Source organism: Pseudophryne corroboree, chromosome 2 (assembly GCF_028390025.1).
Source record: "Pseudophryne corroboree isolate aPseCor3 chromosome 2, aPseCor3.hap2, whole genome shotgun sequence".
NCBI lineage: Eukaryota > Metazoa > Chordata > Amphibia > Anura > Myobatrachidae > Pseudophryne > Pseudophryne corroboree.
In genome coordinates, this window is record NC_086445.1 from 599988540 (window position 1) to 600276897 (window position 288358).

Consider the following 288358-nt stretch of genomic DNA (forward strand, 5'->3'; position numbering starts at 1 on the left):
TCCCGCAACTGGGGGTGCGAGGAAAAGGCTCAGAATTCCGAGCCCACCCGCTGGCGGTGATGCAGGGCAGTCTGGAGCGACTGCTGATGCTGACATCTGGTCCGGACTGAAGGACCTGACAACGATTACGGACATGTCGTCTACTGTCACTGCATATGATTCTCTCAACATTGATAGAATGGTGGAGGATTATATGAGTGACCGCATCCAAGTAGGCACGTCACACAGTCCGTACTTATACTGGCAGGAAAAAGAGGCAATTTGGAGGCCCTTGCACAAACTGGCTTTATTCTACCTAAGTTGCCCTCCCACAAGTGTGTACTCCGAAAGAGTGTTTAGTGCCGCCGCTCACCTTGTCAGCAATCGGCGTACGAGGTTACATCCAGAAAATGTGGAGAAGATGATGTTCATTAAAATGAATTATAATCAATTCCTCCGCGGAGACATTGACCAGCAGCAATTGCCTCCACAAAGTACACAGGGAGCTGAGATGGTGGATTCCAGTGGGGACGAATTGATAATCTGTGAGGAGGGGGATGTACACGGTGATATATCGGAGGGTGAAGATGAGGTGGACATCTTGCCTCTGTAGAGCCAGTTTGTGCAAGGAGAGATTAATTGCTTCTTTTTTGGGGGGGGTCCAAACCAACCCGTCATATCAGTCACAGTCGTGTGGCAGACCCTGTCACTGAAATGATGGGTTGGTTAAAGTGTGCATGTCCTGTTTTGTTTATACAACATAAGGGTGGGTGGGAGGGCCCAAGGATAATTCCATCTTGCACCTCTTTTTTCTTTTCTTTTTCTTTGCATCATGTGCTGATTGGGGAGGGTTTTTTGGAAGGGACATCCTGCGTGACACTGCAGTGCCACTCCTAGATGGGCCCGGTGTTTGTGTCGGCCACTAGGGTCGCTTATCTTTCTCACACAGTCAGCTACCTCATTGCGCCTCTTTTTTTCTTTGCGTCATGTGCTGTTTGGGGAGGGTTTTTTGGAAGGGACATCCTGCGTGACACTGCAGTGCCACTCCTAGATGGGCCCGGTGTTTGTGTCGGCCACTAGGGTCGCTTATCTTACTCACACAGCGACCTCGGTGCAAATTTTAGGACTAAAAATAATATTGTGAGGTGTGATGTGTTCAGAATAGGCTGAAAATGAGTGTAAATTATGTTTTTTGAGGTTAATAATACTTTGGGATCAAAATTACCCCCAAATTCTATGATTTAAGCTGTTTTTTAGGGTTTTTTGAAAAAAACACCCGAATCCAAAACACACCCGAATCCGACAAAAAAAATTCGGTGAGGTTTTGCCAAAACGCGGTCGAACCCAAAACACGGCCGCGGAACCGAACCCAAAACCAAAACACAAAACCCGAAAAATTTCAGGCGCTCATCTCTACTATGTGTGTCATTTTGTGTATAAGGGCATTAATAATGTGCGGCATATATGTAAGGGACATTATGTGTAAAAGGGCATTAATAAAGGTTGTCATAATGTGTAAGGCACATTATGATTATAAAGACATTAATAATGTGTAAGGGGCATTACTGTGTGGAATTATGTGTATAAATGCATTACTAATGTGTGGCATTATGTGTATAAGGTGCTCTACTATGTGGCGTTGCATATAGAAAGGGCACTACTGTGTCGTATAATATGAATAGAGTGTGAATGCCAAATTGATTTCTCACAAATATTTAAAATGCCCGCTCTAATATATATTGTAAATGCCTGCACCTCTTATTACCATATCCCATGAATGTGCGCTATACATAGCAAAACACTGCATCCCATAAGAGAAAACAATACACCCACACATTATCTGAGTTCCAAAGCTCATTGATGTATATATTTGTTATTAAAAGGATATGGATTCAATATATATTACAAAGTACAGTATACCTATAGTTACATGATTACAACTCACACAGTAAGCAGTTAATACATACAGTTACATACAGTTACATGCCATTACATACAGTTTCAGTTACAGGCCAGCGATACAATACCATTCCCTCAATGCTTATGTCTCTCTCTTTCTCTAAAATCATGCTGGGACTCCATCTTACGCTGAGACCAAAACAGGAATTGAGCTGGCAATAACTCCATCATCGTCTCAGACCTTACAGCAACTGAGCACCTGTGTGATCAATGTGTTATCTAGTTTCTGGGGGAGGGATTCACGATGAGTCACCAGTCCCTTTGTATATGCTAATCAGGTTCAGCCTTGAAGACATCCAAAGGGCTGACCTGAGTTTCCTGTCCACTGTCCTAATAAGAGTGATTTTAGCTTTTATACATTTAATCATAATTATCCGCTGCAATGTCCCACAACTTCACAACAAGCATCAAATGAATCTACACATCAACCTGGTTGCTTCAATAGTAAACATGACCGGTCTATCTTGTTTCGTTCAAATAATACACATACATGACATTACTTCCTTATATATCATTTTAAATCATCATGATGTCTGGCGCTTGATATTATTATAATTATGTACTGTATGAAAATAAGTGTCGAATCCATCTCTGTGGCATGTCCGTGTAAATGCGTGTGTTACCATATATTGCTGTGCCCGCTGCGCGTATTTGCAAGTATAGCGACTTATATGTGTGTAGTTTGTATGTTCTCTTTATGTAATATTTTTTTGACTTTGACAAGAGCAACAGGGTGTAGTGTAATGTGAATAAGGAGCAATATGGTGTGGTGTAATGTGAATAAGGAGCAATTCAGTGTGATGTAATGTGAATAAGGGGCTCTACTGTGAGGAGTAATGTTTATAAGGTAAAGTAATACTACTGTGGGATGTATTATGAATTATGGACACTATCGCATGATCAAATGTGAATAAATTTGCAGTACTGTGTGGCGTAATTGGAATTGGGGTTACTATTGTGTGGCCATGCCCCTTGCCAACAAAAACACACCCCTTTTTGGGCTGTGCGCCAAATAGGCAAACTGTTTCTATTTAAAATATAGGGGGTACAAACACCAAAATAAGGACTGCTATGGGTGAGGGGTGATGGTGCTGGGAAAGAGGTGCACGGTCAGAGGCGGAACCAGTGGTGGTGCTAGGGGGCACCAGCCAAAATCTTGCCTAGGGCATCATATTGGTTAGGGCCGGCTCTGGAAACACCTTTCTTATCCATTAACCTGTTCAAAACAGGTGCTGGCAATCATAAACTAAGAGAAAAGTCCAGAAGCAGAGCATTTTGTCCCTCCTGGAAGGGTGTCATGCATTGTCCCTACTTCTTGTCTGTCTTATTTATTTTTTTAAGTTACAGCTACTGTACCAATAATACTCTGCAAGATATACCAAGTAAGCCAAGTGATTCATACTGGAAGCTGTATCCTACAATGTTGGTGATGATTCATGTGGGTGGAGATAATGCAGAGTTAAGGGATAAGTACCTGTACATTAAAGAAGGTAGTTGGATTTTATACTAAATTGTTAAAAGTGAATAGGCTAAAGCGAATTACAGTGGCTGTAAAGATGGCGTGGTAAACATTTTATTTTCTATCATGAGTTAACAAAAAATACTCTAATGAAAGGGCGTGCTAAATCATTTCATTTATAAGTATTACAAAGCTGGCAATAATTGATTAAGTAGGCACCCAAAATACATCTAAAAATATCCCTGGTGCATTAATTTGTCTTCAGCAACAACTTAATTGGTGTTCACTTGTGGACAATTAAATGCGTTTCAATTTTTTTAACCACTTCACTGACTATTTTTTTCACAAACTTCAGAAATTGACATTTTATTCAATAAAATATTTAAAAAAAAAATTTTTTAATAAAATATTTAAATATTTTATTTAAAAAATATATACCTAAGGGGTGTTGCCACATCCTGCCCACCTGCATCCTACCCCATTTCTCTCTGTGTCCAAAGGCCTCCTTGTAAAATTATTTCCCACTCCCATCACCAAAACACCCCCAAGTGGAAAAGATCTCCCCAGCATTATCAAGCTCCACCTTCCATGTGGTAATAGATCCCAGTGGCAGAGCCTTCACCCCCAGTGTCAATGTGCCCCCATTGTTTAGTCCCCCCCCCCCCATGTGTCACTATACATGCTATTTGTTATTTTACATATATCTACCACCCCAGTCAAAAAAGAATAATTATTGTGGGGCATCAATCCCTCCCCCCTACTCAACCCCCAGTGCCAAAAGATGACCCTCCTCCTGTTACTACTCCCCCATACCTTATAGCAGAGAACAGAGATGAGCATACTGTAGTTGTTCTGGGGGAGGAATGATGTTCACCTGGTCGCACTTTTAGTTTAAGCGCATACGCCCCAGTGTGTCGTTCACACAGTATTCTGGGGTGCAATTTTGGGAGTGATGTTGGTAGTCATACACCGCAACCTCACTCCCAGGGGGCCGCAGCAGCAGGAGGAAATCTGTTCTTCACTCGTGCAAATTGGATTACCTCAATAACAGATGGGGAAGCAGCGGGGCATGTCGGATGCATAAGATATGACCTGGTCATGTAACGCACTCCTGATTGTGCGCTACATGACCTTGCCAGGCAAGTGATAAATACAACATTCTGTGAGAAAACACACATTTGTTTGGTGCATTTACAAACCATCTTCATCTTAAATATCAAATACAATTTAAATCAAATCTGAGCAAATATTGTTGAAAACACCTACATTATCAGAAAACATCAGAAAAGCATTCCTTAAGAACCACTTATCCCCCTTTCACACATGCAGCTATATCTTGGGTATTTTGCACGTGAACATGCATCAACCTTAGATTTCTGCATGTGTGAAAGGAAACAACTCGGGACTCATGGAGCTGAGACTCTGGAATTTGCCGACTTGCTAGACCCAGCAAATTCCCAGGTCATATGTCTGAAAGCTGAATAACAGGTCATACTTTGGGGATTTCTGTTTGTGGAAGCAGGTGGGATCATTACTGGTCTAGCAAAATAGAATAATTCACATGTGCATGAATTAAGAAATCCTCAAAACATTATATGTTGGTGGTACTTGAGGATTAGGGTTGAGAACCTCTGCTCTGGAACACAGGGGGTAATTCCAAGTTGATCGCAGCAGGAATTTTGTTAGAAGTTGGGCAAAACCATGTGCACTGCAGGGGATGCAGATTTAACATGTGCAGAGAGAGTTAGATTTGGGTGTGGTGTGTTCAATCTGCAATCTAATTTGCAGTGTAAAAATAAAGCAGCCAGTATTTACCCTGCACAGAAATAAAATAACCCACCCAAATCTAACTCTTTCTGCACATGTTATATCTGCGTCCCCTGCAGTGCACATGGGTTTTGCCCAACTGCTGACAAAATTCCTGCTGCGATCATCTTGGAATTACCCCCACTGTCAAATCTATTATTACTTCATGTTACCAAACTCTGTCATTACAGTCCAGGTTGTAAGGCATACTTGCCTACCTGACCCTCTCCATGAGGGAGAAAATGCTCTGTTCCTGAACTTTCCTGGTAATGTATGATTGCCATCACCTGTGGCAAGCTAGTTAATAGATAAGAAAGGTGTTTCACCACAGGTGATGGCAATGCCCCCTGTAGTGCTGCTCACCGCCACCGGCCTTGATCCTGCTGCCACCTCTGCCGCTGTTCACTCTGCCGCTGTTCACTCCCGTCTCCGGCGGCCCCCTGCCTGAAGCCGCACTTATCCCTCTCCCAGGCACCGGTCACACACCACATTACACTGACTGTTCACGGACAGGGACAGCGTTAGGAGTCCAGGTAGTCAGCAAATGGCATGTGGTTTGGCACCTGCAGCCTCCTGAGCCGGCCCTCCATCTCTATCCACCAATACCAATAAAGAAGGCGGTGGTCTGTAATTGTATAAGCAGCAGCAGTCAGTGCAGAAATGTTCACTCAGAGCCGGCCCTAACCAATATTATGCCCTAGGCAAGATTTTGGCTGGTGCCCCCTAGCACCACCGCTGGTTCTGCCTCTGACCTTGCACCTCTTTCCCAGCACCATCACCCCTCACCTATAGCAGTCCTTGTACCCCCTATATTTTAAATCGGAACAGTTCGCACATTTGACGCACAGCCCCAAAAGGGGCATCTTCTTGCTGGGAAGGGGCATGGCCACACAATAGTAACCCCAATTCCAATTACGCCACACAGTACTGCAACTTTATTCACATTTTATCTTGCGATAGTGTCCATAATTCATATTACATCCCAAAGTAGTATCACTTTACCTTATAAACGTTACTCCTCACAGTAGAGCCCCTTATTCACATTACATCAACGCCACATAGTAGAGCACCTTATATACACAATGCCACACATTAGTAATGCATTTATACACAATTCCACACAGTAATGCCCCTTACAAATATGAGACACATTAATGTCCTTATAATCATAATGCACCTTACACATTATGACAACCTTTATTAATGCCCTTTTACAATTAATGTCCCTTACACATATGCCGCACATTATTAATGCCCTTATACACATAATGACACACATAGTGCCCCCTACACATTTGCTGCACATTATTAGTGCCCCTATACACATAATGACACACATACAGTAGTACCCTGTTACACATATGCCGCACATTATTAATGCCCTTATACACATAATGACACACATAGTGGCCCTTTACACATATGTTGCACATTAGTAATGCATTTTTACATGACACACATAATGCTCCTTACACATATTCTGAACACTACTGAACAACCAACCCACTCACATGCACACAGCACTCACACTGCCACTAACACTGTGACCTCTGCCTCTGCTTGGATACAGGTGTGTCCTCATTAATACTGCCTCAATGCTAACGTCAGGCACCTTTTTTTAATGAAAATGCATCTTATTTGCATTGCTATGTGGCTAGGATGCACAAGCAGCTTCTGCTGATTAAACTGATATGCAGCATGCCTATATAGTGTGTGAGACTGTGGCTGTATCTGCATATGAAATGCTACATACAGAATATAGGCATGCCGCATATCCTTTTAATCAGCAGAAGCTGATGATGCTCCTAGGCATATCAAATGCCCTAGGCAATTGCCTAGTTTGCCTATACCTATGGTCGGCTCTGTACAGTTCACTGACTGGTGATCGGTACTTCAATAACTGGCTGTTTGTGATTCCAAAATACTAGCCGGACAGGAAGGTGTATGGTGGAGGTGTTGGAAGGGGTGCAGGCCCTTGGGTGGCTTCTGGTGCTGGGCCGCTGGCTGTAACAGGATTTTTTTTTTATTTGTCCTCTACACGCTGACAGCTTTCAGCGGATCCCTCTGGGCCTATTTTCATTGGGGGGTTTGGAGCTGCAGCTCCATCCGCCCCATTGTTAATCCAGCTCTGTATATGCGCCATGAGCGATATCACATAGTGTTTTCCTCTCCCGAGCCGCCAACAGTGTGCATTCAGATTGTTTGATATCGTACAATTATGTCATGCCGCGGCTGACCAATGCATGCAGCATCTGACGATATCGTGAAATTGAACTGCATACATAGCCAACGAAGGGGAATGATAACGATACGCGGGGCCGCACATCGATCATTGTCCGCAACATGCACACTGGACAACATCTTACACGATATTGCTCAGAAGGCTAAAAATGAGCGATACCGTGTGTGATATCGCCTAGTGTGTACGGCTATTAGAGTGATTGAGGATGGAGTCTGAGAAACACTGAGCTCAGCTATGAGTTTGTCTAGAAATGTACTTATTAGGGATGTTTAGTCCAATGCTGACGGAGTAACCTTCACAACTCACGTATAATAACTCAGAAAAGGAATGTGGATCCTATGCTAGAAACCCAAGTATAGACAAGCAGCTGACTTATTGTACTTCAAAAACATGTCAAGATTAGTGTAGGTCAGGGGTCCCCAACCAAGGGCAGACAAAAGGCCCCCATATATCAGCAATTTGCAGACTATTAAGCAAAAAGAAATCTGCAATGTAGGAGGTTCATAAAAAAAAAAAATCATTGGGATTGTCAGGTTGTCCAACATGTTGGATTTCACAGATCAATTGGGGCTGTAGATTGCTAATGTACAGTATCGTAACAATCAGCAGATTTCTAGTAAACTAATGAGCCCATCAAGATTAGTACTGTATATCTATATTTGCTGGAATTGATCTGCAAATCACTGAAAAATATCTGTGATGTATGGGCGCAGATTGGTGGATTGGGGAATCTTTAAATCTGGGGGAAAAAAATCTTAGAATCTGCAGATTGTTTTTTTTTTCCTATTGCTGTTGTATGGGGGCCTTAAAAGTCCTGGTTTTAAGGATAGCCATACTGGGACATAGGTGGAGTTCCCCAGTTATTTTGATTTAACCACCTGTGCTCAAGTATGGATATCATTAAAACCAGGACTGTTATGGCCCCCATACATCAGCAATCTTAAAAAGGAAGAAAAACAATTAGCAGATTGTGAGAGATTTTTTTATACCAGATTTAAAGATTCTCGAATCCACCAATCTGTGCCTATACATTAAGCTAGGCATACACTATACAATTATCTGGCAGATCATCTGCCAGGTCTGGCTGCTTGGAATGAAAATCTTGTAATGGATGGGAGCAACTCCCAATTGATCATTCGCTTCCAAACTCGGGAAAATGGACAAAAACTGTTGTGCATACAAATCGGTTAAATCCGTAATTTAATCAATTTGTCTGAACAACAGGTTTTATCCATTTTTCCGTGTTTGTTGATTGTCAGTTGCTCTCATCCATTACCAGATTTCATTCCAATCAGCCAGATCTGGCAGATGATCTGCCAGATAACTGTATAGTGTATGTCCAGCTTTACAGATATTTTTCAGTGATTTGCAGATCATTTTCAGCAAATACAGAACTGACAATTTTGAAAGGCTCATCAGTTTACTAGAAACGGTCTGCAAATCTGCTGATAGTTACCATACACTAGTAATGTTCAGCACCAATTGATCAATTAAGGCCCAATACATTTCCAAGCAATTGAGGCAATTTGGCATTTTGCATATGATTGTGTAAATAACTCTGCAATGTATGGAGTTCACAGATTGCAGATTCTAACCAAAACATTTTGGATTTCACAGATCAATTAAGTCTGTAGGCTGCTAGTGTATGGCAACAATCAGCAGATTTGCAGACTGTTTCTAGAAAACTGATGTGCCTTTCAAAATTTTCAGTTTGTATTTGCTGAAAATGATCTGTGCGTTTGCCATTATCTAAATGGACAAATCGACACTAGGTGCCATATACTGTAAATGTATGTTTAATAATGTGTTTTAACATGTTATATATACAGTAATACTCTATGCATGGTTCTAGAATGGCATGTTTCAAATACATGGTCAATGTACAAAATATGTTGGTTTTAAAAATACATTGACATTTGGGAACAAATTGCCCTTGGGACATTCTCACAAAGGAATTGATATGTTAATGACCCTGTCACCTGCACAGGGGTCTCTGGACAAGCAATTTCTTTGATATGCAGTCCAGCAGAGTATTTTTGGTGGTCATTCCGAGTTGTTAGCTCGTTGCCGATTTTCTCTATATTGCGATTAGTCACTTACTGCGCATGCGCAATGTTCGCAGTGCGTCTGCGCCAAGTAAATTTGCTAAAAAGTTAGGTATTTTACTCACGGCATAACGAGGATTTTTCATCGTTCTGGTGATCGGAGTGTGAATGACAGATAGTGGGTGTTTCTGGGCGGAAACTGCCCGTTTTATGGGTGTGTGCGGAAAAACGCTGCCGTTTCTGGGAAAAACGCGGGAGTGGCTGGAGAAACGGGGGAGTGTCTGGGCGAACGCTGGGTGTGTTTGTGACGTCAAACCAGGAACGAAACTGACTGAACTGATCGCAGTGGCAGAGTAAGTCCCGAGCTACTCAGAAACTGCAAAGAAATTTCTATTCGCAATTATGCGAATCTTTCGTTCGCAATTCTGCTAAGCTAAGATTCACTCCCAGTAGGCGGCGGCTTAGCGTGTGCAATGCTGCTAAAAGCAGCTAGCGAGCGAACAACTCGGAATGAGGGTCTTTGTGTCCAAGGGGGTAATTCAGATCTGATCGCAGTAGCAAATTTGTTAGCTAATGGGCAAAACCATGTGCACTGCAGGGGAGGCAGATATAACATTTGCAGAGAGAGTTAGATTTGGGTGGGTTATATTGTTTCTGTGCAGGGTAAATACTGCTTGCTTTATTTATTACACTACAGACTTGCCTACCCTCCCGCGTACAGCGGGAGGCTCCCGATTTTTCAATGAGCCTCCCGCTGCCCCGCAAACCTTGCCTGCCCTCCCAGTTTTTAAATTAGCCCCCTGTAAATCCGGACTGCGCATGTGCGAGTCCGGAAATGCGGGGGGCGGTGCCTGCACATAGGAGGTCACAGCCGCGGTGGCCGTCCTGCCTCCTGCTGTGCACACACAGCCGGCAGCCTGAGCGGAGTCAGGAGAATGATTAGCAGAGCAGCTGGCCTACTGACAGCCAGTGCTCTGCTTCCCTGCTGCTGGCCCCGCCCACCTCACTCACCCGTCTGAACTCTTCCTGCTCCTCCTCATGTGCCTGCCCAGTGCTGCTGCCTCCCTCCACCACACTGTCCCGGCCCCGGCTCCTGCTCTTCACAGGAAGGAGCAGCCATAGCCAGGTGGGTGCTGTATGTGCTGGGGGTTGTATGAGAAAGGGGGAATGTGTATAATGTGGTCGGGGGAGGGGTGTGTGCTGTGCATGATATAATGTTACATGGTACTTTCTGTAATAAGGGGTAGGTGGGGCTGTGTGATATGTAAAGTGCTACTGCGTGTAATATTGGGGGGGATTGTGCTGTGTATAATAAAATGTAATATGGTGCTGTGTACTATCTGTAATAAGGGGGAGGGGGGGCTGTGTGATATTTAATGTGCTACCGGGTGTAATATTGGGTGGGGAGGGGATTGTGCTGTATATAATATAATGTAATATGGTGCTGGCTGTGTACTATCTGTGATATGGGGGAGGAGGGCTGTGTGAAATGTAATGTGCTACTCGGTGTAATATTGGGGGGACTGTATAGGCTGTGTATAATTTAATATAATATGGGTCCGGGTGTACTGGCTGTAATATGGGGAACTGCGGTTATGTATAATGTAATGTAATATGGTACTGTGTATAATGGCTGTAATATGAGGGAGTGGGGCTTTATATAATGTAATATGGGTCTGTGTGTACTGGCTGTAATATGGGGGACTGGGGCATGATAATGTCGGTATTATCTTAGACCGCAAAGCTATACCCCTTTGTACACTATTACCGTTGAGCCGCTATGGCCGCTAGACTACGTGCACGTGCTACGCACTTTGTACGCTATTTGCATATGGAGTCCTGCACGTGGTACGCACTTGGCGTACGCACGCTGCGCTGAGTATATGGAGTACACACAGCGAGCGCTCACACAATGGATAACCTCTAAACCTTGTTAATGATACAATGTAATGATATGCTTATACTTTAAACCTTTAGCAGCAAAGTACTGCAACAATGTTATACCTATAAACCTTAAGTAGCGCTGGCAATACAAAGTATCCGCAGTGCGTACACCTTAACAATGCTTATACACCTTAAACAGGTTAAACTACTTTAAAGCCCAGGCAGGAAAGTGAAAACACAACACCGTTTGTAGTTTTTAAACCACAGGGTTCTAAGGCCTCCGTGGATTGATTCCAAAAGATAAAACAATACAATTTATACACTACAGACTAACAAGTAAATCTAAACAGAAATAATGGCTACTGAGAATGTACGTACGTGAGAATATTCGCAAGCGCAACCCAAATCCGGTCCTCCGCTGGTCATACAGATAGCGTTTAGAGTCTTCTGACCGGCCAGGCAACAATGGTCCTTTTATACACAACATGCATACACAATACAATGGTCACTGTAATCTCATTGTTCATTGGACACAGAGATATGTCTCCACATTACAGCAAAGGTCATAGGTGGATTTGAAAAGGTGGGCGATGTCCCTTCCAACTGCTCTTGTGGGTGGTATCCTCCGGATTCCCGCCGCATATGTAATTTACAGTAAATACAGCTAATGTTCATAATCTACTTTTGTACATAACTATACGTAGGAACAAGCGATCTTTCTCTAACTAACACCGAAATGTTACCCTCAAAATACCCTACAGCTGGATACTAGACATCATCTTCCAACTTTTATCTGACCCTTCCTATCATGCAAAGAGGAATCTCTCTGTCCAGGAACTGTTTAAACTAATAATACTCGCTGTCATGGTCTAGGGGAACTATATCTACAATATACGCTATATGGGTTAAATATGCAATGTTCTAATAACACGCTACACGCTCACAAACTCCGCTGTAAATACCCATATCATGCGCATGATCGCCGGAGCGATCTTACGCAACTTGCGGATATGTGCACGCACGGCGGACTGAGTGCACGAGCAGCGGGCATGTGCATGGGGTTAGTACAAGGCATATGCATTATTATATTTTTTGACTTTGACAGTCCACCCTTTGGCAGTCAACAATAACTGCCACTATCTAAACATTAAACAGAAAAATATACACTACAATACCTATAAATGATTGGGTGGTAGGAGGAGAGGAGTAGGCGGGAAATGTATGGCCTAGTGGGATAGTAAAAGCATGTATGTATGAAATCCATGTCTGAGGGGCATGTATCATCGTGCCGTACATGTTCTAGATAAGCTTCGCGGTATTGCGAAGTATACATTAAATCCTTCTTATCCCGTATTAAGGGTCTGTAAGTGGGCCAACAAACACTACCGAGCTCTTTTCGGCTTCTTGTTCCAACAAATGGGGTGCACATTTAGTTGATGATACATGGAGGGGGAACATATGTGAATGCTACTATGTGGATTGTGTGATACTACCTGAAGATTGTAGAGATGAAGATAAGACACGTATCACAAATACATTCACATAACATTTTGTGCAATCGTCCTTGGGTGTTGATTGAAGTCTTGTCCGGATGGGTGTATCCTTGCTGTGGGTGGTAATCAAAGTCTTTCAAGTGTCCATAAAAAGTCTTTAAAAGTCTTTAAAGTGTCTATCAAAGTCTGTAGAAAATGTCCATCAAAGTCTGTAGAAATGTCCATCAAAGTCTTCTTCCGAATGGATGTATTTTTGCTTGGGAGAAAAACAAAGGAGAAACGGGTGAAAGAAACGGACCGTGGAATCACGTCTTATCACAACATTGTCTCAATTGATGGGTCATAAATTAAATCAGTTGTTGTAACAATGCCCTCGCTCCTCAAACTCATCACTTTGGTTCTGCGCTTGCACCGCGTTAAAAATCGAACACATCTAAATATCAAACCAATCATTACGACGACTCCCAGGATACAAAGGAGAAACTTTCCTACACTCACAATAACATTTTGAGCCCATTCTCCTAAACCAGAGAACCAATTGCGTGGGTTCAACCATGAGACCCAGCCGGTCAGTTCATTACTCACAGCAGTCAGGGTAAGGTTGTGTCTCCTTCGGAACTCCCATTTCAATTGCAAGATATCGTCCATCTTTTGATCTATGACCTCGGTTGGGTCATCAGTGCTGTTTGTAATATACGTGCAGCACTTCACACCATACTGAGTTGCTAGGGTGACACAGTACCCGCCTTCACCGCTGTGATGTAATTGAGAACCATCCTGTGCTGGATCAGTTCCGTTTTGTAAGCTTGCAATTCCCTCCCAGTATACCTGAAGGTGTCATCATACATCTCGGTGATATTATCTATCAGGTTCGCTATCGCATGAATATACCTAAAATTTATAATTCCTCTGGCGGTACGGGTGATATCTAACGAGAGTAGGAATTGAATCCCGGTGGATTCGTGGATCAAATCAGAGGCTGCGTGCTCTGTCCTATCTATAAGGTGTCTCTTAACGATGTGTTCATAATGAGTGTGAGTGTAAGGAGCTTGAGCATTGCGGTGAACGTCTTTCATCTTATGGGTTATGGTCATTACTTCTGGCAACACTCTTCCAATGTAACACAATCCCTCTGAGTTTGGGGCAAGCCACTTATACGCCTTCCTCCCACATATGAAATATGCATCATCGGGGAGAACATATGGGACAGAATATGACATTACCATATTGCAAACCTTCCAAGTGAAAAATCCTACCCCTAACTCTCTCATCTGTTCAGTACACGTATCAGGCTGTATGATATGCGCACAGTACCCTGGAGATACTTCTCCAACCCGCATGGTCCTACTTCCTAGAGTATACCTGTACCGAAAATATCTTCCAACGTCGGCTATTTCGGCATTCTATCGGCTCTGTGTGAAAATGCCATGGTTTGGTTATTCCATGTCACTTCCCAATTTCCCGGCTTTCGGGGATTGGAAATGTTGAAACATACTAAGGACCTATCCACATGATATTGGTGGAGCTTCAAACTAGGGGCCTAGAAATATTAAATTTCTTGTCCACCGGTCTCCCACCCCTTAATTCAAGTACCTCATCTATTGTTAAGGGATTGTCAAAGTCAGAAAAATATCTCTATGCACACTACCATATTTGCACCTCACACAGGTCCGTGCTGCGCATGCGTACGCTCTCCCGTACGTGCGCATACTCACAGTCGCGGGCACCCGCAGGCACATGGTATGCGTATTTACGGTAGAGTTTATGCGATCGTAGCGTGCGACTCAATCATTACATATTTTCACTAATAATGTATTTTGTAGATCATGGTCCCTTTGATAGATTCTGAAAGTTTGGTTAATATAGAATGTTCATGAACAGAGAAATCCCTCTTTGTTTGATACGAAGGGTCAGACAGGAGTAATACAGTGGTGTTTAGTATCCATCGGAAGAATATTTAATTAGAAATATTCCGGTGTTGGTTTGAAGCAGATCAATCGCTCGTGCGAATAGTTATGGACATAAGAAGTTTATGAACATTTACTTTATTTGCACTTTATTACCCATGCGGCGGGAAACCCAGTTTCCCTCCCACCTGAGCAGTTGGAAATAGTCACAGCCCACCTGTATGAATCAACCTATGACCTTTTGTTATAATGCGAAGCCGAATTCCTATGTCCAATGAACAATGAGATTGTAGGGACCATTGAATTGTATTGTGTGTGGGGCATAAATAGGCAGGCCGACCGTATCCAGTTCACTCTCTTCAACGGTTCTCATTGCTGATAATCGGGAGCTGGATATCGAGGCGCATGCGATCGTTTCCCCTTGTGCGTAAGTTTTCTCCGTAATCATATTGTCTTACTGTGAGCCATCTCTCTCTCTCCCTCCTCTATCTTTCTCTCGTATTTTCCCTTTATTGTATTGTATTGTATTGTATTTCCTGTGTAGTTATCTGGTTAGTTGGTTTATGTTATATTGTAGTGTATCATTTGTACTGTGATTCCTTTTGCAAGTATAATAGTTATAATACATATAATAGGTTTTGGACCCTAAGCCCAGGTATCTGTGTATTCTTTATAGGGTTAAGTATTCTCTGAGCGTCGGTGACGCTCAAGCAGCTTTGTAGTTAATCAGGTTACACCAGGTTGCACTTACACTCTGTCTCTACACTAAGGTATACTGTGTATCTCATTGTTAAAGGTATAGATATAAAGGTTTTAACGTTGTAAGCGTCTGCACCGCTGGTGATCTCCTCGTGGTCCCGAGCGTACGCTACGCTATAGCGAATAATTACGTTAGTCGGCAGCCAATAGCGTGCCTGCCTGTGATCACTGGGCCGTAAGCGAACGTGACGCTTGAGCGTCTCGACTACGGTTGAGTGATCGCTACACAACTTGCGTACCCTTACGGTACTTCTTACGTAGATAGCGTACAGTGTTCTTAGACCTCTTAAGGTGTTTTATATACGATAAATATTTAGCTTTATCAATTGGCGGCTCGCCCGTCCTTCACATATCTGCACTAGGTAGATCAGCAGACATTATCCCTCAGCAAAGGGCGGGAGGTTGTATCCCTCGTAGTGCTGACAGGATAAGCGTCTGCTTCGCTTAGGTAAAGAGTGCTGAAGGAATCCGGGAACCGGAGGTAAGAACAAAACGCTAGTGTCTTTTAAAACTGTTTATTTTTCTGTCTTGCGTACACACGCACGCACACATATATATATCTGCATTTCTTTTTCTTTTTCATTTTCGTATATCACTCTCCTGTCTGCCAGTTTTATAGTCGATAGAAGTGCTAAAAGAGATTTGCCGTTATTTCATAGTTTAAGAGTAAAGGTAATATAGTTAAAAGATAGACAAACACACAGTTTTGCCTGGGAGATAAGGCGAAGTCAGTGTGTTGTGTGGTAGATGATCAAGGATCATCTACATTGATAAAAGTATAAATTGTGTTACGGTGGATCTTTGCTTTGCGTATACGTGTCTCTAACAAAGACTTGCGTACGCAATCCAAAGGCCGACGCACGCAGCGTACGTTACGCAACGGAGCGTCCGGTTACGCCCACGTAGCTCAAGTCACGATAAGTTGATTTTTAACGCAAAGCGAGAAATAACGCGAGGCGAGAAATAACGCAAGTCTATTTTTGGGTGTCCGAAATTTAATTAACAGATCCTGCTCCTAATTGGTAACACACCTGATCTAAAGAAAAATTTCTGCGCAGAAATAGAAACAAAAGTGTACATGTGATGAGTGAGTGTTTTTACAATTTTTAAAGGTTGAACCACAAGAAAAGTCGAGTACTCGTGAGGTACATGCGTGTAAGTGACGTGCACGGTGGCTAGGGAGGCATCTCTGGTTAAATATACAATTTTGAGCATTAGAGTATAGCAGACCAGGAGGTCATACTGTAACAAGACCAGGAGGTCATACTGTAACAAGACCAGGAGGTCATAACAGACCAGGAGGTCCAGGTACAGCCGACAAGGAAGTCCGCTATACAGTTCACAGGCACAACACCGAAAAGGGTTGGTGCAACACCCATATAGGCCATATAAGCTCTGGCTGAAGGAATTCGCAGTCGTAAGTTTCGATTCCATTGGTCTTTCCGTACATAAGCTTAGTTGTTTGTGTACTGAACGACTGGACCGCACGTAATTGTGTACATTAGTTAGTAATCTGACCTAATACCATTAGAGTAAAGGGGTCACAAACGCTATTTGTACACTCTAACGTGATTTGTGTAATTTTTTTATTTTAAGGGAAGTTTGCTGCTCACTCAGGAACTATCCAGCAACCAATAGTTACTGGAAAGAGTAAGTGTTCTTCGGATAACCCTCGCAGGTTCCAGTAAATAGAGGTTCAGGTCGCAGGGGCCCTAGGTCGAGTACGCCAGCACCATATCGGTGTGATCAGGTCGTATTGGTCGGCGTGGGCGAGTGAGTGGGGTACTCGGTAAACCGCCACCGTCAGCCTATTGTGGACATTTGGTTTTGCGTAAGGGTTGGCTAAATAAAGCAACACTTTCGAACTATGGGGGCCACTTGTTCAGGTAGGGGGCGATCAACCTCGGTTCGGGTTGATTCAGTGGTCCGACCAATTGGGTCGGCCAGGTATATAATGTGTGAGAAATATGGAAGTCACACAGAAACTTTATGTGATGAATGGGAGAGAATGACTGTACATGACGGGGAGAAATTCCCAAGAGTAGGGAGCTTCAGCTCAGAAGTGTTACAAAATTTAAGGAGGAGGATATGTCTCATAAAATCAACAAAGAGACGAATCCAGCATTATGATTATTTACAGTTGTGGCAACAGGAAGGTGAGATACAGAGAGGTTTGGCTCAGGCGGCGGGATCTGGCTCTAACAGAAAACTGATTGCCACGGCCCCACCGCCACCATATATATCAGGAGAGAAGTTGATTGCGGAGAAAGACGCACTAAGGTGTAACACAAAATCACTTAGTAACTGTGTAAATGTTAATGATAATGTTAACCCATTAACCCATGCAAGTATTAACCCGTGCAAGTTGTACCCTGTTTTGAACTTTCCTCAGGAGTGTGATCAAGAGGACGAATCGGCAACGATTTCAGCGCTCTCTCTAGCAGCCACCATAGCAGAGACCACAGTAGGCACAGCTCCACCCACGAGATTAGTAAAGGCCCCTAGCGGAGGGATAGGTGAGGTCGTATCAACTGGTAAGTACGGCACCATGCATTATGCTGAGACTATTTCACCACAGCCTGTAGAATCTACACAGAATGAGGTTGTTAGAATTACACCTGTTAGAGTAATAGCAGTGCCAAATGGGAAAACAGACGCATCAGGAGCCACTCCCATTAGGAACATTGCCATGTACACCCCATTTTCCCGAATGGAATTAAGGACCATAGTGTCTGATTTTCCTGACCCTAGAAAAGACTTAGTTGCCAGTCAAAAATACATCAGAGACTTAGGTAACACTGCAGAGCCCAACAATAAAGACTGGCAGATATTGCTGAGAGCATGTTTACCCTCAAATGTCGACGCAACTCAATTTTTAGCTGATTGCGGACTAGATCATGATGTACCTCTTACAGATGTGTACAACCAAGATAATGTGAAAAGAATAAACTTGCAGCTAAAAGAGTGTTTCCCAGCAGTAGCTAAATGGAATAAGATATTCTCCATTAAACAGAAGGAGTCAGAGACAGCTGCAGAGTATTTTCACAGAGCATTATTAGAAATGGCAAAATACACAGGCATAGAGGACATTAAAACAGACACAAACCATCGGGAAGTAGCAGTATCGGTACTGATGGATGGTTTAAAAGAGTCATTGAAGACTAGGGTACAGACCACACAACCATGTTGGCGAGGTCTGTCTGTGGCTACTTTGAGAGAGGCTGCTATTGATCACGATAGAAACATCACCAGACACAGGGAACAACAAGGTGATAAATTAATGTCAGTAAGTATACAGGCTCTGACCACAAGGCAGCCTTTGTTTGTATCACCAAATCCTGTGGGTAAGTCAAGTATGGTTACTTGTTATTCTTGTCACAAACAGGGACACATGGCACGAGATTGTAGAGTAAAGAATCCACGAAACTCATACCAACCCCCTAGACAACGACACGACACACGACATTGGGATCGGGGTCCACAGAAACGGAGTTATGAGCCACATACAGGGGAAACAAAAAGATATCCCCCGAACAGAGACTGGCATGCCTCTGGTAGTTCCCAGCTAACTCCCTCACAAGTAGTTGCTGCCAGCGGGATTCAGGAAGGTCACCATACCCAATAGGGGTGTGGCCATACCTGTAATCTGCAGCCAGTAAAATTAATTGCCAACCTTGGAAGTGAACCCGAGATCGCAATTAATGTAGCTGGTAAAACTTTAAACTTTCTTGTAGACACAGGGGCGGCCAAGTCAGTGATAAATTCGACAGTGGGCATGAGAACCACTGGTAGGACAATTCCAGCCATGGGAGTAACAGGAGTAGTCCAGCACTACCCTGTTAGCAAACCAGCCGAGATTACAATAGGGCCTTTGCATACCAAGCATTCCTTTTTGCTGGCTGCATCGGCACCAACTAATCTCCTGGGAAGAGACTTACTGTGTAAAATGGGGTGCGTCATTTATTGTACTCCTGAAGGTGTATTCTTGGACATACCTGAGAAACACGCTCAGGAAGTGCGAGACATGTTAGACTCCCCATCAAAATTAATGTCACATACCATTATGACAAATAGGAATCCATCCCAAATAGAAGAGATGACATCTCAGATACCAGAGTCACTTTGGACAAAAGACGGACAAGACACTGGATTAATGGCAAACGTAGCTCCAGTAGTTGTACAAGTAAAAGATGGTAGGATAGCTCCAAAAATCCCACAGTACCCTCTGAAGCCAGAGGTGGAGTTAGGAGTTTACCCAGTAATAGAGCGCTTGCTACAACAGGGCATTCTGGTAAGAACGTCCAGCACTGCTAATAGTCCCATCTTCCCTGTGAAAAAGAGTGGGGGGAGGGGTTACAGACTAGTGCAGGATCTAAGGGGGATTAACAAAATAGTTGAGAGTCAGTTCCCCGTAGTGCCAAATCCAGCTGTCATCCTAATGCAAATCCCTCCCACTGCCAAATTTTTCACTGTTATTGACCTCTGCTCCGCTTTCTTTTCGGTACCTCTGCACCCTGACAGCCAATATTTGTTTGCATTTACATACAGAGGAGTCCAATACACGTGGACTCGATTACCCCAAGGTTTCATAGATAGTCCAAGTATATTTTCTCAGGCTTTGCATGATTGTTTACAGTCTTTCCAACCAGACAGTGGATCAGTATTGATACAGTATGTGGACGATTTACTACTGTGTTCAGATTCACTGGAAGCATCTCTGAAGGATACGAAACAGCTCCTGTTTCATCTTTCAGACACCGGACACAAGGTGTCCAAAGACAAGTTACAATTATGCCAAACTAAGGTAAAATATTTGGGACACTGTCTAACACAAGGACTGAGACACCTGACCGCTGATAGAATCCAAGCAATTAGAGACATGACTCTGCCACAAACCCAGCAACAGATCAGAACGTTTTTAGGAATGTGTGGGTATTGCCGTAATTGGATCCCAGGGTTTTCCATTTTGGCGTTACCTTTGCAGGAAATGGTCTCCTCAAACAAACTTGATAGGATTTCGCATACAGACGAGTCCGAAACAGCATTTGAGAGACTCAAACAGTGCCTAACGCAGGCACCAGCACTAGGTATGCCAGACTATGGGAAACCCTTTGAACTATACGGAACAGAAAGTGCTGGTTGCGCGGCAGGTGTACTAACCCAAAAACACGGTGATGCCAGCAGGCCAGTTGCATACTACAGCGCTCAACTAGACACGGTAGCGCGATCCCTCCCCACATGCTTGCGAAGCGTTGCTGCGATAGCATTGCTAGTGACAAAAAGCGAAGACGTCGTGCTAGGCCACAACCTCACAATCCATACACCACATGCAGTATCAGCCTTATTGAATTCTGCCCAAACCAGACACGTCTCATCAGCGAGGTTTACAAGATGGGAATTGGCACTAATGGCCCCCGTAAACATCACCATAAGGAGATGCAGTGCATTAAATCCTGCAACGTATCTCCCAGGTGTGCCTGGTCAGGCACAAAGGGTGGAAGGTGAGAGTGATGGGGAAGGAGGATTTAATACAAAGGAAGATACACATGATTGTATGGAACATTTGACCCAAAATTTTACCGCAAGGCCTGACATCAGTGACAACCCACTGGAAGATGCAGAACTCACGTTCTACACGGACGGTAGTTGTCATAGACAGTCAGACTCGGGAGACTTGTGTACTGGATACGCAGTCGTAGATGACCAAGACACCATAGAAGCGGAACCGCTAGGCCCACCTCACTCAGCCCAGGTTGCTGAACTGGTCGCCCTAACCAGAGCATGTGAATTGGCTAAGGGTAAGTCAGCCAATATCTACACCGATTCTAGATACGCATTCGGGGTAGTCCATGATTTCGGAGCCCTATGGCGTCTCAGAAATTTCATGACGGCCGCTGGTACACCGGTAGCGCATGCAGCTCACATAAAAAGGCTTCTAACAGCGATACAGGAACCCGACAGAGTGGCTGTTATCAAATGTAAAGCACACACATATAGCCAAGACCCGGTATCACTTGGTAACAGCCGAGCAGACGAAGCTGCTAAGTTAGCAGCTGCTACCCCCATACAGACAGACACCACACAATTGATGGTATTTAATACCATTAACACACAGAAGTTGTGTGAAATGCAAAATTTGTGTTCCACACAGGAAAAGGCAGTCTGGAAGGCAAAGGGATGTGGCCAGGAGTCCTCAGGACTCTGGACGGATGGACATGGTAAACCAGTGGCCCCCAGAGAATATCTTCCATGTCTGACTGAAGCAGCTCACGGGCTGACTCATCTAGGCAAGGAAGGGATGTGCAAATTGGTGAGAGCATATTGGTGCGCCCCAGGATTCTCCTCTCATGCGAGTAAAAGAGCAATGTCATGCCTTACCTGTTTGAGAAAGAATATTGGAAAGGCAATACCTACAGAACCATCCCATATCCCACCTGCCGGCGGCCCTTTCCAGGTAATACAAATTGACTTTATACAATTACCCCCTTGTCGGAATTTGAAATATGTACTTGTTTGTATAGATGTTTTCTCAAATTGGGTCGAAGCATTTCCTGCGGCTACAAATACCGCTATGTTTACTGCTAAGAAAATTGTGCAGGAATTTGTATGTAGATATGGTATCCCTAGAATAATCGAAAGTGATAGGGGTACCCATTTTACAGGTGATGTCTTTCAAGGAATGTGTAAGTTGATGGGAATTGATAGCAAGCTGCACACTCCGTACCGTCCACAGGCGAGTGCGAAGGTCGAAAGAGTGAACAGCACTATTAAAAATAAATTGAGTAAAGTGATGGCAGAGACAGGATTGACATGGCCAGAAGCTTTACCCATTGTACTGTACAGCATCAGAACCACTCCCAGGTCCCCTCTTAACCTGTCCCCTTTTGAAATCTTGTTTGGTCGACAACCGCATGTCATGATTAACCCTCAGGATGATTTGAAATGTAACAATGAAGTGACTGTAAAGTACTTGATTAACATGAGTAAACAGTTAAGGAATCAAAATGATAATCTGAAGTTGGTGATTCCTGATCTACCTGATAGTAATTGTCATGACATTGAACCTGGGGATTATGTAATGATACGGAATTTTCTACGCTCAGGTTGCCTTATTGACAGATGGGAAGGACCATACCAGGTCTTATTGACTAGCACTACAGCATTAAAGGTTGCTGAGAGAGAGACTTGGGTCCATTCATCCCACTGCAAGAAGGTTGCTGATCCAGAGAAGTCCCGTGATAAGGAACAGACGGTAGAGGTTGTATCACTGGAGTGTCTGTTCCAGGAGGACTGAGGCGGCACCTGAGCCTTGAAGACCGAGAGCTGTTGTCGACTCCCCACTCCCTTTTATTGTTTTTCTCCACTTCCCATCCCCTCTCCCTCAAATTTCTTTTTCCTCCTTCTCATTCTTCTCCGTTTCCTCCTATAAGATGGACTTGCCCCAAGAGACTGTGATCCGGATTTTCCTGTTGACCATGATGTTGACCAGAGCAGTCTGTTCCGGCGAGAGTACCATGGAGGTCGATAGAGGTTCTGGAATGGGTTCTGATGATAAAGATGGAGGCGTAGTTTTCCAAGATCAACCTAACCAACAAGCAAAGGCGAGTATCAGAAAACGATCCGATAGCATTGACCATAGAAGGAATTGTGACGGATTGTTAGCTGAGGAAAACTGTATCTGTAGGCTCTGTAACAATGTCATTGAAGATGGGTGCATTAAGAAATGCCAATCCAGTTTTAATATCCATATGGACCGACATCCATTGAGTGACTATCACTCCTTAGTGGGTAATGTGTTAAACAAAACAGATTGTTGGGTATGCTCTCAAGTACCTCAAGGTCATAGCAAATCAGGGCTAGTACCATTTCCTTTAACGATAGGGGAGGTACTTGAGTTAAATGGTGGGAGACCGGTGGACAGGAGGTTTAATATCTCCAGCCCTCCTAGTTTGAAGCTCCACCAATACCATGTGGATAGGTCCCTATTATGTTTCAACATCTCCAATCCCAGAAAGCCGGGAAATTGGGAAGTGTCATGGAGTAACCACACCATGACCTTTTCGCATAGAGCAGATAGAATGCCTACAGATACAGAGCTTGTACGCCACATAGCCAGTAGAGGAAAATCTTTCCGGTATAGGTACACCTTAGGAAATAGGATTACGAGAGTTGGAGAAGTATCACCAGGATACTGTGCACATATCGTACAACCTGATACGTGTATTAAGCAGATGGAAGAATTAGGGTTAGGAGATTTCACCTGGAAGGTGTGTAATATGGTTATGTCCTTCTCCGTCCCATATGTTCTCCCCGATGATGCATATTTCATATGCGGGAGAAAGGCGTACAAGTGGCTTGCCCCAAACTCTGAAGGATTGTGTTATATTGGAAAAGTATTGCCTGAAGTAATGACTGTAACACATGATAAAATGAAAGACATACATCGTGGTGCCCAAGCTCCTTATACTCACACCCATTACGAGCACGTTGTTAAAAGGCACCTGATAGAGAAGACAGAGCATCCGGCCTCTGATCTGATAAGTGAATCCACCGGGATTCAATTCTTAATCGCGTTAGATTTCACCCGCACCGCTAGAGGAGTGCTAAATTATAAATACATATCGGCGCTCGCAAATTTGTTAGATAATATCACTGAAATGTATGATGACACGTTTAGATATACTGGAAGGGAACTTCAAGCTTATAAAACAGAACTGGTGCAGCATAGAATGGTTCTTAATTACCTCACAGCAGTGACAGGCGGATATTGTGTTACATTGGCAACACAGTACGGCGTGAAGTGTTGCACGTATATCACGAATAGCACCGAGGATCCGGTCGAGGTCATAGACCAAAAGATGGACGATATTCTCCAATTGAAGTGGGAATTTCGCCGAAAACACAATCTCACTCTTGCTGCTGTAGGTAATGAGCTGACTGGTTGGGTGTCATGGTTGAACCCGCGAAATTGGTTCTCCGGTTTGGGAGACTGGGCTCAAGGAGTCATAATGGATGTTGGAAAGTTTCTCCTATGTATCTTAGGTGTTGTCATATCAATTGGCTTGATATTTAGATGCGGTCAGGCTTTAATGAAGTGCAAACATCGTACCAGGGTAATGAGTTTGAGGAGTGAGGAAACTGTAATTAACCTGGATTTGATTTATGACCCAATGATAGAAACAATGATGTAATGAAAATGCGATTATACGGTCCGTTTCTTTCACCTGTTTTTCTGGTTTTTCTCCAAGATAAAAAGACCCACTTGGACGAGGAAGTTGACGAGACGCTATACAGACAACGGATAGACCAAAGAAGAAGTTTTGACCACTTGAGATATGGACATTTGATGAACTTTGCCATGGATCCCCAGTTTCCCTAGAATTCTTAAACTTACGCTAGCCCAACATTTTTTTGTAAATCTAATGGCATTGACAAAGCTTTTTGCTCACACCTAATGGGCAACACAGCGCAAAGAAGACGACTTTCAACTGATACCGAACAAAACTTCAACCGACAGATGTACATTAACCTGACATAGAATACCACTGCATTTTCCATAAGTGTTCTTTATCTTCATTTCTACAACCCTCAGGTAATGACACACATAGTATAGGGAATACAGGCACAGATATCAGCAATCACATATTCCCCCATTCATGTATCATCAACTAAAATGTGCTCCCCATTTTGTTCAAATCCGAAAAGAGCTCGGTAAAGTTTGACAGCCCATCCACAGACCCGTACCACGGGATAAGAAGGAATTCAAATGTATACTTCGCAATACCTCGAAGCTTGATTTACAACACGTACGGCACGATGATACATGACCCCCCAAACATGGACTCATACACACATGCTTCTGCTATCTCACTAGGTCATACCCTCTTCCCACCTACTCCTCTCTCCTCCCTTACCCAACCATGGAAATGAATTAACCCCTGACATATATTTTTCTCCTTTTGAAATGTTTTAGAAGGTGGCAGTTATTATTGACTGCCAAAGGGTGGACTGTCAAAGTCAGAAAAATATCTCTATGCACACTACCATATTTGCACCTCACACAGGTCCGTGCTGCGCATGCGTACGCTCTCCCGTACGTGCGCATACTCACAGTCGCGGGCACCCGCAGGCACATGGTATGCGTATTTACGGTAGAGTTTATGCGATCGTAGCGTGCGACTCAATCATTACATATTTTCACTAATAATGTATTTTGTAGATCATGGTCCCTTTGATAGATTCTGAAAGTTTGGTTAATATAGAATGTTCATGAACAGAGAAATCCCTCTTTGTTTGATACGAAGGGTCAGACAGGAGTAATACAGTGGTGTTTAGTATCCATCGGAAGAATATTTAATTAGAAATATTCCGGTGTTGGTTTGAAGCAGATCAATCGCTCGTGCGAATAGTTATGGACATAAGAAGTTTATGAACATTTACTTTATTTGCACTTTATTACCCATGCGGCGGGAAACCCAGTTTCCCTCCCATCTGAGCAGTTGGAAATAGTCACAGCCCACCTGTATGAATCAACCTATGACCTTTTGTTATAATGCGAAGCCGAATTCCTATGTCCAATGAACAATGAGATTGTAGGGACCATTGAATTGTATTGTGTGTGGGGCATAAATAGGCAGGCCGACCGTATCCAGTTCACTCTCTTCAATGGTTCTCATTGCTGATAATCGGGAGCTGGATATCGAGGCGCATGCGATCGTTTCCCCTTGTGCGTAAGTTTTCTCCGTAATCATATTGTCTTACTGTGAGCCATCTCTCTCTCTCCCTCCTCTATCTTTCTCTCGTATTTTCCCTTTATTGTATTGTATTGTATTGTATTTCCTGTGTAGTTATCTGGTTAGTTGGTTTATGTTATATTGTAGTGTATCATTTGTACTGTGATTCCTTTTGCAAGTATAATAGTTATAATACATATAATAGGTTTTGGACCCTAAGCCCAGGTATCTGTGTATTCTTTATAGGGTTAAGTATTCTCTGAGCGTCGGTGACGCTCAAGCAGCTTTGTAGTTAATCAGGTTACACCAGGTTGCACTTACACTCTGTCTCTACACTAAGGTATACTGTGTATCTCATTGTTAAAGGTATAGATATAAAGGTTTTAACGTTGTAAGCGTCTGCACCGCTGGTGATCTCCTCGTGGTCCCGAGCGTACGCTACGCTATAGCGAATAATTACGTTAGTCGGCAGCCAATAGCGTGCCTGCCTGTGATCACTGGGCCGTAAGCGAACGTGACGCTTGAGCGTCTCGACTACGGTTGAGCGATCGCTACACAACTTGCGTACCCTTACGGTACTTCTTACGTAGATAGCGTACAGTGTTCTTAGACCTCTTAAGGTGTTTTATATACGATAAATATTTAGCTTTATCAGGATACAGTACTAGTCCTGACTTGCTCTGACCTTGAGGTACTTGTGAGCACACCCAGCATTCTGTTTGGTTTAAAACCTTACCCACTAATGAGTGATAGTCACTCAATGGATGACGGTCCATGTTGATATTAAGGCTGGACTGACATCTCTGGATGCACCCGTCCTCAACTATGTTTTCACAGTTTCTACAAATACAATTCTCCTCAGCCAACAACCCTTCACAGTGCCTCCTAGTTTCATGACTACCAGATCGTTTTCTGATACTCGCCTTTGCTCGGTGAATGTGTTGCTCTTGGAATTCTACAAATCCGTCCTTGCCATCAGAACCCATTCCAGATCCTTTCTCGACCTCTCTGGTACTCTCACCGAAACAGACTGCTCTGGTCAACAACAGGGTCAACAGGAAAACCCGGAATGCAGTCTCTTGGGGTAAGTCCATCTTGTTAATGGAAGAGGAAAAGAATGAGAAAGGGGGGAGGAAAGGAGGGTGATGGGAGGTGGAGAAAATAATAAAAGGGAAAAAGAAAAACTGGTGCGACAACCGCCTCTGGTCTTATTGTTCTCAGTGCTCAGGTGCCGTCTCAACCTTCCCGTAACAGACACTCCAGTGATATGATTTCCTCTACCGAGTCAGCGACCTTTCTGTAGGGAACATAAATCTTGCATTACCATGTGTTTAACTGTTGTGTATTATTGGTTGTGTGAAGTAAACCATCTGTGAAAAATGAAAAGGAGAGAGAGAGAGAGAATAAAAAAATAAAAAAAATTGTCAGATTTCCGTTCACCATCAGGCTGTCACACCAACATGTCTATCGGTATCTCTGCACAGTCTCCCTCCACCAGTATTTCCACTCTCCACCCTCTGTGCATGGCCAGGCACAATGATGCTGGTGAGATATAACGGGTTTGGGCAGACCTCTGAAAAGACCGAGTAGACATGTGACGTTTGAGCTGTAGTTCTGTCGGTGAACGTCAGAGATGAAAAGGAAACTTTAAAGATAAATCACAGAGTTTACCTGGCCGCTCCTGTATCTACAAGGAATGATCTACCAACTACATCAACTGTGACCTCAGGTTCACTTCCAAGGCTAGCAATTAACTTCACTGGCGTCAGACTACAGGTGCGGCCCAAAATTTTTCAAATGTTATCCCTGATCCCAATTACGTGTGTCATACTGTGAGTCATGTTCTGGTCTAGGGGGTCGATATACCTTATGTGGGTCTTTAAAATTACAGTTCCGTGCGTAATGTCCTTCCCTCTGACATTTATAACATGTTACCACATACGACTTACCATCAGGGGTCTGGGGTTTAGGCTGATGTGGCTTCGTTGTCAGGGCTTTTATACTTACTGTCATCAGCTTATCCCCCTGTGACTCCCTGTGCCTAATGATGTTCCGATCATGCTCAATAGCGGACTCTCTTAATGCAGCCACCGAGATACCTCTCCAACTTGGTTGAGTGGTTTGTACCCTTGTTTTCAACGTTTCCTTTAAGCCGTCCATTAATACGGACACCGCTACCTCCCTATGATGCACATTTTCCTTAATGTCCGCGACCCCAGTGTATCTAGCCATTTCCTGCAGTGCTCGATGGAAATAGTCAGAAGCAGTTTCACCTTCTTTTTGTCTAATGGAGATTTTATTCCACTTGACAACAGTTGGGAAATATACTCCTAACTGCAGATTGATCTGTTTTACGTTCTCCTGATTGTATTCATCAGTGAGAGGTACCTCTGCGTCTAATTTACAGTCAGCAATGAATTTCACAGGGTCAATATTAGAGGGCAAACATGCCCATAGCACTGTCCACCAATCTTTGTTATTGGGTTCGGTGGCGTTACCTAGTTCTCTAATAAACCTCTGACATGCGGCTAGATCTTTCCTGGGATCGGGAAATTCAAACATAATTGTCCTCAATTCTGTCCGTGACCAGGGGCAATGCATAGCAATGTTCCTGACTGGAGTGATTCCCAGAGCGTCAGTCTTCCCATTGGGGACTGCGATCACCCTGACAGGATTCAGTTCAATAACATCATTCTGGGTTGCTTCTACAATGTGAGGTGCAATTGTCTCTGCATAATGTACTGTACCGTACTTACCTGTGGACACGACCTCACCTGTCCCTCCGCTAGGGGCCTTTGCTACTGCTCTTACTGGTTGGGCCGTGCCCACTTTGGTGTCTTGTATGGTGGCTGCTAGAGAGAGTGCCGATATCGTGCTGGGCTCATCTTCTTGGTCGCAGTCCTGAAGGAAGTTTAAGATGGGATACAACTTGCACGGGTTAGTATTAATACATTTATTAAGTTCACTCTTATCATATATTAGTATGCCATTCTCTGTAGCCACTTTCTCTCCTGTAATGTACGGTGGTGGTGGTGCAGTTGCTATCAGTTTCCTGCTAGGGTTGGAACCAGCCGCTTGAGCTAATCCCCTTTGCATATCACCCTCCTGTTGCCATAAATGTAAACAATCATAATGTCTAATCCTTTGTTTCCTGGATCTTATTAGACATATCCTTCTCCTTAAATTTTGCAACACCTCAGGACTAAAACTGCCTACCCTAGGGAACGGTTCCCTATCTTCTGCAGTCATACGTTCCCATTCATTGCATAAGACCTCTGCGTGTGATCCATATTTCTCACACATTATGTACCTCGCCGACCCTTTGGGCCGCGGAATATCAACCTGAACCCTGGTTGATCGTCCCTTACTTGAGCAACTGGCCCCCATTCTTTGCAGGTATTGCCTTCTCAGCTAATCCCTACAAAAAACAAATTATTCAGAGGTAAGGCGACGGTGAAAGTTCTCAGAGCGCTCTCACCCACTCATGCCCACGTTGGCCAATACACCTACACACTGTCCTCAGCGCTGGTCGTACCCAACCTAGAGCCCTACGTAACCTCTATTTACTGAGAGTGTGTGGGAGTGACTTACCCTTCCCAGTAAATATCAGTCGTTGGAGATTTCCTGAGTGACCAGCGAAACTCCCTTAAAATAAAAAAAACTGTTACACAAATCACGTTGCGTGTACAAATAGTGTCTATGATCCCGCGATTTTACGCAAATGGCGTAATGGGTATCAAGTTGAACTAACTATTGCACACACTAACGCGCGGTACAATCGCACGGCGTATAAGTAACTGTTACTTATCCGCTATACGACCAATGGAGTCGTTTTTCAGGCTGCGAAACCTCAGCCGGAGTGTATCTGAACGGGCCTATATGGGTACTACGCAAACCCCCGGGCTGCGCTCTCACCGCTTTTTCAGGCCACGGTATTCAGAGCTTCGCTTGACTTAGTCAGCGGATTTCTGACTTCGCTGACCTCTTGGTCTGCTGTTATACTAATTGCTCCTTTATACCTTAAACAATGTTAACGTGAGAAAGCCACTCCCACGCCACCAAGTGTCCACTCACCTGATGTGGTCTCCTACGGGATCCCGAATTCTGGGTTCACAAAACCTTTATTTGCACACTCACGCTCGTTCACTCATATACACTTTGATTTTTCTGTACAGAAAATTAACTTTCATTCAGATAAAACAGCCTAGTCCCAGAGGTGACACAGTAAGAGAAGGTTCTTTTAAACTAAATATTGGAAACTGAACAAATTTGTGCTATTATCGCGTGGCTACCGTATCGCCTAAACTGAAACAATGCTATTGTGTGATTTGTATTTAGTGGGCGTACCTGTACGCACGTTGTGTAAACACACCACGTGTGTACGCCTTTACGTTGTGTATGCAGTCCCGAACGCTGTCCGAGACACGTGTACAAACTACAAAGGCCGTACGTCCGCAGTACTACAAATCCCACACTTCTATAAATGTAAGCGATATTTAACTATAATCACTTACTTAACACACACACAGTTTCTACTGTATCAACCTTTACAACTAGGCCAGGCTGCGTGTGCGTCTTACACTTACTCCCTTAAATATTAACTCTTATATGTCAACTAAATAGCAACAAATTTTCCAGTACAGATCAAAATAAATCTAGTAATCAGTGATTATGGCAACGGTGTGAGCAGATATGCAAAGTACAAAATACAGGTGTGTGCGTGTGATGCATGCGCATTTGGCGCCAAAACAGAAATGTACAGATTTTAAAAAGAAAAAAATAGCTTTTGCGTTCTTACCTGACGGATCCCTCCAGCATCCCTTCAAACCATGCAGGGCAGATGCTTATCTAATCAGCACTAGTGTATCCACCAACCAAGAGAAGGCTACAGGGGATACTCCGCCCTTTGCTGATAGATAAAGTCTGCGAAAACTCTGCTAGGCTGCGGGTATGAGAAGGAACCGGACGAGCACCCATTTGATAATGTCGGTATTATCTTAGACCACAAAGCTATACCCCTTTGTACACTATTACCGTTGAGCCGCTATGGCCGCTAGACTACGTGCACGTGCTACGCACTTTGTATGCTATTTGCGTACAGAGTCCTACACGTGGTACGCACTTGGCGTACGCACGCTGCGCTGAGTGTACGGAGTACACAGCGAGCGCTCACACAATGGATAACCTCTAAACCTTGTTAATGATACAATGTAATGATATGCTTATAATTTAAACATTTAGCAGCAAAGTACTGCAACGATGTTATACCTTTAAACCTTAAGTAGCGCTGGCGATACAAAGTATCCGCAGTGCGTACACCTTAACAATGCTTATACACCTTAAACAGGTTAATCTACTTTAAAGCCCAGGCAGGAAAGTGAAAACACAACACCGTTTGTAGTTTAAACCACAGGGTTCTAAGGCCTCCGTGGATTGATTCCAAAAGATAAAACAATACAATTTATACACTACAGACTAACAAGTAAATCTAAACAGAAATAATGGCTACAGAGAATGTACGTACGTGAGAATATTCGCAAGCGCAACCCGAATCCGGTCCTCCGCTGGTCATACAGATAGCGTTTAGAGTCTTCTGACCGGCCAGGCAACAATGGTCCTTTTATGCACAACATGCATACACAATACAATGGTCACTGTAATCTCATTGTTCATTGGACACAGAGATATGTCTCCACATTACAGCAAAGGTCATAGGTGGATTTGAAAAGGTGGGCGATGTCCCTTCCAACTGCTCTTGTGGGTGGTATCCTCCGGATTCCCGCCGCATATGTAATTTACAGTAAATACAGCTAATGTTCATAATCTACTTTTGTACATAACTATACGCAGGAACAAGCAATCTTTCTCTAACTAACACCGGAATGTTACCCTCAAAATACCCTACAGCTGGATACTAGACATCTTCCAACCTTTATCTGACCCTTCCTATCATGCAAAGAGGAATCTCTCTGTCCAGAAACTGTTTAAACTAATAATACTCGCTGTCATGGTCTAGGGGAACTATATCTACAATATACGCTATATGGGTTAAATATGCAATGTTCTAATAACACGCTACACGCTCACAAACTCCGCCGTAAATACCCATATCATGCGCATGATCGCCAGAGCGATCTTACGCAACTTGCGGATATGTGCATGCACGGCGGACTGAGTGCACGAGCAGCGGGCATGTGCATGGGGTTTGTACAAGACATATGCATTATGATATTTTTCGACTTTGACAGGCTATGTATAATGTAATGTAATATGGTACTGTGTATACTGGATGTAATATGAGGGAGTGGGGCTTTATATAATGTAATATGGGTCTGTGTGTACTGGCTGTAATATGGGGGACTGGGGCTATGTATAATGTAATGTAATATGGTACTGTGTATAATGGCTGTAATATGAGGGAGTGGGGCCAGGGCAGTAACGAGCTTCGTGCCACTGGAGGCGCAGGATCACCGGCAACATCCACCTGGCCGCTCCGTCGCACTGTGGGGTCCAGCCCTATCCCCCCGCCATCACCGCTACTCTCACCTAGGTAGCCAGGCAGCGCTGCAGCTCCCCCTCCGCTCCCTTCCTATGTCTCCCAGCCTGCCCCCAGCCCACCCACATGCCCTGTGCTGCGAAGAGTGCAGCGTAGGGCGGGAAGAGGAGAGGTATGCCGGTTTGTCAGAGGTGAGTCTCTCTCTCTCTCCCACCTGCCATAATGTGTAAATAAGGTGGACTGCCTACCATAATGTGTAAAAAAAAAAAAGGGGGGGGGGGACTGCCTGCCGCACTGTGTATAAAGAGGGGACTATGCTGCTGTAATGTGTAAAAAAGGCGACTCTGCTGCTGTAATGTGTAAAAATAAAAGGGGAACTCTGCCTGCCTAATGTGTAAAAAAGAAAAAGGGGGGCTCTAATGCTGTAATGCAGTGGTTTCCAAACTTTTTTGAATCACGGCGCCCTAGAATATCAGAATTGTTTTCACGGCACCCCTAGGCCAAAAATTTCTTATTGAGAAATTTAGAAAGAAATATTACATTAAGAAGATAGCGTTTATATGTCATCCTTTGGGTCAGTTGTAGTTGTGTGGTGAGGGACAAGATTTGCTTCTGTTTGGCCACATATTTTATGACTGGCAGCTGCCAGCACTGGTTTTGCCTATTATATTGACCATGAATAATTTGAATTGGTCCTGGACCACCAACCCAGGGCACCCCTGCAAGTGTCCCGAGGCACCCCAGGGAGCCACGGCACACAGTTTGGGAACCTCTGCTGTAATGTGTAAAAAAAGGTGGACTCTGCTGCCGGGGTTCACTACGGCTGGCCGGCGGTCGGGCTCCCGGCGACCAGCATCCCGGTGCCGGGAGCCCGACCGCCGGCTTACCGACAGCTTGGCGAGCGCAAATGAGCCCCTTGCGGGCTCGCTGCGCTCGCCACGCTACGCGCGCCACACTATTTTATTCTCCCTCTATGGGGGTCGTGGACCCCCACGAGGGAAAATAATTGTCGGTATGCCGGCTGTCGGGCTCCCGGCGCCGGTATACTGAGCGCCGGGAGCCCGACCGCCGGCAAACAGAAGACCACCCCTGCTGCCGTAATGTGTAAAATGGAGTTCTGCCTGCCGTAATCTGCAAAAGGGAGCTCTGTGACCACGACACTTCCCCATGAAGCCACGCCCCTAACTTGTTGGCGCGCGCGTGCCTATGGCACGCACTTGCCCAGTTTTTTTTATAGCGGGCACCGATGCTGTTTCTTGCACACAGTGCTAAAAAATAGTTAAACTAGTTAAGGCACTGACTGGGGCTATGTATAATGTAATGTTAAGTGGTACTGGGTACAATATGGGGAGGGGGGCTGTGTATAATATAATGTATTATGGTGCTGTGTGTACTGGGTGTAATGTGTAATATACTGTCCGTTTCTTCTCAGAAATGTGCAAGGTATCATAATTTAGTTCACCTGTATTATTACTCTAGTGTACCTATAGTATTACCCTTTTGTTTGTGCTGCTTTTAGTACTAATTTCTCTAACGTCCTAGAGGATGCTGGGACTCCGTAAGGACCATGTGGAATAGACGGGCTCCGCAGGAGGCATGGGCACTTTAAGAAAGACTTTGGACTCTGGGTGTGCACTGGCTCCTCCCTCTATGCCCCTCCTCCAGACCCCAGTTTTAGACTGTGCCCAGAGGAGAATGGGTGCACTGCAGGGAGCTCTCCTGAGTTTCCTGCTTAGAAAGCATTTTTGTTAGGATTTTTTTCTCTTTTTCAGGGAGCACTGCTGGCAACAGGCTCCCTGCATCGAGGGACTGAGGAGAGAGGAGCAGACCTACTTAAATGATAGGCTCTGCTTCCTCGGCTGCTGGACACCATTAGCTCCAGAGGGAGTGAACACAGGTTCGTCCTGGGCGTTCACCCCAGAGCCGCGCCGCCGTTCTCCTCACAGAGCCAGAAGAAACGAAGACAGAAGACGCCTCAGGCGGCAGAAGCCTTCGGTGCTTCACTGAGGTAACGCACAGCACCGCAGCTGTGCGTCATTGCTCCCATACACCTCACACACTCCGGTCACTGTAAGGGTGCAGGGCGCAGGGGGAGCGCCCTGGGCAGCAATAAAACACCTCTCCTATGGCAAAAGACTATATACATGTACAGGTGGGCACTGTACATGTATATAAAAGAGCCCCCGCCATTTTTTAGTAAGTTTGAGCGGGACAGAAGCCCGCCGCCGAGGGGGCGGGGCTTCTCCCTCAGCACTCACCAGCGCCATTTTCTCTCCACAGCACCGCTGAGAGGAAGCTCCCCGGACTCTCCCCTGCTTGACACACGGTGAAAGGGGGTTTTAAAGTAGAGGGGGGGGGGCACATTATTGGCGTTTTTACATTAAGCAGCGCTACTGGGTAAACAATCTGTGTTTTTCTCCAAGGTTATATAGCGCTGGGGTGTGTGCTGGCATACTCTCTCTCTGTCTCTCCAAGGGGCCTCAGGGGGAACCTGTCTTCAGAAAAGAGATTCCCTGTGTGTGTGAAGTGTGTCGGTACGTGTGTGTCGACATGTTTGACGAGGAAGGCTCACCTAAGGAGGAGGGGGAGTGCAGGATGGTCAGGTCGCCATCGGCAACGCCGACACCGGACTGGGTGGATATGTGGAATCGAAAAAAAGAATTGAAGAACTATCCCGTGCGCAGAATCAGCCAGTCAGTAATATGCTTCTAGAGGTATCCTCAACCCCTCACCAATAGTGCAAACCAAAAAAAGAATGAAGACATAACTTAACCGGCGCTTCCTCGATATTCCAAATGGTCACTTCTTTTCATACACCATCTCCATGTATAGTATATAAATTGGAGAAAAAGATATGCGATATAGTGTAACACAGTTTAATTCAGCAGGTAAAAACAAACAAACAAAACAAGATAAAATACAATAATTCCAGTTTAAAAAGTGCAGTGTATGGCATAAATCTTTCTTAATAAGGAAGGTTATCCAGCCAAATCAACCAGTGGGTAATTACCAGCTCTGGTGGAACTGTGGGTTAGACAGTTCGGTAATGACACAAATAGGTGATGGTGGGGATCCCGGGACCACCCTGCCGGCACCGTCAGAACCGCTTGGTACAGCGCAATCCTCCTGCTCTTAACGACCGGATAACCTCCTCCACCTGGTCGTTAAGAGCAGGAGGATTGCGCTGTACCAAGCGGTTCTGACGGTGCCGGCAGGATGGTCCCGGGATCCCCACCATCACCTATTTGTGTCATTACCGAACTGTCTAACCCACAGTTCCACCAGAGCTGGTAATTACCCACTGGTTGATTTGGCTGGATAACCTTCCTTATTAAGAAAGATTTATGCCATACACTGCACTTTTTAAACTGGAATTATTGTATTTTATCTTGTTTTGTTTGTTTGTTTTTACCTGCTGAATTAAACTGTGTTACACTATATTGCATATCTTTTTCTCCAATTTATATACTATACATGGAGATGGTGTATGAAAAGAAGTGACTATTTGGAATATCGAGGAAGCGCCGGTTAAGTTGTGTCTTCATTCTTTTTTTGGGATATGTGGAATGTCTTGAATGCAAATGTAAATTTACTGCATAAACGATTAGACAAGGCTGAAGCTAGGTATCCGTCAGGTAGTCAGACCATGCCTGTCCCTGTGGCACCAGGACCTTCGGGGTCTCAAAAACGCACCATATCCCAGATCACTGACACAGATACCGACACAGATACTGACTCTAGTGTCGACTATGAGGATGCAAAATTACAGCCAAAGGTGGCGAAAGGTATTCGTTACATGATTATTGCCATTAAAGAGGTTTTGCATATCACTGAGGAACCCCCTGTCCCTGACACAAGGGTACACATGTATAAAGGGAAAAAGCCTGAGGTCAGATGCTGCTTTATATATGAGGGATGCTCAAAGAGACATTTGTTTACTAAGCTCCAGAATAAATGCTATGTCTATTTCTGCTAGGCGACTCCTGTGGACCCGGCAGTGGACGGGGGATGCCGACTCAAAGCGGCATATGGAGTCGTTGCCTTACAAGGGGGAGGAGTTGTTTGGAGAAGGCCTCTCGGACCTTGCTTCTACTGCTACGGCCGGTAAATCGAATTTCTTACCTTATGTCCCCCCATAGCATACTAAAAAGGCACCTCATTATCAAATGCAGTCCTTTCGTTCCAATAAAAGCAAGAAGGTACGGGGATCGTCCTTCCTTGCCAGAGGAAAAGGCAAGGGAAAAAAGCTGCAGGCAGTTAGTTCCCAGGAACAGAAGTCCTCCCCTACATCTGCAAAGTCCACCGCATGACGCTGGGGCTTCCCGGGGGGAGTCAGCTCAAGTGGGGGCACGTCTTCGATTTTTCAGCTAGGTCTGGGTTCACTCACAGGTGGATCCCTGGGCTATAGAGATTGTTTCTCAGGGATACAGGCTGGAATTCGAAGAAGTGCCTCCTAGCCGGTTTTTCAAATCGGCTCTGCCAGCTTCCCCGTCAGAGAGGGAGTTAGTGTTGACTGCAATTCAAAAATTGTATCTTCAACAGGTGATAGTCAAAGTTCCTCTTCTCCAGCAAGGAAAGGGGTATTACTCAACCCTGTTTGTGGTCCCGAAACCGGACGGATCGGTCAGGCCCATTTTGAATCTAAAATCCCTGAACTTGTACTTGAGAAAGTTCAAGTTCAAGATGGAATCGCTAAGAGCGGTCATCGCCAGCCTGGAGGGGGGGGGGGGGATTGGATGGTGTCCCTGGACATAAAGGATGCATACCTTCATGTTCCGATTTTCCCTCCTCACCAGGCGTTCCTGAGATTTGCAGTACAGGACTGTCATTACCAATTTCAGACGTTGCCGTTTGGGCTTTCCACAGCCCCGAGAATTTTCACCAAGGTAATGGCGGAAATGATGGTGCTCCTGCGCAAGCAGGGTGTCACAATTATCCCATACTTGGACGATCTCCTCATAAAGGCGAGATCTCGGGAGAAGTTGCTGGACAGCGTGTCGCTGTCGGTGAGGATGTTGCAGGGGCACGGCTGGATTCTCACTATACCGAAGTCCCAGCTAGTCCCTACAACGCGCCTGACCTTTCTGGGTCTGATTCTAGACACAGACCAGAAAAAGGTTTTTCTTCCTATGGAAAAGGCTCAGGAGCTCATAGCCCTGGTCAGGAACCTATTAAAGCTAAAAAAAGGTTTCAGTGCATCGCTGCACGCGGGTCCTAGGGAAGATGGTGGCATCGTACGAGGCCATCCCCTTCGGAAGGTTCCATGCGAGGACCTTTCAATGGGATCTACTGGACAAATGGTCCGGGTCCCATTTACAAATGCATCAGAGGATCACCCTGTCTCCCAGAGCCAGGGTATCTCTTCTGTGGTGGCTGCACAGTGCTCACCTCCTAGAAGGCCGCAGGTTCGGAATTCAGGACTGGATCCTGGTGACCACGGACGCAAGCCTCCGAGGTTGGGGAGCAGTCACACTGGGAAGAAATTTCCAAGGTCTCTGGTCGAATCTAGAGACTTGTCTCCACATCAACGTCCTGGAGTTGACGGCCATATACAACGCCCTACGCCAGGCGGAGGCATTGCTTCGGGACAAACCGGTTCTGATTCAGTCAGACAATGTCACAGTAGTGGCTCATGTAAACCGCCAAGGCGGCACAAGGAGCAGAGCGGCTATGGCAGAAGCGACCAGGATTCTTCGCTGGGCGGAAGGCCATGTAAGCGCCCTATCAGCTGTATTCATCCCGGGGGTGGACAACTGGGAAGCGGACTTCCTCAGCAGGCACGACCTGCATCCGGGAGAGTGGGGACTTCATCAAGAAGTCTTCGCACAGATCGTGGGTCGGTGGGGACTGCCTCAGATAGACATGATGGCGTCCCGTCTCAACAAAAAGCTAAAGCGGATTGCGCCAGGTCAAGAGACCCTCAGGCGGTAGCGGTGGACGCTCTAGTGACACCTTGGGTGTTCAGATCGGTCTATGTGTTCCCTCCTCTACCTCTCATACCCAAGGTGTTGAGAATAATAAGACTAAGAAGAGTAAGAACAATCCTCATTGTTCAAGATTGGCCACGAAGGACTTGGTATCCGGATCTGCAAGAGTTGCTCACAGAAGATTTGTGGCCTCTTCCTCTAAGACAGGACCTGCTGCAGCAGGGGCCCTGTCTGTTCCAAGACTTACCGCGGCTGCATTTGATGGCATGGCGGTTGAACGCCAGATCCTAGCGAAAAAAAGGTATTCCGGAGGAGGTCATTCCTACCCTGATCAAGGCTAGGAAGGACGTGACATTGAAACATTATCACCGTATATGGCGAAAATATGTTTCTTGGTGTGAGGCCAGGACTGCTCCTACGGAGGAGTTCCATTTGGGTCGTCTGCTTCACTTCCTGCAAACAGGAGAGACTTTGGGCCTAAAATTAGGGTCCATAAAGGTCCAAATTTCGGCCTTATCCATTTTCTTTCAAAAGGAATTGGCTTCTCTTCCTGAAGTACAGATATTCGTGAAGGGGGTGCTGCATATTCAGCCTCCTTTTGTACCTCCGGTGGCGCCGTGGGATCTTAATGTGGTATTAAGTTTCCTCAAGTCACCTTGGTTTGAACCACTCACAACAGTGGCGTTGAAATACCTCACTTGGAAAGTGGTCATGTTGTTGGCCTTGGCTTCTGCGAGGCGTGTTTCGGAATTAGCGGCTTTGTCACATAAAAGCCCCTATCTGGTTTTCCACGTGGATAGGGCAGAATTGAGGACTCGTCCTCAATTTCTGCCTAAAGTGGTCTCTTCTTTTCATATGAATCAACCTATTGTCGTGCCTGTGGCTACACAGGACTTGGAGGATTCCGAGTCCCTTGATGTGGTCAGGGTTTTGAAGATTTATGTGGCCAGAACAGCGAGGGTTAGGAAAACTGAAGCGCTGTTTGTTCTGTATGCAGCCAACAAAGTTGGCGCGCCTGCTTCAAAGCAGACTATTGCTCGCTGGATCTGTAACACGATTCAGCAGGCGCATTCTACAGCAGGATTGCCATTGCCTAAATCGGTTAAGGCCCATTCCACTAGGAAGGTGGGCTCGTCTTGGGCGGCTGCCCGAGGGGTCTCGGCATTACAGTTGTGCCGAGCAGCTACTTGGTCGGGGTCAAACACCTTTGCAAAGTTCTATAAATTTGATACCCTGGCTGAGGAGGACCTCCTGTTTGCTCAAGCGGTGCTGCAAAGTCATCCGCACTCTCCCGCCCGTTTGGGAGCTTTGGTATAATCCCCATGGTCCTTACGGAGTCCCAGCATCCTCTAAGACGTTAGAGAAAATAAGATTTTACACTTACCGGTAAATCTATTTCTCGTAGTCCGTAGAGGATGCTGGGCGCCCGTCCCAAGTGCGGACTTCTTCTGCAAGACTTGTATATAGTTATTGCTTACATAAGGGTTATGTTATAGTTTCATCGGTTTAGACCGAGACTATGTTGTTTGTTCATACTATTAACTGGATAGTTATCACAAGTTATATGGTGTGATTGGTGTGGCTGGTATGAATCTTGCCCTGGGATTCCCAAAAATCCTTTCCTCGTACTGTCCATCTCCTCTGGGCACAGTTTCTCTAACTGGGGTCTGGAGGAGGGGCATAGAGGGAGGAGCCAGTGCACACCCAGAGTCCAAAGTCTTTCTTAAAGTGCCCATGCCTCCTGCGGAGCCCGTCTATTCCCCATGGTCCTTACGGAGTCCCAGCATCCTCTACGGACTACGAGAAATAGATTTACCGGTAAGTGTAAAATCTTATTTTTCACCTGCCATTGCAGGACACACCCCTGAGTGGCAATAAATACGCCTATAGGTAGTCCTCAACGCGCACTTTGGGCGAAGCATGACACCCCCCCTTCAACGGCGCGCCGTGCTTTGTGCGGCATATTCTGCTGCCGCCTGGAATCTCCCTGAAACTAGTTTTCAAAAGTAGGCAAGTATGATACACTGCAATTTAGATTTCAGTTTGAACACACCCCACCCAAATCTAACTCTCTCTACACATGTTATATCTCCCCCCCCTTGCAGTGCACATGGGCCCTCATTCCGAGTTGTTCGCTTGTTATTTTCCTTCGCATCGGTGCGATTTTCCGCTAACTGCGCATGCGCAATGTTCGCACTGCGGCTGCGCCAAGTAAATTTGCTAAGATGTTTGGTATTTTACTCACGGCATTACGAGGTTTTTTCTTCGTTCTGCTGATCGTAGTGTGATTGACAGGAAGTGGGTGTTTCTGGGCGGAAACTGGCCGTTTTATGGGAGTATGTGAAAAAACGCTGCCGTTTCTGGGAAAAACGCGGGAGTGGCTGGAGAAACGGGGGAGTGTCTGGGCGAACGCTGGGTGTGTTTGTGACGTCAAACCAGGAACGACAAGCACTGAACTGATCGCACTGGAAGAGTAAGTCTCGAGCTACTCAGAAACTGCAAAGAAAAATCTTTTCGCAATATTGCAAATACTTTGTTCGCAATTCTGTTAAGCTAAGATTCACTCCCAGAGGGCGGCGGCTTAGCGTGTGCACTGCTGCGAAAAGCGGCTAGCGAGCGAACAACTCGGAATGAGGGCCATGGTTGTGCCCATTAGCTAACAAATTTGCTGCTGCGATCAGATCTGAATTAGGCCCTAAGAGACAAACAGGAGGAAAGACTGTTTGTTATTTTTCAAAGTTTCCTGTGTGTGGAACTTTCTATGTATGCATTTAACTGAAATTCGAGTTATATTTACATTCTGAGAGACCATCAGATTGGGCTTGAGAAAGCAAACTGGTTTAGGTTACATATAAAGGGAAGAAGGACATTGCTTTATCCAGTTGTTTAACTTTTTTTGAAATGCAATATGTATTTATACATATTTTGTGAGATAGCAAGATAGGCAGAACTACCCCTGTGGTACTATGTGTAAGACCAGATAAAAACTGGTCATGTGAGCCCTGAATTGATATACTTTCTGTGACATCAAGAAGGTTGAACTGCTGTTAACATCTGCAAGCTGTATCCCCTTGAAAGAAGTTAGAGTCTTCTTTAAGACCATTTGAGCAATAACCATCTTGCCATCAAGACAACTGCCTTCATGTTGAGACCAGCAGTAATGCAACACATGCAGTCCCGTTCTCCGCCTGTTCTGGTTTGAACCTAGCATCTGGTTTGACACAGTTTTGCTGTCAGAGAATGCTAAAGACTTGTCAGGGCATGCTGGGATGTGTAGTTTCTCAACAGCTGGAGGGCCGCAGTTTGGACATGCCTGATCTATAAGCTCCTCTCTCTGTCAATGGTCAGTGACCAGTGGGGCTCAAATTGTGCCAGTCAGGAGGTGTGGCAGCACCATATCCATGCATACACAGGAGCAAGCGGTTTCAGGTGCCGATGGTAGGAGCCTGACTAAAAATGCGGGTCCAGGTGCCGCGTTGAAGGAACCTGGTGGTGGCAGCAAAATACCCGCTCATTGCGCAGTGGGTGGAGTCCGTAACAGACTGTTACTGATGGTAAGTAGAATTTCCTATTGGCCCAGGTTCCGTGAGACCCCAAAACCAATCTACGATCACATGGCGCGAGCAGTGAGACGCATCCCGTCACAAATACATACTGGTATATTTAAAATAGACTAAAACTTAAATCATATTTATTGTATTTTTCACCTACATTTACATCAAAGGCTTTTTCACATTTACTGCAGGGAAGTATACTCACTTGGCACTGATGTGCCTCTTTTAGTAGCACTTAGCTCTTTTCAATGTCACTGCTCTTAGCATAAAACTTCTTTTTCAGATTTTTTGTGCTTTTCCTACAATATACTTCTGAGCAGTGATCCTCTTGATCCTTCACAGCTCTTCCCTTCACAGACCCCCCTGTACTCTCTTAACGCTCTCACTTCTATCTCTCGTGTACCCCTCCCCCTCAGTCTCATACTCTTTACTTTCCCTGACGGGTCTTAACTCTGCTAATACACTACCAGATATTTCTGCAAGCTCATTTCTTGGCAGCAAGGGCTGTCAGGATCTCTAATTCCTTCAGCCTCTGCTGGCAGCTGTACCAATGCAGGTACTGCATCTAATGGGTCAGACCGCATTGCTCTGTGGGCTGCATATGGCCCATGGGCCTCATTTTGCCCACAGCTGCTGTACCCTGTACTGTGGAGAGAGATAAAGCACCAGCTAATGAGCTCCTAACTGCCATGTTACAGGCTGTGTTCGAAAATTGCCATGAATTAGTTGGTTGGTACTTTGGGGTCATATGTACTAACCCTTGGAAAGAGTAAACTGGAGAGAGATAAGTATCTCTCTCCACGACTTAGTACATTTGTCTCCAAAATTAAAAATGTCCCACCCAAAATACATCCAGGAGACCTGCTCCTTTGTCAGGCTGCCCCCTCAAATTGAAATCATCTCATGTAAAGGACCAGATCCCAGGGAATCTGTCTAAGATGGTTTGCTGCTAGAACCTTTAGGGCGCTAGTGTGGTGTTTTGCCTCTTGGGACATCCACATCCTGGGTTAATGTAATTGAAAGTAACCACCGAAGCTGCTTCACTGTGGCTTCTAGTGGGGCTACAGGATTGTCTCAATGTCTGCGCCTGCAGCCCTTTTTGGGACCATTTGGGATGGATGATCCTTCTGCAACATGGAGCTCTGGCTCCCACATCAGTAAATGGAGCAGTAACAAAATACCTCTGGAGGCCCACATAACCAATGGACTTCCAACATAAATTAAAACACTTTATTGTGCAGATTTTAAAATACCGTATATACTCGAGTATAAGTCGACCCGAATATAAGCCGAGGCACCTAATTTTACCACAAAAACCTGGGAAAACTCATTGACTCGAGTATAAGCCTAGGGTGGGAAATGCAGCTCTAGCCGTACACAGCCCTCAGTGCCAGATATGCCCTCATACTGCCAGATATGCCCCACAGTGCCAGATATGCCCTCATGCTGCCAGATATGCCCCACAGTGCCAGATATGCCCTCATAGTGCCAGATATGCCCCACAGTGCCAGATATGCCCTCATGCTGCCAGATATGCCCCACAGTGCCAGATATGCCCCACAGTGCCAGATATGCCCTCATGCTGCCAGATATGTCCTCATGCTGCCAGATATGCCCTACAGTGCCAGATATGCCCCACAGTGCCAGATATGCCCTCATGCTGCCAGATATGCCCCACAGTGCCAGATATGCCCTCATGCTGCCAGATATGCCCCACAGTGCCAGATATGCCCTCATGCTGCCAAATATGCCAGATGTGCCCTCATGCTGCCAGATATGCCCCACAGTGCCAGATATGCCCTCATGCTGCCAGATATGCCCCACAGTGCCAGATATGCCCTCATGCTGCCAGATATGCCCCACAGTGCCAGATATGCCCTCATGCTGCCAGATATGCCAGATATGCCCCAGTGCCAGATGTGCCCTCATGCTGCCAGATATGCCCCACAGTGCCAGATGTGCCCTCATGCTGCCAGATATGCCCCACTGTGCCAGATGTGCCCTCATGCTGCCAGATATGCCCCACAGTGCCAGGAAGGGTACTTACCCTCCATCGCTCCCGCGTTGTCTTCTGAAGGAGGGACACGGAGGGCACAGCGCGCGGCTCTCCTGTGTCCCTCCTGCGTCTCCGTCTCCGGCGGCGTGTGAGTATTAAATGAAATGCCGGTTCGTGAGCCAATCAGAGCTCACGAACGGGCAGTTAATTTAACACACACACACACACACACACACACGCCGCCGGAGACGCAGGAGGGACACAGGAGAGCCGCGCGCTGTGCCCTCCGTGTCCCTCCTTCCACTGACTCGAGTATAAGCCGAGGGGGCTTTTTCAGCACAAAAAAACATGCTGAAAAAGTCGGCTTATACTCGAGTATATACGGTACGGGTGTGGTATAGCGGTTCGAATCAATTTTTCCCGTCAAAGATTAGTCCGACAGTGATTGTCAGACAATTTAGTTTTACCGTCAAACTATGGTTCGACATTAATCATACCTCGACATAGATAACTTAGACAATGAAAGTAAACAGACCTCTCGAAGATCGGCAGCGTGTATGCAGACATTAAAAAAGCCCGACAATTATCAATTAGATACGTATTACACAGACACTGTTGAAGACCGACAAAGCATATATAGACATTTTAAAGTCCGACAGGACATAAGTCAGATAAGCTCAAGACCGACAAACAAAAGACCGACAAAGCATATGTAGACATTTTTTAAGTCCGACAGGACATAAGTCAGATAAGCTCAAGACCGACAAACAAAAGACCGACAAAACATATGTAGACATAGAGAGGGGTGACTGAGGGGATGGGGTGCTTTGCGGGGAAGGGTGGGGGTGTGTGGGGTTTGGCCTTGCACTCATGACTTTGGCCTGTATGGTTTGGGCTTGGTAGCTGTAAGGCTGACAGGTGTGGCTGGGACCTGTAGTTCCGTGGATGAGGGTAGCGCTGTTAGCGTAGGCGCGTCTGAGGTTAGACGGCATGGTGCCGTTGCTGGGGTGACGATGGAGGCGTCCAGGACAGGGCGCCCAGACATCGCGGGGGGGGGGGGGGGACGGAAGAGGGGTGACTGAGGGGATAGGGTGCTTTGCGGGGAAGGGTGGGGGTGTGGGGGTTTGGCCTTGCACTCATGACTTTGGCCTGTATGGTTTGGGCTTGGTAGCTGTAAGGCTGACAGGTGTGGCTGGGACCTGTAGTTCCGTGGATGAGGGTAGCGCTGTTAGCGTAGGCGCGTCTGAGGTTAGACGGCATGGTGCCGTTGCTGGGGTGACGATGGAGGCGTCCAGGACAGGGCACCCAGACATCGCGGGGGGGGGGGGGGGGGCGGAAGAGGGGTGACTGAGGGGATAGGGTGCTTTGCGGGGAAGGGTGGGGGTGTGGGGGTTTGGCCTTGCACTCATGACTTTGGCCTGTATGGTTTGGGCTTGGTAGCTGTAAGGCTGACAGGTGTGGCTGAGACCTGTAGTTCCACGGATGAGGGTAGCGCCGTGGGCTGTTGGGGTGACCACCGTCCACCCGCCTAACCTATTTGGAGCTGAGGGTACAGGTGTGTATGCGGCGACATGTATGTAGGAGGGTAGTCTTGGGGAAATGAAAGTCTCAGAAGTCTATGATATCGATATATTGGCCCCTGTCCTAATAATCTGTCGGTCTTTTGCGTGCCGGTATTATTTTATTGTTTTTATATGTATGTATTGTCTAGGTATATGTCGGTCTTTTATGTGTCGGTATTATTGCTGTCTGTTTTATGATTTGTCGATCATTTGCATGTCTATGCATACACTGTCGGTCTTTTACTTGTCGATATTATCGAGGTCTGTTTGATTAATTGTCGGTCTTTTTTACTGTCTATGTATGCACTGTCGGGTTTTTGTCATGTCGGTCAAATGCACGTCTGACTTGTGTTTTGTCGGTCTTTTGTGTGTCTGCATATATACTGTCGGTCTGTTGTGTTTCGGTATAAATCTTGTCTGATGAAGGACTTGTCGGTCTGTTGTGTTGTCGATTTATGCGATGTCTGTTTAGGGGTGGTCGATGTGACTGTTGTCTGACTTATGAACTGTCAGTCTTTGTTCTGTCGGACTGTTGGTCTTGTCGGGCTTTCCTTTGTCTTTATTTTAACTTTGTCTGACTTTTAACTGTCGGTCTCTCACTATTGTCTAACTGGTGTCTTTCTGTCTTCTGTTGTCGGTCTTTTCGCTGTCTGTATTCTTCATGTCGGCGAGTCAGCCGGAACCCATACGGTACATTTAAATAACTTCTCTATATCTGCACACCCAGTGCACAGTGCTGGGATTTAATCTGCTCGATACTGCAACTGGGCTTTAACTCTTGCAGTGTCATACATTACGTTTAAACATTTAAAAATAAATATAAACTTCTGTTTGCACTTCAGCTCTGAGCCTTGATCCTTCCAGAGCGGTGATGGCCATGTACTAAACAAGACATAAAAGGAACTTTCCAACACTTTTTCAGGTTGTTTTTTGTTTTCCTTTTCATTTAGGAAGATTAAAATACAGAACTATAGCAAAATAAGAAATCATAGAGAGAACTGTGAGTGTGGGGGAACTGAACCTTGTAAGTAGAGCCAAGGGGCCCAGGCCAGGTGGAATTTATTATCTTTGTCTTGCTCATGATACTTTTCTCCATGTAGGCAATATACTAAATGTATGATTATAAAGAAGAAACATAGGGTAGGTTGCTCTGCTTCCAAGTCTTGGCAGTGAGACACTGCATAGTTATCCAGAATATGGAAGGCCAGTTTAGCAGAGAATGTGTCTGCATCTTGGAGTGAGTAACAGAAGAGAAAGGATCAAGTTTCCTTGTAAGCCGAGCATGAGATGTGAGAAGGCCCTGGACTCATCCCAAAAGGATTTGGTCTTAGAACATGTCCACCTAGCTGTCTAAAGCATAGTCAACAAACTGTGTTGGTTCAGAACACTTCAACATTGGTGCACCATCAACACTTGCAACAGTCTTTGAGCTGTTCAGGGTTTCCCTCCCAAATTCCTCTAGACATGGCCTCTGTGGCTGTGGATCTACATCTGTGACTGCAGTCGTGGTCACTGACACATCTGTGACACTCCCAAAACACACATGTGAGACAGACTTTTTTGCTAACACTTCTGACCACCTCCCAGCCACTGGTCAGTAACGCCTATGGCTGTATGCCACAAAGTCTAGTGCAAGCGATTCATCACACAACAGTCTCTGCGGACACTCATTGGTATACAGAATAGGGATTTCTGGAGTTTTTGCAGATGTGCAGTAGCAAATAATTGCCCGACTGTGCAAAAATCGGCATTACATGCACCTCTGGATCAGGCCCTCTATGTCAATCCAAGTAAGAGAAGCAAGTAGGCCAAAAAAGGCAACAATCTGATTGAAGTCTTTAGATCGGAGAATACTCTTCATCCTTGTTTTATGGTGTTTTAAAAAGAATAAGCCTGGTCCTGGGAGACCTGTCTTTTCAAATGCATTTTGAGAGACACTTTTGGAGAGATGTCATTTTAGAGAATGGTTGGGGAGTGTTTGGTAACAATAAATTTGCAGAGTATGTACATATTTATGTCTATGATACTTCCCAGCCATGAGTTTATAAGGGAACATAGTACAGCTAAGACTTTAGTATGACAAAAAGGCCTGGACTGTTCCCCTAGTGCCTAGTACGAAGACCCTAAAATGCATTACTTTGGTCTTCTGCTATATAAAATGAAAGTGAAAGTTATTGCTTTGTTCCTTCCAGGAGGAATGTTCAATAACATAGCCCTAGACTTGGTGACATTCATTTTATAACCAGAAAGTTCACCATAGTGGAGCAAGATGCAGAAACGTCTGGTAGAGAAACCTCTGGGTACTGCAAAATTAAAAAGACATAAAGAGAGATAAGTTACTCTACAGGTCCCCAGCCTTCACATCCTGCTCTGATGGTGGCTGCAAGGAGTTTCATAATTAGTATTAAGATGAGAGGGGACAACCTTGCCACTTGCCCTTACTAATAGTGATTAGATCTGAAGGAGAGTCATTAACCGTGACTCTGGTGGATGGCCAAGAATATAGAACCTTGGCTCTGGTGAGAAAGTTTATAGAAAGGTCATTGTACAGCAGCGTCCGAGTCATGAATTACCAGTATATTCTGTTGATAGTTTTCTCCAAGCACAGTATAACAGTAGGAATCATCCTAGCAATGATTATATTAATCAGGTTGCTGGCTCTTATCATATTATCTCATGTTGGTCTGCCAGGAATAAATATCACCTTTGTCACAATGAATAGTGGACGAGAGTACAGTCTTGTTTATAATAAGTTTCCCAGAACATATCAGGCCCCAGATAGATTTTACAACTTTTAGCTCTTCACAATCTGTGTGGACCAGAACGGCTTCACTGAAGAGCCATAGGAGATTAGAATATGAGAGAATAATTTTAAAATTTGGTATTCAGCCAACTGTAATATGTTGGCTAGTCTATTGTCAAAGTCAGAAAAATATCTCTATACACACTGCCATATTTGCACCTCATTCTGGTCCGCGCTGCGCATGCGTGCGCTCTCCCGTGCGTGCGCATACTCACAGTCGCGGGCACCCGCAGGCGCACGGTATGCGTATTTACGGTAGAGTTTATGTGATCGTAGCGTGCGACTCAATCGTTACATATTTTCGGTAATAATGTATTTTGTAGATCATGGTCCCTTTGATAGATTCTGAAAGTTTAGTTAATATAGCATGTTCCTGAACAGAGAGATCCCTCTTTGTATTGTACGAAGGGTCTAACAGGGGTCATACAGTGGTGTTTGGTACCCATCGGAAGAGTATTTAAATAGCAATATTCCGGTGTTGGTTTGGAGCGGATTAATCGCTCATGCGAATAGTTATGGACATAAGAAGTTTATATCCATTTACTATTATTTGTTCTTATTTAGTCATGCGGCGGGAAACTCAGTATCCCACCCACCTGAACAGTTGGAAGCAGTCACAGCCCACCTGTATGAATCAACCTATGACCTTTTGTTATAATGCGAAGCCGAATTCCTGTGTCCAATGAACAATGAGATTGTAGGGACCATTGAATTGTATTGTGTGTGGGGCATAAATAGGCAGGCCGACCATATCCAGTTCACTCTCTTCAACGGTTCTCATTGCTGATAATCGGGAGCTGGATATCGAGGCGCATGCGATCGTTTCCCCTTGTGCGTAAGTGTTTCTCCGCAACTATATTGATCTTCTTGTTATTGTGGGCCAATCTCTCTCAATTTCTCTCTCTCTCTCTCTCCTTCTCTTTCTCTCTCATTTTCCCTTAAATTGTATTGTATTGTATTTCCTGTGTAGTTACCTGGTTAGTTAGTCTATGTTATATTGTAGTGTATGATTTGTATTTGTATTAATTCTTTTGCAAGTATATCATTCAAAATATATATATATTAGGCGTTGGACCCTAAGCCCAGGTATCTGTGTGTTTCTTATAGTATTAAGTATTCTCAGAGCGTCGGTGATGCTCGAACAGCTTTAAAGGTAATAAGGTTATACTGTGTTGCATTTACACTCTAACATTACACTAAGGTTTTACTGCACAATACACTGTTTATGGTTTAGATACAAAGGTTTAATATAGTGAGCGTCAGCGTCGCTGGTGATCTCCTCGTGGTCCCGAGCGTCCGCTACGCTATAGCGAATCATTACGTTAGTTAACAGCCAATAACGTGCCTGCCTGTGATCTCTTGGCCGTGAGTGAACGTGACGCTTGAGCGTCTCGATCACGGCAAAGCGATTGTTACGCAACTAGCGTACCCTTACGGTACTTCATACGTAGATAGCGTACAGTGTTCTTAGACCTCATAAAGGGTATTATATACAATAAATATTTAGCTTTATCAATTGCGGGCTCGTCCTGTCCTTCACATATCTACACTAGGTAATTTCAGCAGACATTATCCAGCAGCAAAGGGCGGGAGATCATATTCCTCGTAGTGCTGTTTGGATAAGCGTCTGCTTCTCTTAGTAAAGGGTGCTGAAGGAATCCGGGAACCGGAGGTAAGAACAAAACAATAGTGTCTTTTTAAAACTGTTTATTTTTCTGTCTTGCGTACACACGCACGCACACATATATATCTGCATTTCCTTTTCATTGGTGTATTTTCGTATATCACTCTCCTGTTTGCTATTATATAGTTGATAAACGTGCTAAGAGAGATTTGCCGCTATTTCAAAGTGTAAAAGTAAAGATAATATAGTTAAAGTATAGACAAACACACAGCTGTGCCTGAGAGACAAGGCGAAGTCAGTGTGGTGCGTGGTAGATGATAAAGGATCATCTACATTGATAAACGTATAAATTGTGTTACGGTGGATCTTTGCTTTGCGTACACGTGTCTCTAACAAAAGACTGAGACTTGCGTACGCAATCCAAGGGCCGACGCACGCAGCGTATATTATGCAACGGAGCGTACGGGTACGCCCACGTAACTCAAATCACAAGTTTTTTTTTTTTTTCTCTCCTCTCAACGCGATAAGTAGCGCCACGCGGTAAATAACGCCAGGCGATAAATCGCGCAAATTTTTTTTAATTCCAAATTTAAATTAATAGATCCTTCTCCTAATTTGTAACACATCTGGTCTAAAGAGAAATTTCTGCGCAGAAATAGAAATAGAAACAAAAGTGTACAGGTGGTGAGTGAGTGTGTTGTATACAATTTTACAGGTTGAACCACAAGAAAAGTCGAGTTCTCGTGAGGTACATGCGTGTAAGTGACGTACATGGTGGCTAGGGAGGCATCCCTGGTTAAAACATACAATTTGAGCATTAGAGTGTAGCAGACCAGGAGGTCATACTGTAACAGACCAGGAGGTCATAGCAGACCAACAGGTTCAGGTACAGCAGACAAGGAAGTCCGCTATACAGTCCACAGGCACAACACCAAGAAAGGGTTGGTGCAACACCCATATAGGCCATATAAGCTCTGGCTGAAGGAATTCGCAGCCGCAATTTTCGATTCCACTGGTCGCTCAGTACATAAGATTAGTTGCTTGTGTACTAAACGATTGTACCGCACGTAATTGTGTGCATTAGTAAACCTGACCGGTACTATTTGTGTACGAAGGTCATAAACGCTATTTGTACATTCTAACGTGATTTGTGTAATTTTTTTATTTTAAGGGAAGTTCGCTGCTCACTCAGGAACTATCCAGCAACCAATAGTTACTGGAAAGAGTAAGTGTTCTTCGGAGCACCCTCACAGGTTCCAGTAAATAGAGGTTCAGGTCGCAGGGGCCCTAGGTCGAGTACGCCAGCACCATATCGGTGTGATCAGGTCGTATTGGTCGGCGTGGGCGAGTGAGTGGGGTACTCGGTAAACCGCCACCGTCAGCCTATTTTGGACATTTGGTTTGCGTAAGGGTTGGCTGGATAAAGCAACACTTTCGAACTATGGGGGCCACTTGTTCAGGTAGGGGGCGATCAACCTCGGTTCGGGTTGATTCAGTGAACCGACCAATTGGGTCAGCAAGGTATGTAATGTGTGAGAAATACGGAAGTCACACAGAAGCTTTATGTGATGAATGGGAGAGAATGACAGTACATGACGGGGAGAAATTCCCAAGAGTAGGTAGCTTCAGCACAGAAGTGTTAACGAATTTAAGGAGAAGGATATGTCTCATTAAATCAACAAAGAGACGAATCAAACATTACGATTATTTGCAGTTGTGGCAACAGGAAGGTGACATACAGAGAGGATTGGCTCAGGCGGCGGGATCTGGCTCAATCAGAAAACTGATAGTCACGGCCCCACCGCCACCATACATATCAGGAGAGAAATTGGTTGCGGAGAATGACGCACTAAGGTGTAACACACAAACACTTAGCAACTGTATAAATGTTAAAGATAATGTTAACCAATTAACCAATGCAAGTATTAACCCGTGCAAGTTGTACCCTGTTTTGAACTTTCCTCAGGAGTGTGATCAAGAAGACGAATCGGCAACAATTTCAGCGCTCTCTCTAGCAGCCACCATAGCAGAGACCACAGTAGGCACAGCTCCACCCACGAGATTAGTAACAAAGGCCCCTAGCGGAGGGATAGGTGAGGTCGTATCTACAGGTAAGTACGGCACCATACACTATGCTGAAGCCATTTCACCACAGGCTGTAGAACCCACACAGAGTGATGTTGTTAGAGTTACTCCTGTTAGGGTAATAGCTGTTCCAAATGGGAAAACTGACACATCAGGGGTCACCCCTGTGAGGAACATTGCCATGTATAGCCCATTTTCCCGAATGGAATTAAGGACCATAGTGTCTGAATTCCCTGACCCTAGAAAAGACTTAGTTGCCAGTCAAAAATACATCAGAGACTTAGGTAACACTGTAGAGCCCAACAATAAAGACTGGCAGATATTGCTGAGAGCATGTTTACCCTCCAATGTTGACGCAACTCAATTTTTAGCTGATTGCGGATTAGATCAGGATGTACCTCTTACAGATGTGTACAACAAAGATAATGTAAAAAGAATAAACTTACAGTTAAAAGAGTATTTCCCAGCGGTAGTCAGATGGAACAAGATATTCTCCATTAAACAGAAGGAGTCAGAGACAGCTGCAGAGTATTTTCACAGAGCATTATCAGAAATGGCAAAATACACAGGCATAGAGGACATTAAAACAAACATAAACCATCGAGAAGTAGCAGTATCGGTACTGATGGATGGTTTAAAAGAATCATTAAAGACTAGGGTACAGACCACACAACCATGTTGGCGAGGTCTGTCTGTGGCTACTTTGAGAGAGGCTGCTATTGATCACGATAGGAACATCACCAGACACAGGGAACAACAAAGTGATAAGTTAATGGCCGTAAGTATACAGGCCCTGACCACAAGGCAGCCTTTGTTAGTATCACCAAACCCTGTGGGTAAGTCAAGTGTGGTTACTTGTTATTCTTGTCATAAACAGGGACACATGGCACGAGATTGTAGAGTAAAGAATGTACGAAACTCATACCAACCCCCTAGACAACGACACGACACACGACATTGGGATCAGGGTCCGCAGAAACGGAGTTATGAGCCACATGCAGGGGAAACAAAAAGATACCCCCCGAACAGAGACTGGCAAGCCTCTGGTAGCTCCCAATTAACTCCATCACAAGTAGTTGCTGCCAGCGGGATTCAGGGAGGTCACCATACCCAATAGGGGTGTGGCCATACCTGTAATCTGCAGCCAGTAAAATTGATTGCAAGTCTTGGAAGTGAACCAGAAATTGCAATCAATGTAGCTGGTAAATCATTAAACTTTCTTGTAGACACAGGGGCGGCCAAATCAGTGATAAATTCGACAGTGGGCATGAGGACCACTGGTAGGACAATTCCAGCCGTGGGAGTAACAGGAGTAGTCCAGCATTACCCTGTTAGCAAACCAGCAGAGATTACAATAGGGCCTTTACATACCAAGCATTCCTTTTTGCTGGCTGCATCGGCACCGACCAATCTCCTGGGAAGAGACTTACTGTGTAAAATGGGGTGCGTCATTTATTGTACTCCTGAAGGTGTATTCTTGGACATACCTGAGAATCACGCTCAGGAAGTACGAGACATGTTAGACTCCCCGTCAAAATTAATGTCACATACCACTATGACAAATAGGACTCCCTCCCAAGTAGAAGAAATGACATCTCAGATACCAGAGTCACTTTGGACTAAAGATGGACAGGACACTGGATTAATGGCAAACGTAGCTCCGGTAGTTGTACAAGTAAAAGATGGTAGGATAGCTCCAAAAATCCCACAGTACCCTCTGAAGCCAGAGGTGGAGTTAGGAGTTTACCCAGTAATAGAGCGCTTGCTACAACAGGGCATTCTGGTAAGAACGTCCAGCACTGCTAATAGTCCCATCTTCCCTGTGAAAAAGAGTGGGGGGAGGGGTTACCGGCTAGTGCAGGATCTAAGGGGGATTAACAAAATAGTTGAGAGTCAGTTCCCCGTAGTGCCAAATCCAGCTGTCATCCTAATGCAAATCCCTCCCACTGCGAAATTTTTCACTGTTATTGACCTCTGCTCCGCTTTCTTTTCGGTACCTCTGCACCCTGACAGTCAATATTTGTTTGCATTTACATACAGAGGAGTCCAATACACATGGACTCGATTACCACAAGGATTCATAGATAGCCCAAGTATATTTTCTCAGGCTTTGCATGATTGTTTACAGTCTTTCCAACCAGTGAGTGGATCAGTATTAATACAGTACGTGGATGATCTACTACTGTGTTCTGATTCATTGGAGGCATCCCTGAAGGATACGAAACAGCTCCTGTTTCATCTTTCAGACACAGGACACAAGGTTTCCAAAGACAAGTTGCAATTATGCCAAACTAAGGTAAAATATTTGGGACACTGTTTAACACAAGGACTGAGACACCTGACCGCTGATAGAATTCAAGCAATTAGAGACATGACTCTGCCACAAACCCAGCAACAGATCAGAACATTTTTAGGAATGTGTGGGTATTGCCGTAACTGGATCCCAGGGTTTTCCATCCTAGCGTTACCCTTGCAGGAAATGGTCTCCTCAAACAAACCTGATCGGATTTCGCATACAGACGAGTCTGAGGCAGCATTTGAGAGACTTAAACAGTGCCTAACGCAGGCACCAGCATTAGGTATGCCGGACTATGGGAAACCCTTTGAACTATACGGAACAGAAAGTGCTGGTTGCGCGGCAGGCGTACTAACCCAAAAGCACGGTGATGCCAGTAGCATATTACAGCGCTCAGCTAGACACGGTAGCGCGATCCCTCCCCACATGCTTGCGAAGCGTTGCTGCGATAGCATTGCTAGTAACGAAAAGCGAAGACGTCGTGCTAGGTCACAACCTCACAATTCATACACCACATGCAGTGTCAGCCTTGTTAAATTCTGCCCAAACCAGGCACGTCTCATCAGCGCGGTTTACAAGATGGGAATTGGCACTAATGGCCCCCGTAAACATCACCATAAGGAGATGCAGTGCATTAAATCCTGCAACATATCTCCCAGGTGTGTCTGGACAGACCCAAAGGGTGGAGGATGAGAGTACTGGGGAAGGAGGATTTAATACAAAGGAAGACACTCATGATTGTATGGAATATCTGACCCAAAATTTTACCGCAAGGCCTGACATCAGTGACAACCCACAGAAAGATGCAGAACTTACGTTCTACACGGACGGTAGTTGTCATAGACAGTCAGACTCGGGAGACTTGTGTACTGGATACGCAGTCGTAGATGACCAAGGCACCATAGAAGCGGAACCGCTAGGCCCACCTCACTCAGCCCAGGTTGCTGAACTGGTCGCCCTAACCAGAGCATGTGAATTGGCTAAGGGCAAATCAGCCAATATCTACACCGATTCTAGATACGCATTCGGGGTAGTCCATGATTTCGGAGCCCTATGGCGCCTCAGAAATTTCATGACGGCAGCTGGTACACCGGTAGCGCATGCAGCTCACATAAAAAGGCTTCTAACAGCGATACAGGAACCCGACAGAGTGGCTGTTATCAAATGTAAAGCACATACATATAGCCAAGACCCAGTATCGCTTGGTAACAGCCGAGCAGACGAAGCGGCTAAATTAGCAGCTGGTACCCCCAGACAGACAGACACCACACAATTGATGGTATTTAATACCATCAACACACAGAAGTTGTGTGAAATGCAAAATTTGTGTTCCACACAGGAAAAGGCAGTCTGGAAGGCAAAGGGATATGGCCAGGAGTCCTCAGGACTCTGGACGGATGGACATGGTAAACCAGTGGCCCCCAGAGCATATCTTCCGTGTTTGGCTGAAGCAGCTCACGGGCTGACTCATCTAGGCAAGGAAGGGATGTGCAAGTTGGTAAGAGCATATTGGTGTGCCCCAGGATTCTCATCTCATGCGAGTAAAAGGGCAATGTCATGCCTTACCTGTTTGAGAAAGAATATTGGAAAGGCAATACCTACAGAACCATCCCATATCCCACCTGCCGGCGGCCCTTTCCAGGTAATACAGATTGACTTCATTCAATTACCCCCTTGTCGAAATTTGAAATATGTACTTGTTTGTATAGATGTTTTTTCAAATTGGGTCGAAGCATTTCCGGCGGCCACAAATACCGCTATGTTTACTGCTAAGAAAATTGTGCAGGAATTTGTATGTAGATATGGTATCCCTAGAATTATCGAAAGTGATAGGGGTACCCATTTTACAGGTGATGTCTTTCAAGGAATGTGTAAATTGATGGGAATTGATAGCAAGCTGCACACTCCATACCGTCCACAGGCGAGTGCGAAAGTGGAAAGAGTGAACAGCACTATTAAAAATAAACTGAGTAAAGTGATGGCAGAGACAGGATTGACATGGCCAGAAGCTTTACCCATTGTACTGTACAGCATCAGAACCACTCCCAGGTCCCCTCTTAATCTGTCTCCCTTTGAAATCTTGTTTGGTCGACAACCGCATGTTATGATTAACCCTCAGGATGATTTGAAGTGTAACAATGAAGTGACTGTAAAATACTTGATTAACATGAGTAAACAGTTAAGGAATCAAAATGATAATCTGAAGTTGGTGATTCCTGATTTACCAGATAGTAATTGTCATGACATTGAACCTGGGGATTATGTAATGATACGGAATTTTCTACGCTCAGGTTGCCTTATTGACAGATGGGAAGGACCATACCAGGTCTTATTGACTAGCACTACAGCATTGAAGGTTGCTGAGAGAGAGACTTGGGTTCATTCGTCCCACTGTAAGAAGGTCGTTGATCCAGAGAAGTCCTGTGATAAGGAACAGACGGTAGAGGTTGTATCACTAGAGTGTCTGTTCCAGGAGGACTAAGGCGGCACCTGAGCATCGAGAACCACGAGATCAAAAGCAGTTGTCGATCCCCTGTTCCCTTTTTTTGTTTTTCTCCACTTCCCATCCCCTCTCCCTCAAATTATTTTTCCCCCTTCTCATTCTTCTTCGTCTCCTCCTAAGATGGACTTGCCTCAAGAGACTGTGATCCGGATTTTCCTGTTGACCATGATGTTGACCAGAGCAGTCTGTTCCGGCGAGAGTACCATGGAGGTCGAGAGAGGTTCTGGAATGGGTTCTGATGATAAAGATGGAGGCGTAGTTTTCCAAGAACAACTTAACCAACAAGTAAAGGCGAGTATCAGAAAACGATCCGATAGCATTGACCATAGAAGGAATTGTGAAGGATTGTTAGCTGAAGAAAACTGTATCTGTAGGCTCTGTAACAATGTCATTGAGGATGGGTGCATTAAGAAATGCCAATCCAGTTTTAATATCCATATGGACCGGCATCCATTGAGTGACTATCACTCCTTAGTGGGTAATGTGTTAAACAAAACGGATTGTTGGGTGTGCTCTCAAGTACCTCAGGGTCATAGCAAATCAGGGCTAGTACCATTTCCTTTAACGATAGAGGAGGTACTTGAGTTAAATGGTGGGAGACCGGTGGACCGGAGGTTTAATATCTCCAGCCCTCCTAGTTTGAAGCTCCACCAATACCATGTGGATAGGTCCCTATTATGTTTCAACATCTCCAATCCCCGAAAGCCGGGAAATTGGGAAGTGTCATGGAGTAACCACACCATGACCTTTTCGCATAGAGCAGATAGAATGCCTACAGATACAGAGCTTGTACGCCACATAGCCAGTAGAGGAAAATCTTTCCGGTATAGGTATACCTTAGGAAATAGGATTACTAGAGTTGGAGAGGTATCACCAGGATACTGTGCACATATCGTACAACCTGATACGTGTACTAAGCAGATGGAAGAATTAGGGTTAGGAGATTTCACATGGAAGGTGTGTAATATGGTTATGTCCTACTCCGTCCCATATGTTCTCCCCGATGATGCATATTTCATATGCGGGAGAAAGGCGTACAAGTGGCTTGCCCCAAACTCTGAAGGATTGTGTTATATTGGAAAAGTACTGCCCGAAGTAATGACTGTATCACATGACAAAATGAAAGACATACACCGTGGTGCCCAAGCTCCTTATACTCACACCCATTACGAGCACGTTGTTAAAAGGCACCTGATAGAGAAGACAGAGCATCCGGCCTCTGATCTGATAAGTGAATCCACCGGGATTCAATTCTTAATCGCGTTAGATTTCACCCGCACCGCTAGAGGAGTGCTGAATTATAAATACATATCGGCGCTCGCAAATTTGTTAGATAATATCACTGAAATGTATGATGACACATTTAGGTATACTGGAAGGGAACTTCAAGCTTACAAAACAGAACTGGTACAGCATAGAATGGTTCTCAATTACCTCACAGCAGTGACAGGCGGATATTGTGTCACACTGGCAACACAATACGGCGTGAAATGTTGCACATATATTACGAATAGCACCGAGGACCCGGTCGAGGTCATAGACCAAAAGATGGACGATATTCTCCAATTGAAGTGGGAATTTCGCAGGAGACACAATCTCACTCTTGCTGCTGTAGGTAATGAGCTGACTGGTTGGGTGTCATGGTTGAACCTGCGAAATTGGTTTTCTGGTTTAGGAGAATGGGCTCAAGGAGTCATAATGGATGTTGGGAAGTTTCTCCTATGTATCTTAGGTGTTGTCATATCGATTGGATTGATATTTAGATGCGGTCAGGCTTTAATGAAGTGCAAACATCGTACAAGGGTAATGAGTTTGAGGAGTGAGGAAACTGTAATTCCAATGGACTTGATTTACGACCCAAATGTAGAAACAATGATGTGATGAAAATGCGATTTCTACGGTCCGTTTCTTTCACCTGTTTTTCCGTTTTCTCCAAGGTAACAAGACCCACTTGGACGAGGAATTTGATGAGCCGATATACAGACAACAGAGGGATTAAAGAAGAAGTTTGACAACCTGATACACAGATTTTTGATGAACTATGCCATGGATCCCCAGTTTCCCTAGAAATTTTAAAATTACGCTAGCCCAACACTTTTGTAAATCTATGGACATTGACAGCTTTGCTCGCACCTTATGAGCAAAAGCACAAAGAAGACTGCATTCAACAGACACCAAACAAGACCTCAATCGACGACTGTACATTTACCTGACATAGAATACCACCGCATTTACCGTAATTATGTCTTTTCTTCATTTCTACAACCCTCAGGTAATGACACACATAGTCGATAGGGAATACAGGCACAGATATCAGCAATCACATATCTCCCCCATTCATGTATCATCAACTAAAATGTGCTCCCCCATTTTGTTACAACCAAAGCCGAAAAGAGCTCGGTAAAGTTTGACAGCCCATCCACAGACCCGTACCACGGGATAAGAAGGAATTCACATGTATACTTCGCAATACCTCGAAGCTTGATTTAAAACACGTACGGCACGATGATACATGACCCCCAAGCACGGATTCATACACACATGCTTCTGCTATCTCACTAGGTCATACCCTTTTCCTACCTTCTCCTCTCCTCCCCTACCCAACCATGTAAATGTATTAACCCCTGACATATATTTTTCTCTTTTGAAATGTTTTAGAAGGTGGCAGTTATTGTTGACTGCCAAAGGGTGGACTGTCAAAGTCAGAAAAATATCTCTATACACACTGCCATATTTGCACCTCATTCTGGTCCGCGCTGCGCATGCGTGCGCTCTCCCGTGCGTGCGCATACTCACAGTCGCGGGCACCCACAGGCGCACGGTATGCGTATTTACGGTAGAGTTTATGTGATCGTAGCGTGCGACTCAATCGTTACATATTTTCGGTAATAATGTATTTTGTAGATCATGGTCCCTTTGATAGATTCTGAAAGTTTAGTTAATATAGCATGTTCCTGAACAGAGAGATCCCTCTTTGTATTGTACGAAGGGTCTAACAGGGGTCATACAGTGGTGTTTGGTACCCATCGGAAGAGTATTTAAATAGCAATATTCCGGTGTTGGTTTGGAGCGGATTAATCGCTCATGCGAATAGTTATGGACATAAGAAGTTTATGTCCATTTACTATTATTTGTTCTTATTTAGTCATGCGGCGGGAAACTCAGTATCCCACCCACCTGAACAGTTGGAAGCAGTCACAGCCCACCTGTATGAATCAACCTATGACCTTTTGTTATAATGCGAAGCCGAATTCCTGTGTCCAATGAACAATGAGATTGTAGGGACCATTGAATTGTATTGTGTGTGGGGCATAAATAGGCAGGCCGACCATATCCAGTTCACTCTCTTCAACGGTTCTCATTGCTGATAATCGGGAGCTGGATATCGAGGCGCATGCGATCGTTTCCCCTTGTGCGTAAGTGTTTCTCCGCAACTATATTGATCTTCTTGTTATTGTGGGCCAATCTCTCTCAATTTCTCTCTCTCTCTCTCTCCTTCTCTTTCTCTCTCATTTTCCCTTAAATTGTATTGTATTGTATTTCCTGTGTAGTTACCTGGTTAGTTAGTCTATGTTATATTGTAGTGTATGATTTGTATTTGTATTAATTCTTTTGCAAGTATATCATTCAAAATATATATATATATTAGGCGTTGGACCCTAAGCCCAGGTATCTGTGTGTTTCTTATAGTATTAAGTATTCTCAGAGCGTCGGTGACGCTCGAACAGCTTTTAAGGTAATAAGGTTATACTGTGTTGCATTTACACTCTAACATTACACTAAGGTTTTACTGCACAATACACTGTTTATGGTTTAGATACAAAGGTTTAATATAGTGAGCGTCAGCGCCGCTGGTGATCTCCTCGTGGTCCCGAGCGTCCGCTACGCTATAGCGAATCATTACGTTAGTTAACAGCCAATAACGTGCCTGCCTGTGATCTCTTGGCCGTGAGTGAACGTGACGCTTGAGCGTCTCGATCACGGCAAAGCGATTGTTACGCAACTAGCGTACCCTTACGGTACTTCATACGTAGATAGCGTACAGTGTTCTTAGACCTCATAAAGGGTATTATATACGATAAATATTTAGCTTTATCACTATATTTCAGGAAAAGCGAATAACCACCATACAAAATAAAAATCCTCAGTGCATAGTATGGGTGCTATGAAGGATGATAATGGACAGGAAATGAAGGTAAAACAATCCAACCCATAATGGAGGCTGCAGGTATCTACACAGAATAGTGTATATATTACTAAACATCTGCAAACTTTGGTAGAAAATAGTAAGAATTCCCATCAGAGATTTGGTAGCCTTGATTGGAATAGCCTCAAAACGTGTGCCCATTCCTTATATTGGTGTTTTGGTGGGCAGGTGGTTGTATTGCTGTTAAATGGTTGGCATAATTCCGATTTCTTGAGAGAATCAATCCTCTGAAACAAAATTGGGCCTCAGGCCGCAGTCTGGCAGATAGTTGTTGACCCTGGGAAACCCTAATGGTCAGATACTACTCTTATGTCAATATCAGGAGTTTCCACCTGGCCAATTAAAATCCCTCCTTGGCTGAAAACAAAAAGTGGAGTCATAAAACTACATACTGAGGTGGGGGTGCTTTGAGAGCCTTATGGGTGTAGTCAATTATCTGTAGTTGATCATCTGGGATTTCTGGGGTAAGCTGAGAGAAAATCTGTCTGAGGTAAGTGTCAAGATGCAGAGGCTGAACTACACTCACTGAGGAGAACTCTGAATTTTGAGATTATTCCTTATAGCACGATTCCCCAAGTCCTCTTCTTGCTCATAAATTGTGTTGAGTTCTTGTCAAAATTGTGACATATATGCCTCAGTGGTGGTCTGGTAAGCAACTGTCTTTTGATTTGGTCATTTGGAGAGCCTAAGGAAGTCATCTCAGATCGGAGTGTATGAAGAGCATGGTGTACCTCCCCAGGGCCAAAGAAGTGTAGACCAGTGGTTCCCAAACTTTTTTTGAATCATGGCACCCTACAGTATCAGAATTTTTTTCATGGCACCCGCAGGCCAAAAGTTTGTTATTGAGAAATTTAGAAATAAATATATTTAATTAAGTAAACTGTGTTTATATGTCACCGTTAGGTTTAGTTATGTGGTGAGGGATAATATTTGCTTCTGTTTGTCCACATAGTTTATGATTGGCAGCCATAAATAATTTGAATTGGTCCCAGACTTCAAACCCAAGGCTCCCCTGTAAGTGTCCCGAGGCACCCCAGGGTGCAACGGCACACAGTTTGTGAACCACTGATGTAGACCCTTCATTTCTTTGATAGAGAAAAGAAAATTCATTCATGTGATGGTTAAAGAGTCATCTACTTTGGAGTCAACTGGCAGCACTGAGAGAGCCAAAAGTATGTTCCAAATGGTTACAGAGAAGCAGTAAAATTAGCTGTGTGAGGCCAGACTTTAATAAGCTGTGTTGCAGCAAGATACCTCTTTTGGAACATGTCCCTTCTAGTGTACCAGGTACTGAATTACCAACTACAGAACTCTCCGAAACAGAATCAAGAAATATCTCAACTACTACGAACTTCTTTTTGACCAATTGCAAATGATAGTGCAAGAGAAAAGTAATAATGAGTAACGGAAGTGAGCCCATCTTCTAGTTAGCCATTAAGCTCTGTCACAGGTGTTTCATAATTCTCTGGGGAACCACCGCACAGCAGTAACTCTACATAAAAGCCATTTAATTCTTCATATACTTGTCTATACTATGTTCATGGTGCAAGCATCTTATGTTCATGGTACATATGTTAACATTTAGGGTCCAATTCAATTAGCTGCAAAAAGCATCTTTCGCTGCAAACAGTGCGTATTCAATTGTAGGCAAAAACGCAAGAGCAGATGAAAAGTTGTGAAAATCCCTATTTTTAGATAAAAAATTTCAAAATTTGATACAGAACCCCTGAGACACCCCCCTGAATGTCTAATTAGGCACTTAGAAGTTGTTGTTTTTTATTGGTTAATAATGTAATTTTTGGGGTAAAAAAGTGCAAAATTATGTATATTGGGGTACAAGGTATGGCACAGGTATATTGGGGTGCTTTATGAGTGAGACTGGTGTTTTTATACTTACAGGCGGGAGTAATCGGCCTGTTTCCCCTTTTTCTTTTCTTTTTTTTTTTTAAGTCCCCTAAATGACCTAAATATATACTTATACCCATTTTTATTTTCCCCCAAATTTAATTTTATCACTTATTTCGCAGGGACCAAAAAAATTCTATAATTTTTATTTTTTTATTTTTTTAAATGCACATAACTTCCATTTGACCCAATTTAAGTACCATAAATACTTTTATTATAACCAGGGGTTAAAGTAGGCCGGAATGGGGCAGAACTGCGTTCTGGCACTTGTAGTTGGAGGTGGAACCAGTTGGGGGGTTTCCAAATACTTATTTACAGAATCAATTTAAAAAAGTCTGCTGTGGAGATAGGGCATCTCCACCTGCAGCTGTCAAAATTGTTAGCTGCAGGTGTCAGAACGGTCACACATTGCCCTGCACATCGGTGTGCTATCTTTTAGATAGCAGTGCTGATATGGAAAGGGGTGCTTAGCATCCTTGTCACTGGGCACACACCGCTGCATTAATACATGAGTGGGAAGTGGTATCAGAGCACGATACCACTAGTACCTTCCCCATATCGTAGTTTCATACATATACCCCATGGTGTGGTAAATAAAACATATCCGTGTTCCCCTTTCCCATTGTATTACAGTGTACTAAGAAAGTGTAGCAGCTGCTACCTTACCGGGTCCTGGCAACCAACCAATGAGGAAACCAACCGCAGTGCGCTCTACCCTCTGTTAACCGGAAACATACCTGCAAGAAAAACTGCACACAAAGGGTTAGGGTGTTTCAGTCATGTTAGTGGGCATGTCCTGGCCCCAAGAAGATGTTCCATCCTCCCAATGCCCTCTGTAACTATTCTTGGGGGCAGGGGTACCTTACAAATATAAACAATAAATACATGAAAATATTACGTTAAGTATCTGTAAACAGTATTTGCAACACTTAAATATATGTGGGGGGTTTTGTTTAAATTAAGGCACAATATAAAATTTATAGTAAATTAGATAAAGAATGTATTACTGGGTTTGCAAACTTGTGTACTGTATATGTGTAGCAGATGCTACCTTACCTGGTCCTGGCAACCAACCTATGAAGAAACCAACTGAAGCGCACTCTACCCCCAGTGAACCGGACACATACCTGCAAGAGAAACTGTACAGAATGGTTTAGGGTGTTCCAGTAATGGTGGTGTGAATGCCATGGCCCTAAGAAGAGGTTCCACCCTCCCAATGCCCTCTGCACCTCTTCTTGGGGGCAGGAGTGACTTACACATATATACAATATACTACAGTCTAAGGAAACTTGTGTACTAAGTGTAGCAGGTGCTACCTTACCTGGTCTTGGCAACCAACCTATGAGGAAACCAACCGCAGCACGCTCTACCCACAGTTAACCAGACACATACCTGCAAGAAAATCTGCACAGAAGGATTTAGGGTGTTTCAATCATGGTAGCAGGCATGCCCTGGCCCCAAGAAGAGGTTCCACCTTCTCAGTGCCCTCTGTAACTATTCTTGGGGGCAGGGGTGACTTACACATATAAAGAATATGCTACAGTGTAAGGAAACTTGTGTTCTAAGTGTAGCGGGTGCTACCTTACCTGTTCCTGGCATCCAGGCTATTTGGAATCCAACTGCAGCTCGCACTACCCTCAGTGAACCGGACACACACCTGCAAAAGAAATTGCACAGAAGTGTTAGGATGTTCCAGTTATGGGGGTTTGAATGCTCTGTCCCCAAAAAGGGTTTCTTTCCTCCTAATACCCTCTGTACCTTTTCTTGGAGGCAGGGGTGACTTACATATATAAACATTGTATTACAGTGTACTAAGAAAGTGTAGCAGCTGCTTACCTTACCTGGTCCTGGCAACCAACCAATGAGGAAACCAACCGCAGTGCGCTCTACCCTCTGTTAACCGGAAACATACCTGCAAGAAAAACTGCACACAAAGGGTTAGGGTGTTTCAGTCATGTTAGTGGGCATGCCCTGGCCCCAAGAAGATGTTCCATTCTCCCAATGCCCTCTGTAACTCTTTTTTGGGGGCAGAGGTACCTTACAATTATAAACAATAAGTACATGAAAATATTACGTTAAGTATCTGTAAACAGTATTTGCAACACTTAAATATATGTGTTTTTTTTGGGTTCACTACGATCTGCCGGCGGCCGGCCTCCCGGCGACCAGCATACCGGCGTCGGGAGGCCGGCCGCCGGCTTACCGACAGTGTGGCGAGCGCAAATGAGCCCCTTGCGGGCTTTATTCTCCCTCCAGGGGGGGGCGTGGACCCCCACGAGGGAGAATAAGTGTCGGTATGCCGGCTGTCGGGCTCTCGGCGCCGGTATGCTGGTCGCCGGGAGCCCGACTGCCAGCATACTGAAGACCACCCGTTTTTTTTTTTTTTTAAACCACTTAACTGGCATGGTCAGATTTCATGCAACTGTGCCGTCCCACCCTGTCCCCCCGTTTTTGACGAGGATATCCGTTCTGCTGATGTGCATAATATAATGTTTAAAAAAAATACTTTTTCAACTTTATTAAATAAAATAAATTTTAAAAAACAATGTTGTTAACGCTTTTGAAGGGAAAAATCGTCAGTTAAGTGGTTTTAAATTAAGTTGCAATATAAAATTTATAGTAAATAAGAAAAAAAGAATGTATTACAGGGTTTGCAAACTTGTGTACTGTATACAGTATGTGTAGCAGGTGCTACCTTACCTGGTCTTGGCAACCAACCTATGAAGAAACCAACTGAAGCGCTCTTTACGCACAGTGAACCGGACACATACCTGCAAGAGAAACTGTACAGAAGGGTTTAGGGTGTTCCAGTAATGGTGGTGTGAATGTGATGCCCATAAGAAGAGGTTCCACTCTCCTAATGCCCTCTGTACCTCTTCTTGGGGGCAGGAGTGACTTACACATATATGCAATATACTACAGTGTAAGGAAACTTGTGTACTAAGTGTAGCAGGTGCTACCTTACTTGTTCTTGGCAACAAACCTATGAGGGAACCAACCGCAGCGCGCTCTACCCACAGTTAACCAGGGTGTTTCAATCATGGTAGCAGGCATGCCCTGGCCCCAAGAAGATGTTATACCCTCCCAGTGCCCTCTGTAACTGTTCTTGGGGGCAGGGGTGACTTACACAAATAAACAATATACTACAGTGTAAGGAAACTTGTGTTCTAAGTGTAGCGGGTGCTACCTTACCTGTTCCTGGCAACCAAGCTATTTGGAATCCAACTGCAGCATGCACTACCCCCAGTGAACCGTACACACACCTGCAAAAGGAACTGCACAGAAGGGTTAGGGTGTTCCAGTCATGCCGGGTGAATGCCCTGACCCCAAGAAGTTGTTCCTCCTTCCCAATACCCTCTGTACCTATTCTTGGAGGCAGGGGTGACTTACACATATAGACATTGTATTATAGTGTACTAAGAAAGTGTAGCAGGTGCTATCTTACCTGGTCCTGGCAACCAACCTATTCTCACGATCCGGGTAATTAGTCACCACTTCTTACCTTCTAAATGTCTCCTGAGACTGGCCTAGTGCTCTAAGCCTGGACTGCACCTGCGCTGTCTGCGTGCAGTGCACTGTGCAGCATTGCCTCAGTCTCCCCTCCGTGATCCCAGCAGCGCTGTCATGGCACCTACTCTGTTAATCCATACTGCTGAAGTGAATGGCGTCTCCTTCCCTCCGCGGCCTCCGCCGCCATTATCGCTGACTTCCACATGTTAATGTACAAACAGACTTTCCCTCCAGATTCAAACATGGGCGCAGCCATGTTTGATTTCACCACATGACATTCTACAGTCTATCCGCTGTGCTCTGGACTCTGCTTGATAATCCAGCCAATGCCTGCTTCCCAGCTGGTATAAATATCCTGCATCTAGGCTGCATAATGGTCAGTGCTTTGGTTGTCTAACCCTGTACACATGTCTCTCCTGTTTGTGGATTAATCAGCTTGTGCTTCCAGGTATTCCAGCTCCTGTGATCTTGCTCCACTAAGAGACCCGCACCAGTTACCATCCTGCGGTGCAGCCTGACTTCTGCAGTTTTCCAGTATTGCTCCCGTGCATCTGCTGTGATCTGACACCGGCATCCAGCGTTGGTCCTGCTCCGCTTCCAGCCTCCAGCGGTGTCCTCGCTATCTGCAACATCGCTTCCAGCTTCCAGCAGTGCTCCTGTGTCGCTATCGGTCTACAAGCGGTGTTCTTAATCACCTCCAGTCCCACTCTCTGTTACCAGCGGTATTCCAATATCGCTCTGCATCTCCTGCCACACAACGTCGAACCACAGTTTCCATCGATACTCACCATCGGACTCTAACTTCAGCGGTGAGTTCAGCATACCTTTCGTTTGCACCGGTTCTATCCGGTAGTCTCGGACAGTTCTTCCAAGTACCACTTCAACCCTGTGCACCTGTGTTTATCCCAGCTTCCTGTGCATCACCTGCTGGGCAGTACTAGCTCGTTTCTCATCACAGCGGTTAGCTGTGGCCAACTCCGGGTCTTATTACTAGTACAGTCTCAGAATTGCGCAGTTAAAATGACAGAGCTGCCTTGACACAATATTCAAATGGGGGGGGAAAATCACCAATTCCCAAAAGGTTTGTTTAAAATAGATGGAATAAAGTGCCACTGGCGCTAGGTCCTTAAGGATGTGTGTTAACCCATAAATAGGGCATAGGCAATCTACAGTGGTTACCAAAATGCAATGGGATAATACCATGTAAAATGGATAACAGTTTATTGACACATACATACAAGCAGAATCAAAAATGATAAAAAGAGATAAATAGCTTTCAGCGGGACAGTCCTGATATTCGGACCCTGTCCCACCCGCGGGCAGCAGTGTCCCGCAGGCGGGGGGAGGGGCAGTTGGGAGAGCCTTTGATCACTCGCTGCTCTGCAAAGAAGTCGGTGATCACTGAATACATGCTGTGCGCACGCGCACGGCATGTATTCCCTGCTAGGAGGGGAGCGGGGGCTGCCCAGCTGCTCGGTGAGCACTGGGCATGCCCCCAAAAGGCAGGAAAATGTACCGTTTGGCGAGGCCACGCTCACCACGAGCGAGGCCATGCCCCCTTTTTGGGTCAGCACACAGCTTCACCGCGGGAGAGTCCCGTTTTCGCCAAGGAGAAAGTTGGGAGGTATGCTTACTGTGAGTGTGTGATATTAAATGTGACTTGTTATTATGGTTTAGTATGGAGTTACTTTTCAGTGTGATTTTTTTTTTTTTAGTTGAGAAAATGAATTTAGGACCTCATTCAGTAAGGATTGCAAAATTTGCGAATCGCATTCTGTCTGATTATCGAATCGCGCATGTAAAAACAGCGAAAGAAATTGCTTACACATCCTGATCGCAATGTAGGTGCTGTTTGACAGGAAGCCGGCGTTTCTGGCAGGAAACCTTACGTTTTCTGTGTGTGTCTGAAAAATTGCAGGTGTGCCCCAGCGTTTCTAAGGAGGGCCTCTGATGTCAGTGATGACCACTTTCAGCCTTTTGTTTCACAAGAATTGTTGATGACCTTGGGGGTCATTCCGAGTTGATCGCTCGCTAGCAGTTTTTAGCAGCCGTGCAAACGCTATGCCGCTGACCACTGGGAGTGTATTTTAGCTTAGCAGAAGTTCGAAAAGTTGTTTCGCAGAGCGCCAGCAAAAAAATGTTGTGTAGTTTCAGAGTAGCTCAAAATCTACTCAGTGCTTGCGATCACTTCAGACTATTCAATTCCGGATTTGACGTCCCACATCCGCCCAGTGTTCACCAAGCCACGCCTGTGTTTTCCCTGGCACGCCTGCGTTTTTCCTAACACTCCCTGAAAACGGTCAGTTGCCACCCAGAAACGCTCACTTCATGTCAATCACTCTGCGGCAACCAGTGCGACTGAAATGCATCGCTAGACCCTGTGCAAAACTGCATCGGTCGTTGTGCCCGTACGTCGCGCGTGCGCATTGCGCCGCAAACGCATGCGCAGAACTGCAATTTTTTAGCCTGATCGCTGCGCTGCGAACAAATGCAGCTAGCGATCAACACGGAATGACCCCCCCTTGACTGCTGCCGCCCCCCGCAATGCTCAGTCTCAGAAATGGAGCGTTGCCACCCCCCTCCCACCCCGCGAATGCAGGCAGAGGCTTTCACATTTACTGCAGGTCACCTAAAGTAAATGCGAGCACTTGCGCAAATGCAGAAATTCCGGTTGGATCACAATTTGCGATCTAACTTGAATGAAGCCCTTAGGTGGTCATTCCGAGTTGTTCACTCGTTGCCGTTTTTCCCAATGCAGCGATTAGGTGGAAAATGCGCATGCGCATGGTACGCAGCGCGCATGCGCTTAGTAATTTAACACAAAACTTTGGAGATTTACACAAGCTCGAGCAACGTTTTTTCAACGCTCGAGTGATTGTAGTGTGATTGACAGGAAGTGGGTGTTTCTGGGCGGCAACTTGCCGTTTTCAGGGAGTGTGCTAAAAAAATGCAGGCGTGCCAGGAAAAAATGCAGGGGTGGCTGGAGAAACGGGGGAGTGGCTGGCCGAACGCAGGGCGTGTTTGTGACGTCAAACCAGGAACTAAACAGACCGAGATGATCGCAATCTAGGAGTAGGTCTGGAGCTACTCAGAAACTTTAAATAGTCTAACACTCTAGCCTTTACATTTGGAATGAGCACACTGAGGTAAGACTCCTACATTTTGTTTAATATGGCAGTCCATAATGGGGGGAATTCTCTGGGGTGCGGGGCTCCCTGTGCCTGCCGTGGCTGGGTGTCCCTGGGGCATCGCAATTTAACACTATTTCATCACGCCATGGCCCTTATAGTTTGTTTTATATATATGTAACACCTTCACATAATTTTCTTTTACTCCTCACATTATTCACACATGCAGCAGCAGCTGCTCCTACCTCTTTAACCCTATATTTTTATCACTCCTGCGATGCCCTGGGGTTGTCTGGCTGGGTGGCTCTGGGGTGTCCTGCCCCCCGGACCTGAACCCCTATAGTTAGTGTTAGGGACTTACCCAATGAGAGGCTACCTTGATGCGGTGGGTAAGCTCATAGCCCTGGCCAGGAATATGCTAAGTGCCTCTGGTTACTACAGGTTGAGCTAGTGTGAGATAGTGCACCTGCTACCTTTTCCCTCTGTACACTTTACTAAGTCTCAAGCAGAGTAGCACCTCACTACCTAATTAAGGTGTGCAAATTAGGGCCCTTTTCCCTCTGTAACTGATGTATTCATACATTTTTGAAGGTAGGAGACACCTTCACCCTAATTTAGCACCCTGCCCCACCCACCCCTCTGATTTTAAATAGTCCAACACTCTAGCCTTTACATTTGGAATGAGCACACTGAGGTAAGACTCCTACATTTTGTTTAATATGGCAGTCCATAATGGGGGGAATTCTCTGGGGTGTGGGGCTCCCTGTGCCTGCCGTGGCTGGGTGTCCCTGGGGCATCCCAATTTAACACTATTTCATCACTCCATGGCCCTTATAGTTTGTTTTATATATATGTAACACCTTCACATAATTTTCTTTTACTCCTCACATTATTCACACATGCAGCAACAGCTGCTCCTACCTCTTTAACCTTATATTTTTATCACTCCTGCGATGCCCTGGGGTTGTCTGGCTGGGTGGCTCTGGGGTGTCCTGCCCCCCGGACCTGAACCCCTATAGTTAGTGTTAGGGACTTACCCAATGAGAGGCTACCTTGATGCGGTGGGTAAGCTCATAGCCCTGGCCAGGAATATGCTAAGTGCCTCTGGTTACTACAGGTTGAGCTAGTGTGAGATAGTGCACCTGCTACCTTTTCCCTCTGTACACGCTACTCAGAAACTGCAAGGAATTATTTAGTAGCAGTTCTGCTAATCTTTCGTTCGCTATTCTGCTAAGTTAAGATACACTCCCAGAGGGCGGTGGCCTAGCGTTTGCAATGCTGCTAAAAGCAGCTAGTGAGCGAACAACTCGGAATGACCACCTTAGTTCACTAATGCTGAACTAACTAGCTGCACTAGTTAACTAAGGGCATAATTCAGTCCTGAAATCGCAAAGCGGGCCGATTATCGAATGACTGCGCATGCGTACGGATTGTAATGCGCAGGTGCGAGGCCAAATGCAAAAAAAATCCTGCGTCTTTTTTGATCACTAGGCGTACTCAGATTGATTGTCAGGAAGCGAACATTTAACCACTTGCCTGGCATGGTCGCATCAGATGCGAACATGCCTGAAAGTGCTCTATCTGACCTGGTCGCACAGGATGCGACCAGTCAGACAGAGAGTGTTAGCAGCGGCAGGGAAGGGAAACTTCCCTCCACTGCTGCTGTCAGAGGGACCGGAAGGTCCCTCTGTCTCCCTGCACTCTCCCCCTGTGTCTGCCTTGCTGCTGATCAGTCAGCACGGCAGGATCCCCCCCCCCTCCAGCGGCTGCAGACAATGGCAGCCGCTAGGGAGTGTAAATAAACCCTCCCTAGCTGCCCCCAGACCCCCCCCCCCCCCACCTACATACCTCGAGGCTGTCCCGGCTTTCAAAATGAAAGCCGAGATGGTCGTGATGTTCCCGATGTTCCGATAGTCGTGATGTTCCCGATCGATGTTTTGATGTTTTTTTAACTAAAATCATTTGAGGTAGGGTTAAATTCATGTTTTCACCTAATTCACTCATTAAAAAAAACGTCAATTTCGGAGCGGTTTTTGGCTAAATAAATTGTCAGTTAAGTGGTTAAGGATGGTAACTGGACATTCTCTGGGAGTGTCAGGAAAAACACATGCGTTCCAAGCGTTTTCAGGGAGGGTGTGTGACGTCAGCTCCGGCCCAATCAGCCTGTTTTCTCGCACTGTAGGAGCAAGTCCATGGCTACGCACAGACTGCAAAAATAATTAGATGGTGAGTAAGTTGCGAACGGATTTGCAGATGACCAGTGTTTGCAAAGCTTTTCGCATGAGGTATGCAGAATTGCACAGGGCGGATTTTCACTCTGGCTGGGCGGTGACTATCTGATCACAAACCTCTGCAAATTTGGTCTGAATTAGGCCCTAAGTTCATTTCCTTAGCCATAAAAAAAAAAAAATCACACATATAGATAACAGCCAGCAGCACTGGTGTGATCAGACTCATAATAAAAAGTGTTGAGCATGATATGTGCAGAAAACTGAGCTCAAACTAAAAAATAACTCCATGTTAAGGGGGGAATTCAGTAGTAACTCTGTTCGGGGGCAAATGACTGCATTTCATGAAATGCGCAAAAAGTTACCCATTTGAGCTCTCAAATGGGACTTTTCGCATTGCGATTATTAGTTTGGTAGGGTTAAGCCGCTTTTCAGAGCTAAATCCGACCACTGTGGGCAGGATCAGTGCTGAAAAAAAAAATTGAATTGCGCCTTGCGATCTCCCGTCACTTTAGATGGAATATCGGGTGTGCACAACAATTGAATTCCCCCCTCCCTAAGATTATACTTTCAAGTTCAATAGGAAATGCAAAAACAATGAACATACTTGAAGGGGAGGGGCTAGGGGTGTTGCATTTAGCAGGTAGGAGGGGCTGGGGGTGTCTCACTTACAGAGTGTGGGGGGGGGGGGGGGCTGGGGATGAGTTCCACCACCTCTCTAGGATCACTTTAAGCACTGATTATAACCAATAATAAACTTTTTATAATGTGATCTGATTTTGCTTTTTTGGGGGGGTACTGGCAGATTTTTCACTTTTCGCTTTTGCCAGCAATTTTCGTGGTAATCCTGTTTATGCAAATTTGCAATTGAATAGGAGAATTGCGGGAGTGCACATACCACAAAAAGTCAGTTTTTTGCAGCTAAAAGCCATGAAAGCGGCATTCGCTGTAAATTACATTCAATCTTCTGGTGATTGCAGTAAATTCGATCATACTTTATACTGATGGAAAAAATTTGTTTTCTCTTTTCTGTATCTAATCATCCAAGAGTTTGGCTAGCATAACCTCTTGTCTGCATTTTTACAATTACATGTCTCAGGGTATCTTTATTTTAAGGGGGGTACACACAGAGAGATCCGTGCTTAGGGCCTAATTCAGAGCTGATCGGTGCTGTGCAGCCGATCAGGTCTGAACTGCGCATGCATCGGCACCACAGTGCGCTGGCGCATGCCAGATAGCCGACGGCTGTCTCAGCCCTGCGATCGCCTCTGCCTGATTGACAGGCAGAGACGGTCGCTGGGCGGGAGGGGCAGTCCGGCGGCGTTTGGCCGCTGTTTAGGGGGCACGGTCCGGGCAACGCAGGCATGCCCGGATGGTTGGGGGGGGCGGTCACGGTGGCTGCGTGACATCACACGCAGCCGCTGTGACCCTCACAGCGACGAGAAGCTCCTGCCAGCGCGCAGGAGCTGCGCTGGCAGGGAGCTACTCCTAAAGTACAAAAGCATTGCCGCTGTGATTTCATTGATCTTATGACTTTTACGTTCTTAATAATGTTATTAGATGTACACATTTGGGCTCATGACCTCTTAAAAGCTGCTAAATGAAGATGGTGTCTGTGACAGAACTACCCATAAGCATTAAATTAGACCCTTTCTTAATGAGCTTGGGTAGATAATATCAAATGCATTTTCAAAGAACAATGGGGGTAATTCTGAGTTGATCGCAGCAGCAAGTTTGTTAGCAATTGGGCAAAACCATGTGCACTGCAGGGGGGGCAGATATAACATTTGCAGAGAGAGTTAGATTTGGGTGGGTAATTATGTTTCTGTGCAGGGTAAATACTGGCTGCTTTATTTTTACACTGCAAGTTAGATTTCAGTTTCACCCCACCCAAATCTAACTCTCTCTGCACATGTTATATCTGCTCCCCCCCCCCCCCCCCTGCAGTGCACATGGTTTTGCCCAACAGCTAACATATTTGCTGCTGCGATCAACTCAGAATTAGGCCCAATGATCAACTAGAGAACAGCCCATCTGACCCATATCCAATGTAGAGCCATAGCTAGTGACTGATCAGTATACAGTACAAAGGTGACTAGTACAGAAAATAGATCTGCATTATAGAATCCATTATTCACCTATGTAAACAAGAACTTTTCTACTACATGATACAGTGAAAGAAAGAATTGACTTTGCATATATCACAGCACAGGAGGCAATGAAAAGAACAAGGAGGGTAATTCAGATCTGATCACTGTTATGTGTTTTCGCACAGCGTGCAATCAGATCTGAACTGCGCATGTGTGTGAGCCGCAATGCACCGGCACATCACACAACAGCACCGGGCATCGGTGCCTAGCGACGGGATGGTACAAAAAATCCAAACACATGGGTTCGCAAGAAGATTGAGAGGAATAGGCCGTTTGTGGGTGGCAACTGACCGTTTTACAGGAGTGTCCGGAAAAACGGTTGTCTGGTCAACCTTTCCCCTGGGTCAAATACGGTAAATGCTCCTCTCTCCTGCTGCTACGCGTTTCGGGAATGTCCCTTCATCAGGCAGTGAGAGAGGAGTGTACAAAGCTTCCTATTTATTTTATACCTTTCATAGTGATTACTTCCGATTCAAAGGTCAGAAACCGGAGCTGAAAATTAGCTGAAAATTAGTACTTAATATTCATGATTTGATCAGTTATATATATAGCAGGCAAACATGCTTATTGATTTTGCTGGCAACAACATGAAATACAGAAATAAAAGACAGAAATAAATCAAAAAAGTCCATGTCCCAAATGCCGGAAGTGATGCACCCGTCACTTCCGGTAGCGGCCGTGATAGATCATAACATACCTATCTCCCTTTGTAATAAATCCCTCAAGTCCATGTGTCAAGCCACCAGGGGTTATTCCTGGTGGGTAGTCCATGCTCGAGTCTCGAACGCCACTGATACGGAGCGCTGATTCCTGCTCCGCCGTGGAACGCATGTGGAACGCACCGGCACTTCCTGTGACGTACTTCCGGTAAAGTTCATCGTGTGTTCCTTGATATATTACAGTCCAGCGCCCCTGCTGTCCACATGGAGCAGGAGGATAAATGCACCTCCGAGTGTCCAATAACTTGTTCCCATAAAATAAACATAACAAGCATTTCATAAATTAGAATACCATAAACAATTCAAATATGTTTATAGAACGTTATTAATCCATAATTCATTATAAGTGTGAGTGGCTCATGCAGATATAAAATACTTGGTGGATGAGAATGCCATGAACATACTATATGTTTATGTAACATTATTAATGCATAATTAAAAAATTAATATAACATTATAGATGTAAGTGACTCATGCAAGAAATTATCATGTGGGATAGAGACTAAATAAATAGAAGAAAGGATGAAAATTGATAAATTCAGAGGAGGCGTTTTTCAGGCGTTTTCAGGGAGGGTGTCTGACGTCAGCTCCGGCCCTGATCAGCAGGAAACAATCGCAGCGGCTGTGTCCTGGACTGCGCAAAGACAGCACAAGCTGATGTTTGTGCAGCTCTGCTACAAATGCGAACGCACACCTGCACAGACCTTATACTCTCCCCCTGCAGGCGGCAACTATCTGATCACAGGGCAGCAAAAAACGCAGCCCAGCGATCAGATCTGAATTACCCTCAAGGACTCTGCATTCAGGATAAGGTTCAACAGAATAAGGGGACATTTATCATAGATCGTATATTGAATACGATCTGGGCAGGATCTTGCCAACAAAGATCGCATTGCAATATGCGATCCTATCGACTGGATGTATTACCACCACCCGCAGGGACAAGGGCTCAGAAAGGAGTCCATCCCTACGAAGTGCTATTACAGCTGCCGGGTGGGTCTGCAAATGCGCAGTCAGCTAGGACCGCACATGCACAAAGGCCACTTCCAGGGACAAACAAAACAGACCTATAGGCATACCTTCCAACTGTCCCATATGTAGCGGGACAGTCCCGCTAATTGGACACTGTCCTGCTGTCTCACCCGCGGGCCGCAGTGTCCAGCGGGCATGGGTGGACAGTTGGGGGAGCCAGTGATCACTGCTACTCTGCTCCACAAAGCAGCTGGTGATCACTGAATAGATGCTGTGCGCATGCACACGCCATCTATCAGTGCAAGGAGAAGAATGACAATAACGCAATGCTAGGCCATGCTCCCTCCACTTGTGACCCCGCCCCTCCACTCAAAGCCCCACCCCTCCACCAGAAGCCCCACCCCCTCCAGTGCAGCATGTCCCTACTAATGAGCCACGAAAGTTGGGAGGGCTATGGCTGCGGGTGGGAATGGAGGGATTGCAGCAGGTATCAAAGATAAAACAGGTGATTTTGGGGGTAAAGCCGCAAATATACAATGATAAATGGGCCCCTAAGAGTCTTATTCATACTTACCTACTTTCCTGCCTCCTCCTCCGGGAGGAGGCAGCGTTGTAGGTGAATGGGGGCGTGGCCGGCAGCAGGATGGGCGGTCCGGGGGCGTTGCATACGGGTCGCGTCATCGTGACTCCACCTCCCGCTGTGCTGAGAAACGAGGCCCTGCATAGCGGGGGGCGGAGCTACGATGACGCGATTCAGCGCGAATCGCGTCATCTGACCCCCTCGGCCCGCCTACTTGTTCACTGCTGCGAGCGGCCGAGGGGGAAAGCGGGAGGCTTGCCCACCTTTCCGGGGGGCCGGGAGGGTCACCCGATTTTCGGGAGCCTCCCGGCCATTCCGGGAGGGTAGGCAAGTATGGTCTAATTGCACTATGGGGCTAACTCAGATGTGGTTGGAGTGGCTATCGCAGTGATCACTAATGCAGCAGGAGGCATCTATTACAAGCAGACGCCTCCTGCTGCAGTAGTAATCCGTCCTGCATCCTAGGACGCAACATCAGATCGCTCAGTCACCATCAGGCGGCTTATGGCACCCACGGGGACATGCAAGCCACCTGTCACAGAGGCCAGGAAATCTCTGTGCAACGACTCAGATCCCTGTCCTCTTCCCTCCCCCTAAACGGCGTTGACACGCATCCATTTTGGGAATCAGAAGCCATAACTCACAGCCGTAACTAGGGAGGGGGGGAGGGGCTAGGGGGGCAGGCGACCTGGGTGCCGGATTGGAGGGGGCGCCGAGACCCCCTAACACCCTCTCCCTATGCACCAACGGTAGCAGCTTAGAGCCGTCGGAGCTGCCGCAGTTCTGTGATTAAACTGAAAATAAACAACAGCTCCCAGCAGCCCTCCGGAGCTGTAGTTTACTTTCAATTTCCTGTGTGCTGTGTGCGGCGGAGCAGGAAGTCTCTCTCTCTCCTCTGTAGCAGAGCCGGCTGGCTGCCGACGTCCCCTCTATTGTGACCTCCCCGTGCTTGCCCTGCGCTACTGGGGTAAGCAGAACGCACGGAGGCCTGTAGACCGAGGCCGGGTCCCGGGATCACCCGGCACAATAACGTTTTTTTTTTTTTGGCTGTGCACTTGACGTCATGACGTTAGCGCACTGGAGAATATTGTACACTACGGGGCCAGCTGCAGCCTGCCTACCGCCTGTACATGAGAAAGATCGGCTGCTTCAGAGGTACAGGACATTAGGAAGGGAAAGTAGGGCTGCTGCAGAGACGAGGATGGGTGTGGGTGGAGCAAGGCTGCAGAGGCACGGGGTGGAGGGATGGAGGGCTGCTGCAGAGGCACAAGTGGGTAAAGAGAGGGGTGAGACTGCTGCATAAGCACAAGGGGAAGGGGGGTAGAGGCTGCTGCAGGGGTACAAGTGGTGAGGGTAGAGGCTGCTGCAGGGGTACAATTTGAATTGGGGTACTATGGTGTGGCCTTCGGAGCATGCTGCCCCTTGATTAAGTATGGGAGGCTAGGGGGATGGATATGAAATTTATGTTAGAAAAGGCAATTTTTCATGTAAAAAAGTTCTGAAAGCGATATATATATATATATATATATATTATATACTAGGTGCTTCATCGCGCCCTACGGGCGCTCTTCACACCGTCGCAAGGGGCTACGCCCCCTTAACCCTTACATGCCTATCTGGGGTTCAATATTTGTATTATATGGAGTATTACCTGCATTCCTTTGTTAGTGGTTAAATATTGCACAAAGGGCGTGCGATGGTGAAGGAGGCACAGCCCCTTGCAACGGCGTGATCAGCACCTGCAGGGCACGATGTACAGAGGCAGTACGGAACCTGCACAGCGTCAGGTGCCCCACAAAACTGCAGCTAAGAAGCGTGGAGTGTGCCAGAAAGTGATGCTCCTCCGTGCCAGAGAGCCCCTGCTGAGTATGCTGATGTGGGGGGTCAAGCACACAGTGAGCCCTTGCCCATCTGACTGTACGGCATACCCCCTCACACACCCCCATACCTCCCAACTGTCCCGATTTTCACGGGACAGTCCCATTTTTGGGGGTCTGTCCTGCTGTCCCACCAGCGGGCCGCAGTGTCCTACGGTGGTGGTGAGGGGGGGCAGTTGGGAAGCTCCTGTACTCGCTGTTCTGCTTAGCAGAGCAGCGGTGAATAGACTATTTAGTGGAGAGAGAGAGAGAGGGGGCATCAGGGGTTACGGATTAAGGGGGGGTCCGGCAGCAGAGCCGGATTAAGGGGGGGGGGGGGGGGCAGGGGGTACGTACTGTGGGCCCCACAGTTTTAGTGGGCCCCCCGGCTGGAGTAACTCTGTCCCAGCTCTGAAGCTCCCCCGTCCTGCCAGCAACAGCAGCAGCAGCATTGTGCTACAGTCAGCACGCGCTGCTGCGTGTTGGCAGGTCTGTGGTGTTGCAGGGAGGCTGCTGCGTGTTGGCAGGTCTGTGGTGTTGCAGGGAGGCAGCAGCCTCCCTGCTTTCTTCTGCCTGTGCGGGTGTGTAGGGGGAGTGACCACCCCCTCTGGATTTACCCCTAGCTGAGGGGCCAAAATCCCATTAAAAAAAAAAAAAAAAAAATTCCCGGAATTTGCATAAGGGGCGTGGCCATGTGGGCGCGATTAGGCCACGCCCCCAAACCCACAGCAGGCACAGCAATGAGATAGGCCCCCCTGTCTCAAGTGCCCTGGGTCCCCCGGACTCATAATCCACCCCTGGGGGCATGCCAGCAGCTCACAGAGCGCTGGGCATGCCCCCTCACTGACGAAAACGGGGGCGTGTCTCACGATTGTGGGTGCTCCCGTGAAGCCACGCCCCTTTCCGTTGGTCACTCCCCCTTTTCACCGTGCGTGTGTCCCTCCTTCACCTGAAGAAAGCTGGGAGGTATGCACCCCTGCCTGTGCCATGCCCATACCATCTGCTTCTGCCCGGTTCTGCTCCTAGTCTCCTATAGATTTGCCCAGATCTGTGACTCATTTGACTAACTCCGCCCAGTGTTGTGACTCCGCCCAGCGTTAGCAAATGAAGCACAAAATCACAGATCTGGGCTAATATATATATATATATATATTATGGCCCGGCACTCCTCCTCTGAATATAACGCCCCGGTGCCTTTAGCAATATTTGTAGATAGTCAGAAAAAAGAGACTGCGGCACTCAGGGTCTTGTATTAGTATAAAGATGTATTAAAAATACATAGCAGAGAACATCAACGTTTCGGGGTATCTAACCCCGTTGTCAAGACGTGAGAGACAACGGGGTTAGATACCCCGAAACGTTGATGTTCTCTGCTATGTATTTTTAATACATCTTTATACTAATACAAGACCCTGAGTGCCGCAGTCTCTTTTTTCTGACTAATATATATATATATATATATATATATATATATATATATATATATATATAAATATTTTTATTTATTTATTTTATTTTTATTTATTTATTTATTTATTTTGAGGGGGGGGGATGACTACCTTGCCCCGGGTGACAAAAATCCTAGTTTCAGCCCTGCATAACTGACCCCTCCCCGCTCCCCAAATGGCAACATACTATCAATCACTGACAGACTGATGCGATCCTGCTTACTACGCACACGCAGAATGCTGTGACTGCACTGTGTCAATCACAGAATCACCCCATAGTTGTGTGCTCAGCTACAGAGCATGGGCTTGATTCTGAGATAGGAATAAAGGGGGTGATTCAGACCTGATCGCACGCAGGCGTTTTTTTTGCAGTGCTGCGATCAGGTAGTTGCCGCCTACAGGGGGAGGGGGTAATCGCTGTGCAGGGGTGCAATCGCTTGTGCAGAGAGCTGCACAAACAAAAGTTTGTGCAGTCTCTGCACAGCTCAGGACTTACTCAGCCGGTGCGACGATCCGGCCTGGAGCTGACGTCAGGAACCCATACATAAAACGGCTGGACACGCCTGCGTTCTCCGAGACACTCCTTCAAAACGGTCAGTTGACACCCACAAACGGCCTCTTCCTGTCAATCTTGTAGTGATCACCGGGGCGATCGCTTTTTTCGTTAAATCCGTTGCTGCTCGGCGATCCTTGTCGCCGGCGACCAACACACCTGCGCATTGCGGAGCATACGCATGCGCAGTTCAGACCCGATCGCACCGCTGCAAAAAAAGCTAGCATGCGATCGGGTCTGAATGACCCCCAAAGTAAGGAAGCGCAAGTAGCTGTGCACCTGGACAAACCATGTTGCACTGCAGGTGGAGCAATTAATTTTTTTTTTACATGCAGGGTGAATATTGGCTGCTTTGGCATGTAACCCACAAATGTTAGATTTATTTTTACACTGCAATTTAGATTTCAGTTTGGACAGGCCTCTCTGAAATCTCAAACCAAGAAGAGAGTGGGAGAGTGCGCTTTCAACGTCAGCCTGTATAGGGAAGGTCAATTCCCTGGGTTGTGTATGAAAAATATAAGAAGATATATACTGGCGCTGGTATATATCTTCTTCTATTTCTCTGAAATCTAGATGTCACCCTTGGAAGGGTGGCACCAAACTGCCGACTGTTCTGCAGTGACACGAGCTGGGTGGTGCAGTGTGATAATCTCCTGCAGCACTCTGCTCCTGTCACTGCAGAACAGCCTAATTCATTTCAGACCTGATCGCTGCTGTGCATTATGCAGAGGTCTGCGATCAGATAGTCGCCGTCCATAGAGAGTGAAAACCCGCCCCGTGCAACTGTGCGAATGCATGTGTACTCCGTGCGAAAACTTTGCCAGACAGTGGACATCTGCAAATCTGTTCGCAAGTCACTCACCATTGAATGATTTTTTTTCCAGTCTGTGCAATCTGTGTGTAGCCCAGGACTTACTCCTACAGTGTGATACAATCAGGCTGATTGGGGGCCCGGAGCTGTTGTCACACACTCGCCCTGAAAACGCTTGGGAACGCCTGCATTTTTCCTGACACTCCCAGAAAATGGCCAGTTACCACCCACAAACGTCCTCTTCCTGTCAATCACATTGCGAAAGCCTAGCGATCAAAATTTTTGCACCATCCTATTGCTGTTTGGCGTCACGCCTGCACATTGCGTGGCATACACATGCGCAGTCATTCAATAATCGCCCACTGTGCGAGTTCGCAAAACAGTGATCAGGTCTGAATAGGGCCCACTTCACTCTGCCCAGTCTCTGTGGGTGCCAGCATCTCCGGGGAAGCTGGATACGCACCCGGAGTGAAGAAGAGAAGATCCGTGAGGCCACGCCCCTTTTAAAATTAAGCCATACCCCCTTTTTGGACGGACGACATTTTGACGGAGTGGGAGTGTCACAATGCAGAGTGTGCACTTGATAACGCCTCTGCATATCTCTGCACATATAGGGGGTCATTCCGACCCGCTCGCAGGCAGCGGTTCATTACTGCGGTGCTAACGGGTCGTAAATGCGCATGTGCGGTGGACGCATTGAGCACGCGCGTCATTGCGCTGGGCAACGCCGCCGCCAGGGAGAAATGTGATCGCAGCAGCGATCGCAAGAAGACGGACAGGCAGGAGGCGTTCCAGGGCGGATACTCACCGTTTTCCAGGTGTGGTGAGTCCAACGCAGGCGTGTCGAGGCGTTTGGAGGGCGGATGTCTGACATCAGGACCGGGACCTTATTCGCTGGATCCGTCGCACTGGGTGAGTAACTGCAGCACTGGTCTTGTTTTACTTGAAACTTTTTTAGCATAGCAGGGCTGCACAAGCATTCGCGGGTGTAGTAGGGTATGCTGGCGGCCGGGCTCCCGGTGCCCAGCTTACCGGCGCCGGAATCCCGACCGCCGGCATACTGACAGCTGGGCGAGTGCAAATGAGCCCCTTACGGGCTTGCTGCGCTCGCCACGCTATCTATTCTCCCTCCAGGGAGAAAAGGTGTCGGTATGCCGGATGTCAGGATTCCGGCGCCGGTATACTGTGCGCCGGGATCCCGATAGCAGGCAAACTGAAGACCACACAGCGTTCGCAGCCCTGCTATGCTAAAATACAGTCCCCTATAGGCGGCATCAGGTTGATCACATGAGCAGCAAAAAGTTGCTACGTGCGATCAACTCGGAATGACCCCCATTATCTGCCCCACCTGTAGTGCAGCATGGTTTTACCAAGGTGCACAGTGACTTGCTCTTTCTTACTTTATTCCCAGCTCAGAATCAGTCCCAGTGTGCAGTGTGAAAAAACAAAAGATCCGTCTGCAAAACTCTTGATCAGCCCATCAGTGTGTATAGAAATGTGACAGTTGCATACTGTGCGCATCAGACATAGGGGTTCATTCCGAGTTGATCGCTAGCTGCTTTCGTTCGCTGCGCAGTGATCAGGCAAAAAATCTGCACTTCTGCGCATGTGTATGCGGCACAATGCGCACGCGCATCGTACTATTACAGCGAACGATGTAGTTTCACACAAGGTCTAGCGAAGCTTTTCAGTAGCACTGCTGGCCGCAGAGTGATTGACAGGAAGTGGGCGTTTCTGGGTGTCCTCTTACCGTTTTCAGGGAGTGTTCGGAAAAACGCAGGCGTGTCAGGAAAAATGCAGGTGTGGCTGGCCGAACGCAGGGCGTGTTCATGACGTCAAAACAGGAACTGAATAGTCTGAAGTGATCGCGAGCGCTGAGTAGGTCTGAAGCTACTCTGAAACTGCACAAAATTATTTTGTAGCCACTCTGCGATCCTTTCATTCGCACTTCTGCTAAGCTAAGATACACTCCCAGTGGGAGGTGGCATAGCGTTTGCACGGCTGCTAAAAACTGCTAGCGAGCAAACAACTCGGAATGACCACCATATTACGTAGTACTATACACTGAGAGGATCATAATACAATAAAGCAGTTATTTCCAAACTTTTTTGAATCACGGCGCCCTAGAATATCACAATTTTTTTCACGGCACCCCTAGGCCAAAAATTTCTTATTGAGAAATTTAGAAAAAAATATTACATTAAGTAAATTGCGTTTATATGTCATCCTTAGGGTCAGTTGTGTGGTGAAGGACAAGATTTGCTTCTGTTTGGCCACATATTTTATGACTGGCAGCCACCAGCACTGGTTTTGCCTATTATACTGACCATGAATAATTTGAATTGGTCCTGGACCACCAACCCAGGGCACCCCTGCAAGTGTCCCGAGGCACCCCAGGGAGCCACGGCACACAGTTTGGGAACCTCTGCAATAAAGCATTTACAATGACATATACAGAGGGTAAATATGACCTGCCCACATGACCTTACAGTCGCAGAGGAGATATAGGGAAGGGGCCCTAGACTGTACCTTAACTGCTAGTAATGAGAGGTGCTACCTTGCTGAGACCTGCAGTGCCACACACAAAGAGAACGAGTGCAGGTGTACTATCCAAACATTACTAATTCTAATAATATTCGCAGAGGAGATGCAGTTATAAGGTTGATACTCACAATGTTGACAGTTATGATCAAGACATTCTCAGCATGTTGACACTAAAGAAGAGATTTAGGATTAAGGGGCGATCCAATTAGCCCCGATGCGGCTCGCTCCTCCCCCCGATGCCGGCACTTATCGGCGATTATGCTTCGGGTGCCTTAGTCTTAAGTGGCCAGCCGGAGCCATGATAACACATGGGATCGGGGACTTATCCCTGACACCATGTGTTTTTGCACGATCGCAGATCCAATTTCCGCCGATCAAAATAATGGGATACTGCAATAATGACCATTGGTCATTAATTGCGATATCCAGCTGTTTTGATTGGCTGAAATGGCATCAGGGCTAATTGGATAACCTCCTAAGGGTTAGGTAGGTAGGTCAGATACTGTAGGTGTGGAATACTCACCAGAATGTCGCTCGTCACAGGTGCAGCCATAGGGCATACTTGCCTACCTGACCCTCTCCATGAGGGAGAAAATGCTCTGTTCCTGGACTTTCCTGGTAATGTATGATTGCCATCACCTGTGGTGAAACACCTTTCTTATCAATTAACTAGCTCACCACAGGTGATGGCAATCATACATTACCAGGAAAGTCCAGGAACAGAGCATTTTCTCCCTCATGGAGAGGGTCAGGTAGGCAAGTATGCCATAGGGACAAGGTAAGCGACCACTTATACCCCTTTCAGACTGCATTTGTTTGGTCGCACATGGGAGCCATACACGGGTGCTTACCCACTAAGGCCCTTTTCACAGTGGGGTCCCCAGCCCAGAACATTGCCGGGTTGGTGATGTTAGCAGTGACCTTTGCAGAGGCGGCACTTGGAGAGCAGATTATCTCCAAACGCTGCCCGTCCCTATCGACCCGGGCTGAAGCTGTATTCAACCCTGGTCACACTCACTACTATATTTCCCCTGGGCCCTTTCAGACCGCACAGCAACCCGGGTTACTGCGCACTCATGTGTAATAACCAGGGTTACAAGCTGGCGGTCTGAAAGGGGTATAAACCCACCAGGCAATGTTTGTCGACGTTTTAGTAGTGTCCACATGATAATTGTCGACCTAATAAACCACAACTATCATAAGAATTTGCAGATGTTGCAGTTTGTAATTATCCATTATTGGATGCAGTGCTATCACCTTTACGTCACCCCATTGATATGATCATTTATCTATTTGCACACAGTCAAATTTGAAAATAAAGAGAAGCATGATCCATTCCTGCCCAGCTTCCTTTTCTGGCCAGGATGGGTTTTGATCATTTACAGTGTATGGGTATCTGGGCTTAAAAGTGTCACACTGGTAAAACCAGTTGGCACTTTATAAATACTGGTTTATAGCAAATGTTGCAGGAGAGCAGATGCCTTTTAAGTATGATAGCTGCCCATTGAAATCTATTGTTCCTGCAAGTGTTTCCACCAAGGAGCATACTTGCCTACCTGACCCTCTCCACGAGGGAGAAAATGCTCTGTTCCTGGACTTTCCTGGTAACGTATGATGGTGGTGAGCTAGTTGTGGTGAGCTAGTTAATGGATAAGAAAGGTGTTTCACCACAGGTGATGGCAATCATACATTACCAGGAAAGTCCAGGAACACAGCATTTTCTCCCTCATGGAGAGGGTCAGGTAGGCAAGTATGACCTTAGCTGGCCCAAATATTGTAACACTATAGCATTCCAATTAGGGTAATTTCTGTAGTCCTGTGTGCTCAGCTGCTCTCACCCCACCTGTGCCACAACTTAGAACATAAATGAAATTGCATATGTATAAAACTTTTGCAGAGTAGTACCCAACTTTACATATGTACATACAGAGCCAGCGCTACCCGCTCAGAAGGGTATGGAAAGCAGGGAGTCACTAAGGTGAAGAGGCGCTCTCCCCACTCTGCTACCCTACTGCTGCCAGCTGGTGCTGTGCCTGTCAAACTGGATGACAGGCAGCGGTGCTGCCAGCATGTAGCACAGCTCCCCATGTAAGGTCCCTACAGCTCCCTCCTCCTCACCAGAAAGACTGCCCGGCTTCAGCCCACACACAGCCCCACTGCCGCCATCCTACATAGCAGCTGCTTCTGTAGTAACGGAGCCTGCGAGAGGGAAAAGGAGAAGGCAGAGGAGGTGCAGTGCCTGAGCCGCGATCTCCTACAGGTACCAGGGCTACGCTATGGAGGGAATGAGTGCTGCTGTACCGGGGACTAGTAGTCAATAACTACAGAGCTCTCGCCAGCAAGACGCTCACCTTCCTTTTCACTACATTAGTTGCGTCATTTTTTGTATGTACACCAATGGTTCTCAAAAACAGTGTGCCACGGCACCCTGGGAAGCCTCAGGACACTTGCAGGGGTGCCTTGGATTTGTGTTTCAGGACCAATTCTAATATTTTATGGTCAATGTATGTAATCGGCAAAACCAGTGCTGGTGGCTGTCAGTCAAAATATGTGGATAAACAGAAGAAAACCCTGTCCCTCACCACATAACTGACCCTAAGGATGACATATAAACACAAATTACTGTACTTCATTTAATATTTTTCTAAATTTTTCAATGAGAAACTTTTGGCCTCGGGGAGCCATGACATTTTTTTTGATGCTCTAGGGCATAGGTTCTCAAACTCGGTCCTCAGGACCCCACACCGTGCATGTTTTGCAGATAACCCAGCAGGTGCACAGGTGTATTAATTACTCACTGGCACATTTTAAGAGTTCCACAGGTGGAGCTAATTATTTCACTTGTGATTCTGTGAGGAGACCTGCAAAACATGCACTGTGTGGGGTCCTGAGGACCGAGTTTGAGAACCTGTGCTTTAGGGCACCGTGATTCCAAAAAGTTTGGGATCACTGATATACAGTTTGTATGTATACAGGCAGGGCCAGCGCTACCATTAGGCAGCTGCCTATGGACGCAGGCCACTGGAGGGCGGCAGCTCATGCTGCCGATGAATGCTTCCTTGTCCCTTGGGGGGCGGGGTGTAATATATGGGGCGAGATCGTGGGAGTATGTGGTGCGGGACGGCAATATGTGGAGCGTTACTGTGGAGAGGAGCAGAAGACAGCTGCTAGAACAACTAACAATAGCTTACTCTATGTGCATAGAGTATTAGAGCCGTTACCGATGGGTTACACTCACACTGACAGTGCTGCAGGGATGCTGCGACCGCCCAACTGTTACCAGCCGGCAGCACTGACAGTGTGAATGTAACCCACTGCCCGATCCGTCCATAGATATATCTGCCGATCAATTGATTGGCAGATATATCTATCAGTGTGTACCCACCTTAAGACTCGGTGTGTGGTTGGGGGAGGAGGGGGCGGCTGAAGTTTTGCCTAGGGCGTTGAGAAACCTTGCACAGGGCCAGTGCTAGGGTGTTTGGTGCGCCCCCTGCAAATGATAAATGTGCGCCCTCACATATGTAAAATAAGGGACGGCACACTGTAAAAAGGGGTGTGGTCACACAAGCAAGGGGCAAGGCCACAATGGTAGCTCCCTCGCCCCACCCCGCCCCGCACATATAACTTACCATATATCGAGGGCGGGAGGGAGGGGATCATCCTTTGATCGCTGCTGACGGCTCCTGACAGCGCAGCGTGACCTCTCACGCTGCGCTGGGGACCCGGAAGGAGGAAGCCGGGCAGCGTCTGAGCGTCCTGTGGACGCTCAACGCTGATCCCTCACTCCCCGGGATTGGAGCTTCCAATCCCATCCATTTCTCTATCGTCCTAGTGGATGCTGGGGTTCCTGAAAGGACCATGGGGAATAGCGGCTCCGCAGGAGACAGGGCACAAAAGTAAAGCTTTCCGATCAGGTGGTGTGCACTGGCTCCTCCCCCTATGACCCTCCTCCAAGCCAGTTAGATTTTTGTGCCCGGCCGAGAAGGGTGCAATCTAGGTGGCTCTCCTAAAGAGCTGCTTAGAAAAGTTTAGCTTAGGTTTTTTATTTTACAGTGAGTCCTGCTGGCAACAGGATCACTGCAACGAGGGACTTAGGGGAGAAGAAGTGAACTCACCTGCGTGCAGGATGGATTGGCTTCTTGGCTACTGGACATCAGCTCCAGAGGGACTATCACAGGTACAGCCTGGATGGTCACCGGAGCCTTGCCGCCGGCCCCCTTGCAGATGCTGAAGTAAGAAGAGGTCCAGAATCGGCGGCAGAAGACTCCTCAGTCTTCTAAAGGTAGCGCACAGCACTGCAGCTGTGCGCCATTTTCCTCTCAGCACACTTCACACGGCAGTCACTGAGGGTGCAGGGCGCTGGGAGGGGGGCGCCCTGGGAGGCAAATGAATACCTATTTTGGCTAAAAATACCTCACATATAGCCTCCGGAGGCTATATGGAGATATTTAACCCCTGCCAGAATCCGTTAAGAGCGGGAGACGAGGCCGCCGAAAAAGGGGCGGGGCCTATCTCCTCAGCACACAGCGCCATTTTCCCTCACAGAAAGGCTGGAGGGAAGGCTCCCAGGCTCTCCCCTGCACTGCACTACAGAAACAGGGTTAAAACAGAGAGGGGGGGCACTAATTTGGCGTTAGAAATATATAAAAAAGATGCTATAAGGGAAAACACTTATATAAGGTTGTCCCTATATAATTATAGCGTTTTTGGTGTGTGCTGGCAAACTCTCCCTCTGTCTCTCCAAAGGGCTAGTGGGTCCTGTCCTCTATCAGAGCATTCCCTGTGTGTGTGCTGTGTGTCGGTACGTGTGTGTCGACATGTAGGAGGACGATGTTGGTGAGGAGGCGGAGCAATTGCCTGTAATGGTGATGTCACTCTCTAGGGAGTCGACACCGGAATGGATGGCTTATTTAGGGAATTACGTGATAATGTCAACACGCTGCAAGGTCGGTTGACGACATGAGACGGCCGACAAACAATTAGTACCGGTCCAGACGTCTCAAAAACACCGTCAGGGGTTTTAAAACGCCCGTGTACTTTAGTCGGTCGACACAGACACAGACAGGGACACTGAATCCAGTGTCGACGGTGAATAAACAAACGTATTCCTTATTAGGGCCACACGTTAAAGGCAATGAAGGAGGTGTTACATATTTCTGATACTACAAGTACCACAAAAGAGGGTATTATGTGGGATGTGAAAAAACTACCATAGTTTTTCCTGAATCAGATAAATTAAATAAAGTGTGTGATGATGCGTGGGTTCCCCCCGATAGAAAATTATGGGCGGTATACCCTTTCCCGCCAGAAGTTAGGGCGCGTTGGGAAACACCCCTTAGGGTGGATAAGGCGCTCACACGCTTATCAAAACAAGTGGCGGTACCGTCTATAGATAGGGCCGTCCTCAAGGACCAGCTGACAGGAGGCTGGAAAATATCATAAAAAGTATATACACACATACTGGTGTTATACTGCGACCAGCGATCGCCTCAGCCTGGATGTGCAGAGCTGGGGTGGCTTGGTCGGATTCCCTGACTAAAAATATTGATACCCTTGACAGGGACAGTATTTTATTGACTATAGAGCATTTAAAGGATGCATTTCTATATATGCGAGATGCACAGAGGGATATTTGCACTCTGGCATCATGAGTAAATGCGATGTCCATAACTGCCAGAAGATGTTATGGACACGACAGTGGTCAGGTGATGCAGATTCCAAACGGCACAAAGGTGTATTGCCGTATAAAGGAAGAGGAGTTATTTGGGGTCGGTCCATCGGACCTGGTGGCCACGGCAACTGCTGGAAAATCCACCGTTTTTTACCCTAAGTCACATCTCTGCAGAAAAAGACACCGTCTTTTCAGCCTCAGTCCTTTCGTCCCTATAAGATCATATCTGCCCAGGGATAGAGGAAAGGGAAGAAGACTGCAGCAGGCAGCCCATTCCCAGGAACAGAAGCGTTCCACCGCTTCTGACAAGTTCTCAGCATGGCGCTGAGACCGTACAGGACCCCTGGATCCTACAAGTAGTATCCCAGGGGTACAGATTGGAATGTCGAGACGTTTCCCCTTCGCAGGCTCCTGAAGTCTGCTTTACCAAGGTCTCCCTCCGACAAGGAGGCAGTATGGGAAAAAATTCACAAGCTGTATTCCCAGCAGGTGATAATTAAATTACCCCTCCTACTACAAGAAAAGGGGTATTATTCCACACTATATTGTGGTACTGAAGCCAGAAGGCTAGGTGAGATTTATTCTAAAAAAATTTTTTGAACACTTACAAAGGTTCAAATCAAGATGGAGTCACTCAGAGCAGTGATAACGAACCAGGAAGAAGGGGACTATATAGTGTCCCGGGACATCAGGGATGCTTACCTCTATGTCCCAAATTTGCCCTTCTCACTAAGGGTACCTCAGGTTCGTGGTGCAGAACTGTCACTATCAGTTTCAGACGCTGCCGTTTGGATTGTCCACGGCACCCCGGGTCTTTACCAAGGTAATGGCCGAAATGATGATTCTTCTTCGAAGAAAAGGCGTCTTAATTATCCCTTACTTGGACGATCTCCTGATAAGGGCATAGTCCAGGGAACAGTTGGAGGTCGGAGTAGCACTATCTCGGATACTGCTACAACAGCACGGGTGGATTCTAAATATTCCAAAATCGCAGCTGATCCCGACGACACGTCTGCTGTGCCTAGGGATGATTCTGGACACAGTCCAGAAAAAGGTGTTTCTCCCGGAAGAGAAAGCCAGGGAGTTATCCGAGCTAGTCAGGAACCTCCTAAAAACAGTGCATCATTGCACAAGGGTCCTGGTAAAAATGGTGGCTTCCTACGAAGCAATTCCATTCGGCAGATTTCACGCAAGAACTTTTCAGTGGGATCTGCTGGACAAATGGTCCGGATCGCATCTTCAGATGCATCAGCGGATAACCCTATATCCAAGGACAAGGGTGTCTCTCCTGTGGTGGTTATAGAGTGCTCATCTTCTAGAGGGCCGCAGATTCGGCATTCAGGATTGGATGCTGGTGACCACGGAGCCCAGCCCGAGAGGCTGGGGAGCAGTCACACAAGGAAAAAATTTCCAGGGAGTGTGATCAAGTCTGGAGACTTTTCTCCACATAAATATACTGGAGCTAAGGGTAAATTTATAATGCTCTAAGCTTAGCAAGACCTCTGCTTCAAGGTCAGCCGGTATTGATCCAGTGGGAAAAACATCACGGCAGTCGCCCACGTAAACAGACAGGGCGACACAAGAAGCAGGAGGGCAATGGCAAAAACTGCAAGGACTTTTCGCTGGGCGGAAAATCATGTGATAGCACTGTCAGCAGTGTTTCATCCCGGGAATGGAAACTGGGAAGCAGACTTCCTCAGCAGGCACGACCTCCACCCGGGAGAGTGGAAACTTCATCGGGAAGTTTTTTCCACATGATTGTAAACCGTTGGGAAATACCAAAGGTGGACATGATGGCGTCCCGTCTGAACAAAAAACGGGACAGGTATTGCGCCAGGTCAAGAGACCCTCAGGCAATAGCTGTGGACGTTCTGGTAACACCGTGGGTGTACCAGTCGGTGTATGTGTTCCCTCCTCTGCTTCTCATACCTAAGGTGCTGAGAATTATAAGACGTAGAGGAGTAAGAACTATACTCATGGCTCCGGATTGGCCAAGAAGGACTTGGTACCCGGAACTTCAAGAGATGCTTACAGAGATCTTATGGCCTCTGCCGCTAAGAAGGGACTTGCTTCAGCAAGTACCATGTCTGTTCCAAGACTTACCGCAGCTGCGTTTGTCGACATGGCGGTGGAAAGCCGGATCCTAAGGGAAAAAGGCATTCCGGAAGAGGTCATTCCTACCCTGGTCAAAGCCAGAAAGGAGGTGACCGCACAACATTATCACCACATGTGGCGAAAATATGTTGCGTGGTGTGAGGCCAGGAAGGCCCCACAAAGAAATTTCAACTCGGTCGTTTCCTGCATTTCCTGCAAACAGGAGTGTCTATGGGCCTCAAATTGGGGTCCATTAAGGTTCAAATTTCGGCCCTGTCGATTTTCTTCCAGAAAGAATTGGCTTCAGTTCCTGAAGTCCAGAAGTTTGTCAAGGGAGTATTGCATATACAACCCCCTTTTGTGCCTCCAGTGGCACTGTGGGATCTCAACGTAGTTCTGGGATTCCTCAAATCACATTGGTTTAAAACCAGTCAAATCTGTGGATTTGAAGCATCTCACATGAAAAGTGACCATGCTCTTGGCCCTGGCCTGGACCAGGCGAGTGTCAAATTGGTGTTTTTTTCTCAAAAAAGCCCATATCTGTTTGTCCATTCGGACAGGGCAGAGCTGCGGACTCGTCCCCAGTTCTCTCCCTAAGGTGGTGTCAGTGTTTCACCTGAACCAGCTTATTGTGGTGCCTTGCACCTACTAGGGACTTGGAGGACTCCAAGTTGCTAGATGTTGTCAGGGCCCTGAAAATATGTTCCAGGACGGCTGGAGTCAGGAAAACTGACTTGCTGTTATCCTGTATGCACCCAACAAACTGGGTGCTCTTGCTTCTAAGCAGACTATTGCTAGTTGGATGTGTAATACAATTCAGCTTGCACATTCTGTGGCAGGCCTGCCACAGCCAAAATATGTAAATGCCCATTCCACAAGGAAGGTGGGCTCATCTTGGGCGGCTGCCCGAGGGGTCTCGGCTTTACAACTTTGCCGAGCAGCTACTTGGTCAGGGGCAAACACGTTTGCTAAATTCTACAAATTTGATACCCTGGCTAAGGAGGACCTGGAGTTCTCTCATTCGGTGCTGCAGAGTCATCCGCACTCTCCCGCCCGTTTGGGAGCTTTGGTATAATCCCCATGGTCCTTTCAGGAACCCCAGCATCCACTAGGACGATAGAGAAAATAAGAATTTACTTACCGATAATTCTATTTCTCGTAGTCCGTAGTGGATGCTGGGCGCCCATCCCAAGTGCGGATTATCTGCAATACTTGTACATAGTTACAAAAATCGGGTTATTATTGTTGTGAGCCATCTTTTCAGAGGCTCCGCTGTTATCATACTGTTAACTGGGTTTAGATCACAAGTTGTACGGTGTGATTGGTGTGGCTGGTATGAGTCTTACCCGGGATTCAAAATTCCTCCCTTATTGTGTACGCTCGTCCGGGCACAGTACCTAACTGGCTTGGAGGAGGGTCATAGGGGGAGGAGCCAGTGCACACCACCTGATCGGAAAGCTTTACTTTTGTGCCCTGTCTCCTGCGGAGCCGCTATTCCCCATGGTCCTTTCAGGAACCCCAGCATCCACTACGGACTCCGAGAAATAGAATTATCGGTAAGTAAATTCTTATTTTTTGGGCCTAAATCCCGGGATCCCGCCGATCCCGATCCCGGGATTGGCCACCATAGACGTTACCTTACACAGTAGTACCCCTTATACAGAATGCTTAAAGTAGTGCCTCTTATCAGAGGTGTAGTTAGGTGCTATGGTTCCCGGAGCAAGGATATGCTTCAGATCCCCCTTCCCTGGATTAAATTGGGGACATGTTACATTTGAAAAGATAAAAATATTTTAAAATCCTAAATTGGTGACAGGGCCAGTTGTAGACCTTGAGAAGCTCAGGGCGATAGTTTCTTTTGGTGCCCACCATGCTCAAAACAGGGACAGTGCGTGCCAGGTGGATGACGGTCATTAGGTCGACATACATTGGGTCGACCACGTTTGGTCGACATGATCACTAGGTCGACATGGTCGTTAGGTCGTCATGTACTGGGTCAACATGGAAAAAGGTCGACATGAGTTTTTCACAATTTTTTCTTCTTCATTTTTTGACCTTTTTCATATTTAACGATCCATGTGGACTACAATTGGGAACGGTAACCTGTGCCGAGCATAGCGGGAGCGGAGCTACGGTGCACTAATTGGGGTTCCCCATCACTTTTCGAAGAAAACGACACCCCAAAAAGTAATAAAAACCTCATGTCGACCTAGCACGTTGACCAAATGACCACGTCGACCTAGTGATCATGTCGACCTAATGCATGTCGACCAAATGTGGTCGACCCAATGTGTGTTGACCTAACTCATGTCGACCTCATGAACCACACCCGCTGCCAGGTAGAGCAGCTTATACACATTATGTCAGGTAGAGCAGCTTATACACATTATGCCAGGTAGAGCCGCTTATACACATTATGCCTGGTACGGCCCAACCACCTCATACCTAACACCCCAAACCCACCCCGCTACTGTAAATGTAGTACCTCCTGCCTCCCCACTTTGTAGAGATAACTCAGTTTGATGCTTTGGACTCCACACACTCCAGTTGGGCAGTTCTGCTTAATGGATGCTCTCTAACCGCTCTGCAGCTGCAGGGACCATACGAGCTGGGGGGCAGGCTAACAGGTGGGCACATGTGGATGTGCTGATGCTCCTCCATCTGTCATCTCTTACCCCATGGCCGCTCCCAGAATATCCCCAGCATGGCTCCACTGGCATTCTGGGAAAGTGGAAGGGTTGGGAAGATGGGATCGCCAGCTGCACTTGTTAGCCTGTTACTTGTAAATAAAATATGGCAGTGGGCAAAAGCAAGCAGGGACTGCAGAGTGCCCTCTAACCTTTTGGCGCCCAAAGCTTGCACTCCACTGGAGCTGCCCTCCCTACGCCCCTTGCCCTTATACACATAATGTCCACAGTAGTAGTGCTCCTTACACATGATGCCCACAGTAGTAGTGCTCCTTACTCATGACGCCCACAGTAGTACCATAGTGCAACACATAATGCCCACAGTAGTAGTGCTCTTTACACATGACGCCCACAGTAGTGCTGGTGTGCCACACATAATGCCCACAGTAGTATTGCCCCTTATACACATAACGCCTACAGTCATAGTGCCACACATATTGCCACAGTAGTAGTGAAGCACATAATGCCCACAGTAGTAGTGCCCCTTACACATATGTCCACAGTAGTAGTGTCACACATAATGCCCACAATAGGTCTTTCTAAGTGCCACTGCCCCATCACTTGCTGTGTTGGCCAGATTGAACCCTCTTGCAACTTCTACTATCACCTAGTCCCAGGTTAACTCCTTCCAGGCCACTGTGCAGAAGGGTGACAGGTAGCTGCACCCCATAGGGTCACCTCCTCCCTGGCACTGACAGACCCTTATACTGTCACACCCGGGTCACCCTCCAAGCCTGTGAGAGGGCAGATGGGCTTGGGATGGGTGTATACAGTCCCTAGTATACACTGGCGTGCGCAGCACATTTTATTAGGGGGTGCACCGTTGGAGGGGTGTATCTAGCATCGCCTTTTGGGCGTGTCTAGCACCTTCTATTGACGGTCAACGCATATAAAATATCCACCTTTGTAGCAATCCTAATAAAGCAGATACATTGTCAGATGTTGTGGTGTGCACCAAACAAACACCCATGATGGCACTCACTGCAATTATACTACTCCTCCTCAGCCTGGTCTGGCTCCCCCTCTCTTTCCCCTGCAAGCTGCAGCAGCTTACTTACAAGTAAGTCACTCACTGACACTGACAGTCGCAGACTAGTACTGCTGCTGCTGGAAAAACGAGTTATGTGTCAATGTTGCTGCCGACCGCCTGCCTGTATTGAATTTGTCTTCCTAAGAGGAACGCTGGCTGCATGCTGATACTCATCAGTGGCTGGCGTTGTCATAGCATAGAAGGAAAGAGGTGGGCGTGCGAGCAGCATGATGTAATCATGTCACATCACGCTGTTTTTGGACATGGAGGTAGAGCCGGGAGTTTGAAAGCCGGTGGTAGTGGCACCCTTGATTAACCCAGGTGTCTGGTCAGTTATGCAGTCCTGACAGGGTGCAGCGCAGAGGGGACAGTAATCAGCCTGCTCGGCGATCGCTGCATCAGGCATGTGAGATCGGGGTGCCAGACATTAGGGGGTGCCTGTGCGCACCAGGCACCCCCCCTGCGCACACCTATGCTAGTATATGTCATACAGAAGGCTGATAGTTACATTAGAGGCAGCAGCACCGGAAAAGCTGCGGGGAAGAGCAGATTACTCATCACAGCTGTTTTAATAGCACACTGACATTATTTTTATTTTATCTTATCTATATATTATTGTGGTCTTTTTTTTATCTATATTACTGTGGTCTTTTTTTTTTCTTTTTTTCTTTTTAAAGTCATTTGCTAAAGTCTACTGTCTAAATTGTATTTGGTCTTCGAAAAAATGTTTCCTCCGTACTGTATATGCACGCGTACATATTTGTACAATAACTGACATACACTTTGATCTCTATAACCAGTACTGTTATGACTGGGTTCCCAATCAATGCGAGATAGGAAGCAGAAAGCAGCCAATCAGAAGCGTGGCGGAACTGTTGTAACCCAATCAAATCCATAGACTATGTATTCTCAGCCAATCAACCGTAAAGGTAGAACTACTTTAGCCAATCACAGTGTTCCCAGGGAGGGTTCTGGTGGGGCGGTGTCCAAGTGGACTTGGTGGTTCTCCGGTGTGCAGGTCCCGAGACCCGGAGCCAGGTGAGCAGAGTTGTTGGCGTTACCGGTATAAGGAAAAACCATTTTATTTAACGAGAGTAGTTCCAGCCTAAAATGTGGTTACTTACTGCCATTGTAGCCACAGAAGAGGTGACTCCCTATTAGTTCTCGCCTCTAGCAATCATGTTTCTTCTGTTTAATACAGATATTATTAGCTCACCTGTTGTGTATTATACGTATACAGAATGGTATATTTTGATAAAAGTCATTGCAAAGTTATTACAAACTATTCACGAGTAGAAACTCATCACCACCATGTTTTCCAGCTCAGCCATTTAGTTAGTGAGACATGTAAGCTGGCACAGCAGGCTCTGTAATTTCTGTAAGATGCAGATGACTCTAGCTTCAGAACCCATATACTGTCAGTTATTAAATGTAGGAGGTGGAAATCTCACATATTAAGCATGAAGAAGAGAAACTTTATTTTAGAGCTTCACTAAGCTGGAAATTTACGTTCATATCTTAAAAATGGCAACTCAGGATTGCGGCTCCTGGTTATTCCTCCTGCCCACCTCCCCTCCCCAGCATCACACAGACCTGGGTTTCACCCAGGCTGTGAGAAGAACTACAAATAATTAGGTAAATGGGTGCCTGGGGAGGAGAGGAGCAGATAAGTAACATTTAACATAGGTGTAATGCCGCTTTACAATTCATCTGTATTTGAATGAAATCAGAAATGTGTTTGTTGGGGAAAAAAAGTATACAAACTTATGTGATGTGCAATTCACAGGGTTTGTTTGCCTCTGATGTACACATGACAAGGGGCATGTCCAGTGCTACAGAAGTGTCTGGCCTAGCAATGGACATTGGGCATACCTCCCAACATGACCCTCTCCAGGAGGGACACATGGCTCTGCTTCTGGACTTTCCTCTTAATGTATGATTGTCATCACCTGTGCTGAACAGGTTGATGGATAAGAAAGGTGTTTCAGCACAGGTGATGGCAATCCTGCAGTAAGAGGGAAGTCCAGGAGCAGAGCATTCTGTCCCTCCTGGAGATGGTCATGTTGGGAGGTATGCATTGGGGGTCATTCCGAGTTGTTCGCTCGTTGCCGATTTCTCGCTATGCTGCGATTTGTTGCAAACTGCGCAAGGCACGCAGGGCGCATGCGCGTAGTTATTTAACTAAAAACTTAGCAGATGTGCTGTGGATTCTGCGGCGCTTTTCAGTCGCACTGCTGTTCGGTAAATGATTGACAGGAAAGGGGCGTTTCTGGGTGGTAACTCAGCGTTTAAAAAAAAAAAAAATGCAGGCGTGTCAGGGAAAAATGTGGGAGAGTCTGGAGAAACGGGGGAGTGGCTGGCCGAACGCAGGGCGTGTTTGTGACGTCAAACCAGGAACTAAACGGACTGAGCTGATCGCAATCTGTGAGTAGGTCTGGAGCTACTCAGAAACTGCAAAGAATTATTTAGTAGCAGTTCTGCTAATCTTTCATTCGCTATTCTGCTAAACTAAGATACACACCAAGAGGGCGGCGGCCTAGCGTGTGCAATGCTGCTAAAAGCAGCTAGCGAGCAAACAACATTGATATTCGATGGTTTACCACCATCAATGCTTTTCTTCTGATAATGTTTTCAATGGCAGCTTTCCAGTGGTAGCTGGTATCGAATAGTGAGGAACTTGGAGGTGATGTCTATTTGTTGTTAAAGTACAGCTGAGTTCAGCTGTTTAACATTGAGAATGGTTGCTATTGCGTGTGCACAAACAATCAGAATGTTTTTCTCTTTCTTTTCATTGAATACTTTGGGATAGTTAATTACCATTGCATCTAAAGTTTCTATGCAGAAGCCCATAGAATTGTGGGCTTCCAATGTCCATCCCTAGTTTTGCCTGCTCTAGTCCCCTAGTTCATGTTGCAGTTAAGGCCATCACTTACTGGGACATATATCTTGACTGTCACAGAATTGGGACAAAAGCCTTTTTACCTGTGACAATGCCGCCTAAATCGGGACAGTTGGGATGTTGGTAATATAGTTTGAAGTGCACATCATTTTGCCAGTGTGCTTTACTCTGAAACCCTGCAGCTTCTGTTTAATTAACAGCTGAAGGCCTGTAGTTTTAGAATTTAGTACAACATAGTTGCCAACATTTTGCTACACTCCGTGAGACTAAAGCTGGGTAAACCCCCTTCCAACGTTGCGACCCAGCGATGCTATGTAACAACACAGCATCGGCTGTGGAATCGTCCCACTGGATGTGAGCACACCCAGTGGGACAATTTAATGAACGGATTGGGCATACACACTATACAATGATCATGCGCATTGGTCAAAAATGCCATTGCATGGTATAGTATGTACCCAGCTTAACTAAAGAGGGGTGGAGGTGGCTGCTTTTGTGAGGAGAGGGGTGCTAATTACATCATTTAGCCAAGTTATGATTATAGGGGACTTGCAGAGGATATGTTTTGTATGTGCATTCAATTTTATGTCTAAGTCGCGCTACACATGTTGCAAAAAACAGTCACTTGATGCAAAATTGCCATAGGGGTCGATTCATTCACTGACAGTTGAATAGCGCCGGGAGTTAGCTCCCGTCGGTATTCAATTCAGCTCCAGTTTAGTCGGCGAATGCCCGTTCTCGCAGACTTAACAGGCTGAATTGTTGGGAGAACGGGCATTCTCCGACTTAACTCCCCGGCGCGATGTTGATTCCCAACAGAATCAGCCTCGCGCCGGCCGCGCGGCAGCACTTTTATCGGGTTTCTTCTCTCGTCCCCTGGGGGTGAGAGAAGAATTCCAGACAATTGAAGGGTCACTTGTTGCTGTATTGAATAGCGTCCGGAGCTAACTCCCGGCGCTATTCAACTGTCAGTGAATTGAATCAACCCCATTGTGTCTGAAAATGAAGCTGCTGGGATCAGTATTATCCTACAGTAATAGGGCACGTTGGTAAATGTATATAGTGGCAGGAGTTGGCATGTAGGTTATCAGAGATATGTTGTGCTGCCACATTTGGTCAGTGTGAAGGCTCCGCAGCTGTTGCCATCATCTTATCTGACCTACTCCCAGGTTTTTCTCTCAGCTCCAACATGCTCTTAACAGAGCTGGTGAGGCTGGAGCTAAAGGCACCTCTCTTAATACAGCCCGTCTACCTGCAGCTGCCGATTCACCAGTGACCAAGAGGAATATACTGGCTATAAAGCAGGGGTAGGCACCTGTAGGACTCCAGCTGCTGTAGAACTACACCACACAGCATACCCTGTCAGTTTTGCTGCAAGTGCACATTTTAGCAGTGGCAGGGCATGCTGTGAAGTGTAGTTCCACAGCAGCTGGAGTGCCATAGGTTGTCCTACCCTTAGTATGGAGTGTAGGGTGTTGGAAGTGGCACATAGAGCCACTGGGCCCGATTCAGACCTGATCGTTGCTGTGTGTTTTCGCACAGTGAGCGATTATCAAACTACTGTGTATGCAACGCTGTGCGCACGTGTGTCGCCAGACAGCGACAGTATGGTGTGATCATTTCAATTGCACGGGCGTTCGCAAGGTGATTGACAGGAAGAGAACATTTGTGGGTGGTAACTGGCCATTTTAAGGGAGGGTGTGTGATGTCAGCTCCAGGCCCCGATCAGCCTAATTTCTTTGCACTGGAGGAGTAAGTATTGAGCTACGCACAGACTGCACAGAATGGGAAACGCATTCGATGGTGAGTGTGATGCGAAGGATTTTGCAGCTGTCCATTGACTGAGGGGAATTTTCACACATCACACATCGTACACATGCAATCGCACACTTGCACAGGGCAAATTTTCTCTCCCCCTGGGCGGCAACTATCTGATCACAGGACAGTGTAATCTGCAGCACAACGATCAGGTCTGAATCGGGCCCTCTGTCATGATGGAAATTGCCTGTCAGCTATGGATTTAAAACGCCCGGCAAATAGCAGAACTACAGAGCTGTTTCCAAGGCAGAGCACAGCCATGCAGTATAGCAAGGCCCTGAGTTTATCTGTAATATGTTACCCAGCTTCTGCCGTTTCTTTACATACAGTGCTAGACCCCCCAAATCCCCCCCACCACACCACACACACACACACGTCTAAAACACGGGCAGCACTTCAGGTTCGTTAGATCACATAGCAGAAGAGATCTGTACCAGAATTTTCTTTAAATATGAACAAAGAGACACAGCGATCAAGATCTGTAAAACAAAGAATGTGTTATATAAATGTTTCTGTTAAAATACCAACATTCTCTTTTTTTTTTTTTTATTAAAAGATTTTCAAGGTAACAACAGGGATAAAGCAATACAAATGCATGTCAGACGCGTGGGGTAATAGATGGGAGTTCTATTTAAGATGGGATGTTGCCGTAGCAACCAATCAGACTCTACTTCTCATTTATCTAGCACCTTCTAGAATATAATACCTGGAATCTGATTGATTGCTATGGGCAACATCCCATCTTAAATAGAACTCCCATCTTAGTAAATCTACCCAATGGTGAGAGAGCGCAATACTGAGAGTAATCAGTGTACAATGTAAACTTCAGAGGAACTGACAATGTACATATAGTTTCTATAAAACAGGAAAGTAAAATACATATAAATAAGAGAAGAGGTGTGCCTTTTTTGGGATGGGGGGCGGGGTTGGGGTCCCGCTCTACCCAAGTGATAGTTTTTAATTACAATGTCCTTTACTATGTAAAGAGGCTCTAGCCTTAAATGCGTTGTTTATAGACTCCAAACTTTATCAAGGTGGTCAGCAGTGTCACACACGGTAGCAGTAATGGACTCTGTCTGGCACATCAACCATATATTGTAAATTGATGGTGGATGAGATGGAGGGGAGCGTAGTTGGTTTCTGATGTAAGGCAGTTTAACAACAACAAAACTTTACTCGGGTAGTTTTTTTTATATAGGTTATAACTAAACTGTGGTCTTTGAAACAAAGCATTTCAACAAGTGTCTCTTCTTAGTTTGTCAAAGTTGATAAATATCTAAGTATCCCTCTTTGGAAAGTAATACTAATTAAAAATAGTAAGAAGAATTTTACGCTGGCAAGAAAAAAAAAATGTAGGCGATAACTGTGTGAAAGCTTTGGGAGTTCCTATACCCAGATGTTGAAAAGTTACTCTAGGTAAATCAAAACTTCTATATTGAGTTATATTTAATTCATAAATGCATTTCAAAGCTTCCTTGCAGCATAGTCTAAGGTACAGATAGTGTTCATTCTAGCACTCTGCACCAAATCAGTGATAAGGGCATAATTTAATTTTGAAGGGCAAATTTGTATATACGTGATTTACTGTACTGTAGCAATACATCACATATAAAATTTTGCCCCTCAATATTAAAATATGCCCTTATCACTGGTTAGGTGCATGATGCTAGAATGAACACTACATATATGACCATTACCATTGAACTTCTTTGGGGTCAATTCACCGACAGTTGAATAGCGCCGGGAATTAGCTGCCAGCGTTATTCAACTCGGCTCAAGTTAAGTCTGCGAATGCCCGTTCTCCCGGACTTAACAGGTTGATTTGTCGGGAGAATGGGCATTCTCCGACTTAACTCCCCGCCGCGATGCTGATTCCTTAACGAATCAGCCTCGTGCCGGCCGCGCGGTAGCACTTTTGTCGGATTTCCTCTCGCATCCCCCGGGGGTGAGAGAATTCCCGACAATTAGTGTCACTTGGCGCTGTATTGAATAGCGCCGGGAGCTAATACCTAGCGCTATTCAACTGTCAGTGAATTGAATCGACCCCATTGTATGTTATGAAGTGCTGACACTTCTGCGCATTACAGTGAATGTTTGTGTGTACGTACAAGTCATGTTGTGTCATGTATTTTCTCTAACGTCCTAGAGGATGCTGGGGACTCTGTAAGGACCATGGGGGATAGACGGGCTCCGCAGGAGACATGGGCACTTTAAGAAAGACTTTGACTCTGGGTGTGCACTGGCTACTCCCTCTATGCCCCTCCTCCAGACCTCAGTTTGATATTGTGCCCAGAGGAGACTGGGTGCATTTCAGGAGCTCTCCTGAGTTTCCTGTAAAGAAAGCATTTTAGTTAGGTTTTTTATGTTCAGGGAGCCTGCTGGCAACAGACTCCCTGCATCGAGGGACTGAGGAGAGAGAAACAGACCCACTTCTCTGAGCTTCAGGGCTCTGTTTCTTAGGCTACTGGACACCATTAGCTCCAGAGGGATCGGTACGCAGGTCTCACCCTAGCCGTCCGTCCCAGAGCCACGCCGCCATACTCCTCGCAGAGCCGGAAGATTGAAGCCGGGTGAGTATTGAGGAAAAGAACATCAGAGGCGGTAGAAGGCACCTTGATCTTCATAGAGGTAACGCACAGCACTGCAGCTGTGCGCCATTGCTCCCATTCACCTCACACACCTCGGTCACTGTAAGGGTGCAGGGCGCAGGGGGGGGGGGCGCCCTGGGCAGCAATATAAACCTCTCCTGTGGCATATATAGATATATACATGTACAGCTGGGCACTGTACATGTATATAAAAAGCCCCTGCCATGTTATTGAGAAATTTGAGCGGGACAGAAGCCTGCCACCGAGGGGGCGGGGCTTCTCCCTCAGCACTCACCAGCGCCATTTTTCTCCACAGCACCGCTGAGAGGAAGCTCCCCGGACTCTTTCCTGCTAAACACACGGTGAAAGAAGGGTTTTAAAGTAGAGGGGGGGAACATAATTGGCGCATATACATAACAAAAGCGCTACTGGGTAAACATACTGTGTTTTTTCCTGGGTCATATAGCGCTGGGGTGTGTGCTGGCATACTCTCTCTCTCTCTGTCTCTCCAAAGGGCCTGGTGGGGAACCTGTCTTCAGAAAAGAGCTTCCCTGTGTGTGTGTGGTGTGTCGACATGTCTGAGATTGAAGGCTCACCTAAGGAGGAGGGGGAGTGTATGAATGTTAGGTCTCCATCGGCAGTGCCGACACCTGACTGGATGGATATGTGGAATGTTTTAAGTGCTAATGTTAATTTATTGCACAAAAGATTAGACAAAGCTGAAGCTGGGGTACAGTCAGGGAGTCAACCCATGCCTGTCCCAATGTCGCCTGGACCTTCGGGGTCTCAGCAGTGCCCACTATCCCAAATAGTTGACACAGATACCGACACGGATTCAGACTCCAGTGTCTACTACGATGATGCAAAATTACAGCCAAAGGTGGCTAAATGTATTCGATATATGATTATCGCAATAAAAGATGTTTTGCATATCACTGAGGAACCCCCTGTCCCTGACACGAGGGTACACATGTATAAGGGAAAGAAACCTGAGGTCACCTTTCCCTCATCACATGAGCTGAACTAATTATGCGAAAAAGCGTGGGAAACTCCAGACAAAAAACTGCAGATTCCCAAAAGGATTCTAATAGCGTATCCTTTCCCGTCACAGGACAGAATCCGGTGGGATCCTCCTCTAGGGTGGACAAAGCTTTGACGCGCTTGTCAAAAAAGATAGCGCTTCCATCCCAAGACACGGCTACCCTCAAGGATCCTGCTGACCGCAAGCAGGAGGTTACCTTGAAGTCCATTTACTCACATTCTGGTACGTTACTCAGACCGGCTATTGCGTCGGCCTGGGTTTGTAGTGCTGTAGCAGCATGGACAGATTCATTATCAGCGGATATTGAGACCCTTGATAAGGATACCATTTTAATGACCCTAGGGCAGGCCTGGCCAACCTGTGGCTCTCCAGATGTTGTGAAACTACACATCCCAGCATGCCCTGTCACAGTTTTAGCCTTCCCTAATAGCAAAACTGTAGCAAAGTATGATGGGACTTGTAGTTTTACAACAGCTGGAGAGCCACAGGTTGGCCAGGCCTGCCCTAGGGCATATAAAAGATGCTGTCTTATATATGAGGGATGCTCAAAGAGACATTAGTTTACTGGGTTCCAGGATAAACGTTATGTCTATTTCTGCTAGGCGTGTCTTATGGACCCGACAGTGGTCAGGTGATGCTGACTCCAAGAGACATATGGAGTTGTTGCCTTACAAGGGTGAGGAATTGTTTGGAGAGGGCCTCTCGGACCTCGTCTCCACTGTTACGGCAGGTAAATCGAATTTTTTGCCATATATTCCCTCACAATCTAAGAAAACGCCTCATTATCAAATGCAGTCCTTTCGTTCCAATAAAAGCAAGAGAGTACGTGGATCGTCATTTCTTGCCAGAGGTGAAGGGCAGAGGGAAGAAGCTGCATAACACAGCTATTTCCCAGGAACAGAAGTCCTCCCCGGCCTCTGCAAAATCCACCGCATGACGCTGGGGCTCCCCTGAGGGAGTCCGCCCCAGTGGGGGCACGTCTTCGACTGTTCAGCCACATCTGGGTTCACTCACAGGTGGATCCCTGGGCAATTGAAATTGTTTCCCTGGGTTACAAGCTGGAATTCGAAGAGGTGCCTCCTCGCCGGTTTTTCAAATCGGCCCTACCGACTTCCCCCCTGGAAAGGGAGATTGTGTTACATGCGATTCGCAAATTGTGTCTTCAACAAGTGGTGGTAGAGGTTCCCCTGCTTCAAATAGGGAAGGGGTACTACTCAACTCTGTTTGTGGTCCCGAAACCGTACGGTTCAGTTAGACCCATTTTGAATTTAAAATCCCTGAACTTTTACTTAAAACGGTTCAAGTTCAAGATTGAATCGCTCAGAGCGGTCATCGCCAGCCTGGAAGGGGGAGATTTTATGGTATCTCTGGACATAAAGGATGCATACCTGCATGTTCCCATATATCCTCCTCATCAGGCGTACCTGAGATTTGCGGTACAGGATTGTCATTACCAATTTCAGACGTTGCCGTTTGGGCTTTCCACGGCCCCGAGAATTTTCACCAAGGTAATGGCGGAAATGATGGTGCTACTGCGCAAACAGGGCGTCACAATTATCCCGTACTTGGATGATCTCCTCATAAAAGCGAGATCACGGGAGAAGTTGCTGAACAGCGTCTCACTTTCACTGACTGTGTTACAGCGACACGGCTGGATTATCAATATTCCAAAGTCGCAGCTGAATCCTACAACTCGTCTGCCCTTCTTGGGCATGATTCTGGACACAGACCAGAAGAGGATTTTTCTTCCGACAGAAAAAGCGCAGGAACTCATGACTCTAGTCATGAACCTGTTGAACCCAAAACAAGTGTCAATACGTCATTGCACTCAAGTCCTGAGAAAAATGGTGGCGACATACGAAGCCATTCCCTACGGCAGATTCCATGCAAGGACATTCCAATGGGACCTATTGGATAAATGGTCCGGGTCACATCTGCAGATGCATCAGCGGATCACCCTGTCCCCCAGGGCCAGAGTATCTCTCCTGTGGTGGCTGAAAAGTGCTCACCTTCTAGAGGGCCGCAGGTTCGGCATTCACGACTGGATCCTGGTGACCACGGACGTGAGCCTCCAAGGTTGGGAAGCAGTCACACAGGGAAGAAATTTCCAAGGCCTTTGGTCAAGTCAAGAGACTTGTCTTCACATCAACATCCTGGAACTAAGGGCCATATACAATGCCCTACGTCAAGCGGAGATCTTACTTCGCGATCGACCAGTTCTGATCCAGTCAGACAACGTCACCGCAGTAGCTCATGTAAACCGCCAAGGCGGCAAAAGGAGCAGGGTGGCAATGGCGGAAGCCACCAGAATTCTTCGCTGGGCGGAGAATCATGTAAGCGCTCTATCAGCAGTGTTCATTCCGGGAGTGGACAACTGGGAAGCAGACTTCCTCAGCAGACACGACCTGCATCCGGGAGAGTGGGGACTTCATCAAGAAGTCTTCGCGCAGATTGCAAGTTGGTGGGGACTGCCCCAAATAGACATGATGGCGTCCCGTCTCAACAAAAAGCTACAAAGGTATTGCGCCAGGTCAAGAGACCCTCAGGCGGTAGCTGTGGACGCCCTAGTGACACCATGGGTGTTTCAGTCGGTCTGTGTTTCCTCCTCTTCCTCTCATACCCAAGGTGTTGAGGATAATAAGAAAAAGAGGAGTGAGAACAATACTCATTGTTCCGGATTGGCCACGAAGGACCTGGTATCCGGATCTGCAGGAAATGCTCACAGAAGATCCGTGGCCTCTTCCTCTAAGGCAGGACCTGTTACAACAAGGTCCCTGTCTGTTCCAAGACTTGCTGCGTTTGACGGCATGGCGGTTGAACGCTGGATCCTAGCGGAAAAAGGTATTCAGGATGAGGTTATTCCTACGCTAATAAAGGTTAGGAAGGACTTGACATCTAAACATTATCACCGAATATGGTGAAAATATGTTTCTTGGTGTGAGGCCAGGAATGCTCCTACGGAAGAATTCCATCTGGGCCGTTTTCTTCACTTCCTACAGACTGGAGTGAATTTGGGCCTAAAGTTAGGCTCCATTAAAGTTCAGATTTCGGCCTTATCCATTCTCTTTCAAAAGGAATTGGCCTCTTTACCTGAAGTACAGACTTTTATGAAGGGAGTACTGCATATTCAGTCTCCTTTTGTACCTCCGGTGGCGCCTTGGGACCTTAACGTGGTGTTAAGTTTCCTTAAGTCACATTGGTTTGAACCACTTAAAACAGTGGATTTGAAATATCTCACTTGGAAGGTGGTCATGTTGTTAGGCGAGTTTCGGAATTGGCGGCTTTATCACATAAAAGCCCCTATCTGGTTTTCCATATGGATAGAGCGGAATTGCGGACCCGTCCTCAATTCCTACCTAAGGTGGTCTCATCCTTTCATATGAACCAACCTATTGTCGTGCCTGTGGCTACACGTGACTTGGAGGATTCCGAGTTCCTGGATGTGGTCAGGGCTTTGAAAATTTACGTGGCCAGAACGGCTAGGATCAGAAAAACAGAAGCACTGTTTGTCCTGTATGCAGCCAACAAGGTTGGCGGCCCTGCTTCAAAGCAGACTATTGCTCGCTGGATCTGTAACACGATTCAGCAGGCGCATTCTACGGCAGGATTGCCGTTACCGAAATCGGTTAAGGCCCATTGCACTAGGAAGGTGGGCTCGTCTTGGGCGGCCGCCCGAGGGGTCTCTGCACTACAGCTGTGCCGAGCTGCTACTTGGTCGGGTTCAAACACCTTTGCAAAGTTCTATAAGTTTGATACCCTGGCTGAGGAGGACCTCCTGTTTGCTCAATCGGTGCTGCAGAGTCATCCGCACTCTCCCACCTGTTTGGGAGCTTTGGTATAATCCCCATGGTCCTTACGGAGTCCCCAGCATCCTCTAGGACGTTAGAGAAAATAAGATTTTAAACCTACCGGTAAATCTTTTTCTCGTAGTCCGTAGAGGATGCTGGGATAGTTTTTAATAACAATGAATGCTTCTGCAGACATGTAAAGAAAACATGCCTAAACACGTGTGTTTTGTTTTCTTCATATGCTACTGTACATGTTGGGAAACACCTGTAAAACGCTGTTAAGGTTACTAGTTTGCCAGTATGTAAAGGAGCATACATACAGTGCGATTCTGCCTGCGATTTCCCTTGAACTCCCTGGAGCACAGAACCACTGATACTGATTATATGTACACAAAGGTGCAATTTTGGCTATGTGCAATTTTGACCATACTAGAAACTAGATTGTACACTTTCTGGTCAAAAATTGACCTGCCTGCACAGTCTATTTTTTTTTTTTTCTTGAGATACCGACCCCGCGGGAGAGCACATCGGCATGGCAAGCTGTATACACACACGATGTGATATGTACTATGTTTTCTACCAGTATGGACTATAGTCCATACCGGTAGTTCAAATCGAACCGTGTGTATGCACCTTAATAAGAGTGGGGACACAGTCTATTTGTAAATATGTTTTATACTGAGCCAAATTAAATAGGCCCAATTTGACAAAAGTTCCACATTTTTTTATTTATTTTATTTTTGTGTGTGATTTAGTTGCAAGATTTAAAGCGGCAATTATTTAAAAGGCAAAACTACTTCTGCCTAATCATAACCTATGACATTTGTCCCTCGGACTCTTCAAGACCAACTGTTCTTCCTGTTAGGAAAACCACGGTGAAGTGGCTAGAGATCATTTGCTGTCTTTGCAGTGCCATATTGCACGATCAGCAAGTACATATGCAAAACAATGTGGACCACAAACAAAATTGTTTTTCACCATCAATGTGCAACTGCTATAGTCAGAGGACTCACTACTGTTGGCCCACGGAACACAGCAGGATTTTCAGGTCATAGACACTATGGGGTAAATTTACTAACGCAGGAGTTTTTTTTTAGAACTGGTGATTTTGCCCATAGTAACCAATCAGATTCTACTTAACATTTATCTAGCTGTTTCCAGACGATAGAATCTGGTTGCTGTGGGCAACATCACCAGTTCTAAAAAAAACAAAAAAAAAACGTCCACCTTCGTTAATCTACCTAGATATTTGATCATAAAGTTCAAATTCATTACAATAATCAATAAACTAAGCTGGCCCAACTCCGTTCTTTATTAATATAATACAAATGTAGCAATTTCGAAATAAGAAATTCCTTGCTGAATGCAGATAATCAGGATATCTCGGCATCACAGAAACATTGCATACCCTGAGTCAGCAGGCTAAAGGAAAGGCCGATCTATTGTTGCTAAATCTGGCTGTACACATTGCAGTTGCCCTGATACTGCTGTTTGTGTGGCTGAAAACAACAGTCTTACTGCATGGCCAAATTGGATGTAAATCCTGTTGCCTGGAGCTTGCACTGAGCTGCAGGATAATTCCATGTGTATCCATGTTAACCAGGTTCTACCCACTACAAGGTGCTAACTGCAGCTCTCTACAGAATATTTCACAGTAACCAGAGCATCCGTTTGGCACTGCCTGTAACCTTCCTGCATTATATTAATATACACTTACGTAGATCATGCCAGTCACTGCAAAAACCCACTGCAAATATTGTACATTAATGACCCTGACCTTATATTGCCAATAAAACCTGATTTATTTATTTTTTTCCCAGCTGATTGCTTCAGTTCGTCCCCAACTCATCCCTGCTTCATCAACATTACCTTTTTCATCGCTCCATACTCAAACATCCATCCCTACACACAAACATTTCACCGATTCTGCCTAACATTTCAGGGCTTGGTTGTTCTGATATAGCCATAAAACATAACTTGGCTGCATGGTCATATAGAAGTGGGAAGTGCTCTTTTCTGAGCTCTGCACACATTTGGGGGATATCAAATGTTATCGCACACCTGATCTCCTGTCTAAAGTGACGGGAGATCGAGGGGCGATATTCAAATGGCCCCACGTATTGTGCTGATCGCGCCCGTTACACTCTAGTTTAGGAGAGCAAAGCACCTAAACACGACTAAAGTAATGAGTGTGAAAAGACCCATTTGGGTTCCCAAATGGGTCTCTGTAGGCGCATTTCTGGGGTAGCGAGCTGAAATAAACTTGTCTTGTCTGTCCGCAGTAACATTAGAATACTGCCGGTGGGCGGGAGAGGGGGCGGAGATTTGAATCTCGCCCATTGACTTTTGTGCCTAAATCTTCCTAAATATCTGTGATCCTTTATAAATTCTAGTTGATAACTACAACCTCCCTTATACATGCATAACCTGTGTCCTACAGTACGATGGTCTGTACTGTATATTTGGATGTTAGTGGTGTATCAGTCACGTTTTTAAACAGACAGTGAAATCTAATGCAGAAATAACATACAATCGTGTAAATTAGCTCTTTGCAGAAAATGTTTAATGTTCCTCATCCAGCACTGGATAATCATTCTCTGGCAGAACTTGCACATGCAGATCTAACATTCTCTTCATATATATTCCCTTTTCCCTGTTAGAATCCTCTTAAACAGTTTCTCAAACCACGAACTGGCTTTACATGTCTGATATTGCCAGCACTGTTTGGCAGTAGACCCAAAACCAACATGTCTGATAATAATCGGAAAGATTACAACCTAGCCATACCAGGCATGCTCATGTACAGAAGATGGCTGCTGCTATCCTGTCTACTTTCACCGTCCAGCCTTAACCGACACCACTGTGGTGTGGAAATGATCTGAGCAGACTCTTCACTCTGGCGTCACATGTATGAAAATATCAGTGGCCTCTGGTTCGAGCAGCGATATCGGCCAGTGTGCATTATTACAGGTTGAGTATCCCTTATCCAAAATGCTTGGGACCAGAGGTATTTTGGATATCTGATATTTCCGTATTTTGGAATAATTGCATACCATAATGAGATATCATGGTGATGAGACCTAAATCTAAGCACAGAATGCATTTATGTTACATATACACCTTATACACACAGCCTGAAGGTCATTTTAGCCAATATTTTTAATAACTTTGTGCATTAAACAAAGTGTGTGTACATTCACACATCTCAGTTATGTTTCATATTCACCTTATACACACAGCCTGAAGGTCATGTAATACTATATTGTGAATAACTCTCTGTATTAAACAAAGTTTGTTTACATTGAGCCATCAGAAAACAAAGGTTTCACTATCTCGCTCCAAAAATCCTGTGTTTCGGAATATTTGGATATGGGATACTCAACCTGTACTACAAGAGAGTTGTAATTCCTTCTGTTATAACTTCCCTGCAAAATAATATTTGAATTGCTCTTGTAAAGGGCCCTACACATTGAGCGAGCTGCCCGACGGCAGATACGGCCGACGGGCGACCCGGCAGTGGGGGGGGGCAGTGACTGGGGGAGTGAAGTTTCTTCACTCCCCCCGTCAACCGGCTCCATAGAAGTGCAGGCAAATATGGATGAGATCGTCCATATTGGCCTGCATGTACAAGCGACGGGGCACCAGCGATGAACGAGCGCGGGGCCGCACATCGTTCATCGCTGGTGCCTCCACACTGACAGATATGAACGGTATCTCGTTCACTAATGAACAAGATCGTTCATATCTTTGAGTAATATCACCCAGTGTGTAGGGCCTATTAGTCTATAGTAATATTGATTTGTAATAAATGATACCAAAGGATACATGATCACTTGAACTTATGAGAGTAATATTTATAGGTACATTATTTGGAGTATTTGATTTGTTTGTGCTTTCCAAATTGTCAATGTCTTCATCAGACGTAGGTGGGACATGAGGGCATTGGTAATTAAAACGGGATGCAGTTAAGATTCTGTCTGTCTGCATAGCAACAATGGAATCCCAACACTCCTCAAAATGCAGACGGTGGAATCTCGGCAGGGTCAGGAGACCAACGCTGGAATACCAACAGCCGGCATCACGACCATAAATATAGTGGACGGGTTAGGGTCGGGAGGGGGTTAGGGTGTGGGAGGTAAGGTTTAGGTGCCACCCGGGTAGGGGTGAAGGATATGATTAGGGGGTGGGGGGGAGGTTAGGGTTAGACTGCGGGGTGGGTGGGGGGGTCGGATTAGATACCACCAGGAGGAGTTTAGGCTGGGGGGAACGGAGCGTTAAGGGGTATGGGAGAAGGGTACTTGCCTCTCCCCTGTCGGGATTTCACGTATCGGGATTCCGGCATCGGAATTGTGACCGCCGGCATCCCGTCCGGCGGTCAATCATACTTAACCCATGAAAACAGCTCATCTTTAGTACTGTATACATAGTAAATGTCTGCTCTCCTTGGTCTTTTCTTCTTTTGTTATTCCCTAAATATATGTTATGAATGATGAACAGGATTTGGAAATGTTTCTTAGGACAAATATAAAAATCAGGAAGGGGGTTAGAGCAGTGGTTCCTAAACTTTTTTTGAATAACGGCGCCCTAGAATATCAGAATTTATTTCACGGCTCCCCTAGGCCAAAAGTTTTTATTGAGAAATTTATAAAGAAATTATTAAAATAAGTAAATATTGTTTATATGTCACCATTAGGTTAAACTGTGTGGAGAGGTACAAGATGTACTTTTGTTTGTCCACATATTTTATTATTGACTGGTTTTGCCTATTACATTGACCATAAATCATTTTGATTGGTCCTACACCACCAATCCTGCAAGTGTCCTGAGGCACCCAGTTTAAGAACCACTGGGTTAGGGGCTGTTTTGTGTACAGTGAATTCTGATGTTTATTTAGGTTTCTAATTTACTGTAGAATACCCTAATATAGAGAGCGGAATAATACTTGCTAAAAGAGTGTTGGTGTTCAGTATGATTTCCCAGCGGCCAGTATGCCGGCAGCAGGGCGAGCGCAAAGAGTCCCCTTGCGCTCACCACAAGTTCTATTACCACAAGTGGGAAAAGTCCTGTTGCGCCGGTATTCCGGCTATCGAGATTCTGCCGGGATTCCGACAGCCGGCAAATTCAACGTATACCGAGTGGTGTACCTTGGCATCCGTGTTTTGGATAGTATAGGCCAAGTGTGAGCACCGCGCTCTGCTGTTGAACTGGACATCACAGCATGACCTGGCAACAGTTTTAGCATTCCCTAACAAGAAAACTGTTGCACAGCATGCTGGGTTGTGTAGTTCCATAGTAGCTGGAGTGCCAGAAGATACGTTACTCCTGGTATAGATGAGAATGGAACATTCACTGTTAACTTTTTGCATATTTCTTTAAGTTTATAAATAGATAGTTGAGATTGGAAGTTTTGGGCGCAGCCTCTTTCAAAGCTCTCTGATAGATGGGGTTGTAGTCGGAACTTCCTGTTACCATGTATATTCACTTCCTATAAGACATTGCTGAGCCTCCAAAACTGTGGTAGGAGGAGGGTTGGCCGTTGCTGTTTGCTGCCATGCTATCATCCTAATATTTCTGAGATGAGATGGTACAGTGTCTGGAAACCTGAAGTGTTTACACATTACCAACCATTCTTTCCAATACTTCCGCTGATGCTCCACCAGTCACGGGGCCAAATTCAGACCTGATCACTGATGTGTGGAATTGCACAGCGGCCGATTATCGAATGACTGCGTATGCACCGCAGGCGCAATGCCAAACAGTGACCAAATGGTGCGAATATTTTGATCGCTAGGCGTACGCAAGGTGATTGACAGGAGGCGGACGTTTGTGGGTGGTAACGGGACATTTTCTGGGAGTGTCAGGAAAAACTAAGGCGTTCCCAAGCGTTTTATGGGAGGGTGTGTGACATCAGCTCTGGCCCCGAACAGCCTGATTCTATTGCACTGTAAGAGTAAGTCCTGGGCTACGCACAGACTCGAAAAATTATTAGATGGTGAGTGAGTTCCGAACGGATTTGCAGTTGTCCGGCAAAGTTTTCGCATGGTGTACGCATACATTCGCAAATTTGCACGGGGTGGGTTGTCCGTCTCTCTGGGCGGCAACTACTGATCGTAGACCTCTGCAAATTTTCAGAGGAGCAATCGGGTCTGAATTAAGCCCACAATCTTTTCAGCAGATGATATTGAGAGTTGAGGATCGCAGATTTCAAGGTAGATTGTAATGGTGTATCTTGGATCTATCTCCTTTGACTTTAAAGGGAGTAGGCTGATAGAGGCTTGTGTGTCTGTACAGGGCACTGTAGGCAAGATGTACACCCATTCACAAAATAGCAAGTCTTCTTTGTTCATACAGTAGGTGGGATATTTGCTCATTCTTGGTGGAAATTAGAGAAAGATGCCCCAACTAGGTTATGGATCAATGGGTCAGCCACTATTGGTCGACATGAAGGCTTTGTAATGTTGACACATGAAAAGGTCGACATTTTATTTATTTGTATTTCTCTGACGTCCTAGTGGATGCTGGGAACTCCGTAAGGACCATGGGGAATAGCGGCTCGGCAGGAGACTGGGCACAAAAGTAAAGCTTTAGGACTACCTGGTGTGCACTGGCTCCTCCCCCTATGACCCTCCTCCAAGCCTCAGTTAGATTTTTGTGCCCGGCCGAGAAGGGTGCACACTAGGGGCTCTCCTGAGCTTCTTAGTGAAAGTTTAGTTTTAGGTTTGTTATTTTCAGTGAGACCTGCTGGCAACAGGCTCACTGCATCGAGGGACTAAGGGGAGAAGAAGCGAACTTTGCTTGCAGAGTGGATTGGGCTTCTTAGGCTGCTGGACACCATTAGCTCCAGAGGGACCGAACACTGGCCCAGCCTCGGAGTCCGGTCCCAGAGCCGCGCCGCCGGCCCCCTTACAGAGCCAGAAGCAAGAAGAGGTCCGGAAAATCGGCGGCAGAAGACATCCTGTCTTCACCAAGGTAGCGCACAGCACTGCAGCTGTGCGCCATTGCTCCTCAGCACACTTCACACTTCGGTCACTGAGGGTGCAGGGCGCTAGGGGGGGGCGCCCTGAGCAGCAATAAAAACACCTTGGCTGGCGAAAATACATCACATATAGCCCCCAGGGCTATATGGATGAATTTTAACCCCTGCCAGATTTCACAGAAAAATGGGAGAAAAGGCCGCCGAGAAGGGGGCGGAGCCTATCTCCTCAGCACACTGGCGCCATTTTCTCTCACAGCTCCGTTGGAGGGAAGCTCCCTGGCTCTCCCCTGCAATTACTACACTACAGAAAGGGGTTAAAAAAGAGAGGGGGGCACTAATTAGGCGCAGTATAACAATACAGCAGCTATAAGGGGAAAAACACTTATATAAGGTTATCCCCGTGTGTGTGTATGTGTGTGTGTGTGTATATATATATATATATATATATATATATATATATATATATATATATATAATATAATATAGCGCTCTGGTGTGTGCTGGCATACTCTCCCTCTGTCTCCCCAAAGGGCTAGTGGGGTCCTGTCCTCTATCAGAGCATTCCCTGTGTGTGTGTGTGTGTGCTGTGTGTCGGTACGTTGTGTCGACATGTATGAGGAGGAAAATGATGTGGAGGCGGAGCAATGGCCTGTAACAGAGATGTCACCCCCTAGGGAGTCGACACCTGAGTGGATGAGCTTATGGAAGGAATTATGTGACAGTGTCAGCTCTTTACAAAAGATTGATGACATGAGACAGCCGGCGACTCAGCCTGTGCCTGTCCAGGTGTCTCAAAAGCCATCAGGGGCTCTAAAACGCCCGTTACCGCAGATGGCAGATACAGACGCCGACACGGATACTGACTCCAGTGTCGACGATTAAGAGACGATTGTGACTTCCAGTAGGGCCACACGTTACATGATTGAGGCTATGGAAAATGTTTTTACACATTTCTGATAATACCAGTACCACTAAAAAGGGTATTAGGTTGGGTGAGAAAAAACTGCCTGTAGTTTTTCCTGCATCTGAGGAATTAAATGAAGTGTGTGATGATGCGTGGGTTTCCCCCGATAAAAACTGTTAATTCCTAAAAAGTTATTAGCATCATACCCCTTCCCGCCAGAGGATAGGGCACGTTGGGAAACAACCCCTAGGGTGAATAAAGCGCTCACACGCTTGTCTAAACAGGTGGCACTACCGTCCCCGGATACGGCCGCCCTTAAGGAACCTGCTGGCAGAAAGCAGTAAAATATCCTAAAATGTATATACACTCACACGGGTGTGATACTGCGACCAGCAATCGCCTCAGCCTGGATGTGCAGTGCTGGGGTGGCTTGGTCGGATTCCCTGACTGACAATATTGATACCCTAGATAGGGACAGTATATTACTGACTATAGAGCATTTAAAAGATGCATTTCTATATATGCGTGATGCACAGAGGGATATTTGCCGACTGGCATCAAGAGTAAGTGCGCTGTCCATTTCTGCCAGAAGAGGGTTATGGACAAGACAGTGGTCAGGTGATGCTGATTCCAAAAGGCATATGGAAGTATCGCCTTATAAAAGGGAGGAGTTATTTGGGGTAGGTCTAACAGACCTGGTGGCCACGGCAACGGCTGGGAAATCCACATTTTTACCCCAGGTAGCCTCTCAACATAAGAAGACGCCGTATTATCAGGCGCAGTCCTTTGGGCCCCATAAGGGCAAGCGGGCAAAAGGCTCCTCATTTCTGCCCCGTGGCAGAGGGAGAGGAAAAAGGCTGCAGCAAACAGCCAGTTCCCAGGAACAGAAGCCCTCTCCCGTTTTCTGCCAAGTCCTCAGCATGACGCTGGGGCTTTACAAGCGGACTCAGGCACAGTGGGGGCCCGTCTCAAAAATTTCAGCGTGCAGTGGGCTCACTCACAGGTGGACCCCTGGATCCTTCAGGTGGTATCTCAGGGGTACAAATTGGAATTCGAGACGTCTCCCCTTCGCCGTTTCCTAAAGTCTGCTTTACCGACGTCTCCCTCCGACAGGGAGGCGGTATGGGAAGCCATTCACAAGCTGTATTCCCAGCAGGTGATAATCAAGGTACCCCTCCTACAACAGGGAAAGGGGTATTATTCCACGCTGTTTGTGGTACCGAGGCCGGACGGCTCGGTGAGACCTAATTTAAATCTGAAATCCTTGAACACTTACATACAAAGGTTCAAATTCAAGATGGAGTCACTCAGAGCGGTGATTGCAAACCTGGAAGAAGGGGATTATATGGTGTCTCTGGACATCAAGGATGCTTATCTCCATGTCCCAATTTACCCTTCTCATCAAGGGTACCTCAGGTTTGTGGTACAGAACTGCCACTATCAGTTTCAGACGCTGTCGTTTGGTTTGTCCACGGCACCCCGGGTCTTTACCAAAGTAATGGCCGAAATGATGATACTCCTTCGAAGGAAGGGAGTTTTCTCTGACGTCCTTGTGGATGCTGGGACTCCGTCAGGACCATGGGGGGGTAGCGGCTCCGCAGGAGACTGGGCACAAAAGTAAAAGCTTTAGGACTACCTGGTGTGCACTGGCTCCTCCCCCCATGACCCTCCTCCAAGCCTCAGTTAGATTTTTGTGCCCGAACGAGAAGGGTGCATACTAGGTGGCTCTCCTGAGCTGCTTAGAGTAAAAGTTTAAGTTAGGTTTTTTATTTTCAGTGAGTCCTGCTGGCAACAGGCTCACTGCACCGAGGGACTAAGGGGAGAAGAAGCGAACTCACCTGCGTGCAGAGTGGATTGGGCTTCTTAGGCTACTGGACATTAGCTCCAGAGGGACCGATCACAGGCCCGGCCATGGATGGGTCCCAGAGCCGCGCCGCCGGCCCCCTTACAGAGCCAGAAGACAGAAGAGTCCGGGAAATCGGCGGCAGAAGACGTCCTGTCTTCAATAAGGTAGCGCACAGCACCGCAGCTGTGCGCCATTGCTCTCAGCACACTTCACACTCCGGTCACTGAGGGTGCAGGGCGCTGGGGGGGGGGCGCCCTGAGACGCAATAAAAACACCTTAGATGGCGAAAAATACATCACATATAGCTCCTGGGCTATATGGATGCATTTAACCCCTGCCAGTTTTCCTTAAAAAAGCGGGAGAAAGGCTCCGCCCCCTTCTCGGCGGCCTATCTCCTCAGCACACAAGCGCCATTTTCCCTCACAGCTCCGCTGGAAGGACGTCTCCCTGACTCTCCCCTGCAGTCCTGCACTACAGAAACAGGGTAAAACAAGAGAGGGGGGGCACTAATTTGGCAGATTAATCAATACAGCAGCTATATAAGGGAAATACACTTATATAAGGTTATCCCTGTATATATCTAGCGCTCTGGTGTGTGCTGGCAAACTCTCCCTCTGTCTCCCCAAAGGGCTAGTGGGGTCCTGTCCTCTATCAGAGCATTCCCTGTGTGTGTGCTGTGTCGGTACGTTTGTGTCGACATGTATGAGGAGGAAAATGGTATGGAGGCGGAGCAATTGCCTGTAATAGTGATGTCACCCCCTAGGGAGTCGACACCTGACTGGATGGTCTTATGGAAGGAATTACGTGATAGCGTCAGCACTTTACAAAAGACTGTTGACGACATGAGACAGCCGGAAAATCAGTTAGTACCTGTCCAGGCGTCTCAAACACCGTCAGGGGCTCTAAAGCGCCCGTTACCTCAGATGGTCGACACAGACCCAGACACTGACTCCAGTATCGACGGTGAGGAAACAAACGTGATTTCCAGTAGGGCCACACGTTACATGATCACGGCAATGAAGGAGGTTTTGAACATTTGTGATACTACAAGTACCACAAAAAAGGGTATTATGTGGGGTGTGAAAAAACTACCCGTAGTTTTTCCTGAATCAGATGAATTAAATGAGGTGTGTGATGAAGCGTGGGTTTCCCCCGATAAAAAAAAACTGCTAATTTCTAAAAAAATTATTGGCATTATACCCTTTCCCGCCAGAGGTTAGGGCGCGTTGGGAAACACCCCCTAGGGTAGATAAGGCGCTCACACGCTTATCAAAACAAGTGGCGTTACCGTCTCCTGATACGACCGCCCTCAAGGAGCCAGCTGATAGGAAGCTGGAAAATATCCTAAAAAGTATATACACACATACTGGTGTTATACTGCGACCAGCAATCGCCTCAGCCTGGATGTGCAGTGCTGGGGTGGCTTGGTCGGATTCCCTGACTGAAAATATTGATACCCTGGACAGGGACAGTATATTATTGACTATAGAGCATTTAAAGGATGCATTTCTATATATGCGAGATGCACAGAGGGATATTTGCACTCTGGCATCAAGAGTAAGTGTGCTGTCCATTTCTGCCAGAAGAGGGTTATGGACGCGACAGTGGTCAGGTGATGCGGATTCCAAACGGCATATGGAAGTATTGCCGTATAAAGGGGAGGAGTTATTTGGGGTCGGTCTATCGGACCTGGTGGCTACGGCAACGGCTGGGAAATCCACCTTTTTACCCCAGGTCACCTCTCAGCAGAAAAAGACACCGTCTTTTCAGGCTCAGTCCTTTCGTCCCCATAAGGGCAAGCGGGCAAAAGGCCACTCATTTCTGCCCCGGGGCAGAGGAAGGGGAAAAAGACTGCAGCAGGCAGCCTCTTCCCAGGAACAGAAGCCCTCCCCCGCTTCTGCCAAGTCCTCAGCATGACGCTGGGGCCTTACAAGCGGACTCAGGTACGGTGGGGGGCCGTCTCAAGAATTTCAGCGCGCAGTGGGCTCACTCGCAAGTGGACCCCTGGATCCTGCAGGTAGTATCTCAGGGGTACAAATTGGAATTCGAGACGTCTCCCCCTCGCCGGTTCCTGAAGTCTGCTTTACCAACGTCTCCCTCCGACAGGGAGGCGGTATTGGAAGCCATTCACAAGCTGTATTCCCAGCAGGTGATAATCAAGGTACCCCTCCTACAACAGGGAAAGGGGTATTATTCCACGCTGTTTGTGGTACCGAAGCCGGACGGCTCGGTGAGACCTATTCTAAATCTGAAATCCTTGAACACTTACATACAAAGGTTCAAATTCAAGATGGAGTCACTCAGAGCAGTGATAGCGAACCTGGAAGAAGGGGACTATATGGTGTCTCTGGACATCAAGGATGCTTACCTCCATGTCCCAATTTGCCCTTCTCACCAAGGGTACCTCAGGTTTGTGGTACAGAACTGTCATTATCAGTTTCTGACGCTGCCGTTTGGATTGTCCACGGCACCCCGGGTCTTTACCAAGGTAATGGCCGAAATGATGATTCTTCTTCGAAGAAAAGGCGTCTTAATTATCCCTTACTTGGACGATCTCCTGATAAGGGCAAGGTCCAGGGAACAGTTAGAGGTCGGAGTAGCACTATCTCAAGTAGTGCTACGACAGCACGGGTGGATTCTAAATATTCCAAAATCGCAGCTGATTCCGTCGACACGACTGCTGTTCCTAGGGATGATTCTGGACACAGTCCAGAAAAAGGTGTTTCTCCCGGAGGAGAAAGCCAGGGAGTTATCCGAGCTAGTCAGGAACCTCCTAAAACCAGGCCAAGTGTCAGTGCATCAATGCACAAGGGTCCTGGGAAAAATGGTGGCTTCGTACGAAGCGATTCCATTCGGCAGATTCCACGCAAGAACTTTCCAGTGGGATCTGCTGGACAAATGGTCCGGATCGCATCTTCAGATGCATCAGCGGATAACCCTGTCTCCGAGGACAAGGGTGTCTCTCCTGTGGTGGTTGCAGAGTACTCATCTTCTAGAGGGTCGCAGATTCGGCATTCAGGACTGGGTCCTGGTGACCACGGATGCCAGCCTGAGAGGCTGGGGAGCAGTCACACAGGGAAGAAATTTCCAGGGCTTGTGGTCAAGCATGGAAACGTCATTTCACATAAATATCTTGGAACTAAGGGCCATTTACAATGCCCTAAGTCAAGCAAGGCCTCTGCTTCAGGGTCAGCCGGTGTTGATCCAGTCGGACAACATCACGGCAGTCGCCCACGTAAACAGACAGGGCGGCACAAGAAGCAGGAGAGCGATGGCAGAAGCTGCAAGGATTCTTCGCTGGGCGGAAAATCATGTGATAGCACTGTCAGCAGTGTTCATTCCCGGAGTGGACAACTGGGAAGCAGATTTTCTCAGCAGACACGATCTCCACCCGGGAGAGTGGGGACTTCATCCAGAAGTCTTCCAAGTGATTGTAAACCGTTGGGAAAAACCAAAGGTGGACATGATGGCGTCCCGCCTCCAATAAAAAACTAGACAGGTTTTGCGCCAGGTCAAGGGACCCTCAGGCAATAGCGGTGGACGCTCTGGTAACACCGTGGGTGTACCAGTCAGTGTATGTGTTCCCTCCTCTGCCTCTCATACCCAAGGTACTGAGGATTATAAGACGGAGAGGAGTAAGAACTATACTCGTGGCTCCGGATTGGCCAAGAAGGACTTGGTAACCGGAACTTCAAGAGATGCTCACGGAGGATCCATGGCCTCTACCTCTAAGAAGGGACCTGCTTCAGCAAGGACCCTGTCTGTTCCAAGACTTACCGCGGCTGCGTTTGACGGCATGGCGGTTGAACGCCGGATCCTGAAGGAGAAAGGCATTCCAGATGAAGTCATTCCTACCCTGATCAAAGCCAGGAAGGATGTCACTGCACAACATTATCACCGTATTTGGAGGAAATATGTTGCGTGGTGCGAGGCCAGGAAGGCCCCGACAGAGGAATTTCAACTAGGTCGTTTCCTGCATTTCCTGCAAACAGGACTGTCCATGGGCCTAAAATTAGGATCCATTAAGGTTCAAATTTCGGCCTTGTCGATTTTTCTTCCAGAAAGAATTGGCTTCAGTTCCTGAAGTCCAGACTTTTGTAAAGGGGGTACTGCATATACAGCCGCCCTTTGTGCCTCCAGTGGCACCCTGGGATCTCAATGTGGTTTTGGGATTCCTAAAATCTCATTGGTTCGAACCACTTGCCACAGTGGATTTAAAATATCTCACATGGAAAGTGGTAATGCTGTTGGCCCTGGCTTCAGCCATGCGCGTATCAGAATTGGCGGCTTTATCCTATAAAAGCCCTTACCTGATATTTCATTCGGATAGGGCGGAATTGAGGACTCGCCCTCAATTTCTCCCTAAGGTGGTTTCAGCGTTTCACCTAAACCAACCTATTGTGGTGCCTGCGGCTACTGGGGACTTGGAGGATTCCAAGTTACTGGATGTAGTCAGGGCCCTGAAAATATGTTTCCAGGACGGCTGGAGTCAGGAAATCTGACTCGCTGTTTATATTGTATGCACCCAACAAGCTGGGTGCTCCTGCTTCTAAGCAGACTATTGCTCGTTGGATTTGTAGTACAATTCAGCTTGCACATTCTGTGGCAGGCCTGCCACAGCCAAAATCTGTCAATGCCCATTCCACAAGGAAGGTGGGCTCATCTTGGGCGGCTGCCCGAGGGGTCTCGGCTTTACAACTTTGCCGAGCAGCTACGTGGTCAGGGGAAAACACGTTTGTAAAATTCTACAAATTTGATACCCTGGCTGAGGAGGACCTGGAGTTCTCTCATTCGGTGCTGCAGAGTCATCCGCACTCTCCCGCCCGTTTGGGAGCTTTGGTATAATCCCCATGGTCCTGACGGAGTCCCAGCATCCACAAGGACGTCGGAGAAAATAAGAATTTACTTACCGATAATTCTATTTCTCGTAGTCCGTAGTGGATGCTGGGCGCCCATCCCAAGTGCGGATTGTCTGCAATACTTGTACATAGTTATTGTTGCCAAAAATTCGGGTTTTTGTTGTAGTGAGCCATCTGTTCTGGAGGCTCCTCATGTTATCATACTGTTAACTGGGTTTAGATCACAAGTTATATGGTGTGATTGGTGTTGCTGGTATGAGTCTTACCCGGGATTCAAAATCCTTCCTTATTGTACGCTCGTCCGGGCACAGTATCTTAACTGAGGCTTGGAGGAGGGTCATGGAGGGAGGAGCCAGTGCACACCAGGTAGTCCTAAAGCTTTTACTTTTGTGCCCAGTCTCCTGCGGAGCCGCTACCCCCCCATGGTCCTGACGGAGTCCCAGCATCCACTACGGACTACGAGAAATAGAATTATCGGTAAGTAAATTCTTATTTTAATTATCCCTTACTTGGATGATCTCAGGATAAGGGCAAGATCCAGGGAACAGTTGGTAGTCGGGGTAGCACTATCTCAAGTAGTGTTGCGGCAGCACGGTTGGATTCTTAATATTCCAAAATCGCAGCTGATCCCGACGACACGTCTTCTATTCCTAAGGATGATCCTGGACACAGTCCAGAAAAAGGTGTTTCTCCAGGAGGAGAAAGCCAGGGAGTTATCCGAACTAGTCAGAAACCTCCTAAAACCAGGCCAAGTGTCAGTGCATCAGTGCACAAGGGTCCTGGGAAAAATGGTGGCTTCGTACGAAGCAATTCCATTCGGCAGATTCCACGCAAGAACTTTCCAGTGGGACCTGCTGGAAAAATGGTCCGGATTGCATCTTCAGATGCATCAGCGGATAACCCTGTCACCAAAGACAAGGGTGTCTCTCCTGTGGTGGTTGCAGAGTGCTCATCTTTTAGAGGGCGCAGATTCGGCATTCACGACTGGGTCCTGGTGACCACGGATGCCAGCCTGCGAGGCTGGGGAGCAGTCACACAGGGAAGAAATTTCCAGGGCTTGTGGTCAAGCCTGGAGACATCACTTCACATAAATATCTTGGAGCTAAGGGCCATTTACAATGCCCTAAGCCAAGCAAGACCTCTGCTTCAAGGTCAGCCGGTGCTGATCCAGTCGGACAACATCACGGCAGTCGCTCACGTAGACGGACAGGGCGGCACAAGAAGCAGGAGGGCAATGGAAGAAATCTTCCACATGATTGTAAACCGTTGGGAAAAACCAAAGGTGGACATGTTGGCGTCCCGCCTAAACAAAAAATTGGACAGGTATTGCGCCAGGTCAAGGGACCCTCAGGCAATAGCTGTGGACGCTCTGGTAACACCGTGGGTGTACCAGTCAGTGTATGTGTTCCCTCCTCTTCCTCTCTTACCAAAAGTACTGAGAATTATAAGACAGAGGGGAGTAAGAACTATACTCGTGGCTCCGGATTGGCCAAGAAGGACTTGGTACCCGGAACTTCAAGAGATGCTCACGGAGGACCCGTGGCCTCTACCTCTAAGAAGGGACCTGCTCTATCAAGGACCCTATCTATTCCAAGACTTGCTGCGTTTGACGGCAGGGCGGTTGAACGCCGGATCCTGAAGGAAAAAGGCATTCCGGATGAAGTCATCCCTACCCTGATCAAAGCCAGGAAGGATGTAACCGCAAAGCATTATCACCGCATTAGGCGAAAATATGTATCGTGGTGCGAGGCCAGTAAGGCCCCGATGGAGGAATTTCAACTAGGTCGATTCCTGCATTTCCTGCAAACAGGAGTGTCTATGGGCCTAAAATTGGGGTCCATTAAGGTTCAAATTTCGGCCCTGTCAATTTTCTTCCAGAAAGAACTAGCTTCAGTTCCTGAAGTTCAGACGTTTGTAAAAGGGGTACTGCATATACAGCCTCCTTTTGTGCCTCCAGTGGCACCTTGGGATCTTAATGTAGTTTTGGGGTTCCTAAAGTCACAATGGTTTGAACCACTTGAATCTGTGGAGTTAAAATATCTCACATGGAAAGTGGTCATGCTGTTGGCCCTGGCCTCGGCCAGGCGCGTGTCAGAATTGGCGGCTTTATCCTGTAAAAGCCCCTATCTGATCTTCCATTCAGACAGGGCGGAATTGAGGACTCGTCCTCATTTTCTCCCTAAGGTGGTTTCAGCGTTTCATCTGAACCAACCTATTGTGGTACCTGCGGCTACTAGTGACTTGGAGGACTCCAAGTTGTTGGACATAGTCAGGGCCCTGAAAATATGTTTCCAGGACGGCTGGAGTCAGAAAATCTGACTCGCTGTTTATCCTGTATGCACCCAACAAGCTGGGTGCTCCTGCTTCTAAGCAGACTATTGCTCGTTGGATTTGTAATACAATTCAGCTTGCACATTCTGTGGCAGGCCTGCCACAGCTAAAATCTGTAAAAGCCCATTCCACAAGGAAGGTGGGCTCATCTTGGGCGGCTGCCCGAGGGGTCTCGGCTTTACAACTTTGCCGAGCAGCTATTTGGTCAGGGGCAAACACGTTTGCTAAATTCTACAAATTTGATACCCTGGCTGAGGAGGACCTGGAGTTCTCTCATTCGGTGCTGCAGAGTCATCCGCACTCTCCCGCCCGTTTGGGAGCTTTGGTATATTCCCCATGGTCCTTACGGAGTTCCCAGCATCCACTAGGACGTCAGAGAAAATAAGAATTTACTTACCGATAATTCTATTTCTCGTAGTCCGTAGTGGATGCTGGGCGCCCATCCCAAGTGCGGATTGTCTGCAATACTTGTACATAGTTATTGTTAACTAAATCGAGTTATTGTTGTTGTGAGCCATCTATCCAGAGGCTCCTCTGTTATCATGCTGTTAACTGGGTTCAGATCACAGGTTGTACGGTGTGATTGGTGTGGCTGGTATGAGTCTTACCCGGGATTCATAAATCCTTCCTTATTGTGTACGCTCGTCCGGGCACAGTATCCTAACTGAGGCTTGGAGGAGGGTCATAGGGGAGGAGCCAGTGCACACCAGGTAGTCCTAAAGCTTTACGTTTGTGCCCAGTCTCCTGCGGAGCCGCTATTCCCCATGGTCCTTACGGAGTTCCCAGCATCCACTACGGACTACGAGAAATAGAATTATCGGTAAGTAAATTCTTGTTTTTTTTATGTTTTTGGTGTCTCCACCCCCCCCCCCCCCCCCCTTTGTCTTTATAACATGACTAGGAAACCCAATTAGTGCACCATGTCCCCTCCCTCCGGTACCCCTACCCTCTGCACAGGTTACTATTCCCAGTCGTAGTCTGTGTGGATGTTAAAGTATAAATATTTTAAAAATGTAAAAAAGTCATGTCGCCCTGTCCAGTGTCCATTATGTTAATGTGTCGACCTTGTCAATGTTGACCAATAGCAGTTGACCTACTATCCGGATACCCCCAAGTACGTAAAGACTCTGTAATGGCTTTAATGATATTTGTATCTCTGTTATAAAGTAATCAAAGATCCTGGAAGTGATAAGATAATGCTCTGCCTGGTGTGATTGGTAACGATGTGACCATGCCAGGTAAGTGGTTAAATGCATTCATAGCGTGAGGCTGCACAATTATCACGTTCTCAATGGAGATCATATAGCATATCCAAAATCAATCTTTTATTTACATAGACAAACCATTAGCAAGGTGAGATGAAAACAGCGCCAGTCCTTGTGTGAATGGTGTAAAACAGAGGAGATAGGCATATGCTTTAATTTTTTATAATTTTTTTTGTAAACTACGATAACTAAAGACAGTCTACCTTCTTGTTTACAATTACACATGGCTAATAAGTCCCACTAGCCTATGCCCAGTATCGCACATAATATATGCAGAAGAAATGAATGAACCGCTATTACATTGAGAGGTGAGTCTATAATTTGCCAGTTAAAAGCAGCTAGCTAGTTCTGGGCTATCACCGGTGAGAATTTGTATGCACCAGCAATGGGTAATGCTTTGTGTACCAGCATCTCTACCTCTGTTCCTAATGAAGTGCACACACCCTTGCCGTCCTTTGTCTGCATTTGCATGCACCTTCCCTCCCCTATCAGATCTGCACACACTTTTTAATTTTTTTTATTTTGTGATCATGCACAGTAAAAATGTACTTATTGTACGCTAAACAAATGGGCGTAATCCCGACCCTGGATCGGCTATAGTGATCTCACTTTCATAATAATCTCTTCTTTAGGAGTAAAATTGTGCATGCACCACCTGTCATAGTGCTGCGTTGGCTGCACACTCCGTTCTGGTGATCTTTGGACCATTTTTAAATTATTATATTTAAGGGTCTCTCCAAGATGCTATTAAATAGCACTTGTAGGGTATCTTTGTGTTGCATGGGATCACACACACCCTGAGATTGATCCTTTATCCCCTTAAGTCAGTCCACCACCTGATATAAATGCCTAGGAGGGTTATTTTTTGTAAGTCCTTGGGAGAATGAGTGTGCACACTTTTCCACAAATATCAGTCTGTAGTTTCTGCACTTTTTAGCTCCTCTGCAATCTGCGACGGGTATGGGTCATTCGGTCGACAAGATTTGGTCGACAGTCATTAGGTCAACCACTATTGGTCGACCTGGTCATAAGATCGACACGAGGTTTTTTTGTAACTTTTTTTTTTTTTTGGGTGGTGTTTTCTTCGTAAAGTGACGGGAAACCCAATTAGTGCACCGTGTCCCCTCACATGGCTCTCTTCACTCGCCATGCTTCGGACAAGATCCCTCGCTCCTACTGCTGCGCTCGGCACAGGTTACCATTCCCAATTGTAGTCCACGTGGTTTGTAAAGTATGAAAAGTAAAAAAAAGTGAAACACTCATGTCGACCTTTTTCCATGTCGACCTTGTTCATGTCAATCGAATAACCATGTCGACCAAAGTCTTGTCGACCTAATGACCGTAAGCCATCTGCGACAGCTAGTGTCTGTGAAGTTTTAATGTGTTATACTAGCTATTACAAAACAAGACTGAGTGTACTACAGTTGCGTGCTCATACATCTTTGCTGTAGTCACACCAAACAGCCACTCTTGGCACGCCAGGCTGCGTGAGAATCTTCTAGCACCGGGCGTTTTTTTTTTTTTCTTTTACGTCCTAGAGGAAGCTGGGGACTCCGTAAGGACCATGGGGAATAGACGAGCTCCGCAGGAGACATTGGCACTATAAAGAAATTTTAGAATGGGTGTGCACTGGCTCCTCCCTCTACGCCCCTCCTCCAGACCCCAGTTAGAGAAACTGTGCCCAGAGGAGACGGACAGTACAAGGAAAGATTTTGTTAATCCAAGGGCAAGATTCACACCAGCCCACACCATCAACACCGTATAACCTGGAATATACGAACCAGTCAACAGTATGAAACAGAATAGCATCAGTCAAAGAAATTTTAGAATGGGTGTGCACTGGCTCCTCCCTCTATGCCCCTCCTCCAGACCCCAGTTAGATCCTGTGCCCAGAGGAGACTGGGTGCTTTCAGGGGAGCTCTCCTGAGCTTCTCTGTAAAAAATAATTTTGTTAGGTTTTTTTATTTTCAGGGAGTCCTGCTGGTAACAGGCTCCCTACGTCGTGGGACTGAGGAGAGAGAAGCAGACCTACTTCAGTGTTAGGCTCTGCTTTTTAGGCTACTGGACACCATTAGCTCCAGAGGGATCGGAACGCAGGTCTCGGCCTTGCCGTTCGTCCCAGAGCCGCGCCGCCGTCCTCCTCGCAGAGCCGGAAGATAGAAGCTGGGTGAGTATACAAAGAAAGAAGACTTCACAGGCGGCAGAAGACTTTGAATCTTCACTGAGGTAACGCTGCGCGCCATTGCTCCACACACACACACACATGATACAGGCACTGATGGGTGCAGGGCGCAGGGGGGGCGCCCTGGGCAGCAATAATACTCTTGGCTGGCATAAATAATTGTATATTAAGCTGTGGCATTACTATATACAATCCCCCGCCAGGTTTTTTGTATTTTGAGTGGGACCGAAGCCCGCCGCTGAGGGGGCGGAGCTTGAACCCACAGCACTAACCAGCGCCATTTTCGCCACAGCACGCTGCTGAGAAGCTGGCTCCCCGGACTCTCCCCTGCTGAACACTGTGACAGAGGGCTTTGAAGGAGGGGGAGAGGGGGGGGGGGGGGGGCACATAATTTTGGCGCAGTCAGTATATAAAAAAGCGCTATATATATATATATATATATATTATATATTATATATATATATATAATTTATTTATTATCTGGGAATTGTGTTTCCAGGGTCATTGGCGCTGGGTGTGTGCTGGCATACTCGCTCTCTGTCTCTCCAAAGGGCCTTGTTGGGGACCTGTCTCCAATCTGGAGACTTCCCTGAGTGTGTGGGGTGTCGGTACGTGTGTGTCGGCATGTCTGAAGCGGAAGGCTCTTCTAGGGAGGAGGTGGAGCAAGTGAGTGTGGTGTCTCCGTCGGCAACACCGACACCTGATTGGCTGGATATGTGGAATGTTTTAAATGCAAATGTGAATTTATTACACAAAAGGTTGGACAAAGTGGAGTCCAGGGAAAGTACAGGGAGTCAATCCCTGCCTTTCACTATGTCACAGGGCCCTTCTGGGTCTCAGAAGCGCCCACTATCCCAAGTAGTAGACACTGATACCAACACGGATTCTGACTCCAGTGTCGACTACGATGATGCGAGGTTGCAGCCAAAATTGGCGAAAAGTATTCATTATATGATTATTGCAATAAAAGATGTGTTGCATATCACAGACGACCCCTCTGTACCTGACACGAGGGTCCACATGTTTAAAGAAAAGAAACCTGAGGTTACTTTCCCCCCCTCACATGAGCTAAATGAGTTGTTTGAAAGGGCTTGGGAAACTCCAGACAAGAAACTGCAGATTCCCAAAAGGATTCTTATGGCGTATCCTTTCCCGGCTAAGGACAGGATACGGTGGGAATCCTCCCCCAGGGTGGACAAAGCGTTGAGGCGCTTATCCAAAAAGGTGGCGCTGCCGTCTCATGATACCGCAACCCTCAAGGATCCTGCTGATCGCAGGCAGGAGACTACCTTGAAGTCGATTTTACACGCATACTGGTACATTACTCAGACCGGCGATAGCGTCGGCTTGGGTTTGTAGCGCTGTAGCAGCGTGGACAGATACCTTGTCTGCTGAAATTGAGACACTGGATAAGGATACCATTTTATTAACCTTGGGTCATATTAAGGATGCTGTCCTATATAAGATATGCTCAGAATGACGTTGGCCTACTGGGTTCCAGAGCCAACGCCATGGCGATTTTCTGCTAGGCGAGCCCTGTGGACCCGCCAATGGACGGGTGATGCCAACTCAAAGAGGCATATGGAGGTTTTGCCTTACAAGGGTAAGGACTTATTTGGGGAAGGTCTCACGGACCTGGTTTCTACAGCTACTGCAGGTAAATCCACCTTTTTTACCTTATGTTTCCTCACAGCCAAAGAAAACGCCACATTATCAGATGCAGTCCTTTCGGTCGCATAAATCCAAAAGAGTACGGGGATCTTCCTATCTCGCCAGAGGTAAGGGCAGAGGGAAAAAGCTGCCAACTACAGCTAGTTCCCAGGAGCAGAAGTCCTCCCCGGCTTCTACAAAATCCACCGCATGACGCTGGGACTCCGCTGAGGGAGTCCGCCCCAGTGGGGGCACATCTTCGACTTTTCAGCCACGTCTGGGTTCAATCACAGGTGGATCCCTGGGCAATAGACATTGTTTCCCAGGGTTACAAGCTGGAATTCGAAGAGGTGCCTCCTCGCCGCTTTTTCAAATCGGCCCTACCAGCTTCTTCCCCAGAGAGGGAGGTAGTTTTAAATGCAATTTAAAAACTGTGTCTTCAACAAGTGGTGGTCAAAGTTCCCCTGCTTCAACAGGGGACGGGGTACTACTCAACCCTGTTTGTGGTCCCGAAACCGAACGGTTCGGTCAGACCCATTCTGAATTTAAAATCCTTAAACCTATACTTGAAAAGGTTCAAATTCAAGATGGAATCGCTCAGAGCGGTCATCGCCAGCCTGGAGGGGGGGAATAATATATGGTGTCCCTGGACATAAAAGATGCATACCTTCATGTCCCCATATATCCTCCTCATCAGGTGTTCCTGAGATCTGCTGTACAGGACTGTCATTACCAATTTCAGACGTTGTCGTTTGGGCTTTCCACGGCCCAGAGGATTTTCACCAAGGTAATGGCAGAAATGATGGTGCTCCTGCGGAAGCAAGGAGTCACAATTATCCCGTACTTGGACGATCTCCTGATAAAAGCGAGATCGAGAGAACAGTTGCTGAACAGCGTATCACTCTCCCTGAGGTTGTTGCAGCAGCACGGCTGGATTCTCAATCTACCAAAGTCACAGTTGGTTCCAACGACCCGATTGCCTTTCTTAGCCATGATTCTGGACACGGAACAAAAAAGGGGTTTTCTCCCGTTGGAAAAGGCACAGGAACTCCAGAACTTGGTCAGGGACCTGTTAAAGCCAAAAAGGGTGTCGGTCCATCAATGCACTCGAGTTCTGGGAAAGATGGTGGTGTCTTACGAGGCCATTCCCTACGAGGACCTTTCAGTGGGACCTTCTGGACAAGTGGTCCGGGTCACATCTACATATTCATCAGATGATCAGCCTGTCCCCCAGGGCCAGGGTATCTCTCTTGTGGTGGCTGCAGAGTGCTCACCTTCTAGAGGGTCGCAAGTTCGGCATTCAAGACTGGGTTCTGGTGACCACGGACGCGAGCCTCCGAGGATGGGGAGCAGTCACACAGGGAAGAAACTTCCAGGGACTGTGGTCAAGCCAGGAGGCTTGTCTACACATCAACATACTGGAATTGAGGGCCATATACAACGGCCTGCGTCAAGCGGAGAATGTTCTTCGCGACCTACCGGTTCTGATTCAGTCAGACAACGTCACAGCAGTGGCTCATGTAAACAGCCAAGGCGGAACAAAGAGCAGAGTGGCAATGGCAGAAGCCACCAGAATTCTTCGCTGGGCGGAAAATCATGTAAGCGCTCTGACAGCAGTCTTCATTCCGGGAGTGGACAACTGGGAAGCAGACTTCCTCAGCAGACACGATCTCCATCCAGGAGAGTGGGGACTTCATCAGGAAGTTTTTACAGAGATTGCAAGTCTTTGGGGACTTCCTCAAATAGACATGAGGGCGTCACGCCTCAACAAGAAGCTTCCGAGGTATTGTGCAAGGTCAAGGGACCCTCAGGCGGTAGCTGTGGATGCCCTGGTGACACCGTGGGTGTTTCAGTCGGTCTATGTGTTCCCTCCTCTTCCTCTCATCTCAAAAATATTGAGAATCATCAGATGAAAAGGAGTACAGACAATTCTCATTGTTCCAGATTGGCCTCGAAGGGCCTGGTATCCGGATCTGCAGGAAATGCTCACAGAAGATCAGTGGCCTCTTCCTCTCAGAGAAGAGCTGTTGCAACAGGGGCCCTGTCTGTTCCAAGACTTACCGCGGCTGCGTTTGACGGCATGGCGGTTGAACGCCGGATCCTAGCTGGAAAGGGCATTCCGGATGAGGTCATTCCTACTATGATAAAGGCTAGGAAGGAGGTGACCGCGAAACATCACCGTATTTGGAGGAAGTATGTGTCTTGGTGTGAGACCAAGAATGCTCCTCCGGAAGAATTCCATTTTCTTTCAGATGGAATTGGCTTCTCTCCCAGAAGTCCAGACTTTTGTGAAGGGACTGCTGCATATCCAGCCTCCTTTTTTGCCCCCAGTGGCACCATGGGACCTTAACGTGGTGTTAGTTCCTTCAGTCTCACTGGTTTGAGCCTCTTAAAACCGTGGAATTAAAGTATCTCACTTGGAAAGTGGTTATGTTGTTGGCCTTGGCATCTGCAAGGCGAGTGTCTGAGTTGGCGGCTTTGTCTCACAAAAGCCCCTATCTGATTTTCCATGTGGATAGAGCTGAGTTGCGGACTCGTCCTCAATTTTTGCCAAAGGTGGTTTCCTCTTTTCATATGAACCAACCTATTGTGGTGCCTGTGGCTACAAGGGACCTGGTGGATTCAGAGTCCCTTGATGTGGTCAGGGCTTTGAAAATTTATGTAGCCAGAACGGCTAGGGTTAGGAAAACAGAGGCCCTGTTTGTCCTGTATGCAGCCAACAAGGTTGGCGCTCCTGCTTCTAAGCAGACTATTGCTCGCTGGATCTGTAACACGATGCAGGCTCATTCTACGGCTGGATTGCCGTTACCTAATTCGGTAAAGGCCCATTCCACTAGGAAGGTGGGCTCTTCTTGGGCGGCTGTCCGAGGCGTCTCGGCATTACTGCTTTGCCGAGCGGCGACTTGGTCGGGTTCAAACACTTTTGCTAAATTCTACAAGTTTGATACCCTGGCTGATGAGGACCTCATGTTTGCTCAATCGGTGCTGCAGAGTCATCCGCACTCTCCCGCCCGTTTTGGAGCTTTGGTATAATCCCCATGGTCCTTACGGAGTCCCCAGCATCCTGTATGGACGTAAGAGAAAATAAGATTTTAAACCTACCGGTAAATCTTTTTCTCCTAGTCCGTAGAGGATGCTGGGCGCCCGTCCCAAGTGCGGACAACATTCTGCAAGACTTGTATATAGTTATTGCTTGCATAAGGGTTATGTTACAGGTTTGTTCAGTTTTTGACTGATGTTATTCTGTTTCATACTGTTGACTGGTTCGTATATTCCAGGTTATACGGTGTTGATGGTGTGGGCTGGTGTGAATCTTGCCCTTGGATTAACAAAATCTTTCCTTGTACTGTCCGTCTGCCCTGGGCACTGTTTCTCTAACTGGGGTCTGGAGGAGGGGCATAGAGGGAGGAGCCAGTGCACACCCATTCTAAAGTTTCTTTATAGTGCCCATGTCTCCTGCGGAGCCCGTCTATTCCCCATGGTCCTTACGGAGTCCCCAGCATCCTCTACGGACTAGGAGAAAAAGATTTACCGGTAGGTTTAAAATCTTATTTTTTCCTTTTGCCAAAAATACGACTAGGATGCACAAGGAGACTGAGATTAATTTGATATGACACTTGCTTATCTGTTTGTGACCGAGACTCTGAATCTGTATACAAAGTGCTACAATGCAGCTTTTTTCCCAAACTGGTACATCACCCATTTTCCACCACTTCGGACAAATTTTCAGCACATTGGCACTGTGTGTAAGTTTCAGGTATAGCTTCCACAAACAGTGCAAGCATCAGTGGTGCTGTTATGGCTTCCAAGAATAGTGCAATAATATTGCATAATAAGTACGTCCGAGATGTATTTAATGTTACCACTGTTAGTGGCAAAACGGATAATCTGACACAGTGCTAGAACCAAGGGTGCCGAAAAATCATCTGTAGTGCACCATACCAGTACAAGTTCTGTTCCACTGCGTATACAGACTCAGTCACACACAATACACAAGTGTCATATATCCTATTAATCAGCAGAGTTTGTGCTTTGCAAAAAAGACACCCAACTTTAGCAGAGTTGCCCAGGACCTAGCAACTCATTTATGCCTGGAATCTCGTGCTGGATGTATGAGGATACATCTGTATATAATATACCGTATGTGGAGGCCTTGGTGTGTGTGTGTGGGAGTATATCTGGTGTGCAGGGGCCTGGTTGTCTAAAGAGGATTTAGTGAAGCAGGATCTATTGGACATGCAGATGTTCTCTAAGAAAGAGCTCTTATTGAGGTTCACTCACTGGTGTTGCTCAGGAGGTCCGCTTTCATGCAGCTATCTACCATAAGACCCATGCCACGCAACCCAGACTGTAGTGCATTGAAATAGATCATTCTGCAGTGTCAGCATTATGTTACATTTGCATGGTGTGTCTCGCAACATAGTAAGGAAGTTGCCTCCTAAGGAGGAAGTGAGAGCTGATACAAGTGATTTTCCTTGTTCATTGACATGTTACTAAGGACACATTTTAAATGGTAGATGCTAGAATCAAATGGCTTAAAGGACCTATGACGTCAGGGGGAGGGGCCACGTCACCAGGGGGAGGAGCTAGGAAGCGGGATAGTTCTTCTACTATCCACGTCACCAACTACTTACCTTTAGTAACCCGGTGGTGAGCGAAGCGAGCCCGCGAGGGTACATTTAGAGTACCCTGTTCGGGCATGGCTCCTCCCCCTGGTGATGTCAGAGGTCCCTTACCCAACTTGGATTTAGAACTAACCCATTTTCTGCAGCGGGGTACACTGTGTTGCACAGGGAATACATCGGGGTGTAGAGATGGATCTTGATCCAATTGAGGCACCAACAGGCTAAAGCTTTAGACTTTCCCAGGATGCATTGCGGGGCCTCCTCTATAACCCCGCCTCCAGGCACTGTGAGCTCAGTTTTAGAGTTGGTGTCTGCATGAAGCAGGTCACTTAACAGGGGGGCTGTGCTAGGCAGCCCTGAAAACTTTTTAGAAGACTTCAAGGGCTGCAGCGCTTCATATGCCAGTGTGACATACTGTGTTGCGGCTCAATCACCTCCCCAGCAGTGTCGCATACTCCCTCCCTTGAGGAACTGCTTTAGGACATCCCCGATGTATTCCCTGTGGAACACAGTGTACCCCGCTGCAGAAAAGGAGATTTATGGTAGACTTACCATAGTTAAATCTTTCTGCGAGGTACACTGGGTTCCACAGGGCGCCCACCCTGACACACTTAGCTTCTTTGGGTTCATATGGCATTAGCGCTAGTCCCTTCACCTGTCGTGAGAACGTGGTTCTATGTGACTAACATCTGCCTTCTCTTTTACCTGCTTCTGCATTGGACTGGTGAACAAAACTGAGCTTACAGTGCCTGGAGGCAGGGTTATAGAGAAGGCCCCGCTATGCATCCTGGGACAGGCTAAAGCTTTAGCCTGTTGGTCCCTCTGGATCAAGATCCATCTCTACACCCCGATATATTCCCTTTGGAACCTAGTGTACCTCGCAGAAAGAGATTTCTCCTTATGTCCTAGAGGATGCTGGGGACACTTCAAGAACCATGGGGTATAGACGGGATCCGCAGGAGACATGGGCACTTTGAGACTTTAAAAGGGGTGTGAACTGGCTCCTCCCTCTATGCCCCTCCTCCAGACTCCAGTTAGATTATGTGCCCAGTGAGACTGGATGCACACTGAGGAGCTCTCCTGAGTTTCTCTGAAAAAATACTTTTGTTAGGTTTATTATTTTCAGGGAGACCTGCTGGCAACAGGCTCCCTGCATCGTGGGACTGAGGGGAGAGAAGCAGACCTACTTCTGTGAGTTTCAAGGCTATGCTTCTTAGGCTACAGGACACCATTGGCTCCTGAGGGTCTGAATGCTAGGTACGCCTAGATGCTCGTTCCCGGAGTCCGCCGTCACCCCCCTTGCAGAGCCAGAAGTCAGAAGATGGGTGAGTAGAAGAAGATCTGAAGACTTCAGTGACAGCTTTGAGGTACCGCACAGCGCGCCATGCTCCACACAGCGGCACTACAGGGTGCAAGGCGCGGGGGGGGGAGGGCACCCTGGGCAGCATAAATGTTCATTTAAGGAACTGGCAAAAGTGGTATATAGTGCCTGTCGACACCGCCGACGCCTGATTGGGTAAATGCTTTGAATGCGAATGTGGCTCTATTAAATAAGAGATTGTATAAGTCTGAGTCTCAGACCCAGGCATGGAAGAAATCCGTGGAGGATGTGTTGTCACAAGTTCAGACCCCCTCGGTCACAAAAGCGTTCTTTTACCCAGTTAGCAGATACAGATACCGACACGGACTCTGACTCTAGTGTCGACTATAGTGATGCCAGATTACATCCAAAACTGACTAAAAGCATTCAGTACATGATTGTGGCGATAAAAGACGTGTTACATATCACGGAGGACCCTGCTGTTCCTGATACAAGGGTCTGTATGTTTAAAGAAAAGAAACCTGAGGTAACGTTTCCTCTCTCTCATGAACTGAACGCTCTTTTTGAAAAGGTTTGGGAAAATCCTGACCAGAAGTTTCAGATTCCCAAGAGAATTCCGGTGGCATATCCGTTCCCCTCTGGGGATAGGGAAAAGTGGGAGTCACCCCCCACTGTGGACAAAGCTCTGTCACGGCTGTCCAAAAAGGTGATGCTTCCGTCTCCTGACACGGCAGCCCTAAAAAAAACCTGCGGATCGTAAGCAGGAAAATACATTGAAATCCATTATGTCACTACGGGTACGCTACTCAGACCTGCCGTTGCTTCGGCGTGGGTGAGTAGCACTATTGAAAAGTGGGCGGATAACTTGTCGTCTGCGTTAGATATCCTGGATAGGGATAATATTCTTTTGACTCTGGGTCATATCAGGGATGCTGCAGCCTACCTTAAGGAAGCTGCGAGGGACATTGGCCTTTTGGGATCAAGAGCCAATGCTATGGCAGTCTCGGCTAGGAGAGCATTGTGGATTCATCAATGGAATACTGATGCTGACTCTAAGAAGGCTATGGAGTCTCTGCCGTATAAAGGTGGTGTCTTGTTTGGTGACGGCCTCGCTAACCTGGTATTTACGGCTACCGCGGGTAAGTCGTCCTTTTTACCTTATGTTCCTGCACCACTATCAGATGCAGTCCTTTTGGCCCAATAAATACAAAAAAGGACTGGGATTCCTCCTTCCTTGCTGCGAGAGGAAGAGGAAAGGGAAAAAGGTCACAGGCTGTGGCAAGTTCCCAAGAACAGAAGTCCTTTCCGGCTTTTACCAAATCCACCGCATGACGCTGGGACTCCTCTGCGGGAGTCCGCATCAGTGGGGGCACGTCTCAGACTCTTCAGTCATTTCTGGGTTCGTTCGACCCTAGACCCATGGGTATTAGAAATAGTGTCCCAAGGGTACAAGCTGGAATTTCAAGACATGCCCCTCGACGATTTTTCAAATCAGCCTTACCGGTTTCTCTTCCGGACAGGGAGGTGGTATGCGGTGCTATACAAAAAAAAAAAAAAAAGTTCAAATTCAAGATGGAGTCTCTCCGAGCAGGGATCTCCAGTCTGGAGGAAGGGGATTTTATGGTGTCGGTCGACATAAAGGATGCCTACTTACACGTCCCCATATATCCTCCACATCAGGCTTACCTGAGGTTTGCCGTTCAGGATTGTCATTCCCAATTTCAGACGTTGCCGTTTGGTCTGTTCACGGCTCCGAGGGTTTTCACCAAAGTTATGGCGGAAATGATGGTTCTCCTGCGCAAGCAAGGAGTCACAATTATCCCGTACTTGGACGATCTCCTGATAAAAGCGAAGTCCAAGGAACAATTCCTGCAGAGCGTGACACACTCCCTGACAATTCTGCAACAACATGGTTGGCTCCTAAACTTGCCAAAATCACAGTTGGTTCCGACGATGACGACTGTCGTTCTTGGGTATGATTCTGGACACTGAATTACAGAGCATTTTTCTTCCAGTGGAAAAGGCTCTGGAAATTCAGAACCTGGTCAAACAGATTCTGAAGCCAGCAAGAGTGTCGATTCATCAATGCACTCGGTTGCTAGGGAAGATGGTGGCGGCCTACGAGGCCGTTCAGTTTGGCAGATTCCATGCCAGAGTGTTTCAGTGGGACCTGTTGGACAAATGGTCCGGATCCCATCTGCACATGCATCGACAGATAATCCTGTCTTCCAAAACCAGAATCTCACTCCTGTGGTGGCTGCACAGCTCTCACCTCCTAGAGGGATGCAGATTCGGGATCCAGGACTGGATCCTGGTGACCATGGATGCGAGACTCCGAGGCTGGGGTGCAGTCACACAGGGGGAAAATTTCCAGGGAAAATGGTCAAGCCAGGAAGCTTGTCTACACATTAAACATTCTGGAGTTAAGGGCCATTTACAACGGCCTTCTACAAGCGGAACATCTTCTTCGCGATCTGCCCGTCTTGTTTCAGTCGGACAACATAACAGCAGTGGCATACGTAAACCGCCAAGGCGGAATGAAGAGCTGAGCGGCAATGGCAGAAGCCACAAAAGTTTTCCGCTGGGCGGAAAGGCATGTAAGCGCTCTGTCAGCGGTCTTCATTCCGGGTGTAGACAACTGGGAAGCAGACTTCCTCAGCAAACACGATCTCCATCCAGGAGAGTGGGGTCTTTATCATGAGGTCCTTGCAGAAGTGACAAGTCGTTGGGGCATTCCTCAATAGACATGATGGCGTCTCGCCTCAACAAGAAACTTCCGAGATATTGTTCCAGGTCGAGGGACCCTCAAGCAATAGCAGTGGACGCCCTAGTGACACCGTGGTTGTTTCAGCTGGTATATGTGTTCCCTCCGATTCCAAAAGTGATAAAGATCATAAGAAGAACAAGGGTTCAGGCAATCCTCATTGTTCCAGATTGGTCAAGGAGGGCTTGGTATCCAGATTTTGAGGAATTGCTCATTGGAGATCCCTGGCCTCTTCCTCTAAGAGAGGATCTGTTACAGCAGGGGCCGTGCTTGTACCAAGACTTACCGCGGCTTCGTTTGACGGCTTGGAGGTTGAGCGCGGGATCCTAGCCCGAAAGGGTATTCCCGGGGAAGTAATTCCCACACTGCTTCAGGCTAGAAAAGAGGTAACGGCAAAACATTATCACCGTATTTGGAGAAAATGTGTGAATCCAAGGAGGCGCCTACGGAAGAATTTCAGCTGGGCCGTTTTCTCCATTTTCTGCAAGCAGGGGTGGATGCGGGCCTAAAGTTAGGCTCAATTAAAGTACAAATTTCGGCCTTGTCAATTTTCTTTCAAAAAGAATTGGCTTCCCTTCCGGAAGTTCAGACTTTCGTGAAGGGCATGCTACGCATCCAATCTCCCTTTGTGCCCCCGATGGCACCATGGGATCTTAACGTGGTGTTGCGGTTCCTGCAATCTCATTGCTTTGAACCTTTACGTAAGGTAGAGTTGAAATTCGTCACTTGGAAAGTGATCATGCTGTTGGCCTTGGCCTCTGCAAGGCGGGTGTCTGAATTGGCGGCTTTGTCTCACAAGAGCCCCTATTTGATCTTCCATGAAGATAGAGCGGAGTTGAGAACTCGTCAGCAATTTCTGCCTAAAGTGGTGTCATCATTTCACATGAACCAACCTATTGTGGTGCCAGTGGCTACGGACGCCTTTGAGGAATCAGTCTCTAAATGTGGTCAGAGCTTTGAAAATTTATGTAGCCAGAACGGCTCAGATTAGGAAAACGGAGGCTCTGTTTGTCCTGTATGCTCCCAACAAGATTGGGGCTCCTGCTTCCAAGCAGACTATTGCACGCTGGATCTGTAATACGACTCGGCAAGCTCATTCTACGGCTGGATTGCCGTTCCCGAAATCGGTGAAGGCCCATTCTACCAGAAATTTGGGCTCATCCTGGGCGGCTGCCCGGGGGATCTCGGCATTACAGCTTTGCCGAGCAGCTACTTGGTCGGGTTCAAACACTTTTGCAAAGTTTTACAAGTTTGATACCCTGGCTAAGGAAGACCTCTTGTTTGGTCAATCGGTGCTGCAGAGTCATCCGCACTCTCCCGCCCGTTTTTGAGCTTTGGTATAAACCCCATGGTTCTTGAAGTGTCCCCAGCATCCTCTAGGATGTATGAGAAAATAGGATTTTATTACCTACCGGTAAATCCTTTTCTCTTCCGTAGAGGATGCTGGGTGCCCGTCCCAGTGCGTACTGTATCTGCAGTTATTGGTTATGGTTACACACATGTTGTGGTTATAGTCAGCCTGTTGCTGTCATTATTCATGCCGTTGCATGCGTTGGATTGAATGCCATGTTGTACGGCATGTTTGAGGTGTGAGCTGGTATGTATCTCACCTTAGTTTAAATCAAAATAAATCCTTTTTCCTCGAAATGTCCATCTCCCTGGGCACAGTTCCTATAACTGGAGTCTGGAGGAGGGGCATAGAGGGAGGAGCCAGTTCACACACCTTTTTAAAGTCTTAAAGTGCCCATGTCTCCTGCGGATCCAGTCTATACCCCATGGTTCTTGAAGTGTCCCCAGCATCCTCTACGGACTAAGAGAAAAGGATTTACCGGTAGGTATTAAAATCCTATTTTAACTATGGTAAGTCTACCACTAATTTCCTTTTAAATAGGAAGTATGTGCTAAAAGTATGTATCCTTAGAGTAAGTGGGACCAAGCTTATGTATTTGAAAACCTCCCATGCTTCTACCACATTATGTCACTGCACATGTTTATTTTATCCAAAATTAAAATGCATATACTCTAATAATCTCATACACGCATAAATTTTGAAACCCTTAATGTAGTCTCTTATACAAGTATAGTCCAGCAAATAAATTCCTTTAGAAATGCGCCTATAGTCAGCTTTTTCCTTTTACTGGCTGTTCTGTGCTACTGCAGGAATAGACAAAATATTTAAGGTGCTGACACATGGATAGATTGTTTTTAAATGATGTGGGTGTGTCTGACCGAGCGGAACGATACATCGTTTAAAAACGGTCTGTGTGTGAACATGTCAATGATGCATTGCATGCACCCGTGGATCGTTCATCGCCTCCTCAGATCTCTTGAACATGCAGAAGGATCTGAGGAGGTGGCAAACGATGCTAGCCGCGATTCCACCACCATCGATTGTTGTTGCCGGCGTCGGCAAGTGTGTGTGTGTGTGTGTGTGTGCACTCGCCGATGCAGGCACCGCGCCGGGTCCTGTCGCTCGCGATGTCCGTCGTATGCGATGTTTTCCTGGAGGACACATCGCTCAGTGTGTGGGCACCTTAAGCGATTTTCTCTATCGTCCTAGTGGATGCTGGGGTTCCTGAAAGGACCATGGGGAATAGCGGCTCCGCAGGAGACAGGGCACAAAAAGTAAAGCTTTAGGATCAGGTGGTGTGCACTGGCTCCTCCCCCTATGACCCTCCTCCAAGCCAGTTAGATTTTTGTGCCCGGCCGAGAAGGGTGCAATCTAGGTGGCTCTCCTAAAGAGCTGCTTAGAAAAGTTTAGTTTAGGTTTTTTATTTTACAGTGAGTCCTGCTGGCAACAGGATCACTGCAACGAGGGACTTAGGGGAGAAGAAGTGAACTCACCTGCGTGCAGGATGGATTGGCTTCTTGGCTACTGGACATCAGCTCCAGAGGGACGATCACAGGTACAGCCTGGATGGTCACCGGAGCCTTGCCGCCGGCCCCCTTGCAGATGCTGAAGTAAGAAGAGGTCCAGAATCGGCGGCAGAAGACTCCTCAGTCTTCTAAAGGTAGCGCACAGCACTGCAGCTGTGCGCCATTTTCCTCTCAGCACACTTCACACGGCAGTCACTGAGGGTGCAGGGCGCTGGGAGGGGGGCGCCCTGGGAGGCAAATGAAAACCTATTTTGGCTAAAAATACCTCACATATAGCCTCCGGAGGCTATATGGAGATATTTAACCCCTGCCAGAATCCGTTAAAAGCGGGAGACGAGGCCGCCGAAAAAGGGGCGGGGCCTATCTCCTCAGCACACAGCGCCATTTTCCCTCACAGAAAGGCTGGAGGGAAGGCTCCCAGGCTCTCCCCTGCACTGCACTACAGAAACAGGGTTAAAACAGAGAGGGGGGGCACTAATTTGGCGTTAGAAATATATAAAACAGATGCTATAAGGGAAAACACTTATATAAGGTTGTCCCTATATAATTATAGCGTTTTTGGTGTGTGCTGGCAAACTCTCCCTCTGTCTCTCCAAAGGGCTAGTGGGTCCTGTCCTCTATCAGAGCATTCCCTGTGTGTGTGCTGTGTGTCGGTACGTGTGTGTCGACATGTATGAGGACGATGTTGGTGAGGAGGCGGAGCAATTGCCTGTAATGGTGATGTCACTCTCTAGGGAGTCGACACCGGAATGGATGGCTTATGTAGGGAATTACGTGATAATGTCAACACGCTGCAAGGTCGGTTGACGACATGAGACGGCCGACAAACAATTAGTACCGGTCCAGACGTCTCAAAAAACACCGTCAGGGGTTTTAAAACGCCCGTTTACTTTAGTCGGTCGACACAGACACAGACAGGGACACTGAATCCAGTGTCGACGGTGAATAAACAAACGTATTCCTTATTAGGGCCACACGTTAAAGGCAATGAAGGAGGTGTTACATATTTCTGATACTACAAGTACCACAAAAGAGGGTATTATGTGTGATGTGAAAAAACTACAGTAGTTTTTCCTGAATCAGATAAATTAAATAAAGTGTGTGATGATGCGTGGGTTCCCCCCGATAGAAAATTATGGGCGGTATACCCTTTCCCGCCAGAAGTTAGGGCGCGTTGGGAAACACCCCTTAGGGTGGATAAGGCGCTCACACGCTTATCAAAACAAGTGGCGGTACCGTCTATAGATAGGGCCGTCCTCAAGGACCAGCTGACAGGAGGCTGGAAAATATCATAAAAAGTATATACACACATACTGGTGTTATACTGCGACCAGCGATCGCCTCAGCCTGGATGTGCAGAGCTGGGGTGGCTTGGTCGGATTCCCTGACTAAAAATATTGATACCCTTGACAGGGACAGTATTTTATTGACTATAGAGCATTTAAAGGATGCATTTCTATATATGCGAGATGCACAGAGGGATATTTGCACTCTGGCATCATGAGTAAATGCGATGTCCATATCTGCCAGAAGATGTTATGGACACGACAGTGGTCAGGTGATGCAGATTCCAAACGGCAAAAAGGTGTATTGCCGTATAAAGGAAGAGGAGTTTTTTGGGGTCGGTCCATCGGACCTGGTGGCCACGGCAACTGCTGGAAAATCCACCGTTTTTACCCTAAGTCACATCTCTGCAGAAAAAGACACCGTCTTTTCAACCTCAGTCTTTTCGTCCCTATAAGATCATATCTGCCCAGGGATAGAGGAAAGGGAAGAAGACTGCAGCAGGCAGCCCATTCCCAGGAACAGAAGCGCTCCACCGCTTCTGACAAGTTCTCAGCATGGCGCTGAGACCGTACAGGACCCCTGGATCCTACAAGTAGTATCCCAGGGGTACAGATTGGAATGTAGAGACGTTTCCTCTTCGCAGGCTCCTGAAGTCTGCTTTACCAAGGTCTCCCTCCGACAAGGAGGCAGTATGGGAAAAAATTTCACAAGCTGTATTCCCAGCAGGTGATAATTAAATTACCCCTCCTACTACAAGGAAAAGGGGTATTATTCCACACTATATTGTGGTACTGAAGCCAGAAGGCTAGGTGAGACTTATTCTAAAAAATTTTTTGAACACTTACAAAGGTTCAAATCAAGATGGAGTCACTCAGAGCAGTGATAACGAACCAGGAAGAAGGGGACTATATAGTGTCCGGGGACATCAGGGATGCTTACCTCTATGTCCCAAATTTGCCCTTCTCACTAAGGGTACCTCAGGTTCGTGGTGCAGAACTGTCACTATCAGTTTTAGACGCTGCCGTTTGGATTGTCCACGGCACCCTGGGTCTTTACCAAGGTAATGGCCGAAATGATGATTCTTCTTCGAAGAAAAGGCGTCTTAATTATCCCTTACTTGGACGATCTCCTGATAAGGGCATAGTCCAGGGAACAGTTGGAGGTCGGAGTAGCACTATCTCGGATACTGCTACAACAGCACGGGTGGATTCTAAATATTCCAAAATCGCAGCTGATCCCGACGACACGTCTGCTGTGCCTAGGGATGATTCTGGACACAGTCCAGAAAAAGGTGTTTCTCCCGGAAGAGAAAGCCAGGGAGTTATCCGAGCTAGTCAGGAACCTCCTAAAAACAGTGCATCATTGCACAAGGGTCCTGGTAAAAATGGTGGCTTCCTACGAAGCAATTCCATTCGGCAGATTTCACGCAAGAACTTTTCAGTGGGATCTGCTGGACAAATGGTCCGGATCGCATCTTCAGATGCATCAGCGGATAACCCTATATCCAAGGACAAGGGTGTCTCTCCTGTGGTGGTTATAGAGTGCCCATCTTCTAGAGGGCCGCAGATTTGGCATTCAGGATTGGATGCTGGTGACCACGGAGCCCAGCCCGAGAGGCTGGGGAGCAGTCACACAAGGAAAAAATTTCCAGGGAGTGTGATCAAGTCTGGAGACTTTTCTCCACATAAATATACTGGAGCTAAGGGTAAATTTATAATACTCTAAGCTTAGCAAGACCTCTGCTTCAAGGTCAGCCGGTATTGATCCAGTGGGAAAAACATCACGGCAGTCGCCCACGTAAACAGACAGGGCGACACAAGAAGCAGGAGGGCAATGGCAAAAACTGCAAGGACTTTTCGCTGGGCGGAAAATCATGTGATAGCACTGTCAGCAGTGTTTCATCCCGGGAATGGAAACTGGGAAGCAGACTTCCTCAGCAGGCACGACCTCCACCCGGGAGAGTGGAAACTTCATCGGGAAGTTTTTTCCACATGATTGTAAACCGTTGGGAAATACCAAAGGTGGACATGATGGCGTCCCGTCTGAACAAAAAACGGGACAGGTATTGCGCCAGGTCAAGAGACCCTCAGGCAATAGCTGTGGACGTTCTGGTAACACCGTGGGTGTACCAGTCGGTGTATGTGTTCCCTCCTCTGCTTCTCATACCTAAGGTGCTGAGAATTATAAGACGTAGAGGAGTAAGAACTATACTCATGGCTCCGGATTGGCCAAGAAGGACTTGGTACCCGGAACTTCAAGAGATGCTTACAGAGGTTTTATGGCCTCTGCCGCTAAGAAGGGACTTGCTTCAGCAAGTACCATGTCTGTTCCAAGACTTACCGCAGCTGCGTTTGTCGGCATGGCGGTGGAACGCCGGATCCTAAGGGAAAAAGGCATTCCGGAAGAGGTCATTCCTACCCTGGTCAAAGCCAGAAAGGAGGTGACCGCACAACATTATCACCACATGTGGCGAAAATATGTTGCGTGGTGTGAGGCCAGGAAGGCCCCACAAAGAAATTTCAACTCTGTCGTTTCCTGCATTTCCTGAAAACAGGAGTGTCTATGGGCCTCAAATTGGGGTCCATTAAGGTTCAAATTTCGGCCCTGTCGATTTTCTTCCAGAAAGAATTGGCTTCAGTTCCTGAAGTCCAGAATTTTGTCAAGGGAGTATTGCATATACAACCCCCTTTTGTGCCTCCAGTGGCACTGTGGGATCTCAACGTAGTTCTGGGATTCCTCAAATCACATTGGTTTAAAACCAGTCAAATCTGTGGATTTGAAGCATCTCACATGAAAAGTGACCATGATCTTGGCCCTGGCCTGGACCAGGCGAGTGTCAAATTGGTGGTTTTTTCTCAAAAAAGCCCATATCTGTTTGTCCATTCGGACAGGGCAGAGCTGCGGACTCGTCCCCAGTTCTCTCCCTAAGGTGGTGTCAGTGTTTCACCTGAACCAGCTTATTGTGGTGCCTTGCACCTACTAGGGACTTGGAGGACTCCAAGTTGCTAGATGTTGTCAGGGCCCTGAAAATATATGTTTCCAGGACGGCTGGAGTCAGGAAATCTGACTTGCTGTTATCCTGTATGCACCCAACAAACTGGGTGCTTTTGCTTCTAAGCAGACTATTGCTAGTGGATGTGTAATACAATTCAGCTTGCACATTCTGTGGCAGGCCTGCCACAGCCAAAATATGTAAATGCCCATTCCACAAGGAAGGTGGGCTCATCTTGGGCGGCTGCCCGAGGGGTCTCGGCTTTTACAACTTTGCCGAGCGGTTATTTAGTCAGGGGCAAACACGTTTGTAAAATCCTACAAATTTGATACCCTGGCTAAGGAGGACCTGGAGTTCTCTCATTCGGTGCTGCAGAGTCATCCGCACTCTCCCGCCCGTTTGGGAGCTTTGGTATTATCCCCATGGTCCTTTCAGGAACCCCAGCATCCACTAGGACGATAGAGAAAATAAGAATTTACTTACCGATAATTCTATTTCTCGGAGTCCGTAGTGGATGCTGGGCGCCCATCCCAAGTGCGGATTATCTGCAATACTTGTACATAGTTACAAAAATCGGGTTATTATTGTTGTGAGCCATCTTTTCAGAGGCTCCGCTGTTATCATACTGTTAACTGGGTTCAGATCACAGGTTGTACAGTGTGATTGGTGTGGCTGGTATGAGTCTTACCCGGGATTCAAAATCCTTCCTTATTATGTACGCTCGTCCGGGCACAGTATCTAACTGGCTTGGAGGAGGGTCATAGGGGGAGGAGCCAGTGCACACCACCTGATCCTAAAGCTTTACTTTTTGTGCCCTGTCTCCTGCGGAGCCGCTATTCCCCATGGTCCTTTCAGGAACCCCAGCATCCACTACGGACTCCGAGAAATAGAATTATCGGTAAGTAAATTCTTATTTTTTTTTTTTTAATTAATTTATTTTATTAATTACCATTTTTCCACCACACTGAATTTGCATTTGTTTACCCACAAGGAGGATGATGAGGTACTTCAGGAAACTGTAGGAAATATGGACAGATTCACAAGAATGCCCACACACTGCAGCATATCAGGACCTTTTGGCTGATATCTTTTTTTTTTTTTTTTTTCTTTCCAAAACTGACCGACTGGACGATTGAAGCGGAGCGTTCTTGGACCATTTTATCAGCGTTTGCCCAAAATGCTCGCACTACACAATAAAACAGGCCAATCAGTCGGTTATTGGCAAATTTGCTCAATAATTGTAATGTGTAGCTAGCCTTAGGGTGCTTTTAAATACCAAGTTTGGGGATCACTAGCATAGGTGATACCAAACATCATCAAGTTTTCTTTACTCTGAATTCACAAGTGTGTATAAATATATTCATGTATGTATTTATTCCATTGCTGTTCTCATAAAACTTTCATTACGCACAAATACTACAATTGTCATAATTAGTAATTATAACCCTCATTGCTCTCAATTCTATATGTATCTTTGGGGGGAATTCAGTTGTTTATTCGCCTGATCTCCCGTCTAAAGTGACTGGAGATAGAAGCGCGATATTCAATTGTTCCCCCTTACTGCACTGATCACGACGTATCAGTTGGGTTTAGCCGCGAAAAGCTGCAAAACTGGACTAAACGAATGGGCGCAATGCGAAAAGTCCAGCTTGGGCGCCCAAACGGGTCACTTTTCACACATTTCAGCTCTCCTCCACCAGGAGTAGCGAGCTGAAATTAAGTTCTCGTGCCCGCTGGCAGAGACATTTGACTAGCTATCAGCAGGGATCTGCGATAACGATTGAATACTCCCCTATGAGTCTGATTCTGAGGTGGGAGAAAAGCAAAACAGAGCAAGCAACTGTGCACATGGGCAAAACCATGTTGCAATGCAGGTGGAGGTCTTTTAAATGTGCAGAGAGCTTTAGATTTGGAGGGGGCATGTCTAAATGAAATCTAAATTGCAATGTAAAAATAAAGTTATCCAGCATTTGTGGGCTACTCGCAAAAGCAGCGAGTATTTACCCTACATGCGAAAACAATAAATGTATGTTTATTCATTGCAGTGCAACATGGTATGTAAAAGTCTAACGTTACTTGATCTGTTTTTTTGCTTTGCTTCCACCTCAGAATCAGGCCCAGGGGGTAGTCTAACATGGCCGACGCCCAGAGCGCTGTAGATTAGAAGCGTAACCCCAGTCATCTCACCAGCACTGTAGCCTGCGAAAGCATCCTCATTCACCACTGGATGTAAAGGAAGGAAGATTCTGTCTGCATTTTTCTCTCGACACTGAATGTCGGGCATTATAACATGACGCCCAACATTTATGAAGAGTGTGGACACGGAGGGGGGGGTGGGGGGGAAGCACTTCTGCTCTTCATAGTAGAGCAGTGGGTGAATTGATGCTGATGAGGTAGTCACAGGGGCTAATGTACACCTCGATGCAATGCTCATTAGAAAAGTAAATGTAAAGTGCATCCTGAAAAAATGATGCAGTTTTATGTCTCTATCGTAGTACAGAACATCATTTGGTGGAGTGCACACAATGTATAATGTCTTTATAAGCTTTTCATGCATTAAAGAGATGAGTGCAACCCCCCAAAGGAGTAGTGGGTGCTGGCTATGTGGTACTTGGGGGTAGTGGAAAGGGATCAGGTGGTGGCTCTTCTAGTTAGCAGACAATCTTCTTTTCTGTGAGGATACAAATTGGGAGGAGTGGATGCTCCTATAGCATACTAATATTGGACTACTTTTTCTTTTTTACCACATCTGAATGGCGAGACCCTATGCGACAGCACAAATGAGATTCATGTCTACCCTTCCGTCACGCTTTTCTTGTGGAGGGGTATAGCCAAAACAGAAATGGAATATGCCTGTGCGTGGTTTCAACCATAATATTGTGTAAGGCACCAGCTGCATGGCAGTATTAATGCTGTATGGGTATATAAAACAAAAATACTTTATCTGTGCTAAATCCCTGACACAATTTTAACTCTCTGCCGCCACCAGGCTCCTACACTGGCAGTGTTTCTCCACTAGGCTCTATCACTAGGCTCTGCATATTTTTGGTTGGAGGCAGCTAATTCACCGCTGCCAACTTGATATTGATCAGTGCTGCACTTTTTAACAGGCAGCATGCTTGAGCTTGGAGACTCTGGGCTCAGGCTTAGTACAGTCAGAGAACAGACATGTGTTTTACACTTATTGGCTAGTTATAGGCTACCAGCAGCTGCAGGCTTCTTTAAAAGCTGGAAGATGTTTATTTTATCCCAATATATTGTGTTTAAAAGCCCAGTTCCTAGTTGAAGAGACTAGGAATATCACTGCATTACACTCCTCTAGATCTTCACACTCATTTCAGCTTGCAGAGTCCTTCTCTTATTCCGTTATGGCACAGAATACAGCAGGGCGTAATTCAATCCCAGTCCCTTTAACCCAATTTATTTGGATACACTGTTTTTATGCATCCTCCTGGTGAAGTTTATACATTGTAAGCAGTGGACACAGGGGGTTGTACCCCTCTGTGCATGAGAATTCCGAAGGAGAATACTTTAAGGAGACTTACTCCAGGGGCCATCTTCTCCCTCTGGCTGAAAATGGGCTCCAAGGGGGTAGGCTACAATATGGTGCAGCAGTGTCCCTGCTGCCAAGTGTGGCGTCTTCAGGGCTCCAGTATAGCATATTGCTGGCTGACCGTCTCCTTGTCCCACCTTAGTAAATCCAAACTTGAGTCTGCTTGCTAAGTACCTTTGGCAGGTCACTATAGCTGTTAAGGTGGACTAGAACCACTGGGCCACCCAGGTTACGGTATGACACAGACTTTATTTTTAATATGTGGCTATACATGTATATGCAATTATAGTTTACATTTAAACACTGGGACACACTTGCTGTACACATACTGTGCTTAATCAAAGCACCGCTGCCTGGCATTGGAGGTTCACAGCTACTCTGCACGCAATGTCTTAGAATCAGTTTTATACTTTATAAAAACATTTATACATATTTTAAAAATGTATTTCTACGTACTTTAAATACTTTTTATACTAGACCGGGTGCCTAGCACCATGACTTTAACCCTTGCAATGCTCCCGTCCACATCGTTCTACAGAACGCAATGACCAGAGTATAGCCCTGCAGCATGTATTCCTTATATATTCTGTTGCACTTTACAGTAATAAAATAAGAACTGGGAAATAACAGACCAAGTGGTAATAGTTCCCTGATTGTAACCTTGGCTTACGGTCATTAGGTCGACATGAGTTTTTCACCAATTATTATTTTTTATTTATTTCTCTGACGTCCTAAGTGGATGCTCCGTAAGGACCATGGGGAATAGTGGCTCCGCAGGAGACTTGGCACAACTAAAAGAAAGCTTTTGGTCTAACTGGTGTGCACTGGCTCCTCCCTATATGACCCTCCTCCAGACTTCAGTTAGAATCTTGTGCCCGGCTGAGCTGGATGCACACTAGGGGCTCTCCTGAGCTCCTAGAAAAAAAAAGTATATTTTAGGTTTTTTATTTTCAGTGAGATCTGCTGGCAACAGACTCACTGCTACGAGGGACTAAGGGGAGAAGAAGCGAACCTACCTGCTTGCAGCTAGCTTGGGCTTCTTAGGCTACTGGACACCATTAGCTCCAGAGGGATCGAACACAGGACCCGACCTCGATCGTCCGGTCCCGGAGCCGCGCCGCCGTCCCCCTTACAGAGCCAGAAGCATGAAGATGGTCCGGAAAATCGGCGGCAGAAGACTTCGGTCTTCAACAAGGTAGCGCACAGCACTGCAGCTGTGCGCCATTGCTCCTCATGCACACCTCACACTCCGGTCACTGATGGGTGCAGGGCGCTTGGGGGGGGGGGGGGGCGCCCTGAGCAGCAATATGAATACCTTGGCTGGCAAAAAATCACAATATATAGTCCCAGAGGCTATATATGTGATAAATACCCCTGCCAGAATCCATAAAAAAAGCGGGAGAAAAGTCTGCCGAAAAAGGGGCGGGGCTATCTCCCTCAGCACACTGGCGCCATTTTTCCCTCACAACCCAGCTGGAAGGATTGCTCCCTGGCTCTCCCCTGCAGTTTCAAGCTACAAAAGGGTAAAAAAGAGAGGGGGGGCACTAAATTTAGGCGCAGCAATATATATATACATACATACATACATACATACATACATACATACATACATACATACATACATACATGCAGCTATAAGGGAAAACACTCAGTTATAGTGTTAATCCCTGTGTTATATAGCGCTCTGGTGTGTGCTGGCATACTCTCTCTCTGTCTCCCCAAAGGGCTTTGTGGGGTCCTGACCTCTGTCAGAGCATTCCCGGTGTGTGTCGGTACGGCTGTGTCGACATGTTTGATGAGGAGGCTTATGTGGAGGCGGAGCAGATGCCTATAAATGTGATGTCACCCCCTGCGGGGCCGACACCTGAGTGGATGGTTATGTGGAAGGAATTACGTGACATTGTCGACTCCTTACATAAAAGGTTTGACGACATACCAAATATGGGACAGCCGGCTTCTCAGCCTGTGCCTGCCCAGGCGTCTCAAAAGCCATCAGGGGCTCTAAAACGCCTGCTACCTCAGATGTCGACACGGATACTGACTCCAGTGTCGACGACGATGAGACTAATGTAACTTCCAATAGGGCCACACGTTACATGATTGAGGCTATGAAAAATGTGTTGCACATTTCTGATGTTACCCCAGGTACCACAAAAAAGGGTATTATGTTTGGAGAGAAAAAACTACCAGTAGTTTTTCCTCCATCTGAGGAATTAAATGAAGTGTGTGAAGAAGCGTGGGCTTCCCCCGATAAGAAACGAGTAATTTCTAAAAGGTTACTAATGACGTACCCTTTCCCGCCAGAGGATAGGTCACGTTGGGAAACATCCCCTAGGGTGGGTAAAGCGCTCACACGCTTGTCAAAGAAGGTGGCACTACCGTCTCCGGATACGGCCGCCCTAAAGGAACCTGCTGATAGGAAGCAGGAGGCTATCCTGAAGTCTGTATATACACACACAGGTATTCTACTGAGACAAGCTATTGCTTCAGCATGGATGTGCAGTGCTGCAGCTGCGTGGTCAGATTCTCTGTCGGAAAATATTGATACCCTAGACAGGGACACTATATTGCTAACCGTAGAGCATATTAAAGACGCAGTCTTATACATGAGAGATGGACAGAGGGATATTTGCCGGCTGGCATCTAAAATAAGTGCAATGTCCATTTCTGCAAGGAGAGGGTTATGGACTCGGCAGTGGACAGGTGATGCAGATTCTAAAAGGCACATGGAAGTTTTGCCTTATAAGGGTGAGGAGTTATTCGGGGATGGTCTCTCGGACCTCGTTTCCACAGCAACAGCTGGGAAGTCTGCATTTTTACCCCATGTTCCCTCACAGCCAAAGAAAGCACCGTATTATCAGGTACAGTCCTTTCGGCCCCATAAGGGCAAGCGGGTTAAAGGCGCGGCCTTTCTGCCCAGAGGCAGAGGTAGAGGGAAAAAGCTGCAGCATACAGCCAGTTCCCAGGAGCAAAAGTCCTCCCCTGCTTCCTCCAAGTCCACCGCATGACGCTGGGGCTCCACAGGCGGAGCCAGGTACGGTGGGGGCCCGTCTCAAAAATTTCAGCAATCAGTGGGCTCGCTCACGGGTGGATCCCTGGATCTTTCAAGTAGTATCTCAGGGGTACAAGCTGGAATTCGAGACGTCTCCCCCCCGCCGTTTCCTCAAATCTGTCTTGCCAACAACTCCCTCAGTCAGGGAGGCAGTGCTAGAGGCAATTCACAAGATGTATTCCCAGCAGGTGATGGTCAAGGTGCCCCTACTTCAACAAGGACGGGGTTACTATTCCACAATGTTTGTGGTACCGAAACCGGACGGTTCGGTGAGACCCATTTTAAATTTGAAATCCTTGAACACATATATAAAAAAATTCAAGTTCAAGATGGAATCACTCAGGGCGGTTATTGCAAGCCTGGACGAGGGGGATTACATGGTATCACTGGACATCAAGGATGCTTACCTGCATGTCCCCATTTACCATCCTCACCAGGAGTACCTCAGATTTGTGGTACAGGATTGTCATTACCAATTCCAGACGTTGCCGTTTGGTCTATCCACGGCTCCGAGGGTCTTTACCAAGGTAATGGCCGAAATGATGATACTCCTTCGAAAGAAGGGAGTTTTAATTATCCCGTACTTGGACGATCTCCTGATAAAGGCGAGGTCCAGGGAGCAGTTGTTGGTCGGGGTAGCACTATCTCGGGAGGTGCTACAACAGCACGGCTGGATTCTAAATATTCCAAAGTCACAGCTGGTCCCTACGACACGTCTACTGTTCCTGGAGATGGTTCTGGACACGGAACAGAAAAAAGTGTTTCTCCCGGAGGAGAAGGCCAAGGAGCTGTCATCTCTAGTCAGAGGCCTCCTAAAACCAAAACAGGTGTCGGTGCATCACTGCACGCGGATCCTGGGAAAGATGGTAGCTTCCTACGAAGCAATTCCATTCGGCAGGTTCCATGCAAGAACCTTTCAGTGGGACCTGTTGGACAAGTGGTCCGGATCGCATCTTCAGATGCATCGGCTGATAACCCTGTCTCCAAGGACCAGGGTGTCTCTGCTGTGGTGGCTGCAAAGTGCTCATCTTCAAGAAGGCCGCAGATTCGGCATACAGGACTGGGTCCTGGTGACCACGGATGCCAGCCTTCGAGGCTGGGGGGCAGTCACACAGGGAAGAAACTTCCAAGGACTATGGTCAAGTCAGGAGACTTCCCTACACATAAATATTCTGGAACTAAGGGCCATTTTCAATGCCCTAAGTCAGGCAAAACCCCTGCTTCAAAACCAGCTGGTACTGATCCAGTCAGACAACATCACGGCAGTCGCCCATGTAAACTGACAGGGCGGCACGAGAAGCAGGACGGCGATGGCAGAAGCCACAAGGATTCTCCGATGGGCGGAAAATCACGTGTTAGCACTGTCAGCAGTGTTTATTCCGGGAGTGGACAACTGGGAAGCAGACTTCCTCAGCAGGCACAACCTCCACCCGGGAGAGTGGGGACTTCATCTAGAAGTCTTCCAACTGATTGTAAACCGTTGGGAAAGGCCACAGGTGGACATGATGGCGTCCCGCCTAAACAAAAAGCTAGAAAGATATTGCGCCAGGTCAAGAGACCCGCAGGCGATAGCTGTGGACGCTCTAGTGACACCGTGGGTGTACCGGTCGGTTTATGTGTTCCCTCCTCTTCCTCTCATACCAAAGGTACTGAGGATAATAAGGAGAAGAGGAGTAAGAACTATACTCATTGTTCCGGATTGGCCAAGAAGAGCTTGGTACCCGGAACTTCAAGAAATGATCTCAGAGGACCCATGGCCTCTGCCGCTCAGACAGGACCTGCTGCAGCAGGGGCCATGTCTGTTCCAAGACTTACAGCGGCTGCGTTTGACGGCATGGCGGTTGAACACCGGATCCTGAAGGAAAAGGGCATTCCGGAGGAAGTCATTCCTACGCTGATTGAAGCTAGGAAAGAAGTGACCGCAAACCATTATCACCGCATTTGGCGAAAATATGTTGCGTGGTGTGAGGCCAGGAAAGCCCCAACGGAGGAATTTCAGCTGGGCCGTTTTTCTGCACTTCCTACAGTCAGGGGTGACTATGGGCCTAAAATTGGGTTCCATTAAGGTCCAGATTTCGGCTCTATCGATTTTCTTCCAGAGAGAACTGGCTTCACTACCTGAAGTTCAGACTTTTGTTAAGGGAGTGCTGCATATTCAGCCCCCTTTTGTGCCTCCAGTGGCACCTTGGGATCTCAACGTGGTGTTGGATTTCCTAAAGTCACATTGGTTTGAGCCACTTAAAACCGTGGAATTGAAATATCTCACGTGGAAAGTGGTCATGTTGTTGGCCTTGGCTTCGGCCAGGCGTGTATCAGAATTGGCGGCTTTGTCATGTAAAAGCCCTTATCTGATTTTCCATATGGCTAGGGCAGAATTGAGGACTCGTCCCCAATTTCTCCCTAAGGTGGTATCAGCCTTTCATCTGAACCAACCTATCGTGGTGCCTGCGGCTACTAAAGACTTGGAGGCTTCCAAGTTGTTGGACGTAGTCAGGGCCCTGAAAATTTGTTTCCAGGACAGCTGGAGTCCGAAAGACTGACTCGCTATTTATCCTGTATGCGCCCCACAAGTTGGGTGCATCTGCTTCAAAGCAGACTATTGCTCGCTGGATCTGTAGTACGATTCAGCTTGCACATTCTGCGGCTGGACTGCCGCATCCTAAATCAGTGAAAGCCCATTCCACGAGGAAGGTGGGCTCTTCTTGGGCTGCTGCCCGAGGGGTCTCGGCTCTTCAACTTTGCCGAGCAGCTACTTGGTCGGGTCAAACACATTTGCAAAATTCTACAAGTTTGACACCCTGGCTGAGGAGGACCTAGAGTTTGCCCATTCGGTGCTGCAGAGTCATCCGCACTCTCCCGCCCGTTTGGGAGCTTTGGTATAATCCCCATGGTCCTTACGGAGTCCCAGCATCCACTTAGGACGTCAGAGAAAATAAGAATTTACTCACCGGTAATTCTATTTCTCGTAGTCCGTAGTGGATGCTGGGCGCCCATCCCAAGTGCGGATTGTCTGCAAAACTTGTATATAGTTATTGTTTAACTAAAGGGTTATTGTTGAGCCATCTGTTGAGAGGCTCAGTTGTTGTCATACTGTTAACTGGGTATTGTATCACGAGTTATACGGTGTGATTGGTGTGGCTGGTATGAGTCTTACCCGGGATTCAAAATCCTTCCTTATTGTGTCAGCTCTTCCGGGCACAGTATCCTAACTGAAGTCTGGAGGAGGGTCATAGAGGGAGGGGCCAGTGCACACCAGTTAGACCAAAAGCTTTCTTTTAGTTGTGCCCAGTCTCCTGCGGAGCCGCTATTACCCATGGTCCTTACGGAGTCCCAGCATCCACTACGGACTACGAGAAATAGAATTACCGGTGAGTAAATTCTTATTTATTTATTTTTTCATTTTTTGAACTTTTTCATACATTACGATCTACGTGGACTACAATTGGGAACGGTAACCTGTGCCGAGCGCAGCAGTAGCGGAGCGAGGCACCTTGCCCGAAGCATGGCGAGTGAACACTGTGCACTAATTGGGGTTCCCCGTCACTTTCCGAAGAAAATGACACCAGAAAAAGTAAAAAAACTCTTGTCAACCTTTTTCCATGTCGACCTAATGACTGTCGACCTAATGACCCATACCCGTAACCTTACAGTCTAAAATATACATATACACAGATCCTGGCGCTTTATTTTATTTATTTCCAGTTATTTATATAGCGCACACATATTCCGCAGTGCTTTACAGAGAATACTTGCCCATTCACATCTGTCCCTGCCTCAGTGGAGCTTACAATCTATTCCCTACCACATGTACACGTACACACATTCACGCTAGGGTTAAATTTTGTTGGGATCCAATTAACCTACCAGTATATTTTTGGATTGTGGGAGGAAACCGGAGTACCCAGAGGAAACCCACGCAAACATAGGGAGAATATACAAACTCCACACAGTTACAGCCATGGTGGGTATCGAACCCATGACCTCAGTGCTGTGAGGCAGTAATGCTAACCATTACACCATCCGTACTGCTTCAAGAATAACATTGGGACTTAACCCAGCGCTACAGGGAGGGGGCAGGTCCTGGCTGCATAGGTGAGCATTGTTTTCCTCCTCTTTCTCTTGTGCTGTACTCTTGGTCTGTCTTGCGGTTCTTGGTTAGTAACAGCTGTAATACATAAGCCAGAGTGGCTGCGGAGTGCAAAAGCAAACTCTACAGACAGAACAGAGTCTGCTTCAACTTTTGGTGGGCTTTGGGGAGCCTGCCAGAAAGACAGTGCTGGATGCAGACTGCATCTCCCTCCAGGTCCCAGCCGTTACACAACGGTTGTCCCAAGGACCCCCCCATACTGTTCACGTAATCCTTATACAGGTTATTTTATCCTTTTATTTATAGAATACTGAGTCATTCACGAGTCACTGCCACAGTGGAGGTTACACCTATGAACATATATATATATATATATATATATATATATATATACACACACATATGTTAGAACCCAATTAACCTACAACTCTGGTTTTGAATTGTGGGAGGAAACTGAAGCAGCCAGAGAAAACCAACATAAGCATAGGATTTGCAGACTCGTAATAACCCATGGGTTCCATTGTTTGAAATGCAGTATGTCCTGTACACAGGCGTCATCACGTGTCCTTATGTTAAGAACCGTGCTTTTATGATTTTTAGCTGTGCTCAAGTAATGTAACAGACAAAAAGCATAGGTACTTTCCTACATTGCATGCATGTGTTTGTTCAGCTTTGTGTTAACCATAATTATCCGTGTAGGTGGCTATTTAAAAGGAGAGTTGTGTGAGTGTGTAGCCATTTGCAGTGTCGCACAGACTGTGGTGTTGAAGGGGTTACAGCTGCAGTATCTGGCTGCGGGCTCTGAGCTGTAACCAATGAGATGTGAAGAAGGGGTGTGCCAGGCTTTCACACCTGGATCTCTTGGCAGCTTTCTGTCTCTCTCTGTTAATCCCTCCAGGGCCTCAGCCTCCGCCTGCATGATCAGGCCATGCAGGCCAGCTCTAGCCTCTGAAGTGGAGAGACGCAGTGACTCCCACAGAAGCTATATAGCAACAGTAAACATGTTAACGTCATTCATGTAAAATTCTATCATTGTATTTAGTCTTGTTTTCTCCTTGAGTGCGTCAAGGCAAAAGGATGACACAGCATGGAATTTCACCCTGATCAATTCATATTTATTATATGATTAAATATTCATCTTGTAGGTTCCGTACACGTGGTAATATTGACTCCGTTACTTCGTTTATACCTGATTTGCAAGTGTATATGGACACAACGCTACGGTTACGACTTTCACATCTCTGCATATGTGTATGGTATGATGTGGGAGAAATGTGAATGTTGGGCAGAGCAGCATATTGCCCTGTATACCTGTCACATTTACACACTTTGCTTCAAATGAAACCACAAAACAGCTGATTTAAATAATTAAAGGATTTATTAATTTAGTCTTTGAAAGTTTTTTTTTTTTTTTTTTTTTTATAAGCAGAAGCTTTCCTCTATGACGGACGAATCACATATTTCTTATTCACTCTCATGTCACAAAACAAGCTGAATATGGCATCCACGTGACATCAGCCTGAGTTCTGCTTTGTGTGTGATAGGACTACTAGTACACTATGTATAAAAAATTGATTGGACACTCCCCCACCCCACCCCCATGCAAGCGAAATGGTGTGCTCTTGCAGCATGCAGGTGTTCTTGAAGGTATAATATGGGTGGAAGGGCACTGATTAGATTATTTGCTGATGAAATGGCTTGCCGGAGGGAGCTAATCGAGTTTGAAAAGGGGGTCATCGTGGGCTGCACGATGTCATGTTTCCAGGGCAGTGCACTGGTATACAGAGAATTCTGTAACCTGGATGGACTGGCCAGCTCAGAGTCCAGATCTTAACCCCATTCATCCTCTGGGATGAGTTGGAGCGACTGGTGCGTTCTAGCCTGACGCAACCATCTTCAGAGTTGCAGTTGGCCACTGGACTTAAGGCGTAATGGCAAACCATACCGCCTGCCGTTGTCCAGGAACTTGTGGGCAGTTTGCCAAGAAGGGTGTCTGCAGTAATCGCTGTACGTGGTGGACCTACAAAGTACTGACGTCAATAAAATCTTGTAGTAAATACTTATTTGCCTTTCCCCCTCATATTTAATACAGGTTTCTTCTATAAAGCATCACTCATCTACATGATAATCATCCCCCCTTGTTAGTGTTTTATGTATGTTTAATTGTTGATTGCCAAAAACAATATAAGAACTTAAGCTAAATTATTGAACTAATAGACCTGTGTGTCTATTTTATTTTTATTTTTTGTAAAGCAATCGTATGAACTGACTGATCTATGTTGTGTTTGTGTTTTTTGCATATAGATTTAGATTTTTGTGTGCACATTTACAAAGCACAGGTTGCCGTGTATACAGGCGATTAGTAAATCTTGTTGCTAACAGTGCATGCTGGGAATTGCTAATTAAGGATGTCCGGCAGAGACTCAACTCTCGTCTCCCTCCTCTCTGGCAAAGCATTACATCCTGTCTATCTGCAGAGCTATCCAGAACATTCTGCTCTAATCTCCCCCTCTCTCCCTTTTTACCTCTCAGCTGAACAGAGATTCACAACTTCAGTATACACTACATAATGTGCATTATCAGCAGGAGGACTCGCAGTATCGCTATATTAATTATGTCTTCTATATAAAACCCTAACATGGACTTTATTCTCAAGCACTGGGGAACACTTCTCTTAAAAACATGGAAAATAAACATTTTAAAAATATTACACTGTATTCTTTCTCCATACCACTATCCTCTAACTTGGATTGGATATACTTTTTTTTTATGTAATGTACTTTTATTTTAATGGCATGCTCTTAGGATGACGAGGCATTCAAATATTAATCAGGGTAATTCTCAAGTGGGACAAGCGGTGATGTCAACCTGATTTCCTATTTACAAAAACTTAGTTTTAGATTCATGTTTAGTAGGCATTAAGGGGTATATGCAATTGCGGTCGAATTCCCGAAATTGTCGAATTTCGGGTCATTTTCGACCAAAAAAAAAAAATCGCCTATGCAATTCAGTGCTTTCCGACCAAAAAACGGACTTTCAAAATTCGACTTTTTGAAATTCGAATTTTTGCAAATTCGACTTTTCTGCAATGATACAAGTGCTGCAATTCGACCAAAGCATATTCAATTCAAGTTTGGAAATTCGACAGCAGGGCTTTTAGACAGCAAATTCGTCATTTTCAATCCGCCACACTTTGGAGGGTGAAAACAAATAAAAAAATTTTAAACATGTTTTTTTTGGTGTTTTTTTTTTTTTGGGAATAGCAGATCTATTTATATTAGAAGGGATTAGGTACTTTTTTTTTTTTTTTGGGAGGCACAAATATTATTTATATATTTTTTAAAATATTATTATTTTTTTTTTTTTTTTATGCTGGAACGGTAAAATCTAAAAAAAAAATGGCGTGGGGTCCCCCCTCCAAAGCATAACCAGCCTCGGGCTCATTGAGCTGGTCCTGGTTCTAAAAATGCGGGGGAAAAATTGACAGGGGATCCCCCGTATTTTTAAAACCAGCACCGGGCTCTGCGCCTGGTGCTGGTGCCAAAAATACGGGGGACAAAAAGAGTAGGGGTCCCCCGTATTTTTAACACCAGCATCGGGCTCCACTAGCTGGACAGATAATGCCACAGCCGGGGGTCACTTTTATGCCGTGCCCTGCGGCCGTGGCATTAAATATCCAACTAGTCACCCCTGGCCGGGGTACCCTGGGGGAGTGGGGACCCCTTCAATCAAGGGGTCCCCCCCCCCCAGCCACCCAAGGGCCAGGGGTGAAGCCCGAGGCTGTCCCCCCCCCCCCATCCAATGGGCTGCGGATGGGGGGGCTGATAGCCTTTTGTGATAATAAAAAGATATTGTTTTTTCCAGTAGTACTACAAGTCCCAGCAAGCCTCCCCCGCAAGCTGGTACTTGGAGAACCACAAGTACCAGCATGCGGGAGAAAAACGGGCCCGCTGGTACCTGTAGTACTACTGGGAAAAAAATACCCAAATAAAAACAGGACACACACACCGTCGACAGTAAAACTTTATTTCATACGTCGACACACATACTTACCTATGTTGACACGCCGACATCGGTCCTCTTCTCCATGTAGAATCCACGGATACCTGAAAAGAAAAGTTCAATATACTCACCTCAGCCATGGTCCAGAGATACATCCACGTACTTGGCAACAAAACAAACCGCAAATACCTGACCACTGGACTGAAAGGGGTCCCATGCTGACACATGGGACACCTTTCCACGAATGAGACCTGTCAGTGACAGCTGTCACAGACAGGTCTCTAAGCCAATCAGGAAGCGCAACTTCGTTGCGCTCACCTGATTGGCTGAGCGCTGTCTGTACTGTGACAGCGCATCGCACAGCTCCCTCCATTATATTCAATGGTGGGAACTTAGCGGCTAGCGGTAAGGTCACCCGCCGGTCAGCGGCTGACCGGCGGGTGACCCCACCGCTACCCGCAAAGTTCCCACCATTGAAAGTAATGGAGCGGCTTTGCGAGGCGCTGTCACAGTACAGACAGCGCTCAGCCAATCAGGTGAGCGCCACGGCAGTAGCGCTTCCTGATTGGCTGAAGGGACATCAGTGACAGGAGTCACGTGATGTCCCGGCATTCGGGGAAAGGGGTCTAATGTGAAAGCATTGGACCCCTTTCATTAGTCCGCTGGATCGGTGTTCGTTTTTTTTTTTTTGCCAAGTACGTGGATTATCTCTCTGGACCTGGATGTACCTCTGGACGCTGGAAGGTGAGTATAATTTTTTTACAGGTACCTCGGATCGTCGGAGACCGTGGCAGTCGGCGTGTCAACATAGGTAAGTATGTGTGTGTCGGTAGTGTGTAATAAAGTTTTACTGTCAAGGTGTCTGTGTCCTGTTTTTATTTGGGTATTTTTTTCCCAGTAGTACTACAGGTACCAGCGGGCCCGTTTTACTCCCGCATGCTGGTACTTGTGGTTCTCCAAGTACCAGCTTGCGGGGGAGGCTTGCTGGGACTTGTAGTACTACTGGAAAAAACAATATCTTTTTATTATCACAAAAGGCTATCAGCCCTCCCATCCGCAGCCCATTGGATGGGGGGGGACAGCCTCGGGCTTCACCCCTGGCCCTTGGGTGGCTGGGGGGGGGGGGGACCCCTTGATTGAAGGGGTCCCCACTCCCCCAGGGTACCCCGGCCAGGGGTGACTAGTTGGATATTTAATGCCACGGCCGCAGGGCACGGCATAAAAGTGACCCCCGGCTGTGGCATTATCTGTCCAGCTAGTGGAGCCCGATGCTGGTGTTAAAAATACGGGGGACCCCTACTCCTTTTGTCCCCCGTATTTTTGGCACCAGCACCAGGCGCAGAGCCCGGTGCTGGTTTTAAAAATACCGGGGATCCCTGGCCAATTTTCCCCCTGCATTTTTAGAACCAGGACCAGCTCGATGAGCCCGAGGCTGGTTATGCTTTGGAGGGGGGACCCCACGCCATTTTTTTTTCAGGTTTTTCACGTTTTTTACCGTTTTTTAAAATCGCGGCAAAATCCGCCAAATCGGCCGATTTTCGCCCGCGACTCTGGCGAATCCGTTTTTCATTGAATATGGTGAATTCCGGAAGCCACCTTCCGGGATTCACCTGTCGAATTGAGTCGAATTAAAAAACGGCGAAAATTGCCGCGAATTCGACCGCAATTGCATATACCCCTAAATCTGTTTACATAAATATGCAAACATAGTGCCTTATTCAGCATGGATTGCAAAATCGCAAATCGTGAGATTTCTCTGCATATGTGTGAAGATCAAGTTGCGATCGCAGCTTCAGTGAAATGCGATTTGCAATTTAATTGACAGGAAGTGACTGTTCGTGGGTGTTAACATGGCGTTTGTGGGTAGTGGTTAGGAAAACGCAGGCAGGTAATGGCCATTTTCTCAGCTTGTATCTGACATCCGTTGCAATCACTTGTGATTAAGAAGGTGGCGCCGGTGCGATTGCATTCTCCTTATTCTGGGTAGCCCTGGGTCATCCACAACTGTTGATGGTACTCTGTTTCTGCACATAGATTGCAATTCTGAAGATGCTTGCGCAGACTTGCAAATGCATCGGTGGGCGTCTTTTACCATTCATGGCGGCTCTTCATATGTGATTTTCAGCAGTAGCTGTTTTGAGACGATTTGCAATTTCAGTCTCAATAGCAGTCCAAGCTGAATAAGGACCATAGTGCCTAATTTATAGCTTCTAATGCTGAAGCGCGGAAATCGCTATTCGCTATTTCTGCGCATGTGCAAGGATTTACACCGATCCCAGTTTAAGAGCCGGGGGGGGTGATGATATCACTTGCATACACACTTTGTGGTGGCCATGCTGCATTCTGCAGCAAGGCCCTCATTAGAGATGTCTTTTGTCAGCTCTGCAGCAGGGCCAACCAGAAGACATCCGCGGGGGGCGCCCAAACAGAGCACACGCACTTACCGATGTGGCCGGTGTATAGTTCAAATTCACAGTGGAATGATATATCGGCCGATATATTGCAAAATGTGTACCCAGCTTAAGTATCTCCTGGTTTAGGAAGCCCGTCTGGCTGGTTTTGCCATTTAGGTTATTGCCCCTATGTTTTCTCTTCCGTCCTAGAGGATGCTGGGGTCCACATTAGTACCATGGGGTATAGACTGGTCCACCAGGAGCCATTGGCACTTTAAGAGTTTGAGTGTGGGCTGGCTCCTCCCTCTATGCCCCTCCTACCAGACTCTGTTTAGAAAATATGCCCGGAGGAGCCAGTCACAGCTAGTGGAGCTCTCCAGTTTCCTTAGTAAAGTTTAGTTTTAGAGTTTATTATTTTACAGGGAGGCTGCTGGCATTAGCCTCCCTGCATCGAGGGACTGAGGGGGGGAGTAGTGTCCGCCCTGTGGGGTCTGAGGCACTCTCTCCGCTGACTAGACACTGAGCTTCGAGAGGGGATAGATCGTTCCACGCTGCAGGAGATCGCTCACTCCAGCAGCATGCCGCCACCCCCTTACAGAGCTGAAGATTGTGACGAGTGAGTCACCGCCCCCGCCCCTAGCAAGCGTGGGGAAGGGGGCGGTGTGAAGATGGCGGCATCAGTGTAGGAGCGCAGTATTAACTGCGCTCCGGAGGCTCAGCAGGACGTAGTGCGGCGCTGCGAGGGGTGCCCTGAGCCAGCGCCTATACCCTACAGTGGTCACACAGCCTGTCGGGGTCCCCAGATCTCAGCCAGCATCAATCCTCAGGCCAGTATAATCCTGTGAAGAGCGGGAAGACAGCGCCATTTTGGGGGCGGAGCTTCTCAGAGTGGACCCAGCGTTTCAGCGCCATTTTCCTTCCTGCACCGCGCTGTCAGTGAAGAGCAAGTCCCTCCACAGCAACTCCAGCTATCCATCACGTTACCAGGGTGTTATAGAAGGAGGGGGAGGCTGCAAAACGACTGCGTAACCTATTAAGGTGCACAGTCAGCGCTGATAAGGGGTCTCCCTTTATATTAAAAGTGCTGTGTTTGGGTTCGCTCCAATCTGTCTCTCTCTTGCCATTCTTGGGGGTGAAACTGTCTGCCCTCCCCTGTGTGTGTGTGTGTGTGTGTGTGTGTGTGTGTGTGTGTGTGTGTGTGTGTGTGTGTGTGTGGAGTGTCTGGTCTCCATTAAGCAATGTCCAGGGACTCTGTGTCATATGCTGCAGAGAATATGTCCTCTCAGGATGATCCCATTCCATGTAATCAGGATTGCACTGGTTTAGCACAGATTCCAGCAAGGGAGCCTGAGTGGTTATCCTCTATCAAATCTATGATTTCTCAGATTTCAAATAGGGTTGCACAAAATGAATCTGCAACTCAGGCTTTACAGAACTCTATGGCAGTCTGGCTCAGTTCTGGTACATCAGGATTCACCGCTGTATATTCACATAAACGTGCTCTTGCCCATATTATGCAGGATAACACGATACCAATTCTGATACTGCAGACGGTGACGGGGATGTGTTGCGGGGGACTGCATCTCTTGCAAAAGGGGTGCAGTTGATGATAGAGACTATTAGGGATGTGTTTGAATATTGCTGATACAACACCCGAGCAGGTTGAGGAGGCTTACTTCACTGAAAATAAGAAAGCCTCGCTAACCTTCCCTGCGTCAAAGGAATTAAATACTATATTGAAAAGGCTTGGGAAAACCCGGATAAAAAATTCCAGATACCTAACAGGGTTCTGGTGGCATTTCCTTTCCCGGTAGAGGATAGGAAAAAATGGGAAGACCCGCCTATTGTTGACGCGTCAGTATCTAGACTCTCAAAAAAGGTGGTTTTACCTGTTCCGGGATCTACCGCCTTGAAAGAGCCGGCTAATCGTAAAATTGATAATACGCTGAAATCCATGTATACTGCTTCTGGGGCGATCCTACGTCCCACTATTGCCAGTGCTTGGATTGCCACAGCTATAGTAAAGTGGTCAGGCACATTACTGGAGGACTTGAATACTATGGAGAAATGTGATGTTGAATTGTTTTTACGTAACATTCAGGATTCGGCAGGTTTTCTGGTAGAATCCATAAAAGACCTGGGTTCCATGGCTGCGGGGATTTCCTCCATGTCTGTATCAGCTTGTCGAGGACTGTGGTTGCGCCAGTGGTCTGCTGACGTGGAATCCAGGAGAAGTGTGGAGAACCTAACCTACACAGGTCAGGCTCTTTTTGGGGAAGCGTTAGATACGTGGATCTCCAATGCTACGGCTGGTAAGTCACCCTTTCTTCCCTCAGCTACACTTGCTCCGAAGAAACCCTTTTCTTCAGTTACATCACAGCCCTATCGGTCTAACAAGCCCAGAAAGACCAAGCCATCCAACACCTTCTTTCGGGGACGTCTGCCCAAGTTCAAGAAACCTGCAGCTTCAGGTTCCCAGGAACAGAAACATGCTTCAGGTACACCAAAGTCCTCCGCATGACGGTGGACTGCACGCCCAGGAGGTGAGGCCGGTGGGAGTGAGAGTCAGACATTTCAGTCATGTCTGGGTGTCCTCTGGCCTGGACACCTGGGTGCAAGAGATTGTGTCCCAGGGGGGTACAGGCTGGAATTTCAAAATCTCCCTCCTCACCGATTTTTCAGATCAGGCTTGCCAGCTCTGCCGGCAGACAGAACTGTCCTGCAAGAAGCCGTCCAGAAGTTGGTGGAGGCACAGGTTATTGTGCTAGTACCTCCTCATATGCAAAACAGAGGTTAATATTCAAACCTTTTCGTGGTACCGAAACTGGATGGTTCGGTCAGGCCCATTCTGAACTTAAAATCACTAAACCCCTTTCTGAGGGAGTTCAAGTTCAAAATGGAGTCTCTAAGGGCAGTGATATCTGGTCTGGAGGAGGGAGAATTCCTAGTATCCCTGGATATCAAGGATGCGTACCTCCACATTCCGATTTGGCTGCCGCATCAGGCTTATCTTCGATTCGCATTGTTGGACTGTCACTTTCAGTTCCAGGCCCTCCCAATCGGGCTCTCCACAGCACTGAGGGTATTCACCAAGGTGACGGCGGAAATGATGATTCTCCTCCGCAGACAGGGGGTGAACATAATTCCGTATCTGGACGATTTGCTGATGAAGGCATCATCCAAGGAGAAGCGGTTACGGTCCATAACACACACGACCTAGCTTCTCAGGGAACATGGTTGGATCCTGAATCTTCCAAAATCACAATTGGAACCAACCGGGAGGTTGTCCTTTCTGGGAATGAGCCTCGACACGGAGGTGCAAAGAGTGTTTCTCCCAGAGGAAAAGGCGTTGGTGATTCAAACGATGGTCCGGGATGTCCTGAAGCCAGCCCGGGTATCAGTTCATCAGTGCATTCGCCTTCTGGGGAAGATGGTGGCCTCTTACGAGGCTCTGCAGTACGGGTGGTTTCACGCTCTGTCCTTCCATCTGGACCTCCTGGACAAGTGGTCGGGATCCCATCTACACATGCACCAGAGAATACGTCTGTCGCCAAAGGCCAGGATTTCACTCCTCTGGTGGCTGCAGTTACCTCGCCTTCTGGAGGGCCGCAGGTTTGGGATTCAGGACTGGATCCTTCTAACCACGGATGCAAGTCTCCGGGGCTGGGGAGCAGTCACTCAAGGGGAAACCTTCCAAGGAAGGTGGTCAAGTCTGGTAGCCGGCCTGCCGATAAACATTCTGGATCTAAGAGCCGCCTACAACTGTCTTCTCCAAGCGGCCCATCTTCTGAGAAATCGGGCCAAACAAGTGCAGTCGGACAATGTGACAACGGAGGTTTACATAAACCGACAGGGCGGAACGAAGAGCAGAGCTGTAATGGCAGAGATAACAAGAATCATCATCTGGGCAGAAAAGCACGTGTTGGCGCTTTCAGCAATCTTCATTCCGGGAGTAGACAACTGGGAAGCTGACTTCCTCATCAGACACGATCTCCATCCAGGGGAGTGGGTCCTCCATCCGGAGGTGTTCAAGGAAGTAACAGATCTTTGGGGCGTACCCCAGATCGACGTGATGGCCTCTCATCTCAATAAGAAGCTTCGGCGGTGTTGTTCCAGGTCGAGGGATCCGCAAGCAGTGGCGGTGGACGCCCTAGTGACTCCGTGGGTGTTCCAGTCGGTGTACGTGTTTCCTCCACTTCCACTCATCCCAAGAGTTCTAATACTCATAAGAAGAACAAGGGTTCAAGCAATCCTTATTGCTCCAGACTGGCCAAGAAGGTCATGGTACGTGGATCTTCTGGATCTACTGCAAGAACAGCCGAGGCCTCTTCCTCTTCGGGAGGACCTGCTACAGCAGGGGCCGTTTGCCTATCAAGACTTACCGCGGCTACGTTTGACGGCATGGAGGTTGAACGCCTGATCCTAGCTCGGAAGGGCATTCCGAACAAGGTTATTCCTATCCTGATACAGGCTAGGAAAGGAGTAACATTACCATCGAATTTGGAAAAAAATATATATTGGTGTGAGTCCAAGAAATTTCCTGCAGTGGAGTTTCAACTTGGACAGTTTCTCCTCTTCCTACAAGCTGGTGTGGCTATGGGCCTGAGGTTAGGATCTGTGAAGGTCCAGATTTTGGCCCTATCTATTTTCTTCCAAAGACAATTGGATGCCCTCCCTGAGGTTCAGACCTTTTTTGCAGGAAGTTCTGCACATCCAACCTCCCTTTGTACCGCCTACAGCGCCTTGGGACCTTAACGTGGTGTTGCAGTTCCTCCAATCGGACTGATTCAAGCCTCTACAGGAGGTTGAGGTCAAGTTTCTTACGTGGAAGGCTGTCACGTTGTTGGCTTTAGCTTCTGCTAGACGTGTGTTGGAGTTGGGGGCTTTGTCCTGTAAAAGCCCATACTTTATCTTCCACGAAGATAGAACTGCGCTCCGGACACGTCAGCAGTTTCTTTCGAAGGTTGTATTGGCATTTCATATCAACCAACCTATTGTGGTGCCAGTGGCTACTGACTCCTCAGTTTTATCAAAGTCCTTGGATGTTGTAAGGGCTCTGAAAATCTATGTGAAGAGGACTGCTCGTCACAGGAAATCGGACTCTGTTTGTCCTGTATGATCTCAAGAAAATTGGGTGTCCTGCTTCTATGCAGACAATCTCTCGCTGGATCAGGTTTACTATCCAGCATGCATATTTTCTACGGCAGGCTTGCCGTGTCCTACGTCTGTCATGGCCCACTCTACTCGTAAGGTGGGGTCTTCCTGGGCGGCTGCCCGGGGTGTCTCGGCGTTACAACTTTGCCGAGCTGCAGCTTGGTCTGGGTCGAACGCGTTTGCAAAGTTCTACAAGTTCGATACTTTGATGATCTGAAGTTCAGTCAGAGGCCAATCAGTTTTGCAGGAGCCTCCGCGCTCTCCCTCCCATTCTGGGAGCATTGGTACATCCCCATGGTACTAATGTGGACCCCAGCATTCTCTAGGATGTAAGAGAAAATAGGATTTTGGTTACCTACCGGTTAATCCTTTTCTCGTAGTCCGCAGAGAATGCTGGGCGCCCGCCCAGCGCTTCGTTTTCCTGCAATTGTTATCTGGTTCAGTACAACTTTGTTTTTAGTTAAGTACTGCATTGTTACTTGGTAAGTAATGTTTCTCTGACGTCCTAGTGGATGCTGGGTACTCCGTAAGGACCATGGGGAATAGACTGGCTCCGCAGGAGACTGGGCACTCTAAAAGAAAGATTAGGTACTATCTGGTGTGCACTGGCTCCTCCCTCTATGCCCCTCTTCCAGACCTCAGTTAGAATCTGTGCCCGGCTCGAGCTGGTTGCACACAAGGGGCTCTCCTGAGCTTCTAGTAAAGAAAGTATTTGTTAGGTTTTTTATTTTCAGTGAGATCTGCTGACAACAGACTCACTGCTACGAGGGACTAAGGGGAGAGAAGCGAACCTACCTGCTTGCAGCTAGCTTGGGCTTCTTAGGCTACTGGACACCATTAGCTCCAGAGGGATCGAACACAGGCCCAGCCTCTGTCGTCTGGTCTCGGAGCCGCGCCGCTGTCCCCCTTGCAGAGCCAGAAGCAAGAAGAACATCCTGAAAATCGGCGGCTGAAGACTCCGGTCTTCATTAAGGTAGCGCACAGCACTGCAGCTGTGCGCCATTGCTCCCTATGCACACCACATACTTCGGTCACTGATGGGTGCAGGGCGCTAAGGGGGGGGCGGGGGGCGCCCTGGGCTGCAATTAGAGTACCTTACATTGGCAAACAGCACATAATATAGTCTAAAAAACTATATATGTGCAAAAATCCCCCGCCATAATATAAATATAAGAGCGGGAGAAGTCCGCCGAGAAAGGAGCGGGGCTATCTCCCTCAGCACACTGGCGCCATTTCCTCTTCACAGCTCCGCTGGAAGACAGCTCCCCAGGCTCTCCCCTGCAGTTTCCAGGCTCAAAGGGTAACAAAGAGAGGGGGGGCACTAAATTTAGGCGCAAACTGTATATGTAAAGCAGCTATAGGGAAAAATCACTTTGTGTTAGTGAAAATCCCTGATTAAATAGCGCTGTGGTGTGTGCTGGCATACTCTCTCTCTGTCTCCCCAAAGGACTTTGTGGGGTCCTGTCCTCAGTCTGAGCATTCCCTGTGTGTGTGCGGTGTGTCGGTACGGCTGTGTCGACATGTTTGATGAGGAGGCTTATGTGGAGGCGGAGCAGATGCCGATAAATGAGATGTCGCCCCCTGTGGGCCGACACCAGAGTGGATGGATAGGTGGAAGGTATTAACCGACAGTGTCAACTCCTTACATAAAAGGCTGGATGACGTAACAGCCGTGGGACAGCCGGCTTCTCAGCCCGTGCCTGCCCAGGCGTCTCAAAGACCATCAGGGGCTCACAAACGCCCGCTACCTCAGATGGCAGACACAGATGTCGACACGGAGTCTGACTCCAGTGTCGACGAGGATGAGACATATACACAATCCACAAGGGGCATCCGTTGCATGATTACGGCAATGAAAAATGTGTTACACATTTCTGACATTAACCCAGGTACCACTAAAAAGGGTATTATGTTTGGGGAGATAAAGCAGCCAGTGTTTTTTCCCCCATCAGATGAGTTGAATGAAGTGTGTGAAGAAGCGTGGGGTTCCCCCGATAAGAAACTGGTAATTTCTAAAAAGTTACTGATGGCGTACCCTTTCCCGCCAGAGGATAGGTCACGTTGGGAGATATCTCCTAGGGTGGATAAGGCGCTCACACGCTTGTCAAAAAAGGTGGCACTGCCGTCTCAGGATACGGCCGCCTTGAAGGAGCCTGCTGATAGAAAGCAGGAGGCTATCCTGAAGTCTGTATATACACACTCAGGTACTATACTGAGACCTGCAATTGCTTCAGCATGGATGTGTAGTGCTGCTGCAGCGTGGTCTGATACCCTGTCAGATAATATTGATACCTTCGACAGGGATACTATTTTGCTAACCATAGAGCATATTAAAGACGTCGTTTTTTATATATGAGGGATGCACAGAGGGATATTTGCCGGCTGGCATCTAGAATTAATGCAATGTCCATTTCTGCAAGGAGGGTATTATGGACCCGGCAGTGGACAGGTGATGCTGATTCTAAAAGGCACATGGAGGTTTTGCCTTATAAGGGTGAGGAATTGTTTGGGGATGGTCTCTCGGACCTCGTATCCACAGCAACAGCTGGGAAATCGAAATTTTTACCTCAGGCTCCCTCACAACCTAAGAAAGCACCGTACTATCAGGTACAGTCCTTTCGGCCTCAGAAAGGCAAGCGGATCAAAGGTGCTTCCTTTCTGCCCAGAGGCAGGGGGGAGAGGGAAAAAGCTGCACCAGACAGCCAGTTCCCAGGAACAAAAATCCTCCCCTGCTTCTACTAAGTCCACCGCATGACTCTGGGGCTCCACAGACGGAGCCAGGTGCGGTGGGGACGCGTCTCCGGAACTTCAGCGACCAGTGGGTTCGCTCACAGGTGGATCTCTGTGTTCTACAAGTGGTATCTCAGGGATATAAGCTGGAATTCGAGGCGTCTCCCCCTCGCTGTTACCTCAAATCAGCCTTGCCAGCGACTCCCCAGGACAGGGAGGTAGTACTGGCGGCAATTCACAAGCTGTACCTCCAGTAGGTGATAATAAAAGTTCCCCTCCTTCAACAGGGACGGGGTTACTATTCCACAATGTTTGTGGTACCGAAACCAGACGGTTCGGTGAGACCCATTCTAAATTTGAAATCCTTGAACACTTATATAAGGAAGTTCAAGTTCAAAATGGAATCGCTCAGGGCGGTTATTGCAAGCCTGGAAGAGGGGGATTACATGGTATCACTGGACATCATGGATGCTTACCTACATGTCCCCATTTACCCACCTCACCAGGAGTACCTCAAGGTTGTGGTACAGAACTGCCATTACCAATTCCAGACGTTGCCGTTTGGTCTATCCACGGCACCGAGGGTGTGTTCCAAGGTAATGGCCAAAATGATGATACTCCTTCGAAAGAAGGGAGTTATAATTATCCCGTACTTGGACGATCTCCTTATAAAGGCGAGGTCCAAGGAGCAGTCGTTGATCGGAGTAGCACTATCTCAGGAAGTGCTACAACAGCACGGCTGGATTCTGAATATCCCAAAGTCGCAGCTGGTTCCTACGACGCGTCTGCTGATATTGGGCATGTTTCTGGACACAGAACAGAAGAAGGTGTTTCTCCCGGAGGAGAAGGCCAAGGAGTTGTCATCTCTGGTCAGAGACCTCCTGAAACCAAAACAGGTGTCGGTGCATCATTGCACGCGAGTCCTGGAAAAGATGGTAGCTTCTTACGAAGCAATTCCCTTCAGCAGGTTCCATGCAAGGAACTTTCAGTGTGACCTGTTAGACAAGTGAGGATCGCATCTTCAGATGCATCGGCTGATCACCCTGTCCCCGAGGGCCAGGGTGTCTCTGCTGTGGTGGCTGCAGAGTGCTCATCTTCTCGAGGGCCACAGATTCGGCATTCAGGACTGGGTCCTGGTAACCACGGATGCAAGCCTCCGAGGTTGGGGAGCAGTCACTCAGGGAAGAAATTTCCAAGGACAATGGTCGAGTCAGGAGACTTCCCTACACATAAATATTCTGGACCTAAGGGCCATTTACAATGCCCTAAAGCAAGCAGAACCCCTGCTTCAAAACCAGCCGGTGCTGATTCAGTCAGACAACATCACGGCTGTCGCCCATGTAAACCGACAAGGCGGCACAAGAAGCAGGATGGCGTTGGCAGAAGACACAAGGATTCTCCGATGGGCGGAGTATCACGTGCTAACACTGTCAGCAGTGTTCATTCCGGGTGTGGAAAACTAGGAAGCAGACTTCCTCAGCAGGCACGACCTCCACCCGGGAGAGTGAGGACTTCATCCAGAAGTCTTCACGCAGATTGTGAACCGATGGGATTGGGAACGGCCACAGGTGGACATGATGGCGTCCCGCCTCAACAAAAAGCTAAAAAAGTATTGCGCCAGGTCAAGAGACCCTCAGGCGATAGCTGTAGACGCACTAGTGACATTGTGGGTGTACCAGTCGTTTGATGTGTTCCCTCCTCTTCCTCTCATACCCAAGGTACTGAGGATAGTACGTAAAAGAGGAGTAAGAACTATACTCGTAGTTCCGGATTGGCCAAGAGGGACTTGGTACCCAGAACTACAAGAAATGATCTCGGAGGACCCATGGCCTCTGTCTCTCAGACAGGACCTGTTACTGCAGGGGCCCTGTCTGTTCCAAGACTTACCGCGGCTGCGTTTGAAGGCTTGGCGGTTGAACGCCGGATCCTAACGGAAAAGGGCATTCCAGATGAAGTGATTCCTACGCTGTTAAAGGCTAGGAAAGACGCTGCCTGAAGTTCAGACGTTGTTAAGGGAGTGCTGCATATTCAACCCCCTTTTGTGCCTCCAGTGGCACCTTGGGATCTCAACAAAGTGTTGGATTTCCTAAAATCACATTGTTTTGTGCCACTTCAGAACGTGGAGTTGAAGTATCTCACGTGGAAAGTGGTCATATATATATATTTGGCTTCGGCTAGGCGTGTGTCAGAATTGGCGGCTTTGTCATGTGAAAGCCCTTATCTGATCTTCCATAGGGACAGGGCAGAATTGAGGATTCGTCCCCAATTTCTCCCTAAGGTGGTATCAGCGTTTCATTTGAACCAACCTATTGTGGTGCCTGCGGCTACTCGGGACTTGGAGGCCTCCAAGTTGCGGGATGCAGTCCGGGCCCTGAAAATCTATGTTTCCAGGACGGCTAGAGTCAGAAATACTGAATCGCTGTTATCCTGCATGCACCCGACAAGCTGGGTGCTCCTGCTTCTAAGCAGACTATTGCTCGCTGGATCTGTAGCACGATTCAACTTACACATTCTGCGGCTGGACTGCCGCATCCTAAATCAGTAAAAGCCCATTCCACGAGGAAGGGGGCTCTTCTTGGGCGGCTGCCCAAGGGGTCTCGGCATTACAACTTTGCCGAGCTGCTACCTGGTCGGGGTCAAACACGTTTGCAAAATTCTACAAGTTTGATACCCTGGCTGAGGAGCACCTTGAGTTTGCTCATGCAGTGCTGCAGAGTCATCCGCACTCTCCCGCCCGTTTGGGAGCTTTGGTATAATCCCCATGGTCCTTACGGAGTACCCAGCATCCACTAGGACGTCAGAGAAAATAAGAATTTACTCACCGGTAATTCTATTTCTCGTAGTCCGTAGTGGATGCTGGGAGCCCGTCCCAAGTGCGGACTCTCTGCAATACGTGTATATAGTTATTGCTTAACTAAAGGGTTTTGTTATGAGCCATCTGTTAATGAGGCTCATTTGTTGTTCATACGGTTAACTGGGTATAGTTATCACAAGTTGTACGGTGTGATTGGTGTGGCTGGTATGAGTCTTACCCTGGATTCCAAATCCTTTCCTTGTAGTGTCAGCTCTTCCGGGCACAGTTTTCCTAACTGAGGTCTGGAGAAGGGGCATAGAGGGAGGAGCCAGTGCACACCAGATAGTACCTAATCTTTCTTTTAGAGTGCCCAGTCTCCTGCGGAGCTCGTCTATTCCCCATGATCCTTACGGAGTACCCAGCATCCACTACAGACTTCGAGAAATAGAATTACCGGTGAGTAAATTCTTATTTTCTCTAACGTCCTAAGTGGATGCTGGGGACTCCGTAAGGACCATGGGGAATAGCGGCTCCGCAGGAGACTGGGCACATCTAAAGAAAGCTTTAGGACTATCTGGTGTGCACTGGCTCCTCCCCCTATGACCCTCCTCCAAGCCTCAGTTAGATCTCTGTGCCCGAACGAGAAGGGTGCACACTAGGGGCTCTCCTGAGCTTCTTAGTGAAAGTTTTAGATTAGGTTTTTTATTTTCAGTGAGACCTGCTGGCAACAGGCTCACTGCATCGAGGGACTAAGGGGAGAAGAAGCGAACTCACCTGCGTGCAGAGTGGATTGGGCTTCTTAGGCTACTGGACATTAGCTCCAGAGGGACGATCACAGGCCCAGCTTGGATGGGTCCCAGAGCCGCGCCGCCGGCCCCCTTACAGAGCCAGAAGGCAGAAGAGGTCCGGAAAATCGGCGGCAGAAGACGTCCTGTCTTCAACAAGGTAGCGCACAGCACTGCAGCTGTGCGCCATTGCTCTCGGCACACTTCACACTCCGGTCACTGAGGGTGCAGGGCGCTGGGGGGGAGGCGCCCTGAGACGCAATAAAAACACCTTGGATGGCAAAAAAAATGCATCACATATAGCTCCTGGGCTATATGGATGCATTTAACCCCTGCCAGAATCCATAAAAAAGCAGGAGAAAAGTCCGCGAAAAAGGGGCGGAGCCTATCTCCTCAGCACACTGGCGCCATTTTCCCTCACAGCTCCGTTGGAGGGAAGCTCCCTGTCTCTCCCCTGCAGTCACTACACTACAGAAAGGGTTAAAAAAAAAGAGAGGGGGGCACTAATTGGGCGCAGTATTAACTATACAGCAGCTATAAGGGGAAAAACACTTATATAAGGTTATCCCTGTATATATATATATATATATATAGCGCTCTGGTGTGTGCTGGCAAACTCTCCCTCTGTCTCCCCAAAGGGCTAGTGGGGTCCTGTCCTCTATCAGAGCATTCCCTGTGTGTGTGCTGTATGTCGGTACTTTTGTGTCGACATGTATGAGGAGAAAAATGATGTGGAGACGGAGCAGATTGCCTGTTATAGTGATGTCACCCCCTAGGGGGTCGACACCTGAGTGGATGAACTGTTGGAAGGAATTACGTGACAGTGTCAGCTCTGTATAAAAGACAGTGGTTGACATGAGACAGCCGGCTACTCAGCTTGTGCCTGTCCAGACGTCTCATAGGCCGTCAGGGGCTCTAAAGCGCCCGTTACCTCAGATGGCAGATATAGACGCCGATACGGATACTGACTCCAGTGTCGACGGTGAAGAGACGAATGTGACTTCCAGTAGGGCCACACGTTACATGATTGAGGCAATGAAAAATGTTTTACACATTTCTGATAATACGAGTACCACCAAAAAAAGGGGTATTATGTTCGGTGAGGAAAAACTACCTGTAGTTTTCCTGAATCTGAGAAATTAAATGAGGTGTGTGATGATGCGTGGGTTTCCCCCGATAACAACGGATAATTTCTAAAATGTTATTGGCATTATATCCTTTCCCGCCAGAGGTTAGGGTGCGTTGGGAAACACGTACGTAGGGGGGATAAAGCGCTCACACGCTTGTAAGGGCTCTACCTTCGCCTGAGATGGCCGCCCTTAAGGATCCTGCTGATAGAAAGCAGGAGGGTATCCTAAAAGGTATTTACACACATACTGGTGTTATACTGCGACCAGCAATCGCCTCAGCCTGGATGTGCAGTGCTGGGTTGGCGTGGTCGGATTCCCTGACTGAAAATATTGATACCCTAGATAGGGACAATATATTTTTGCCTATAGAGCATTTAAAAGATGCATTTTTATATATGCGTGATGCACAGCGGAATATTTGCCGACTGGCATCAAGTCTAAGCGCGTTGTCCATTTCTACCAGTAGAGGGTTATGGACACGTCAGTGGTCAGGTGATGCGTATTCCAAACGGCATTTGGAAGTATTGCTTTATTAAGGGAGGAGTTATTTGGGGTCGGTCTTTCAGACCTGGTGGCCACGGCAACAGCTGGGAATTCCACGTTTGTACCCCAGGTCGCCTCTCAACATGAGAAGACGCCGTATTATCAGGCGCAGTCTTTTCGTGGACAAGCGGGCAAAAGGTTCCTCATTTCTGCCTCGTGACAGAGGGAGAGGAAAAAGGCTGCAGAAATCAGCCAGTTCCCAGGAACAGAAACCCTCTCCCGCCTCTGCCAAGCCCTCAGTATACGCTGGGGCTTTACAAGCAGAATCAGGCACGGTGGGGGGCCCGTCTCAATGAATTTCAACGCGCAGTGGGCTCACTCGCAAGTAGACCCCTGGATCCTTCAGGTGATATCTCAGGGGTACAAATTAGAATTCGAGACGTCTCCCCCTCGCCGTTTCCTAAAGTCGGCTTTACCGATGTCTCCTTCTGACAGGGAGACAGTTTTGGAAGCCATTCACAAGCTGTATTCCCAGCAGGTGATAATCAAGATACCCCTCCTGCAACAGGGAACGGGGTATTATTCCACACTGTTGTGGTACCGAAGCCGGACGGCTCGGTGAGACAGATTCTAAATCTAAAATCTTTGAACACTTACGTACAGAGGTTCAAATTCAAGATTGAGTCACTCAGAGCAGTGATTGCGAACCTGGAAGAAGGGGACTACATGATGTCTCGGGACATCAAGGATGCTTACCTTCATGTCAAAATTTACCCTTCTCACCAAGGGTACCTCAGGTTTATGGTACAGAACTGTCACTATCAGTTCAGACGCTGCCGTATGGATGGTACACGGCACCCCGGGTCTTTACCAAGGTAATGGCCGAAATGATGATATTCCTTCGAAGGAAGTGAATTTTAGTTATCCCTTCCTTGGACAATTCCCTGATAAGGGTAAGATCCAGGGAACAGTTGGAGGTCGGTGTAGCACTATCTCAGGTAGTGTTGCGGCAGCACGATTGGATTCTCAATATTCCAAAATCGCACCTGGTTCCGACGACGTGTCTTCTGTTCCTAGGGATGATCCTGGACACAGTCCAGAAAAAGGTGTTTCTCCCGGAGGAGAAAGCCAGGGAGTTATCCGAGCTAGTCAGGAACCTCCTAAAACCGAGCCAAGTCTCAGTGCATCAATGCACAAGGGTTCTGGGTAAAATGGTGGCTTCCTACGAAGCAATCCCATTCGGCAGATTCCACGCAAGAACTTTCCAGTGGGACCTGCTGGACAAATGGTCCGGATCGCATCTTCAGATGCATCAGCGGATAACCCTGTCACCAAGGACAAGGGTGTCCCTCCTGTGGTGGTTGCAGAGTGCTCATCTTCTAGAGGGCCGCAGATTAGGCATTCAGGACTGGGTCCTGGTGACCACGGATGCCAGCCTGCGAGGCTGGGGAGCAGTCACACAGGGAAGGAATATCCAGGGCTTATGGTCAAGCCTGGAGACATCACTTCACATAAATATCCTGAAGCTAAGGGACATTTACAATGCTCTAAGCTTAGCAAGACCTCTGCTTCAAGGTCAGCCGGTTTTGATCCAGTCGGACAACATCACGGCAGTCACCCACGTAAACAGACAGGGTGGCACAAGAAGCAGGAGGGCAATGGCAGAAGCTGCAAGGATTCTTCGCTGGGCGGAAAATCATGTGATAGCACTGTCAGCAGTATTCATTCCGGGAGTGGACAACTGGGAAGCAGACTTCCTCAGCACGACCTCCACCCGGGAGAGTGGGGACTTCACCCAGAAGTCTTCCACATGATTAAAAACTCGACAGGTATTGCGCCAGGTCCAGGGAGCCTCAGGCAATAAGCTGTAGACGCTCTGGTATGTGTTCCCTCCTCTGCCTCTCATACCCAAGGTACTGAGATTGATAAGATGGAGAGGAGTAAGCACTATATTCGTGGTTCCGGATTGGCCAAGAAGGACTTGGTAACCGGAACTTCAAGAGATGCTCACGAAGGATCCGTGGCCTCTACCTCTAAGAAGGGACCTGCTCCAGCAAGGACCCTGTCTGTTCCAAGACTTACCGCGGCTGCGTTTGACGGCATGGCGGTTGAACGCCGGATCCTGAAGGAAAAAAGGCATTCCGGATGAAGTCATCCCTATCCTGATCAAAGCCAGGAAGGATGTAACCGCAAAAACATTATCACCGCAATTGGCGAAAATATGTTGCGTGGTGCGAGGCCAGTAAGGCCCGACGGAGGAAATTCAACTGGGTCGATTCCTACATTTCCTGCAAACAGGAGTGTCTATGGGCCTGAAATTGGGGTCCATTAAGGTTCAAATTTCGGCCCTGTCAATTTTCTTCCAAAAAGAACTAGCTTCAGTCCCTGAAGTTCAGACGTTTGTAAAAGGGGTACTGCATATACAGCCTCCTTTTGTGCCTCCAAGGGCACTTTGGGATCTCAATGTAGTTTTGGGTTCCAAAAGTCACATTGGTTTGAACCACTTAAATCTGTGGAGATAAAATATCTCACATGGAAAGTGGTCATGCTGTTGGCCCCTGGCCTGGGCCAGGCGCGTGTCAGAATTGGCGGCTTTATCCTGAAAAAGCCCTTATCTGATTTTCCATTCGGACAGGGCGGAATTGAGGACTCGTCCTCAGTTTCTCCCCAAGGTGGTTTCAGCGTCTCACCTGAACCAACCTATTGGTGGTGCCTGCGGCTACTAGGGACTTGGAGGCCACCAAGTTGCTAGACGTTGTCAGTGCCCTGAAAATATATGTTTCCAGGACGGCTGGAGTCAGGAAATCTGACTCGCTGTTTATCCTGTGTGCACCCAACAAGCTGGGTGCTCCTGCTTCTAAGCAGACTATTGCTCGTTGGATTTGTAGTACAATTCAGCTTGCACATTCTGTGGCAGGCCTGCCACAGCCAAAAATCAGTAAATGCCCACTCCACAAGGAAGGTGGGCTCATCTTGGGCGGCTGCCCGAGGGGTCTCGGCTTTACAACTTTGCCGAGCAGCTACTTGGTCAGGAGCAAATACGTTTGTAAAATTCTACAAAATTGATATCCTGGCTGAGGAGGACCTGGAGTTCTCTCATTTGGTGCTGCAGAGTCATCCGCACTCTCCCGCCCGTTTGGGAGCTTTGGTATAATCCCCATGGTCCTTACGGAGTCCCCAGCATCCACTTAGGACGTTAGAGAAAATAAGAATTTACTTACCGATAATTCTATTTCTCATAGTCCGTAGTGGATGCTGGGCGCCCATCCCAAGTGCGGATTGTCTGCAATACTTGTACATAGTTATTGTTACAAAAATCGGGTTATTATTGTTGTGAGCCATCTTTCAGAGGCTCCTCTGTTATCATGCTGTTAACTGGGTTCAGATCACAGGTTATACGGTGTGATTGGTGTGGCTGGTATGAGTCTTACCCGGGATTCAAAATCCTTCCTTATTGTGTACGCTCGTCCGGGCACCGTATCCTAACTGAGGCTTGGAGGAGGGTCATAGGGGGAGGAGCCAGTGCACACCAGATAGTCCTAAAGCTTTCTTTAGATGTGCCCAGTCTCCTGCGGAGCCGCTATTCCCCATGGTCCTTACGGAGTCCCCAGCATCCACTACGGACTATGAGAAATAGAATTATCGGTAAGTAAATTCTTATTTTTCAGGGGTTGCTGAGTTTTCAGGCTAAGTTGGCCTGATGTGCCTTGTATGTGTGAGCTGGTAAGAATCTCGCCACTATCTGTGTTAAATCCTTCTCTCGAAGATGTCCGTCTCCTCGGGCACAGTTTCTAGACTGAGTCTGGTAGGAGGGGCATAGAGGGAGGAGCCAGCCCACACTCTCAAACTCTTAAAGTGCCCATGGCTCCTGGTGGACCCGTCTATACCCCGTGGTACTAATGTGGACCCCAGCATCCTCTACGGACTACGAGAAAAGGATTTACCGGTAGGTAACCAAAATCCTATTTGGGCCCATAGGTATACCATTACTGTGTGTAAAATGCATTGAATATCTGGAACTAGGGTTAGTATGGAAGAATGGATAGGCCTTAATACAAATGACATCAGATATGCTCAATAGGCTTTACTTCAAATCATGTTCAAAACAGTACTGTCTGCATTTTACACGTGGGGAACGCTATACTAATGTTAAATATACTTATACATTGCACTTTTGCTAGCCTATTCCATACTCCACGTTTTCTGTTTCTTGAGCAGATATTGCCAGTTAGTATATGTCAGAATCCTCCCTTTTTTTTTTTTTTTTTTTTTTTTACGCGTTATGGCTTAATTCAGAGATGGCTCTAGTGTCAATGTTTCAAGCAACTGAGTGATTATTGGCAGTCTGCACATGTTCCGATATTGCATTGTGCATGCGTAAGGTGCTGCTGTGATCTCGCTCGCAATAAGGTATTAACCGCCTGTGTCCCTACTGCCATGTCCAGTTACCGTATCCATAGGGCAACCCTTAAGCCTGATGTTCCTTTCTCTTGCGAAGGAGTTGCGATAGCTCCGGTGGGTGTCTCTTTTAATTTCTGGGCGGCAGCTTCACTTGCTGATATCAGCAGTTGCAAAGCCAAAAAAAATCGCACTTGCAATTGCATTAGGGTCCATCTCTGAATCAGACCCATAGTAATGTTAATTGTGATCTGACTTTCTAATGCAGCTTAGCTGACATATACTCTCAGGTGATAACATTGCAATACACGTTTGTCAGCTCTTTGTTACAACAAAAATGATACTGGGCCTGATTCAGATCGAGTTGCTGTTGCATTACATGTTGCCAAGTACCGATGTTCAGTACTTTACTGCCCATGTGCAGTACGGGTCCTGTGTTGATGGACGCACTACGGCAGCATCCATTTGGGGGCAGGCTTGGGGAGTGCCAAGGCCAGGATTTCCATCTTCCAACTGTTATTTCCTGGCCTCTGGGTAGGCGCTGTGGCGGCCAGCTTGCATGACCCCATGGCCGATATAGCAGGTGATCCGATGCTGCGGATGAGAACTGCATGCAGGAGGCATCTACTCTTTTTCTTACGTCCTAAAGGATACTGGGGTCCACATTAGTACCATGGGGTATAGACTGGTCCACTAGGAGCCTTGGACACTTTAAGAAATCAGTAGTGTACAGTGGCTCCTCCCTCTATGTCCCTCTTACCAGACTCTGTTTAGAAAATGTGCCCGGAGGAGCCGGTCACGCTTAGGGAAGCTCCTGAAGAGTTTTCTGCATTTATTTTCTGTTTGTTTTTTTCAGGCAGGTCTGATTGGCACCAGACTGCCTGCTTCATGGTACTTAGGGGAGAGAACGGCCCAACTTCCTAAAGAGTTAATGGTCCCATTTCTTTGCTGACAGGACACTGAGCTCCTGAGGGAGTCATTTGCAAGCCTCCCCACGTACCCTCCCGCAGCACGCCGCCACCCCTAACAGAGCCAGAAGATAGCATCCCCTTTAGCGGGTTGCCGGCGGGAATGGCGGCACAAGGGTAGGAGTTCAGTTCTGAATGCAGGCTGCGCTCAAGGGGTTTCAGAGGACATACACAGACGTGTGTCACGCTGTGAGGGGCGTGCTGAGCCACCAATGCATACCCACACTGGCGATCATACCTAACAAGGGTTTTAACCCTCTGTTAGGCATAAAAATTACCTCAGGCCAGTATAAAAAAGCGGGAAGCGGAGTGCCATTAAGAGGGCGGGGCTTCACTATATAAGCGGATCCAGCAACTCACCAGCGCCATTTTCCCTCTGCAGCTTACACTGACAGGAATCACAGGGAAGCACAGCTCCTCCACAAAGACTCCACATCCCCTCAGCGGTACCAAGGGGTCTTAGAAGGGGGGAGAGTGTTGTAGTATACTAAGCCCTATTAAGGGACTTAGTGTGGCGACCCAGCTAAGTTTTACTTGGCTACAAGGGTGCTGTGTGGCTGGCTTTAATTTCTGTGTCTCCCTGAGGTCTCTGTGTGGGTTAAACTGTGTTTTCACCTTCTGTCTGTGGGGGGGGGGGGGTGTCCCTTCATGTTACCATGTCCAGGGACTGGGTTTCCTGCACAGCTGAGTGTCTTTCCTCCCCCGGAGACTCACTACCCTGTACTCAGGATAGTGCACATTCTCAGGCTAGTGGGGCAGAACCCCCATGGTTAGCTTCCATTAAAGGGATGATATCTAATATTTCTACTAAATTATCCCATAATGAGAAAGAGATGCAATTCTTAAGACAGTCTATGGATGACCTGATGAATAGAGATTCAGTTCCCATACAAGCGTCTCAAACCCCCACCATTTGCCCACAAAAGCGTGCTCTGGCCCAGCTCATGCAGGATGATACTGATGACGATACATCAGATCCAGAGGATGGCGAAGTGGATGCGAGTGGGGGGTGGGGGGGATATGGTCCTGTCACAAGGAATACAGGCCCTAATAGAGGCCATCAGAAATGTCCTGCACATTCCTGACAAGATGGCGGAGGTAGAGGAGGAATTTTATTTTAATGTAAAAAAATAAATCCTCAGCTACTTTTCCAGCATCAAAGGAATTGAATGCCCTGTTTGAAGAAACTTGGGCTAACCCTGACAAAAAATTTCAGATCCCTAAAAGGTTAATTACATCCCTTCCTCTGGAAGATAGAAAGCAATGGGAAAACACGCCGATTGTGGATGCATCGGTATCTAGGTTGTCAGGTAAGATAGTCTTACCTGTTCCTGGGGCAGCATCCTTAAAGGACACAGCTGACTGCAAGATTGGGAACACACTCAAATTGTGATACACTGCTGCTGGGGTGGCCCAGAGACCCACTATTGCTTGCGCATGGATAACTAAAGCCATTGCAAAGTGGTCAGGTAACCTAATTGACGGATTGGATACCTTACCCAGGGAGGAGAGAGTTTTACTCTTGCAGCATATTCAAGACTCTGCTAATTTTATGGTGGAGGCCATAAAGGAAATTGGTTTGATCGACGCACGCACCACTGCCATGGCAGTGTTAGCACGCAGGGGCTTGTGGCTACGCCAGTGGACTGCGGATGCGGATTCCAGAAAAGGCATGGAAAACCTACCATTGACAGGTGAGGCCCTTTTTGGAGATTAACTTTATAAGTGGATATCCAAGGCTACGGCGGGTAAGTCTACGCACCTTCCTTCCACAGCACCCCCAGCTAGGAAAACCTACTCTGCTCCAACTCTGCATTCCTTTCGGACAGCGAAATTCAAAGGCAAATCCAAAGGTTCTTCTACAGCTTTCAAAGATAATAGAGGTAACCTCAGAAAAACAGCAGCTGCAGGTTCTCGGGAACAGACCTCCGGGTCTGCTTCCTCAAAGCCTTCAGCATGACGGTGGTCCGCACTGCCTGGAAGACAGGCAGGTAGGAGCTCTGTTACATTATTTCAGTCACGTTTGGGAAACATCTTGCCAGGATCCCTGGGTCACAGACATTATCGCGCAGGGATACAGATTGGAGTTTCAGGAACTCCCACCTCACAGATTCTTCAAATCAGGCTTACCAGCTTCTCCGGAAGCAAGTATGACTTTACATGCAGCAATTCACAAACTGTTACAGACTCAGGTCATTGTCCCATTTCCACTTCAACTACAAAACAAGGGTTATTACTCCAACCTGTTTGTGGTACCGAAACCGGACGGTTCGGTAAGGCCCATTTTAAACCTCAAATCACTGAACCCGTATTTAAGGTTGTTCAAGATGGAGTCTCTGCGAGCGGTGACCTCAAGTCTGGAGGAGGGGAAATTCCTGGTGTCTCTGGACATCAAGGATGCGTACCTTCATATTCTGATTTGGCCGCCTCATCAGGCTTATCTAAGGTTTGCACTACAGGATTGTCACTACCAGTTTCAAGCTCTGCCATTTGGCCTCTCCACGGCACCGAGGGTGTTCACCAAGGTAATGGCAGAGATGATGTTTCTCCTTCGTAAGCAGGGGTGAACATAATACCGTACCTGGACGACCTGCTGATAAAAGCGCCTTCCAGGGAGAGGTTGTTGGACAGCATTACCCTCTCAACCCAACTACTTCAGGATCACGGATGGATTCTGAACCTACCAAAATCCCATCTGGAACCAACACTGAGGCGTCCGTTTCTGGGGATGACACTGGATATGGAGGAACAGAAGGTATTCCTTCCGTTGGAAAAGGCATTGGTAATCCAGTCGATGATGCGGGATGTCCTAAAACCAGCCCGGATATCAGTGCATCTATGCATTCGCCTTCTGGGGAAGATGGGCGCCTCTTACGAGGCTCTGCACTATGAAAGGTTTCATGTGAGGCCCTTCCAGCTGGATCTGCTGGACAATTGGTCCGGATCGCATCTTCACATGCACCAGAGGATACGTCTGTCACCAAAAGCCAGGATTTCTTTTCTGTGGTGGCTTCAGCGTTCTCACCTGACCGAGGATCGAAGGTTCGGGATTCAAAATTGGGTTCTGCTAACCACAGACGCAAGCCTCAGAGGTTGGGGAGCAGTCACCCAGGGGGAACCGTTCCAAGGAAGATGGTCAAGTCAGGAAACCATTCTTCCGATCCACTTTCTGGAACTAAGGACCATGGGGGTAATTCCAAGTTGATCGCAGCAGGAAATTTTTTAGCAGTTGGGCAAAACCATGTGCACTGCAGGTGTGGCAGATATAACATTTGCAGAGAGAGTTAGATTTGGGTGGGTTATTTTATTTCTGTGCAGGGTAGATACTGGCTGCTTTATTTTTACACTGAAAATTAGATTGCAGATTGAACACACCACACCCAAATCTAACTCTCTCTGCACATGTTATATCTGCCTCCCCTGCAGTGCACATGGTTTTGCCCAATTGCTAACAGAATTCCTGCTGCGATCAACTTGGAATTACCCCCCCATATACAACGCCCTGCTACTTGCATCGCATCTATTTCAAGATCACGCCATTCAGGTTCAGTCGGACAATGTGACGGCAGTAACGTACATAAACCGACAGGGAGGAACGAAGAGCAGAGCAGAAATGTCAGAGGTAACAAGAATTCTTCTCTGGGCAGAAAGACACACGGTGGCGCTGTCGGCAATCTTTATTCCGGGAGTAGACAACTGGGAAGCGGACTTCCTCAGCAGACACGACCTCCACCCGGGAGAGTGGGGCCTTCACCCGCTGGTGTTCGAGTCCTTAACACGTCGGTGGGGAATTCCACAAGTAGACATGATGGTCTCTCATCTCAACAAGAAGCTAAAGCGGTATTGAACTAGGTCGAGAGACTTGCAAGCAATGGCGGTTGACGCTCTGGTGACTCCATGGGTCTACCAAATGTTTTACGTGTTTCTACCTCTTCCACTGATCCCAAGAATTCTTAAAAGAATAAAAATGGAAAAGGTTCAAGCAATTTTCATTGCTCCGGATTAGGCAAGGAGGACCTGGTACGCGGATATACTGGAGATGCTCCTGGTGGACCAGTGTCCTCTGCCTCTTCGAGAGGATCTTCTACGACAGGTGCCGCTCGTCTATCACGACTTACCGCGGCTACGTTTGACGGCATGGAAGCTGAGCATCAAATTCTAGCCCGGAAAGGCATTCCGGACAGGGTTATTCCAACCCTGATCCAAGACTGGAAATGGGTAACGTCTAAACATTACCACCGTATTTGGAAAAAATATGTCTCGTAGTGTGAAAACAGGAAATTTCCTGCAGTGGAATTTCAACTGGGACGTTTTCTCCTGTTTCTACAGTCAGGTGTGGATGTAGGCCTACCATTTTGGCTCCTTGAAGGTCCAGATTTCGGCCTTATCCATTTTCTTCCAGAAACAATTTGCTCCCCTCCCCGCGGTTCAGACATTCTTGAAGGGGGTTCTGCATATCCAACCACCCTTTGTGCCTCCCACGGCACCTTGGGATCTTAACGTGGTGGTGCAGTTCCTACAATCAGAATGGTTTGAGCCTTTACAGGAGGTTGACGTAAAGTTTCTTACGTGGAAGACCGTTACACTATTGGCCTTAGCTTCTGCAAGGCGTGTGTCCGAACTGTGGGCGTTGTCTCACAATCCCCCTATTTGATTTTTCATGAAGATAGAGCTGAACTCTGAACTCGTCAGCAATTTCTTCCTAAGGTGGTGTCTGCGTTTCATGTCAACCAACCTATTGTGGTTCCTGTGCTTACTGACACCTCTTCCACCTCAAAGTCCTTGGATGTTGTGAGGGCTTTGAAGATCTACGTGAAGCGGACAGCTCGTCACAGGAAATCTGACTCGCTGTTTGTTTTCTATGATCCCAAGAAAATTGGGTGTCTTGCTTCAAAGCAGTCTATTGTTCGCTGGATCAGGCTTACTACCCAGCATTCTTATTCATCGGCAGGTTTGCCGGTTACTAAAGTACAAGCCCACTCTACTAGGTCGGTGGGTTCTTCTTGGACGGCTGCCCGGGGTGTCTCGGCTTTACAACTCTGCCGAGCAGCTACTTGGTCGGGTTCGAACACGTTTGCTAAGTTCTACATGTTCGATACTTTGGCTTCTGAGGACCTTCAGTTTGGTCAATCAGTTCTGCAGGAACCTCAGCACTCTCCAACCCGGTTTGGGAGCTTTGGTACATCACCATGATACTAATGTGGACCACAGTAACCTCTAGGATGTAAGAGAAAATAGGATTTTAATTACCTACCCTTAAATCATTTTCTCGTAGTCCGTAGAGGATACTGGGGTCCGGCCCAGTGTTTCGTTTTTTCCTGCACTGTTACTTTAAGTAATGTTGTTGTTTCAGCTGTTGCTGTTCCTGTTCAAGTTGGTTAGTATGGCTTGCCTCTTGTTTGTGTGTGCTGGTTCGAATCTCACCACTGTTCTGTTACATCCTTCCTCATGATATGTCCGTCTCGGGCACAGAGTCTGGTAGGAGGGGCATAGAGGAAGGAGCCAGTGCACACTATTAGTTTCTTAAAGTCCCCAAGGCTCCTAGTGGACCCGTCTATACCCCATGATACTAATGTGGACCCCAGTATCCTCTACAGACTACGAGAAAAGAATTTACCGGTAGGTAATTAAAATCCTATTATATCAGACCCCTCCTATCTGTGCTTCCAAGTAAGCAGCAGCGATGCACAATCCAACCACATCTGAATCAGGCCAATTGTTTGTAATACCCCTTTCACACTGCCAATGTCGGATCCCACCCAGGAATTGGAAACGGCTCCTTCCCGGGTGGGATCCGGCATTAGACCCTAACAGGAGGCTAACCGACACAACAATATGCCGGGCCGGTTTACATAGCGGCGCGGGGGGCTGAGCCGGCAACGGAGGCAGTGCTGGGAGACCTCATCTCCGTGCTGCCTCTCCCTATGTAGTGAACGGGTACCCGGGAGCCCGTTCACGCTGCCACTGACCTGGTATTCAGCCCAGGAATAACACTGCTTTATTCCCGAGTTCAATTACCAGGTCAGGCGACCCGGGATTTCGACCATGTCTCTTTCACACTGCACATCGACCCGGCAATATGCCGGGTCGATACCGGGTTATTTGTGTAGTGTGAAAGGGGTATAAGTCCAGCACGATTTATGTAGATGAATGATGTGTGCTCTAACTTTATCGTATAGTATGTGTAACCAATATCCAAAGTACACTACCGGTCAAAGTTTTTGCCAATTTATTTAAATTTTTTATTTTTATTGATTTACAGTTTGTTTCAGCGTACGCTAAAATTAAAGTAAATAAGCAAATGGTGATAAAAGAAAAAAATCATAGAATCCTTTTGATAAACAAAATGTAATCTAAATGTTTAAAGCAGCCCCCTTTTGCAGATATAACCACTGATCACACTCATGGGGGGAATTCAATTGTGTGTCGCCGTCCCCCAGCCTGGCTGCCACTAGATGGCGCCCAATGGAGCAATTCATTTGTTGCTTCATTTAGGCACGCGTGCAGCCGGGGGATGACTCATTTCAGCTCACAGCCTCCTGTGGTGCAAGCTAAAATGTGCAATTACTAACCATGTCTTTAGACGAGTTTAGCCACTTTGCGTGGGTAGACCCAGTACTAATGGGCGCACACATGCGGCATGTCCACCCAAGTCCCAAGGGGGGAAACAATTGAATGGCTTTAGTTGCCCATAACATTTGGGCACCCACAAAACAATTGAATTCTTCCATAGCATCCTTTCTACAATGGAAATCCAAATATTGTTTGGGAAGTTCTTCCCAAATCTGTTGCAGAAGTTCCCATAGTCAGCCAGTTTGAAGGAGTTGAAGTCTGGCAGCTGTGCTGGCCATTTGATGATTTTTAGCCTGCCATCTTGTTTTTTTCATCTAAGGTAGTTCTGACAGTCTGGAGGTAGAATCTTGCTGTAGTATGAACCCTTCACCAACTATTGCAGAGGGTATTATGCTAACAACAAAAAGAAATACAACTCTGCGCTGGACAACAAAAGGCAGCAATAGTTCATTCGTCTTAAGTGTATTGACTCATCGAATAGGGATGTTCACATGGAAAAAGAACACAAACAAAATGTCCCTATGTATAGTATTGTCTTGATGGTAACAGTCAAAAAGATAAAAGAATATGGGATATATTCAGATCCTCTGAGTGAACATCCCTATTCGATGAGTCAATACACTTAAGAAGACGAATGAACTATTCACAGTAAGAACTGTATAACTGAAATTTCCTATCTACCGTTAAAAATTGGCGCAAAATAATATCATCTTTTGCATTGTAGAGGGTATTATGCTGCCACCTTCCATTGTAGCCGTTTTGGGTCGGGGTGCCAGACACTATGCAAATCGCAGACTGGAGATCCAGCAAAAGAAACCACAACTATCATTCTTCCTATTCTGTTTAACAGTTTGCATTACAGGGGATTACTCACTGAGCAGTTGCTTGTAAAAGCTGCCACTTCCTGGCGTGTTTAAGTCCATAATTTAAAAGGGCAATGCTAATTAATAGCAAAACATGCATTAAAATTTTGGGCCTAAACATGGCAGGAACCAAAAGCTGCTGCTTAATAAATAAACCACACACACACGAACCATCCTTTCACCTTCTTGACTGTACGAAACCCTGCGTGATGAGTCAAAGACTTAAAATTACGATTTGTTGGGCAGAAGACCTTCCAGACTCCAGAATTTCCAGCAGACTAACATTACTTTTCAGTTGTTGATAAATAAAACTTTTTTTTTTTTCACCTCTAGTAGTGTACCTTTTGTGCCATTATAGGTTATTCCTTGGACCTGCATTGCTTAAATTTCAATCCAAAACTAGGAATAAAATAACCTTTGACCAGTAATGTACATTAAAGTACAGGCTGAGTATCCCTTATCCAAAATGCTTGGGACCAGAGGTATTTTGGATATGGGATTTTTCCGTATTTTGGAATGATTGCATACCATAATGAGATATCATGGTGATGGGACCTAAATCTAAGCACAGAATGCATTTATGTTTCATATACACCTTATACACACAGCCTGAAGGTCATTTTAGCCAATATTTTTAATAACTTTGTGCATTAAACAAAGTGTGTGTACATTCACCCAATTCATTTATGTTTCATATACACATTACACACACAGCCTGAAGGTAATTTAATACAATATTTTTAATTCTTTTGTGTATTAAACAAAGTTTGTGTACATTGAGCTACAGAAAACAAAGGTTTCACTATCTCAGTCTCACTCAAAAAATTCCGTATTTTGGAATATTTGGATATGGGATACTCAACCTGTACTACATAGTGTATCTAGCTGTTTTATTACATATTAGGAGGTGTGTAGTCTTCTATCATCAGATTTGAACATAGTGCCAATTTAACTTGTTGCTACTTGGTTTTAACTGCTCATGTCCGGCGTGTATATTTGTGACATTTTTTATATTAGATTTGTGTTATATATAACAAATGCTTTTTTTTATTTTTCAACCAAAGTTAAATGTAATGTAAAGCCTAACACGGACATACAATTCCCTGCATGTATTATCCTTCCAATGTTTACAAATAGCATGATTTATGAGAGGTTTTTCCTTCACTGTTGTAAAGTGGATATATATTTATCTATGTATCTGCTGATTGTCAACTTTGTTAATCCTTCTAGAATGCCGCTGGTCGCTCGCTACATTGAGCCGCGCTATCTGTGCCGGCAGAAACTTCCAAATGTCCGCAGTGAACTGGAATGCATGACCAACCTTAGCTTGTCCAATGTCATCCGCCAGCTTGGAAGTCTGAGTGAGTGACATTGTCAGGTGACGGAGGGATAGGAGCAGTGATCAAGAGTTGGTGATGGTTTGGGACAGAGAGGGAAAATGAAAACTACAGTGATTAATGGAGAATCTTGAGTAGATAATGGGCATAATCTGCTGGGAAAAAGATAACAACAGTTTATGTACTGTCGCAGCACAGACTTTTTTGTTTTTATTTTTTAATCATTGAAGGTGCTGGATTATATAATGTATGACTTTATTTGACAATTGGAATTCGATAAATCCATGTTAGAATACAGAGGTCTTCTAGCATTAGAGAAGTTGAAAAACCTCCTGTCAATACAGAAGCATTACATTGCTTTCTAAAGTATTAAAGGGCTAGAGTTTTCTGGATTATAGTTTGAACCTGCACTGAGAGTATGACTAGTCACAAGAAAGAGGGAAACGGAACAGGAGTTTGCCTGATAGCTCTATACGCTCTACTTTCTCCTTCATTGCGTCACTCCTCACTTTGGTCTCCCTTTTTTATGCTTCTGCCGCTTAGTTTTACCTGTATGCTTTTTAACTCCCTTGTAATAACACTCTCTTTCAGGTCGCTATGCAGAGGATATATTTGGAGAATTGTTCACTGAAGCAAGTCTGTTTGCTGAGCGTGTGGGAACACTGGGTGAGAGAGTGGAGAAGCTACAGGTCAAAGTGACCCAGCTGGATCCTAAAGAGGAGGAGGGTAAGTATTTTGGGAAGATACCTGTACATAATGTAGAAGTGTAAAAGCATCAGCGTTCCCCCATAACTGTATTCAGTACCCAGTTTGAACAGTGTACTTCTCAGATGATCATGCATGTTATCCATATAGATGTGATTTCAGCTTAAAATCTGCACCAATGTGAAGCCCTCAGGATAGTCATTGACAGGCTTCTGCCTTTGTTTCCAGTTTCTCTACAGGGCATAAATACAAGAAAAGCGTTCCACAGTAATACCTTGCAAGATCAGCAGCTGTTTGTACGCGACTCTCTATCTGTTCCAGTTTGTGAAACCTACATCACATGTAACATGCCGCCGCCACTCAACATCCTGTCTCCTTATAGGTAGGTGAGAAAGTAGGAAGGTTGCTTTGCCTGTGTAGAGGTGTAATGGGGCAGATGTATTGAGCCCGGAGAAGTGATAAGTGCAAGGTGATAACGCACCAGCCAGTCAGCTCCTATCGGTCGTCTTTCAAATCCGCAATGATTGGCTGGTGCGTTATCACCTTGCACTTATCACTTCTTTATCCCTTCTCCAGGCTTAATACATCTGCCCCAATGTGTGCATAAGAGAGTGGAAACTTTTGTATTTTCTGCTGCGGGGTACACTGGGCTCTACAAGGAATGGACAATGGGGTGTAGAGTAGGATCTTGATCCGCGGCACCAACAAGCTCAAAGCTTTCTGTTCCCAGAATGCATAGCACCGCCTCCTATATCACCCCGCCTCCCTGCACAGGATCTCCGTTTTGTAGTTGGTGCTGCAGTAGCAGGCACATAACAGAGGGGCTGCTCCAGGCAGCCCTAAGAAGAGCTTTTTTTCTGAGGAAAAAAGTGAAGACTTCAAGGGCAGCAGCAGTGTTACATGTCAGTGGACATTCACTGCTGCAGCTCCAGCTCTCCCCAGCGGCGCTATACACTCCCGAGCCCTGGTTGCCGGGTAACTAAAGCAGGAGGCTCCGGTTTTCTTCTTGTCAGGCACACACATCGGGGGCTCTCCGGGATCGCGTGGCCGCGCTTCGGGAGATAGTAAGTGGGTCCCGCTTGCGGGACCCGGTCTTTATCGCGATCCGGCGCGGTCAGTGGGAGGCGGGCCGCGCGCACTGGCGGTGGACACTGTGGTGATACAGGTGATCCCACTAGATCACCAGGGCATGGGACAGGTCAGGTTTTCTCTATAAACAGTTTTATTAGAGCCCGCAGTACCCGGTGGTTTTGCCAGCAGGGGGATTGAGCTTGGACCTGAAGCCCCTCCCCCAGCGCGCCATTTTCTGCAAATGTTCCCGCCCTGGAGCTGCATATATGTCTCTCCCTCACTCCCTGGCAGTGTCTGCGGCGCCATTATCCCTCAGCTCACTGTTCCTGGGAATGCTTGGGCAAATCCTCCTATGTAAAGCCACCTGGTTGTCAGTGCTGTGACTTTACAAGACACTTAAGTATTCTACCTGCCTTTTTTAGTCAGTGTTCGTTAAGAAAGAGTGCACTTAGTCAGGGTTTCCTAGTACAATTACCCTGTGATATACATCCAGTTCTTACTGTGTACTGTAACTGTTACATCTATTGTCATATAGCTGTGTAAGCTAGTCCAGTGCAGTATTATTGTTAGTAATAACCTCTGCATTGTACAGACTGACTATTTGTGTGTGCATTTGATAGCTGAGTGGTGTCCATTTCGTGTCTTTCACTCAACCTGCTATCCCTATATTCTATAACCTGAGGGGGCTTGGTGCGTCAGGTTTTATCTAATATAGAATTTTCACAAAGATATACTGTATTACGTATTTTTCTCTGTGATTTAGTCACCATATCTCTGCTGGTGCTGACTACACTGCGCAGGGGTTTGGGTTAGAGGTATTGTGCTGCTGACAAATTGTACTGTGTTACCTGATACTGCAAGTTATATCATGTCTGCTTCTTAGGGTAACTGTTCTGGGGCTGAACACACTGCCGGTGTTGCTGAGGCCACAGACTCCTATGAGGAGAATATAGCAGCTTTGGGCTCTGGTTCTGGGGGCTCCTTGACCCCCAGTGGGATGGTGGCAACAGGGGCAAATAACGACCCGCCGTGGGCCGCTTTTTCCACGCTTCTGCATATGCTAGTTCATAAACTAACACCCCCTATGGGACCCCCAATGCTGGTGCAACAGTTTGTGGTCCCTGCAGCTAATCCGCCATGGGCGGACGATTTATCTGCTCAAATAAAGAAGTTGAACCAGTCCCTGACTACTAAAAAGTCTGACCGTCGCTCGCCTACGTCCAAGGGGTCCTCTAAGCGAGCGCTTGTCTCCTCACAATCCACTGCTGCTACTGACACCTCATCGGATGAAGACGGCACTTACACTGACCCCACAGGTTCTGACTCCGATACGGCTGATGGGGAGGGTGGTTCACATGTGGATGTTCCTGATCTTTTGGAGGCTATTAACTTAATTCTGCAGATTACGAATGATCCCGAGCCATCCGTTCCTCCTAAGAAACCAGATAGGTTCAAGCGTCAGAAGGTGATTAAACAAGTTTTACCTCGCGCCGGAGCTGTCTAAGAAATGGGAAACGCCTCCTCCAGTGGACTCGCATGTGGCTAGGATGGTGGTTTCCTCAGCCCTACCGGTCACCACCATCAAGTCTCTAAAAGAGCCTACGGATAAACAGTTGGAGGGTTGTCTGAAAGCGATTTTACACCCTCATGGGTGCTGCACAAAGGCCCACTATTGCAGCTACTTGGCTGCAGAGGCCATTAGATGCTGAAATCTCCTCTGACCATGCTAGACAATGCTTGTCTTATATTGTCACAGCTTCTCGTTATATTAAAGAGGCGGCTTCTGATGCCGGTATCCTGGCAGCCAAGGCCTCTACTACGTCAGTCCTGTCTCGCCGGATATTGTGGCTGAGATCCTGGTCTGTGGATCTGGACTCTAGAAAAACCCTGGAGGTGCTCCCTTTTAAGGGAGATATTCTGTTTGGGGAGAATTTAAATAAGATTGTGGCTGACTTGGCTACTGCCAAAACTGCCTGTCTGCCAAGTACTGTTCCTTCTGTGTCGAAGGCTAAAGGTACTTCCTTTCGCCCCTTTCGTCCTTCAGGTAAAGCAAAAGGTCAGGCGTACAACAAGCAGGCCCGCACTTCCAAACCTGGTAAGCCAAAGCCCAAAAGAGCCTGGGCGGCCAGTCAGCCAGCTTCCAAGACAGATAAGCCTGCCGCATGACGGGGCGGGCCTCCCTCTGGGGGATCCCAGGGTGGGGGGCCGGCTTCTAGGGTATACCCAGGAATGGTTGAAGACAACTTCAGATGCCTGGGTACGGGAAGTCGTCACTCGAGGTTACGCCATAGCCTTCAAAAACCGACCCCCTCATCGATTTTGCCAGACAGATGTCCCGTTGGACAAGACAAAGGCAAACACTCTACATTCGGTGGTACAGACCCTCGTGGATACAGGAGTCGTAGTACAGGTGCCTCTTGCACAGAGGGGCCGGGGGTACTATTCTCCGCTGTTTCTAGTCCCGAAACCGAATGGGTCCTCCCGGCCCATTCTCAACCTCAAGGCATTGAACAGGTTTGTGAAGGTTTCCAAGTTCCGGATGGAAACCCTTCGCTCTATAGTTCTGGCCTTGGAACCTGGGGACTTCATGGTCTCCCTGGATATACAGGATGCTTACCTGCATATTCCTATAGCATTGTCTCATCAGCAATACCTGAGATTTGCGATTGGCAACTGCCATTACCAGTTTCGGGCGTTACCTTTTGGTTTAACAACAGCTCCGCGAGTCTTTACAAAAGTCATGGCGGTGATGACGGTGGTACTCCGCCGTCAAGGGGACAGGATACTGCCGTATTTGGACGCCTTGTTAATCCTGGCAAATTCCCCAGAACATCTCCTGCGTCATCTAGATGTGACGGTCCGGTTTCTGCAAGCCCACGGGTGGCTCATCAACTGGAAGAAGTCATCCCTGATCCCTGCTCAGAGCATGGTGCATCTGGGAGCACTATTGGACACTCACAACCAGCGGTTGTTCCTGTCTCAGGAGAAAGTCCTGAAACCTCAGGACAGGATTCGTTGCTTCCTATCTCGTCCGCAAGTGTCGATACGTTCGGCGATGCAGGTGCTGGCCCTCATGGTGTCAGCATTCGACATGATGGAGTACGCTCAATTTCACTCTCGCCCTCTCCAGAGGCTGATTCTTGCCAAGTGGGACGGCCTGCCTCACCGCATCAGGTCTCAAATGATCTCATTGACTCCAGAGGTCCGTCTGTCGCTGCTCTTGTGGCTCCGGGACCAACAACTGTGCAGGGGCCTTCCCTTCTGGATATCCGACTGGGTCCTGTTGACGACAGATGCCAGTCTAAGAGGTTGGAGCGCAGTGCTGGAGCAACACTCCCTTCAGGGGCGGTGGACCAAGGAGGAGTCCCTCCTCTCGATCAATATTCTGGAGTTGCGGGCGGTCTTCAATGCCTTGAACCTAGCCCAGCATTAAATTCAGAACCGTCCTGTTCAAGTACAGTCGGACAACACCACCACAGTGGCTTGCATAAATCATCAAGGCAGCACTCGAAGCCGCCTAGCAATGAAGGAAGTTTCACGGATTCTACAGTGGGCAGAACGCCATCTACCGGCCATATCGGCAATATTCATTCCGGGAGTCCTGAATTGGGAAGCGGACTTTCTCAGTCGTCAGGACGTGCATGCCGGCGAGTGGGGCCTCCATCTAGAAGTGTTTCAAGTCCTAGTGGAAAGGTGGGGCCTTCCAGACGTAGATCTGATGGCGTCTCAACACAATCACAAGGTTCCGGTCTTCGGAGCAAGGACAAGGGATCCTCAAGCAGCATTCGTGGATGCGCTGGCGGTACCGTGGAGGTTTCTGCTGCCGTACGTGTTCCCTCCGGTGTCACTCCTGCCCAGGGTAGTTCGGAAGTTCAAGCAAGAAAAAGGAATTCTGCTTCTCATAGCTCCAGCGTGGCACAGACAGCACTGGTTCTCAGACCTGCAAGGCCTATCGTCAGAGCGTACAATTCTACTTCCACAACGCCCAGACCTCCTCATTCAGGGCCCCTGTGTCTACCAGGACCTAGCCCGGCTGTCTTTGACGGCGTGGCTCTTGAAGCTTCAGTCTTAAGGGCTAAAGGGTTTTCTGAGGCGGTCATTCAAACTATGTTGCGGGCCCGGAAACCGGCTTCGGCTCGGATTTACTATAGGGTCTGGCATTCTTACTTTGTTTGGTGCGCATCTAACAATTATGACGCTTCCAAGTTTAGTATAGCCAAGTTGTTAGCGTTTCTTCAGCAGGGCCTGGACTTAGGCCTGCGTCTGGCCTCCCTCAAGGTTCAAATATCTGCCTTGTCGGTGTGGTTTCAGAGAAAAATTGCGACCTTACCTGATGTGCATACCTTTACTCAGGGCGTGTTGTGTATCCAACCTCCCTATGTCCCGCCTGTGGCTCCTTGGGACTTGCGGTGGTTTTGGAGGCGTTACAAGAGTCTCCGTTTGAACCTCTTGGTTCAGCTGACCTTAAGTGGCTTTCCCTTAAGGTAGTGTTTCTGCTGGCTATCGCTTCAGCTAGAAGAGTGTCGGATTTGGGTGCCTTGTCCTGTAGTTCCCCATATCTGATATTTCACCGTGACCGGGCAGTTCTTAGGACTCGTCCCGGCTATCTACCTAAGGTGGTTTCTTCGTTCCACCTTAATAATGAGATTGCAGTTCCGGCACTTGTTTCTCCTAATCTGTCTCCCAAAGAGCGGTCTTTGGATGTGTTACGGGCTCTCCGTATCTATGTGAAGAGAACTGCTCCTATTAGGAAATCTGATTCTCTTTTTGTTGTGTTTGGGTTTCACAAAATGGGCTGGCCTGCTCACAAGCAAACTCTGGCCAGATGGATTAGAATGGTGATTGCACATGCTTATGTGAAGGCTGGTCTCTCTGCTCCTGATCACATTAAGGCCCATTCTACTCGGTCTGTTGGACCTTCTTGGGCGGGCCAACGTGGTGCGACCCTTGAACAATTGTGCAAGGCGGCTACGCGGTCCTCCGTGAACACGTTCATAAGGTTCTATGCCTTCGATACTGCCGATTCCCAAGATGCTTCCTTTGGACGCCGGGTTCTTGTGCCCGCTACAGTGCGTCCCCTCCCATAAGGAACTGCTTTAGGACATCCCCATTGTCCATTCCTTGTGGAGCCCAGTGTACCCCGCAGCAGAAAACGAGTTTTATGGTAAGAACTTACCTTTGTTAAAACTCTTTCTGCGAGGTACACTGGGCTCCACAAGGCGCCCACCCTGACGCACTATGCTTCTTTGGGTTGGTATGGCATTAGCCGCTGACACGTCTCCTGTCGTGAAAATGCGGTGTTGTGGCTACTAACCGTTGTCGTCTCTTTTCCTGCTACTGCATTCGACTGGTTAACTAAAAACTGAGATCCTGTGCAGGGAGGCGGGGTGATGTAGGAGGCGGCGCTATGCATTCTGGGAACAGTCAAAGCTTTGAGCCTGTTGGTGCCTCGGATCAAGATCCTACTCTACACCCCATTGTCCATTCCTTGTGGAGTCCAGTGTACCTCGCAGAAAGAGTTTTAACAAAGGTAAATTCTTACCATAAAACTTGTTATTTTCATGAACAACTCTTCTTATGTCTTACAGGGATGATGGGAAAGAGGCCTTGAAGTTTTATACTGACCCCTCATATTTCTTTGATCTCTGGAAGGAAAAGATGTTGCAAGACACCAAGGATATTATGAAAGAAAAACGTAAACATAGGGTGAGAAAACTGCTGCAGCTCCAGAGTAAACCCATAAATCTGCCCATACATGATGACATTCAGAACCTCAGAAATTGGCAGTTTGGTCGTATAAAACCAGCTTAAACTTAAATCGCTAAGTGTAGGGGTCCAAAATGACCTGCACTCACAATCAACATCTGATTGCAATCAGACACAATTCAGCTCAAGTGGATCCGAGGTGTATCCGGTAGCTCGGAGCTTGTGCCCTGATCGGCTTATGCATTAATGCCTGACGCGAAACAAAGTGGTAATATGCATAGCTTTCTTTTAGGTGGAACTGAATTGAACAAAGCTATATAGAAGGCTGCAGAGTTTTAGTGCCAGAGATAGCTTATTTTGTTCGCTTTGACTTCATTGCAGTTTTGGGCATACAATCATTGATTGGTACGTTTATTAAAGGGGAGATGTCCTAAAAGGTGAACAAAAATTAGAATTTTTTTTGTCATTCCAAGTCAATTACATGATATTAAAAATAATTAAACTTATGGAAAGACTGGAGACCCAATCAAATTATCACTGTGAGATCCATAGATCCAGGGTTGTTTTTTTTATTTTATCAGGAATAATTCAGACATGATTAATCCATGTTCATCTTTATGTAGCATGCTATTCATTTACTTTCTTGAAATACTGTATTTTATGTAGCAATATTTTATACGCTTATTATTCATGCTGGTATCTGAACATGGAATGTAACAAGACATTTCTCTAACGTCCTAAGTGGATGCTGGGGACTCCGTAAGGACCATGGGGAATAGCGGCTCCGCAGGAGACTGGGCACAAAAGTAAAGCTTTAGAACTACCTGGTGTGCACTGGCTCCTCCCCCCATGACCCTCCTCCAAGCCTCAGTTAGATTTTTGTGCCCGAACGAGAAGGGTGCACACTAGGTGGCTCTCCTGAGCTGCTTAGTGAAAAGTTTAGTTTTAGGTTTTTTATGTTCAGTGAGACCTGCTGGCAACAGGCTCACTGCATCGAGGGACTAAGGGGAGAAGAAGCGAACTCACCTGCGTGCAGAGGGGATTGGGCTTCTTAGGCTACTGGACATTAGCTCCAGAGGGACCGATCACAGGCCCAGCCATGGATAGGTCCCAGAGCCGCGCCGCCGGCCCCCTTACAGAGCCAGAAGACAGAAGAGGTCCTGAAAATCGGCGGCAGAAGACGTCCTGTCTTCAACAAGGTAGCGCACAGCACTGCAGCTGTGCGCCATTGCTCTCAGCACACTTCACACTCCGGTCACTGAGGGTGCAGGGCGCTGGGGGGGGGGCGCCCTGAGACGCAATAAAAACACCTTGGATGGCAAAAAATGCATCACATATAGCTCCTGGGCTATATGGATGAATTTAACCCCTGCCAGAATACACAGAAAAACGGGAGATAAGGCCGCCGAGAAGGGGCGGAGCCTATCTCCTCAGCACACTGGCGCCATTTTCCCTCACAGCTCCGTTGGAGGGAAGCTCCCTGGCTCTCCCCTGCAGTCACTACACTACAGAAAGGGTTAAAAAAGAGAGGGGGGCACTAATTAGGCGCAGTATAAACAATACAGCAGCTATAAAGGGAAAAACACTTATATAAGGTTATCCCTGTATATATATATATATATATATATATATATATATATATATATATAGCGCTCTGGTGTGTGCTGGCAAACTCTCCCTCTGTCTCCCCAAAGGGCTAGTGGGGTCCTGTCCTCTATCAGAGCATTCCCTGTGTGTGTGCTGTGTGTCGGTACGTTTGTGTCGACATGTATGAGGAGAAAAATTATGTGGAGACGGAGCAGATTGCCTGTAATAGTGATGTCACCCCCTAGGGGGTCGACACCTGAGTGGATGAACTGTTGGAAGGAATTACGTGACAGTGTCAGCTCTGTATAAAAGACAGTGGTTGACATGAGACAGCCGGCTACTCAGCTTGTGCCTGTCCAGACGTCTCATAGGCCGTCAGGGGCTCTAAAGCGCCCGTTACCTCAGATGGCAGATATAGACGCCGACACGGATACTGACTCCAGTGTCGACGGTGAAGAGACAAATGTGACTTCCAGTAGGGCCACACGTTACATGATTGAGGCAATGAAAAATGTTTTTACACATTTCTGATAATACGAGTACCACCAAAAAGGGGTATTATGTTCGGTGAGGAAAAACTACCTGTAGTTTTCCTGAATCTGAGAAATTAAATGAGGTGTGTGATGATGCGTGGGTTTCCCCCGATAACAAATGATAATTTCTAAAATGTTGTTGGCATTATATCCTTTCCCGCCAGAGGTTAGGGTGCGTTGGGAAACACCCCCTAGGGTGGATAAAGCGCTCACACGCTTATAAGAACAAGGGCTCTACCCTCTCCTGAGATGGCCGCCCTTAAGGATCCTGCTGATAGAAAGCAGGAGGGTATCCTAAAATGTATTTACACACATACTGGTGTTATACTGCGACCAGCAATCGCCTCAGCCTGGATGTGCAGTGCTGGGTTGGCGTGGTCGGATTCCCTGACTGAAAATATTGATACCCTAGATAGGGACAGTATATTATTGCCTATAGAGCATTTAAAAGATGCATTTCTATATATGCATGATGCACAGCGGAATATTTGCCGACTGGTCTAAGTGCGTTGTCCATTTCTGCCAGTAGAGGGTTATGGACACGACAGTGGTCAGGTGATGCGGATTCCAAACGGCATTTGGAAGTATTGCCTTATTAAGGGGAGGAGTTATTTGGGGTCGGTCTTTCAGACCTGGTGGCCACGGCAACAGCTGGGAAATCCACGTTTGTACCCCAGGTCGCCTCTCAACATAAGAAGACGCCGTATTATCAGGCGCAGTCTTTTCGTGGGCAAGCGGGCAAAAGGTTCCTCATTTCTGCCCCGTGACAGAGGGAGAGGAAAAAGGCTGCAAAAATCAGCCAGTTCCCAGGAACAGAAGCCCTCTCCCGCCTCTGCCAAGCCCTCAGTATGACGCTGGGGCTTTACAAGCAGAATCAGGCACGGTGGGGGCCCGTTTCAATGAATTTCAGCGCGCAGTGGGCTCACTCGCAAGTAGACCCCTGGTTCCTTCAGGTGATATCTCAGGGGTACAAATTGGAATTCGAGACGTCTCCCCCTCGCCGTTTCCTAAAGTCGGCTTTACCGATGTCTCCTTCTGACAGGGAGGCAGTTTTGGAAGCCATTCACAAGCTGTATTCCCAGCAGGTGATAATCAAGATACCCCTCCTGCAACAGGGAACGGGGTATTATTCCACACTGTTGTGGTACCGAAGCCGGACGGCTCGGTGAGACCGATTCTAAATCTAAAATCTTGAACACTTACATACGGAGGTTCAAATTCAAGATTGAGTCACTCAGAGCAGTGATTGCGAACCTGGAAGAAGGGACTACATGATGTCTCGGGACATCATGGATGCTTACCTTCATGTCCCAATTACCCTTCTCACCAAGGGTACCTCAGGTTTATGGTACAGAACTGTCACTATCAGTTTCAGACGCTGCCGTATGGATGGTCCACGGCACCCTGGGTCTTTACCAAGGTAATGGCCGAAATGATGATACTCCTTCGAAGGAAGGGAATTTTAGTTATCCCTTACTTGGACGATTCCCTGATAAGGGTAAGATCCAGGGAACAGTTGGAGGTCGGTGTAGCACTATCTCAGGTAGTGTTGCGGCAGCACGATTGGATTCTCAATATTCCAAAATCGCAGCTGATTCCGACAACTCGTCTTCTGTTCCTAGGGATGATCCTGGACACAGTCCAGAAAAAGGTGTTTCTCCCGGAGGAGAAAGTCAGGGAGTTATCCGAGCTAGTCGGGAACCTCCTATAACCGAGCCAAGTCTCAGTACATCAATGAAATGGTTCTGGGAATAAATGGTGGCTTCCTACGAAGCAATCCCATTCGGCAGATTCCACGCAAGAACTTTCCAGTGGGACCTGCTGGACAAATGGTCCGGGTCGCATCTTCAGATGCATCAGCGGATAACCCTGTCACCAAGCACAAGGGTGTCTCTCCTGTGGTGGTTGCAGAGTGCTCATCTTCTAGAAGGCCGCACATTCAGGACTGGGTCCTGGTGACCACGGATGCCAGCCTGCGAGGCTGGGGAGCAGTCACACAGGGAAGGAATTTCCAGAGCTTATGGTCAAGCCTGGAGACATCACTTCTCATAAATATCCTGAAGCTAAGGGCCATTTACAATGCTCTAAGCTCAGCAAGACCTCTGCTTCAAGGTCACCCGGAGTTGATCCATTCGGACAACATCACGGCAGTCACCCACGTAAACAGACAGGGTGACACAAGAAGCAGGAGGGCAATGGCAGAAGCTGCAAGGATTCTTCGCTGGGCGGAAAATCATGTGATAGCACTGTCAGCAGTATTCATTCCGGGAGTGGACAACTGGGAAGCAGACTTCCTCAGCAGACACGACCTCCACCCGGGAGAGTGGGGACTTCACCCAGAAGTCTTCCACATGTTTATAAAACTCGACAAGTATTGCGCCAGGTCAAGGGACCCTCAGGCAATAGCTGTAGACGCTCTGGTAACACAGTGGGTGTACCAGTCAGTGTATGTGTTCCCTCCTCTGCCTCTCATACCCAAGGTACTGAGAATTATAAGATGGAGAGGAGTAAGCACTATATTCGTGGCTCCGGATTGGCCAAGAAGGACTTGGTAACCGGAACTTCAAGAGATGCTCACGGAGGATCCGTGGCCTCTACCTCTAAGAAGGGACCTGCTCCAGCAAGGACCCTGTCTGTTCCAAGACTTACCGCGGCTGCGTTTGACGGCATGGCGGTTGAACGCCGGATCCTGAAGGAGAAAGGCATTCCGGATGAAGTCATTCCTATCCTGATCAAAGCCAGGAAAGATATAACCGCAAAACATTATCACCGCATTTGGCGAAAGTATGTTGCGTGGTGCGAGGCCAGTAAGGTCCCGACGGAGGAATTTTCAACTAGGTCGATTCCTACATTTCCTGCAAACAGGAGTGTCTATGGGCCTGAAATGGGGGTCAATTAAGGTTCAAATTTCGGCCCTGTCAATTTTCTTCCAAAAAGAACTAGCTTCAGTCCCTGAAGTTCAGACGTTTGTGAAAGGGGTACTGTATATACAGCCTCCTTTTGTGCCTCCAGTGGCACCTTGGGATCTAAATGTAGTTTTTTTCTGTTCCAAAAGTCACATTGGTTTGAACCACTTAAATATGTGGAGTTAAAATATCTCACATGGAAAGTGGTCATGCTGTTGGCCCTGGCCTGGGCCAGGTGCGTGTCAGAATTGGCGGCTTTATCCTGTAAAAGCCCTCATCTGATTTTCCATTCGGACAGGGCGGAATTGAGGACTTGTCCTCAGTTTCTCCCTAAGGTGGTTTTCAGCGTTTCACCTGAATCAACCTATTGTGGTGCCTGCGGCTACTAGGGACTTGGAGGACTCCAAGTTGCTAGACGTTGTCAGAGCCCTGGAAATATAGGTTTCTGGAACGGCTGGAGTCAGAAAATCTGACTCCGTTGTTTATTCTGTATGCACCCAACAAGCTGGGTGCTCCTGCTTCTAAGCAGACTATTGCTCGTTGGATTTGTAGTACAATTCAGCTTGCACATTCTGTGGCAGGCCTGCCACAGCCAAAATCTGTAAAAGCCCATTCCACAAGGAAGGTGGGCTCATCTTGGGCGGCTGCCCGAGGGGTCTCGGCTTTACAACTTTGCCGAGCAGCTACTTGGTCAGGAGCAAATACGTTTGTAAAATTCTACAAATTTGATACCCTGGCTGAGGAGGACCTGGAGTTCTCTCATTTGGTGCTGCAGAGTCATCCGCACTCTCCCGCCCGTTTGGGAGCTTTGGTATAATCCCCATGGTCCTTACGGAGTCCCCAGCATCCACTTAGGACGTTAGAGAAAATAAGAATTTACTTACCGATAATTCTATTTCTCGTAGTCCGTAGTGGATGCTGGGCGCCCATCCCAAGTGCGGATTGTCTGCAATACTGGTACATAGTTATTGTTACCAAAAAAATCGGGTTATTGCTGTAGTGAGCCATCTTTTCTAGAGGCTCCTCTGTTATCATGCTGTTATATGGTGTGATTGGTGTGGCTGGTATGAGTCTTACCCGGGATTCAAAATCCTTCCTTATTGTGTACGCTCATCCGGGCACAGTATCCTAACTGAGGCTTGGAGGAGGGTCATGGGGGGAGGAGCCAGTGCACACCAGGTAGTTCTAAAGCTTTACTTTTGTGCCCAGTCTCCTGCGGAGCCGCTATTCCCCATGGTCCTTACGGAGTCCCCAGCATCCACTTAGGACTACGAGAAATAGAATTATCGGTAAGTAAATTCTTATTTTTTATTATGATTTTCTGATGGGTAGGAGAAAATACAGTTTAATATATGGATGTTTATTAAAATCTGCTTCTGGAAAGCATTTAAAAACTCACCTCAGCGGTGCTTGTGTACAGAAGGAAAGCTGTCTTATAGAGCCGAGAAGGGAGGCAGAGGAGAGGCCATACACCGCTCATTATTGGAACGTTTACAATCAAATCGTTTAGTTGTCGAATATAAAAACCTACCATGCTTTTTTACAGAGAGAAAAGAAAGACAATCCCAACCGCGGCAATGTAAATCCTCGTAAGATCCGCACACGGAAAGATGAATGGGAGAAGAAGAAGATGGGGCAGGAATTTATGGATGCCTCAGAGAAGGAGCAGAATGATGGGTGTGCACATGTCTATTTATAAAGACTTTGCTATACTAGATTATGGTTACTAGTACTTAACGATGTGCAGAGTTATGCTTTGCACACACTAGACAACTCGCAAACTACGCGATGTCGTCAGTAGCAGGATCCAACGAGGGTGCCGGCATCGGCAAGTGCATACACACTTACTGATGCCGGCAGCGACTAACAGTGGCGGTGAAGGGGGGGGGGGGGGGTTCATGCTGACATAGTGCATACACACTGGACAATATCTTGAACGATGTGTCCGAATCTGGCACATCGTCTAGTGTGTACGCACCTTTAGCGTGGTATATTTGTCATTGGTAATAAAGATATATCTTTAACTTTGTGCTCTTTAGGTTCCAGGTAAATCAAAATGGATCTCTCAGTCCTATGGATGGGGGAGATATAGTTCAGTATCTTCCTCCACCTCCAAATGAAGACGTCATACCAATCCCACCTCCAGCTCCTGATGACTTTCTGCCACCTCCTCCTGCAGAATTCAGGTAAGTAATTAACTGGCAATTTTATTTTTTTATTAAGCCATGTGCCTTTTACAATGATACTTTGAGTCTCTACAATTAATACATGTATACTATAATGCACAAGTGGTCATATTGTTAAGACTAAAATAAAAGACATTGGTCTACCATATTCCGACCTTCAGAAATTGTAAATGTGAAGGGAACAGGAGTAAAATAAAGCATCCTTGCTGGCCACAATAGTGGCACAGACTTCCTGGATCAGTCACCCCCTCATGTCATCTTCTAAGAAGACACTGTTATAGTAAAGGTATCCAATCCAGAATCCATTATTAAGGTGTAAGTGAATTTGCAATTTACACCTCGGATGGTAAGGAGCAATGCAAATGGCGGAACTTTCATTTTTCTATTTGCAAACTGATGACCCCTGGTACTCTGCATTGTTTAATGGACATGTAATTTAAGAGACCTTCCAAAGCATTAGTGTCTTATTTGCTTCAATGTTATTTGTTGGGTGACTTGTTGACATGTTAGACAGTTAATGCAAAAATGTCTGCACCAAACCTGGCTCCCTATGACAAAACTTGGGTTGGGATCTCATGATTAGGACCCCCATCGTTAGGGAGAGCTTCTTGCCTGTACATGGTAAGAAGATCAGCAATACAGATAGTGTAATGGTTAGCATTACCTGCCTCCCATAGTGTTTGATTCCCACCATGGCTCTAAGCCACCCCTCCTATGCCTGTGTGGGTTTCCTTCTGGGTACTCCAGTTTCATCCGGCAATTCAAAACTATACTGGTGGGTTAATTAGCTCCCGCCCAAAAATTTTTACCTTAGTGTGTACGTATGTGCATGTACATGTGTTTAGGGCAGAATAGATGGGCCAAGTGGTTCTTATTTGCCGTCAAATTCTATGTTTGCCTGCCTCTGCAGGAGATTCATGTACTGGGTAGTTGGTTTCTTCCTAGATTTGTTTCTAGATTTCACCTTTACTTAGAGCATAGGTTCTCAGACGTGGTCCTCAAGGCACCCCAATGGTCCAGGTCTTAAGTTTATCCATACTTGGCCACAGGTGACTTAATTAGCACCTCAGTCAATTTGATTTAACCATCTGCTGAGCCATGGATATACCTAAAACCTGGACCGTTTGGGTGCCTTGAGAACAACGTTTGAGAACCTCTGACTTAGAGACATTTCTGCTGCGGGGTACACTGGGCTCCACAGGAATGACATTGGGGTGTAGAGTAGGATCTTGATCCGAGGCACCAACAGGCTCAAAGCTTTGACCTCCTTCTTAAGATGCATAGTGCCGCCTCCTCTATAACCCCGCCTCCGTGCACAGGAGCTCCGTTTTGTAGTTGGTGCCATACAGTAAGCAGGCATACAACAGGGGGGCTGCTCCAGCAGCCCTTAGAGAAGCTTTTAACGAATATTGAAGACTTCAAGGGCTGCAGCAGAGACACTGACTGTGTTAGATGTCAGTCAGACATCTCCTGCTGCAGCTCCATCACCTCCCCCAGCGGCACTGTACACGCCCGCACCCTGGTTGCCGGGTACCTACAGCGGAGGCTTCGGTTTAATTCCAAGTTAGTCACACACACACGACCGCTGTTCTCACGGATCGCGTGGCCGCACTCAGGGAGGAGGTAAGGGGTCCCCTCGACGGGACCCGCTGTAAATCGCGCGGCCGGTGGGAGGTGGGCCGCTCACGCTGGTGTGGACACTGTGGTAGTACAGGGACCCCACTAGACCACCAGGGCATGGGCACAGGTCGGTTTTCTCTCATAAAACAGTTTTTTATTAAGCCCCCAGTACCCGGTGGTGAAGTCCAGCAAGGGGATAAGGCTTTGACCTGTAGCCTCTCCCCCAGCCCCAGGGCACCATTTAGAGTAAATGTTCCCGCCCTGGAGCTGCATATCTCTCTCCCTCACTCCCTGTCAGCGTTTGGGCGCCGTTATTACAAGCCGAGCTGATCCTGGGACAGTTGTGGGCAAATTCTCCTCTGTAAAGCCGCCTGCATGTCAGCGCTGTGCATTTTACAGGACACTTCAGTATTCTACATGTCTGCTGACAGTGTTGGTTAAGAAAAGGTGCATTTAGTCATGGTTATTTAGTACAAGTACCCTGTGATATACATTTAGTCTTTATTGTGCATTGTTATATCTATTAAGTGTATAGCTATATATAGTACTACTCTGTATTACTAGTCCAGTGCAGTTTTATTGCATGTCATAATTTCTGCATTGTACAAACTGTGACTCTGTGTGTGTGTGTGTGTGTGTATATAGATGCTGTGTGACCTCCATTTCGTGTATTTCACTCAGATTGCTATCCCTATATTCTATAACCTGAGGGGGCTAAGTGTGTCAGGTTTATCATAATATAGGCAGTTCACAGGATATACTCGGTGTGTATTTTTCTCTGTGATTTTTAGTCACCATATACCTCTTGAATTCCCTGTTTGTGCTGATACACTGCACAGGGGGTTCTTGTCGGGTATTGTGCTGCTGATATTGTACTGTGTTGCCTTGCATTGAACTTTTGATTATGTCGGCTTCAAAGAGCAACGGAGCTGGGGCTGATCCCACATTGCGTGGTGCTGACGCTGCAGACACATTTGAGGATAACATAGCAGCTGAGGGTTCAGGTTCTGGGGGTTCCTTTCCCCTCCAATGGGACTGTAGCAACGGGGGTGCAAAATGACCCACCTTGGGCTACCTTCTCCACGCTATTGAATACGCTGGTAACTAGACTAACGCCCCCTATAGGACCTCCTGTGCCGTTATAACCGCTTGTGGTCCCCGCGGTTAACCCGCTGTGGGCAGATCAACTGTCCAATCAGTTACAGCAATTGAACCAATCACTGACTGCTCAAAAGTCTAACCCTCGCCCACCTAAGACCAAGGGGTCCTCTGAGCGGGCAATTACTTCCTCACAATCCACCATCGTCCCAGACACCTCGTCTGATGAGGATGGCCTTTATACGGACCCCACAGAGATTCTGATCCCGATGCTTCTGATGGGGAAGTTGTTTCGCAGGTGGATGTTCCTGACTTGTTAGAGGCTATCAGGCTTATTCTTCAGGTTGATGATGAACCGGAGCCTGACGCTGCCCCTAAGAAACCGGACAGGTTTAAACGTCAGAAGGTGGTTAAACAAGTTTTACCTCACTCTGAACATTTAGTTGTCATACGTCAGGAGTCTTGGGAAAATCCAGGAAAGAAGTTCACGCCTTACAAGAAGATGCTGTCTCGCTACCCCCTCGCTGCGGAGCTTAGTAAACATTGGGAAACACCCCCGCCAGTGGATTCGCAAGTGGCGCGGCTGGTAGTATCCTCAGCTCTGCCTGTAACTACCGTCACGTCCGTGAGAGAGCCGACGGACAAGCATGTGGAGGGTTGTTTGAAGGCAATCTACACCCTAAACCAGAGGTTCTCAAACTCTGTCCTCGGGGGCCCACACAGTGCATGTTTTGCAGGTCTCCTCACAGAATCGCAAGTGAAATAATTAGCTCCACCTGTGGACCTTTTAAAATGTGTCAGTGAGTAATTAATACACCTGTGCACCTGCTGGGTTACCTGCAAAACATGCACTGTGTGGGCTCCCGAGGACCGAGTTTGAGAACCTCTGCCCTAAACGGTGCGGTGCATAGGCCCACTATTGCAGCGACATGGGCTGCAGAAGCTGTGAAAGTGTGGGCTCAGGAGCTGGAGGCGGAGTTGCCTTCCAATGCTTCTGATCATGCTAGACCATGCCTGTCGTATATTGTTACAGCGTCTCATTACATTAAAGAGGCGACTGCCAAGGTTTCTACTGCGTCCATTTTGGCTCGCCAAATTCTCTGGTTACGGTCCTGGTCTGTGGACATGGACTCTAAGAAAACCCTGGAAGTACTCCCCTTCAAGGGAGACATTCTTTTTGGAGAATACCTCAGCAAGATAGTGGCTGACTTAGCGTCTGCTAAAACAGCATGTCTTCCTAGTACTGCTCCTTCGGTGCCGAAGGCTAAGAGTACTTCCTTTCACTCCTTTCTTCCTTCAGGGAAAGCTAAAGGTCAAGGGTACCCAAAACAGGTTCGCACTTCCAAACCCAATAAGCCCAAACCCAAACGGGCCTGGGCTGCCCGTCAGCCTGCTTCCAAAACTGACAAGCCTGCTTCATGACGGGGCGGGCCTCCCTCTGGGGGGTCCCAGAGTGGGGGGCCGACTTCTAGGGTTTACCCAGGAATAGTTGAAGACCACTTCCGATGCCTGGGTACGGGAAGTCGTCACTCGAGGTTACGCCGTATCCTTCAAGAATTGTCCCACTCAGCGATTTTACCAGACAGATGTCCCTTCGGATCAGGTGAAGGCAAAAATTCTTCATTCGGTGGTACAGGAGTGGTAGTATAGGTGCCTCTGGCTCAGAGAGGCAAGGGGTACTATTCACCGCTGTTCCTAGTCCCGAAACCGAATCGGTCTTTCCGACCCATTCTCAACCTCAAGTCCTTGATCAAATTTGTGAAAGTCTCCAAGTTTCGTATGGAAACTCTTCGCTCTATTGTACTGGCCTTGGAGCCTGGGGACTATATGGTCTCACTGGACATACAGGATGCTTATCTGCATATTACCATTGCAGTGTCGCATCAGCAGTACCTGAGGTTTGCGGTTGGCAACCTCCATTACCAATTTCGGGTGTTACCTTTTGGTTTGACCACGGCTCCACGAGTCTTCACCAAGGTCATGGCGGTAATGACGGCTGTACTCCGCCGTCAAGGGGTGAGGCTCCTTCCATACTTGGAAGACTTGTTGATCCTGGTAAATTCTCCAGAGATTCTCCTACGCCATCTGGATCTGACTATCCAGTTTCTGCAAGCCCACGGGTGGCTCATCAACTGGAAGAAATCCTCCCTGGTCCCTGCTCAGAGCATGGTGCACCTGGGGGCGTTGTTGGACACTCAAAACTTCAGGACAGGATTCGATGCTTCCTATCTCGTCCGCAAGTGTCGATACGTTCGGTAATGCAAGTGCTAGGTCTCATGGTGTCTGCTTTCGACATGGTGGAGTACGCTCCATTCCATTCCCGGCCTCTCCAGAGGCTGATTCTTGCCAAGTGGGATGGCCTGCCTCACCGGATCAGGTCTCAAATGATCTTTGTCTCCGGAGGTCCGTCTGTCACGGAGCTGGTGGCTTCGGGACCAACGATTGAGCAGGGGTCGTCCCTTCTGGATCTCCAACAGGGTCCTTCTGACGCCGGACGCCAGTCTGAGGGGTTGGGGCGCGGTTTTGGAGCAACACTTCCTTCAGGGTCAGTGGACCAGGGAGAAGTTTCTCCTCCCGATAAACATTCTGGAATTGCGGGCGGTGTTCAACTCATTAAACTTGGCCCAGCATTTAATACAGAACAGACCTGTTCAAGTACAGTCTGACAACGTCACCACGGTGGCGTACATCAATCATCTAGGCGGCATTCGAAGCCGCATGGCAATGAGGGAAGTATCACAGATTCTTCAGTGGGCAGAACGCCATCTGCCAGCCTTATCGGCAGTGTTCATTCCGGGGGTCCTAAACTGGGAAGCGGACTTTCTCAGTCGTCAGGACGTACACGCTGGAGAGTGGAGCCTTCATCCAGAAGTGTTTCAACTCCTCCTCGTGGACAGGTGGGGCCTTCAAGATGTGGACCTGATGGCGTCTCGACACAATCACAAGGCTCTGGTCTTCGGAGCAAGGACAAGGGATCCTCAAGCAGCGTCCGTGGACGCATTGGCAATTCCATGGAACTTTCTGCTGTCATACGGGTTCCCTCCGGTGTCACTCCTGCCCAGAGTAATAAGGAAGTTCAAGCAAGAAGGAGGAATCCTACTTCTGATCGCTCCAGTGTGACCCAGACTGCATTGGTTCTCAGACCTTCAGAATCTCTCGATAGAGCATCCTCTTCTACTTCCATAGCGCCCGGATCTCCTCGTTCAGGGCACCTGTGTATATCCGGATTTAGCCCGGTTGGCTTTGACAGCGTGGCTCTTGAAGCTTCCGTCTTGAGGCGGTTATTCAAACCATGTTGCAGGCCCAGGAACCGGCTTCTGCTCGTATTTACCATAGGGTCTGGAATTCTTACTTTGCTTGGTGCGCATCTAACAATCATGACGCTTACAAGTTTAGTACGGCCAAACTTTTGGCCTTTCTACAACAGGGCCTGGACTTGGGCCTTCGTCTGGCCTCCATCAAGGTTCATATTTCTCTATCGTCCTAAGTGGATGCTGGGGTTCCTGAAAGGACCATGGGGAATAGCGGCTCCGCAGGAGACAGGGCACAAAAAAGTAAAGCTTTTACCAGATCAGGTGGTGTGCACTGGCTCCTCCCCCTATGACCCTCCTCCAGACTCCAGTTAGATTTTTGTGCCCGGCCGAGAAGGGTGCAATCTAGGTGGCTCTCCTAAAGAGCTGCTTAGAGAAAGTTTAGCTTAGGTTTTTTACTTTACAGTGAGTCCTGCTGGCAACAGGATCACTGCAACGAGGGACTTAGGGGAGAAGTAGTGAACTCACCTGCGTGCAGAGTGGATTTGCTGCTTGGCTACTGGACACTAGCTCCAGAGGGACGATCACAGGTACAGCCTGGATGGTCACCGGAGCCGCGCCGCCGGCCCCCTTGCAGACGCTGAAGAGAGAAGAGGTCCAAAATCGGCGGCTGAAGACTCCTCAGTCTTCTTAAGGTAGCGCACAGCACTGCAGCTGTGCGCCATTTTCCTCTCAGCACACTTCACACAACAGTCACTGAGGGTGCAGAGCGCTGGGGGGGGCGCTCTGAGAGGCAAATAAAAACCTTATTAGAGGCAAAAAATACCTCACATATAGCCCACAGAGGCTATATGGAGATATTTAACCCCTGCCTAACTTCAAAAATAGCGGGAGACGAGCCCGCCGAAAAAGGGGCGGGGCCTATCTCCTCAGCACACAGCGCCATTTTCTCTCACAGAAAAGCTGGAGAGAAGGCTCCCAGGCTCTCCCCTGCACTGCACTACAGAAACAGGGTTAAAACAGAGAGGGGGGGCACTGATTTTGGCGATATTGTATATATATAAAAGATGCTATAAGGGAGAAACACTTATATAAGGTTGTCCCTATATAATTATAGCGTTTTTGGTGTGTGCTGGCAGACTCTCCCTCTGTCTCCCCAAAGGGCTAGTGGGTCCTGTCCTCTGTCAGAGCATTCCCGGTGTGTGTGCTGTGTGTCGGTACGTGTGTGTCGACATGTATGAGGACGATGTTGGTGAGGAGGCGGAGAAATTGCCTGTAATGGTGATGTCACTCTCTAGGGAGTCGACACCGGAATGGATGGCTTATTTAGAGAATTACGTGAGAATGTCAACACGCTGCAAGGTCGGTTGACGACATGAGACGGCCGACAATCTATTAGGACCGGTCCAGGCGTCTCAGAAACACCGTCAGGGGTTTTAAAAACGCCCATTTACCTCAGTCGGTCGACACAGACACAGACACGGACACTGAATACAGTGTCGACGGTGAATAAACAAACGTATTTCTCATTAGGGCCACACGTTAAGGGCAATGAAGGAGGTGTTACGTGTTTCTGATACTACAAGTACCACAAGAAAGGGTATTATGTGGGAGTGAAAAAACTACCTGTAGTTTTTCCTGAATCAGATAAAATAAAATGAAGTGTGTGATGATGCGTAGGGTTACCCCGATAGCAGATATTGGCGTTATACCCTTTCCCGCCAGAAATTAGGGTACGTTGGGAAACACCCCTTAGGGTGATAAGGCGCTCACACGCTTATCAAGTGGCGTTACCGTCTTCAGATACGGCCGCCTTCAAGGAGCCAGCTGATAGGAAGCTGGAAAAATATCCTAAAAAGTATATACACACATACGGTGGTTATACTGCGACCAGCGATCGCCATCAGCCTGGAGATGCAGTGCTGGGTTGGCTTGGTCGGATTCCCTGACTGAAAATATTTTATTCATGTAGAGCATTTAATAGGATGCATTCTATATATATGTATGTGAGATGCACAGAGGGATATTTGCTCTCTGGCATCAAGATAAGTGCGTTGTCCATATCTCCCAGAAGATGTCAGGGACACGACAGTGGTCAGGTGATACAGATCCCATACGGCAGATGGAAGTATTGCTCTATAAAGGGAAGGAGTTATTTGGGGGTCGGTCCATCGGACCTGGGGACCACAGCAACAGCTGGGAAATCCAACCCTTTTTACCCCAAGTTACATCTCAGCTAAAAAAGACACCGTCTTTTCAGCCTCAATCTTTCCTTTCCCATGAGGGCATGCAGGCAAAAGGCCAGTCATATCTGCCCAGACATAGAGGTAAGGGAAGTAGACTGCAGCAGGCAGCCCTTTCCCAGGAAAAGAAGCCCTCCACCGCGTCTGCCAAGTCCTCAGCATGACGCTGGGGCCGTGCAAGCGGACTCAAGGTGGGGGGGTAGTCTCAAGAGTCTCAGGGCGCAGTGGGATCACTCGCAAGTTGACCCCTAGATCGTACGAGTATTATCCCAGGGGTAAAGATTGGAGAGTCGAGACATCTTCTCCTCGCAGGTTCCTGAAGTCTGCTTTACCAACGGCTCCCTCCGACAGGGAGGCAGCATTGGAAACAATTCACAAGCTGTATATCCAGCAGGTGATAATCAAAGTACCCCTCCTACGACAAGGAAAAGGGTATTATTTTTCCACACTATATTGTGGTACTGAAGCCAGACGGCTTGGTGACACATAGTCTAAATCTAAAATGTTTTGAACACTTACATAAAAGGTTCAAATCGAGATAAAGTCACTCAGAGCAGTGATAGCGAACCGGAAAAAAGGGGACTATATGGTGTCCCTGGACATCAAGGATTACCTCCATGTCCAAATTTTGTCCTTCTCATCAAGGGTACCTCTGGTTCGTGGTACAGAACTGTCAATATCAGTTTCAGACGATGCCGTTTGAATTATCCACGGCACCCCGGGCCTTTTTACCAAGGTAATGGCCGAAAAGATGTTTCTTCAAAGAAAAAAAAGGCATCTAAATTATCCCTTACTTGCACGACCTAAAAAGGGCAAGTTCCAGAGAACAGTTGGAGGTCGGAAGAGCACTATCTAAAGTAGTTCTTCGACGGCACGACTGGATTCTAAATATTCCAAGAATCGCAGCTGTTTTCCGACGATACGTCTGCTGTTCCTAGGGATGATTCTGGACACGGTTCAGAAAAAGGTTTTTCTTCCCGAGGAAAAAGCCAAGGAGTTATCCGACCTGTCAGGAACCTCCTAAAACCAGGAAAGGTGTCTGTACATCAATGCACAAGAGTCCTGGGAAAAATGGTGGCTTTTTACGAAGCAATTCCATTCGGCAGATTCCATGCAAGAATTTTCCAAAGGGATCTGTTGGACAAATGGTCAGGGTCGCATCCTCAGATGCACCTGCGAATAACCCTGTCGCCAAGGACAAGGGTATATCTTCTGTGGTGGTTGCAAAAGGCTCATCTATTGGAGGGCCGCAGATTCGGCATACAGGATTTGATCCTGGTGACCACGGACGCCAGCCTGAGAGGTTGGGGAGCAGTCACACAAGGAAGAAACTTCCAGGGGGTATGGACGAACCTGGAAAAGTCTCTTCACATAAACATTCTGGTACTAAGAGCAATCTAAAATGCTCTAAGCCAGGCGGAACCACTCCTGCAAGGAAAACCGGTGTTGATTCAGTCGGACAACATCACGGCGGTCGCCCATGTAAACAGACAGGGCGGCACAAGAAGCAGGAGTGCAATGGCAGAAGCTGCCAAGATTCTTCGCTGGGCGGAGAATCACGTAATAGCACTGTCAGCAGTGTTCTTCCCGGGCGTGGACAACTGGGAAGCAGACTTCCTCAGCAGACACGATATTCACCCGGGAGAGTGGGGTCTTCATCCTGAAGTCTTCCACATGCTAATAAACTGTTGGGAAAGACCAATGGTAGACATGATGGCGTCTCGCCTCAACAAGAAACTGGACAAGTATTGCGCCAGGTCAAGAGATCCACAGGCAATAGCTGTGGACGCACTGGTAACACCTTGAGTGTACAAATCAGTATATGTGTTTCCTCCTCTGCCTCTCATACCAAAGGTATTGAAGATTATACGGTGAAGAGGAGTAAGAACAATACTAGTGGTTCCGGATTGGCCAAGAAGGACTTGGTACCCGGAACTTCAAGAGTTGGTCACGGACGACCCGTGCCCTCTACTTCTGAGAAGGGACCTGCTACAACAGGGTCCCTGTCTCTTTCAAGACTTACCGCGGCTGCGTTTGACGGCATGGCGGTTGAACGCCAGATCCTAAAAGGGAAAGGCATTCCAGAAGAAGTCATTCCTACCTTGATTAAGGCAAGGAAGGAAGTCACCGCGAAACATTATCACCGCATTTGGCGAAAATATGTCGCGTGGTGCGAGGATCGGAGTGTTCCGACGGAGGAATTTCAACTGGGTCGTTTCCTACATTTCCTACAATCAGGATTGTCTATGGGTCTCAAATTGAGATCTATTAAGGTTCAAATTTCGGCCCTGTCAATATTCTTCCAAAAAGAATTGGCCTCAGTTCCTGAGGTACAGACTTTTGTTAAAGGAGTACTGCATATACAGCCTCCTGTGGTGCCTCCGGTGGCACCGTGGGATCTAAATGTAGTTTTAGATTTCCTCAAATCCCATTGGTTTGAACCATTGAAAAAGGTGGATTTTAAATATCTCACATGGAAAGTGACTATGTTACTGGCCCTGGCTTCCGCCAGGAGAGTATCTGAATTGGCGGCTTTATCTTATAAAAGCCCTTATCTAATCTTCCATTCGGATAGGGCAGAACTGAGGACTCGTCCGCATTTTCTCCCTAAGGTGGTATCAGCGTTTCACCTGAACCAACCTATTGTGGTGCCTGCGGCCACTGGCGACTTGGAGGACTCCAAGTTGTTGGACGTTGTCAGAGCCTTAAAAATATACATTTCAAGGACGGCTGAAGTCAGAAAATCTGACTCGCTGTTGATACTATATGCACCCAACAAGTTGGGTGCCCCTGCTTCTAAGCAGACGATTGCTCGTTGGATTTGTAACACAATTCAACTTGCTCATTCTGTGGCAGGCCTGCCACAGCCTAAATCTGTTAAGGCCCATTCCACAAGGAAGGTGGGCTCATCTTGGGCGGCTGCCCGAGGGGTCTCGGCATTACAATTCTGCCGAGCAGCTACGTGGTCGGGGGAAAACACGTTTGTAAACTTCTACAAATTTGATACCCTGGCAAAAGAGGACTTGGAATTCTCTCATTCGGTGCTGCAGAGTCATCCGCACTCTCCCGCCCGTTTGGGAGCTTTGGTATAATCCCCATGGTCCTTTCAGGAACCCCAGCATCCACTTAGGACGATAGAGAAAATAAGAATTTACTTACCGATAATTCTATTTCTCGGAGTCCGTAGTGGATGCTGGGCGCCCATCCCAAGTGCGGATTATCTGCAATACTGTACATAGTTATTGTTAACAAATTCGGGTTATATTGTTAAGGAGCCATCTTTAAGAGGCTCTTTGTGTTATCATACTGTTAACTGGGTTTAGATCACAAGTTGTACGGTGTGATTGGTGTGGCTGGTATGAGTCTTACCCGGGATTCAAATTGCCTCCCTTATTGTGTACGCTCGTCCGGGCACAGTACCTAACTGGAGTCTGGAGGAGGGTCATAGGGGGAGGAGCCAGTGCACACCACCTGATCTGGTAAAAGCTTTACTTTTTTGTGCCCTGTCTCCTGCGGAGCCGCTATTCCCCATGGTCCTTTCAGGAACCCCAGCATCCACTACGGACTCCGAGAAATAGAATTATCGGTAAGTAAATTCTTATTTTCTGCCTTGTCGGGTTGGTTTCAGAGAAAAATTGCACCTTTACCTGATGTACATACATTTACTCTGGGTGTGTTGCGGATTCAACCTCCCTATATCCCACCTGTGGCCCCTTGGGACTTGTCGGTGGTATTGGAGGCGTTGCAAGAGTCTCCGTTTGAGCCTCTTGAAGCTGCGGACCTTAAGTGGCTTTCTCTTAAGGTATTGTTCCTGCTGGCTATTGCATCTGCTAGAAGGGTGTCGGTTTTGGGTGCCTTGTCTTGTAGGTCACCATATCTGATTTTTCACTGTGATCGGGCGGTTCTTAGAACACGTCCCGGGTGTTTACCTAAGGTGGTGTCTTCGTTCCACCTTAATCAGGAGACTGGTTCCGGCCTTGGCCTCTCCTGAATTGTCTACCAAAGAGCGGTCTTTGGATGTGGTACAGGCTCTCCGTATCCGTGTGAAGAGAACTGCCTCCATCAGGAAGTCTGATTCTCTCCTTTGTTCTGTTTGGTTTTCACAAACGTGGCTGGCCTGCTCACAAGCAGACCCTGGCCAGATGGATTAGAATGGTGATTGCACATGCTTATGTACAGGCTGGCCTTCCAGCTCCTGCTACTATAAAGGCCCATTCTACTCGGTCGGTTGGACCTTCTTGGGCGGCCCGCAATTGAACAATTGTGCAAGGCGGCTACGTGGTCCTCGGTGAACACGTTCATAAGGTTCTATGCCTTCGATACTTCCGCCTCCAAGGATGCTTCCTTTGGACGCCGGGTTCTTATGCTTGCTACAGTGCGTCCCCTCCTATAAGGAACTGCTATAGGACATCCCCAATGTCATTCCTGTGGAGCCCAGTGTACCCCGCAGCAGAAAACGAGATTTATGGTAAGAACTTACCGTTGTTGAATCTTTCTGCGACGTACACTGGGCTCCACAGGGCGCCCACTCTGACCCACTTAGCTTCTTTGGGTTGGTATGGCATTAGCCGCTGACACCTTCTCCTGTCGTGAGAATGTGGTGTATGTGGCTACTAACAGTTGTCGTCTTTTACCTGCTACTGCATTGGACTGGTTAACAAAAACTGAGCTGTGACCAATCAAGGTAGCCTGCATGTGAATGGTGTGAGCTATGGTGGCCAATCCCGGGATCGGGGTCGGTGGGATCCCGGGATTTAGGGCCAAAAATGACCAGGATTCAATCCTGGGATTGGAAGGTCCAATCCCGGGGATTGAGGGATCAGCGTTGAGCGTCCACAAGATGCTCAGACGCTGCCCGGCTTCCTCCTTCCGGCTCCCCCAGCGCAGCATGAGGTCACGCTGCGCCGTCAGCCGTGCACTGAGGGAGTGCAGGAAGAGATCCCGCCCGCCCGCGGTATGCGGTTAGTAATGTGTGCGGGGCGAGGGGGCGGCCACACACTTAAAAGCCAATCCCTGAAATCCCGGGATTGGCCTTTTTTCAATCCCGATACCCGGGATTGAAAAAATGGCCTGGGATTGGCTTCCTTAGTGTGAGCCAATTTATACAATCTGGGTTACCTTTTAAAGCTGCTGATTAGTTGTGTATCTTGAGGCACACCTCAAGTTAGTGTCTACAGTGACTTGCAGGGCAGACGTTGAACTATTGTGAAAGGGGTTGACCCGCGAATAACCGGAGACCACGGTGCAGTGTGAAACTGGTATAGTTGCTAAGACCCGGGTCCAACACATTCAGTAAACTGGGAAAAAGAAGGGTCAAAGCCCCGGCTTTGATCTGATAGTGGTATTCGTTACCTCTGTCTGTTGAATACTGAAAGGAGGACATAACCCCTTTAGCGAGTGCTAAAGAGGTTATGTCTTGTGCCTTAATGGGGCCCTAAATATTTTAGCTATACCTAGTTTTACAAAGTTGGAGTTGACCTGTAAACTTTTGCTGCCCTTTTTATTAAAAACTAAAAATAAATCAATTTCACATAATCTCTAATTTTAATATATTATTATTTTTTGCTAGATTGAAGCCTGTTTCCCTACTAATTCTATAAGGGAACATTGATTAGAGTATGCGATTATGGGGAGTTGTATCAAGCCTTGTAGAGAGAGAAAGTTGAGTAGTTGTCCAAAACAACTGTCATTTCAAAGACTGTGCTAGATAAATGAGTTAGAGGGTGATTGTTTGCATTGAGCAACTTCTCCACTCTCTCCAAGGCTTGATACATCTTCTCCTAACTCCTTTTTTTTTCTTTCTCCTCTTTCTAATCCTCAGTGAACCTGGACCCTCTATTCGATCAAGCCTGGTTAGCCCAGCTCACCCTCCCCCAGCTCCTCCTATTGGTTCTCCTATTGGAGGAAGACCCAGTTTCTCTCCTCCCCTGGCTCCTCCACCACCTCCTCCTGCTGGATTATTCCCAGATACCACCTACCTTCCTCCCCCATCTCCACCAGCCAGCCTTCCCATTTCAGGATTTCCTGCTCCTCCTCCTCCTCCAGTACCTTCTTTAATGGATTATGCACCTGCATCTCCTGTCAGTCCTCCAGCTCCTATTTCTGGTGGCCCACCTCCGCCTCCTCCACCCCCACCACCTCCACCAGGTCCTCCACCTCCTGGTCCCCCACCTCCATCTTTTTTCCATTCAGAGAGAGGAGATTCTGCAGCACAGCCTTCCAAATCCAAAACTTCTCTGCCACCAGTGAGCGATGCTCTGAGCGACCTCTTGTCTGCCATCCGTCAAGGTACTTATACATTTCCTACCTTAATTACTATCTGCATTGCTACCCCCTATAATTGTCTTATCAAGTGTCTCCAGTCTATTGTAACTCACATGCAGGTTTTGTCTTTTTTTTTTTTCCCTTTCAGTTTTACTCTACTTTTTACTTGATTTTCTTTATCCACCTTCTCATAATATATTTATGATTTTGTATAGCCACTAAAAATTTTTCCAGAAGACACTCTATTGAGTCCCAGTAACAAATATGTACATATTGTAACTTGGCTGACATTAATCTGGAAAGTGTTCCATGATAGAATGATTTCTGATTGTTATTTTCAGTTAAGAGGAGTATGCAGTATCACTACCATACAGGGCAGTCTTAACATATAGGCACAGTGGGAAGCTGCCCAGGGTCCCACAATTCTACGGGCCTCCGAGCAGGGGCGGGTGATGGTCACGCAATCAGAGCAGCGAGGCACATTCTTTACCTGCCTCCCAGCCTGCAGCCAGACAGTGCTTGGCTGTCAGCATGCTGATTTGGTGGATGGCCGGAGCTGTCCAACAGTCAGACTGCAGACAGCCATTCACTGCATGGAAGCATGTGGAGAGATGGCGCAGGACCGCATGTGGGGCATTTTATGATTTTTTAGAATTAGTTCCTGTGAATGGATGTATAGGGGCCCCAGTGCATTGCTTTGCTCAGGGCGTACTATACTGTTAATATGGACCTGCTACCACAGCAGAGGGAGTACTGAGAGGGAGTACAGTGCTACCATTTTACCCATGACTCCCTGCATAAGTAGGATGAAAAAATGGTAGTGGTCTATGAAGGTCAAAACGCCTAGATTTGAGGAGCACTTTTTGCTATGTTGTAAAGATGTTAGCACCACAATTCAACAGTTATGTTAGCCAGACATTTCTATTTATATCATTGTCTAAGTAGTATATATTTCAACTTTTACAGCGGGATTTGGTAGTGGTCTTGCACAACCCAATCCTATTTTTTGATTTGTCTATCCTATTATTCTCCTTAATGTTGATTTATTTTATGCCTTTATCTCCATTATTTGTATTCTATATTATTCCATTTGGCAGTTGCAGTAATGACTGAAGGCTAAGTCTTAAATAAAATAAAGGCTGGACATTAGTGGATATCTTAAAGGTTTTTCTTCATCTTACATACTGTAGATTTTAATGAAAAAAACTATGATGACTTTTCTTCATGATTATATTTCTATTTGAGGATCTCTTTATCTTCTCCAGGTTTCCAGCTGCGCAAGGTGGAGGAACAGATGGAGCATGAGAAGCGAGATGTTGGAGGTAATGATGTGGCCACTATCCTGTCTCGTCGTATAGCCGTGGAGTACAGCGACTCAGAGGATGACTCTTCAGAATTTGATGAGGAGGAGTGGTCTGACTAAATGCAGGAGGAGTGTGGGCGGGAGGGAAGATCCGATTATATGTAAGGTTATTACTGCCAGAGAGAGAGAGAAGATCATCTTAAAGAGAGTTCCAAAACACAACCGTGAATGGATTGTATGTTAAAGAAATCCATGCTAGTCCATGCTAGTCAATGCTGGCCTAAACACTTTCAATTATGGGCATACATGGCTAGTGTTGGAACCTTTTGGTTGGCCTGTAAGGTCTGTTACCCCCAACCCGACAAGATAACATGGCGCACACCGGGAAAATAACTCTTCCTTCTTCTGACTAAATAATAGGGCATAACATACACCGCTTATCCAGTACGTTATCAGCCAATACAATGTTAGATATACTATATAGCATTTTCAGTAACGGCTGCATTGGAAAGTAGGATTTGAAGTTGGACTATTTACACACAACATGTTGTTCCTATGATAGAATCCAACCATCTCTGCTCCCCATGTACTGGTTATTAGCTTTACAGTTGTTAAAGTGTTAGTATGCATGCGTGTTCATGGTCAGTGCTGTCTAAGCTTCATTTAGTCACAACTTCATTCCCGTACTATAATACAGTGCTTTTCAGCTGATCTAAATCGCATCATCCATGTAAACACACTGTGTAAACATTCCTAAGAAGCGAGTTCTTGATGTACCACGGACACATGGACTAATATTTGCTCCTTTTAGTTTAATAAAAAAGAGAAACTGTGCCTTACATTAATGTCCCTGTTTACAGGGACCTTCTGCAGTTAAACAGCAATCACCACTGTATTGGACTATCCTAGTTATATTCAAATTGAAGTGGTGGCTGTAATGTATAATCACCTAGGAATGTGTCTGATTGGGAAATACATAAAAAATATAGACTGAAGAGACAGGATCTTATGTGTAACCTGCTTTATTTACTGTGGGACAGGTGAAGGATTATTCTATGCATATATTATAGATTATATTTAGCTATTGTAATAGTGCCTTTGTGTCAGCCCCAGTGGGGAATATATGCCCTTGATACAGAGTAGTTTAAGAATAAGCGGTCTGTCCCACTGGGGAGCAACCTGGTAATATGGGAACAAATCAACAAAATAATTATGTTTAATTTGTTGGGATAATGTATCTAGAGAGGAAGGTAATTTATTAGTCTTCTAAGGGGGGAATTATATTGTTTTGCACGTCCGCCGCTCCCATCTAAAGTGACCGGGTACTATCCAATTGTTTTTGGGCATCCATCACTGTAGCAGATGTCTTGCCTAAAATGCAGGGCTAAGCCATGAAAAGTGGCAGGTCGGGGTGCCGGCAGGGGGGTGAGTGCAACCAAGCCCCTTGCAGGCTCGCTATTCTGCAGGGTTGGTGGTTCGCTGTGCTCGCCACAGGTTCTATTCCCACTATATGGGTGTCGTGGACAGCCACGAGTGGGAATAGCCCTGGGCCTTAGCCGAGCTCACGGCATCTGTATGCTCACTGCCGGTCACCTGACTACATCACAAAGTGGCTTTTCCCGTCTAAAGTATCGGTTAAGGTGACCAAAAGCCCTACTTTGAGTGGATTTCTGCTCGCAACTCAGGAGACAGTGGGGGTAGTTCAGAGTTGATCGTAGATGTGCTAAATTTAGCACATCTACGATCAATTACTCAGACATGCGAGGGGACGCCCAGCACAGGACTAGTCTGCCCCGCATGTCTGGCTCTGCCTCCCCGCACAGGTACAAAAGTATCGCACAGCGACGATGCTTTTGTACCTGAGGAGTAGCGCTCTGGCAGGGAGCTACTGGCCGCGTCCCGGGTCGCAGCAGCTGCGTGTGACGTCACGCAGCCTGCCGCGGCCCGCCCACCCAACGGTCCGGACACGTTTCCGTTGTCCAGACCGCACCCTGCGCCGTTGGCACGCCCCCTCCCACCCCACGACCGCCTCTGCCTGTCAATCAGGCACAGTCGATCGCAGCCCAGAGATGCTCATAGCATCTCACTGGGCCCCGGGCTGCAGCGATCCAGTCTGAATTAGCCCTTGTGAGATGAAAGCCACAATTAGTAGTAAGTGCCCAAAAACAATTCAATAGCTCCCAGTCACTTTTATTGTGGCCGCAGCGCCCATCTAATGATTGCATTTTCCCCTAAAAGCTATGCAACAGTATTCAGTATTTGTCTACATACTATATGTGTATTTAAATGTACACAGGACCTATTTACTGAAGGTACATTTACAAAAAACTACAACACGTAAGGACTATTTTGTAGATTCTCTTACTATACTAGTTGAATGATGACCTACAGATCAAAAGTGCCTTAATTAAAGTTACTTGGGACTTGTGCCATAAGGGGATAATGTTTTATATTGCATGTCCCTGTCCTTCCCTATATGACTTGCATTTTTTGTTTTGCTAATGATATTGACCTGTAACTTCTTATTCTGTATATGTATCTCTTTAATAAGTGCTCTATAAAAATTTTAAATGACTTATCTTCTGTGTTTGTGTCATTGTGAACTTTGATACCCTCATGCAAGTAACTTGTCCTGTTTCAAATTGAAACCCGTATATCATAAGTATTGTACTGTAATATGAAAAGCATATTCAAAGTCACTTTTGGAGTTCCAAGACCTAAGTTACCGAAGCCATATAAAAAGGTCAAGGCAAGCCTGCCAACTATCCTAATATTATAAAGGGTATACCGTCTACCATTGGATGGTTAGATTGATATGGTCTCATCCATAGAATTAGCTATTTCAGGAAAACTTCAGTTTAGGTGTGTAACCTGAAACGTAGGCATAGCCAAACTGTTTCTTCTCCACCATCATTGTTTTTTGTGGGTTTTTTTTTTAAAAGAAGATGCATATAACTAGTCTCAGTGCAATTTGTAGTACTCTTCTGCTCTCTAATCCATTTCTCACCAGTTTTAAGTGAGTGGATATAGAATAAACTGTACCTTTTCAGATCATCAGAATGCTCACAGCATCTGGGATTAATCTACAGACATAAAGTTTCCACACACCTTTATTGTTTCCCTTCTACTTATATATAACCATACCTCCCATTATTTAGATATGTCATATCACTACAAAATAAGCACTGCACTTGATCCACCCAGTCTCAGCCAATCCATCCCAATCCCAGCCTTATCTGCACAGAAATGCCGTTTGGGAGGTTTGAGGACCAATCGGATGTTTACCCTGAAGCCTGGCCACAGACAATTAACAGATGCCATTGAAAAATTATAAGTACAATATTTCTGTAAGGAGCATAAATAGGAAGGAGAAGGGAGATGGTTGAAGAACCCTGTTAAGGAAGTAAAATACCCAGCAGAATGTAGTTGTGTATACAGAAGTGCATGTTCATATTTATTTTATGTCCTTTTTAGCCTGTGTTATGAATACAGCTTCATATAAATGACTCCCAAAATGAAGCAACCAGCCATATTGCAATATGCATCACCTATGTGTGTCCGGGGATTTGTCCAGTGTGGTTCTGTTTTGGCATTAAAAAAATAGTTTTGTCACTTTCATGCTTTTGTTTTCACTGTAACTTATAAATAATACTTTAAATGTTTGCTCCTTGCATGATTTGCAATTTCATGCTGTGTTTTTACAAATCTTCATAACAATGATGAACTTCCAATAATTAGCACCAGGGGGCACCAACAGCTCAGTGTTATGAACTTCTTTGTAATGTAAATCATCCATAATTTTTAGTGTACAATGTATATGTAAATATGTGATTGATTCACGAGGGAACAAGCGCTTGTTAGCTACTGCCAGGGACGAAGGGGGAGAGTGATAAAGTGCAGAGAGCTAAAGTACCAGGCAATCAGCTGCTAACTGCCTTGTTGGTGGTTTATCACTCTCCAAGGCTTAGTACATCTGCCCCTGATTCAGAATATTCTAATGGGGAAGGTCATCATTTTCCCCAAGAGCACAAATAAAGCTAGTTATGTGACTGTTAGAAGAGTGACTGTTCCTATAGGGATGTGCAGTGGTATTAATGAAAATGGGGAGGTTTTGTGCCTGCCGGAGCTGCAGTGACGTTGGGTAGACAACAGTAATGAAAAGGGGAGGGGGGGGGGGGGGGCAAAATCTCAGAAGTCTGACGTTCTGACAACTATAACAGTCACTTTTTAGCTCTGCCGTTTGGCAGGATACAATTCTCTATGGTTGATGAATAGAGGGAATTCACAAAACTGCTCTGCAAGATATCTCCTGGTTTTCATTTCATTAATTGTTCCCAGTCCTACCCCAGCCATACCACACAGTAGAATAAATTGGCAGCTGCTATCCTAGCAGACCTCCCAAACTATAAATTCTGCAAAATGCGTATATACAAATACAGTGCAGCACGGCTCTGTAGTACTGGGAGCCTGTATCACTGGAGTGTCACACTTTTTTGTATATCCGAAAACACTGCGTGTAAAAATTCCCAGAACTTTGCTTATTTCTCAAAACGTCCTAGAGGATGCTGGGGACGCTTCAAGAACCATGGGGTATAGACGGGATCCGCAGGAGACATGGGCACTTTAAGACTTTGAAAGGGGTGTGAACTGGCTTCTCCCTCTATGCCCCTCCTCCAGACTCCAGTTTAGAATCTGTGCCCAGGCAGACTTGATGCTGTACTGAGTTTCTCGGAAAATACTTTGTTAGGTTTTTTTATTTTCAGGGAGGCTGCTGGCAAAGGTCTCCCTACATCGTGGGACTTAGGGGAGAGAAGTCAGACCTACTTCTAGGGAGTTAAAGGCTCTGCTTCTTGGCTACAGGACACCATTAGCTCCTGAGGGTTTGGAACACTAGGTATGCCTAGGCATCCACTCCCAGAGCCCGCCGTCACCCCCATTGCAGAACCAGAAGTCAGAAGACCGGTGAGTAGAAGAAGATAGAAGACTTCAGTGACTGCTTTCTGAAGTACCGCACAGCGATCACGCTGCGCGCCATGCTCCCATACACAGCGGCACTACAGGGTGCAGGGGGGGGGGCACCCTGGGCAGCATCAAAACACCTCTTTAAAGGCTGGCAGAGTGATATTGAAGTGCCTTGGCACTAAATTCATACCCCCGCCGGCATTATTTGGTTGAAAAAGAGCGGGCTGAAGCGCGCCATGTAGGGGGCAGGGCTTAGCCCTCACAGCTCTCATCAGCGCCATTTTCTCTCCAGGAGTTGCAGAGACGCTGGTCCTTCCTCACCACTGCTATCACAAGTAACAGGGTGCAAAACTGGGGGAGGGAGAGGGGGGGTTTCAAAAATAAGTGATTGTAAAGTGCTGCAGGGTCTGAGGCTATATATAAAGTTTCAGAACCGGGACAGGCGCTGGGTTGTGAGCTGGCAAACTCCCTCTGTGTTTCTCTGACGGGCTTTACTGTGGGTCTGTCCCCCTTTTGGCCCAGTGTGTCTGTGGGTGTAGGTACAGGTGTGTCGGCATGTCTGAGGCGGAGTGCTCTTTCCAGGAGGAGACTGTGTTGGGGGCAGAAACGGCTGTGGGAGTGACCCTGTTGGCACCGCCGACTCCTGATTGGGTAAATGTGTTGAATGCTTTGAATGCTAATGTGGCTCTTATTAATAAGAGACTAGATAAATCTGAATCTCAGAACCAGGTATGGAAGAAATCGGTGGAGGATGTGTTATCACAGGTACAGACCCCCTGTTATCACAGTTAGCAGACACAGATACCGACACGGACACTGACTCCAGTGTCGACTATGGTGATACCAGATTAGACCCAAAATTGGCAAAAAGCATTCAGTACATGATTGTGGCAATAAAAGACGTGTTGCATATCACCGAGGACCCTGCAGTTCCTGATACTAGGGTCTGTTTGTTTAAGGGAAAGAAACCTGAGGTAACGTTTACTCCCTCTCATGTACTGAATGCCCTTTTTGAAAAAATGTGGGAAAATCCTGACAAAGTTTCTGATTCCCAAAAGGATTCAAATGGCGTATCTGTTCCCCTCTGGGGATAGAGAGAAGTGGGAGTCACCTCCCATTGTAGACAAGGTGCTGTCACGGTTGTCTAAAAAGGTGGCTTTACCGTCTCCTGACATGGCAGCCCTTAAGGATCCTGCAGATCGTAGACAGGAAAATACGCTAAAATCCATTTACGTCACCACAGGTACACTACTCAGACCAGCTATTGCATCTGCGTGGGTGAGTAGTGCTATAGAAAAGTGGGCAGATAACTTGTCATCTGATATAGATACCCTGGATAGGGAGGCCATCCTTTTAACGCTAGGTTATATCAGGGACGCTGCAGCCTACTTAAAGGAAGCGGCGAGAGATATTGGCCTCTTGGGTTCAAGGGCAAATGCCATGGCAGTCTCAGCTAGGAGAGCATTGTGGATTCATCAATGGAATGCTGATGCTGACTCTAATAAAGCTATGGAATCTCTACCGTATAAAGGTGGTGTATTGTTTGGTGAGGGTCTCGCTGAGTTGGTATCTACGGCTACCGCGGGTAAGTCGTCATTTTTGCTTTATGTTCCTCCACAACAAAAGAAAGCTCACCACTTGCAGATGCAGTCCTTTCGGCCAAATAAATACAAAAAAGGCAGAGGTTATTCCTTCCTTGCTAATAGAGGAAGAGGAAAAGGTAAAAGATCTCCGGCCGTGGCAGGTTCTCAGGAGCAGAAGTCCTCCCCAGCTTCCGCCAAATCCACCGCATGTCGCTGGGGCTCCTGTGGGAGTCCGCACCGGTGGGGGCACGTCTCAAACTTTTCAGTCATTTCTGGGCTCAATCGGCCCTAGACCCATGGATTCTGGAAATAGTGTCCCAGGGGTACAAACTGGAGTTTCAAGACGTGCCCCCTCGACGTTTTTTCAAATTAGCCTTACCAGCTTCTCTTCCGAACAGGGAGGTAGTATGCGATGCAATCCAAAAATTGTGTCGGAATCAAGTTATTGTCAGGGTTCCCCCGGCACAACAGGGAGAAGGCTTTTATTCAATCCTGTTTGTGGTCCCGAAGCCGGACGGCTCGGTCAGACCAATTCTGAACCTAAAATCCCTCAATCATTACCTAAGAAAATTAAAATTCAAGATGGAATCTCTCCGAGCAATGATCTCCAGTCTCGAGGAGGGGGATTTCATGGTGTCGGTCGACATAAAGGATGCCTACTTACACATCCCCATGTATCCTCCGCATCAGGCTTACCTGCGGTTTGCTACTCAGGATTGTCATTACCAATTTCAGACGCTGCCGTTTGGTCTATCCACGGTCCGAGGCTCTCCCTGACAGTTCTGCAACAACATGGTTGGCTCCTAAACCTGCCGAAGTCACAGTTGAATCCGACAAAAGCGGCTGTTGTTTTTGTGAATAATTCTGGACACAGAATTACAGAGAATTTTTCTTCCAGAAGAGAAGGCTCTGGAAATTCAGAGTTTGGTCAAACAAGAAACCAGCGAGAGTATCAATTCATCAATGCACTCGGCTGCTGGGGAAGATGGTGGCGGCCTATGAGGCCATTCAGTTTGGCAGATTCCATGCCAGGGTGTTTCAGTGGGACCTGTTGGACAAGTGGTTCGGATCTCATCTGCACACACACCGGAAAATTAATCCTATCCTCCAAGACCAGAATCTCACTCCTGTGTGGCTGCACAGCTCTCCCCTCCTAGAGGGACGCAGGTTCGCGATCCAGGACTGGATCCTAGTAACCACGGATGCGAGTCTCCGAGGCTGGGGAGCAGTCACACAGGGGGAAAACGGGGAAAATGGTCAAGCCAGGAAGTTTGTCTATGCATAAATGTTCTGAAGTTAAGGGCCTTTTACAACGGCCTCCTTCAAGCGGAACGTCTTCTTTGCAACCGGCCCGTCCTAATACAATCGGACAATATAACAGCAGTAGCGTAAATAAACCGCCAGGGCATAACAAAGCGCAGGGCGGCAATGGCAGAGGCCACAAAATTTCTCAGCTGGGCGGAAAGACATACAAGCGCTCTGTCAGCGATCTTTATTCCAGGAGTGGACAACTGGGAAGCAGACTTCCTCAGCAGACACGATCTCCATCCAGAAGAGTGGGGTCTTCATCAAGAGGTTTTCACAGAAGTGACAAGTCTTTGGGGAATTCCTCAAATAGTCATGATGGCGTCTCGCCTCAACAAGAAACTTCAGAGATATTGTTCCAGGTCGAGGGACCCTCAAGCAATAGCGGTGGACGCGCTGGTAACACCATGGGTGTTTCAGTCGGTGTATGCGTTTCCTCCGCTGCCACTCATTCCAAAGGTGTTAAAGATCATAAGGTTCAGGTGATCCTCATTGCTCCGGACTGGCCAAGGAGGGCCAGTCCGGATCCTAACCCGAAAGGGTATTCCCAGTGAAGTTATTCCCACACTTTTTCAGGCTAGAAAAGGAGTAACGTCTAAACATTATCACCGTATTTGGAGAAAATGTGTCTTGGTGTGAATCCAAGAAGGCTCCTACGGAAGAATTTCAGCTAGGGCTTTTACTCCATTTCCTGCAAGCGGGTGTGGATGCGGGTCTAAAGTTAGGCTCAATTAAAGTACAAATTTCGGCCTTATCGGTTTTCTTTCAGAAACAATTGGCCTCCTTTCCAGAAGTTCAGACTTTTGTGAAAGGAGTTTTGCACATCCAACCTCCATTTGTGCCTCCAGTGGCACCATGTGATCTTAACGTGGTGTTGCATTTTCTTCAATCACATTGGTTTGAACCTTTACAGAAGGTTGAGTTGAAATTTCTCACTTGGAAAGTGGTCATGCTATTGGCCTTGGCATCCGCAAGGCGGGTGTCTGAGTTAGCGGCTTTGTCTCACAAGAGTCCTTATTTCATTTTCCATGAGGATAGAGCGGAGTTGAGGACTCGTCAAAATTTCTCTATCGTCCTAGTGGATGCTGGGGTTCCTGAAAGGACCATGGGGAATAGCGGCTCCGCAGGAGACAGGGCACAAAAGTAAAGCTTTCTGATCAGGTGGTGTGCACTGGCTCCTCCCCCTATGACCCTCCTCCAGACTCCAGTTAGATTTTTGTGCCCGGCCGAGAAGGGTGCAATTCTAGGTGGCTCTCCTAAAGAGCTGCTTAGAGAAAGTTTAGCTTAGGTTTTTTATTTTACAGTGAGTCCTGCTGGCAACAGGATCACTGCAACGAGGGACAGAGGGGAGAAGAAGTGAACTCACCTGCGTGCAGGATGGATTGGCTTCTTGGCTACTGGACATCAGCTCCAGAGGGACGATCACAGGTACAGCCTGGATGGTCACCGGAGCCGCGCCGCCGGCCCCCTTGCAGATGCTGAAGTAAGAAGAGGTCCAGAATCGGCGGCTGAAGACCCTTGCAGTCTTCTAAAGGTAGCGCACAGCACTGCAGCTGTGCGCCATTTTCCTCTCAGCACACTTCACACGCAGTCACTGAGGGTGCAGGGCGCTGGGGGGGGGCGCGCCCTGGGAGGCAAATGTAAACCTATATACTGGCTAAAAATACCTCACATATAGCCCCCAGAGGCTATATGGAGATATTTAACCCCTGCCAAACTTCACTAAAGAGCGGGAGACGAGCCCGCCGGAAAAGGGGCGGGGCCTATCTCCTCAGCACACAGCGCCATTTTCTCTCACAGAAAGGCTGGAGAGAAGGCTCCCAGGCTCTCCCCTGCACTGCACTACAGAAACAGGGTTTAAACAGAGAGGGGGGGCACTAATTGGCGATATAAATATATATATATAAAGATGCTATTAGGGAGAAACACTTATATAAGGTTGTCCCTATGTAATTATAGCGTTTTTTTTGGTGTGTGCTGGCAAACTCTCCCTCTGTCTCTCCAAAGGGCTAGTGGGTCCTGTCCTCTGTCAGAGCATTCCAGGTGTGTGTGCTGTGTGTCGGTACGTGTGTGTCGACATGTATGAGGACGATGTTGGAGGAGGCGGAGAAATTGCCTGTAAGGGTGATGTCACTCTCTAGGGAGTCGACACCGGAATGGATGGCTTATTTAGGGAATTACGTGAGAATGTCAACATGCTGCAAGGTCGGTTGACGACATGAGACGGCCGACAAACAATTAGTACCGGTCCAGGCGTCTCAGAAACACCGTCAGGGGTTTTTTAAAAAACGCCCATTTACCTCAGTCGGTCGACACAGACACGGACACTGAATCCAGTGTCGACGGTGAATAAACAAACGTATTCCTCATTAGGGCCACACGTTAAGGGCAATGAAGGAGGTGTTACATATTTCTGATACTACAAGTACCACAAAAGATGGGTATTATGTGGAAGTAAAAAAAAAAAAAAAAACTACCTGTAGTTTTTCCTGAATCAGATAAAATAAAATGAAGTGTGTGATGATGCGTGGGTTTACCCCGATAGCAAATATTGGCGTTATACCCTTTCCCGCCAGAAGTTAGGGCGCGTTGGGAAACACCCCTTAGGGTGGATAAGGCGCTCACACGCTTATCAAGTGGCGTTACCGTCTCCAGATACGGCCGCCCTCAAGGAGCCAGCTGATAGGCAGCTGGAAAAATATCCTAAAAAGTATATACACACATACGGTGGTTATACTGCGACCAGCGATCGCCATCAGCCTGGAGATGCAGTGCTGGGTTGGCTTGGTCGAATTCCCTGACTAAAAATATTTTATTGATATAGAGCATTTAATAGGATGCATTCTATATATATATACTGTATGCGAGATGCACAGAGGGATATTTGCACTCTGGCATCAAGATAAGTGCGTTGTCCATATCTCCCAGAAGATGTCATGGACACGACAGTGGTCAGGTGATACAGATCCCATACGGCACATGGAAGTATTGCCGTATAAAGGGAAGGAGTTATTTGGGGTCGGTCCATCGGACCTGGGGGCCACGGCTACAGCTGGGAAATCCAACCTTTTTACCCCAAGTTACATCTCAGCAGAAAAAGACACTGTCTTTTCAGCCTCAATCCTTCCGTTCCCATGTGGGCAAGCGGGCAAAAGGCCAGTCATATCTGCCCAGACATAGAGGAAAGGGAAGTAGACTGCAGCAGGCAGCCCCTTCCCAGGAAAAGAAGCCCTCTACCAGTGGGGGGGTAGTCTCAAGAGTCTCAGCGCGCAGTGGGATCACTCGCAAGTTGACCCCTAGATCGTACAAGTATTATCCCAGGGGTACAGATTGGAGAGTCGAGACATTTTTTCCTCGCAGGTTCCTGAAGCCTGCTTTACCAACGGCTCCCTCCGACAGGGAGGCAGTATTGGAAAAAAATTCACAAGCTGTATTTCCAGCAGGTGATAATCAAAGTACCCCTCCTACAACAAGGAAAAGGGTATTAGTCTTCCACACTATATTGTGGTACTGAAGCCAGAAGGCTTGGTGAGACATAGTCTAAATCTGAAATCTTTGAACACTTACATAAAAAGGTTCAAATCAAGATGGAGTCACTCAAAGCAGTGATAGAGAACCGGAAAAAAGGGGACTATATGGTGTCCCTGGACATCAAGGATTACCTCCATGTCCAAATTTGCCCTTCTCAACAAGGGTACCTCTGGTTCGTGATACAGAACTGTCAATATCAGTTTCAGACGCTGCCGTTGAATTATCCACGGCACCCCGGGCCTTTACCAAGGTAATGGCCGAAAAGATGATTCTTAAAAGAAGAAAGGCATCTTAATTATCCCTTACTTGGACGATATCCTGAAAGGGGCAAGTTTCCAGAGAACAGTTGGAGGTCGGAAAAGAACTATCTAAAGTAGTTCTACGACAGCACGAGTGGATTCTAAATATTCCAAAAATCGCAGCTGTTTTCCGATGATACGTCTGCTGTTCCTAGGAATGATTCTGGGCATAGTCCAGAAAGAGGTATTTCTCCTGGAGGGGAAAGCCAGGGAGTTATCCGACCTAGTCAGAAACCTCCTAAAACCAGGCCAAGTATCAGTGCATCAATGCACAGGAGTCCTGGGAAAAATGGTGGCTTCTTACGAAGCGATTCCATTCGGCAGATCTCACGCAAAAACTTTTCAGGGGGATTTGCTGGACGAATGGTCCGGATCGCATCTTCAGATGCATCAGCGGATAACCCTGTCTCCAAGGACAAGGGTGTCTCTTCTGTGGGGGCTGCAGAGTGCTCATCTTCTAGAGGACAGCACATTCAGCATTCAGTACTGTGTTCTGGTGACCACGGATGCCAGCCTGAGAGGCTGGGGAACAGTCACACAGGGAAGAAATTTCCAAGGAAGTGTGGTCAAGTCTGGAGATTTCTCTCCACATGAATATACTGGAGCTAAGGGCAATGTACGATGCTCTGAGCCTAGGAAGAACTCTGCTTCAAAGTCAACCGGTGCTGATCCAGTAGGACATCATCATGGCAGTCGCCCACGTAAACAGACGGGGCGGCACAAGAAGCAGGAGGGCAATGACAGCAAGGATTCTTCGCTGGGCGAAAGATCATGTGATAACACTGTCAGCAGTGTTCATTCCGGGAGTGGACAACTAGGAAGATTTCCTCAGCATGAATGAATTCCACCCGGAAAAGTGGGAACTTCATCTGGAAGTTTCCACATGTTTGTAAACCGTTGGGAAAGACCAAAGGTGGTTATGATGGCGTCTCACATGAAGCGCCAGGTCTAGAGACCCTCAGGCAATAGCTGGGACGCTCTGGTAACACCGTGGGTGTACCAGTCGGTGTATGTGTTCCCTCCTCTGCCTTTCATACCCAGTGTATGGAGAATGATAGGAAGGAGAGGAGTAAGAACTATACTCGTGGCTCCGGTTTGGCCAAGAAGAACTTGGTACCCGGAACTTCAAGAGATACTAGAAAGGATCTTGATTCAGCAAGAATCATGTCTGTTCCATGACTTACCGCAGCTGCGTTGACGCCAGGGCGGGTGAACGCCGGATCCTAAGGGAAAAAGGCATTCCGGAAGAGGTCATCCCTACCCTGGTCAGAACCAGGAAGGAGGTGACCGCACAACATTATCACCGCTTAGGTGAAAATATGTTCCATGGTGTGAGGCCAGGAAGGCTCCACGGAAGAATTTCAACTAGGTTAATTCCTACATTTCCTGCAAACAGGAGTGTATATGGGTCTCAAATTGGGGTCCATTAAGGTTCAAATTTCGACCGGTCGATTTTCTTCCAGAAAGAAATTGGCTTCAGTTCCTGAAGTCCAGAAGTTGTTAAGGGAGTACTGCATATACAACCCCCTTTTGATGTCTCCAGTGGCACTGGGCGATCTCAACGTAGTTTGGGATTCCTAAAATCACATTGGTTTAAACAACTCAAATCTGTGGATTTGATATATCTCACATGGAAAGTGACCATGCTGTTGGTCCTGGCCTCGGCCAGGCGAGTGTCAGAATTGGCGGCTTTATCTCATAAAGCCATATCTGATTGTCCATTCGGACAGAGCAAAGCTGTGGACTCGTCCCCAGTTTCTCCCTAAGGTGGTGTCAGCGTTTCACCTGAACCAGCTTATTGTGGTACCTGCGGCTACTAGGGACTTGGAGGACTCCAAGTTGCTGGATGTTGTCAGGGCCTTGAAAATATAGTTTCCAGGTCGGCTGGAGTCAGGAAATCTGACTTGCTGTTTATCCTGTGTGCACCCAACAAGCTGGGTGCTCCTGCTTCTAAGCAGACTATTGCTCGTTGGATTTGTAGTACAATTCAGCTTGCACATTCTGTGGCAGGCTTGCCACAGCAAAAAATATGTAAATGCCCATTCCACAAGGAAGGTGGGCTCATCTTGGGCGGCTGCCCGAGGGGTCTCGGCATTACAACTCTGCCGAGCAGCTACGTGGTCAGGGGAGAACACGTTTGTAAAATTCTACAAATTTGATACCCTGGCAAAAGAGGACCTGGAGTTCTCTCATTCGGTGCTGCAGAGTCATCCGCACTCTCCCGCCCGTTTGGGAGCTTTGGTATAATCCCCATGGTCCTTTCAGGAACCCCAGCATCCACTAGGACGATAGAGAAAATAAGAATTTACTTACCGATAATTCTATTTCTCGGAGTCCGTAGTGGATGCTGGGCGCCCATCCCAAGTGCGGATTATCTGCAATACTTGTACATAGTTATTGCTAACTAAATCGGGTTAGTGTTATTGTGAGCCATCTTTTCAGAGGCTCCCCTGTTATCATACTGTTAACTGGGTTCAGATCACAGGTTGTACAGTGTGATTGGTGTGGCTGGTATGAGTCTTACCCGGGATTCAAAATTCCTCCCTTATTGTGTACGCTCGTCCGGGCACAGTATCTAACTGGAGTCTGGAGGAGGGTCATAGGGGGAGGAGCCAGTGCACACCACCTGATCGGAAAGCTTTACTTTTGTGCCCTGTCTCCTGTGGAGCCGCTATTCCCCATGGTCCTTTCAGGAACCCCAGCATCCACTACGGACTCCGAGAAATAGAATTATCGGTAAGTAAATTCTTATTTTTTGCCGGACGTGGTTTCATCGTTCCACATGAACCAGCCTATTGTGGTACCAGTGGCTACTGACGCCTTCCAGGAGTCAAAATCTCTCGATGTTGTCAGGGCCTTGAAGATTTATGTCGCCAGAACGGCTCCACTTAGGAAAATGGAAGCTCTGTTTATCCTGTATGCTGCCAACAAGATTGGAACACCTGCTTCAAAGCAGACTATTGCGCGCTGGATCTGCAATACGATTCAGCATGCTCATTCTACGGCTGGATTGCCGTTACTGAAATCAGTGAAGGCCCACGCTACCAGGAAAGTGGGCTCATCCTGGGCGGCTGCCCGAGCATTCTCAGCATTACAACTCTGCCGAGCAGCTACTTGGTCGGGTTTACACTTTTGCGAAATTTTACAAGTTTCATACCTTGGCTGATGAGGACCTCATGTTTGGTCAATCGGTGCTGCAGAGTCATCCGCCCTCTCCCGCCCATTCTAGAGCTTTGGTATAAACCCCATGCTTCTTGAAGCGTCCCCAGCATCCTCTAGGACGCATGAGAAAATAGGATTTTAATACCTACCGGTAAATCCTTTTCTCTTTGTCCGTAGAGGATGCTGGGCGCCTGTCCCAGTGCGGACTCTGTCTGCAGTTATTAGTTATGTTTACACACAGGTTGTGTTATGTTGTAGTCAGCCTGTTGCTGACATGGTTCGTGCTGTTGACTGGGTTTCTGTTAAATGCCATATTGTACGGCGTGCTTCAGGTGAGAGCTGGTATGTATCTCACCTTAGTTAACAATAAATCCTTTCCTCGAAATGTCCGTCTCCCTGGGCACAGTTCCTATATTTGGAGCCTGGAGGAGGGGCATAGAGGGAGGAGCCAGTTCACACCCCTTTCAAAGTCTTAAAGTGCCCATGTCTCCTGCGGATCCCGTCTCTACCCCATGGTTCTTGAAGCGTCCCCAGCATCCTCTACGGACTAATAGAAAAGGATTTACCGGTAGGTATTAAAATCCTATTTTCTATGTCAGCTGGGGGCTATTTATAATAATTATTTTATTTATATGGTGCACAAGGAGTCTGCATTGACTATACAGTGCATATACAGATTCATCATTCCAGAAATAACAGATTAGGCACAATGCAAATCAAAGCAGAATACAAACCAAAATAAACATGTTAGACAATATGCAGACACAATAACATCATCATCATCATCATCACTGGCTCTAACCTCGACCCTACTTTATGAGTGCATTTATTTAGTGTGAAGTATACAAAATAAAACCATATGTGTTACCTAGTATCAAATTCCAAGTATTACCACCAAGTATGCAAATCTGAGCCATATCTGCTGACTACTATCTAGTGACAAGGAAGTATTGCAAAAAAAAAAAAAAAAACACACTTGCAATTATAGTGGGTATGATATTGTTTTTACTTGTTGACCATTTATAGTTATTATTATCCATTATTTATGTGGTACCACAAGGGATCCACAGCGCAAATTACAGAGTGCCTTAACAAATGGTCCAAACAGTTCAAGACAATATTGGACAAGTACGGAAAACTAGGGTTTACGTGCTATCAAAGGGAGTATGGCGTATAAGATAGTGTAAGTAATGGGCACTACACACTGATAGATCCACCGCCGAGCTGCCCGACGGCGGATATGGCCGACGGGCGACCCGGCGGCGGGCAGTGACGGGGGGAGTGAAGTTAATTCACTCCCCCCCGGCTCCATAGCAGTGCAGGCAAATATGGACGATCTCGTCCATATTGGCCTGCATGCACAAGCGACGGGGCACCAGCGATGAACGAGCGCGGAGCCATGTATCTTTCATCGCTGGTGCCTCCACACTGAAAGATATGAATGGTATCTCGTTCAATAATGAACGAGATCGTTCATATCTTTCAGTATTCTCGCCCAGTGTGTAGGGCACATGAGGGGAGAATACTCTTAAGTTATAATGCTGTTAATATTGTATATGAAATGATTGATCATATCGCTTTTAGAAAACTCTCCTATACCCATGGAGCATACAGCTTTTAGATTGTAAGCTCGCAAGAGCAGGGCCTTCTTTCCTCATGTGCCTTTCCTTTTCTTACTTACACTTACATTTACACTCCATACTCCATTTGATGGTTCCTAACCCCTGGCTTTCTATACCTGTCCTACATATTGTCCTTGCCTGTATATTGTCTCGAACTGTAAGTGTTTTCTTGTTTGCTCATTTAATTATGTACTGTGTAATGAGTGCTGCGGATCCCTTGTGGTGCCATATAAATAAAGGATAATAATAATAAGAACCAGTGGCAGACAACTCACCAGTGACCCTAATACTACCTACCTCTGACAGCTGCGCTATGGGGGTCATTCAGACCCGATTGCACGCAGCCATACGATCGGGTCTGAACAGCGCTTGCGCGTTGGCCGCAATGCGCAGGTGCTTCCGGAGAAGGCCGTCGCCACGGAGTGACGGAACTAACAAAGAAAACGTTTGCAGCGGCGAGCGCAGGAATATTGACAGGAAGAGGCCGTCCGGGGGTGTTAACTCACCGTTTTCAGGGAGTGTCCAGGAAAATGCAGGCGTGCCCGGCCATTTCCTGGGAGGGATCCTGACATCAGCTTCTTCCAGGATCATTGCAGCGGCTGAGCAAGTCCAGGGCGGTGCAGAAACTGCACAGCCGATCGCACCCCTGCACAGTGATTACCCCTTCCCCTATAGGCGGACATTACCTGGTTGCAGCAGTGCAAAAAATAGCCTGCGTGCGACCAGGTCTGAATTAGGCCCTATGACCTTTAGAGAGAAGCATTAGATCATGAAGTCCAAACTGAAGCTTCATAATTACACTGCACAATATCAGGGATTATCTGCCTTATGTTATCAAGCCTAACAAATACAAGCAAATGGGGAAAATGTGATGTTTGGCAAAAAATTTGTTTAACACAAAATTGTGAATGAAGAAAATAAGATTTTACTCACCGGTAAATCTATTTCTCGTAGTCCGTAGTGGATGCTGGGACTCCGTAAGGACCATGGGGAATAGCGGCTCCGCAGGAGACTGGGCACAACTAAAGAAAGCTTTAGGACTACCTGGTGTACACTGGCTCCTCCCTCTATGACCCTCCTCCAGACCTCAGTTAGGATACTGTGCCCGGAAGAGCTGACACAATAAGGAAGGATTTTGAATCTCGGGTAAGACTCATACCAGCCACACCAATCACACCGTATAACTCGTGATACTATACCCAGTTAACAGTATGAAATATAACTGAGCCTCTCAACAGATGGCTCAACAATAACCCTTTAGTTAGGCAATAACTATAAACAAGTATTGCAGACAATCCGCACTTGGGATGGGCGCCCAGCATCCACTACGGACTACGAGAAATAGATTTACCGGTGAGTAAAATCTTATTTTCTCTGACGTCCTAAGTGGATGCTGGGACTCCGTAAGGACCATGGGGATTATACCAAAGCTCCCAAACGGGCGGGAGAGTGCGGATGACTCTGCAGCACCAAATGGGCAAACTCTAGGTCCTCCTCAGCCAGGGTGTCAAACTTGTAGAATTTAGCAAATGTGTTTGACCCCGACCAAGTAGCTGCTCGGCAAAGTTGTAGAGCCGAGACCCCTCGGGCAGCCGCCCAAGAAGAGCCCACTTTCCTCGTGGAATGGGCTTTCACTGATTTAGGATGCGGCAGTCCAGCCGCAGAATGTGCAAGCTGAATCGTGCTACAGATCCAGCGAGCAATTGTCTGCTTAGAAGCAGGAGCACCCAGCTTGTTGGGTGCATACAGGATAAATAGCGAGTCAGTTTTCCTGACTCCAGCCGTCCGGGAAACATATACTTTTCAGGGCCCTGACTACGTCCAGTAACTTGGAATCCTCCAAGTCCCAAGTAGCCGCAGGCACCACAATAGGTTGGTTCACATGAAAAACTGATACCACATTAGGAAAGAATTGGGAACGAGTCCTCAATTCCGCCTTATCCATATAAAAAATCAGATAAGGGCTTTTGCATGACAAAGCCGCCAATTCTGATACACGCCTGGCCGACGCCAAGGCCAACAGCATGACCACTTTCCACGTGAGGTATTGTATCTCCACGGATTTAAGTGGCTCAACCCAATGCGACTTCAGGAAATCCAACACCACGTTGAGATCCCACGGTGCCACTGGAGGCACAAACGGGGCTGACTATGCAGCACTCCCTTAACAAAAGTCTGAACTTCAGGCAGTGAAGCCAGTTCTATTTTGGAAGAAAATCGATAGAGCCGAAATCTGGACCTTAATGGAACCCAATTTTAGGCCCATAGTCACCCAGACTGTAGGAAGTGCAGAAATCAATCTAGCTGAAATTCCTCCTTTGAGCCTTCATGGCCTCACAGCACGCAACATATTTCCGCCATATGCGGTGATAATGGTTTGCGTTCACTTCCTTCCTAGCTTTAATTAGCGTAGGGATAACTTCCTCCGGAATGCCCTTTTCCTTCAGGATCCGGCGTTCAACCGCCATGCCGTCAAACGCAGCCGCGGTACGTCATGGAACAGACAGGCCCCCTGCTGCAGCAGGTCCTGTCTGAGCGGCAGAGGCCATGGGTCCTCTGAAATCATTTCTTGGAGTTCTGGGTACCAAGCTCTTCTTGGCCAATCCGGAACAATGAGTATAGTTCTTACTCCTCTCCTTCTTCTTATTATTCTCATTACCCCTGGGTAAGAGAGGCAGAAAAGGGAACACATACACCGACTGGTACACCCACTGTGTTACCAGAGCGTCCACAGCTATCGCCTGAGGGTCCCTTGACCTGGCGCAATATCTTTGTAGCTTTTTGTTGAGGCGGGACGCCATCATGTCCACCTGTGGCCTTTCCCAACGGTGTACAATCATTTGGAAGACTTCTGGATGAAGTCCCCACTCTCCCGGGTGGAGGCCGTGCCTGCTGAGAAAGTCTGCTTCCCAGTTGTCCACTCCGGGAATGAACACTGCTGACAGTGCTAACACATGATTTTCCGCCCATCGGAGAATCCTTGTGGCTTCTGCCATCGCCATCCTGCTTCTTGTGCCGCCCCGTCGGTTTACATGAGCGACCGCCGTGATGTTGTCTGACTAGATCAGCACCGGCCGGTGTTGAAGCAGGGGTCTAGCCTGACTTAGGACATTGTAAATGGCCCTTAGTTCCAGAATATTTATGTGTAGGGAAGTCTCCTGACTTTTCCATAGTCCTTGGAAGTTTCTTCCCTGTGCGACTGCCCCCCAGCCTCGAAGGCTGGCATCCGTGGTCACCAGGACCCAGTCCTGTATGCCGAATCTGCGGCCCCCTAGAAGATGAGCACTCTGCAGCCACCACAACAGCGACACCCTGGCCCTTGGAGACAGGGTTATCCGCCGATGCATCTGAAGATGCGACCCGGACCACTTGTCCAACAGATCCCACTGGAAGATCCTTGCATGGGACCTGGCGAATGGAATTTCTTCGTAAGAAGCTACCATCTTTCCCAGGGCTCGCGTGCATCGATGCACCGACACCTGTATTTGTATTAGGAGGTCTCTGTCTAGAGACGACAACTCCTAGGACTTCTCCTCCGGGAGAAACCCTTTTTATCCTGTTCTGTGTCCAGAACCATACCCAGGAACAGTAGACGCGTCGTAGGAACCAGCTGCGACTTTGGAATATTCAGAATCCAGCCGTGCTGTTGTAGCACTTCCCGAGATAGTGCTACTCCGACGAAAAACTGCTCCCTGGACCTCGCCTTTATAAGGAGATCGTCCAAGCACGGGATAATTATTTCGGCCATTACCTTGGTAAATACCCTCGGTGCCGGGGACAGACCAACGGCAACATCTGGAATTGGTAATGACCATCCTGTACCACAATTTTGAGGTACTCCTGGTGAAGAGGGTAAATGGGGACATGCAGGTAAGCATCCTTGATATCCAGTGATACCATGAAATTCTCCAGGCTTGCAATAATCGCCCTGAGCGATTCCATTTTGAACTTGAACCTTCGTATATAAGTGTTCAAGGATTTAAATTTTAGAATGGGTCTCACCGAACCGTCTGGTTTCGGTACCACAACATTTTGGAATAGTAACCCCGGCCTTGTTGAAGGAGGGGTACCTTGATTTCACCTGCTGGAAGTACAGCTTGTGAATTGCCGCCAGTACTACCTCCCTTTCTCCGAGGGCAGCAGGCAAGGCTGATGTGAGGTAACGGCGAGGGGGAGTCGCCTCGAACTCCAGCCTGTATCCCTGTGATACTACTTGCAGAACCTAGGGATCCACCTGTGGGCAAGCCCACTGGTCCCTGAAGTTCCCGAGACGCGCCCCCACCGCACCTGTCTCCACCTGTGGAGCCCCAGCGTCATGCGGTGGACTCAGAGGAAGCGGGGGAAGATTTTTGATCCTGGGAACTGGCTGTCTGGTGCAGCTTTTACCTTCTTCCCTTGTCTCTGTGCAGAAAGGAAGCGCCTTTGACCCGCTTGCTTTTCTGAAGCCGAAAGGACTGTACCTGAAAATACGGTGCTTTCGTAGGCTGTGAGGAAACCTGAGGTAACATTTTTTCTTCCCAGCTGTTGCTGTGGATACGAGGTCCCAGAGACCATCCCCAAACAATTCCTCACCCTTATAAGGCAGAATCTCCGTGTGCCTTTTAAAGGCAGCATCACCTGTCCACTGCCGGGTCTCTAATACCCTCCTGGCAGAATGGACATTGCATTAATTCTGGATGCCAGCCGGCAAATATCCCTCTGTGCATCCTTCATATATAAGACAACGTCTTTAATATGCTCTGTTAGCAAAATATTATCCCTGTCTAGGGTATTAATATTATCTGACAGGGTATCAGACCACGCTGCAGCAGCACTATTTATGCTGAGGCAAATGCAGGTCTCAGTATAGTACCTGAGTGTGTATATACAGACTTCAGGATAGTCTCCTGCTTTTTATCAGCAGCCTCCTTCAAAGTGGCCGTATCCCAAGACGGCAGTGCCACCCTTTTTGACAAACGTGTGAGCGCCTTATCCACCCTAGGGGATATCTCCCAACATGACCTATCCTCTGGCGGGAAAGGGTACGCCAGCAGTAACTTTTCAGAAATTACCATTTTCTTATCGGGGGAACCCACGCTCTTTACACACTTCATTCACTCATCTGATGGGGGAACAAAACACTGGCTGCTTTTTCTCCCCAAACATAAAACCCCTTTTATGTGGTACTTGGGTTCATGTCAGAAATGTGTAACACATTTTTCATTGCCGAGATCATGCAACGGATGTTCCTAGTGGATTGCGTATATGTCTCAACCTCGTCGACACTGGAGTCAGACTCCGTGCCGACATCTGAGGTAACGGGCGTTTTTTGAGCCCCTGATGGCCTTTGAGACGCCTGGGCAAGCGCGGGCTGAGAAGCCGGTTGTCCCCCAGCTGTTACGTCATCCAGCCTTTTATGTAAGGAGTTGACATTGTCGGTTAATACCTTCCACCTATCCATCCACTCTGGTGTCGGCCCCACAGGGGGCGACATCCCATTTATCGGCCTCTGCTCTGCCTCCACATAACCTTCCTCATCCAACATGTCGACACAGCTGTACCGACACACCGCACACACACACAGGGAATGCTCTGACTGAGGACAGGACCCCACAAAGTCCTTTGGGGAGACAGAGAGAGAGTATGCCAGCACACACCAGAGCGCTATATAATGCAGGGATTAACACTATAACTGAGTGATTTTCCCCCCAATAGCTGCTTGTATACACATATTGCGCCTAAATTTAGTGCCCCCCCTCTCTTTTTAACCCTTTGAGCCTGAAAACTACAGGGGAGAGCCTGGGGAGCTGTCTTCCAGCTGCACTGTGAAGAAATAATGGCGCCAGTGTGCTGAGGGAGATAGCCCCGCCCCTTTTTCGGCGGACTTTTCTCCCGCTTTTTTCATGGATTCTGGCTGGGGTAATTTATCACATATATAGCCCTGGGACTATATATTGTGATGATTTGCCAGCCATGATGTATTATATTGCCCTCAGGGCGCCCCCTCCCCAGCGCCCTGCACCCATCAGTGACCGGAGTGTGAGGTGTGTATGAGGAGCAATGGCGCACAGCTGCAGTGCTGTGCGCTACCTTGTTGAAGACAGAAGTCTTCTGCCGCCGATTTTCCGGAACACTTCTTGCTTCTGGCTCTGTAAGGGCGCCGGCGGCGCGGCTCCGGGAACGAACACCAAGGTCGGGTCCTGCGGTCTATCCCTCTGGAGCTAATGGTGTCCAGTAGCCTAAGAAGCCCAAGCTACCACCAGTTAGGTAGGTTCGCTTCTTCTCCCCTTAGTCCCTCGCTGCAGTGAGTCTGTTGCCAGCAGATCTCACTGTAAAATAAAAAACCTAAAATATACTTTCTTTCTAGGAGCTCAGGAGAGCCCCTAGTGTGCATCCAGCTCAGCCGGGCACAAGATTCTAACTAAGGTCTGGAGGAGGGTCATGGTGGGAGGAGCCAGTGCACACCAGGTAGTCCTAAAGCTTTCTTTAGTTGTGACCAGTCTCCTGCGGAGCCGCTATTCCCCATGGTCCTTACGGAGTCCCAGCATCCACTTAGGACGTCAGAGAAAAGGGGACATCAACTCATTGTAGAGTATGCAGTGAATATTAAAATAATCTTGTAAGGTAATCACGTACCCTATAGTATAAATGTCCAGATCTTAAAATAGGACGCAGTTACATTGTGGTCAGTCGTGATCCCGGCGGTCAGGGTACTATCTCCTGGATCCCGACTGCTGCTAATGCCGCCAGCCAGAATCCCGGCTCACAGGGGCTATTCCCATTCGTGGGTATCCACGACACCCATGGAGTGGGAATATAACCTGTGGCGAGCCACCGAACCTGCAGCGCAAGGGGCTTTCTAGTGTTCGCCTTACTGCCGCCATACTGACAGTCTGGATGCCGTTGTCTGTATACTGACGTCCGACATCCAAACCGTTAGTCATTCATACTGATCCCCTTAAAATATCTGTATTGAAATGTTGGGTGGACAACTCCAAATGAGGGTGACCTCTGAAGAATGTAGAAAAACACCTATAATAGGGCCTAATTCAGAAGCAGTGCAGCGCTTTTTGTCAGCGCATGTGCCTGATTTTGAGACTTGGACACAGGATATCAGAAATGTTAGTGGTGTTCCTGGACGGTGATTGGGAGGTAACATTGGTGGCCCCAAAGGCACATGGAGGATGGCACAGGTGCACCACTTGGAAGCAGTACAGAGACTCTGTACCACTCACATAACAGGCCAAACACGGACGGAGAAACTGCAACTGCCATACATATCAAGTGGTATTTCCGCATCTATATAATACGGACGCTGACAATGGGTGGCTCAGGCGCTGATGTACACCAGGGAAGGGCTTTGTAGTAGCTGTAGCAGCAAGATACAGAAGTGACCATTGCAAAAGACACATCTGCATAGCTTGCAAAAGTATACAACCAGATTGGGTATGCGTCATTAGGTCAACCACTATTGATCGACATGGAAAACGGTCAACATGAGGTTTTTGGTTTAGTTTTCTTCGTAAAGTGACGGGGATCCCCAATTAGTGCACCGTGTCCCCTCGCATGGCTCGCTTTGCTCGCCATGCTTTGGGCAAGCTTACCGTTCCCAATTGTAGTCCACATGGATCGTAAAGTATGAAAAATGTCAAAAAATGTCACTCATGTCGACATATTGAACATGTCGACATAATGACCGTATCCCCACAGATTTGTCTGTTACAACTGACACTAAGGCTAGGTACACACCTGACTGAGGTAAGTATACACACTTACTGATCGGATACACAATGTAGCCGTCAGGATCCCCAGCTGGGCAGGCATTTGAATTTGCCCACCCAGCTGTGATATCAGCCCCTTGCAGTAAGGGTACGGGCACTCACAGCCAGTTGGCCTATAATATTGTCCAACACCCGTGCTGCACAGCCGACACAATATGTCTGTGAATGACATCGTTTACAGACATATCAGGTGTACACACCTGCCGACAGGCTCACGATATATCAGCCACTGTGTACCCAGATTTATACAGTTTGTTCTTCACAGTATTTTTATTGGAAGTGTCTGTTCATAAAAATAAAAACATGTATTTAGCAGAGACAGAAAAATTATAATTCCTGCAGAACAAGGGATTACTGGCTGGTAGTGGATTATGTATTACCTATATTCTATTACATCATTATTATGGGTTATATATTATTTCTAGTCCACATTTGAGGGTGAGAGCAGAGTGCTAGTGACCAGAACAACAAAAATGACACACATGAGCCATACTGACAGGCTTTACTTCTAAACATGTCTCTCCCAAAGCCGGCATGCTGGATCTGGCAGGTAGAATTGCTGCAGTTGAAGTTTAATGCATGGCATATATAGCATGGAGTGTGAGTAGCTTCATACCTTCCAGCTAATGTTTGTTACTTTCTTTTGTTTTTAACTTTGCATGTTTTTTGATGTTGGTGCAACTTTTATTCACATTGCGTGTGGATTTTTGTAACCTGTTTTTATACGGAACATTTTATGGATTTTTAATCCAATAAATATTGCTTTTTCTGACTACCACGGACCTGAGTGCTCCAGTGCTTTGTATGAAGATTTTCACCAGACGTGTAAAAGATACCTTTATGGGAGCACCAACACACTATGAACTGTGAGTTTGGGTATGCCATACCTTTAATAGGCCTCCAAAAAGATACCTTGATGTGTTTTCTTCCCCTCCTTCTGTTGTGAGTGTTGGGGTACGCTCCTGAATATTACAAATCCTTGGGTAATACCACTAAACTGGTTTTGCATCTAGAGAGTGAAAGACACCAGAGCGGTTTCTAAAGTGATTGGGGCACTATTTGGTTTTAAAGATACCTTGATGTGTGTACTCCCTCTACCTTCTGTGTGAGTGGGGTACGCCTTTGATTAAGTCCCTAAAACCCCATATTCTTACTCCCTAGTTGTTAAGGATATACTACACATTGTTTTGTTTGTTATCATATCTTTTTATATTGGGACACATGTCCTGGACATACATTATGAGAAAAAGAACCTAGGACAACATTCAACACAAAGATACCTTGATGCGTTTACCACCCTCCCTCATGTTGTGAGTGTTGGGGTACGCCTTCTAATTATTGTAAGCTGACTACTTTTGGGTAACATCACCTGACTGATTTGCACTTCAGAGATTGAAAGACACCAGACGGGACTTTTAAAGGGATCAGGGCACTACTCGGTTAAAAGATACCTTGATGTGTATACTCCCTCTATCCTTTGTGTGAGTGGGGTACGCCCTTGAGCAGCTTCTAAAAATCTGTATTCTCACCTCGTTACTTGTTTAAGAATAAACTACACATTGTATTTCTTTTGTTATAATTTTTTCTGGGGTACCCATTCCGGATATATATCACCTGAAGAAGAATTGGAAATATGAGAGATTCTCTGCACCTCTCCTAAAAAGGGATGTATTAGCTTCTTTCCTATTAAGCGCACCGTATGTTATACAGGTCCAAAATTTGGGTTGTGTGAAATTGTGTTTTAAATGTGGTGACATTTATTATTTGGACCTGAACAGACTTATTTTTCTAATATATAGCATGTAGCTGGTCATACAATATTTTTCACCATATTAGTGCATACAGGTCATGCACAATCATGACTGATGCTATTCCTTATGTTGTTCCATGGATGCGTCATACATCATAGACTGTGACCGTCCCAAGCGTCCTGCTCTGATGGATGGTTCACATGGATACAGGAGGCTGATACATGTGGAAGGAGGAGATCATGATGCTCGCTGTTACTCTTTGTTATTGGAGCTGGCAGATGGAATTGCTGCAGGCCGAATTTAGGATTACTTTATAATCCTTGTGGTTGGTCAAAGGGTATTTTGTCCCCGTCTCTGTGCAGACATTTGTATGAGCAGCGCAAGCTCCGGCATATACATACTGCACAGGCTGCCATGGCAACAGTCACTTGACCATTCCAGAAAGAAATTCCTGGGTGAATCCGCATGTCTCATGCTGTTCCTGATGGCATATGATGCTTTTCCTGTAGGCCAGTTTGGCTGCTGTGTAAAAGGAAAGGATGCAGAGAATCTATTTATTAATGCATGGTTTATTTAGTAGTATTTAGAAGAATTACATAAACATTTCATTGATAAGATTGAGCTGACTGTAATAAAGGAAATGTTTGGTCACCGGATTCTCACAAGACATTATATTATCAGGGCCCGAGATACTGTTAGGCAGCTTCCTAGGGCATTGAGACCAGGGGAGGGGGAGACACCGCTGAGGCTGCCTACACTAAAATTAAAATGTCCCTGATAGGAACTGAAAATGAACGGCGACTGCAGGCAGCACATAAATTACCAAAATGACTACTACTATTATTATTATTATTATTATTATTATTATAATTAGTAATCGTTAATGTTTACAAATAAATTAATTAAGTAAATACAAGTAATGATAGGAAAATTATAGGCTTTTTAGTTTTAAGTTTTCACCATATCTGCACCTGGAATTCCATTATCAATTCACAAAATGCAAAATGAACAGGAGAGATCTAAATCAAATCAATATTTGGTGTGCCCATCCTTTGCCTTCAAAACAGCATCAATTCTTCTAGGTACACTTGCACACAGTTTTTAAAGGAACTCGGCAGGGAGGTTGTTCCAAACATCTTGGAGAACTAACCACAGATCTTCTGTGGATGTAGGCTTGCTCAAATCCTTCTGTCTATTCATATAATCCCAGACAGACGCAATGATGTTGAGATCAGGGCTCTGTGGGGGCTATATAATCAATTCAGGACTCCTTGTTCTTTTTCTTTACGCTTAAGATGGTTCTTAATGACATTGTATACTTAAGGATGTTGTCCTGCTGCAGAATTATTTGGAGGCAATCAGACGCCTCCCAGATGGTATTGCATGATGAATAAGTACTGGTCTGTATTTCTCAGCATTGAGGACACCATTTATCCTGACCAAATCCCCAACTCCATTTGCTGAAATGCAGCCCCAAACTTGCAAGGAACCTCCACCATGCTTTACTGTTGCCTGCAGACACTCATTATTATACCACTCTCCTGCCCTTTGGCGAACAAACTGCCATCTGTTACAGCCAAATATTTCAAATATAGTCCAGAGAACCTGCTGCCATTTTTCTGCACCCCAGTTCCTATGTTTTCATGCATAGTTGAGTCGCTTGGCCTTGTTTCCACATCGAAGGTATGGCTTTTCGACCGCAATTGTTCCATGAAGACCACTTCTGGTCAGACTTCTCCGAACAGTAGATAGGTGTACTTGGGTCCCGCTTGTTTCTGCCAGTTCTGAGCTGATGGTGCAGCTTGACATCTTCTGATTTTTCAAGAAGGTAAGTAAGCATGATGTGTCTTTCATCTGATGCAGTTAAGGCCCGTACACAGTAGTCTATAAAGTAAATGACGTTGCTCATTTTGACCCTTCCTGAACAAAGTTGTTTACTATATCGACTAGTGTGTACACTGTAAATAACGAGTTATGCGTGCATGCAGCTCAATTTGGACTCCTCGTCCAAAGCTGCATGCTCCGACTGGACACGGCATGACGTCACTGTGCAATATCACTAGCGATATCGCACAATGTGTATGGCCGCCGTCGGGCGACCTGGCCTGGGAGGGGGACACACTAGGCGATGTCGCTCACCGAGCACATCGCCTAGTGTGTACTCAATGGCAGTGGCGTGTGGTGAGGTCAGTGGCTGGTGAGGCACTGCAACCATAATGTCCACGAGTCCTGTTGATGACCCCTATCGCCCGCCATGCGAATGCCCCCTACCGCACCCAAGCCTGCTACTGCCACGGTCATTGCGCCAAAGGCACACGTGTTCCTGAAAAAGTGGGCATGGTCTTGCAATAAGGGTGTGGCCTCACAGCAAGAGGCATGGCCTCAATGGTAATGCTGTATCCGTTTGACCAGGAGAGGGTGATGCCTTGGAAAGGCAGAGGGTGACAGGAGAGAGATGGTCATGGGGAGACAGTGATTCAGGGGAGATGCAGTGGGTGACAGGGAGAGGGTGTGGGTTACAGGGAGAGAGTAACACCAGGGAGAGTTTGACAGCAGTGGGTGACAGAGAGAGAGTGATACCGGCGAGCTGGTGACAGGAAGAGGGTGATGCCAGGGAGAGGGTGACAGCAGTCAATGCCAACTGTACTCTGTTGGCAGTATAGCATAGAACGTAAGCGTACAGCTCTGTCGCCGGTGAGTTTAGCTCATGTCAAATTAAAGTACCTGCCACTCTTCCCCGCAAACCCCAGCTAGCCACCGCTGCAACCGGTAACAGAGAGGAAACAACAAAACTGCTCCCTGTGGCGGGGCTGCCCGTCATTTAGCGCTTCCTAGCTCCACCTGTACAGGGCCGCAGGCTGCTGGGGTTACTGCTTTATCAGAGCTCCAGGTGTGGCTGGGAGCAGGGCCGGTGCATGGTGGCGCTGCGCCCTAGGCTACATTTTAGCCTACAACCCATCCTCCCTCAAAAACCTGCATAAGTGACTGTTGGGAAAAGCTGGTGAGTAGACTCTAGGGCAGCACCAGAGTCTACTCGCATGCACCGCCGGCTAGAGAGAAGGAGGCCTAGATGGACATGGCACACAGACCCCCTTCTTGCTGAATACACCTTTGTGTGGGATCGGTATGGGATCCCGTTGCACGGGATGCCAAATGTCAGTATACCGACACTTTCATCCTGTGCGCCAGAATGCTAGCAGGGGGGTGAGCGCAACAAAGGTTCTATTCTCCCTCTATGTGTGTCCTGGACACACTCACAGAGGGGGAAACGCCTACTTCACCGGTATAGTACCCCTGTTGGGCTCCCGGCGTCGGTATTGAGACAGCAGGGATCCCGACGGGCGTTTTTTTAACTGCATACCGGGTGTGTGCGTGTGTGTGTATAAAAAAAAAATCCCATGTGATCTGTATGTACATGGAAAACCATAATACATACTCTTCAACTTCCACAAATCATTACTACTCTCCCCTACACAAACATTACATTATACACAATATACTATAAAACAAGATAGTACACAACCCCATGATAGTCATACAACCCCCACAACACACAATATTATTTGCCAACCCACTCCCCTACTGATAACACAACACCCCTAGATAAAAACAATATATACCCCAACCCCTATATATATATATATATATATATATATATATATATGCAATTAGACCCGGCACTCGAGCAGTCCCTTCCTGCTGGTAATCTTGCTACCAGTGCCCTCCCAGATGGGTTGCAGCCCACTGAAATAGTAGTACAGAAGGGCGGCACTCGGAGACTTGTTAAAGTGATGAAGTGCAGTAGATTTCATGTCAAGAGTATCTACATTTCGGCGTTGCAGCCCTGTCGTCCATTCCCCCCACAGATACTTACCTTTGATTGTGGAAAGGTTGCAGTCTCTATATATTCCCTGGTTCACCCCACAGAGCTGGATGGGAAGGAATCAGATCTTCCCAACTAGAGCAGGGAAGGGGCGTGGCCTCCAGCGTGAGGGGGCAGAGCCTCGGGAGGGGACGGAGAAGGGACATCTAGATGCAGGCGATTGGTGGCTGGTCCCGGGGAAGGGAGCAGCCATGCAGGTAGGGAAGGGGCGGGTATCGGGCACTGCTGCTGCTGCTGGCTGTGCTGCAGCAGACATGTCAGACTGTGACATGTCTACATTCACAGCCAGATGGCAGCTGAAAGGGGTGGGGGCAGTGGCTGCAGCTTACAGCATCCAGCGCCACCGCACATATTTAGTAAAATAGGGGGGGGGGGGGGGGGGGGCCTGCCTATGTAAATAATAATCCAAATAACTTTCTAGACTATGGAGGGCCACGTGCCTTAGTGCTCCCTCAGAATCCACCACATCTGCCTGTGACAGTGGCGTGCTTTCATATGGGTTGAAAGCACGCCCCTTCCAAAACGGCACTTCTGTTAGGTGCCGCTTCTGCTGCTTTTTCTAATGGGCTTTTACTGCCCAATGCTTGGCCCCACCCCCCGCTTCCGGCCATTTACACTGACAGCGGGAGGCACCGAGAGTGGTGCCTCCGACACATATTTAAACCAATTTTAACACACAAAAAATGATTAAAATAATAACAAGGCTAAAGCAGATACTTATGGCACAGAATATGTGTCATAAGTATCTTTTTGTATTATTTTAATCATTAATGATTGTATGGTTGTATGGTACACAACGATGCCCTTTTCTTTGATTCTTCACAAGAGCTGGGACAACACATCTTTAGACCCCAGTCTGCTTTGAAATCTTAGCCTGGGAGAGACCTTGCTGATGTAGTAGTATTACTACCTTTTGTCTTGTTGCTGTGCTCAGTCTTGCCATGGTGAATGACCTATAAGATGAAACTGTCTTCCACAACCTCATCTTTGATGCAGAGTTTGGCTGTTCCTAACCCAGTTTCAAGCTTCCTACACAGCTGTTTCAGTTAAATTACTATGTTTCAACCTACACACAGAGGTGCAGCTAGTCGCCATGGGTGCCCCCATGTTTAAAATAGGGACAGTGCGTGCCGGAGGCTTGCAACAACAATAAGGGCATGGCAGTACGGACGATGTAAAGGTTAGCATTGCTGCCTCACAGAACTAAGGTCATGGGGTGTCATTCCGACCTGATCGCACGCTAGCTATTTCTCTATCGTCCTAGTGGATGCTGGGGTTCCTGAAAGGACCATGGGGAATAGCGGCTCCGCAGGAGACAGGGCACAAAAGTAAAGCTTTCCGATCAGGTGGTGTGCACTGGCTCCTCCCCCTATGACCCTCCTCCAAGCCAGTTAGATTTTTGTGCCCGGCCGAGAAGGGTGCAATCTAGGTGGCTCTCCTAAAGAGCTGCTTAGAAAAGTTTAGCTTAGGTTTTTTATTTTACAGTGAGTCCTGCTGGCAACAGGATCACTGCAACGAGGGACTTAGGGGAGAAGAAGTGAACTCACCTGCGTGCAGGATGGATTGGCTTCTTGGCTACTGGACATCAGCTCCAGAGGGACGATCACAGGTACAGCCTGGATGGTCACCGGAGCCTTGCCGCCGGCCCCCTTGCAGATGCTGAAGTAAGAAGAGGTCCAGAATCGGCGGCAGAAGACTCTTCAGTCTTCTAAAGGTAGCGCACAGCACTGCAGCTGTGCGCCATTTTCCTCTCAGCACACTTCACACGGCAGTCACTGAGGGTGCAGGGCGCTGGGAGGGGGGCGCCCTGGGAGGCAAATGAATACCTATTTTGGCTAAAAATACCTCACATATAGCCTCCGGAGGCTATATGGAGATATTTAACCCCTGCCAGAATCCGTTAAGAGCGGGAGACGAGGCCGCCGAAAAAGGGGCGGGGCCGATCTCCTCAGCACACAGCGCCATTTTCCCTCACAGAAAGGCTGGAGGGAAGGCTCCCAGGCTCTCCCCTGCACTGCACTACAGAAACAGGGTTAAAACAGAGAGGGGGGGCACTATTTTGGCGTTAGAAATATATAAAAAAGATGCTATAAGGGAAAACACTTATATAAGGTTGTCCCTATATAATTATAGCGTTTTTGGTGTGTGCTGGTAAACTCTCCCTCTGTCTCTCCAAAGGGCTAGTGGGTCCTGTCCTCTATCAGAGCATTCCCTGTGTGTGTGCTGTGTGTCGGTACGTGTGTGTCGACATGTATGAGGACGATGTTGGTGAGGAGGCGGAGCAATTGCCTGTAATGGTGATGTCACTCTCTAGGGAGTCGACACCGGAATGGATGGCTTATTTAGGGAATTACGTGATAATGTCAACACGCTGCAAGGTCGGTTGACGACATGAGACGGCCGACAAACAATTAGTACCGGTCCAGACGTCTCAAAAACACCGTCAGGGGTTTTAAAACGCCCGTTTACTTTAGTCGGTCGACACAGACAGGGACACTGAATCCAGTGTCGACGGTGAATAAACAAACGTATTCCTTATTAGGGCCACACGTTAAAGGCAATGAAGGAGGTGTTACATATTTCTGATACTACAAGTACCACAAAAGAGGGTATTATGTGGGATGTGAAAAAACTACCGTAGTTTTTCCTGAATCAGATAAATTAAATAAAGTGTGTGATGATGCGTGGGTTCCCCCCGATAGAAAATTATGGGCGGTATACCCTTTCCCGCCAGAAGTTAGGGCGCGTTGGGAAACACCCCTTAGGGTGGATAAGGCGCTCACACGCTTATCAAAACAAGTGGCGGTACCGTCTATAGATAGGGCCGTCCTCAAGGACCAGCTGACAGGAGGCTGGAAAATATCATAAAAAGTATATACACACATACTGGTGTTATACTGCGACCAGCGATCGCCTCAGCCTGGATGTGCAGAGCTGGGGTGGCTTGGTCGGATTCCCTGACTAAAAATATTGATACCCTTGACAGGGACAGTATTTTATTGACTATAGAGCATTTAAAGGATGCATTTCTATATATGCGAGATGCACAGAGGGATATTTGCACTCTGGCATCAAGAGTAAATGCGATGTCCATATCTGCCAGAAGATGTTATGGACACGACAGTGGTCAGGTGATGCAGATTCCAAACGGCACAAAGGTGTATTGCCGTATAAAGGAAGAGGAGTTATTTGGGGTCGGTCCATCGGACCTGGTGGCCACGGCAACTGCTGGAAAATCCGCCGTTTTTACCCTAAGTCACATCTCTGCAGAAAAAGACACCGTCTTTTCAGCCTCAGTCCTTTCGTCCCTATAAGATCATATCTGCCCAGGGATAGAGGAAAGGGAAGAAGACTGCAGCAGGCAGCCCATTCCCAGGAACAGAAGCGTTCCACCACTTCTGACAAGTTCTCAGCATGGCGCTGAGACCGTACAGGACCCCTGGATCCTACAAGTAGTATCCCAGGGGTACAGATTGGAATGTCGAGACGTTTCCACTTCGCAAGCTCCTGAAGTCTGCTTTACCAAGGTCTCCCTCCGACAAGGAGGCAGTATGGGAAAAAATTCACAAGCTGTATTCCCAGCAGGTGTTAATTAAATTACCCCTCCTACTACAAGAAAAGGGGTATTATTCCACACTATATTGTGGTACTGAAGCCAGAAGGCTAGGTGAGACTTATTCTAAAAAAATTTTTTGAACACTTACAAAGGTTCAAATCAAGATGGAGTCACTCAGAGCAGTGATAACGAACCAGGAAGAAGGGGACTATATAGTGTCCCGGGACATCAGGGATGCTTACCTCTATGTCCCAAATTTGCCCTTCTCACTAAGGGTACCTCAGGTTCGTGGTGCAGAACTGTCACTATCAGTTTCAGACGCTGCCGTTTGGATTGTCCACGGCACCCCGGGTCTTTACCAAGGTAATGGCCGAAATGATGATTCTTCTTCGAAGAAAAGGCGTCTTAATTATCCCTTACTTGGACGATCTCCTGATAAGGGCATAGTCCAGGGAACAGTTGGAGGTCGGAGTAGCACTATCTCGGATACTGCTACAACAGCACGGGTGGATTCTAAATATTCCAAAATCGCAGCTGATCCCGACGACACGTCTGCTGTGCCTAGGGATGATTCTGGACACAGTCCAGAAAAAGGTGTTTCTCCCGGAAGAGAAAGCCAGGGAGTTATCCGAGCTAGTCAGGAACCTCCTAAAAACAGTGCATCATTGCACAAGGGTCCTGGTAAAAATGGTGGCTTCCTACGAAGCAATTCCATTCGGCAGATTTCACGCAAGAACTTTTCAGTGGGATCTGCTGGACAAATGGTCCGGATCGCATCTTCAGATGCATCAGCGGATAACCCTATATCCAAGGACAAGGGTGTCTCTCCTGTGGTGGTTATAGAGTGCTCATCTTCTAGAGGGCCGCAGATTCGGCATTCAGGATTGGATGCTGGTGACCACGGAGCCCAGCCCGAGAGGCTGGGGAGCAGTCACACAAGGAAAAAATTTCCAGGGAGTGTGATCAAGTCTGGAGACTTTTCTCCACATAAATATACTGGAGCTAAGGGTAAATTTATAATGCTCTAAGCTTAGCAAGACCTCTGCTTCAAGGTCAGCCGGTATTGATCCAGTGGGAAAAACATCACGGCAGTCGCCCACGTAAACAGACAGGGCGACACAAGAAGCAGGAGGGCAATGGCAAAAACTGCAAGGACTTTTCGCTGGGCGGAAAATCATGTGATAGCACTGTCAGCAGTGTTTCATCCCGGGAATGGAAACTGGGAAGCAGACTTCCTCAGCAGGCACGACCTCCACCCGGGAGAGTGGAAACTTCATCTGGAAGTTTTTTCCACATGATTGTAAACCGTTGGGAAATACCAAAGGTGGACATGATGGCGTCCCGTCTGAACAAAAAACGGGACAGGTATTGCGCCAGGTCAAGAGACCCTCAGGCAATAGCTGTGGACGTTCTGGTAACACCGTGGGTGTACCAGTCGGTGTATGTGTTCCCTCCTCTGCTTCTCATACCTAAGGTGCTGAGAATTATAAGACGTAGAGGAGTAAGAACTATACTCATGGCTCCGGATTGGCCAAGAAGGACTTGGTACCCGGAACTTCAAGAGATGCTTACAGAGGTCTTATGGCCTCTGCCGCTAAGAAGGGACTTGCTTCAGCAAGTACCATGTCTGTTCCAAGACTTACCGCAGCTGCGTTTGTCGGCATGGCGATGGAAAGCCAAATCCTAAGGGAAAAAGGCATTCCGGAAGAGGTCATTCCTACCCTGGTCAAAGCCAAAAAGGAGGTGACCGCACGACATTATCACCACATGTGGCGAAAATATGTTGCGTGGTGTGAGGCCAGGAAGGCCCCACAAAGAAATTTCAACTCGGTCGTTTCCTGCATTTCCTGCAAACAGGAGTGTCTATGGGCCTCAAATTGGGGTCCATTAAGGTTCAAATTTCGGCCCTGTCGATTTTCTTCCAGAAAGAATTGGCTTCAGTTCCTGAAGTCCAGAAGTTTGTCAAGGGAGTATTGCATATACAACCCCCTTTTGTGCCTCCAGTGGCACTGTGGGATCTCAACGTAGTTCTGGGATTCCTAAAATCACATTGGTTTAAAACCAGTCAAATCTGTGGATTTGAAGCATCTCACATGAAAAGTGACCATGCTCTTGGCCCTGGCCTGGACCAGGCGAGTGTCAAATTGGTGGTTTTTTCTCAAAAAAGCCCATATCTGTTTGTCCATTCGGACAGGGCAGAGCTGCGGACTCGTCCCCAGTTCTCTCCCTAAGGTGGTGTCAGTGTTTCACCTGAACCAGCTTATTGTGGTGCCTTGCACCTACTAGGGACTTGGAGGACTCCAAGTTGCTAGATGTTGTCAGGGCCCTGAAAATATGTTCCAGGACGGCTGGAGTCAGGAAAACTGACTTGCTGTTATCCTGTATGCACCCAACAAACTGGGTGCTCTTGCTTCTAAGCAGACTATTGCTAGTTGGATGTGTAATACAATTTAGCTTGCACATTCTGTGGCAGGCCTGCCACAGCCAAAATATGTAAATGCCCATTCCACAAGGAAGGTGGGCTCATCTTGGGCGGCTGCCCGAGGGGTCTCGGCTTTACAACTTTGCCGAGCAGCTACTTGGTCAGGGGCAAACACGTTTGCTAAATTCTACAAATTTGATACCCTGGCTAAGGAGGACCTGGAGTTCTCTCATTCGGTGCTGCAGAGTCATCCGCACTCTCCCGCCCGTTTGGGAGCTTTGGTATAATCCCCATGGTCCTTTCAGGAACCCCAGCATCCACTAGGACGATAGAGAAAATAAGAATTTACTTACCGATAATTCTATTTCTCGGAGTCCGTAGTGGATGCTGGGTGCCCATCCCAAGTGCGGATTATCTGCAATACTTGTACATAGTTACAAAAATCGGGTTATTATTGTTGTGAGCCATCTTTTCAGAGGCTCCGCTGTTATCATACTGTTAACTGGGTTTAGATCACCAGTTGTACGGTGTGATTGGTGTGGCTGGTATGAGTCTTACCCGGGATTCAAAATTCCTCCCTTATTGTGTACGCTCGTCCGGGCACAGTACCTAACTGGCTTGGAGGAGGGTCATAGGGGGAGGAGCCAGTGCACACCACCTGATCGGAAAGCTTTACTTTTGTGCCCTGTCTCCTGCGGAGCCGCTATTCCCCATGGTCCTTTCAGGAACCCCAGCATCCACTACGGACTCCGAGAAATAGAATTATCGGTAAGTAAATTCTTATTTTTTTGCAGTGCTGCAATCAGGTCAAAACTCTGCAGATCTGAGCATGCGTATGCACCGCAATGCACAGGCGCGTCGTACGGGTACAAAACGGATCGTTGCTGAGCGAAGGATTTTACGAAGAATCCATTCGCACAGCCGATTGCAAGGAGATTGACAGGAAGAAGGCAGTTATGGGTGTCAAGTGTCAACTGACCATTTTCAGGGAGTGGATGGAAAAACGCAGGCGTGTCCAAACATTTGCAGGGCGGGTGTCTGACGTCAATTCCGGGACCAGACAGGCTGAAGTGATCGTAACGGCTGAGTAAGTTTAGACCTACTCAGAAACTGCACAAACTGTTTTTGTACTGCTCAGCTGCACAAGCGTTCGCACACTTGCAAAGCAAAAATACACTCCCCCATAGGCGGCAACTATCTGATCGCAGCGCTGCAAAAAATAGCGAGCGATCAACTCGTAATGACCCCCATGGTTTTTATTCTCCCCATGGCCCTAACTGCGTGGAAGTTGTATATTTCTCTGACGTCCTAGTGGATGCTGGGGACTCCGTAAGGACCATGGGGAATAGACGGCTCCGCAGGAGACTGGGCACATCTAAAGAAAGATTTAGGACTATCTGGTGTGCACTGGCTCCTCCCCCTATGACCCTCCTCCAAGCCTCAGTTAGATTTCTGTGCCCGGCCGAGCTGGATGCACACTAGGGGCTCTCCTGAGCTCCTAGAAAGAAAGTATAGTTTAGGTTTTTTATTTTACAGTGAGACCTGCTGGCAACAGGCTCACTGCAGCGAGGGACTAAGGGGAGAAGAAGCGAACCTACCTAAGTGGTGGTAGCTTGGGCTTCTTAGGCTACTGGACACCATTAGCTCCAGAGGGATCGCACACAGGACCCGACCTCGTTGTCCGTTCCCGGAGCCGCGCCGCCGTCCCCCTTACAGAGCCAGAAGCAAGAAGGTCCGGAAAATCGGCGGCTGAAGACTTCTGTCTTCTCCAAGGTAGCGCACAGCACTGCAGCTGTGCGCCATTGCTCCTCATGCACACCACACAGTTCGGTCACTGATGGGTGCAGGGCGCTGGGGGGGGGCGCCCTGAGCAGCAATATTAACACCTTGGCTGGCAAAACTGACACCATATATAGCCCCAGAGGCTATATAGGTGTAATTACCCCTGCCAGAATAGCACAAAAATCGGGAGAAAGCCCGCCGAAAAAGGGGCGGAGCCATCTCCCTCAGCACACTGGCGCCATTTTCCCTCACAGCTCCGCTGGAAGGATCGCTCCCTGGCTCTCCCCTGCAGTCCTGCACTACAGAAAGGGTAAAAAAGAGAGGGGGGCACTAAATTTAGGCGCAGTATATATATAATACAAGCAGCTATAGGGGAAAACACTCTGTATAGTGATATCCCTCTGTTATATAGCGCTCTGGTGTGTGCTGGCATACTCTCCCTCTGTCTCCCCAAAGGGCTTTGTGGGGTCCTGTCCCCTGTCAGAGCATTCCCTGTGTGTGTGCTGTGTGTCGGTACCGCTGTGTCGACATGTATGATGAGGAAAATGATGTGGAGGCAGAGCAAATGCCTGTAAATGTGTTGTCACCCCCTGAGGGGTCAACACCTGTGTGGATGGACTTATGGAAGGAATTACGTGACAGTGTCAGCTCCTTACATAAAAGGTTTGACGACATAGGACAGCTGGCTACTCAGCTTGTGACTGTTCCAGCGTCTCAAATGTCATCAGGGGCTTTAAAACGCCCGCTACCTCAGATGGCAGACACAGATGTCGACACGGATACCGACTCCAGTGTCGACGACGATGAGACTAGTGTACCCTCCAATAGGTCCACCCGTTACATGATTGAGGCAATGAAAAATGTATTACACATTTCTGATAGTACCCCAGGTACCACAAAAAAGGGTATTATGTTCGGTGAGAAAAAACTACCAGTAGTTTTTCCTGCATCTGAGGAATTAAATGAGGTGTGTGAGGAAGCCTGGATTTCCCCCGATAAGAAATTGATAATTTCTAAACGGTTATTGGCAGCGTACCCTTTCCCGCCAGAGGATAGGTCACGTTGGGAAACATCCCCTAGGGTAGATAAAGCGCTTACACGTTTATCAAAACAGGTGGCACTACCGACTCAGGATACGGCCGCCCTAAAGGATCCTGCTGATAGAAAGCAGGAGGCTACCCTAAAAGCTATATATACACACACGGGCATTATATTGCGACCAGCGATTGCATCAGCATGGATGTGCAGTGCTGCTGCTGCGTGGTCAGATTCCCTGTCGGATAATATTGATACCCTGGATAGGGACAATATTTTGCTGACAGTAGAGCATATAAAAGACGCTGTCTTATACATGCGTGATGCACAGAGGGATATTTGCCGGCTGGCATAAAAAATAAGTGCAATGTCCATTGCCGCCAGAAGGGGGTTATGGACTCGGCAGTGGTCAGGTGATGCCGATTCAAAAAGGCACATGGAAGTTTTGCCTTATAGGGGAGTGGAACTGTTTGGGGATGGTCTTTCAGACCTCGTTTCCACAGCTATGGCTGGGAAATCGACATTTTTACCACAGGCTACCCCACAGCAAAAGAAAGCACCGTATTATCAAGTACAGTCCTTTCGGCCCCATAAACACAAGAGGGCTCGAGGCGCATCCTTTCTGCCGAGAGGCAAAGGTAGAGGGAAAAAGCTGCAGCATACAGCCAGTTCCCAAGAGCAAAAGTCCTTCCCCGCGTCCGGTAAGTCCACAGCATGACGCTGGGGCTTCACAGGCGGACCCGGGTACGGTGGGGGCCCGTCTCAGAAATTTCAGCACACAGTGGGCTCTCTCACAGGTGGATCCCTGGATCCTTCAAGTAGTATCTCAGGGGCACAGGCTGGAATTCGAGACGTCCCCCCCCCCCCCCCGCCGTTTTCTAAAATCTGCCTTACCAGCAACTCCCTCTGCCAGGGAGGCAGTGTTGGTGGCTATCCAAAAACTGTATTCACAGCAAGTGATTGTCAGGGTACCCCTCCTTCAGCAAGGAAAGGGTTACTATTCCACAATGTTTGTGGTACCGAAACCGGACGGTTCGGTGAGACCCATCTTAAATTTAAAATCCTTGAACACGTATATCAGAAAGTTCAAGATGGAATCGCTCAGGGCGGTTATTGCGAGCCTGGACGAGGGGGATTACATGGTCTCTCTGGACATCAAGGATGCCTACCTGCATGTCCCCATTTACCCTCCTCACCAGGAGTACCTCAGATTTGTGGTACAGGACTGTCACTATCAGTTCCAGACGCTGCCGTTTGGGTTATCCACGGCACCGAGGGTCTTTACCAAGGTAATGGCCGAAATGATGATACTCCTTCGCAAGAAGGGAGTTTTAATTATCCCGTACTTGGACGATCTCCTGATAAAGGCGAGGTCCAAGGAACAGTTGGTAGAGGGGGTAGCACTTTCTCGGGAAGTGCTACAACAGCACGGCTGGATTCTCAATATTCCAAAGTCACAGCTGGTCCCGACGACACGTCTTCTGTTCCTGGGAATGATTCTGGACACTGACCAGAAAAAAGTGTTTCTTCCAGTGAAAAAAGCCGAGGAGTTGTCATCTCTAGTCAGAGACCTCCTAAAACCGGGACAGGTGTCGGTACATCAATGCACACGAGTCCTGGGAAAAATGGTAGCTTCGTACGAAGCAATTCCATTCGGAAGGTTCCACGCAAGGACTTTCCAGTGGGACCTGTTGGACAAATGGTCCGGGTCCCATCTCCAGATGCAACAGCGGATAACCCTGTCGGCAAGGACCAGGGTGTCGCTGCTGTGGTGGCTGCAGAGGGCTCATCTACTAGAGGGCAGCAGATTCGGAATACAGGACTGGGTCCTGGTGACCACGGATGCCAGCCTTCGGGGCTGGGGTGCAGTCACACAGGGAAGACATTTCCAAGGACTGTGGTCAAATCAGGAGATTTCGCTTCACATAAATATTCTGGAGCTAAGGGCCATTTACAATGCCCTAAGCCAAGCAAGGCCCCTGCTTCAGAACCAACCGGTACTGATCCAATCAGACAACATCACGGCGGTCGCCCATATAAACAGACAGGGCGGCACAAGAAGCAGGAGGGCAATGGCAGAAGCCACAAGGATTCTCCGATGGGCGGAAAATCATGTGTTAGCACTGACAGCAGTGTTCATTCCGGGAGTGGACAACTGGGAAGCAGACTTCCTCAGCAGGCACGACCTCCACCCGGGAGAATGGGGACTTCATCCAGACGTCTTCCAAATGCTGGTAAACCGTTGGGAAAGACCACAGGTGGACATGATGGCGTCCCGCCTCAACAAAAAGCTAAAAAGATATTGCGCCAGGTCAAGGGACCCTCAGGCGATCGCTGTGGACGCTCTAGTAACACCGTGGGTGTACCAGTCGGTTTATGTGTTTCCTCCTCTGCCTCTCATTCCCAAGGTACTGAGAATAATACGAAGGCGAGGAGTGAAAACTATACTCGTGGTTCCGGACTGGCCAAGAAGAGCTTGGTACCCGGAACTTCAAGAGATGCTTTCAGAGGACCCTTGGCCTCTGCCGCTCAGACAAGACCTGCTGCAGCAGGGGCCCTGTCTGTTCCAAGACTTACCGTGGCTACGTTTGACGGCATGGCGGTTGAACACCGGATCCTGAAGGAAAAGGGCATTCCGGAGGAAGTCATCCCTACCCTGATCAAAGCCAGGAAGGATGTCACCGCAAAACATTATCACCGCATTTGGCGGAAATATGTTGCTTGGTGTGAGGCCAGGAAGGCCCCAACGGAGGAATTTCAACTGGGTCGATTCCTGCATTTCCTGCAAGCAGGGGTGACGTTGGGCCTCAAATTGGGGTCCATTAAGGTCCAGATTTCGGCCCTGTCGATTTTCTTCCAGAAAGAACTGGCTTCACTGCCTGAAGTTCAGACTTTTGTCAAAGGAGTTCTGCATATTCAGCCTCCTTTTGTGCCCCCAGTGGCACCTTGGGATCTCAATGTGGTTTTGGAGTTCCTGAAATCACATTGGTTTGAACCACTTAGGACTGTGGATTTGAAATATCTCACGTGGAAAGTGGTCATGCTGTTGGCCCTGGCTTCGGCCAGGCGTGTGTCAGAATTGGCGGCTTTGTCCTATAAAAGCCCTTATCTGATTTTCCATATGGATAGGGCAGAGTTGAGGACTCGTCCTCAGTTTCTCCCGAAGGTGGTATCAGCATTTCACTTGAACCAGCCTATTGTGGTGCCTGCGGCTACTCGGAACTTGGAGGATTCCAAGTTACTGGACGTAGTCAGGGCCCTGAAAATGTATGTTTCCAGGACGGCTGGAGTCAGGAAAACTGACTCGCTGTTTATCCTGTATGCACCCAAACTGGGTGCTCCTGCTTCTAAGCAGACTATTGCGCGCTGGATTTGTAGCACTATTCAGCTGGCGCATTCTGCGGTGGGACTACCGCAGCCTAAATCTGTAAAAGCCCATTCCACAAGGAAGGTGCGCTCATCTTGGGCGGCTGCCCGAGGGGTCTCGGCTTTACAACTTTGCCGAGCTGCTACTTGGTCAGGGGCAAACACTTTTGCAAAATTCTACAAATTTGATACCCTGGCTGAGGAGGACCTGGAGTTCTCTCATTCGGTGTTGCAGAGTCATCCACACTCTCCCGCCCGTTTGGGAGCTTTGGTATAATCCCCATGGTCCTTACGGAGTCCCCAGCATCCACTAGGACGTCAAAGAAAATAAGAATTTACTCACCGGTAATTCTATTTCTCGTAGTCCGTAGTGGATGCTGGGCGCCCATCCCAAGTGCGGATTGTCTGCAATACTTGTATATAGTTATTGTTACACAAATCGGGTTGTTATTGCGAGCCATCTGTTCAGAGGCTCCGTTGTTATCATACTGTTAACCGGGGTTCCTATCACGAGTTATACGGTGTGATTGGTGTGGCTGGTATGAGTCTTACCCGGGATTCAATCAAAATCCTTCCTTATTGTGTCAGCTCTTCCGGGCACAGTGTCCTAACTGAGGCTTGGAGGAGGGTCATAGGGGGAGGAGCCAGTGCACACCAGATAGTCCTAAATCTTTCTTTAGATGTGCCCAGTCTCCTGCGGAGCCGTCTATTCCCCATGGTCCTTACGGAGTCCCCAGCATCCACTACGGACTACTAGAAATAGAATTACCAGTGAGTAAATTCTTATTTTTCCCTGTACCTGCGTGGGACTGATGTGAATGGTGGAATATAATAATAATAATTTTATTTATATAGCGCTCTTTCTCCAACAGGACTCAAGGCGCTTTACAGATATCAAAAACAGTGCACATGATACAGACGATTTGAGTAATACAACAATAGACAAGCAACCCAGACATAAAAGAAAACCTTAAGCACACAGAAAGCATAATGCAGGATTGGTGTAGGCATTTTGGGTAATAACTTCCAAGGGTTGTGTATTCCACCCTCACAAGGTACCAGGTGCGGCAGCCATCTTGGGCGCTCAGCGTAGGATTACCCAGGGTGGAATAGTCCACCCCTAGAAGAGATGACAGAAAATGGGGGTGATTTCAGAGTCCTACAGTTCGGAGTAGGGTTCCATCAAAACCATCAGGCCTATATATTTTTCATCCCATCCACAAGTGTACCATATGGGGCAGCCATGTTGGGCGCACTTTGAAGGTTACACTGTGGGAGGTGAGCCATAAAAGGCCCAAGTTCATATATGGGAAGACTGATGCTTATGTAGTAGTATGATGTACCCTGCATGTAGGGCACAATGGAAAGGTGTGCAATCAGTGGAGGTCAACATTACAGGAAAAACACATGGTGGGGTGGAAGCGAGCAATGATGAGAAGAAAAAAAAAAGACACAATAGCAGGTAACTAGTGGCAGAAGTAGGATTGGGATAACATTTTGATCAGATCTTAGTACGGGTGGGTATATACCCTCTAAAGCACTGTGGAATATGTATATTAATAAATAATGGCTTCATTCGGAAGGTGTGTGGCCACAGAATAGTAACAATTAACATTACACTGCACAGTAGTGTCCGTTATTCACATTACACCACACAGTAGAGCCCCTTATACACATTTCACCATGGTAGAACCGCTATGGAAGTAGCTATACAGGTTGAGTATCCCTTATCCAAAATGCTTGGGACCAGAGGTATTTTGGATATGGGATTTTTCCGTATTTTGGAATAATTGCATACCATAATGAGATATCATGGTGATGGGACCTAAATCTAAGCACAGAATGCATTTATGTTACATATACAACTTATACACATAGCCGGAAGGTAATTTTAGCCAATATTTTTTGTAAGTTTGTGCATTGAACAAAGTGTGTGTACATTTGCACAATTCATTTATGTTTCATATACACCTTATATACACAGCCTGAAGGTCATTTAATACAATATTTTTAATAACTGGTTGTATTAAACAAAGTTTGTGTACATTGAGCCATCAGAAAACAAAGGTTTCACTATCTCACTCTCACGCAAAAAAGTCCGTATTTCGGAATATTCCGTATTTCGGAATATTTGGATATGGGATACTCAACCTGTATTTTACTATTTACTTGTTTAATTCAAATAAATTAAAAACACTATATATGTCCCTACTAACATGACCTCACTACCCCCCAATACCTCAATGAAAATGCCCCACAGACCTGAACCCCCCCAAACTCTCAATGAAAATAATGCACCAAAATTGCTAAAAACCCCTTCCCCCTGACTTTAATAACCCCCAATTCTTAAATAAAGATAATACCCTGGAACTGCCAGCATCAATGTAGAGAGAAGTGCTGCAGCAGCTGGGGCAGAGAGGGGTGCTACAACAGCTGGGGCAGAGAGAGGTTCTACAGAAGCCAGGGCAGGAAGAGGTGCTGTAGCGTCTGAAGTAGAGAGTGAGACATGTGCTGCAGCTTCCAGGAAAGTAAGATCTGCTGCAGCAGCGGAAGCAGAGAGTGGTGCTGCAGGACATAAGTAACCCTGCTGCACAGCTACAAGCAGACAGACATATAAAGAGGGCAGGCAGAGCTCCGGCATGTTCCTGTTATCAGCGACTCCTGCTGCCGCTTCTGGCCTGCCCTCTCAGTGTCTGCCAGGACAGTGGCCCATGGGAAGGGGGGGAGGTGTTCTGCAGCGTGCCCCTCTAACTTTTTCAGCGCCCGAAGCTTGCGCTCCACCGGAACCAGCCTCGCTACACCCCAGCCTGCATATGAGAGTGATCATTGGTGGTCATTCCGAGTTGTTTGCTCTGTAATTTTTTTTTGCATCGCAGCGATTTTCCGCTTATTGCGCATGCGCAATGTTTGCACTGTGACTGCGCCAAGTAAATTTGCTAAGAAGTTTGGTATTTTACTCACGGCATTACGAGGTTTTTTCTTCGTTCTGGTGATTGTAATGTGATTGACAGGAAGTGGGTGTTTCTGGGCGGAAACTGGCCGTTTTATGGGTGTGTGTGTAAAAACGCTACCGTTTCTGGGAAAAATGCGGGAGTGGCTGGAGAAACGGAGGAGTGTCTGGGCGAACGCTGGGTGTGTTTGTGACGTCAAACCAGGAACGACAAGCACTGAACTGATCGCACTGGCAGAGTAAGTCTCGTGCTACTCAGAAACTGCACAGAGAAGTCTTTTCGCAATATTGCAAATCTTTCGTTCGCAATTTTGATAAGCTAAGATTCACTCCCAGTAGGCGGCGGCTTAGCGTGTGCAATGCTGCTAAAAGCAGCTTGCGAGCGAACAACTCGGAATGAGGGCCCTTATCATTTGTTTGGTATCATTGGTTAATCATACACCAGACTATAGTCCTACAAAATCCCAGACTTGTGCAAGTGTACCTAGAAGCATTGATGCTGTATTGAAGGCAAACGGTGGTCGCACCAATTATTGATTTGATTTAGATTTATCTTCTGTTCATTCACTTTATATTTTGCTAATTGATAACAAATAAACTTTTAACACTTCTGTTTTTGAAAGCATCCTTACTTTGCAGTATTTTTTTCCATCCACACCTGCCTAAAACTTTTGCACAGTTCCGTACATTAGACTATACAATGGTTTGGTTTTCTGTTTTATTAAGCTTTTTTTTTCCACCTTTTTTTTTTTTTTTTGCAAAAGTGGAACTGAAAGCCATAGTTCGGCTGTAAATGTAAGTAAATGTAATAATATATAAAAAGTCAAATGTGTGAGTTTCTAGGAAGACGTTACTGGAGGAATAGGGACTGCACAGTGACGCTTTGCCTGGGGCGCCGTGAAAGCTTGCACTGGCCCTGTTCCCATGTGACCATCATCAAAATAACCAATTTAAATTTCTAGTGTTGTACATATGTAGTAGGATCTAAAGCTTTTGGGGTAAATGGTCTGCTTTTGGCCTGCAAAGAATAGTTTGCAGCCCTGGAGTGAAACAAACATATCCTACAACTCAGGCACATTGCAAGAAGTTAATAACCAATTGGCATTTTCTTTGACTAGGCTGCAGCAGTTTTTAGTTGCCTAGGCTTTAATATCGGGATCCGGATTGAAAGTTGACAGTAACTAGGTCGACAATGTCTAGGTCGACCACTATTGGTCGACAGTAACTAGGTCGACATGTTCTAGGTCGACAGGTCAAAAGGTTGACATGAGTTTTTCACAATTTTTTGCTTTTTTTGAACCTTTTCATACTTAATGATCCACGTGGACTACGATTGGAACGGTAATCTGTGCCGAGCGAAGCGAAGGCACCATGCCCGAAGCATGGCGAGCGAAGCGAGCCATGCGAGGGGACGCGGTGCACTAATTGGGGTTCCCGGTCACTCTACGAAGAAAACGACACCAAAATAACATTAAAAACTCATGTCGACCTTTTGACCTGTCGACCTAGAACATGTCGACCTAAAGACCCTGTCGACCAAAAGTGGTCGACCTAGACATTGTCGACCTAGTTACTGTCGACTTTCAATACCACACCCTTTAATATCACACTTAGTCAATTCAATTAAAAATGATGCTGACTATTATAACTGTATTATCACTCATTTTATCTCACACCCACAAAGAAGTGTGTAATAAAATGAGGGATGGTGGGCTACCATAAGCACAGCTGCACATCACATTCCAACATTGCATTGCATTGCATTTAATTGAATTGCTCCCATATAAAGCACATGCCAGATGACTGAATCTGGCATCCCCATATGACCTATGCAGTTCACAATGTTTGTGGCCTACCTTCACCTGCAACCAGCAGTCTGTTGTCCTGCCGAGTACTTCATCTGTCTAAGGTTCTGTCCTAGAGACGCCACCACCTCAGGTCCTTACTGACACTTCTCCCCTCAAGTCTGCCTCCATTATACCTGACATGGACTAGCCTGAGCTGGACAGGTTCTCCTGACTCTGACTAGTCCAAACACAACATGCATGGCTAGGCCTCATACCACAGTGCCACCTCGGCCCCCAATTTACTTCTGCTAATGCAGCGTTCCGAAATCCATCCTGCATTCACAGACTGATGATACTCTCCACCTGTCCCTCAGACCTTCTATTTTTTCCTTGGCTACTACTACCCTAATCTAAGTACTCTGGACCTGGTAAAGTCTCACCAAGGATACTCTTCCAGCCTCTCAGGTCTGCAATTCCTTCATTGCCTACTACAGCTTATTATTTCACCTGTTCTCTCATCTACACCAATATCCTTCCATTCCCATTCTTGTAATGCATAGGGACAGATTCAATTAGCAGCAGGGCTTACTGCACGGTTGTAGCTCCGGGTTTAATGCCCAGTGCTATTAAATTAGTAAATTTTCCTGCATGGCAAGTCCGTCACTAACAGGCATTAACCCATAAATTCCGTGTCAAGTGCCCAGAATCTATTGGTTACTCCATAACTCTTAAGTCTGCAAGTAAAAATCTGCGTTAAGTGTACCCTCCGGTATACTGCATTATCTGTTGTTTCATTTTCTACTACCATTTGTCTTTTGCTATTTACAGTATCATATAGTGTATCATCTACTCGTTCTATTTTCATTTTTATCTTTCACTGATGCCATTTTTCACTGATGCATCTAATCGGTTACCTATTGCATTGCATTACCAGTGATTGGTACTGTTTGTGTTGCCACTGTTTGCCATTGTCTTGCTGTGTATTGTTTCATCTACTCTTTATGGTTTCATCCTATTTTCTTTTACTGCTGTTCACACTTATTCATAGCTTACAGCAGAGGTTCCCAAACTCTGTGCCGTGGCTCCCTGGGGTGCCTCGGGACACTTGCAGGGGTGCCCTGGGTTGGTGGTCCAGGACCAATTCAAATTATTTATGGTCAGTATAATAGGCAAAACCAGTGCTGGTGGCTGCCAGTCATAAAATATGTGGCCAAACAGAAGCAAATCTTGTCCTTCACCACACAACTGACCCTAAGGATGACATATAAACGCAATCTAATTAATGTAATATTTCTTTCTAAATTACTCAATAAGAAATTTTTGGACTAGGGGTGCCGTGAAAAAAATTCTGATATTCTAGGGCGCCGTGATTCAAAAAAGTTTAGAAACCACTGGCTTACAGTATACTTCACACCTTCTATGACTAAATTGATTAGTTCTGTTCTCCACCATTGCTCTTTGTCTTCCACTCCTTCCCTTTCTACCCTACCCCCTCTGTCCCCTCTTCTTCTCCATCCTCTACCCCATCTAATCACCTTCTCACTCTTGTTCTACCACTACCCTCGGTGGTAGCGAGTACTACTTACCCAGGCCTAGGCTTGTTGGAGCGCCTGGGTATTGTAGACTGTATGGAACATACCGTGTTCGGCACTGAACAATACATACAGTACTGTACATTGTATAATATACAGCCTGCTGTAAAACAGCATACACAGTCACTGTATTACAGGTACACCAGCGGTATACGTTGAATTTGCCGGCTATCGGGATCCCGGCGTTCAGGATACCGACGCCAGAATCCAGACAGATGTCAATGCCGGTAATATGCAGTTTGGTCATTAATTGCATCCCTGTGCTCTTTTTTTCTACTCTATATGTTTCTCTGTATGATATATCTATATTACTCATAGACATGTCATCTGTGGCGCCTTATAAATAAACTCTGATGATAATGATTAAGAATTTAATTACATTTCCAGTAGCAAGCATTCTAGCTAGCCATCCACAATGCACAGTCGATGGGACTAACATTCTCTAATCACATTTGTTAGTTTGACAAGCTATGAGATTCCCACCAATTTTACAGTAGAGCTGCAGAAATGGCCAAAGCCAGCTGGGCATATAGAGACATTAGAGGTTTAGGTAGATGGTAATCTGTCAGATACAAATCCCAAAGTCATCCAAATTGGATAAAAATCCTGCTTTCCACTGCAAAAGGTTTGACCAAGGAAATAATCCACTGGTCAATGGGATATGGCAGGAGGAAGATTTACACCTTTTTTTCATAAATTGTGTTGTTTTATAATAAGGCCATATAACACCATCCCTTTAAACCGGGATGCTCATGGATTACACAGCTTCTGTGGCTCAATAAAACCCAGTGCAGGAAGACCGCCAGCCACAGAAGCTGTGTAATTCATTAGTGTTCCAGTTTAAAGGGATAGTATGGTATGGTAAGCCTAATAATATGTGATTGCTGATGTAATGTCTAGGGGGAGGGGACTAACCTTTGGCGCTACTGGTTAATACTCAGAGTTGGTAGTTTGTAAAAAATTAAATAAATTGCAGTTTCGTGCACAAATTATTGAATTATTAAATTGTAAAATATATAAATGTAGAAATTAGTGGTTAGTAACAAGAGAATGCAGTGAAATTCTGTTATCTCTTCCTATGTCAATTTGAGAATTGTAAGCAAAGTATATATAGGTGTAACAGTTATAGTATTTTAAAATAATAAAGGCAATGGGATCTGTCTAGATATGAACTTGTTTAATAGGCTGATAATCATTAAAATGACAGTGTTAGTTTGTACCTTAATACCTGAGCGCGCTCTTTGCGGTATTACCGCTAACAAACAGTATGAGTGACAGTAGAAATAAAAAAATAAAAAAAATACGTAAAAAATAATAAATAATAAATAAAAATAGTAATAAAACAATTGACACTTTGTATAAGATTTATAAAAGATAATGGAGACCGGTCTCCTACTCTGTGAGGTCGAATGGTGACCCGTTATGTAAACGTCCTGGCCGGGCGTTCTATGTCCGCAAAGGTCCGTAATTAGGGGTCTATTCATGTAGAAAACGAAAACATAATTGCTACTTATCACTATACATCGCATCTCTTCGATGCGATGTATAGCTGTGATAAGTAGCAATTCATGTATACTCACCCTTCCGACGATGCGCTGCGGTGTCTGGGGCTCCTGCGGTGAGGTCTTCTCCAGCGGCCCCTCCCTGCGATGCGCGGAGTCCAGCGGCGGGTCCCTTTGCGCATGCGCATCTTGATGACCTCCCGGCAGGCCGCAGTGGTTGCTGGGAGGTCGGGGGGCGGAGCCAGCACGAGGTGCCGAGCAGCGATCAGGGAAGCATTGAGCTTCCCTGACGTCTTCGCACTACAGTTCAGGTTACGCCGTCCTCAGATGGCGAACCTGAACTCCATGGAGAAGCGGAAAGCAGAGCTTTCCGCACCTTCATGAATTGCACTCACCATACAAAGGTATGGTGATGCGATTCAGACACAGAGCGGGGGTACCGCTGGAGAAGTCAGAGACTTCTCCACGGTAACCGGCTCTGTGAATTGCGGTAAGCAGAGAAAAGCCCTGTTTAACGCAAAACAGGGCTTTTCACTGCTGCATGAATAGACCCCTAAATGAGTTCCTGGTGATTAGTAATTCCAGTCTAGTGTGCTCACGGTGCTTCAGCGTTCAGGTGAAATAAAGTTTGTAAGGACGCTTACGTGTCTTCACCCTGTCCAGTGCTGAGGGCTCCGTTTGTATCCTTGGTGCTGCTGGTGTCTTTTCTCCGTAGCCGCGGTGTGTTACAGGCGCCTGTAACTCCGGTCCTCTTGGTGCTTTCTCGCCGGCGTCTTCCAGGAGGTTGGGATCTCCGGGTTTCGATCCCAACCTCCTGGAAGACGCCGGCGAGAAAGCACCAAGAGGACCGGAGTTACAGGCGCCTGTTACACACCGCGGCTACGGAGAAAAGACACCAGCAGCACCAAGGATACAAACGGAGCCCTCAGCCCTGGACAGGGTGAAGACACGTAAGCGTCCTTACAAACTTTATTTCACCTGAACGCTGAAGCACCGTGAGCACACTAGACTGGAATTACTAATCACCAGGAACTCATTAATTACGGACCTTTGCGGACATAGAACGCCCGGCCAGGACGTTTACATAACGGGTCACCATTCGACCTCACAGAGTAGGAGACCGGTCTCCATTATCTTTTATAAATCTTATACAAAGTGTCAATTGTTTTATTACTATTTTTATTTATTATTTATTATTTTTTACGTATTTTTTATTTTTATTTATTTCTACTGTCACTCATACTGTTTGTTAGCGGTAATACCGCAAAGAGCGCGCTCAGGTATTAAGGTACAAACTAACACTGTCATTTTAACGATTATCAGCCTATTAAACAAGTTCATATCTAGACAGATCCCATTGCCTTTATTATTTTAAAATACTATAACTGTTACACCTATATATACTTTGCTTACAATTCTCAAATTGACATAGGAAGAGATAACAGAATTTCACTGCATTCTCTTGTTACTAACCACTAATTTCTACATTTATATATTTCTCTATCGTCCTAGTGGATGCTGGGGTTCCTGAAAGGACCATGGGGAATAGCGGCTCCGCAGGAGACAGGGCACAAAAAGTAAAGCTTTTTCCGATCAGGTGGTGTGCACTGGCTCCTCCCCCTATGACCCTCCTCCAGACTCCAGTTAGATTTTTGTGCCCGGCCGAGAAGGGTGCAATCTAGGTGGCTCTCCTAAAGAGCTGCTTAGAAAAAGTTTAGCTAGGTTTTTTATTTTACAGTGATTCCTGCTGGCAACAGGATCACTGCAGCGAGGGACTGAGGGGAGAAGGAGTCAACTCACCTGCGTGCAGGATGGATTGGTTTCTTGGCTACTGGACATCAAGCTCCAGAGGGACGATCACAGGTACAGCCTGGATGGTCACCGGAGCCACGCCGCCGGCCCCCTTGCAGATGCTGAAATCAGAAGAGGTCCAGAATCGGCGGCTGAAGACTCCTGCAGTCTTCTAAAGGTAGCGCACAGCACTGCAGCTGTGCGCCATTTTCCTCTCAGCACACTTCACACGGCAGTCACTGAGGGTGCAGGGCGCTGGGAGGGGGGCGCCCTGGGAGGCAAATGATTACCTATAAAGGTTAAAAATACCTCACATATAGCCCTAGAGGCTATATGGAGATATTTAACCCCTGCCTAATTTTTCTAAATAGCGGGAGACGAGCCCGCCAGAAAAGGGGCGGGGCCTATCTCCTCAGCACACGGCGCCATTTCCTCTCACAGCTCCGCTGGTCAGGACGGCTCCCAAGTCTCTCCCCTGCACTGCACTACAGAAACAGGGTAAAACAGAGAGGGGGGGGCACATTTATGGCGATATTTTGATAAAACAAAGCAGCTATAAGGGAGCACTTATTATAAGGCTATCCCTGATATATATATAGCGCTTTTGGTGTGTGCTGGCAAACTCTCCCTCTGTCTCCCCAAAGGGCTAGTGGGTCCTGTCTTCGTTAGGAGCATTCCCTGTGTGTCTGCTGTGTGTCGGTACGTGTGTGTCGACATGTATGAGGACGATATTGGTGTGGAGGCGGAGCAATTGCCAAATATGAGGATGTCACCCCCTAGGGAGTCGACACCAGAATGGATGCCTTTATTTATGGAACTACGGGATAGTGTCAACACGCTAAAGCAGTCGTTTGACGACATGAGACGGCCGGACAATCAATTAGTGCCTGTCCAGGCGACTCAAACACCGTCAGGGGCTGTGAAACGCCCTTTGCCTCAGTCGGTCGACACAGACCCAGACACAGGCGATGACTCCAGTGGTGACGGTGACGAATCAACCGTATTTTCCAGTAGGGCCACACGTTATATGATTTTGGCAATGAAGGAGGCGTTACATTTAGCTGATACTACAGGTACCACTAAACAGGGTATTATGTGGGGTATGAAAAAACTACCTATAGTTTTTCCTGAATCAGAAGAACTAAATGACGTGTGTAATGAAGCGTGGGTTGCCCCTGATAAAAAGCTGATAATTTCAAAGAAATTATTGGCATTATACCCTTTCCCGCCAGAGGTTAGGGAGCGCTGGGAAACACCTCCTAGGGTGGACAAGGCGCTAACACGCTTATCTAAACAAGTGGCGTTACCCTCTCCTGAGACGGCCGCACTTAAAGATCCATCAGATAGGAGGATGGAAAATATCCAAAAAAGTATATACACACATGCAGGTGTTATACTACGACCAGCTGTAGCGACTGCCTGGATGGGCAGTGCGGGGGTAGTTTGGTCAGAGTCCCTGATTGAAAATATTGATACCCTGGACAGGGACAATATTTTACTGTCGTTAGAACAAATAAAGGATGCATTTCTTTATATGCGTGATGCACAGAGGGATATATGCACACTGGCATCACGGGTAAGTGCTATGTCCATTTCGGCCAGAAGAGCTTTATGGACGCGACAGTGGACAGGCGATGCGGATTCAAAACGGCATATGGAAGTTTTGCCGTATAAAGGGGAGGAGTTATTTGGAGTCGGTCTATCAGATTTGGTGGCCACGGCTACAGCCGGGAAATCCACCTTTCTACCTCAAGTCACTCCCCAACAGAAAAAGGCACCGACTTTTCAACCGCAGCCCTTTCGTTCCTTTAAAAATAAGAGAGCAAAGGGCTATTCATATCTGCCACGAGGCAAAGGTCGAGGGAAGAGACAGCAACACGCAGCTCCTTCCCAGGATCAGAAGCCCTCCCCGGCTTCTACAAAAGCCTCAGCATGACGCTGGGGCTTCTCAAGCGGACTCGGGGACGGTGGGGGGTCGTCTCAAAAATTACAGCGCGCAGTGGGCTCACTCGCAAGTAGATCCCTGGATCCTGCAGATAATATCTCAGGGATACAGGTTGGAATTAGAGACAGATCCACCTCGCCGTTTCCTGAAGTCTGCTTTACCAACGTCCCCCTCCGAAAGGGAGACGGTTTTGGAAGCCATTCACAAGCTGTACTCTCAGCAGGTGATAGTCAAGGTACCTCTTCTGCAACAAGGGAAGGGGTATTATTCCACTCTTTTTGTGGTACCGAAGCCGGATGGCTCGGTAAGGCCTATTCTAAATCTGAAGTCCTTGAACCTGTACATAAAGAAGTTCAAGTTCAAAATGGAGTCACTCAGAGCAGTGATAGCGAACCTGGAAGAGGGGGACTTTATGGTATCCTTGGACATCAAGGATGCGTATCTCCACGTTCCAATTTACCCCTCACACCAGGGGTACCTCAGGTTCGTTGTACAAAACTGTCACTATCAGTTTCAGACGCTGCCGTTCGGATTGTCCACGGCACCTCGGATCTTTACAAAGGTAATGGCCGAGATGATGATTCTTCTTCGAAGAAAAGGCGTATTAATTATCCCATACTTGGACGATCTCCTAATAAGGGCGAGGTCCAGAGAACAGCTAGAGATGGGATTAGCACTGTCTCAAGAAGTGCTAAAACAGCACGGGTGGATTCTGAATATTCCAAAATCCCAGTTAATGCCGACAACTCGTCTGCTGTTCCTAGGGATGATTCTGGACACAGTTCAGAAAAAGGTTTTTCTCCCGGAGGAAAAAGCCAAGGAGTTATCCGAGCTTGTCAGGAACCTCCTAAAACCAGGAAAGGTGTCTGTACATCAATGCACAAGAGTCCTGGGAAAAATGGTGGCTTCTTACGAAGCAATTCCATTCGGCAGATTCCACGCAAGAATTTTCCAAAGGGATCTGTTGGACAAATGGTCAGGGTCGCATCTTCAGATGCACCTGCGGATAACCCTGTCTCCAAGGACAAGGGTGTCTCTTCTGTGGTGGTTGCAGAGTGCTCATCTATTGGAGGGCCGCAGATTCGGCATACAGGATTGGATCCTGGTGACCACGGACGCCAGCCTGAGAGGCTGGGGAGCAGTCACACAAGGAAGAAACTTCCAGGGAGTATGGACGAGCCTGGAAACGTCTCTTCACATAAACATTCTGGAACTAAGAGCAATATACAATGCTCTAAGCCAGGCAGAACCTCTGCTTCAGGGAAAACCGGTGTTGATCCAGTCGGACAACATCACGGCAGTCGCCCATGTGAACAGACAGGGCGGCACAAGAAGCAGGAGTGCAATGGCAGAAGCTGCAAGGATTCTTCGCTGGGCAGAGAATCATGTGATAGCACTGTCAGCAGTGTTCATCCCGGGAGTGGACAACTGGGAAGCAGACTTCCTCAGCAGACACGATCTTCACCCGGGAGAGTGGGGACTTCATCCAGAAGTCTTCCACATGCTGGTAACCCGTTGGGAAAGACCAATGGTGGACATGATGGCGTCTCGCCTCAACAAAAAACTGGACAGGTATTGCGCCAGGTCAAGAGATCCGCAGGCAATAGCTGTGGACGCGCTGGTAACGCCTTGGGTGTACCAGTCGGTGTATGTGTTTCCTCCTCTGCCTCTCATACCAAAGGTATTGAGAATTATACGGCAAAGAGGCGTAAGAACGATACTAGTGGTTCCGGATTGGCCAAGAAGGACTTGGTACCCGGAACTTCAAGAGATGATCACGGAAGATCCGTGGCCTCTACCTCTAAGGAGGGACTTGCTTCAGCAGGGTCCCTGTCTGTTTCAAGACTTACCGCGGCTGCGTTTGACGGCATGGCGGTTGAACGCCGGATCCTAAAGGAAAAAGGCATGCCGGAAGAAGTCATTCCTACTTTGATTAAAGCAAGGAAGGAAGTAACCGTGCAACATTATCACCGAATTTGGCGAAAATATGTTGCGTGGTGCGAAGATCGGAGTGCTCCGACGGAGGAATTTCAACTGGGTCGATTCCTACATTTCCTGCAATCAGGATTGTCTATGGGTCTCAAATTGGGATCTATTAAGGTTCAAATTTCGGCCCTGTCGATTTTCTTTCAAAAAGAATTGGCTTCAGTCCCTGAAGTCCAGACCTTTGTTAAGGGAGTGCTGCATATACAGCCTCCTGTGGTGCCTCCAGTGGCACCGTGGGATCTCAATGTGGTTTTGGAATTTCTAAAATCTCATTGGTTTGAACCACTAAAAAAGGTGGATTTAAAATATCTCACATGGAAAGTGACCATGTTACTAGCCCTGGCTTCGGCCAGGAGAGTGTCAGAACTGGCAGCTTTATCTTACAAAAGCCCATATCTGATTTTCCATTCGGACAGGGCAGAACTGCGGACTCGTCCGCATTTTCTCCCTAAGGTGGTGTCAGCATTTCATCTGAACCAGCCTATTGTAGTGCCTGCGGCTACAAGTGACTTGGAGGACTCCAAGTTACTGGACGTTGTCAGAGCATTAAAAATATATATTGCAAGGACAGCTGGAGTCAGAAAATCTGACTCGTTGTTTATATTGTATGCACCCAACAAGATGGGTGCTCCTGCGTCTAAGCAGACGATTGCTCGTTGGATCTGTAGCACAATCCAACTTGCACATTCTGTGGCAGGCCTGCCACAGCCTAAATCTGTAAAGGCCCACTCCACAAGGAAGGTGGGCTCATCTTGGGCGGCTGCCCGAGGGGTCTCGGCATTACAACTTTGCCGAGCAGCTACGTGGTCAGGGGAGAACACGTTTGTAAAATTTTACAAATTTGATACTCTGGCTAAGGAGGACCTGGAGTTCTCTCATTCGGTGCTGCAGAGTCATCCGCACTCTCCCGCCCGTTTGGGAGCTTTGGTATAATCCCCATGGTCCTTTCAGGAACCCCAGCATCCACTAGGACGATAGAGAAAATAAGATTTTACTTACCGATAAATCTATTTCTCGGAGTCCGTAGTGGATGCTGGGCGCCCATCCCAAGTGCGGATTATCTGCATAAATTGTACATAGTTATTGTTAACTAATTCGGGTTATTGTTGAAGGAAGCCATCTTTCAGAGGCTCCGCTGTTATCATACTGTTAACTGGGTTTAGATCACAAGTTGTACGGTGTGATTGGTGTGGCTGGTATGAGTCTTACCCGGGATTCAAAATCCTCCCTTATTGTGTACGCTCGTCCGGGCACAGTACCTAACTGGAGTCTGGAGGAGGGTCATAGGGGGAGGAGCCAGTGCACACCACCTGATCGGAAAAAGCTTTACTTTTTGTGCCCTGTCTCCTGCGGAGCCGCTATTCCCCATGGTCCTTTCAGGAACCCCAGCATCCACTACGGACTCCGAGAAATAGATTTATCGGTAAGTAAAATCTTATTTTTACAATTTAATAATTCAATAATTTGTGCACGAAACTGCAATTTATTAAATTTTTTACAAACTACCAACTCTGAGTATTAACCAGTAGCGCCAAAGGTTGGTCCCCTCCCCCTAGAGATTGCAAAACAAGGAAACAACAGAAAAGAGTTTCCTACTCCAACCTGGGCTGCACGGATACCTGAATATACAAGTAACCACTATAGGGAGCGCAGAGGACACCCCCAACAATGCTGATGTAATGTGTTCAGCTGCAAATAGCAGGGCTGATATATAAATTGCTGCAGGGCAAAGGCACTGCGTGGTCCTGTTAAGGGGATGCATTTCATTTGCCGGCTGTCGGGATCCCGGTGGTCAGGATCCTGACGCCGGAATCCCGACAGACGAAAATGACAACAGCCGTAATCCAGGCGCAGCAAGGTTATTAATAGATCCTGTGGCGAGTGCAGTGAGCCCGCAAGGGGACTCTTAGCGTTTCTTAGTGACTCTTAGCATTCTGGTGGCTGGGATGCCGCTGTCGGGTTATCGACAGCCGGCATCACGTCCGCCGGTAAACCATACTGAATCCCTGTTAAGATATGGCACCATTACACATTTGTACTGGCCGCACAGGGCACCTAACAAAAAAAAGGTTTTCAGTGGTATAGAAAACAATTGCATGGTGGTCTGGAGCATTTCTTGTAGGTCATAGCTTGGGTGTCAGGGGTCCTGGCTTCCTACAAAAACGCTGCAGCTATCCATATATCGTTGAGATGAGGCAATTGTAAAGCGCAACAGAATTTTCTGTGCTATATAAGGAACTGTTAATAAATAAATAATGAGGCAAGCAAGGGGGACCCTCTACTTAGCTCTTTGGTATTGTAAGGGTAACTCCGAGATGGGTGCTAGTGAGGACTGGCAAACGGAAAAGGAGTAGAGTGCCTCTCCCCCATTTTTATGGTGGTATTATAGCTGGGAACTACGGTTGTTTTTGTTTTTACTGTGCTCTAAATCGTTAGATCCTGATGAAAATCTGTGGTTTGTAAAAGTGATGTTTAGTAATAAACCTGAAGTAAACTTATAAAATCAGTTTGTGTGTACATACTCATCAGCACATCAAATAAGACAATAAAAAAATACATCCACGGCATTTATGAATGTATTTAGGATGTGTTTATATAACATTTTATGCTTTTTCCAGCAAATTTTAATCTTACGGCACAAACACAAGTGGAAACGTATATGTAACCACAACTCATGTCATTTGCAATGCACTGTTATGAAGGTGAATGAGTTTTCAACTGCATGTCAGATGTACGGAATAGGAAGAAGAGGCATAAAAAGGCACTGCAATGCAATTGTAAACACATGTAAAAATACTTTAAAAAAATGAATGCTACTCAGATTGTGTAAATTCTGAGTAAAATAAAAACTTATGATACAACATAACATGGCATGTGGGATCATTTATGCAAACTGCTACAGTGGATTGAAATGGGTAGTAACCGTAAGCAGCCATTAGAATGCATACTTTCACTTTCTAAACTGTACATGAAACCTGGTGGAATCGGATTGGTTGCCAGATTGCAAAGTTTCCTGCGGAACAGTTTCATAAATGTCTTCAATGGAGTATGGTACTGGAAGCATGAGTGTATGATATTAATTGCATATATATTTAAAAGTCCACGGAATGGCAAAGGAAAATAACTGGCATTTACCCTTTTACAAATCCAAGCACACAACACTCACTGTGCCTTCGTCTTGAGCTAGTCCTTTTTGTTTTTCTGTCAATGTGTGTAGTTTGCATTGAGCCTGTATGTCGCTTCTCTTTCTGTCTCTTGCTAAGGATGGGTTACCATGGAAACTGGCTTTCACACCAATTGCTGCAATGTCTGTCTTACTTCCTATGTATCTTTTATCTATATCTTATGTATATCTCATATATATATATTTGTAAAAGTGTAATATTGTAGACCATTCTTACCAATAGAGCTACAGGCAGGTGATTTAAATGTAGTGCAGGTTAATAAGAGAACTGGCAATTATCATTGAGGAGAATGTCTCAGCTTATTTCTGAGCAAGGGTGATTTTCAGGGGGGTCTTCATGCAGGAATGACAGCCTGGCTACAACTGAGACATTACTCTGTTTCATATCACTGATGCATGGCATTCATTATGCAATTATCTCCGATACAGAGCTTATCGGCAAGATCAGGCCAATAATCACATAGTGTATAACTGTAACTGTTCAGAAATTATTCAGACGGTCAGGCATGAGAAATGTTCCAACATGCCTGACTGACCAGATCATTGGTCAGCCGCATCTGGCAATGGGGATAAAGAAGTGATAAGGCAAAGAAAAGTGCTAGGTGATAACGTACCAGCCAATCATAACGGATTTGAAAAAAGACAGGAGCTTACCGGCTGGTGCGTTATCACCTTGCACTTATCACTTCTGTGTGTCAGGGACAGTGAATAGGTCGGAACAGTTTCCGACCTAAAAAAGTCGTAAACTGCTGACTTTCCGACAAGACGGCAGTTCCGACAGTAATTGAAAACCCCCTATGCCATCATTTACACTTTCAGTATTCACACGGACACCGATACTCTGTAATAAAGTCTGCCGACCTCTTTTCTCACAGCGCAATTGTTCTTTCTTTTCTTTTCTCTTTTGAAATAGCGCTAGTCCACTGTCTTACCCCCTTGTCTCAACACAGACCTCAGCTGACTCCAAGTGCAATGTGCCTTTAACCATTGGAGCCCCAGGGTCCTGGTTAGTATGCGTCAACAAAAAAACATTACCGGGCCCCTAGTCACAACAGGGCCCATAGCCTGCAGTCTAGTCAGCCTTATTGAATATACAGCTCTTGCTATTGGTCCTTCCAAGAGGACAGGAAATCTCCTACCTCTAATGGTATCAGGCTGTCAATTACTGACAGTCTGATACCATACTGCAGTGCGCAGTACGGATCTGGCACATGCTCAAAGTTCCGTACATTGGTACTTTGCGCTATGCACAGCAACTACATCCACTTCTGAATAAGGCCCAATGTATGCCCAGCATTATTCACCAGGTCTCTGACTGACAATAGTCAAAGCAATATGTAAATATCATTAAAAGGCTTGCAACGGCAGTCTATGTAGTTGCTATTTTAATAGCAAGTGTATACATTTCCCCAGATCTTATAGCTTTCTGACTTATAACTATCCTTGTCTATTTGATGCCAGTGATTCACTATGACATGCAATTACATTGTAATTTATCATAATTTTGCTTTGGGTAAGTACAAGTTAAATTAATCTCTTTGCGCTATCATACCACCCAACTTGACCCATTCCCGGAGGGACCAAATGCTCTGTTCCTGGTCTTTTCACCCAATTAATGATTGTTATCACCTGTGGTGAAACGCCTTTCTTATCAAATAACTAGTTTGACACAGGTGATGGAAATTACAAATTAAGTTCAAGAACAGAGCAATCTGTCCTTCCTAGACAGGGTCATGTTGGGAGGTATGCGCTGTTTGTTTGCATACCTTCATTACATAAATGTGTTTATCCAACCAGGATGTAGTCAGGATCCCAGCGGTCGGAATCTCGGCGGTCAGAATACCATCGCCGGGATCCCAGCCGTCAGAATGGCGGCAGCACCGCCACAGCTATTCCCACTCCTGGGTGTCCACGACACCCATAGAGTGGGAATGGAACTTAGAGCCCGCAGCGTGGCGAGCCCACAGGGGTCTTCTTTGCGCTCACCCCCCTGCCGGCATTCTGGTGGCTGGAATCCCGTCGTCGGCATTCTGACCGCCGGGATTCCGAGTGCCGGCATCCCGTACCCAACCCATCCAGCCACCTGATTACCAATTTACCAGTGTGCAGTTATTGTTCAGCATATAAATCCCCTGTGATTTAGTTGTCTATTTACTAAGCCTTGTATGGAGATAGAGTGGATGGAGATAAAGTACCAGCCAATCAGCTCCTAACTGTCATTTTTCTAACCCAGCCTGTGACATGACAGGAGCTGATTGGCTGGTACTTTATCTCCATCCACTCTATCTCCATACAAGGCTTAGTAAATAGACCCCCTAGTTAGTAGGCCTGACCATCATGTGTCCGAATCTAACCATTTTGATCACTGAGAGGGGCAGATAATTAGGCAAAGAGCTCAGGCCAATCATTTGGATTCACACATTTTGGCATCTTTAGCCCACACCTGTTTAAAAATAAGATTATTGTAGTAAAATGAAAAACAAATCGAGAAACAACATGGACTGAAAACATAAAAATTCTAGAAGCAAGACAGGAAGATTACGGACCTCTTATATATAAAGTTATAATGCATATATACATATAAAAGTTATGCATTTATCAAGCATCTGACCAAAAACAATAGCAGTTTCAGTTTTGTGGAGGGAAATGTACATTAATACTACTAATAATAATTATTAAAAATGTATGTATGTAACATTCTCCTGGTCAGATTTAATTAACTAAAAGTAACTAAAATGCAGACAGGAAGTACAGTATATGGCATGTATTTGGAGACTGTTACATACTTGTTATTGCATTTCAGATGCCTGCTCTCATTTGTGCTAGAGCATATTTTACTTTCTTCCTATGGGAATCAAACCTTGGTTTTCTAATGTTGATAGGTGTTTTGTAATTCTACTGAGGCTTTCTGAATTCTGATTACTTGTGTCCCTCCTGTGGTCAATCAAGGTAATTGCCTTTTAATATAAGCCCCTGTTCCACCTTACTTTGTTGTGCAACAAATATGTCCTTGTTTTCTGCCACTGACCTTGGCTGCTTTTTGTGAATGATGTATAACCTTGATTTTTGGCTTATTTCCTGATTTGCCTTTTGTTGTCAGTACTTTGCTCTCTTGGCAGTTTTCTAGCTGGGCTCCATTATGGACTGCGTCCTGTGTTCTTCTATAATTCACTTCTCTTGCGGAATTCTCTGGTCAGATTGAAGAGACCGAAGGAGCCAGCTGCAACTACAGCAGACACAAGGGATTCACACTACTACCTGGACACTTCCAGAATGTTTAAAGACAATAATATTGCTTTAATTTGTACAGTGTTTAATGTCATGTATAGATTAGCCTCAATTGTGGCTATATTAGCCTCAATTATGTCACAAATTGCAGGTTAAACTACATTTACAAAAAAAAGTCACAAATACATGCATATGCAAAGTTGTAACTATGCAAGATGTATGCAGATCAACACCAGTAGCACAAATAAGCTGTAAAGCATATATTTTCACTGAAACTCATGTTTTGCTTAGCTTGCAAATCTGCATTTTTATTTAGCTTCAAGAAAAGATAAATAAACATACACATTTGACTTAGTGGTTAACATTACAGCCTCACCAGGGACGTGCGGTGAGGTAAATGGCTCAGGAGGCACTGACTAGTACCAGAGCCAGATTTACACAAAATATATGAGCCGAAGGGTACATCTGGGTATTATACCCAGGTGTAGCAGTATAAACTTCTGGAAAGTTGCCGGGTTTTGATCAGAGATGTGCGGAAAAGGTAGGCACCGCCTCACCTGCCATAGACTTTTTACTCCAGAGTTTTAACTATAAAAATTATTAGAATGATACAAAGAAGATTTTTATAATATATTCTTTGTATTTTTCATAAACTTTATACTAAAGTTCTGGCGCAAACGTTAGTATGACAGGAAAGGCTCTGCCTCACCTGTATCACCCCACTGCATGTCACTGAGCCTCACATACCAGAAGTCATGAGTTCAATTCCTGACCAAGGCATATTGTCTGGGTGGGGTTGGTAACACCCAGTGCACCACTATAGAATCATTGCGTGCGTGAAAGGGTACTTGGCCTCGTATCAAGGAAAAACTGGGGCTTGACATGTGGACGCTTCCCCAAAATGGCGTACACAAGGTGGCGAGACCACATGTCAAGCCCCCAGTTTTTGTCACAGGGGGCTTGCCCAGCCCACAGCCTCTTAGAGGATAATGTGCTGCTCTCCGTGCAAGGTGACACCATCAGAGGGGGTGACACCAAACCAGTAGAGCAGCTTTGTTTTATTGGTGTAACCCCTCCCGGATAGTGTCACCTGGTGCACCTGCACTCCCTTAGTGACACCACTGGGGTTTGCATCGGTTTCTTACAGGTGCTCCAGCTATCTCCCACAATTGTAAAACATACAGGTAGGTTAATTGACTTCTAATTAACTTCAGTGTGTGTTTCCATGTGACAACAAAGTGTGAAAATGTGTTAAATAACAGTTGAACAACATCTGAGACCAGGTAATTTAAACATTGACATTTTCTGATGTACTGTCTAACCATATCTAGGAATAAGATACACAAGGAAAACTTTTAGAGTTATGTGTGCTAATATCAGGAGTTTAGGAGATAACATTCCAGAATTACTTACAATAATGACAAAGGATGATCTAGATGTTGTGGCAATTACAGAGTATTGGTGCAAATAACATCATGACTGGGACATGGCTATACCAGCCTATACTCTAATAAGAAAGGACAGAATGGCAAAAATTGGAGAAGTAGCAATGTATGTGAAAAACAGTATTAATACTACTTCAATACAAAATTTAGAAGAAAAAAACAGGCTCTTTGGGTGACCAATTAAGCAGGTAACAAGGACATAATTCGCACTGAGGTGATCTATAGACCACCAGCAGTGGTAGATGAACTGGACAGGTACTTATTGCAGGACATAATAGAATGGCTTTAATAGGAGTGGTCATAATCATGGGAGACTTTAATTTACTTGAAGTGGAGACTTTCTAAATTCATTACAGGGAACATACCTCAAGCAATTGGTGAGAGAGCCCACTCGCAAAGATGCTATTTTAGACTTGATACTCACAAATTATGACAATATCTGATGTAAATGTGTATGAGAACCTAGGATCCAGTCAGAGGCGTAGCTATGGTTTTCGGAGCCCAGGGCAAGATGGAAAATGCCCCCCCCCCCAAAAAAAAAAAAAAAAAACACAAAAAAGAAGGATGTGCGCGCGCAAAAAAAAAAAATGGGCGTGGCCACACACCAGAAGGTGCCACATACAATGCCTCACAGTGCCGGATACATGCCCCACAGTGCCGGATACATGCCCCACAGTGCCAGATACATTGTGAAAAAATGGGCGTGGCCACACACCAGAAGGGGTGTGGCCACTGAAAATGGCCCACGGTGCCAGTTACATTGCCCCACAGTGCCACATACAATGCCTCACAGTGCCGGATACATGCCCCACAGTGCCAGTTACATTGCCCCACAGTGCCGGATACATGCCACACAGTGCCAGATACATTGCCCCACAGTGCCAGATACATTGCCCCACAGTGCCAGATACATTGCCCCACAGTGCCAGTTACATTGCCCCATAGTGCCGGATACATGCCCCACAGTGCCAGATACATTGCCCCACAGTGCCAGTTACATTGCCCCACAGTGCCAGATACATGCCCCACTCAGTTCCAGATACATGCCCCACAGTGCCAGTTACATTGCCCCACAGTGCCAGTTTCATTGCCCCACAGTGCCAGTTTCATTGCCCCACAGTGCCAGATACATGCCCCACTGTGCCAGTTACATTGCCCCACAGTGCCAGATACATGCCCCACAGTGCCAGGCCCCACTCAGTGCCAGTTACATGCCCCATTTGGTGCCAGATACATGCCCCACTGTGCCGCCGCCGACCTCCCCCCGGTCACTCACCGGCCGCCTTGTTGTTGATATGTGAGGGGAGGAGAGCGCAGCGCCTCTCCGTCTCCTCACCGCTCCAGGTCTCCAGCGGCTGTCTGGCGCCGGTTCGCTAGCCAATCAGAGCTTTGGGACCGGCAGCCAATCCGGAGCCGGTCCGCAAGCTCTGATTGGCTAACGCCGGAGACCGGACACAGCAGCGCTGCTAGTGCTGGCAGCGGCGGTGAGGCGAGGGAGAGACGCTGTGCTCTCCTCCCCTCACATTTGGGGTTGACGGGGTCGAATGGGGCATGCCAAGGCGCCCAGGGCACGTGCCCCACTCGCCCTACCCTAGATACGCCTCTGGATCCAGTGATCATAAAGTGGTATGGTTTTAGATTTTAGGAAGGCTGATTTATTAGTGATTCATAGGCAGATTGGAGGAACTCGGAAGGGGTGCAGGAGAGATGGGGGAAAAATGCAATACTAAACACAACATACTTTTGTATCAAAAAGGGTTAGGAAAGCAAATGGAAGCCATTGTGGTTTATAAAAGAAGTAGCAACTAGTATGAAAGCAAAAATGACGGCCTTTAGGAAAAAGGGATTTGGTTAAGGGATGCTGCAAAGGACCGTGGGTCAATGAGAAGATGATTGATACTATTAGTCTCAGAGAAAACGACAATACAGACTATCGTCTACTATCTATGACTGCGTACCTATCACACTTTTATTTTTTTGCTTAGGTCACACGTGATTGTCAGTGGTGCTCTCAGATATGTAACACGAGAAAAAAAAGAAGTAACCTTGGTTGGAAGCACTCAGACTCAGAGACAGAAAATTGATTCGTTAAAACATAACTTTTATTTATACTTTTTTTTTTTAATATAGATTTTTATTGAGAAGGAACACACAATATAGATACAAGTCGTATGTCATAATGTATAAAAGGACAATAACCACTGTAAGGTACAGAAATCGGCAAAAGAAGAGTAGAACAAAAATTTGGAATACCATAATCAAGATTATGAGGATAGTTAGCCACATAGTTCAATTATTAGAATGTAGTATCAGTCTAATAATTTAAAAGGGTGGTGAGCCTAAAGTGAGAGATTCCGTATTATACCACGTTGTCAGTCGTACTACTTTGCGCACATATTCCTTGGTGGCAGTAGGTAGCGTGAGCAAGTAGGGCAACCAAATGGAAAAGAATTTCGAAGAACGGGACTCCGCGTCTAGGGAACAATTTACCCAATCCATTTGATAGAGTTAAGTTAAACGTGGTAACATGAGGGATAGGGGTATCGGCTCCGAGTGTATCCATTGGGATAAAAGAGTTTTCTTTGCCGCAGCAGCCACACGAGCCAACAACAATTTCGTCCCTTTGGAATATGGGGGATCCTGAATATATGATTCCAGAAAGCCCAAACCATAGTAATATTAAAAGATATATGAAGTTCCACATTAATATACGTTTGGACTGCAGTCCAAAATGCTTGTACCACTGGGCACGCCCCCCGAGACAATGAATAATATCGGCGTCAGGGGAGTTACATTTAAAACAGAGAATTATCAGACACTCCCGTGAGAAACCGAAGTCTGGGGGTGTAATATGCTCTATGTAGTATTTTAAAGTGCATCTCTGCATAGGATGACAAAACTAATTGTTTCTTTAGTACACCACACCACCGAATCACTGTTAGAAGATCAGTGTCAGGGAAGGTGTCTGTCCATTTGGCCATCCCAGTTGTGAGTTTAGATCCAACCTCCGCCTAGTGTGAGAATAAATGAAAGAAGTATTATATGGGTCTCCTCGGCACCGCCGTACTAGGCCATCTAGGGGAAAGGTGAGATCAGGGGAGCGCAGCCATGATAATTTGCTAGTAACAAAGCTTCGGACTTGAAAATAGGCAAAAAGAGGAAAATGAAGAGTGGGGTATTTTTCTTTTAGTTGAGATAAAGTTAAGATCGCTGAGCATTCTATATTCAAAAATTTATATAATAAAGAAAGGCCCTGGAGATGCCAACTACGAACAACCTCGTTATCCTCTCCACCCTGAAATTGCGGGTTAAACAACAAAGGCTGAAATAAAGAATCCGTCAAGGAAAGTCCTAAGCGTTTCCTAAGTATACGCCAAGCTGTACATGGAGCATATAACAATGGATTATGGAGTCGGTCAGGTAGTGGAGGGTCGTCAGCAAAATGCAATACATGTACCAAAGTATGCTGAGGTGAGAGAACTTGTTTCAAAGCTCGATTAACAAAGTTGTCACCATCCCCTATCCAATCCAAAGCATATCTATAATTGGAGGCTAGGGAGTAGTCCTCAGGACAAGGGAGGTTGACACCACCAAGTGACGGAGGTTGTTTTAATTTGAAAAGTGGTATGCAGGGACGTTTGTTTGCCCAAATAAATTTAGTAAGGGCTTTGTTAATAGTATAGACATCGCGTTTGGACAATAAAAATGGGAGCATCTGGATTGGATAAAGTAGTTGGGGGAAGGAGACCATTTTGTATAAATGGCACCTGCCTAGGTAAGAGATAGGGAGATGTTGCCATTTCAAAAAGTCATCCATCATTTGAGTGATGTAGTGAGAGAAAGTTTATAGGTCAGTGAAGATTGGTGGGATGCGTAGGCCTAAATATTTTAAATATTGGCAAGCCCATTTAAAGGGGAACAAGTTACCCCAATCCAGAGTCGCCTCCTTTCCCAATGCTAGTGCCTCCGTCTTATCAAAATTAATAAGGATCCTGAAATTAAATTTAAATCATGTAGTGTAGTTAGTAATGATGGAAATGCCTGTTTAGGGTCAGAAAGATATAATAAAAGGTCATCAGCAAAAGCAGAAACCTTGACGTTGTTGTTACCGACCATAATACCTTGCCATGTGGGATCTTGTATAAAATGACATATCAACGAGTCAAGGGCCAGATTGAATAGCAAGGGGGAGAGATTGCAGCCCTGGCGCATCCCTCTACCTAACGTAAAAGCGGACGAGTTTAGTCCATTTATAGTTAAGTGTGCCTGGGGTAGTGCATATAGCATTCTAAATAGATGGATGAATTCCACACCAAATTGTTGAACATGAAGAATACGGAGAAAATGAGACCAGGAGACGTGGTCAAACACCTTATCGGCGTCGCAACTTACAATAAGAGCGTTCGGGCAGGCTGATTGTTGTGCACTATACATTGCTGCAATCAACGTACGAATATTATGAACTGAGGTTCTACCTTTGACAAACCCTGTTTGTGCCGGATGTAAGACCCTGTTCAATGTATGTTGAAGTCGTGCTGCAATTAGTTTTCTAAAAAGCTTCAAATCCTGATTCAATAATGAAATAGGTCGATAAGACTGAGTATATCGGGGATCTTTTCCCGGTTTCGGAAACAACACAATTCTGGCTTCACTAAATCCGATAGGAAGAGATTTACCTTCAAACATACATTAAAAAGAGATAATACTCCGCTCCAAACCCGTCCGGGCCGGGAGACTTGCCATTTTGTAGCGATTTGATCAAGGAAAGTAATTTCTGTTCCGTGACCAGTTCCGTTAAGGATTTTCTTTCCTCTTCCGTTAAGACAGGCAGTCTCACCCTCTCAAGGAATTGCATTCCTAGAATCAGATGATCCAGGGGGGCGTTATAAAGAGTTTTATAATATTGTAAGAAGGCCTCAGAAATTGACTTATTTC

The 288358-nt window shown here is 46.9% G+C and overlaps 1 protein-coding gene across 3 annotated transcripts; it reads left to right on the forward strand.

Annotated features, from left to right (window-relative positions):
• The first annotated feature begins 85715 nt into the window (after positions 1-85715).
• Positions 85716-222572, forward strand: WASF2 (WASP family member 2). Of its 3 annotated transcripts, none has more exons than XM_063954693.1 (9): positions 85716-85983; positions 189415-189545; positions 190113-190247; positions 190455-190608; positions 196886-197003; positions 203576-203706; positions 204069-204215; positions 218249-218715; positions 219957-222572. In XM_063954693.1, exons 2-9 carry the CDS (start codon positions 189416-189418, stop codon positions 220112-220114), a joined length of 1440 nt encoding a protein of 479 aa, XP_063810763.1. In that variant the 5' UTR covers positions 85716-85983; position 189415; the 3' UTR covers positions 220115-222572. The 3 variants fall into 3 exon arrangements, with proteins under 3 accessions (XP_063810763.1, XP_063810762.1, XP_063810764.1); XM_063954692.1 differs by lacking the exon at positions 85716-85983 and adding an exon at positions 96136-96243; XM_063954694.1 differs by lacking the exon at positions 85716-85983 and adding an exon at positions 96328-96351.
• Positions 222573-288358: the final 65786 nt, after the last annotated feature.

Coding starts and splice junctions, on each gene's coding strand:
- WASF2 (XM_063954693.1), top strand. CDS start 189,416: ATGCCGCTGGTCGCTCGCTACATTGAGCCGCGCTATCTGTGCCGGCAG. Junction 190,248..190,454: donor GGATCCTAAAGAGGAGGAGG/GTAAGTATTTTG, acceptor CTTTGTTTCCAG/TTTCTCTACAGGGCATAAAT. Junction 203,707..204,068: donor GAGAAGGAGCAGAATGATGG/GTGTGCACATGT, acceptor TGTGCTCTTTAG/GTTCCAGGTAAATCAAAATG.